At 39.1% G+C, this 274,484-nt stretch overlaps 8 protein-coding genes across 9 annotated transcripts; 3 read left to right on the top strand and 5 right to left on the bottom strand.

Moving 5' to 3' along the window:
- Positions 1 to 65,616: 65,616 nt before the first annotated feature.
- Positions 65,617 to 70,691, bottom strand: pus7l (pseudouridine synthase 7 like). Its single transcript, XM_042511456.1, has 10 exons — positions 70,621 to 70,691; positions 69,325 to 70,154; positions 69,046 to 69,205; positions 68,605 to 68,824; positions 67,826 to 67,924; positions 67,552 to 67,633; positions 67,066 to 67,231; positions 66,456 to 66,564; positions 66,288 to 66,341; positions 65,617 to 66,205 (listed from the first exon to the last, which is right to left on the bottom strand). The coding sequence occupies exons 2-10, from the start codon at positions 70,109 to 70,111 to the stop codon at positions 65,828 to 65,830; spliced, it is 2,055 nt and encodes a 684-aa protein (XP_042367390.1). The 5' UTR covers positions 70,112 to 70,154; positions 70,621 to 70,691; the 3' UTR covers positions 65,617 to 65,827.
- Positions 70,692 to 74,539: 3,848 nt separating this feature from the next.
- On the top strand, positions 74,540 to 82,655 carry LOC121961724 (tetraspanin-8-like). The gene is made up of 9 exons (XM_042511783.1): positions 74,540 to 74,750; positions 75,881 to 75,946; positions 76,254 to 76,370; positions 76,489 to 76,563; positions 77,135 to 77,230; positions 77,613 to 77,705; positions 77,952 to 78,023; positions 79,209 to 79,292; positions 80,490 to 82,655. The coding sequence occupies exons 1-9, from the start codon at positions 74,691 to 74,693 to the stop codon at positions 80,622 to 80,624; spliced, it is 798 nt and encodes a 265-aa protein (XP_042367717.1). The 5' UTR covers positions 74,540 to 74,690; the 3' UTR covers positions 80,625 to 82,655.
- A 1,015-nt stretch (positions 82,656 to 83,670) lies between these two features.
- Positions 83,671 to 90,193, bottom strand: LOC121961653 (tetraspanin-8-like). The gene is made up of 9 exons (XM_042511717.1): positions 90,035 to 90,193; positions 88,834 to 88,899; positions 88,182 to 88,295; positions 87,571 to 87,645; positions 87,337 to 87,435; positions 85,519 to 85,605; positions 85,141 to 85,200; positions 84,910 to 84,993; positions 83,671 to 84,402 (listed from the first exon to the last, which is right to left on the bottom strand). Exons 1-9 carry the CDS (start codon positions 90,113 to 90,115, stop codon positions 84,298 to 84,300), a joined length of 771 nt encoding a protein of 256 aa, XP_042367651.1. The 5' UTR covers positions 90,116 to 90,193; the 3' UTR covers positions 83,671 to 84,297.
- A 1,335-nt stretch (positions 90,194 to 91,528) lies between these two features.
- On the top strand, positions 91,529 to 97,852 carry LOC121961660 (ras-related protein Rab-19-like). The gene is made up of 4 exons (XM_042511725.1): positions 91,529 to 92,445; positions 95,630 to 95,813; positions 97,250 to 97,353; positions 97,441 to 97,852. The coding sequence occupies exons 1-4, from the start codon at positions 92,251 to 92,253 to the stop codon at positions 97,627 to 97,629; spliced, it is 672 nt and encodes a 223-aa protein (XP_042367659.1). The 5' UTR covers positions 91,529 to 92,250; the 3' UTR covers positions 97,630 to 97,852.
- A 3,264-nt stretch (positions 97,853 to 101,116) lies between these two features.
- Positions 101,117 to 129,953, bottom strand: lrrc17 (leucine rich repeat containing 17). The gene is made up of 5 exons (XM_042511476.1): positions 129,664 to 129,953; positions 117,256 to 117,634; positions 115,485 to 115,974; positions 105,999 to 106,154; positions 101,117 to 102,139 (listed from the first exon to the last, which is right to left on the bottom strand). Exons 2-5 carry the CDS (start codon positions 117,526 to 117,528, stop codon positions 101,694 to 101,696), a joined length of 1,365 nt encoding a protein of 454 aa, XP_042367410.1. The 5' UTR covers positions 117,529 to 117,634; positions 129,664 to 129,953; the 3' UTR covers positions 101,117 to 101,693.
- Positions 129,954 to 157,951: 27,998 nt separating this feature from the next.
- On the top strand, positions 157,952 to 220,150 carry ccdc146 (coiled-coil domain containing 146). The gene is made up of 23 exons (XM_042511143.1): positions 157,952 to 158,065; positions 159,338 to 159,531; positions 179,611 to 179,693; positions 180,322 to 180,537; positions 185,005 to 185,062; positions 187,839 to 187,921; positions 188,183 to 188,276; positions 188,380 to 188,453; positions 189,666 to 189,893; positions 190,004 to 190,093; positions 192,140 to 192,236; positions 193,833 to 193,925; positions 195,377 to 195,544; positions 197,019 to 197,107; positions 199,114 to 199,278; positions 199,499 to 199,574; positions 200,985 to 201,133; positions 201,239 to 201,467; positions 214,212 to 214,322; positions 214,500 to 214,637; positions 215,523 to 215,648; positions 217,228 to 217,350; positions 219,899 to 220,150. Coding segments are annotated over exons 1-23 (2,886 nt in total). The 5' UTR covers positions 157,952 to 158,064; the 3' UTR covers positions 220,100 to 220,150.
- fgl2a (fibrinogen-like 2a) lies at positions 160,120 to 172,157 on the bottom strand. Its single transcript, XM_042511144.1, has 5 exons — positions 171,301 to 172,157; positions 170,319 to 170,523; positions 164,172 to 164,391; positions 161,896 to 162,066; positions 160,120 to 161,808 (listed from the first exon to the last, which is right to left on the bottom strand). The coding sequence occupies exons 1-5, from the start codon at positions 171,889 to 171,891 to the stop codon at positions 161,493 to 161,495; spliced, it is 1,503 nt and encodes a 500-aa protein (XP_042367078.1). The 5' UTR covers positions 171,892 to 172,157; the 3' UTR covers positions 160,120 to 161,492.
- A 7,527-nt stretch (positions 220,151 to 227,677) lies between the features above and the next one.
- Positions 227,678 to 271,501, bottom strand: LOC121961397 (gamma-secretase activating protein). 2 transcript variants are annotated; one of them, XM_042511376.1, is made up of 33 exons: positions 271,209 to 271,501; positions 269,834 to 269,904; positions 268,941 to 268,997; positions 268,760 to 268,829; positions 267,915 to 267,962; positions 267,713 to 267,801; positions 267,192 to 267,261; positions 266,980 to 267,029; positions 266,528 to 266,653; positions 265,937 to 265,993; positions 265,767 to 265,813; positions 265,464 to 265,549; positions 265,332 to 265,334; positions 264,380 to 264,457; positions 264,192 to 264,278; positions 263,870 to 263,962; positions 263,513 to 263,681; positions 262,975 to 263,065; positions 259,824 to 259,893; positions 256,497 to 256,576; positions 256,208 to 256,288; positions 255,671 to 255,793; positions 255,382 to 255,437; positions 251,109 to 251,140; positions 248,084 to 248,145; positions 246,305 to 246,400; positions 239,706 to 239,776; positions 239,366 to 239,460; positions 237,602 to 237,721; positions 232,683 to 232,744; positions 230,577 to 230,681; positions 228,876 to 228,972; positions 227,678 to 228,670 (listed from the first exon to the last, which is right to left on the bottom strand). In XM_042511376.1, exons 1-33 carry the CDS (start codon positions 271,294 to 271,296, stop codon positions 228,570 to 228,572), a joined length of 2,631 nt encoding a protein of 876 aa, XP_042367310.1. In that variant the 5' UTR covers positions 271,297 to 271,501; the 3' UTR covers positions 227,678 to 228,569. The 2 variants fall into 2 exon arrangements, with proteins under 2 accessions (XP_042367310.1, XP_042367311.1); XM_042511377.1 differs by lacking the exon at positions 265,332 to 265,334.
- Positions 271,502 to 274,484: the final 2,983 nt, after the last annotated feature.

Here is a 274,484-nt window from a genome sequence, read left to right on the forward strand (position 1 = left end):
CTGGGTGTAATCAACGATACAGCCCTCAAAACATATAGGTTATGATATATACAGTGATGATGCAATGCTGTGTTTTAGGCCTTCCTATCAAAGTCCACCCTGTGAAATGTCTGCTGTATAGCCTTAACTAATGCTCCCAGCCTTGTCCAGCAGAAAACCAGGCTCCCACAGGCTTCAAGAGAGAAAACAAGTGCAGATTTTGGCCAGATAATGCAGTCATTCATTTCTTTGAGAAGAAACAAAACACTTCTGGCAACAAAAATTGTGTCTGGAGCCCTGCACCGAATCATATTGATTTAATATGTATAGTTTGGAGTTCAGTGAGTTAGTCTGATACATCTTTTTCTGTAGTATATCTGTTAATCACTGGTTTAAATTACTCCAGAATTGTCATCTGTTACAAATCTTTTCAAGAAATATTTGCATATTTGGTAACAGTTACTTGATGACAGCAGACCTTTTAAAAGAGTTGGTCTCTTTGAGTTGGTCTTTGTCCACGGCCAGCAAAGGCACTGTTATGAGACATAATCCAGAGAAAGCATAAAAAAATGCTCACGGTACTATTTCTCTCATCTGCTCAATGACACTAACACGAGAGGACATCCACTCTCCAAGTTCCATTAATCATAAAAAAAAAATCAAAGAAGGTAGACAAGAGCTTAAAAACAGATGTAGAAGCATTAGCTTGCTTCATTAGGGCTCCTTCAAACTTGGACAGGTTTAACGCTACTTTGAATCTGTCTACACTTGGCAGACAAATCAATCTTGGATGAAGCTTTGAATCCTAGGATGCAGTAACACATTGTGCATGCCTCATTTCCACCGCGCGGCTCGGCTCAACTCAACTCTGTTCAACTCACTTTTAGTCCCAGGTGCTTTTCTTAATCGTTTTTCACCTCAGGGCACCCTGTCAATGCAGGCAGCATTCTTAGCCTACTGTCATAGAGAGTTCATGTGACACTACTGTGACATTATCTTCAGTGTCTCAATATTTGGATCCTCTCATCTGCAACCAAACAGAGACACGTGCACTTCAGCAATCACAGACAGCCTGTAACTCAAAACTACCTTGCCCTTAATTATGCCTAACTTTAGGGCTTAATAAAACGCAAACTGGCAAGTTGTGTAAAAATCCAGTCTCTGCACAGTTGTCATGCATGTTGAAATTAGCTTCAGAGAGTTTATTTCTGCAGTAAAGTTGGGAATTTTAACATAAGTGTCTATAGGGTGACTCATTTTTGGAGCCAGCTTCAAGTGGCCATTAGAGGAAGTTCAGGCATTTACGTGTTACCTTCATCTTTTAGTCCTGGATGTTGCTGCCAGCTTGAGACACAATTTCTTGTCAGATTTGAACTAAAGCCTGTCTTGGCTGAATCTAAAGACATTGACCCGTCACTCTGCGATTAGAGAACTAGAGTTATGTCAAATAGCCAATGATATACCATATTTGGAAATATTATACAAGTGCCAAACCTTTGCAGAAACTGACCCAAACTTCATTAAGGTCCATATATTCAAAGAAAGGGTTTAATATTTTGGGGGTATACTCTTATGTTCATTCTTGGTGAGAGTTAGATGAGAGGATTAGTAACACTCACACGGCTGTCTGCTAAATAAACAGCGACCAGTTAACATAGCTTTGCTAGCCTGGTTATGACCAAAAGTAGCCTAATAAAATCCTCCTTCAACACCTCTAGAGCTCACTATTTAACATGTTATTTCCTTTCTAAAAATGAAGTTGTGGTTTTAGTGTGCTCCCCTGCTTCCAGGTTTTATGCTGAGCTGAACGAAGTTAATCGCCTGCTGGCTGGAGCTTCATATTTCCTGTACAAACCATCCTTAAAAATGAATTAGTCTCAATGGCACGGATACACGTTTAGTTACAGAGCTGCATCTAAAGCATTAGCATGGTACTGTGAAAATGGGACATCATATCAGGGCAGTAAAGAATCTAACACTGTCTGCAGACTGTATGTTCCATCACCATCGCCTCAGCCCAGGTGGGCATGGTACAGTCGAATTAATCCATTCAACATGTGCTCTGTGCATGGGTGTGCATGTGTGTTAGTGTGTGTCTTTAGCCTCTGGAGGTTCATCTGTGCAACACGTGCCAAGGAAGTTCTGTCATCACCTCTGCAAAGAGTGGAGGAGAGAGAGACAAGAGCGGGGAGAAGGAAGGGAAGAGCGGAGACAGATGGAGGAACATCAGGGGAGGGGGGAGCTATAAAAAGAGAAGGGAAGAAGGGGAATATGAGGGATAGGAGGAATACGGGTGGGACGTACATGGTGGAGGGGAAGGGCTGAAACTCTCCAGGGGAGGATGTCAGAAAGCTCTCCCTGTTGGGTTTAGCCCCTCCGACAAAATTGTTGGCTTGTATCCACTGAACATGCCTCCTCTGTGCCTGGTCCATCTATCATTCTGTCTCTCACACTTTCTGCCCCCCTCTGTTGCTCTGTCTCTCATCCATCTCTCAGAAGTATTGAAAGCAGCGCTTAGCCAAGCCCTGACACTCTCATAATCAGACTCTGAATCACATTATTTGCCAAGGGCAATAAATGGACAAGGATTTGTTTTGGTTTGGAGACTGCTGGAGAGACACATCAACAAATAGTGAATTAAAACAAGTAAACACTGGAACACTTGGCAGAGTGGCATAAGGATGGTGAAAAATGTACAGACAGTGTGCTATAAATATATCACGATAAATAAACATTCAAAACTCAAACACAGTTTTCATTTAGTGAGTAGGTCTGCAACTGCAGAGAGGAAAGTGTCCACAACTGATTTGCAAGAAGGCAAACTGTACCCAGAGGAAAGGAAAATTCAAAATAAGATCTCTGTATTTGACCTGGGAATGAGAACAGGGTTGGTAGCGGTATACAAGCATGAAGTAGTATAAAAATAAAATACTCAAGAAAAAGTGCCTTACTTAGCTGCATTCCAGCATATTTATTGGATAGTATTGTTTCTGACACATTTTTCTGCAATATGTTCCTTTTTATTATTCATCTCCTGACATACTACAAGTTCAGCTAAAAATTAGATGGTTTAATCAGATATATAAGTTTAATGCCTCTATTCTTAAGCTGCCTGCCCACAAAACATTATATATCATGACTGCACCACAGTTTCACAAGTTAAAAACAATCATAGCTTGTCTTTCAGTGATGTTAGAGCAACTCAGCAAAGTAGAACTTCCCAAACAGTGATTAGCAAGCAGAGAGGCACCAGTTTACTCTAATGAGCTGTAGCTAATTGTTAAGTGTGTCAGTGATGTAATGCTGCACCTGCCTGAGCTCTCCTGGGGATGCTGCTGGGTGTAGAATAACACCCACAGGTGGGCTCAGGTGTGTGTGTGGAGGAGAAAAAGAGTGAGAGAGTCAGAGAGAGAGAGACAGAACTGTTACGAATGCTTTTTTTCATCCACTAGTGCATTTTGTGATTAACTATCTGTAAGTAAAGACACCACCCTTGGGAACCCATATGTTGTTTACGACCTTGCTGTCGCAGCACGAAGAACACAAAATACTTGACTCCACATCTTGTCAGATCATTTCATCTAGCTCTATTTGCATTTGTGCTGTGAACGCTCTGCAAACACCCTCATTACAGTGATTTACAGTCGACTGTCAGAACAGCTCAAACTGAGAGTGAATATTTGGCACGTAATGGCAACAAATGGGAAGCTAAATGGAGTAAACTCGTGACCTGTGTGTTACAGGAAAGTCTGTGTGACCATTTGTCCACCCTGTCTGCATGTTAATGTACACAAGTTATGATTTGTCACTTGTTATTTGAGGTCAGTCCAGTTGAAAATGTTCATTCATTGTTTGATTTATTCATGATTGCAGCATCTGAAGAGGTATTAATTAAGGGTTATTGGGGCTATTTTTTTTTAACTTCCACCCAATAATTATACCAGGCCTTGTAATTTTCAAATGATGACTATCTGATTAATTTCTGAAGTCCTTCATTTGCAATAAGTCAGCCCCCCACACCTGAACTTTGTTTCTGCTCACCACGCCACATTAGAGTCCAATGAGGCATAAAGCCACCGGAGCGGTGCCATGCAGTGCTGCGCTAACCAGCTCTGCTCACCACAGCTGATATTTACAGGCAAAGCTATATTTATAATATATGGGGGTGGGTGGGTTGGTGAGGGGCACATAAGATCTTTAAAATCAGCACAGTTTAAATGTTGGCACCTGGGATCAGTGTCACCAATTCAGTACCAAACCAAATGTTTTCCCTTGGTTTCCTGAGATATAACATTGAGTAATGGCCAGAAAAGTGTTTTTGCAGAAAATTATGATTTCACAAAAAAGTTAACCGTTGAGATTTCGTATATAAAATGCCATCACCTAATCCTTTTATCTTATTTGTCATTTGTGTGAAATCTCATAATAAAGTATGAATTTTTGAGTTATGGCCAAAAAACACTTTTCGTGAGGTCATAGTAACCTTTGAGGAAATTCCCTTAAGGCCTTCTTGAAATGACATGTTCAAGAGGATGAGATAGATGGAAGGTCAGAGTGACCTTGACCTTCGACCACCGAAATTATATCAGTTTATAGTTGAGTCCAAGTGGACGTTTGTGCCAAAGTTAAAGAAATACCTTCACAGTGTTCATGAGACATCGCCCTCACAAGAGTGAGACAGTGACCTTACCTTTTGACCTATAACCACCAAAATCTTATCACTTCACCTTTGAGTCTAAGAGGAAGTTTGTGCCAAATTTGAAGAAATTCCCTCAAGGTGTTCCTGAGAAATTGCATTCATGAGATTGGGATGGACAACCTGAAAATATAATGCCTCCCGGTGTAATTTTTGCTGGCCTGAAGGCATAATAATCTGAGAGTGTAAGTGTCAGTAATTGCAAGGAGCGCTAACAAAAGTTTTGGGTGAAAACGAGGCGATTTGTGATAGCGGAGTCACCTATAGTTATTAGCCATACATTGAACCAATGACCAACAATGGTGCTCATATTTGTTAGATATCACACGTGAAGTCTGAGTAAACTGTCAATTGTCAGTGTGGTGCTGCATGTATAATTTATAGTAACCTGGAACCCTAAGCATATTTGTGTGATATACTGAATAGCTGGACTGGCCTATAATAAATATTATAATGTAAAAGGAAAATTTCAATTTTATGTAATTTTTTTCTGGGCAGATTGGGTGGTGATGGTGCTGAATGTTGATCCCATGGCTAGTTTTCCCAAGGCCTTGTTTACAGGTTAGCAAATGGAGAGGAGGGGAAACTCATCGATTCCTGCATCTAATCATGACTCTAGATCATCAATAGGGGCTTTTAATGCTAAAGCAGACCATGAATTCTGACATGTGCGTGCAGGCGCACAGACGTAAACACACACATTCATGCATGTGGCGCACCACCATGGATTTCTGCAGCCAAGCACGACATGACTGTCTCCTCAAATATGTAAACAAAGTGATCACCAGCAGGATTAATGCTGACTTTTTCGGAGAATATTTGTTTAGTTGGTTTTACTCCAAACTGCACGATTCTGTTGTCGGAAGGTGTTAAGGCCCAGTGTTTGAGTGGGTTGGAAATGGTTTAACTTTGAAGTGAGCACAAATGAAGAACAAATAAATACACACAAGAAAGAGAGAAATATACAAACGCATGGAGACAGAGCGATAAAATGGGAGAACTCATCAGTTCAACACACTGATTATAAAATGAATCAAAGAAATGGCTGCATCTGCACTGCAGCTGGTTTCTACCTTGTCCGGACTCCTGCAGTGTGTGTGTGTGTGTGTTGTAATGACTGGGTGCCATGGCTCCTCGCTGTGTTCTTGCTAACTATGACTCACCGTCACTGTCGCACCAGGCTGCTGCCTTGGCATCACACACACTCAGCCACCATGGCAGCCAACTCCCACAGAGTACGTGTGTGTTTATGGGAGTGTGTGTGCTGAGAGAAAGAGAAAATTTGAGAATTTACACAGAGAGAAAGTACAAGAATTGACAAAAATATACATTTTGCCAATGCACAAATCACCAACTTTCCTAAAGGTGCTTTATGAAGAAGCTTTTAAGCTGTTTGAAGGAACATAACCATCTGCGTGCAGCAGCAGGGAGGACAGGAATTGAGATAAAACCTGCTGCTGAGATCAATGAGTCTCCGAGGACCAAAGCCATCAGAAGATGCCCCTGTGGATAAGCTCTTAATTTCATCCCAAATGCAACTCTATCTCCCAGAGCCTTTGGTTTCTATCTAATTTTGGTTCATTTCCTTCAGAGGTGTTTTGTTTGACTCACAGTGAGTGCAGAGATGCTAAAATCAGCTTGTAGGAGAAAGTGTCAGAGTGAGTGTCAGAGAAAAATGATATATTTTATTTTAACACTGGATCTAGTATTATATAAAAGACCAGCTTGATGCACAGCTTGAAAAAAAGCATGGAGGCCAGAGATGGTTCAGTGCAGCAGCAGGACTTAATGATTAATTTACCAACAGATGACAAGCCTACATGATATACACAGATTACATAAGGTTAGAGATCCCTCTGTCTACACACAAACACACACATTGAGAGACTCAGAGTGTTAATGATGAACTGGTGTGGTCTGCGGGTAATTGGCTGCTTTGTACTCGCTGTGTGTGTGTGTGTGTGTGTGTGCGTGTGTGTGCGTGTGTGAGTGTGAGTGTTTGCTGAGTTTTGTCATGCAAACTGCAGACTCAGTAGAGTTTCATTCACTGGCAGTAACACGTTGGTAGAAAATTATTGCTCATATTGTGACTTCCGTGTGATTTGTGCTGCATAAATTCACATTTAACAGGGGAGGTTCGGTAAAGAGGTCATTAGGCTTTCATTCATAAAGCAGGTGGCCCAAAAAAGGAAAAAATAAAAGTATTAGCTAGTATATAAGTAAACAAGAGGTGCTTTTTGAAGGAAGTAACACCTAACATTGTTACAAAAGTAAATATTACTAATATAATGAGTTTCTTGCCTGTGAAACTCTCAAAAGTCCCCATTAAGAGGTCAAATGATCACACCTGAGGCAGGGAGGACAGCACACAGGACAGGTGCAATCACTTCACCCAAACGAGAGGTTAGCCTGCATATACTGCCCTGCTCTCTTTGTCTGTTTCTGTTCTCAGCCATGTTGTGTTCATCCAAGCTTTAACCACATACAGAAAGATTTATCAAGGAATCCTCAAAAACAACAAAACTGCTCTGCATTTTCAGCCTTAGACTTCATCAGATCCTGATAATCTTTGCTATTACTAGGACTACATATCACAAATGTTACTTGCAGGTATCCCATGCATTTTTACCAATGAATTTTCAAAACCTTTCCATAATATTTTACCCAATTTTCACTACTTCATCAAAGTAATTTGAAATAGCCTGCTCAGACACTTTTCTGCAGCACATCTGAAGTGGGCTGCAATTCCAAATGTGGAGAGGTACGGACACTTCATTTCCCCACAGCTAAATTTGGCCACTTGGCACCAAAACTTTAAAGTTTTCTGCATCTCTCCTGAGCTATGTAGGTTATTTTATTTGTTTTTGAAAGTTGTGCATTATTAAACTCTTACTTCCTTGGCATGCGCAGATAAGCAAACTGCTGGCGCTTGCTATCTTTACTCACACATTAGACATTCCTGCCCTGGACTAGCTGCAAACACCAATGCGAATCATGTGATACTATGTGATTTTAACAGTCACGCAGCTCTGCTCTAGATTTTGAATTAGTAATACAAAGAAGCTTTTTTGTGTAACATCAGACATGTTTTGGGATTTTTATAAACATATTTTAAACAAGGGATAAAACAATGTAGACCTTTTGCATTATTCCAAAACATTTAGTTAATTCCAAAGTATTTTCACACCTGGAAAAAGCTTTTCCAAATTCATCCTTTTCCAGGATTTTATATCCATGGATAACCCTATATTACCTATGTAAAGAATAGCAGGTAGAACAGCCAGCATGGGGTCGCTCTAAGCATTTTAATTTGCTTGAAATATGCTGAAGCTGAAGTTTCTTTGAAAAAAAGTACATTTCTTTGGATTTCTTTGGATTCCTGGGATATTGTGCATCCCCTCCCAAGACAGAAAATTATTTGATTTCAGTAAAATATTAACTTATCATATTAATCAGATCTACCATGGAACATGCTATTGCTTCACATCAGTGCACAAAGTAGCACATTGAACTTTCCAGAGCAACTTGTAAAATCTGGTAAAATAATCAACTTGCTGTGGATATAAAGTACATTATTTATGGTATACGTATTCAGCAACCTGTAACCATGAATCAGTGTGGTGCACAAGCTAAATGAATAGTAATTTAAATGGAAAAATACAGCGGAGGGGAAGGCATATACTGGTAGGAGGGAGACAGCTGTGTGTTGAGGAAGAGATGCCAAAAAGGACAATGAGGTCAGCACTAATTTGGAGAGGTGAAGGTGGAAAAGTGACGAATGAACGAGAGGTTAAGACGAGAAGAAGACAAAGGGGGAGGGGAATGAGAAAATTCTGTGTGCGTGCTACACGTGTTGCTTGTTGCAAAATACAGTAACCCTGATGAGAAAGGGAGGCAGACAAAGCCAAATAAAAAGGTGCAGCACTACACAAGCATGCGTGCATATCATGCTGCCACAACACACATACACACACACACACGCTTACCCACCTTGAACAACCAATCCTCCCAGATTGCTAATGAAAGCTTTCATTATGCGTATACGGCCACTACTTAGAGCGTCTCGCAGACTAATGATACCTATTTCCACCGCTCTAAACTCTGACACCAAAGACTCCCTCCGTAAATCACTCGGTACTCATTGCACTAATTAATAAAGCCGTGCCAGACTTAGTGACTCTGGGGGGAAATTTAATAATGTTCACAGAAAAACCTTCAAAGTCAAACTCGATTATCAAAACCGAACAGCCTGGGAGTTTGTTTTTGCTGATTCCGCAGGAGCTCAGTTGGTATTTTGAAAGTCTTCATGCTTACGAGTGCATATGTTTATCTGAATGTGTGCATTGGTGGCCTTGGGGTTCCAGGCCTCTCAGTGGGAATGCACCCTTGTAACTGCTGAGGTTAAACCTTGGTGACCCCTTTGCTACCAGTGAGGTTAAAGGCCATCTGTCCTCGGGGAAAGCAGTGGCGACACCCAGGACCTACAGGCTTGACTGGACAGTCTGAACACTACATCGAACTTGACAGCCCAAACTTTACTCGGGTAACATCCAAGAATGAAAAAAAAAAAAAGAATCTCATCTCATTTCATCCCAACAGATTAATTAATTGCATAAATTGCAACGTGTTGGCCCATGTCTCCTGAATAATCAGCTCTGAGACCCTTCAGACGCACTCTTGCCCTCTTTGCAACTTGCCAGGCTCATTTAACCCACTATTAGCCTGGGGACAAAACACAGAGTGACCTCAGTTCACCAAAAGCAAAACAAAGACATTCACAAGGTCGCGTGTGTTACATTAAATGGTTCTGAAATGTTTTGGAGCTGAAAGAAATTTGCAGAAAATACTGAGGTAGCAGTTTCCTGTTCTCTTGCCAAAAGTCCAAAGAAAAAGAAAAGATTTAGAGGTTTCTTTCCACAACTTTTATACCCACCCTGGAAAAAATTGGCAGACTTACTACCCTATATCTTAAAAGTACAGAAAGTGTTATGAGATATTGTAGCTAATAACACTTTCTGTTGGATGGTCTACCACTTTGGCCCAGGCTGAAATGGCTCATCAACCACTGGAAGGATTGGCATGAAATTCTGCACATTTATTCATGGTCACCAGATGATGAATCACACTCACTTTGGTGATCTCTTTCTCTTGTGGACATATTATTGTTTTCTTAAATATCCCAGCAACTATCTGCTGGCTTTCCGTTTAATTTGACATTCATAGTCCCCAGTGGATAAATTGTTATCACTTTGGGTATCCCAGAATTTGTAATTTAGTACTACAATACTTTGGATCTACACTACTCAGTATACAATAACCCCTGAAAAAGAGATTTTTGAGAAAAGAAGTTACTGACCCTATTTTAGTTTGAAAACTGTGGGGTAGCATTTTAATCTGGATGGGAAGAAACAAAGCCCTGGAAAATCATGGCTCAAACACCCAATTTTGCTTACCAAAGGGGGCTTAGATTGCGATCCTACACTCTGAGACGACGTTCATCAAGGCCTCATTACATTGCATTAATGGTTCAACCCATTCTCATTCTGAACTCATAAGTAGCGTCACTTTGTCACTGCTTCAGGTGTAAGAGCATGACATAAAAAAGCACCTTTTGCATGTGCATGAAAGTGCTGGGTGGCGTCACGTGAAAACGACTGACAGAGCTGAATGTGGTGTTATTATATATGCTGGAGGACAGCCTGACGACACCTGCCATGTCCGCTCGATATGCACACAGGGAGCATCACTTGAGAACGCAGCTGGACAGAACCTGATTTTGCCATCCTCCTGGTACCTCTCTAATATTTTCCTTTATTTGATTTGTAACAACATCCCATCTCTTAAAATGGACATTTTATAATGAAAACATATTAGTGTGGACTTAGCCTCAAGGCTTTACATTCATACCACTATTCTTCACTTTAGCAAACAGTGAGTTCATGTTGGAAAAAAACAACCTCCCTACTGACTTTTATTTTTGAATGACCTTCAACTGCTGAAAAACACAAAACACGGCTACTTAATAGAATTCACGAGCAAATTTGGTTTGGGAACACTCTTTTGCAAAACTCAATCCAATTAAGCACACTTTAAAGTGTTCAGTCAAAGACTAAATAGGTTGGCTGTTGGTTTGATGGATGTGCATTTCCTGCCAACCAGCTCCCAGTCTAACACGAGACCATACATCATGTTAGATTATGTCCCTCTTTGTGCGCCTTACAACTCTGACACCTCCACTAGTTAAACTGATCGCTACCAAGAAGCGTCACAATCACAAGTATGCAGCTTTTAAAGTCACATTCATGGGCCGACCAACAGTCCGGTAATCACATCACAGCTTTCTAATGTTGTTACTGGGCTCCCTCCAAATACAGTTTTCAAGGCAACCTGTTTTATGCATAGTTAATCTTGTCATTTTGAATAAAAAGACAAGGTTTCAGTCAGTAATTCACTCCTGCTCCGGTCTGCGCTTGAACCAAGACCACCTAGGTGATATTTTAGAGGAGATCCTTGCTGCAGCCATCTATGTGGAATAAAGACACTATTCATTGACTTTCTGGCCCGATTACTGTTGACTTAGGCAGAGGGGGGAAGAAAACACGAAAACATGTGCTGATTGAGACTGCTTCAGAACCTACGGCCCTGCCTGAATAGATTTAAATGTGAGCTTTCTAGCTCTAAACAACGCAATTTGTGAGCACTATCAATTACAAATGAAAAACATAAAGCGATGATGCATAAAACAGCTTTTCTGTAAACTGAAAACACATTCAAAGGAACTAGCTAAATCAAGATAATCGGGTCTTTGACCCCTCTACTGTATTGTGTGATCTTTAAGTGTGTGTAAATCTCTCCTCTTTTGCACAGTTTGTCCCTGACACCCTCTGATCCTTTGTTTACTGCAGATCATCTCTTCATGCCCAACTGTGTCCTGCAGAAAGCCCATGCTTGTTAATCACACCCCACTGACGCTGAATGAAACCAACGTTAAGCCAAGCTCTCTGTCCATAAAGCAGAACAGCCACCCTCTCCAAGCCCAGAGGGGGGGGTAGTTATGGAAAGAGGGGAGGAAAATGGCCATTGTGTATAACATAAGATATGGCTTGTACCATTTTGCCCCCTCTAGCTCCACACATGCCCAGATCTGTCTGCTGGTTTTGCTTGAAAGCAGGAGGGAATCTTAGATAAGTGCCAGAGTGCTCAAAATCACAAAAAAATGGCCAATGATCTAAATTTGAAAGCAGTGTAATGCTCCAATTTTATTATGGGCCAACACTAACTGACATAATCGAATATTTTGATTATTTTTCTTTCTTTTATTTTTATGATCACATGAACATCCCATTGTAAGATATCCATTAAAAGCTTCTGGAACATTTATAAAAGGCCTCTACAAACTACTACAAGTCAGATTTCCACATTGATTAGTTAAAAACTTGAATGTGGAGGCTCATGCACACCCACCATAACTTGTAGACAAGTGCATAGCTGAAGATATTCCATGGTCTCTGGCTTCACCTGAAGAGATGTGATCTATACATATCCTGCAATGTTTGTCAGTTCCTCTTCATGGATAAAATTAATTAAAAAAAAATAGCAGCTAAATGTGTAAACAAAGTGGTAGATATAGAATCAAGCACCACAGACTGTGAAGGAAGCACTCGCAATGATTACAGCAGCTGAAGGGGGCTGAATCATCTGAGCTTGATTAACCTCGTTTGCTTGAGTGACCACAAGCGTGTGCACGCACATACATACATGCATGCGTTTTCTCGTTGTGCATAGTCTGTGTGTGCTGTCTTTTGTGCGCATACGTGTATGTTTATTTGAATGTGGGTATACCCGCCTGCTGTTGCAGTAGCGTTCATTAAAGCCGTACCAGTGGCGTGGCCCCCCGGAGCTAAAAGCTTAATGTAAATAGAAGTGCCAGGCACTAACAGGGCCGTTTTACACTCAGAGCCTCAGCTGCAATGCAAGTTCACCGCACATCCATCACATCAAGCATACAAATTATATTTATAAAGCATTTTTAAAATAAACAGGTTAATTAAAAGGTGGTTTACAGAAAAACAGAGACATCACGCTGCAGCCTGAGGGTCGCTGTGGGCCGACATTAACCACATTAAGAGAGGCATTGTAAGTGATGTGGCTAAAGTTTGGCACAGTTGTGAGAAAGTGAGTTTTGTACGGTACATTCATTAATACAAAGGGCTGCATATTAACAAGAGATGCTCCAAATTCTGCACACAGGATAAGCAAGCCCTTTGTTTTGTAATCTGTGCATTCAGGATTAAGTGTAGCACATGTTCATTATGTGGGTTTACTGTACATGTAATTATTTGAAGGTCAAGAGGAGGTCAAGACTTTTACTGTCATCACATTATTATTCCAATGACAAGCAGGCGTGTTTACATTTTCCCACTGTTTGTCACCACCATGCACATTTCTTAATTTTATTTTATTTGACAACCATAGAAAATATATGACCAGTTTCCTTAAAAAATAAGACCCCGATTTTTTCCTACCACATTTACAAGGTCATAAATAACTGGGTTATTATTGTAATCCTGCAATGACCGGGTTTCTAAAGTGAGGAACCTGGTAAATCGGGGTAAGGGATTAAGAGAAAGTTAACACTCCCAGTCAGGGTTTTTTTTTTCCTTTTTACATAAGCATAATACAATCAAATTATACTTATAACACTAACTGAAATTGCAAGTATGTGTATGACCTCTGAATCAGCAGAATCAGAAAAGACACTGTCAATCATTCCCGACACTTAAATGTGAAAAATGCAACTTTTCTGCATTAAAATGTCTAAAAACAACCAGACCGATGTTATATATTTTGTTAAGCTGGGTACTGACATCCCAAATGTTAACAAGAATGTTCAAACCCAGAGAAATCTGTTATTTTAATCAAGGATTAAAAGTTTGCGTAACTTGGTTGCTGTTGTCTTGTGGACTTGAAAAAGCTTTTGTATTAACTCTCTTCCAACAAGGTTTGCCTTGCATGCAAAGTCTTTCCATGTTAGATTAAAGTATCTACCATGCAGAATATGCCGTAGAGGACTTTGACATGGGCAGCAGTGTGTGTCAGCGTCAGATGAATCCATCCAGTCACGTGTTTGTCAAGATCAGATAAGTCCATAGGACCATGAGAGCTATAGGGCAAATCAATCAGCAACACTGTGAGAGAGAGACAACATGTTGTCTCTCTCTCACAGTGTCCAAACTCAGAGCTGTATGTTTGTACTTGATACCCTCGCATCACTTGTATAATTTCCTCCCCGCCGCTCAGTTATTATAGTCTTGCTGTGCGCTATTGTTGCTGTTCTAATAGCCAGATAATCACATTTTGATTGGGAAAATGTCAAAAATGCAACCCAAAATGCAATAACAAAGGGAGAAGAAAAATTAACAAGAAATTAGTAAAGAAAAGTTACAAGAAAATTACCTAAAAATAAGCAAAAGAGACAGAGAGAGAGTAAAAACAACAACATGAAAATGCCAAAACTGAAAAAGTATACATTTTTTCTGTAACATTTATAATTATAATGATTATGAATATAGATTTCTGTGCATTTTCCCCTTTTTGCATGTTCTACTTTTTAAAAAATCTGGTCTTTTTTTGTCACTTCACACTAATGTCTTGCAATGTGAGTGACATTCCTTGCCATGTTGCTCACTGCTATTTTTCCCATGTATTCGAAAGAAATCAACCAATTTACTTTTTAAAGGGTTAAACAGCTTGTAAAAAGCATCTGAATGCAGCACAAGAAAACTGATGCTGATCCAGGTTTCAACTGGTTTTCTTTTATTTCTGAAGTCACATTGGGTGTGTTCACATTTGCTTCCTGTATTGATGGTTTGCTTTGACAAGGAGGGGGACCAATCAAGAGAGAGAGAGAGAGAGAGGGAGAGAGAGAGAGTATTAAATATCTGCATTTCAAAATAACATATAACTATTATGGTTTCATAATTCCTTAAACCTCAATAGATAGACACATCTTACAAATGGCTGCATCCTTTTTGCATTCCACAATTTTCCTCTGACCTTTTCAAATTTGATGACCTTAATGGCAGCTAAATGCCATACCCCCCCACCCAATTCAGTGCCACATGCTCGACTCAGCGGGTTGTTCACTTTCAGCTGTGCCCTTTCTGACTGACTCTGTTGGGATTTTCACATTATGCAGAAAGACACTTTACATCGATCATCTGCCAGATGGACAGACAGACAGACAGACAGACAGGCAGCTGCGTCTGAACTCTGAGTGACTTTTCATCCGTCCTCGAGCGAAAGCCCATCACTCTCAGCTTGTGACTGTCAAACGACAGCTTTCCTCAACCTATCAGACCTTGAAACACATGTGCACCTGTGGCAATGAGAGTTTATTTTAACATACTTCAACCTGTGGCACAGGTTTACCCCGCTAACTTCAGGCCACTTTATAGCTTACAGCAGAACTATGCATTACAGATACAGTGTGATTTATGTTCAGAAACATACCTGCTGATTAATTCACGCACAGGAAAGAGTTTTTCAACACAGAGAATGTTTCCGCTCTCACCCCTAATGGTTTAAATAAACCCATTGTTACTGCAAGGGCATAAATAGATGGGCCCCAGGGCCAGCAACATTTTAATTAAATGAAAAATTCAGAAACATTTTCTTTCATAGAGCATGACCTCATTTCTTCGAATAGACATCCTGCATTAGGATAATGCAATGACTCGTCTGACCACAGTGGCCTTTATGCAAATCATTTGTGACGGGTTCACCAGTCTCCAGTGATTACTCATCTCATTACCATTTCCTGTTTGGTAACTCTCCAAATATGCAGAATTTAGACAAAAATAGTTGAATCTCACTCATTGGAAATGACAAACTGCCTGAAACATGTCAGATTCAAACTAAATCACATGTCAAAAGAGTTTTAATTACACAGGAAAGTAATAATAACACATTTATGACCTAATTAGATAAGAAACTTTTAAATCTGATCAAGATCACCAAGGCGATGACTCCCCAGGTTCCTCTTCACAGTGGGGACCAGACCATTACGTCTGTAACAGTGCGGGTTGGCATGCTACAGGCTGTGCGGCAGCATGACAAGGGAGGAAACAGGCCTGCGGCAAGGATCAGGGATGTGAAAGCAATTATAGGGTTATGTAAAACCACATTTACACAAGCCCAGCCCACACTCGAGCCTAATGTTCACACAACTCAGAATTAACACACACAGATACAGACACATGAGAAGAGAGCAAAGAACCTGCGCACCATAAAGTAAAATGAGAACTTTGTCTTTGAGATGATTCAGAAAATGATGCTACTTAGGCTCATGCAAAGCAGAAAATTCAGTCAGAATCATTAATTATTTTATTCATTCATATTTTTCTTATAATATTACAACTTTCCTGTTTGTCCATTCTATATTTATGTTCATGTCAGTTTGCAAAAAGCAGCATTTTTAGACCATTACTTATCATTTAAAAAAGACTAAAGGTCCAGGGGGATATATTGGCAGAATGAAGTGTTTTTTTTTAGTGTAGGTTATAATCACCTGAAAATAAAAATCTTTGTGTTTTCATTACCTTCAAGTGTTACCATTTATATCTACAAATGAAGCAGGTTCTAGACTGCGCCATTTGCTTTTTCTCATTGGCCACTCTCTCATTGGTTAGCGCCCTTTCCGTGACATGCCAAACAGCATTGGGAAAACACCAAATTTTAATGTGAAACTGCATTATTCAGTGTTTTTACTGGTTTAAGATACCTTGTCTGTTTGTTCAAAGGAGGAAGAGACCTCTGTGTATAATTCAGCTCATGGTAAAAAAACCCTCCCGAACATCTGGATCTTAAGTTAACAGAGAAAAGAGGTGAGCCAGATTAACAGGTGCTGAGCTAGCAGCCTGTCTGCAATGAGCCAAACAGAGAAACCCTGATTTTAAACATGAATGGCTTTATTCAGTATTTTTTTACCCGTTTAAATCATCAGGTCTATTTGTTTTAGAGAGGAAGCGACTTCTGCAGAAAATTCGGCTCCCGGTTAAAACCTCCTGAATGATGAGCACTGAATAAATCCTAACTGGAAGTTCACGCTTGGCACATAGGGGAAGTTTTGGCTGGTTTCAATCTGCAGTCCTCACTGCTAGATGCCACTTAATCCTACACACTGCTACTTTAAAAGAAAAAAAGGGTGTAAAAAGACAATTAAATGTAATTACAGGGTTCGGAGACTTTCTGATGTGGCTGTGGTTAAAGAGAAGAAAAAAAAAACTCAATACTGTCCAACTGTTTAACTAGTTTCATCTTTGTGAGAACTTTAAATGTCTAAAAGGATAAACACTGACAATAAAGGACACAGTTGATATAATTTACAAGAGGGAGGGAAGTTTCCTGAACTTAATACCCATTTCCTTTTTAGATGCTAAGAGAAGATTTCCCCACGAGTCCCTGGAGGTTTGCCGTCAGACACGGCTGAAGCACGGTGGGTCAAAAGCCACTCCACAGCCAGGTCTGCTGGGACCCACAAAAGAGTTTTTTCTCATAATGAGATATCCTCCATGGTCAAAGATGCAAAACCTACCTTACCAAAATGACACACTGTCACTTGGATTTTTTAAAAATTGCCGTAATGTGTCTAGAACGGGAACACCCAGAAAGGCTCTTATTCATGAAATGTTGGTAAATCTGAGTAGATGAGCACATAAAACATCTTGGTACTCAAAACCTACACCAGATTCATGAACACCACTGGAACCTATGATTTGATCATAGGCACCTGTGTATGTTTGTAAATGCCAAACAATCGCAAATTGACAGCGCGCTCCAGCTAGTCAGCAATTAGCATACATCCCCGCCCATACATAGCCAGTGACCACCTTATAGGGGGGTGATGATTACTATGAGTAGTTGCATCCTGTCAACCTGCAAACATGTTGCAAACAAGGAAAAAGAGACAGAAGGGAAAACTTTTCCAACACTAAAATTTAAGTGATTTTGGGTGGAATGGAGTTGAGAATAATTTTGGTTGGATCTTGAGCTGGCTCAGGCTCAATATTTAAGGCTATGTGATGATTGCTATACATTCTTACAGCCATCAATTATCTTTTTTTTTTCCACTGAATCTACTAACTGCCAACTAATTTAGTTAAATGTGTTATATTCTAATCTTTTGTCATGTTTAACTGACATGTTTAAACATGTGTATTGTGAACATAATAGACCACAATACAATTTAAAATTGTAATTTCTAATGACAAGGAATATTTCTGTGCATTCTTTATTTACACAAGCACTATGAGTGGTCAAAGGAAGGTGTAGGTTTTGTTAGTACCTACGAACTGATCAGAGCTGCAGACATATTGATGCACGCCTGAATACACATCAATTTTCTTCCGCGAACATTTTACACACAAATTCATTCTGCTCACTTTTCATGAATGAGATCCTGTATGTTTATATGTCACAAACAAGTGACTCATTTCATTTAGTTCCATCGATGGAGATGAATGAACATAATGCTCTGTGGCCCATATACTGCAGCCTGGTCGACTACATCCACCTCATTATTGCAGATTACACAAAGACAATACACAGACAGCGAACAAATAAGCGTTCCAGCCCCTCCCTCTACTGACATACATTATAGTGTACAATTACGCATAACCCCCCAGTACTGTGCAACCCCCCCCCCCCCCCCCCCCCCCCCCCCCCTCCCACCCCCACCCCCCCACCCCCCCCCCCCCCCCCCCCCCCCCCCCCCCCCCCCCCCCCTCAATTTTTTATTTGTAGACATTTATCTAAAATGATGTGCAAAGAGTACATGCCCAAATTTTGCTTGAGGAACCTTCTACTGGATATACATTAAGACAGTCTGTCTAATCTCTAGGCACCTCCTCCCCATCCCTCCATTATCCTAATAATATACAGACTGGGCTATAGCCTTAATTTGACCCCAGCCGCTTCCCAACCCCTACATCTGTCTGTATGTCCAGATGATGTGGGACAGCTTGAGAAACAATGGGGAAGTTTTCAAAGCCATCTCTTTGTTTACATCTTCTACCCATGAAACATGTGATAGATCGTATCTTGTGTCAGGGCCGCTGTCTGAGATTTGATAAGTCTCAGATGCCATGACTGAAATTGATCATGTGGTCGTGTGAACTTTCACTTTAAACAAATAAAGAAAGTCCACAGAAGGGAAGCATATTTAAGTCATTGTAGTCGAGACCATTATTGCACATGGAGTGTATGTAGAAGTTCATACTGAAAGTCTAGTATTGGGCAAACTGTTAGACATTAACTTCACAAAAATGTAATAAGTTAAGTATTCTGTAATTGAGGTGTTTTCGAGAATGAAAGACTTTAAGTGATATTTTGCTTTTCCCACAACTCCAGGCTAAGTCGCTAATGTTGAGCTTATGTTGAGCATCACATTACCTTAAAGTGGAAACAGACAACTTTTCAAGTAGTTAAGTTGCATTTATAGTTTTGGATATAAAATGTCATCACTTCATTATCTTATCCTATCAGACATTTGTGTGAAATTTTGTCATAATTAGTGCATGAATTCTTGAGTAATGGCCAAAAACACATTTTCTCAGGTCACAGTGACCTGTCCTTGGGCCACCAAATTCTAATCAGTTCATTGTTCAATTCAAGTGGACATTGGTGCCAAATTGGAGGAAATCCCCTTAAGGCCTTCTTGAGATTTGGGTTCGCAAGAATGCAAGAAACACAAGGTCACAGTGGCCTTGACTTTAAACCATCAAAATGTACTCCGTTTATCGTTGAGTAGACGTTTGTGCTGAATTTGAGGAAATTTACAGAGGCCCTGCTTGAGATATCTCAATCACAAGAGGTAGATAAATGCAAGGTGACCTTGACTTTGACGTGTGACCACTAAAATCTAATCAGTTTATCTTTGAGTCCAACTGGATGTTTGTGCCAAATTTGAAGAAATTCCCTTAAGGCGTTCTTGAAACACTGTATTCGGGACAGAAGGATGTGAAGACACCTGAAAACACAATGCCTGCTTCAATGACTGTTGCTGATGTGGAGGCATAAAAAAGTCTCCAAATAAATGATAATGTCTCTTCATGACTGCTGAATGTGCAACCAAGCATCATTCATTGATCAACATTATAAGCTGTTATGTGAATGTTTACCGCTTGTTGCACTGCCTTTACTCAGCTAAGGCAGGTTTAGTTATAAGACTGACATTTTAGTAAATTCTCTTTACTGAAAATAACCCTGTACAATGTAACACAGTTATTTATGCTATATTTTAAAATGCCAAAATTAGACTCATCATTATAAGGTACCATTAAGTTTTCATATCGCTACAAGTTCACTTCTCAGGTATTATCCTTATCCAGTCTGAGTGAATGCTCTACATTAGACACGCAGTACAGATTTGGTGCCTGTGCTCTCATCACCTAACAGGTATGCTGACCAAAGGGCCAACCTGAACATATTTCTTTAACACAGACATGCATCTCTACAGACTCTCCGAGGACTGGAGATTAACGAGGAGAGAGGCTGAGTTTGAGAGCTTTTGGTGACAGGGCTCTCTATCTGTCTCTCTGCTTGACCCCCTGGAGTCTCACAAAACTCAGATGGGCCCCAGTTGGAAGCAGGATCTCTGCTTGAAGCCGCATCGCACACATAACACAGGCGTGCACGCACTCTCTGTTCCTCTGTCAGATACACACTCCTCTTGAGGCAAGTATATAAGACATTTAATTGCAACCTTTTCTACGTGGGGGATAATCCTTGAGCGTATCTGCCCAGCAAGGACATATTTTGTGGACAGCTGGAGGATGAATCACAGAGAGAGAAATAATAGGACAAGACAAAGAGAGGGAAAAAAAGAGAACAAGCAAGCCAGAGATGCTTTCCGTTATGATCAGCAGAGGGTTAACACCAGCGAGACAGTTTGTGAATGGATAAAGAAGAGCTTCATGTGTTCTTCATGTCAGTTGTTGTTTGGAGCAGAGCATAGGAAAGACATACAGGACTGATTTCAGTTGGACTTGAGGCTACTTCGCTCGGGCCAGTGTTCATGCTTTGCCGAGTAGAAATCAATGACATGTGTGGAACATTTGTAGTCTAATCCCCCAATGATCCGCTTTACAAATTTGGAATACATGGTTTCAACTGATCCCAGGACAGCTTTTGTGTGTTTAGAAATGGTTATCAGTGGCGGCAGCAGAGAATTATGATTGGGAGGAGGACTAAAAAATGTTGACACTACTCAGAAAAACAAGATTCAATGATCCGGGCTTATAGGCTAAATAACTGACATGTATTTTACTTTATGTTTAATGTTATGCAACACAAGTAGACTACAATAAACACTGTGAATTTATAATGAACAAAAAAAGGGATAACTGCCATAGAAAATATCTGTAGATTTACAAAATAATGAAGCTGTGAGCCAAAACGGCTGTAACAGTGGCTACGCTGATTGAATATGGTAACACTGTAAACCAATCTCAAGTTATTGTAAAAAACAGGAATACAAAACTCCTGCTCCGTGGCAGCTGTATGCTAACTTCAGCTAGTCCAAGGAGGTAGCATACTTTCAGTTTGCGATGCTATCTTAGAGTATTAATGCAGCTGTTTCAGACAGTGAATGTTTTTGCTGTTTCAGAATCATAGACGGTGCTTTGTTTGTTGTATTTAGGAGGTTCATGGGCTGTACACACATGCCGCTACTATTTCAAAGCGCCTCCCTCTGCTGATTTTGCCTGAATACTTCATAAATTCAAAGAATATTCAGAACTGTCATAGTGCTACGTTCTTGTGTTAGCGCTCTGATTCATACATGTATTCTTTGCTTTTGACACGGTAGCATATGTAGTTGCGACAGGCTGCATTGTGGAATCACTGGACATAACAACTACCTATCGCTACTAGAAAAGGTAACCTATAAGACTTTTTAGAAAACATTTGCACAATACACCATCTTCATAGTTTAGTTTTGTTACATAATATGTCAGTCTGACATCCTCCTATATATTTATTTGTATTTTTTTTAATTCTATAACTATTTTTTATCGTAAAATTACTCAGAAGATTAGGGGGAGCGTGAATCGTCTTACTCTGCCTTACTCGGTGTATGACTGGCTTACCAAACATTTATATAAAAACTTCCCTGAGCCTTACGAACTCAACCAGTAAAGGCAACAAAGGTAACAAGAAGTAGACAAAAAGAGGGAGAGTAGGGTTGGTTATTCCTACACTATCCTAGGAAATGCTACTGGGTATAAATATGGCAAAATCATTTTCATATTCTTCTGCTTTTGACTGAAATATCTCAACAATTACTATATGGATTACCATGGAATTTTGTACAGACATTCATAATCCCCAGATGATAAATCTTAATGACTTTGGTGATCGCTTTACCTTTCATTTAGTGCCAGCAGCCTCAGCCTTACCTTGTATTTAGTGCTCATTGGCAAATGCTACTATGAATATGGTACAACAACAGCATGTTTGCATTGCTGCTGTGAACATGCTCAAAGCATCGCTGTAGCATGTATTGTTATTTCTGATTTATTAAATACAGTGCTATGCATTGACATATAGGACATGGACTTAAGCTGATTCGTAAGACAAACAATAGCTAACAGTAATATTTGAAGAAGTGGTGTAAAAGTAAAGACGATGGCGATGAAATTAACTTGCAAGTAATAGTGTTTTTGTGTAATGGTGGAAGAATATTAAGTGTTTGCATATGCATATCCACATATATGCTTCTTCTGTCCTAATTAGCATCAGGAAATGTATTGTAGAAGCAGGATCTCTAACAGTACTGACTGTGTAGTGAATATATTTACAAGCATGTGAATGTATTTGCATTTGCATTAGCAGGAATATTCAGTATGGACATATGAATGAGTTTGTTCCTGTGCATGTGTGTGTGCTTTAAGTAACTGGGATACAGAGAGAGGTTGTTCTCAGGACCCGTCCCTCCCCAATTCCTCTACAAGTCCACATGTGTTTTATTAGCAGGCAGGCCGACCGGACTGTAAATTCCAACGGCGGGCTGGCCTGGGGATATGCACAGCCCGAGGTTGAGAAAGAAAGATCACAGAAAAAAAATGACAGGCACGGGAGGAATCACCTCTCTCTTTTCCTCTCTCCATTTTTCTTTTTTTTTTCATGTCTCCGGACATCACTGCATTCAGTCTTTCGTCTTTATTTCTCTCACATGTAGTTTATTTCCGACTCTGGTTTGCATACAAATTCTTTCTGGCTCTTTGTCTTTCTGTGTCTCATTTTTCTCATGTTGTCTCTGCAGCTCTGCTGCTCCCTCTCATCCTCCCTCCATCTGCTCCCCCTCTCCTCCTCACTTTGTTTCTGTTTCTGTTAGTGTAACACTACGTTCTTGTTCTGTGACTCCAAAACCACAGCATTCCCACAACAGCGAACACTTATGAGACAAGAGTTGTGGCTTAAACAATGGTTTCCGTTTGCCCCGGGACAAAATAACTCACTCTCCTCGGCTACACACACACAAACTCTCTCCCTCTCTGTCTCCCTCTGTCACTCACACGCGTGCACGCACACACACACACACACACACACACACACACACAAACACATACTCCCACACAAACTCTCAGACACACATTTCCACAGCACCACTACCTATCATTTAAATTTATGTTAGCTTGCTAATTTTCCAGTCTCTTTCCTCCCCATCAACATGACAATCACAATTAGAGCGTGACATGGCAGGTCGTGACCCACACCCCTCTGATGCCCCCCTGAACCCTGACACCCTCCTCAGGGTGGTTGGCTTATATTCACACACACACACACACACACACACACACACACACACACACACACAGAGCCTCAAGGTGTGAAGGCGTCCTCACTCCGAATGTACCAGTGGAGTGAGTGGGAGAAAAGTGCAAGTAATTAACCAAGGATTTAACCCAAAATATCATGTTTCTCATTTTTAAAAAAGTTAAGGGGAAAGTTTGGTTTAGTTGGAAATAAAGCAAACTGTAAATCAAACCTCTCCCAATATGACGTCTCTACTCATTACTAAAATTAATAATTTTTATGTTAACAAAGAAATTACACATCAGATTGATCTGATCCACTCCCTGTGTACACACATTAACCAGCACTGCAGATGGGTGTATTAACAATAGCTTTACTGTCAAATTTTGAAATTTGACTTTTTTCCATGCTTTAACAATACTGCATTAAAAAAAAAAACAACTTTATCCTTAACAAAAATATTAAGCCTGCAATTATTATTTTTTTCTGGCTTATTGGGTTAGCTGAGTTATAAGTACTTATATCCTCACCCAGTAAAAGTTGCTATATTTCCCAAACAGTTGTCCATTAACACATCCAGGGGACACAGACAACATTAGCGTTCATTGGGAGACATGTTTCTGAACAGCTTAGGAAATCCTTCCAGTTTTGTTTTGGTAGTCAATAACTCCAAACGGAAATATATGGTCTGCTAGCGGCTACAGGCTCCACAATGAGCCTGTTTTAACCTGGTGTTATCATGTGTATTGGGTTGTATGAGTCGACAGCGCTGTCTATACCTGGCGTTAGAATAGGCTACACCTCCACATGTATCTCCATTGACCACTTGTGGTCATATCTGTCATCACTTACCTGCTCTATATGCAAATTAACACATCATTCCCGTCTACAAAGAACAGATGCAATGTTGTTGTTTTTAACCAAAGAGAGGTTTGTTGTTCTACATGCAAACTTACATAATTCATTGTTTAAAATTAGAAAAATCATATTTAATTGTAGGTCTGCACACAGCGTATTGATTCGCATCCCCTCCTTGCTATCTTTAAGTGTCCATCTCTGTTTGTTATCAGACATTAGTTTTGATACTTTTTAAAACTTTATAGCCATGTACTTCTATCTGAAAAGTAATTTTGGCCATGCTTGAATTGTTTACTTGCATTTTATTTGGCAGGGAACCCATTAACAGAAGCCATGACACCTGTACAAATACAATATCAGTAAAAATGTTTTTCTTTTCTCAAATTGTATAAAATTATATTTTTATAACATGTAACAGCTTCAAACCAACCTTTTTATGTTTTTGTTGTAATACATTTTAGCATTTGCTTGCCATTAGGAGTCTCCTGCTACAGGAGTGTGAGCTCGGTGTTGGGGACAGTTAGTAAGAGTCTCTCCAGCTGCACTCACACAGTGACAGGGTGAGCCGGTTCACTGTTGGTGTGAGTTTGTGGGAAAAGTTTAACAGCTGTTAGCTCATGCTAACTGGGCACACAGTGAATTGACTGCTTGATGGGAGGAGAGTGGGTCCATAGACAATCCTTCAGCTTTGTGCAACTGCTCCAACAAAAGTTGTCTTATCCCCTGGGGTGTCAGATAAGCAAGGACGTCAGCTGAGATGGCAGTCCATCATTGCAGCCCAAGACACATTAGCGTACTCACTGCTGAAAGAATGTGGCCCAGACCAGCTCAAAATGTGGTCTGAGCAATGGGCTCTTGTGGACACATTTGGTGCATTCACATCTGTACTTAGAGCTGTCTACTCATGATCAGGTCACCCAGGAAGCATGTTAGTACCAGGTGTAACAGGGCCTGTGTTTACCGCCTAGTAGCCAACTGTGTCTGTCTGCTGTATGGTGCTGAGCAGGTAGTCTTCAGTAGGCTTTTCAAACTTAACACCTGCCTGCAATGGCATTGGGCCATGAAACCAAAACAATGAGCTGAAAGACCCTAAATTATGCCATAGAGCTAAACAGAGCTGCCGAGTTGGGTGACAATTCTGTGTGGGTTTGGAATTAAGGGGTGACCCTTTTCATAATACATAAAGGCATGTAGTCTTTAGTTAAAGTTTAGTTGAGTACAGCAACATTACGTGTCATCATGTACAATAATGTCTAAGACACCAGGAATCTTTACGTACTCGTGAATATGTTGGAAAAAAAACTAAAATCATTGGGCCTGTAGAAGCTGTAGTATTTCTGCTGCCACTTGGACTGCTACATAACTTTACTAGACATCTAATAATTGGGCTCCAGTTGGCCAATCTTAACCTTGAACAGTCTGCTTCCACAAGCAAATTGCAAGCAGAGACATAAAAAATAGCATCCTTGAGTTTGTCTGGTGAATGTTACTGATTTTCCAATTTACCCGAAGCCAAAGACCAAAGTATGTTTAAAGTCCTTTGTTGGCAGAAAGTTTGTTTGCAGAACAATTCTGATTTTTCTTGGGCAAAACAGTGATTGTTTATTGTGAAATATGAAATTTTTTGGTGGGTTTCGTTGTGTTTATAGGGCTTAGTGTAAAGGTTTCAGTTATTTCTGGCATAATTTGCATATTGATTTAGACATGCATACATGATGTAAATAAAGTAACTGAAAATGAAAAACAACAGCAAAAGTGGAGTAGCCATCACTGTGTCAGTCTATCTCCAAAAATTAATCTTTATGCTGGGACTTACTGGGCATTGAGTTTACATCTCTAAACTACAGTTAATGATATTGAGCTGAATGCTGTCACAACGCAGTCACTTTTTGCAGATCTTGAATAGAAAAAGAAGGAAGAGCCAGGAGGTAAAAACTTCTCTTGAAGAGTTTACGAGTGGTGACGCCATTGTGCTGTGCAGTTTAATTACCTCTCTACCACCAGGCCTGGTTCCCATTATGTCTACTAACAGCCAGCTCTCCTCTGCGCTGCTCTCCTCCCCGCTGCCTTGTCCTCAGTTGGCATTTCTTTCACCACAAAAAAATACTCATCCCTACAAGTTTTTTACTCCAGCATTCAGACTTGCAGTGATGTTTTCACTGAAATAAGTGAGAATGTTTGCCAGCAGAACTATAAGGTTACACTTCTTTAAATTGAGTACAGTTGGGTTGAGTCATTTTTTGATGCTACATGTGGTATACTTATGTAGAATGTCAGTCACGATGGGATACCTGCATCGTGCTGTGCTAAAAACAGCAATAATCAGTGTGTTTTTCCATATGTAAAACTTGGCACTGGAGCAGGTGTCCCATATTGTTGATGTATTTGAAGCTTAAAGTTTGGCAGCTTTCTGGCACTCACCCAAAACTAAGTTAAGATGGACAGTGTGTGACTCCAATGTACATGTATGTGAGATGAACAGCATATTCATGCCATATTCTCCTCTTTTTCCTTTTCCTCTCCTCTCACATCCTCTAAGACAGGATGTGGACACAGTGTTATACCACTAAGTTAAGACAAACAGCAATGAGGAGTGAAATCAAACCGAGGGGATTAAACACAAGCCATTACAGAGGAGAGGATGTGGTCACAACTTCCCTCTTGCTGAAACAAAATAGCCTTATAGCATACAATATCTGAATGACGTATGCACCAATGTTTGCAGCACACTCTGGAAAAGGATGTTTTTGTATTAGGACAATGAACATATGGGCTTACTCTTCAATATATAGACCAATGTTGCCTTAGTATGAGTTGGTATGATGTGTTGAGAATGTGCACAACATTTTCACTTATTCACCCAATTTGGTCCAGACTGAAATTCTCAACAATTAAAAGATGTGTTGCCATTAAACTTGTAAAGACAGTCATGGCCCCAACGTGATGAACCATATCGACTTTGGCAATGCCCAATTCTTTCAAAATTTTTCCCTTATCCAGTGAAATATCTCAAGATCTACTTGATGAATTGCCATTAAATTTGGTACAGCCATTCTTGTCGAAGTCAGGATGAACTATAACAACTTTGCTTAATATCTCCCTCAACTTTGCATGTAAAGGCATCATAACATTTTTAATTTGTCCATTTCAACAATTTATGACCAAATAACTACACACTAATAACATTCCTAGAACAACTGAAATTATACACACTGCCAAAGTAAACCTCCTACTCATCAGCATGTTATTGTCATTATGAGCATGTTATTGTCATTATGAGCATGTTAGCACACTGGCGATCTGCTAGCATGGTTTTAGACTTAGACTAGACAAACAAAACCAACACCAAAGAACTAGTAGTAACAAAGTCTGCATTTTGTGTTGCCTCACGTTGCCTGTGTCTCAGCCAAAAAGTTGAATTTTGACACACCGCAAAGAATACAGCCAACAGCCAACAAGCATGTATGTTCTGCGCCTGCTCACAGACCACCTGACATTGACCACTGGCCAGCTAACTGCTTGGTGTGTTGGGGTCCTTAGCCTTGTTTTTCTTTACCTTGCTACAGCTTCTGATCATTGTTTTCACCCATTTCAGAAATAGAGGTTACTAAAACTAACTGCTGCAATGTGTGCTTGATATATGGGATACTGAGAGATGAAATTTATATTGATCTTATCTAAGTGTCATCGCAAATTAAGCTTACAAACCCTGTTTTTCCAAAGGTCCATTTTCCCATGGTATTGAAGACTGCCACTTAAAACCAATAGGTTCTAAACTGTGAAAGTTGTTTACCATCACTCCCTTTCACACAACACTAACCGGATGCTCAGTGCCTTTCTAATCATGTGCTTGCAGGCACATTACAGTTGGTAGCTGCCCAGTCGTGTACTCAAATTCAAATTAGTGTTGTCGTTTGTGGCAACGCCTTGTTTGTCTGTTTGCTTGTATGCAAATCTGATTTAAATGACGTCCATTTAGCGTCATGTTTTTTATAGCTGAACACACATGTGAGTACAGAGATGGGGATGTGCAGCTGAAGCTAATTTGATGACACAGGTCATGATGCTCCATTTAAAATAATTCATATTACTCTGTTTCCCATTACAAACTCTTGGCTGGGGGTATTCTCATGAACAAACTTAAGTAATTGCCAAACTTCTCTGCAGGTTAATACACAGGTTAATGAACTGGAGGAGAGCCACAAGTTAATGCACTGCAATAAATTGGAAAGTAATTCCTCCTGTATGGCCAGAAAACATCGTTACATGGCAGGAAGCGATGTTTGGCAATGAATCTTACTCGCCCATGTTGTCCCCCGCTGCCCCTTTAAGAGGTAACACCCCCACTGTCTCATTACCTGCAGGGCTTTAGGGTGAAGAGGATGTGGTCTGCTTAGCCAGGATTTACTAATGTTTTCCCCCAACACAATGTGCAGACTCCAGCTGTGGGCACAGACACGCAAGTTCATGTACTTCTATGTACACACACACACGATTAGCCCAAGACAACCGATCAGGCACTGCATGCCAAACGCTGACCTCAGAGGTACATGTGAAGGGTGAAACAGACAGGTAATTAAAAAAAGATAAGAACCAAAGACAGAACGGGAGAAGAGGGAAGTAGACATGCCACCATATAAAGTCTTATCACAAGTAATCTCAACAGATCAGTTATTATTCAACTGTGAATGTGTTATCAGTGTGAGTGGGTGTGCATGTTCAGGCAGCCATTAGTTGCAGTACCTTTTGCATATGGTCATGGTGGGGTCAGCCAGCAGTGTGTGGGCGTACACAGAGACATAACTCATATACTCGCATGTAGGGCAGTAACACTGTGAACAATTAGATTTACACTGCGAGTCAGGGTGTCACAGGGCATTTCCTGGCTCTTTTTATGCTGGACTGAGAGTGGGAGAAAGAAACATGAAAGGGGTTAAAAAGGGGGTAAAGGTGGAGGGAGAAACCAAGAGAAAGGAGCAGAGGTGTGGGCTTGAGTCACATGAGTTGCATTTGAGTTACTTTGGGCTGGATTTGACAAAATTCAAGTCGAGTTGCAACTCGACTTGACTTGAACAGTTGTGGTTTGCAGCTTAACTTGGTCTTGAGCCTTTTAACTGGAATATACTTTATATTTTACCCCAAGCCTAAAGATTAAAAAGTATTTTATTTAAATAGTGTGCCCCAAATCAAATATATTCCCTTTATGTCTTGAATCAACTCACGCAACTATTAACTAACATGTCTTAACCAATCTGACAGCATCTAATCAGGCTGCAGGAGAAAACCATGAAGAACTAATGTTACGTTATTAAACAGCAGTTGGAAAACATACCAAAGATGATTTCAGCTGTGTACAAAAACAACAAAAACAAATTATGGTATGCAAAAGTGGCGGTTGATAAGACTTTGACATTTAAAGAATAGTATTTCAAGGGTCATTAATATAGCAACTGAATGTTAAATGTTACACTATTAATCTATTGTAAGGTTGTAATACTATGACATGTTCACACTATGATATCTGTCTTGAAAAAATATTGTGGTTTCACAATATCATGGTATTACAGAGTCATCATTAATATCAGCTACAATGACCCTATGAATGCAAACAGAAGGTGTTTTTTGGTTGAACAAACATTTTATTCCGATAATTAAAACAAAACCAATTTAAAAAATGAAATTTTGTGTAACTAGTCTCCCTTTTGAAAATAGCTAAAATAAAGGTGAGATTTGCCCTCTAGCTGTGTTTTTTTATTACCATAGACAATTAATTGTACATGGTATGTGTTAATCATCAATTTTCATACAATGTTATACCTAGAAACTGGTATACTGCTGCAAGCCTGATTTGTTCTTTAAGTGGCAAAATGTTTGGTAAAGTGCACGCTGTTTCTTTGTTAATTGAGATTCAAAGTTTAGAACTTGGGACTTGCCTGGGCTGACTTGGGACTTGAGCACAAAGACTTACTTGTGATGTGGAAAATAATGACTCAGTCCCATCGCTAAGAGTGAGGGGTGTGTAAAAATGGAGAGAAATGAGAAATGAGAAGTGCAGTGTTGGAAAGAAAGGGGAGGGGAGATATGATTCGTGCTTAGCCTTAGCTCTCTTTGTAGCTTGTCCAGGCCATCTCCTTATCTGGGCCGGAGCCACATTCCAAATGCAGCATTATATCTCCTCACTCTGTCTCTGAGATGCTGCTAATGTAGCCATTATCTCTGTGATTTGGTGATAGGGGATGTCCAGCAAGACTCTTTCCAGTTAATTACAGTCCAGCTGGCCTCACCCAGGTCGATGCAGCTATACTATCTTGTCAGAACTGCATCTGAAGAAAGTAATTTTGCCACAAATGTACAAATTAATGTTAGTTAAAGTATGAAAAAGCAAGTTGCAGACATTGCAGTATTCACATGACAGCAACTAATTGCTCCCTTAACTCCCTTAATGTGAATTATTACCAGCAATTTGTATGAGTCACTGGAGATAATTTGGAAAAAGGTCAAACATGCCTAATGCAAAATTTTGAGACAACCGAAAAGTGGAAAGCTAAGTGGGAAATATGGCCTCCATACAGGATTGTGATTACATTCGAGAGCTCATCAGTCATTCCCAGGAGGTGAAATGTAGCCGTGGGCAGAAGGACCAGCTTGACCCTGCAGTCGTCTGAATAATTCCTCAAGTGAGAAATGTCTGCTTTGATTCTTTGGATGAAGGAGGGAGGAAACAAAGAGAAAGAGAGTCAAACAAATGATCTATTGTAGGTAAAAATGTTGATTAATGTCAAGAGAAGCTGTGAGAAAGAAAGAATGAGAGATGGAGAGATAGTGGACTAATGGACTGGGATGGGCCCTAATAAGTCAGCAGGTAGGGCTGATACTATCTCTCTGGAAGGCATTTTCCTCACCACATAGACAGTAAATCAGTCACACTGACTCAGAAATGCCTGAGGGGGTTGGCTTTGCACAAATGCTAAACCTTTACACTGTGTATACAGTACAGAACATGTACAGTTTAAGACCTTTGCAACCTCATTTAAGCTAACAATGACTAACTATGACACTCAGCAGCTGTTTTGAAATAAATATAGTAAAGTAAAAAGAAATAATTTGGCCTTTTGGGAATGTGTTTATCTGCTTTCTTGCTGAGTGTCGATTAGATTGATACCACTCATGCCTGTGTTCCAAGGATAGGGTTGGAGCTAAGGCGCCAGGCTTTAAAGCCAATTAGACATAATGGCCAAATCGTGGAATAACAACTTCCGTGACATGATGCAATTGGGCCCAAAAATACTTTTTCCCACAGACTTACATGCAGAAATCTGTAAATCAGTGGATATATTTTTAAAAATGGGTCACAACCCTTACAAAATGACTAGCTTCACTAGTAGAATTTGAGCCACTCTAATAACATTTTGAAAACATTATCCCATTCAACTTAGCAAAAGGTTAAACCAGAAGTTTGCATTATGGCCATCAAAAGTCCCTAGTGCATTTTTTCTATAGACAGGGCATCTAATGCCAATGTTAATTTAAAGTAAGTCATTTGTGTTAAATAACCAAAATCCAATGCCTTCCAAACTAAACCCAATGGTAAAACATCATAATGTTAACCGCAATACAGTGTGAAATTCTAATATTGTTAGATATTTAAAATATTGTCAATCAAATTTCCATTCAAACCAAAGTTAATGTCTGTCCAACATAATCGTGTTTCTGATTCTCCAGCTGAATAGCAGCAGTTAACCCAGCTCGCTGCAAGCTCTAGCTTAATAACATACAAGAGTGGTATTGATTTCCTCATTAAACTCTTGAAAAGAACATAAATAAGTATATTCCCCAAACACCTTCCTTAAACTATTAAGCTGCCATGTGCAGCAAAGAAATCAAACTGTTGTTCAATTTAATATTGCATATACACATTGAAAAAGTCACTTAACACGCTAACTGAGGCAGGACATTGATCTAAATTGTATTTAGAGCACACAATAAAGTTAAAAGAGAACTAAATACTCAAATGGACAAAATTCATTTATAATCTGTTTTTCACTCGGAAACCTAATGTACCGGAAACAATATCCCACAAAAAATGCAAACCAAGGAATTTTAAAATAAGTGTGGTCGTTGCTGTGTGTTCATCACAAGAAGTTCAGTTTGTTCATCTTTTTTCTGTTAACAAATGTGTTAATCATCCACACGTTGGCTGAGTTTCTCCGGTCACTTATCAGAAGGAAGTGATTGGGCTTCCGCTGACTTGCTGATGTGTTGTTTGCAGTGTGAACATGGTGCTCAGCATTTTATCCACCAGTGCGTCTTTGAGCTCGCAGTGTTAAAAAGATGCTTGTGGGACGTGTAAGTCATTATATCATACATGAACAACATAGAGTGCTGACTTTTCTTTGAGAAAGGTGGAAAATTTTATAGAGATTCTCAAAGTAGTCTCACAGGAGTTCATCCCACCACAGGATTCTGGCTCCAAACCACTTCTCAGTGTTACACTTAAGATAGTAAGGACACAGTTGGGTAACCAACATGTATGTGTTTTTTTTTTTTTTTTTCAAGAGTCAAGGCTTGCAGGAAATAGTTGTGAAAATGCTTTTCACATTGGCCCAGACCTCCTGCTGGCATTCTGAGTAAGTGTGGAAAGGCTCATTGCAGAACACTTAGGAGGGTAGTATTTTTTCCTTTCAGTCAGTTGTGAACGCTATACTCCTGCCCAGAAACTTTCAGCTGGTGTGCAAAATTAATTTTAAAAAAGGAGGGAGAGGGTAAAAAGGAGTGAAGTGGATAAAGATGAGATAATTTAGAGAAAGAGAGGAGGGAAAAACTGGTGTGTGAGAGAAAGAAAAGTGGAAAATGTAAGAAACAAGACAGTGAACTTTTTATTGCTTTGATTTAAGAGGCGGTTATCCATCCAATGGGAGGAGGATGTGGTTTTTATAAGACAGAGCTGTAAAAGTGAGCTGGATACCTGAGAGCACTTTAAATCAATAAAGAGATGTTTACTCAGAGGAATGAAGATGAGACTGCTGAGAACACTAAAGGCAGAATGATATGTAGTTAGTATTACATTCACCAAACTAAGGTTTTAATTTGCACTCGAATCATTTGATTTGGTTCTACTTTGTAACTCATAGAATTTATCAACCAAGATCACTCATCTAGTGGAAGTTAGCTGTTTGGTCACAGGAAAAAAAATTCTTGCATGCTCGCTCTGTTGGCCCCATGATGCGGATGATTCCAATATTTTCATACTTGTGTGGTATGAAAAAAATAGGATCATCTGCATAGAGCTTTTTTTGGCTTTGTGCGTCTCTAAGCAACAGGAATGAACAATGTCCTGTCTTCAACACTGTATCATGTTCTCTTTTTACATCCATGAGTCCACCCCTCGCTCCTCTGCAGCTCCATCCTCTCATCCAAATATGGTCACTTCTGGCTCCAAAAGGCAATGGCCAAAATGTCAAACTCGAGGCTTGAAAATGGCAGTCCATAAACCAATGGGTGGTGTGAGGAGCTATGTCCATTATTGTATAGTCCATGGCAGTAACTAATTAGCTGGTTACCTCTAAGTTATCATGGAGTTAGCTTCATGGTATTTTGTCTCTCCTTGTTATTTGTAGTCATTGTCAGAGAAGCGAAACAGAGTCAGACATTAACATCCACTAACATTGTTTGATATGATGAAGAAGAAAAGAAAAGCCGACATGGCCAGTCTGCGCCCCTTGTTGTATGCTTTTGTACAGTCACAGACTGAGGCTCCACCTTACTGCACACAAGTTTAGAGTGTAATTTATTTGCCCAAAAATGAGACAAAATGCAGAATAAACAAAATTAAAGATATTTGGTTGATATGTGATGTTTGTTATTGTGATAATATCATTGTGTGGAATACTTTTGGGCACCATAAATGTGAAGTGGAAATCTGAAATCGTACCAGCCCTGGCCAAGACGCACAGGAAATGTTTCGTATAGGAATAAATGAGCTGTAAAAGTAAACAATGAACCATAAACATTGTAGGCTCATACAGAATGATAATGGTACAACAGAAGAACAACATCTGACTCATGCACATGGCAATTGGCATGTAGCAGGGTGTAAGACATGCAATGTCAGCTGCGCCTGCGTGTTGTTTTATAGCTTTAACATTCATCTTCCCATTCACACAACTATGCATGACCATTTGTCTCTGTTAAGTTGGAGGATGTCATAAATCTGACCACTGAGTGAATGTGTGTACTTATGTGTGTGTTTGCATTTCTAGTTAAAGTTACAAAACAGGAATTACATGATTAAATGTGGTTTCTTAGATCATCCAGTCACATTACCCCCATTAATTAGTTACCGGGCAACATCTTTGCTAATAAACAATATTATGCTCATTTGTTCATTTTGACCACAGTTTTGTCTTAATGATACCAAGGCCCATAATTGTTTTAAGATGCGCTTCTGCTTACTGGCCATCTTGAGAGGCTTAACAGCAAATATTCTGCAAACATTAAGGAGCTCAGAGGGATTCAGGAAATGGGGATGGAGGAACTGTTAAGAGAGCAACTAATGAAGTGCTACAGAAGAGATTTTTAGTGGAATCAAATAGAGGGATATATGGCGCTTTATTAGGAAAATCTTATAAAATGCTATCATCTTAAACAGCTACCTTAAATCCTCAGTTTGCAAAAATGTTTACAGAGCAAATAATGTAAAACAGCTTTAATCATCAGTTTTATACAATAATTCTAATGACAACTTATATGTTAAAAGGCTCATGATGATGTACCCATAAAGAATTCTTGAGAACCACACACACACACACACACACACACACACACACACACTTATCCTATGAAAACAGACATTTATTTTGAAAAGACACAATGTAAGTAATGAGAGTAAATTGATATGCTGTCCCTAAACATCTGAAAACCGACACTGGAGGGGTACCTAGAGCATCATAGTTTGATGTGTTGGGCCACTGACCAAGTATCTGATGAGTTGGGAGTGACAATGTGTCGGTGTTTCCAAATGAACCCAGCTTAGTGTGGGCATATGAAACTTATTCATTTCCTCTCTACACTTTGACTCTCTCTTTGGAATTTGATGTCAACACCTATATACCACGTGTTTCCTTTTCACATTTGCATAATTTAACACTCATGATGCAAGCATCACTGGCATTAGCAGAGATCACACTGGTGACTTTCAAGTTAGGTAATGGGAGAGAAAAGGAGTGAGAGAGATCAGCCTGTTCTCTCTCTCTCTATCTCTCTCTCTCGGTCTGCGTGATCGTCTGGTATGGCAGGAATGTCACACATCACAGACGCAGCAGCCGTCACGCCGACCACACACTCTCGAGTTTACGGTCAGTTGACAAGTGGATTATCAGACCTTGAGGTACAGGGACACAAGGCACGTACACCCACACTCAACTCTATCTTTTTGGAATACAATCCAGAAAATAGGCAACCACAGTGGAAATAATTGTAATTTGGTAGTTTTTTTGTGACATGCAGTATTTCCAGGAGCGCTTGCCACCCATCATCTACAAGCAAAACTGCAGACCAGCTAGTCCCCCTCTGGACACTTCAGATGATAAGTATCTCACTCTCAGTGTGCTTGTTGGCTCACTGTTACACCCCAGACACACAACCCCTGGAGAAGGTCAGCAGACAGGGGTCAAAGATCATTCTGTGTACCTAATGACCTAATTCCCAGAATAAATATTGGCATGTATGGTTCTGCAAACCAAGTGTATGTAACGTTTGTTCGTTATTGTGCAGTGAATTTATTGAAATTTTACATTTCTTTACATTTCAACAATGCTGTTGTTAACGTATTATGGTTAGGAAAAGATCATGTTTTGCATCAAAATACCCAGTTTTGGTGCCACAATCACGCTGGAAATTCTGCTGATGTCTCACTAAAAAAAAAAAACTGTTTTGCTGGCACAATACATATATATATATGTATATATATAAGTCAATATGATGGACATATGATCGATTTGCAGAGACATACAATGCCAAACTTTTCCTCTAGCAACTGGGCTATGATGGGAGACACAGACTGATGGACTTAAAACAGCAGACTGAGATGATCTGCACCAGTGTGACATAGCAGAAAAATGTCTGAAACAGGGACATGAAAGGTGTTTCAGATGTTTTTTTCACATGTTGAAAAAGACCACCCAATGGGAAGACTTATACCCAGAACTAACATCATGGACAACCATTCATGTACTTATGTTGATCTTGGATCATCCAGAGGAAATGTCATAATGATTACTTAAGAGTTCAGCTCCCATCTGATGAGGTGCATATAGCCCTCATGCATTAAGTTAATGTGATTTCAAGAACCACTTTAATAATATGGGAGCAGACAGAAGGGTCACGTCTGCTTCTCAGAACAGAGAGGGAGGAAAGCAAAAGATACAAAAAGATTGTAAGAAAGATGTTTGTGTTGAGAGCGAAATTAAAAGGGTAAGGCATAGATCATAAGGGAAGGAGAGAAGAGGACAAAAGAAGTGGAAAATGAATTCAGAGGGACACTCTCAAAGTACAGAAGAATGACAAACTGTGGCTGAAGCCACAATGACATTTAGATGAGACCATTGAAGAACGGTTTACTCATTCAATACTGTCTTTATGGCTTTGTCTGATATTGCATATTTCCTAATTGCCAGTCTCTTTTCCACAGCAGACAAATGACTTAATGCTTTTCACATCAGATGCATTCTTTGAAGCCGTGGGAGCATCGACCGTGATGCCTTGTTTCCATTGTTGCTGTATTGATTCAAAGAAAAGGGACTGCAGTTGGACAAAGACAACACACAGTTGCATCATTCTCTCCTTAGCGAAGTACTCCACGGATGAAAATACTTATTATAGCTAGACAAGATGAAGCTGAAATGTGTGTTTTTCATCAAGTGTGGTCACCTTAGTTTCAGTTGTTTTTTGTTACTGTTTTTGCTAGCAACGTGGCTGCAGGAATGGTAATGTTGGTCAATTGGCCCACCACTTTGGTCCAGAGTGAAATATCTCGGCAACTTTTGAATGGACTGCAATGGAATTTTGTACAGACATGGCTTTTCATCTCGTGCCACTATGAGGTTCATACGTGTTGTTTTTAGAAAAATGGCTCAACAACTATTAGATGAATAACCATGAAATTTGGTACAAGCATTCATCAGGATGAATTGCAATAAATGTAGTGACCCCTTAACATTTCTGATCTAGCACCTCTATCTGGTCAAATTTGCATCTTGTCCAATACTTTGGTTTATGACCAGATACCTGCAAAACATATGACATTCCCGTCAGCCTAAGTTGTGCTTTTACCCCTGTTTAGTGCTAATTAGCAAATGTGAACATACTAAACTAAAGACGATGTGCCTGCTACATAATATTAGCATGCTGGCACTGTCACTGTGTAGCACATCCTCAGACAATGGTTCCTATTGCATCCTACAAAGAAGTACCATTATATCTTAAAATTAGTGCCCCTACCTGTTAGGTTAAGTTAAGGAAAAGAATCATGGCTTCTTGACGTGGTGTTGTATTTTGTTTTCACATAGGACACAAACCCTAGTCTCCTGGGTGAAAATCCTGTGTTTTTTGACCCATTCACAACCCTGACACCTGTCTGACAAGGCTGTTTTTACTACTTGATCTGACTTGAGTGTATTAGAATGTACTATGATTGAGAATGGCCTGCACTGACTGCATGTTAACCTTAGCTAGTAGAGCCTAGCAGAGATGCTAGTATGGCTTTGGACCAGTAATCTTTTTGTTCCATCGTAAATGAAAGCATGTTTCAAATGTTGCTTGTATTTATCATCTGTCTGGAAAAAATGTCTCTATAATACCAAATTAGAGACATCTAAAAGATTCTTTTTCCTTTCACCAAATGCCATTGAAAATGTTTGACAGATGCCTAGTCTGTCTAAACACATGTGCAACATGTGTGTATGTGTTTATTTGTAATTCATGTACCAACTGAGAGATAAAAAAGTGCATTAATAGGAATACTTGTAAGCCTTTGTGCTTTTAATGGCATAAATGTGAAAATGTGTTTGTGTTTTTGCTTCCTTCAAAGTAGTGAAATACAATGACAAACTCCACATACACACCAAGTAAAAGAAGCACACTTTTTTCTGATTTATTGCTGAGAACGTTTCTATGTTGCTGAGAAAGTAAAATATTTTAATTTACCATAACCATTAATAAGAATCATCATCTATCAAATGCTATTAAAACAGTCATGCTGCTGCAAAGTTATTGTGTCTGCTGCTAAAATAATATTCAGTGTCTCACCTCATGGCGGATTTATGACAGAGGAGAGAAATAGTTTTCTGGTTCACCCGGATACAAGATCATATACACTCACACAAATATATACACACTTGGGCCTCTTTTAGGGGGATCCCTCCTGCCTGTCTGTCACAGTGGAATGAGTTTAGATTGATGAAAGAGGAAGAGAAAGTCACGTTGGAGGGCTTGTCATTATATCACTACGGGAGTCGCAGAAGAAGAGAAGAGAAAAGACAAGGAGTGGGGGAGATGGTGAAAGGCCTGGAGAGTGGGAGACTGAAATAGCCCCGGGGCATTCCTCAAACATCTATCAAGGCAGCAACATATGATTCACAGCTTCGCCAAGAGTCTCTCCAACTTTAAACAACACCCCCAGCAGCTGCCCAGGAAAGACTCTGACAGGCAGACGAGCCAAAACCAGTCTCTGGAAGATTTCTGCAGGCAGGCTCACAGACAGAAATGGGTTAAAGAAAAAGTAATGAGTGGCAGTGGTTAACAACTGGACTGACAGGCTGACTGACAGGGAGAGAGGTCAGACAAATAGGGAGCGTCATGCAGAGGTTTACTGTTAAAATGATGGCTGATGAGGTGACGGGAAGACGTGGGAGGGTGCATAAGGTGACAGACTTTGTACTTCTCATAATGTCAAGCATGCAATGCGACTATTTGTTAGTCTTTCTTATGGTCACTATGTTTAGAATTTTGTCTAATTATAGCATTTTTTAATCATTCTGATAACAAAAGCTTTTGAGGGATAGAAATATAGGCCCATGAGTTTTTTGGATACTACCACAAGGGGCACCAAAGAGATAACCTGACCTGCCAGATGGTTTGTGATACAGAGCTATCTCAGAAACTGTTACTGGAAACTGTTTGGAAAAAGGGTGGGCACTTTAAAAAAGTGCCTCGCAGATGATAGGATGAGCCACTGGCCTATCAGCGTCTATCACAGGCCAGTTGGGAGAAGAGAGAAAAAAAATGCATTTTGTGCATTTTGTGCATTTTGTGCCATTCTTTGCTCTTTTTTTCAGTGAAGGATTATTCTGCAGTTCTGATATAGTTGATGCTATTGCAGCATGTGAACGTGAACCTCTTTAGAAGCCGCCATTGCTGTTTTGAACAAAAAGTTGCCTCTGTGTGTCGTCACACACCTCAACATTGCCTGTAGCTGCCAGTAGCTGCACAGGCACGGGATGATGTTCTGAACTGCCAGTGGTGTTCAGATGCATATCTTCAAGCTCAAAAGGATGGATTTTTGTGTGAGAATCCAGCTGCTGTGCAAGGTAACCAAAGAATAAGCCTGTCAAATTTTTAATTCTCAGTGTCTAACAGATGTCTGAAAGGCATTTTTTTTTTTTTTTGCACAAAACATTTGCCTGTCACTCAAAGCAGCCCTTATAAAATGTAAACAGGTGAGTTTTCAAAAAATTCACAATCGCACAATTGTCATAAGGGGGAAATAAGTGATAGAGACTTAAACTGTTTTTCTGTACCAGGCTGTAAAGATGTTTATTTCTGCTGCAGAGTTTTGAATTTTAATGTAGGAGACCATGGGGATTGACTCGCTTCTGGAGTCAGCCTCAAGTGGCTATTCAGTGAACTGCAATTCTCGCACTTTGGCGAGGTTGCTGCTGGAGTTATAGTCCCCTTCTTCCCTTCTTTGTGCAGTATTGTCACAAACTGTTTGGTGATATAGTCCACAACCTGCAGCAGAATAAAAATAATAATATTTAAAGGATTATATATATATATATTTGCACTTTATTTGCATGAATTTGATTATTGGGGTGTTTTTGCTGCCCATGTTTAGCCCATGCATCTAGCAGACCTGTACATGTACACAGCTAACGACTGTACAAACTTAAGGCGTAGATCGCTGGCAACACGCATTAACTGTCGTATGGATTTTGTATATGTATTCCTGTGACAGCTTGGTTTCTGCACTTTCTGTTATTTTCCTTAAGCTTCACCTTTTTCCTCTCGTTTCTGAATGTTTCTAAATATGTGTCATAATGTCATAAATTTGAATTTATTCTTGCATCCACTTGTATCTTCGCGTCAACTTTGTGTGCATCGTGTCACTGCAAAATTGTCTTCACATTCTGTCCGAACAAACTTAAGGAAAAAAAAATTGTGTGAACTCCTGCCAGTTTTTTCATTAGGCCCTGCATCTCATGCAGTCCATTGCAACTTTGTATTCTCTGTATAAACATTTACATCTTAGGCGTATCCCTGATGCTCTTATCCAAAGTGACTTACAGTGAGAGCAACAACTGAGGAAGCTTCATTTCTTAGATGATCGACTTTGCAGCCAGCCAGAGAGCTGAAGGAACGTTGAATAAATATTCCTGTGTCGAGGGAACAACCTGAATTTAACTCCCCTAACCCCAAACCCTCGAAGTTATGGAGTACATGACAGCAGAGTAGAAACAATCCACAGTACATCTTCAAAAATGGGAGAAAAGTAAAACTAAGAGAGTGAAAGTGTTGCAGAACAAATGAAAAAGGAACAGAAGAAGAAAAGAACAGAGTTAAGCCGGGCAAAGCCACAGTCAACACAAGCATGTTGAAATGATCAGATAGACCTCTCAGCAGACATCTTATCAATCAGGGACAGCAGACCGCAGCATGTGTGTGTGCGTGTGTGCCTGTGCGTGTGTGTGTTAAATACAGAGGGAGAGCATGTGATGCGATCTGCCAAAAGATGTTTGTCTTAAGGCTGAGTACAAAGAAATGCTAACAAATGCTGTGGCAGAGGTCCGAGATGAGTGTACACAGACTGACGCTCAGCACAAACACACACACACACACACACACGCACACACAGAAAAAACCATACCCACACACATGCACATGCATGTGCAATCACACTGAGAAATTGCTCTCTGTAGGTCTGCAAATTTGATAGAGATCTTGCAGATTCAGGGCACTTAGCCTTGGCAGCTGAACAGACAGAGTGATTGCATCTCTGTGTGTCCACATGTGTGTGTGAGTCTTCTTGCTGAAGAGAACAGGAAGACACGACGAAAGAAAAAAACAAAAAAAAAAGATGGATGCTTACAATGATCTCACAGCTGGAAACATGCACAAAGCCAAGGACAGGCCGAAAAACAACTCTGCTTTGTTTTTCACGGCCTCCTTTTACGCCTCATGAATGTTTCTTTAACGTCTTCCACTAAATGTGTCATCTGCCCTGCCGTCACTACAAAAACCAAACATAACTTGGAGGTGAGCACACAGAAAGAGTTTGTCATCCTCCACATTCTGCCAAATGCTCTTTACCACTTTGGGAATCAATCACTCTGACACAGCAAAAAGAGAGATATTTAATCCTCGGATTTGGGTTTTAACTCAAAATCCATGGCTTCAATTTATCGCAGTGTGGAGCCACACTTGGCCGGCCTTTCAACAACGAGTCCATTCTTCACTGAGGGGGATATTTAAGAGTGAATATCTGAATGTAATGCATGAAACTATTCCACCTGAGTATCATCATTCAAGATCTAAACATTAAAGAGTTATTGTTCAGTCAGAAATGAAAATAAAACCCTCTGGAAAAAGTGTTTAATTTTGTGTTGTCAGACTTTTGATCCGGTTTGATCCATTAATAATGACAATAATAATGTCTTGCAAGACAACCTTTAGCACACAGACTTTACACTTAAGATGTGGATTAGAGGATGAAGGATTATACCTGTGTGTACTGTGAGAAAATGGCTAAACAGTGTATTGCATGTTCTATTAACTATCAGAAAATGGTAATAAATAAATAAATAAGTAAATTTTTACAAAGGCACAGTATCCCGCAGGCAAAAAGCACATGTTCTACAGCAAAAGTGAAAGCTAACCTAATATTTGTGCCCCCCCTCACTTTATTTGCCTTGTTTTTTCTTTTGTCTGTGACTTTCTTCTCTAGATCTTGAATACCTGCTGCTTACAGCCTGACACTTGATCACTGGCTTTTTATTAAGTCCCGGCTTCACATGAGCATTTTGGAAGTACATGCCCATAAATGTTCCAAACACAGGGAGAAAGGAATTCAGAAAATACAGGCAGAGTTCAGAGTTTCTGCAGAATATTACAACGTCACACACTTCAAATACTGATCAGTCTTCCTTCAGAGACACAGTACTGACACAGCTCACAAATGGTGTTCTCATGCAGCTAGACCAAGGTGACATTTCCATTTTAGTTCTCTTAGATTTGTACGTGGCTTATTTGACACAATTGATTACACATTTCTAATTGATCGATTTGAAAAATGTGCTTGGATATCTGAAGTGGCACTTAACTGGTATTCTTCTCATTTATCCAACTGGAAGTTCCTGCTGTCTGCCAATGATAAGGCACCACCTGTGCGCCCTTAACTTGTGGTGTGCCACAGGAGTCAGTCCTTGAACCCATTTTACTTTCATTATATATGCTCCCCTTAGGGCATTTAATCTGTCGGTTTGGTTGTGTGTGTTACCATTGCCACGCTGATGATACACAACTTTACCTTTCTGTTAAGCCTGGTGACCTCTCACATTCATCTGTTTTGCACAAGTGTCTGGCTGAGATCAGTAATTTAATGTCTCAAAATTTTCACAGTAAATTACTGTAAAAAACTGACATTGTGGTTTTTGCCCCAGATCAGGTCTCTCACAATATTGTCCAACACCTTGGTTCGTTGGCCACAAATAGAAAAGCTTTTGCAAAAAACCCTCACTTTTTATTATCAACTGAAATTTCATAAATACATCAAGACAGTTATTCAGTATTGCTATTTTCACCTCAGAACTATTGCAAAAATACACCCATTGTTATTCTTCCAGCAGTTAGAAACTGTATACCATGCTTTTGTGTCTTCCCACTTTGACAACTGTAATTCTCTTTATTCCTGCTTCAGCCAAGACGCTGTTACACGGTTACAGTTAGTCCAAAACTGTGCAGCAAAAGCACTCATTATGACCTCTTATCGCTCTCACATCACCCCGGGTCTGATTCACTTGATTGGCCACTCATCAAATTTAAAACTCGATTCGAGATCCTCCTCCTCATGTATAAGGCTTTGAATAATCTTGCCCCAGAGTATAGTAGTAAAATAATAACGCCGTTTACCCCTGTTAGGCCCCTCAAGCCCTCTGAACAGGGACTGCTAGTTGAGCGACCTCTATTGAGTGTTTTAAGTCACAGCTGAAGGCCTATCTTCTTTCTAAATGTTTTATATATGAATCATGTACTCTATTTTGAGCTGTGATGTTTCTTATTGCTTTCTTTGTGTGATTTTGAATCACTTGACTTGAGACTTGTGACTTGAATACCAATGTGAACAGGCAGGCATTTATATACATAGTGTATAAAGTACTTTTTCGCAGCAAACATTTTGGGTTGTCAAAGCACAGGTGATACTAATGACATAAACAATGGTGCTCTCCCAGCATGCAGTCACAGGAGCCTGAAAAATTAAGCAGATAAATGGCATTAAAACATAAAGTATCAAACATATTCTAATATTTACACCTTTTTTTCCACTGTGACATGCCAACATGTTTTATGTGAAAGGGAACACTGACTATATTTTTTTTAGATTTTCTTGTAGGCTTTGTTTTAACCTCATCCAGCCACCTAACCAGCTGATTGAAAACACCTTCCGCCTCTCACCACCTTCCTCCTGATTGGCTGCGGTTGGCTGTGTCACAGCCTATTTAAGTCTGCAAAGCCCCATGGGCTGTAAGTTGTGCTGAAGCGCAGCTTGTGACTGAACTTCTCCTCTGCTTCCCCTGCTTTTACAAACTTTGTTGTGCTTGGTATACGAGTCTCTTCCGAAAATCCTCCCCCAGTCTGTTTTTCCAAAGGAAGAAACTGCTCACCTAAACCACACACACCTGATTCCACTCCCTGATAATTCTGCAGTCAAGAGCACAAACTCTTCACACTGAAAATGAACTCAAACAGACAAGATGACAAACTTAAACTTAATGCCTACAATACAGCGCAATACTTTAAAAAGACTTCTAAAATATGAAAGTCTGACACCCTCTCACATCTGAAGACAGTGAGTTTTTAGTCACAGACTATAAGATATTGCAAGGACTGGGGATCTTCCAGGGGTTGCTATTTACAAGAAAGCTATATTCATTTTGAGTTAACCTGCTCATGGTGATAATACACCAATGTCCCTTTAAGAAATATGAGATGTAAACAATTACGTACTGGTGTGCAAAAATACAGAATTCCAGAAACACAAGATAAAAGATGTTATTTGTTGACAGTATTGTCATCAATTCAGTATCAATATAATTTAGAAATAAACTACATTTGGATTTTCTGGCCTCAACTTGCTACCAGCCTCTGTTGGTTAGCTGCACTATAGTGGGAGAAGACCATGGGAGTGAGAGGTTATCTGCTTAAAACAAATAAGATTTGTCATTAAAATAAGTGCTGGGTGGATCAGATATATGCCAAAATAACCCTTTGAACCCTGCACTGAGAATGGTCCACCATTAGTATTTTCTTTTCTTTTTGTGATCTGTACAACCTAAGCTGAGAGGTTATTTAACTAAATAAACCATGTTACTTTATAAAAGTATTGAAATTGTGTCATAAATAATAAAAAAAATCACAAATTAGCCATGTTGTCTCATCAAATTCTACAAAATAAACACACAAAATGAACCCAAAACATTCCTAAATGTACAAAAATAAATAAAAAAAATCTCAACACTCCATATGTAATTTGAACTCTGTACATTATTTAGTTTTGAGATATGCTCATTTTTATAAGCAGACTGATGCAGACATGGAAAATTGGTCTGCATCAGTGAAATTGCTTAAAAATTTGGTGTAAGGCCGGTGTAACCTGCATTTAAGATTAGGGGGAAGTTTTAACATTTTCCTCACGTCTCTACAAGTTAATGGGTGTTTTTAATTTGCATAATCTCAAGATAGTGTAGCAGTATATTGCCATGTCATCAAAAACAAATCAAATTTTCTATTAACTTCAATCACCTCAAGATGATTTGTTAGGGCGTTTGACATGTCAAGCTAATTAAATCCCTTTTTTTCCTATCCCTCAGCAGATTTTGTCTGCGTGTCTGACCATGTCTTACCTGCTGCCACTGTGCAGATTGATTCTCGCAACATAGCCTGTCATCATGGCATCCATACTAAGTAGACAGACTTAATGGATTCACAGATGGCCTCTGATATGCGGCTTATAGTGGAGACGAGAAGCTGTCAAGGAGGGATGGAAGAATACTGTGGGAGGGAGGCTGAGATTTTAAACTGGGCGGCGAGGCAGACATATGCAGAGTAATTACGCTGAGAAGGAAAACAGTGCTCTGTTTGTGCCGAGTTACAAATGTGTGGAGAATTCTGGACTTCTCCAGCCAGGATGCCACAGTTTATTGAGGCCCGAGCTGTTGACACAATACAGGACTGTGATTCGACCATCTGCAGATCAGACTGTCTTTAGTTTCCAGCACTCACGTGGATCCCACGATTCTCCACACAGCTAAATGCACCCTCATGTTCCCCAGAAACCCACCACCACATTGTCTCTCCCTCTCCGTGTCCCCTGTATTTCAGAAATTGCAGCCATATGTCTGAGGGGACCCCTGGTTCAAACACACCTTGAGAAACAACACTATTATCCACAATTGACTTTCAAGTGCACAAAGAGAGGGAGCAATCGTTCAGGGAGAGGAGAGGTGGATGGAGAGATTAAAAAGAGAGACAGACGAGGTTAAGAGGGGTACGCTCTCAATGTGTGTGTGTGTGCGCATTTGCCCCCCTGCAGTCGTCCAAATCCCAGGGAAGATTGATTGCCTTCCAAGGATAATCTGTCCCAGACACTTTAAAGCATTCCCCCCTCCTCCGTCTCCTCTCCACCTCCCATCCACTTCATATTCTCCTCTCTGTCTCCCCTTTCTCACCCTTGTCTCCCTTCCCTGCCCTTTGCACTCCCAGTTGCCGTAACCCTCCCCATCCTGTCTGAGCACCCTGAAACCTCCTGCCCTCCCTTTAGCGACCTCCCTCATGATTTGTTTTCTTCCTTTTGGATGCACACCTTTTACGGAAGAAGCGGAGGAAGTGTGAAAAGCATTGTCCAGATCCAAAACATTTACCGCTAAATCTTTAGGTGAAGCAATGATTTATGTGACAGTTGACACGTCCAAAAGGAAACTTCTCGTCTTTTTAAAAACTTTTTCTCAGTCTCCTCTGCTGTCTGTGTCTTTAATAACCCTTGATTTCCTTCTCTCCATGCTTAACCTGGACCCATGTCTCAAGAATTTATATGACAGGCTGCGTAACAAACCTCTTCCATCTGGCTTTAAGATACAAAATGAATAAAACATCTGACAGACGGAGAGGCACCTTGACTCCTCCTTTTCTTGTCCTTTTCACCCTGCCACCAATAAAGAAATAAAGACAAAAAGAGGGCACCTTTGGGTGATAATTAAAGTCAAAGTAGCAACTGAAACATTTGGACAAACAAAACGAGGGCACGGTCACACGTGAGCATATGCAGGGAAGTGACAAATGCCTGCTGAGGTATTACTTGTGCTGAATGTGGGCAGTGCCAGGTATGACACACAGAAAGCTAGCTTGCTAATAAATACAGTGAAATATGATATATATATATATACACATATATTTGAACATTTGCCAGTTTCTTACATTACATGCCTCATGCTGCCACATGAAAAGTCTGAGGATCATTAAAGTTGTTGCAATTCATTCTGAGGGGGACATGAATATCTGTGCCAATCTTCATGGCAATACATAAGGCACTTTTCAAGTTTTACTCAAAAACACAAATGGCAACCTCATGAAAGTGCTGAAGGAAAAGTAAGGGAAGCATCACTGTTAGTAGGTTTTATCCTCTGGGAACCATGAATATCTGAAGTAAATTCAAGGCTTAATCAACCTGTAGATGTTGACATATTTCACTGGGTAAATGAAAGCCATTTACCCAGCTGGTGATAATAGAGGAACTGTCAATGGGATTACCAAACTCACTGGGATTTATCCTCTGAGGACCACAATTGATTTGAAATTCATGTTAAGATAATTTTCATGTTGGACCAAAGCAGTAAATTTATAGACTGATAATGCCATCCGTTAACTGCGCAAGCAGCTTGTCTAAACAACATATCCTCATATAACGCTTTGTATGATATCAAATGAATTAGCGCCCAATGGGTGACATTACGGATATAACGTAAAGTGACATGCTTAACTTGAAGTTACATTGGTTAGATTTAGGAAAAGAAACATGGTGATAACATACCTTTAAAAAACCAAGATGATAAAAGCAGAATTTCTGCTTTATATAATTAAATATGGCATCCTGTCTGTCCCCTAATACCCAAATCTACTGTAAACACATACAGACATGCAAGCACGCCTACCACCTGAAGCAAAGTTTGGTCCGTCACAAAGAAACCTGGAACTGGTCAAACCAGCTCTGATTCAAACATTATAGTGCTAATAAACACTGAACCCAAAACCAAAAGCCTCAATCATGGCAAAGGGCCTCCCTACTTACAGCAAGGCTAATTGTGAAAATGGTGCCCTGCTTCCCTTGAACTCCTCCTGAACCTGCTCACAGCATTCAAATGATGCCCCTGCGTTTGTGTTTGACCCCTGCGTGGAAACAACCTCTCCAGTATCCTTGGAAAATTGCAGGGTACGAGCGGAGCTAGCCGGGAGCGCACATGGCTATCGGCTGCTGAGGCGTCTGCAGGGAGAGAAAACACATTGTTGCCATTAGCGTGCGACTCTGCCTTTAACAAATGGCTGATCTGTTGTGACATGCTTTCTTTCCCTGGTGGATCTGTGATAGGGTTGTTGCAGAGATAGGCTGCTGTCTGCTCTGTTCAGCAAGCCACAAACTGTTGTCAATGAGATTTGTTAAAGGGGAATTTAAGCTGGGTTGATTATATGAAAGCTTTAGGTTTTGTTTGACAAAATTACAGCCACAAACTCTCTAATAACCACTTTTTTTTAAGTGGAGGACCTATTTTTTATCTCTCGTTTGAGAGTTTTTATAGCCAAACAGCTGCACTTTTTTATCCAAAACTGTTTTATACAACATTATCACAACTTTGATGACTTTTTATTTGCAGTTGACTGCAAATGTTGACTTTTGGACAACATACATAATCCTTCAATTTCTTTGATGTCAGTGTGTGTTGCCATTAAAAATGTTGCATGCATACATTTGGGTTACAAATTGTGTTTATCAGAGAGAGAAGACATATACAAACTTTCACTTTGCTCTAGTCACACTGAATTCCACCTACAGATGTGCAGGATGAACCACATGGAATGCGTTTGTTGATTATTGCACCAAAATGGAAGAAAAAACATTTTGAAAAACAGAAGTGACAGGTGCTGTCACATAATGATTCACATTGAAGCACATAATGAAAGCACACTGAGGTTATTTAAGTTGACAAGCCAGCTGGAGATTTTATAGGCTGCTGATAAACCACTTGACAAAGATTGCCTTAACGGGAATGTTAATGTACACATATGTTTTCTATCATGGAGGACATTAACTTGAAATGTGAAAAATGCTGACCGATGTTTTCATCCTTATCTCATGTGTCAAGTGTTTCAAACTACATCGTTAACTAATTCCATGACAGCAAGTACTTAAATGCCACAAAGTACTTCCAAGTGTAGGTGTCAGTCTTGTCAGATGGAGGATATCTCGTGTTGGCAGGGACTTGAGTTTTGTCTAAATCAGACAGGCTGAGAAGCTCTGAGGAGTCAGATCGCAAGATAAAGTTTTGTTTTGGCCTCAGTTTGGAAAGCCTGCAGTCAGGATACATGGCAAAAAATGTGTCTGTTCTTATACTTTTTCCAATGGATGTCTTTCAAGTCTTTTTGTCCTCTTTATTTAATTGTGAAAAAAAAATCTTGTTACGTAACAGTTTAAGTGGTCGTAAATTAAAAAGACGTACCATTTTGACACACTTTCATTTTTTTTAAAGTCCCTGAAACCTAAAGCCGTTTTTTTTTTTTTGCAATGTAAGACATATATACAACTTTTGCTTATCTTAATCATAAACTGTATCATTATCTGTAATTAACATAACTGTACTATTGTTAGTTAACATTTTAAAGCCTTGAGTCATTTTGCCAGAGGCTTTGTGTTTTCAGGTTGTCCATTTTCCATGCAATGAATGCAATATCTCAAGAATGGCTTAAGGGAATTTCTTTAAATTTGCCACAAATGTCCACATGGAACTCATTGTTAATTTATCCTGCTTTGGTGGTAAAAGGTCAAGGTCACTGTGACATGATCCGTCTCATTTATGTCAATGTGAGATCATCAAAAACACTTTGAGCAAATTTCTTTATATTTAGCACAAACTTCCACTTGGACTCAGCAACAAACTTATTTGACTTTCTTTGTAAATATAAACATGTTTTAGGCCATAATTCAAGAATTCATATGGTATCACATCATTTCCATGATGAAAAACACACACACAGTGTCAAGGAAACTCACTGATATGCCTCTGTCCTGATTGACAGGTTACTGCGGTAGCAACTTTTCAATTAAAAAGTCGCCACACCCTCAAGCATAGTCTATTATACTTTAAATGGGACCACAATTTACTAAATGAACATCATGCTGTATAGAAGAATACTTGAAACTAGTGATTAAGACCATAAACTCATTAGAAAAATGTTTACTGAGGTAATAAATTAAGTGAGAAGTAGGGTAATTTTCTCACTTCTTACAATCAGACTTCTTTTTGCAACCAATAAAGTCGCCCACTGCTGACCTTTAGAGAAATGCTTAAATCACTGCTGCATTTGCGTCGCTTTTCAGACACAGAGGCTACATCCACTTATTTTATACAGTGTCAAATCCCAATTCTCTAACATGACAGAGCTTGGCAGTGAATTCTCCTATTACTCAACAATAACATCCATTAGTGACGGAACTATTAACCTGATCCAGTTTGTATTGGCTGGCTGCAGCTTTCACATGGCCAAGCAGGGGGAAGAAATGGCAGAAAGAAAAAAAAAAACAAGTCAGAGGCATTAAGGCACTATCACACGCTAATTTAGACGCATTTCACTAAATCCTGTCGTATAGAGTTTAGTCTGGGACATTGCTCAGGCTCTTTATGGAGATTTAATCCAGGCTGAAGGTGATGGCCTGTGACACTAATAACCAGCCACACAGTGACACGGACCACCTCTTTGACAAAATGTCTTCAACCTTTTTTTTTTTTTTTTTTTTTAAATTGACATTTGCGCCAGTGTATGAGATCATTTCATTTGTTTTCCAATGAAACTTGATTTTCAAAAAGCGGCTCTCCTCAGTGGACAAGAGACTGAGAAGACCACCATCTAACTGCTCTGAGTCGGAGCCATGGGTGGAGGCGTGTAATCAGGATAGAGGTCCCTTTGGGGTTAAAAAAGGTCGGATGGCCAACATTATGGAAATTATTGTTTTCCATCATATATAGCCCTTAAGACCTATTTAATATGGAGAATGTTTTCCTATAAGTTGGTGTAGCAGGACAGATTCCACGCCTCAGGACTGTACAATACAATCAGTGACATATCAGTAACATACAGCCCAACCAGCCCCTTATATATTCAAAAACCTTTTTTTTTCTTGCATTTTTTCTATTGTTACAAGCAGATCTGTCCTTAATCAGCACTGTGCTCTGAGGGGTGGTTCCACAGTACTTTTCATGATGAAACTGTATGCTCGATGGTAAAACCTCAAGCCAGAGACAATAAACATCACAAACACATGTTTGTTTACCCGCCAGCCGGCGCTGAACATGTGGATGTGGTGTCGTAAACCGGTGATGCTGAGATGTAGAGAGCCTGATGCTTGTGGGAAATGGATTAGTTACAGATTTAGTGTAAGTCCCTCTTTTTTTTCTCTCACACACAGATACACACACACACACACACACACACACATCCCTGTACTTCTGACTATGTGAGGACCCTCATTGAAATAATGCATTTCCTAGCCTTGTACCCTAACCTTAACCATCACAACTAACATTTATCCTGTGGTCACTTGTGGTATTGCAGAAAAAAAAAATCCTCTGCAGCCCAGAGAGCACTTTCCCCATAGACCACCATTTTAAAAGACACATCCGTAAAATGGTTGAGAGGACACCTCGAACTGCAAACAAGGTCAATAATGAATCTTTCTATTCTGAAGTTTTGAGCCAAGGGTGGGGGGGTTGTTTTTGTAAAACTCTGTAAAACTTTGTAAAACTGGATCCAAGAAAAGCAATTCAAAGATCTGTGATGTCATCTCAATGTAAAGTCTATGAGCTGAGGTGAACGTGCAGGTGGGGCAGTGGGAGAAACACTATTCAGCAGGCCACATACTGTGGAAGTACACTCAAAGACTAGACAAACTTTTTTACTTTGTACGTCAGGGGGGCAACTCCATTGGAATTAATAGGTGCCATCTTTGTTCCTCTGTCTAGGTATTATTAAAGTCTATGCTTCAAAATAGCAGTCCACCACAGTCCACAAACCATAGCTGACATTACGTTACCTATGTCCATTATTCGTTCAGTTGATGGTCTTAACCCACAAACCCTTTTAAGAAGTAAAGACCAGACAAAATACACTCACTTTTCCAAACTCTGTCTCTCACTACATGTGAAAAAAACATGTTTTGGTCCAAACTATGTAGCAAGTACAATATACACACACACTGACTAAATAACAGTAAAATCTTCCCGTAAAGGCATGTGTTTTTTCCAACTGTAAAATGGTTGTTGTCAGTCTATTCACGTGAGTTTGCTGAACTTTGACGCGCATTTCTCACCCTTTACTGGGTCGACCTGTGGAATACGAGTCCTATGGGGGTTGTTGTAAAAGCACTGGGAGGGTCACAATGGGAACATGAACATCACAGATACTTCACAAAACTCAGGGACCTCACAGGAGTGTAACCAGTGTGTCTAAATGTCTCACAGTTATTTCCCTTTTGAAAGAATGTGCTTATTGACTTTCTTGCCAAGAGTTAGACAAGTTCTGTTTCCTGTCCTTATGCTCACCTAAGCCAAACTAACCGGCCACTGGCAATAGTTTGTATATACTGTGAGAATGGTATTGATCTTCTCATTTAACTCTCGGCAAAAAAGGCAATAAGGGTGTTTATCAAAATTGTCACATTATTCCTTTGTGCCACTTTGTTTTCTCTATTCTCATATCTTTAACTTTCTCTTGCTAGAAACCTTGTGGCCTTTTTCTCACACGGCTCTGATAATCATCTTAATCTGGTCGACAGCCTGAGCTTTTCCCCTCTCTTATCTCAGTGCACGTGCACATGCTTTTTCATTTCTTGCACATTTTCCATGCTGTGCACTCTTTCAGTTTATACGTACACAAGGACATCTCTATGTTGATCATCTGCGTAGGTGTCTGCATCCATATCTACATGGACCAGTTCTGACAGAGGCAGTGAGGCACGTGTGGAGCCAGGTTCTGCTGTCTTGCCCACCCACCCCACTCTCCCATGTCTGACTGTGTGTGTGGGAATGTGTCAGCCGATATCATACCTCCAGCAGGACCTGTGAGGACAGGGAAGGCGATCCAGCAAGAGCAGGAGCGGGGCACGTCCTGATCTGATCAACAGAGTAATATTTTACAGTGCACTTCTGTACTGTGTTGCGATGCAGATGGTAGAAACTTTGACTATGTGTCAATTTAAATTCTTTACAAAGGAGTAACAGCTGCTCAGGTGCTGCAACCTGCCTATTCAGCTGCAGTGGAAACACCCTCTTGGCTGTCCCAGACCTCACCCTAAATGAACACCAGCGGGATTATTTAAATCAGTGTCAAACACTTTCAATGCCAAAGTATACTGAAGCTGTTTTGGCAGTTTTTAATGGCCTAGCACTCCATTAAGACTCTCATGTAGGTGTTTTCTTTAATTTAGGAATTTCTTATCGTCCAAATCAGCATGTCACACCATTATAATTTTTTTTCCAAAATGTAAGTGTTGTATGCTTTATGCATGGCTTAAAATATAGTGTGTTTATTTATTAGAGAACGTCATCCATCCATGTCAAGGTGTACATGACAAACAAAACTTTTCCACTGTCACCTTGAAGGAGCTATGTATGTATAACATTCAGAGCATATCTACGATTCAAATTTTTAGTCAGGATTGCCTGCCCATGGCTCTCACCATGGAGGTGGCTGAGCTGGCAGTTTAAATTAGGAACGGTGCTGCCAGAGCTAACATTGTTAACATTGGGGTAAACTGGTGGGTCAGCACTATGCTTTCCTGCAACTTTGCTACTGTGAGGTGGGACGTCATTGTGAGCGGAGTGCAGAGGGGAAGCAGTTATCTAGTCAGTGGGATAGTTTACACACACACACACACACACACACACACACCTGGATTCACAGTAATATGTGCACATTGCCGTCCTTTCTATCACAACAAAAAACAGAGAAGCTCAGATTAAAACATACACACACAGAGGAAGCGTAATAACAGTTGTTTGCTGTGATATTAATACTTTGAATATTGCATACAACTCCTTTAAGAAATGCTCTTACAGAAACACTAAGTGTTTTCCTGGGAAAATACTCTCAGTATACAAAGTATTATAAAAATCTTTCTTTTTTTAATATAATATTTTATATACACAAGAACAACTAGACTGAGTGATAATTTCATGTGTTCCACAAAGACATTACCATTATTATCAGTGGTACTCTGAATATATATTAAAATTACAGAAAGCATTGGAGAATATCTTTTTAAAAGGAACACACTATTTAACAGAAATTAACTGATTTGTTGACATCTTGGGAGCAGTGTAAGAATTTAAAGTTGATATGGCAACCTTATTATAAAACATCACTCAAATCATGAAGTTGTGAGTCTGTCCACCATGTAAGTTCAATATTTATTGCCGCTAAATGTATCACTATGTTCACTGGGAAGTTGCTAACTTTTTCAATCTGTTGTCAAATGCTAGTGAGTAGTATTCATAAGGTTTTTAAAACTTTTTCACTGAGAGGATGAGAACGTAGAGTCAGTCAAAACAGTAAAGTGGTGGGCCATAAAATTAAAACAATGAACTGAAAGATGTTAAAAACAACACGAGCCAATTATTTTCCAGTTGCTAAGCTCTGTATCTACACAAAAGAAATCCATCTGTTAAAGTTTGGTCATCACAGCTAAGCCCCTTTATAGTCTCATAATGAGGTTACAATTTTTGTCTTGGATGTCTTAAAGGAGTAATACTATCCACTTTGTAGTTGAATAATTCAGATGTATGACAGCACCTAAAACCCAGCCTGCCTGACCATCACATGCTTTCCAAACCACAGAGGTCTGGCTTTCTTAAAAACCCATTCAAAGTCCATTAAGTCATTCACTTAGCAGAAGGGAGAACACAAAGGGGGAGAGTTTTAGAAAAGACATGGAAAGACAAAGAACAGACACATATACTGAGACAAAGAAAATCTGTTGTGAGTCAAATTGTATGATATAGAAACTGTATGCGTTACGGTGTAAAATAAGGGAAAGTCCAAAGGAGTTTGGTGGGAACGATCTGTATCCACCTATTCTTGATCCTTTGGTCCCTATTAGGCCGTCAGCACTGCTAATCCCAATTGAGCTGTTCACAGGAGAGCACAAGAATTAAACAGAATTAAAGAGACGAGTTACGTAATTGCTCATAAGCACACTGTTTTCTTTTTCTATCTCTTATCAGCCATAACGTTTAGATAATGTTTCTTTAACCATCAAGTCTAAATATACCCAAGTAGAGTAATTTCCCTTTCTCTCCTCCTCTGTCTTCGCTCCCAGTGGAGCAACAAGAAAACACGTGAAAAAGGTTGAGTCAACAACCCAGATATGACAGAAGAGAGGAAACCTTGTATCGCACAGTTTATACCGCAGCAGATGTTCAGATGTTTTCATGTCAGAATTTGTTCCACGAATGCTGGATATTCAACACAAGTGCATCTCCTTGATCTGCTCTGACAGATTCTGATGAAATTCCTTCGATGTATGAGATGACTCCTGTAGGAAATCAACTATAGGTCCACAGCTTCTCAGCCCTTATCTCAATAAATCACACAGACTTCACAACAAAACTGAACGTCAGAGTCAAGAGCTGCAGCCCTGAGTCATTCCTGAATTCCTGGCCATGGTTGACACTATGAGCAGCCTTTTCCACATGACTGTACAAAGCAAGGAGAATTGAAAAGTGCTTTTGAAACAGGCTGATGAATTTCACACCCTGGTCTGTTGCCAGTGTCAAATATTGGACGCATGGTTGGAGTTAAGGTTAGCACAGCCAATTTTTCACAATAGTGGTACAGTGATTTATAATGGAAGCCTTTATTTTGGGGCTTTTAGTGACTCAACAATGTCAGCATGTTCCTCACAACATGCCACTCAAGTCTAGAGTCTCCACTTCGAACTGGTACAGTCAAGCTCTTGGTAGGAAATTCCAGTGCTAATAATTCCACTTCATATTACACAGGAAGAGTTCATATTCTAAAAAAGTACCTAACCATTTCTGTAATAATCTCTAATCATAACTTAAGATCATTTTACAGCAGTGTATCAGGATTGTTTTTGTGAACAGACGTCCTTTGAGCCTCCTTTTTCTCAGGCTTGAAATGAAAGTTAACCTCCTTTAAAGCATTTCTGTGTGACAACTCTAATTCAAACAAAGAGAACCCAGCGCCCTGTACTCGCCCTCCAATGACACTTCTTTTGACAAGTCGATTGTGTTGATGTTGGAGATGAATCCATTTGGGATTAATAGGCTGAGACAGATGTTCTCATGTCTCTATCTGAATGTGTTGAACTTCCATAGGAGATCAGTGAAACATGCAGATGTTGTTCTCCTCCAAAGAACCATGTCAGTAAATGAAAGAAGAGGGCATGGCGGTCCATTGAGGCTGTGTATTTACACAAATCATAACAAGAAGCTGATAAGAGGGAAAAATGGCTGAAGTGTCTTGGATCAGACATGGCATGATTGCATATTATGTAGTTCCAAAGTAGTTATCCTTTATCACTGAGAACATCTACAAAATGCAATATCTGTTTCTCTGTGTGTGGCCTGAACCGTTTCATTCCCAAACCGACCGTGTATCATACCATCTGTTGTGCGCTGTTGATTCTACTCAACAAAACTCAGTGTTTTCATGTCCATTTATGATGAATGATTTTTCTCTGTCTTTTTTTCTCCTCCGAACTGCGCCGAATCCATTTCCTCTGCAGAACAACGGTTTTAAAAAGAACCACACGCACAGATGCATGTCAGGTTTTTCCAGTTGCCCCGAAACAATGGCTCCATTCTTGGCAAATTTCCCCTCATAGTAAATTTAATTAGACATTGAACTGTTGCATACTTGGTACTTTCTGTTCCTTGCTTCACAACCCCTTTGTTTTTTGTCTTCTGTCTCTGCCCTATTCACCAGCAGTTAGTGTCAATTGGGTTTAAAGACCGGCCGAGTGATGTTCAGTTTCTCTGGAGTGAGTGCACGTTTAGCTACAGGACAGAGGCTATTTGTGAATTTCAAAAACATGTGGGGGCTCCTAAAATAGAAAAGTATGGAGGTTTGAATAGGGTTTTATTCGTTGTGGTTTTAGTTTGGTGGAGCATCTCTGTACTGTGTTACTTTATGTGTCACATCATATTTGCAAGCCTGGACAGAAGTGCAGGGTCCATGTTACTAACTCTTATAGACTGCTGAACTTGCATGTTTGGCCAAATTCTTTCATATCTTACTGTTCTAACAGTCACAGTTTTAATCATGTCTTTAAAACGACTGCAGTTCTGCTCCAAACCTACCTGGCTAGGTTTAGAAAAATCATCATGGTGGTATTAAATGAGTACTTTATCAATACTGTAATGTGATATATGTCACTTATATCACTAGTATAGCATGCTACATACATACTACATAGGGCCTACTGTTATAGGCTATGCTGTAATAAGAAGTCAACAGTGACTTTGAGACGCAAACACAGGTCTTCTGAGTGAATGTCATGACTTTTTTTGACAATTGAGGGCGACTTGATTTCCTGAATCATGTATTAATGGGTATCGACTGCAGGGGTGTGGCTATTTTTAGCATCCATACCACTAATTCATCACAAGTTTATCATGACTGCTGTCAATGAAAGCAACCTTAGCTGTCCAACAGCAAGTTAAAGCCTTAATATTATGGCTTTTTCCATTCTGAGTAGCGCACTGGTTCACTCTAATTAAAGATACAGGCATGACAGGATGAGTGCTGATTGAAAATGGAATTTTCAGTCATACGTCCGATTTCTTAAGATAAGACAAGAGGTCTAAGATACACAGGACATAGTCGTGAGTTTAGAAATTACCTCTGTTATAGGAGGATAGTATTTTTCCTATCTGTGAAACTTAAGAAAGGAGAAGCAGTTTGGAAATGTATCCTTAATGAGGCCCCAGATGTGCAAAAAGCACTACTCTTGTAAACAGACTTTGATGTGTAAAATCGGGGGAGTTCCCCTTTATGGTTAGCATTATGTTTCATTATTCATTAACATAGCAAATGAATCCAATTATTTCTGGCACCCAAACCTTTCATGTCAAAGCTCACTTGAATCCATTAACGTTGAAGAGCTGCCAATGGCCTCTGCTTGCATCTGGATTACTTATGATGGATTTCTCATCTGAAGTTAGTGTCGAATTTCTGCATTTTGTGAAATTAATTTAAAACAATGGTTGCCCGGAAGGTAGGAAATCAATCTAAAAGCTATATTATGCTTTAGCAGTCATGCATTGTGGTTTATTGGGTTAAAGGAACTCATGGTACTTATTGTAAGGTACATTAAAGTGCTGATTTTCCTAAAAACAATGGAAAAATGAGACAATAGAGTTCTGATGTAATTTTGGGAAAACAAATATGTATAGACAACGGCAACTCACTATACTCTTGCAAATGATTGCATAATTTTCGGTGAAGTAAAAGAGACAGGCTCCCACTACAAACTTTTACTTATTCAGAGACATTGGTGTTTTGTTTGTTTTGGGAATAATTAAGCTCAGTTGCTTTAGTTTATTAGGCTTAAGGTTTTGTTACAGTTTAGATATGAGGCAGACAAAAAATTAAGAAGTGGGATAAGAAACAAAACAAGAGAATAGACATCAAAACTGGGGTAAACAGAAAGGGAGTGGACAATCACAGGAGAGAGATATGCACCACTGGCCTGATGCCTGACTATTTGTATAGACACAGAGCGAGAATAACAGCATCAAGTATGTGCTGTGTCCAGTTTTAGTACGCTATAATGTGTCTGTTAGCTTACATCTCTGATAAATAGTGCTTTTACTTTCCCCAACATATTATCTAATGGTCTAAGCATGGCTCAATGTGAGATACTGTGTAGATAACTTAGTGTATGGAGATATCAGCCCAGCCATGTGTAAACAATATCTGTCATTCCTTTGTAAAACAAGAGGGAGAGTAAGGGGAGCTGGGGCAGGGGGCTTCGTAGAGAGGAGGGTGAACGACTGAGAAAGGGAAAAAAATGAAGGGGGGGGGTAGAGCGGGATATTTAAGAGCATCAGGAAATAACGATGGTCCCTCAGAGCTCCTAAATAACCTCTACCAGGACAGGAAGCGGCTCCATCAATCACTCTCTCCTCCTCGGGCACTGAACCCAACAGACGCACCGGTGCAGCTGCTCCGAAGTGGCCTGCCTCCCATTTTCATTCCTATCTGTCTATGAACACACGCACACACAGATGGACATATTTTGCAAATACACACACACACACACACACACACACAGCTGGCATTTAGTCAACAAGGTAATTACAGGACTACAGTCGGCTACACCGCTGAGAAACTGATAGATGTAAAAGAGAAAAGTTGATGGCAATGAGAGGATACAGGACGGCAAATTTTTGTGATGTGCCTCTTGAGGCCTGTGTGTGTGTGTGAGAGAGTTTGTCTGTTCGTGTGTGTGTAAGAGAGAAAGAGAGTGAGAGAAAGTTTGAGATTTCTTTCATCATGACAGTATTTTAAACACTGTTTGAAGCTGGAAGTAGGAGATGGTTTGCTTAGCATAAAGACCAGGAAGGAGATAGCCCGGCTCTGTTTAAAGTTGTGTATTAGAAAGTAAAGGTGTGTTCAGAGAGATTTTGGAGGTGGTGCATTTGTGTACAAAGCCAGTGGAGAGACGAGTGTATTTATCTTCCACACATACTCACACAAGGAAGTACTAAGGGGCTTAAAGAGACAGATGCTAAAATAGGATGTTTAAAACAGAGGGTGAATACAGTTATATTCAGACTGACAGTATAGGAAATGGCAGAAAATCCGAAATACAAGTACGAACCCAAAATTGAGCATAATATAGGACCTTTAATCTTTAACTAAACAAAATAGTTTTGGTGTATATAACTAAACTATTTTGTTTAATGTGTTGATTCATTAAAAAAAAAGAAAAAAGAAATGAATAGAACATTATTTTAAGACAAAATGTATTTTGTCAGTTCATGTTCTTTGGTTTTTATGTGACAGCATGGGTGTGCATGTTTGCCTACGTTTCCACAAGGTCTCAGTGTTGTCTGGAGCGCGCTAAGATAGTATTATGGTTCATCTCTCTCTCCCTCTCTCACCCAGTGGAGAGATGCCATTAAAAATAATGAGCTTTCCTTCACCTCCCTGTGCTTTGCAGCCAGTCAACAGATTCCTCCACTCTGGCACAGAGTGCTCTCTGTACCCAGGCAGAGGTTTAACAGTTTTTTTTTCTTAACTTTTACAGTGTGAGAAAAATTCCCACTTATAGCAAGTAACCCATTAATGGCTCATGTGCAAGCAGTTTACCATGATTGGTGTTGTGCCTGAGTGTGTTAAAAGTTGGGTTGTTTGTTGGGTCACAAACAGGGCAGGAAATTAAGTTTTTCCACCGGCCAGGCGCAGTGAGTGGTCGGATCCAAAAATCGACAGACACTTTTTATATTTTAGCAGCCAGATGTTTAATGGCTTTTTTATATTTTATTATAGAAAAAAGCTGTGCTGGATCTGTGCTTCATTTGCTGCCAGAGATTAAAATTCACCAACATTTGGCTTCCATTACTTTTCCACGATGGTTGCAACACCATTGTGCTGCAGTTGCTGTTGGTAATAAACCTGTAAATCCATAATTAAGGACACAAAAATTGGAGTATCTTTTAAATTAGGCTCAACCACATGACATGAATTTGTTATGTTATGGTGTAAAATCCTTGATCATGACCTTTTCAGGGAATGCTGACTGAGCATGCATGCCGTTTTTCACCAGCGTCTGATTCACACTCATGCAGTTAGACACACACCTGGGGGGTTTTAAGTGCAACTGTGGTTTTTTAACAATGGCATCTGCAGCCTTTTTTTTAATTAATACTACGGGGTTTTGTTTCTGAATGGGTTGAATTAAATGAATTCATATCACAGTAGATACACATCATGAGAAAGTCCCATCTAACTTTCACACACTGTCTTTTTGTGCTATGGATCTGATTGCTCTACATGTGCAGGATCCAGTGATACTCCCAAAGCACTGCAGCATTACTTTTCCCACAAATCAATCTCATTTGACACAGTCATGTTTTTTTCTTTACTTTCCGCTTGTCAATAGCTCAGCTGCAGTTATCAGGTCAGTGTATTTTCCACATGCAGGCCTCTCACATGTGGGACACTGACTAGGGTACACCAAATGGGTGACAGAGCAGCCTCTGGGCAGCACAGGGGTCTAGTGGTTGTACTTTTAAAGAGCGCTGCTTCATAATGAAGATGGCAATCTCTGTGGACGAGCAGTTTATATTCCTATATCCCTGCTCATTTTAAGATCACCAAAACACAACAATTCTAATTTTCAGGTGATTATTTACTAAAGAAAATATACTCATATTATATTCCATTTTTGACAATCTATCCCCCTAAATCCTACACACTGGAGCTTTAAATGTAATTTCCATGTGTTAAATATGAATTTCATGTGTTAAAACCATTTCCAGATTATTTCAATGGCCAGTTTTGACTTCTGCTTTCCAACAATTGGAGCCTTGTTAGCTTCAATCCCTCCAATTAAAACGCCAGAATCCAATCCAAGAGCCCACTCCAAGAATGTCACTTAAGTGCATCAGTTAAATATATTACTCCAAATAAGTCCTGCAATGGTAAGTGTAGGAGCTCTAAAGAAAACACTGGAAATCCTAAAGACTAAACAGAGGATATTCGCATCATTGTAGCCGCTTAGAAGTAAAAAGGCACATACTGTAAAAATAAGTTCACAGCGGTGGGAGAATTTGTTTTCTTTTGCTGAGATTAGTCGAAATGCATTTTGACATCGCAGCAACAGCGTTTCTTATGGTTCCATCCGACCTCTCTTGACTGTGCTCAGCCACCTTGTGTACACAGACTGTCACGTCTGGACAATACTCCTGCAGCAGCATGGTTGTCAGGGGCCTAGAAAAAACATAAGCTCGCTCTTTTGCTTTCTCTTTCGCAGGCACAGACAAGCTTGCAAACACACATTTTCAAAATTCCCACATGCACAGTCAGTCCCATATCAGTGTTTGCTCTAGTAAAAACATGGGTGTACTTGCCAATCAACTGACTGGAGGACAGACAGCTACGGCATGTCAAAGGTCACTGGAATGTTTATATGTCTAATCATGAATGAAGATCTTCGTCTATGTAACTATTACATTTCTATAAACTCCGAACAGGCTTATCAGAGCAGAACATACAGCAGACATGACTGTCATTCCTTAATCTCTCTCAGACTGAAAACTGACATTCTTCTCTCTTCACTGATACACTTGTCATGCATCGCCTTCTTAGCTGCACCAGAGGAGAGGTTGCTCTTGTAGCCCACTTCTTCTTGGACCTTATCCACACTACTGGGACTCATCCAGCAGGCTGGGATGTCAGTGGCTGTTATGGTCCTGTGCTGTGCTAATTCAATTTTAAACAAGAAAGCCCCAACCAGTGTGCAACACTCTGCTATACCAGCCATGCATGTGCAGCATGCTGTTCCACTGACCACTGGAGCCAGCCATGGCTCATTCTTTGAGGCGTTGAGAATGCAAAACCTAAGACATAAATAACATTGAAATAACCAAAAAAATAAAAAAATTGCATGCATCCATTTGTGAAATGAAGATAGCACTTTTTATTAGTGCACAAAAATATGTGATATCAGCTTTTTCAAGTAAGCCGCACCTACTTCAAACTAGTGAAAAGAGCAAAGAGAAAACAAAAACTTTCAACTGCAATGACCAATATGATTGTAACTTTGGCAGAAAAGTTTGTATTCATGCAGCCCCCGTTGCTCTTAGTAAGAGGCTGATTGAGAAAATATGTTAAAGGGCCACAAAAAAAATCTTGGCCAGAGAACGCTATACTGCTCTCTGTCTTTCACAATCCTCAGCTTTCTCCTCCTCCTCGGTTTCTCTTGGCGAAGAGAAATGTATCACTGTACGTCCATGGTAAATGTCTTTCGTAACCTTTCACTTCGTTCTTCGTCTCAAGCCTTTGCTCTGCTTTTCAGCTAAGCCAGACGTGGAGTAAAGTTGTCATCTTTGCCCCTGAAGTGGGTCAACATTTATCTACAGCCGGCTGGAACGGGACTCAGCCCAAGGATGCAGAAAAGTCATTCACCCATGTATGTCTGTGCAGAAGAAATAATAGCTCAGCGAGATATGGTCCTATCTGGAGTGTAGAATCAGACCAGTGATATTTTTTCAACTGCAACTGCATTGGAATAACCCACACACACTCAGCACAATGTGTTTTGTATTTGTGCAGAGTCAAAGTGTGCCAGTACAGTATGTATCTGGTGATTGATTATGCTCATATTTGAAGGGAGCAATATCTTAAATTGAACTGCTAAAAAGAGGGAAGAGAGAGGGAAACCTTATCAAGTCATTTTCTGGCTTAGGTTTTTTTTCTCCAGTTGGCCATTTTTGTTTTATGATATTCAAGTTTGGGTTTTCTTTACTTCCTTTTTTTAGTATTTCTTGAGGAGTCACTTTAAAGAAAGTGTTGTCTGAACACATTTCTCAACATGGAGGTTGCTGTGCCAGTGGCTAGCAGCTAACAGTTGTATCCTGATATTGTCTGTAACCGCCATATGAGTGCCATGCCAAGGCGGCGATGATGAGCTAGCCAGTGGGATACACACATGCAATAATATGCAAGCACAGCCAAAAGAGTTTACCATTAAAAAATGGTTTGCTGCTATATTAAAGCTCTGAATGTCACATACAGAACTTTTAGGTTTGAGTTGTTAATTACTGAAATTATTCCAATGTGTTACACTCAATAACTTGAATGCATCTTGGGATTTGCAGTCTTCAGAAACTTTTAATTATTTGATCACCACCGCACTTTAAAGTAACCCCAGCTCTGCCATTGGAATTGAAGTAGATATGAAATCTATTGATAAAAATCTATGCAAATTTGACAGGAAAGGAAGTCAATGAAAGACAGACATTTAAAACTCCCACACCAGAATAGCTCCTTCATCAAACAAACACACTAGGATCTCATCTTTACCTCTTAGTTTTCTCTGTGGTAAAAGTTACTGGTTCTTACATTATAAATACTGAGTCACATTCAGTCATCTGCAGGCAAGCTTACATTAAAGAATTTAATAAGACTTTTGAGCGGTCAAGGTGTTTCACACTTAAATATGCAGCTTTTATGCCACCTGCAGGGACATGAGGATCACACCACTCCTATTAAATCTCATTTAATGTCAATATGTAACTATGTGAAACCAAAAAAAAAGACTATATTTTTATGAGAGAAAGAAACATGAAGAATTTGCAAGATATCTGTCGAGATTAAATTTTCCCATGGTAAGAAATTCTTTACACCCAGAGTAGGATTTCGTCTGTAAGTGTTACTGCAAAGATTTCAGTCATCTCCTCTCTGTTGGATAGTGTGTCATCTTGTAACAAAAGTCTTCAAACAGTGAAGAAACTCATTACTGCTAATGCGTCTCCTTGGCAGACAGTTTAGCTCACAGGCAGGCACTTTATCAAACTGTGCAATGGGTTGATGACAGGCTGCATGTCAGAACCCACCTCCAACTAAAACATCCATATAGTCAATTGCTTACAGTAATGAGAATTAAAAAAAAATAGCCTGGAGGTATATCCAATGTGAGCTGCTTATGAGGGAGGTTTTCTATGCTGTCTTTAAATGTTCTCATCAAAATTGCATCAGATTAGTCACAGGAGGCGAAGCTTGTTCAATTTTAACACAGATTGAATGCTGCCCCTCAGCACCGTAATTACACCAGGGTTTTATGCTTCATTATTTTTCATATTAGTTCTCAAATGGCTCTCCTGCTGCTTTTTTAAATGTGAGAGAGGATCATATGAACAGACACCATGGATTTAGTACCAGATTGGGAGTGTGATATACTCATTAACATCATTAGCCTTTCAGTTATATAGTGCAGGTGCTGTTTTCTCTCAGGTAAGGAAATCACTATCACGCTAACATGGCTGAGGGTCATTTGATGGACACTTAGGAAATAAAATACATTCGCACTTTAATGAAGAAGTTTAAATGATCTTTTTACATTAGTCCACCTGAGAGGAGTCGGAGCGCCAAATTATGTGACTAACTATTATTGTATGTTGTTTCCATCTAGTGGTGATTAGTGGATGGTGCAATTACCAAAAAATGAGTGATAATAAAATGTGTCCCAATTCCATTAGTAACATTAATTCTAAGTTGTTAGTATGCAGTGTGTTCACAATGTAAAGTGACCAAAAAATGTATACTGAATTCTAAAAATCCAATTCTACTTCAATTCTAAAAGTAAATTTAATGCATAATAACAATATTAATAGTATTAATAAATTTAAACTAAAAGAAAAAACGTTTATGTCTAAAAGTTTTATTCATGGCACAAAACACAAATACTGTTTACACGGTTTTACATTTAAATTTGTTTATCAATTGCATGTTATGCATTTTTTTTTGTATTTATAAACACAATTTTATGCTCTTACTTCAACAACAAACCAAAGGCTATTAATAAGGTATCACAATAATGAGTTACAAAAACTAAAAACAAGAAAACTCTTTTCCGCAAAGTATGTAGAAATAATATGTAGTATGTAGAAATGTAACTGGAGCAATGTCCCCTGACCTCTAGGGGTCACACTTCATGATCTCTCTGAGGCAGATTGTAGCATAGCAGGAGGAGTCCAGGTCAAAGTTTAATGTGAGAGTGAGAGAGTCCTGCTTCCCTTCCACTGTTGTGCCGTTCAGTTGAAGGTCACTGTTTCTGCTGCTGTTTCCCATCCCCTCTTCTCCTCCTCTGCCTTCACAGGTTGCTTTCTGCAGCTGGTAGCTGAGGTTGCGTGGTGTGGCCAGCAGGGGGCGGTAGCACCCAGGCAGATTTAGTTTGAGGCTGCTGACTCTGAAGCGACAGTCAACCAGTCCGTCTCTGGCCAGTCTCTCCTGGAACCAAGTCCCCATGGCATTTTCTGGGTACTTCACTGTATTTCCTGGCATTGGTAGTAACACCTGAAAAAAATACAAAAGCAACAGTGGTGAGATAGATGAAATAGCAGCATTTGAAGTCAAAGTATTTCACTGAACTACTTACATGCTCCAATGTGTACACTCCATCTTGCTCCTCTTGGTCTGTCACCACATGGATCTGGAAAGTCAAAGAAGAAACGTTTAGTAGTGCTGGTATGGTGTCTGCAAAATATGGAAAGACCCACCAAGGCTGAAAATGTTCTATACCTAAAAACAGATCATCCTCTCTTACCTGAGCAGAGCTGCTTTCTCCAGCGTCCTCCTGCTTCCACACCAAATCTCCTCCCCTGACACTGTGACCCAGAGTGGTCAGCCTGTGTGCCACCGCCTCGTTCCACACTCTGACGACCACAGACAGATCACAATTACTATTCATAAAAATAAAGGCAGTGAGAGCTGGCTTTACTGACCATCTGGATGAAAATGATCCACTCTGCTACACAACAACATTTTTTTCTAAACCAAACTTAATCTGTGATCAGAAAAAAAAACCAATTTGTTATCAATTACATTTATCTTTTTTAATGTTACTTCCAATATATTATGTTTTCATATATATAAAACAGTGCACTAATATTTAATTTAATAACCTTAATTTTATTTAATAACCGTAATGACAATAGTACATGCAAATGCAAAAATTTAGGCTAAGTTAAACCCTAAAACTGAATAAGACAATCTAGCTGAGGAATGTATAATGTTGTCTCCCTCATTCACAATCTCTGTCAAAGTACAAATGAGTGACATCCTTATCAGTTGCTACCATGGAGCTCAAGTTGTAAATATTCTTGTGTTTGAACTGGGCAGGAATACTATAAAAATGCATTTTCCTTGGAGCTGACCTGCTACAGTAAGCGTGCGGGTAGAAGACCCTCATGCTGTGGGGCAGGCTGAGCCAGGCTTGGGCACAACCATCTGGACCTGTACCATAGCGGTTCAGGGCCCGAAGCATCAGTCGCTCCCTGGCCTTTGACAACGGCATCAGTGCCAAAGACTCCTTAGCGTTATCTGAATATGGGAGAAGCAGAAAAGACAAGAAAGTGATGGAGTAAAATGCTTACAGCATGCTAAAAAAGGATTCACATAAAGGAAATTTACAAATTTACAACATCTTTTTCTACAAAATATGACCCATTTCTGCAGAATCTTTAAGTGAGGAAGTGAGTAGTTACTGAAATATTAAAGGGATAATGCAGCAAAAGCAAAAAGACACCCAAAGAAAGTCATAGTTCCTGAAAATGCTGTATCTAAAAGCTCTTGGGAAGCAACTTTCACATCATCTTTAGTCAAAATGAAACTGAAGTCGTCAGTGTTGTCCCGGCTCTCACCTGTTTGGAGGAAGTGCCTCTTAGCGTGGTTCTGAGGATCATTGCCGTCCTCGGGAGTGAAGAAGAGATGCACAGCGTTCACCTGACACAAACGCAATGACGTCAGAACACACACAGGACTGTGTAGTCTGATCGGGCATACATGTGAATGATTTTACTGAGATGGCACTTTTCTTCCCTCTGGAAGTGTTTCAGGCTTAATGCCATCAGTGATGCCTCTTATCTCACAGCATGAGGGGCAATAACAGCTGCTCATGTACATGACAACACTAACCATGTCTTCTTTGAGTAAAGCCAGCCCCACACGGTCAGACTGGACGCTCTGCATGCTCCCAAACCTCTGTGGTCCATAGTAGTTGACAAAACCTCTGGCCTGCAGAGAACAAAAAACAGATGAACATCCACAGACTTTTGATGTAAATCTTCAAAAGTAAAAAAAATAATACTTGTGTATGGAAGCCAATTTCTGCCAGTGTGAAAAAGGATCCCATTATCATGAGAAACTTTCTCAAAATAATGACTTGGCATCTTTGAATGGGAAACTTTCTTAAAATAATGATTTTGTATTTTAAAATAATTACTTAGTATGTCATGAAAGTGAGAAAAGTATTTAAAATAATGAGAAACTATCAATATAAGAACTCAGTATCTCAAAATTAGAAAAAAAAATGTTAATAAAATAAAAGCAGACTTTCTCAAAATATTGAGTTGGTATCTTGAAATGACATTGCATCTGAAAAAATAATGACAAACATTATTAAAATAATGACAAATGTTATCAAAACAACTACTTAGTATCTTAAAATAACAGGGAACTTTCTCAAAATAATGCATTAGTGTCACAAAAACATGGAAAAGAACAGTAATGGGCTTCTCTACTTTTTTATATACATACTAGAAGATTTATTTCATTTTTCAGTACAAGAGCAACAACAAGCATGTGACAATATGCACCGTTGACAGCATACACTGTGCTGAAAAGTACACAAGTTGACAGTGTTTGATGCGATAAACTAAAAGAAAAATAAAAAAAAAAAAAAAATTGAATAATACCTTGACATTCTCCACTGCTTCCTTTACAAGAGCTGCCAGACGAGTGTGCGCGTCTGCGTCAGAGGAGTGTGCGTCACTGGCCCCGTGTGGTCTCAGCTCACGAACCACCAGGTCAAAGTGATTCCCCTGCAGACGTCCAAGCCTGAGAGGCTCGCTGACGGAGCGGATCTGAGACAGACGCATCCCTCTCCTCTCAAACTCAGCTGTCTTCTCTTTCAGCCTAATGATAAACAACATGAAATACAAAAAGGGGGTGGGAACAGAAAAAAAGCATAAGTTTCACACTGATTTCTGGCATTAATTTTGAGGCTTTAAAGGGAACCCAAACAATAGCAAAGAACCATAACATATTAGGATTGTTGCAGTTTTTCATCTTGCAAATATGTAAATAGGGAAAAAAGATTCCCCAAACCACAAGCCATGAAGGAAATGCAAAACTACCGTTGAGTTGAGACCTTCTTTACCACCATGGACTGGAAGGTGATTGCTCTTTTATCTTTGATCCCTGCGTAGGTGAAATCTGACGGTAGGACCCCGAGAGCTGCTGCCATGTAGCTGATGGCCTCCAGAGTCTCCAGGTTCTCCTTACGCAGAGTAAAAGCTGAAGAAGAAGACACACAACACAGCTGTGTTTAGAAATGCTCATTATTTGGACTATAATTCATTCAATCCATTCAAAAAGTAATGAATAATTTCAAACTTGCAAGTCTATTTTCATACCAGTGTAAATGTCTTCTTCTTTACGTTCCTCTGCGGTTCTTTTCTTTGGCCTCCCCTGCTCTCTCAGTCTAACCGAGATCGCAGTCGTCCCCTGGTCAGTGAAGCTTTTAGTTTCGACCAGTTTGCCAAACCTTCTGCTCAGGAAGTGGTGGACCGCGGTCCTGTGGTCCTTATTGTCATCAGGTCCAAATGTATAGGACGAGCCTCGCACTTTGGCATCTATGAACCTGAAGAAGTCCTCTGCTTCGTCCTCTGTAACCAGCTTGGAGAGCTCTCTGTAGTCCGGGTCTTCCCTCACCCTGATCTCAGGCTGGATCGTGACCGTCATGAGGAAGGGGAAGCGGTGTCTGACGGCCCGGTGGACGTTGGCTCTGTGGTGTTTGTCAGCGAAGGATCCCAGAGAGAGCTCCTGCTTGATGGGCTCTTCTTTGAGCGTCAACACAAACTGCTCGAGCTCATCGCTGACTGACTGACCTAGAATCACACTTAAATCAAAACTGCCTGGACTAGGTATGGTGACATCGAGCCCACAATCAGCTGAAACATCAGAGTCCTGTGAGACTGACGAGTAATTGTTCCTCTTACAGTCTGCACTGGTTTCATTGTTTTTATCAGAGGCCCTGCAATATGGTGTCTGTGTGGCTGCTGCTGTGTTAACACGCTGTCCATTGATGTCGATTTCAGTCACCACAAAGTCTCTGATTAAGTTTTTGATGCTTCCAAGAAAACCTTCATGGTTGGATATGAAGCACGCGGGGACGTCCACAGCATCACTGTCCTGCTTCATGGTCACTTCATCCAAAAGCTAAAGGTTTCACTTAGTCCTGTTCCTGAAAAGGACAGAAATAAAATGTTTAAAAACGTGTGATACTAAAGACAAAAAAGGTATATATATTTCCTTGGCATAATTCATACACTTGAGGTAAGTTCTTTATGTGTACATAAAAGTATATACTTCAGAATCTAAAAAATTGTACACTATAAACGTACATTAAACGGCAGCATTGAATAACACGGCTTTAATACTATTTTAGAGGCAATTAGAGATATGGTGCACCTTAGAATATATTATAAGGAGGCTCTGCAAGATAATAGTAGCTTTGTGTCTGCTTAATCAAAGGTGATACATGCGTAATAGCCCGTCTGTTTACGGTAACAGCCGTATTGTACACATAAATCCTGTGCTGACACAGAGCTGTACGTGCCATATCAACCACAGCTAAGCACATACATGTCTTTCATATAGGAGCGTACACTTTTGATGCAGAAATTATAATAACTGAACGGTTTACTTACTCAACGAACCTGCACGCGGTATGTAAACGAGGAGCTGTTGATGTAAACACAACAACGCTGAAACAATTCGGTTTACTTCCGCGTCATGTGACCGCCATGTGACTTTTCTTAAAGGGGCCGACAACAATTTGTGTAGCGCTCATGTTACAAACGATTTGTTACATTATATCTGACAAAACAGGTAGGAACTATAATTCTACACTTAAATGAGACATAATGAAGATAATCACTTTATGTTTAACAATATATGATTTTGATAGTGCTGCAAGTGAAAATGGTATTATACTATTGGAGTAGCCTACTAAAATAAATAAAAGCATTTATCATAATAATATGTCACCTTGTTACACAACATAAAAACATAAATGAGTGAGATACATATAAAGTAAAGGAACAACAACAACAACAACAATAAACAAACAAATAAATACAAATATAAAAACTGAATAAAACAATACAACCAAGTGATTCAAGAATTTAAAATTAGGATTCTTCCTGTCAAAGTAAAAGGTTTATGGTGACGTTCACAGTTAATTGTTGACCTTGGAAAAATGATGAAATCGTGACGTTGGAGTGCTCAGGAACAATAATAATAATAACAATGATAATTTTACACATTATAATTCTGTGACAACTGAAACTGAAATTACTGATGAACTGAATGAAAACTACTTGTAGTGGTGAGGCTGTTATGTCAGCAGAGTTATTCTATGTCAACACTTTTATTCATATACTGTCATCTTTCAACAATATGTTGTTTAATTATCTTTTTATGCACAGAATTGGGCATTGTGTTATCATGACGAAGTGGGTGTGTGGTTTCCCTTTCTCCAACCACCAAAAACCTTAACAATTCCTGGAAATGATTAAAGTTTTACTTTTGAAATCAGATAAAATATTTATATATATCTTGGCTGCAAGTTAGAACACTTAAAGTACAGAGCTTTAAGCCCGGATATGATACACACACACTCCCTACACTCCTGAATCAATAATATTGTTCCTATAAATTGTGCACAGGAAAAGAAAAACAAAACAATAAAAAAAAAAAAAAAACTCATCCACATTGGCTGGCATTTTGTTTGACCAGCTTTTCTTACCAGGTAGTTCATCCAGAAGAAAAAAAACTCCTCATCTTTAGTCTTATGATACTGACATATATTATGCATTTGAAGTGTATCTCTTTAATGAATATTTGATTTTGTAACACTTCCTTGCTGTAAGTGAGACTTTGGGGATTTCTTGGGAGTTTTGAGCGATGTATGAGGAATGTACTACAACTTTCTCCAGGAAAAACAACACACTAATGATCAGTGGATTAGACTACGCCATTGCTCAGCTCTCGGGGACTGCCTGAGAATGCAATAGGTCATCTGCAACAAGTCCAAAGAAACTACAGCCGGAGTCATGACAGAAACAAAGGAGCTAGGGTCCCTTTCTTCACTGTTGTTGGAAACAAGGCTTCATTTAAAGGTTCAAGATCCAGATTAGTTACATAACTTCCTGAAAATTTTGGACCTATTGACTCCAAACTGCACGATGATCATATTGGTAGTGATGTGTTACTAATACTAGTGCTGCTTTGGACCACGGTCCTGAAAAAGTTTCCCCAGGAGTGTGGGAGGAATTACATCTGCAGAGGATTTTGGGGAAGGGTTTAAAGCAGATGAAACCTGCTTCACAAACTTGTGTGGCTGGTGATGTCTGTGTACTGCTATTTAAGGATTCACTGTGTATCCACTGATTTATGGGAAAAAGTCCTTTTTGGCCACATGGCATGGTGTGATGCATATTACGCTACTGTTTGGCAAGTACAAAAATTGGCTTCAAACCCCTGGTGCACTTCTTGGGGGCCTGGGAGTATCTGTTGTATTATTTAAGGAGGATGGCCTTTGACCACGCTTAGTGAGAACATGATGAATGATGACTGTGATAAGTTTGCTGGAATAATGCAACATTTGTCCTCGCCTGTCTGGAGGTGTTGTTCTTGATGCTCATATGACTTCCAGTATCTCAGTCAGCTTTGTAACCAAAAAAAAAAACATCTTAAAACTGTCATCATTTGGCAGTGAAGCAACAAGGAAAGAAGTCATAATTCTTTTTTGGAACTTGGGGTATACAGAAGTGAAAAAGCAGTATTGTATGGAATATCAGTTTATCAGTTTAATGTGAGATGGGGTTCATTTTCAATGATAAATATATATGGAATGATGCATGTTACAGTTTTAACTTAGTCAAACACACTGTAATGCTTTTTCTGTACACCATGTTACACATTGAACATTACAAAATCGCAGTTTGTTGTCACATTAAACGTGTGCGAATAAATTCAAACACAAGAAATCCTGTAGAAGACTGAAAAAAAATGTATTGAGGATCATCCACAATGTAGTTTCCTTCTCATACTGCACATTCCTCTGTCTCATCCTTCACTCTAGTATTTCTTCAAGTATTCCCACATATTCTCAAAATGTTGCTCCACGAGAATCCAACTGTGCAACATCTATCTCCAGAGAACAAAACTGGTCCAAGCATCTCAAGTAAAATAAAACCTTTCTGGCCCTTTGACTTCATCTATCCGCCCACCATCAACATCCTCTGCGCCACAGAATGTCTCTGTGCATTCATGTCCTACAGATGTGTGACTGCTTGCCAACGTATACACACGATTCTGTGGATGTGTGCTGGTGAAGTTTATCGAAACAGGGACACTAAAAAAGCTTTACTTTTGTCAGCATAAGTATGTATGTGTGTGTGTTCATCAGGCTCTCCAGATGTTTCCGTGCTCCAACAGGAAATGCTCAACTCTGGATCTGCTTTTACAATTGACATTTTTCTGGAGGAACTCCAGAGACCAAAAATGTAACAGCAATCTGAGTCTGTGTGCATCTGACTCAGTGTGTGGGTACGCAAATTGCAGACAGATAGATGGATAGATAGATGGTGCAAGTTTGTATTCGTCTGTGTGTATGGGTCTCTGATGGGAGGTCATGTGATACAGCCTCTGTACTTCCTTTGTTCGTCCAAGGCAACAACAGACAAAAACTGCTTTATTGGTTACTGAGCTGAAGGCAAGTTCACTCAGAAACACACACACACACACACACACACACACACCAAGCAAGGGCATAGGTTTATTTTCAAGTTTTCGGGGGACACACATGTACCAGGAAATATTGAGCACCAAACATTTAATTTCCATTCTTGGGAATTGTAAATGTCCTTGTGTTAACATAAAAGTTTTCTGCTACTTTCATGTTTGTTTTTTGGAGGGGCGGGGGGGGTTCATTAGTATATGTTCCCATAGACTCAGAGCATTCCTGGATGCTTTAAGTGTCATCTTGAACAACTTTTACTATTAATTGTCACTGAAGCAGCTCCTGACTTTATGCTTGGTGACATCCTGATTTTAAAATTTAGCCCTATTATTTTTGGATATGGGAGAGAGTTGTTCATGTTTATTAATATTTCTGGACAATCTTATAACACCACATAACACTGACTGAATTTTGAAACTCGGCGTAGTTCCCCTTTAATCTGACTTGAGTAATGGCTTTTCTGCTAAATTTACCCCTCTATTTAAAGCTTTCCACTTTAGTTTAAATCATCAACACACATTTAAGCACCAGTTTGCATGGCTATATAATTTAAATTTCAGCTATGAATTCTTCACAACAATGTGTTGTGAAAACAAAAGCAAACTTTACATTTGGCAACAGACTGGAGCCACCAAATTACCTCAAAACAAACAGTGGGAAAAAAAAATCAGAATGTCAGAATCAGAATGTGTGAACAATTTGTGCAAATGTTTCCCTAAATCATATTAACTACCCCTCACCTCCCCAACTCCACCCACACACATACCCAGCTCCAGATGGGGAGGGTCTTTTCAACAGAACATAAGGAGGGCTTCCTCCCCCTCTCTGCCCGGACACAAACACCACTGCGCGTAATAGACGACTTTTCCCGTTATTAGAATCACGAAAAAACTCTCTTTATGGCATGTGAAATGCCATTATAGGAAAACTTTTAACTGTTCACATATTAACCTCGAGTTCAAGCGCGACAACATGGGAAAAGTGAACGTCTGCTTGAAACGGAGTTACATTATCGTGATAAGTTTGATCGCGGTAAGTGAAGTGTTTTTCCTCAGAACAAAATGAGTGTGTAAGTGTCTAATTAGTCCTCTTATTATACATAAACTAGCGGTTCTATCCAATGCTTAAATCTGAAAGTTGATTATTTTGATGAAAATGTTTTCAGCAACTTAGTGTTTGTTTGCATTAGAGATGCAGCTCAGCGGAAACATGTTTGAGGAAACATTTTTGGGAGAAAGTAAAACCCCAGTGGACGAAGGGAACACAAACATGATGGTTTTGTAAATAACAGCAACAACAACAACTTTTCAGGACATAATGAGCAAAGTTGCTATTATATATTTGCAGTTATGTAATAGCTTGTAATCATATACATGAATTCGAAAGCAAAAGCCTAAAGTTTTTGATCTTCTTCTTCCTCATCATCATTTTTATAAACAACAGATGGTAACTGGATATACCTAGTATGGACATGAAAACAAGAGACAAACTTGTACAAGTTGTACAAATTTGTCTCTTGTGTCTGCACTAGGTATATTAACCCTTGACAACTTGGGCTTTGATTTCTCTCAAAAACATGTAGAGAAGCAACTTAAGCAACAAGGAAAATAAGCAATATATATATATGTGTGTGTGTGTGTGTGTGTCTGTGTGTGTGTATACATATTTGCTCATTTTTAAAAGAGTCAAACAGCTTGTGAAAGGTGTCTCAATACAGCAAAAAGAAAGAAAGAAAGAAAAAGATGTTGAGCCAGTTTAAAAGGGTTAATTTTGTCACTGTTCTGCCAGACTGGCCACTACCTCGCTGTTGTTCAGTAGGCTATTTATGGATCCATAGCACAATCTGACTCAAGCCTCCAGCAACATGCTCTTCTTTATCAGTGACTACTGGTTGTTTGAAGACCTCATTTTGGGCTGAGGAGACCATTTTCTGACATTGTTTGGACTTCATGCTGAATTGATGTTGCAGTGCATTTACACATATCCACTCCTTTAAATTCATTTAAAATCTGAGTGCAATATCACTTTTTTTTGCAATGTGTTTATCACACAAATAGACATTGAGATGATGATAACAAACATGTTATGTTGTGCAGGCCCTCTTTACACCTCTAATTATAGTGCTGAATGTAATTATAATGAAGTATGTGCTGCTGTTGCAGATTGTCAGTGCCCTGCTGTTGGCTGCCACTCTCTTTAGCCATGGATACTTCCACGAAGATGAAGAGGTACACATGTATTTATTGTAACCATTTGTATTTTAGAAACAGACACAGGACTTTCACCCTGGAGACTTTTGTTTATGCCTTGAAGGTCAACAGTGGCATTTTTAACAACAAAGTAGCATAGTATGCCTGTATGTGTAGCATTCTGTGCTAGTGACGTGTGATGTCTGTCTGTCAGGTAACATATATGATGTTATTTTGTAAAGCCAAATCATGATGTTTTTTCTAAACCTAACCACCTACATCTACCTTACATGTTTCCTGATTTACTGATACTGCTGACCTGGACCTCTGTTTGTTTTCTCCACAGATAGAAAAGATGCTTGCAGGTCTTCATGCCATGTATATTATTTCCATCATAACTCTGGTTTTGACTATCATTGGTGTGTATGGGGCTTGCAAAGAGAAGCAGTGGGCACTTATAGTGGTGCGTAAAGAGAAAACAGAGTTTCATTGTTTTTATGAGTAGTGCATACATCACCATAATCTTTTCCTAAAATCTAATTGCTCATGTCTGTATGTGTGTGTGTGTGTGTGTGTCTCAGTTTGTAGTTGGAATGATCCTGGCCAGTCTCTTCATGATTGCAATTGAAGTTCAAGGACTGGCTTTGCGACCACAGGTATTACAAAGTTGTCCTTTTATGACAATGCTTTAGAACTAGTACACATTTTTACACATAAGGATCATATAAGATAGCAGGCTGCATCAGAACTGTTCACGACCATTTACATTTCAATCCCTGTTTGTGGTTACCAAACCAGGTATTTTTTAACAATATGTTTGGGCATTTCGAGATATGTTTGTAGCGACCAAACCAGGTATTTTTTAATGAGATGCAGGGACATTTCCAGCCTTTTTGTTGCAACCAAACTGGGTATTCTTTAACACGCTGTTGGGACATTTGTAGTTGCAGGTATTTTAATTCAAGTTATGCACATATCAGAGCTGATAAATCCAGACTTTACTTTTTGAAGTTGTGTTTTTGGTTTAATAAAGAAATAAAAAAGACAGCACAGTATAAGATACCTCATCTTTTATAATATATATTTAAAGTACTATAAAACTACCTAAAGACTTTACTTATAAAACATTTAAATGCTTTTGTGAATCACAAATGTGCCTCCAAAAAAACTACATTAACATTTTCAAATTGCTAGTCTAATTTTATATTGATTCGTTTTGCTCTGCAGGAGGCCGAAGAAATGAAGAACTTTTACCTAAATATGCTGCCGCTGAATAATGCCAGTGAGCCTATCATAGACAGCCTCAAGGAAGTACAGACAGAGGTAGGTAACTCTGTGTGTGTGTGTGTGTGTTCAAGTTCAAGCATATATATGTCTTACCTTTCATTTCAATCACATATAAAAGCAATTCCAAATGCTTAAGAAAATCATTAACCAACAAAAAATCCAGACACACACCATCAACAACACATACAAAAACAAATAAGTGAATTAGGTTTTTGTGATACAGAGAGCATGAACTGTCCACCGATGTTAAAGATGTAGAGGATCAAATAAGCTATAGAAGCACATGACGCCCTGATAACTTTAACTCTGTTAAAGACATGACTGGATATCATAAAATGTCTTGCAGTTAAATAGAGAAAAGACTATAAAGTTAGCAGTGCATTACGGTAATCTGCTTTCCTTCCATCTTCCCTTTCAGTTGCAATGTTGTGGACTGGATCAGGGCTACCTAGATTGGGGCAATTACATCCCAGAGTCCTGCCTGTGCGTTGAGGGGTCCATTAATCCATGTGTGAGTGTGAAAGCTACACAATCCCTACATCATTGATGTGTATTATCCAATGATACATCTTCAAGAATACTGAATATAATTGTGGATCAATTTAAGTTTAACATAACGAGAAAGTCAAAAAAGGATTTTCATCTGTGTCAACATGTTGGTTAGAAAAAGGCTTATATGAGGTTCACATTTGTGGATACAAGTAAAGTGTTTTAAAAACAGTTGTAGAAATCTAGGATTCATGTGTGTGTATTCCAGGTGGCAGCTCCCAGAGACAGCAGTGTGTTTGAGCACACGGCCGATGATCAGCCCATCATGATTTATAAAGAGGTAATAAAAGCATTCTTAAATGTTCATTTTTACTGTCACAGTCTGTTTTGTGTCTTTATGCCTTCAGACTGTTTGGGAAAACCGGACTGAGTTGTATCTGTATTATCATTTATGTTGCCTATATTAGTGAGTCCTTCTTTGTTTTTACTTTATTAATGAGAGGATTGTGTTTATTGGGTTTGATGGTTTCTGCTTTTTATGTTTTTTCCCCCTCCTGTGTTCCCTCATTTGCTGATCTTCACATTTGCTCTGCATCAGCCTTGTTAGTCCTCTCTGCTCCACATTTTCTCTCAGCCAATCAGCTCTCTGCCTGTTTCTCTGCCTAATCACCTTATTCCCCTCACCTGAGCTTCTCCACCTGCACTTCATCCCCTTGTCAAACTAGTTTGTATGTAAGTCCTGGCTTTCTGTTCAGTCCTGTTTGAGCTTCTGTTATGTGATCTTTTACTTTCTTTTCCTACTCTCAGACCTTGAACAAAAAGAGATTTACTCAAGTTCCTGTAGCAAACTGCTACAATACTAAATGATGTTACAGTGAAATCTGCATTACAACTACAATGCAAAGAAAAAGCTCCATTTACATTTACTGAATATACTATACAGTATGTGTACATGAAACAATAGCACAAATGTAGACTCATGTAAGACAGCTGTTAAAAAACAAAACAACAAACTGATTTCTCATAAAGATTTAGATAAAAGCTTCAGAATGCAGCCCCTGAAATGAAGTGAAAGCAGCAAGTCCTCACACTGAAACAATGGGCCTTGCATTCCTCTTGAGCACAGAACTAGAAAAACTTAAGTGAACAAAATAACTCTTAATAGTGTAGCATTTCTCTGTTTTCCTCCTGCAGCTTTTCCTTGGACATAAAACAGAAAACCAACCAGGAACTGAACAGATAACCTCATGAATTACAATGCTGCTTTTTCTGTCTGAGTCACATTACAAAGCATGCTCTCACGTCTAGTGAGAACCTGTAGTGTAGTACTGCTTTATTTACAAAGCCTCCTTATATAAAGGAAGGATACTTCTAATGAAATCTTAAGAAACTCCATGAATTAAAAAATGTAGAAAATGTTCTTTTTGTTGTCTGAAACTGCTGGGTTTTTTGAGCTTCTGACCCCTTAAAATAGGGGAACGTACACTTGAAATGTTACATTGATGTATCCGCTCTTCTGTTTTAGTCATGCCTTCCATACTTGATTGAGCATGAGATGATGGACATAAATATTGCATTGGGCGTAATGCTGGGAATCACATTATTCTGGGTATGTATGGTGTCTAAATGTGTCCATCATGACTCCAACCTACCTACCTCTATATTTATTTACTTCGTCTTCACTATTACTTGCTCCTTGCTTTTTGACCAGTACTTTTTCAGCTCTCACACCACACAGAGGAATTTCACAATATTGGTCAAAAAGAAACACAAATTTCAGAAGAAATGTTGGCATTGTAGCGTTCATATGTAGCGGATATGTTAACACAAACTATATTTCTTTATGTTTCGATTTTATGTTGTGCAAAGTGGTGGTTTATGTTAGGATAGGTTTAATAATAATGATAATAATAATACATTTGATTTAAAAAGCGCTTTTAAAAGAACTTAAAGACACTGTACAAGAGTACAAAAGCAACATAAACATGGGCCCAAAATCTGTTTAGGCCCAAAATCCACTTGGGTTAGGATAATATAATATTTTGGCTTTTAATACTTCACTACAAACATGGTTGGACATTTACCAAACTGTCATTAAAAAGACCCACTTTTTTTGCTACAAACACAGCTGGACAAGTTCCAAACTGTTGTTAAGGTGTTAAGGACATTAAGGTGCAGTTTGATTACTACAGACACAGCAAGAATTATCCTGAAGTTTGTTTAAAAAAATCAGTTTGGTCACTAGAAAAATAGCTGGACATTTCCTGAACTGTCATTAAAAAATACTCACTTTTGTTGCTACAAAAACAGCAGTACATGTCACTGACTGTTCTTAAGGCGCAGTTTGATTGTTACAAACATGACTGGACATTGTGCATTTCACCTGTAGTCTTACACTATCCAACATCCCTGACTCCAGAGTAATGACAGACTTATATCATATACATGTAATCTGAACTACATCATATATTGATATGCAATGTACAAATGTAACATATCCTTGGCTTGCAGAAACATACTGCCAACATTTCATTCTGGTGTCATTCTTAATACAAAGCCTCCAGTTTGTCCTTTTGGTTGAGCCCCTTGACTTAAAAACTCCTATATGTTCGAGCTGTTGACAGAACCTTACTGGAGTGGCTCTTCCTACTGTTACCAGTCAACATCCTCAGAGAAAATCTGTCTCTGCATTTGCTTTGCCCTTTGTGCCCCCCTCCGTCTCTTTCTAAAATTGCAGCTCACTTAGGATGAAAGAGCAAAGCATGAATGGGAATTAAAGACCTGTCTCTGTTTTTCTGTTCCTCAGATATTGTCAGTGGTGTTGTGTATTCTCATTTTATGTCGGCTGAATCAGAAGGAAGACACCCCTGTGGTGGTCTACAGTGCAGAGGCAAAAGCAGGCAACTACACTGTTCTTGGAGACGCAGCAGAGTACACCTGAGAGGGATTGGGTCGAGGATACAGACTGTTTTTATGATGTGTAAATATATCAGAAGTGGCCTCCAAAAAGTAAAGTTGCACGAAAAGCCATATTCTTTTTATTTCTTTCTTGAATGTATTGGTTTTGGTAGTTTCAATTTGTTTTATCCCTTTTATTCATGTATGTCCTCCAGAAGATGCATGTTTTTACAATGGAAAATTGTGGGATGTGAAAATGGCCAGAAACAGGGCAAACTGTGAAGAGTTTTTCTTTGTTACAATCAAAGAAAATCAAGATACATAAGCTGTATATTATGTTGAAGACCTACATGAGAGAGGTGGGACAAACTAACACTTGTAGCGCTGTATGTCCAGCGCTTTGCCTTCCAATGTCCTCAGTGGGCATCAAATATTTCAAATGAGTGTCTTAAGTAAAAAAATACATTTAGACTTCCAGAGGTATTTTAATCCCAGATTGGAATTTAGTACATGAACCATGTAAGAATTTACAAGCAGAAAAATGAGGCATATTATATGAAAACAGTTAATTCAAATCAGATGGTTAAAGGAAATGTGGTTTTACACAAAAAAGCACTGATGAAGTTGTGTACAAAAATGTTTACCTTACAGATGTATTAGCTTAATAAGAATGTATGTACTTTGTGGTTTTGTAGCTTTCTGTAATCTTTATATAATTTTCTGCCAAACTTTGCGTACACTTTTATTATTTGATTTTATCATTATTTCAACTTGTTTTAATTACAATTTGATTAGAGAAGCTACTGGACCTTTTGCAACATTTTATAGCACAGTTATATATAATAGGATGTCATTGGTACATATTGGTATTACATGACAGTATTACCAGGATCCGATGCTTTGGTTCATGGCAGGAAGAAATATGAATACAGATAACAGGGGAGGTGCAACTGATAAATTATTTTACATGTTTTGGGTGCCAAAGAAGCAAATCCAAAGTCATACAACAACCCTGCCTCTTATTCTTTAGCAGAACTGAATCACAGCCTCCTATCACTCCCTGAGGCCCTGCATAAAAAAGGAGAATGTGGAAAGTCAACCCAGCCAGAATAAATGTTGGCATTGCACTTTTCAACAAACCAGGGATATGTTACATTTACACATTTCATATGTACCAGATGTGTTGAAATTTTACATTTCTTTAAATTTCAGTTTTCAATTTTATGTTTGTTGTGACGAGACTGTCATGAATTTGTTGTTAAGTTTAGCTACAAAAAAATATGTTTTTACAGTTGGGAAGATGTCATATTTTAAATTACGTTACCGGATTTGGTTGCTCTAAACAAAGCTGAACATGTCCCAAACTCTTGCTAAAAAATACAGTGTTTTGTCACAACAAGCACAAATGGAAATGACCTGACATGTCATGACAAAATATCTGGTTTTGTTGCAACAAACATGGCTTGAAATGTCCCTACGTGTCATTAAAAAATACCCAGTTTTGTTGCAACAAACACAGTTTTCTAGCTACACACCCGTCTTATGCAGACGTGTAGTTAAAAATACCTGCTTTTGATGTATGTTTGTCTCTGAACAATTGTCTCCTGCTCGGCAGCCGTTTTATGGCGGTATTATGGATGGTGGATGGCATCCACTATCCCCTTTTCCCCTGATGAGAAACTTATATACATTTAATGTGAAGTACGTCAGTTTGGAAGTGTTGATTCAATATGAATTGTATAACATGACTGTGGTTTGCAGAAATGCACACTTCCATCATTTTATTCTGACTGGGCTGAGGAAAGTTCAGGTGTTTATCCTCGCCCCGTCTCCTAATCAGGTGTCATACAGTATGTGTGACTTTACTTGCATCATGCTTAAACATGTAACAGCTGCAATGTTTTCATGGACTTGTGTTTCCTGGTTTTCCACAAAAATAAACATCAGGACTTTTTTTTTCCATGATTGTAGCCAAATATGTTGTCATGAAAAAGATATGCTCAGTGATACAATATCTATTGTCTGAAGACAAAAGGATGTGTAACTTCAAATTAAAACAAGTAATGCTAAATTATCATGTTGATAGTTTCTAGTTTTGTACTGTAATGAGCTTCTTTTATGATGTATTGTACTCATGAGACTAACCTGTGACCTTTAGGTGACTTACTTGCCTAAAGTGAAGTTATTTTCTTTCATAGAAACTGAACTGTGGTGGAAGAAGCAGCAATAATTTAATGCCAAATAACTCCATGCTTCATTCCCAAAAAGGGAGTAAAAAGCACAGTAGTGAACGTCTAACGTAGTATAAAATGGACAAATACAAGAACCAGATAATTGAATGTAAATTTTTCAGCTCTAAGAATCAAACAAAGGAACAAGAATCACATATTTTATTACTGCTATTTACAAAATATTACAGTCCATTCCATAAATAAATAAAAAAACAGTGTATGACAGAAATAAGAATACTATCCTTTGCACGAACATATTGTATATTAGGCATTTATGGTTAAAGTGCACAGGTAGACATTGGATCTGTTGTTTCAGATGAAACTCATTCGACATTTTGTTCATCAAGGATGACATTTCAACCGCAGGCAGCTCATGCAGCAAGTCATATTAGAAGTTATGTGGCGTAAAAGGCTTCTTTGGTGAGAGCGGCATCGGTCGGGATATTACAGTCTCTGCAAGAATACTGGTGACGTGTTTCCCTACAGGAGCCTCTCTCAACCTGTCTGCAGTGGCCACAATTACTCCAAACCTTTAAATCAAAATCGGCTGCAAAATAACTGAAGATTTACCGCGTGTCTACTGAATGTGCAACCAAACAGAATCCGCTCTCCTCCCGGTGGGTACAACTCACCCACTTAATGTGCTTTAAGAACCGGATGTAGTGATGAAGTGTCAAATATACATTGTGCATAACAAGGCGTCAAGACATTCTACTGTCCCGTTGAGAGCTGTGGCTCCTTCCATTGTCCAACCTGATTATTTACCCAAGAAAATACATTGCTCAATCATAAATAAATGATTACATTTCAGTCAAAGCACTTTGTAAACACTGTTTAAGAAAGGTGCTACATAACGGTTATTAATATTATTATTTGCTCAAAGATTATTGGTTGCTCTAATGCTGAAAATTCAATAAGTGAGCTTACGACAAGTACGAATGTTTAAATATGTGTGTTGAAAAGAAGTTGGTCCAGTTGATAAATTGAAGTTTTTGCTACAGTAGATGGAGTTCCATTAATATCTGTCATCCCAAAGACTTAGTGATGTATTCAGGTATGACAAAATGGAGATAAATAATATTGAATAATATTCAGACACTTGCTGTAAATAAGAAAATGCCTGGATTAACTCCAGCTACTCAAATAAAACAGATGGTTGGTTAATGCTTGGTGCCATATCCATTTGGAACATAATTTCAGAGATATGACAAAGAAAATGTGCTGATTATTAAAGACAGTTAATGTCATTAAATTGCAATGTTTTTTTACAGCAGTAAGGCAAAAAAATAAATTGATCTATGCATGTGCATTTCTTTTAAATATCAGTCACATGCATCAACAGAAAATTATAATGTCAACATATGTTGCTATAGCACAAATAGCTGGGTTATGGTATACCGCTTAATGTGTTTACATGTGCAAATACAAATAAGTTATGCTTGATAATACAGTAATTTGAAGTGTGTATCAAAACATACTAGGTGACTAGAAGGCACCAGGAACGTATCTGTTTGATTGGAGAAGAGCCATGAACTCCTGTTTCCTTTTGATCTGGCCCATCAGCTTGATGCTCATCACCAGCAGAACCCCCTGGGAGCAGAAGCACAAGAGTTAAAAGCATGATGGGGTGTTGATAAGATAAGATAAGATAAGACTTTATTGTCCATTTGCACGGAAATTTGTCTTGCATTACAAGCTCATCAATCCTTCCAAACATCACACATAAGACATCATAAAAACGACATGAGTTAAATTAAAAACAATACTGAGTTTAAATAACGGCTGCAACATGATTTTCTGCTGACCTGGGATCAAATCTGACCACCAGGAGTCATGACAGGATGCAACACTTGCATGTATTTGTATAATTAAAATTATCTTGATTAAATTAGTTCACTAGAAGCACTAGGAGGAATCTTTATTTATTTATTTTTTTTACAGATTATCTGTCTTGTGTAATTTGACAAAAATATATTTTTATTAAATTTACCAGCTGTAGCTTTATGTTTATTATATACATGGTAGGTAATGAAGAATTATTAGCTGTGTAAAGTCAGACCAAACATATAAATGTGGGGGTAAAAAACACAGACGTACCCAAAACACTCCACTTCCAAACTGTACAGCCATCGCCAAAGAGAATGCAAGCTTCAGTTCAGAAACATAAATTGGCAGGCAAGGCTGTGGAACAAAGTGTGGGTTAATTGTAAAGGTGGTAACAAAAATAGTAGTAAATATAGAAATGACATTGGGAACTACTGCTGTAATTCTTAACAATTTAGAGAGAAAACTGAACAAATTATCAAAAACAATCCTAAGATCTTTTACCTCTTGATAAACATACTGGTTCTTTGGAGCTCCGAGTGTGGCACTGCCCCGTAGTCGAATCTGGTGAGGAGGACAAAATCCTGTCACATGTTAGGACAAAAATGAGCAATAATATGTAGACAAATCAAAATCAAAAAAGAGGAATGTTGTTCATTTTTACAGCCTGGGTAAGCCAGATTACACTTCAGACTGTTTTCATGCGGAGAGCTATATTTCTTGGGTATACTGGATCAAAGACATACACAAGATCAAGGTCACTTAAAAAAAACCCAACAAAAAAGCATCCCCCTCCCCCCATGTGTCTTACTTGACTAAAAATGTGAGGCCACAGGGCCAGAATGAGTCATCTTCACTGCTTATATAAAGTGAGATACTCACGCATTTTCCCGGATAGTGACAGTTACAAGAGGGAGGAATGGAAGCGCCCCAATCTTTATAGCCTTCGATAAGACCACAGCACTCAAACTGGAGATACACACACACACACACACACACACACACACACACACACACACACACACACACACACACACACACACACACACACACACACAGGCCAAGTAAGAAGTAAAACCAAAACACTGACATAGATAAACCTGAACAAAATGCATAATCAATGTAACACACAGAAAGACAAAAACATATCTGCAGTTGCTGGCATTCCCATCATCCCTCATATCTGAGGAATAAATCACGACATTTCAATAATTTGACTGGATTTGTACTGGGAATAATTTAAGGCAGGTTGGTACCTCTTTAAGATAAGACACACCTACTTGCCTGGCCCCGCCCCAAACACTACATATACTGCTGGTGAGGCTTCATTCATGCTTGATTGCCACTGGAGTGATGTTTGTGTCTGTGTGTCTGTGTGTGGGGCATTACTGGTAAAATCCAGTGTGAGAGAGTGTGGTAGCTGGTGTCTTTCCACCTTAGATGGCCAAGAAAATGCCCCAAAAGCATCCCTGAACTAGTCAGTGATGAACACAGAACAGGTTGGCTAAGAGAAAATTTTGGTGGCCCACCTGATAAACCACACAGTTTTCAGCTGTTTGCATTAACAAACCAGTAAACTGCAATGCTAGATATAAGAATTTAAGTGGAAGCTGTCAAGGATGACAAACCAGAGGTTTTCAAGCTTTGAGGCACACCACCAGTCAAATCTTCAGTCAAATCCTGACACACAGACAAAATACACAGATTTTTACCTTTAGTGTGACTTATACTTTCTGAGAATCTCAAAATCTCCCATGTACATTAAGAATATATTCCCACAAATCCACTTAGAAATCGTGAAACAAAGACACTGCAGATCTTGCCTTAGAATGATGACGATTTTAAGTTTTCTTCAGTTTAAAAGAAATTCAGTGATAGTTTTCTGAAAACCCACATGCTCACTGCAAATAGGGACTGCTGATGGCTCATTCGGCATACTTTTAATGGAGCCAATTTCACAAGATGTGAACAAACTGGCTGAAAAAACACTGTAGGCCACAGCTTAGCTACTTGGCAATATTATACTGCTCCAATGCAATATGGGAACTCTAATTCCAAAACTTGGGGAACATTAGTCCACCAAGTCGTATAAAGATGAAGAATAATGTTAGCAGAAGTGATAAAAAGACTAATTCCAGTGCCCGTGTTGATATCTTTGAGATATACTGTATAAGCTTTTACTGTATATATGGATAAGTGGGACCCATCATTTATTGTATGGATTTTAAAATTCATTGAAATTAGCTTTATTGATATATTTTGCATCTCCACTGCACTTTGTAGTGGGAGGAATGTATTATCTGGATCATATATTATAAAACGTGGCCCAATTTGGATGACCCCTGGGGTGCCAACTCCCATGCTGTGATCTACCTGCTCTTTGTGCAGGCAGGTTATCGTTAGGACAACTGAGAACACCTGATGGTGCTCCAGCTTAATTAAATCTAAGTGCAGCTTTTGCAGAGTTTGCTTTAATGCTCCTTTACAACACCTGCACAGTTTCCACTCAAGTACCACACACACCACTGACTTCCACATTGTGAATGTTATGTTAATCAGTGTAAATGCAGGGCAAATTTGGTTCAATTTGATCAAATTATTAGTATTTTTTTTCAAATTTGCAAAGGTGGTTTGACATTTTATTGTGCCCATTTGAGCTGGATCATAAACTATATCACTAAAGAAAAAAAAGCTGCTTACTTCTTGTTGAATGCTATACAGCAGGGTTCTGTTGGCTTTGCTGGTTCCACTGAGCGGCATCATGGAGAGCAGCTTGGACTCCTCACGGAGCACACGTTTCTGAGGAGGCAGAAATCACACTGAACACAGTTCTTTGCATATCAACACAAACTGCAGATGCTCTTTAATGCTATAGGATAACATTAAATGTTGTAAAAATCATAATTGTAAAAGCAAGGCATTCAAGTATCATACCTCATATACATCTTGGTAACTTAGTGCCGTTCGAATAATTATTGTTTGACTGGCTGCAGCCATCCCAGTTGCATACTGCACACACACATAAAGCAACAACAGTGAGTGAAAGAGAACATAGTTTGCAGAAAACAAACAATTTGAAATCATACAACACATTGTTTTAAACAAAGATAAAAAAAAAAAAACGTCTCCAGAGGAATTAAGACTTTCTAAGCCTTTTTTTCCCTGCCACTTGCAATGAAACTTTATAAAACTAAAAGAAAAACAAAAAATATGAACTGACATGTATTACTTAGGAATGGGGAGAATTTTGCCCAAATATTTATTGCAATATAAAACATACTTTTATGGTGATAATGTCAGTGAAGAACAGTTTGTAAATTATTATTAATATCTTTTATTTACCAATTATTTTAAGATTTTGCATTATCTTAATATCCCACATCCTATTTCTTTGCATTTTTAAGACTTTCAAAACACTGATTTAAGGCATGTTAATACCAATTCAGGCCTAATTTTTAGATTAAAGAATTCAATGCCTTTTAAAGAGTTTTTGAGGATCTGCAGGAATCCTGACAGTACGAGAACATGAAGCAGTTTTTCTTTACCAGAATCAAACACCATCTCTTTCCTTTACAGGCCCCGACCACACCGAGCACTGAGAGCAGCAGGCAGCTGATCTCTACAACGTACATTATCACCACAGAAACACTGGACACCAGCTGAGGAGAAAAATAACACTGGTGTTAAAAGGGTACAACGATTGGCAAATGCCCTAATTTATGTAAAAAAAAAACTGAGATAAAAGAAGGTGTATGATTCATCTGAGATATTCACATAAACTTAATACAACAATTCAGTTTTTTTCACATGTATTTCCAACATAGCATGTCTACAGAGGAGGTCAAAGGTCAGGGTTAGAGCGAAAGGTCTGAGCTACGGAACGGAACATTTAGGCCCTGAAGATAATTCACTGTCGTACTGAAGGACACTGTAAGTGGCAGATGCTTGCCAACATGAGGCTTGAACTCCGTCTTTCAGAACAAAGACCAAATAAAAAAAAGTGCTGCTGTGGATTTTTCAGGCAATATTGATGGAAGACCAAGTAAACTCATGCATTAATAATCCCCCAATCGTCCTTGGATGTCCCAGCAACTCTTTTGTTCCTTTTAAAGCCCAACAAGATAAGAGTTATTTCTGCCTCCACATTGCTTATAGGGTATTATTTTCATCTGGTCAGAAAATAATCAGAAGTCTTACTTTGCCGGTTTGTATGAGGTCTCTGTGCCAAGCTACTGTCATTGTCAACATGAAGAAGCACAGCGCCTTTGGAGAAAGGAACACAACAAATTAAAGTCTGCCAGTGAAGACAAGAACTGTAGAAGGCTATGCAGAAAATGCAGGGAAAGGAAGCATTTTAGTTTAAAAATGTCTTAAATTTTGTATTTGATTTTAATGTTGTTTGTCAGTCACTGGAAAAGTGTCACAGGATTAGCCTACAACTATGGTAATTCCCTGAGTTGGACCCATTCAGTACGCAATTCAAGCAGTTGCTTTGGGGCTTTTTTTAACGAACAAGAGATGATGAGAAAATAAAAACTGAACTTACAAAACAATAACTGACATTTTGTGCCGTGTTTTGCAAACAACTAGAGACAAAACGTAAAAGCTTAGGGATGGGTAAAATTGGACAATATAGGTAGGCTAAGTAAATAATTTACTGCCCCCTGTAAAACAAGAAATCCAAGGATTGAATGGTTAAAAAACAATAAACTAAGGGTATAAGAAAAATTACTGCATTTACTGCAGTGTTTTAAAATCATGTTGCTGCTAATAGTCCTCAATTTAGTCTTTAAGCACAAATAATGTACATATAAGCATGTAGACTAAAAATTAAAATGTACAAGTTGGTTCAGTGTCATGTGGTACAATAAGGGGGGTCACCAAACAAAATCCTGCTCTGGGCCCCCAAAAGTCTCGGGCCGGCCCTGTTAATACCATTAAAGGATGATAATATCACAGCCAAATGGACACCTATAATGCACATGACTCTAAAATCGAGGCTGACATCCACAAACACATAGTAAACAGTAGCTTATAGAGATATTACAGATATTCCAGAGGCCCGTGGGAGGAGGGATAGAAGATGCTATTTTGTAAATGCAAATTATTTTCTCATCACATTCATTGTGTAACCTACAACATTATAGTGCATAAAATCCAATGCATGTATTACCACATAGTAACCTGCATTCATTTCGATGGAGAATTGCTGCAGCATGTTATTGAGAGACAGACATAGAGCACTAGCATGGTGTTATCTGGGTCAATAATAATCTGATGATTTAGGTCAAAATAGCAGCATGCAAATCCTAACTTTAATCAGAGAAATAGCCTATACAAGACAATCAAATAGGCCTCTTGTCTTAAATTGCATTCAAAAGCGGTGAAATGTACCTACCATATGCACAGCGTTTGCAAAAATAAACGGCCTTTTCAGGCTCGTTTTATCCGCCACCACGACCACTGCGCTCCGCTGCATGCTGCTGCTTCTCTCCCAGCCTTTAAAACGCTTTTTACATACAGAAAATATTGAGGCTACAGGGCTGTGATTCTGACTGTAAGGGCATTTATCTCTGCGCACAGGACGTCACTGTGATGCACTGGGTGAGGGGTCTGTGCTGCTTTCAATTGCAGTCGGAAAATTTTGGCATCAAGGTGGGTTAGCGCAGGAATGATGTGTTAGCCATGATGCATTCAGGGCAGATCGGTGCAATGTGCATTATGAGCAGGGACGTAGAAATACTGACCAGCTGAAATACACCCTTAGCTCCCAGATTTCTCAGATTTTATTTATTTAGTTTACTAATGGATTATTTATTTTGAACTGAAGCACGTGTTAGTTATAAAACTAGTAAAATTTAAACACGCCCTTCTATACACCACTGTTTGTATGTATGTTTTGTAGATATAAAGCCACTTTCACTGTTGCACCAATTAAAAAAGAGCACTCACAAATTTTGTTCCAACATTTAATTAAAAAAAAAAGATTTGCTATAGTCCATTACGCACATGGACAAAAAAGACCTGACGTAAAATGAAAAAATAAACATAACAAGTAGGGCTGGGTATTGTTTTGAAAAAAAAATCATGATACCAGTACTCTTAAAGTGATGATGACACTGATAGAGTACTTGATTTGATACCCTTTTTTTCCTACTGCATTCCCATTAGATGAATGGAACCGTTCACTTGTGCAAAATGCCACCAAACGCCACAGGTGATAAGTAGAGCCATACTTCCTATTGTTTTAGTGGCCTCTCAGGGATGCTTAACTGCCAACTCCATCATACACTGCCCCTTATTTTATTACAACATAGGCCAGTTATGATAAAATATGCCTGACCATGTAAAGGCCCCCCACTTTGGCAGGTTAGGATTAGGGGTAAACTAATAAAAAAGCCCTCTAACAAGAAATGCAAAGTTAATAACAGCAATTTAGTGCTCTGAAGACCTGTTCATCTAATTCTGCCTCCACCCAGAAAAAAAATTAAAAAATGTTGAAACTAATTCCCGGTTATGTTCTTTATCTTAAGAAAGTTCAATTATACACTATACTATATAAATATTAGATCAATAAAAACTATTATTACATACAGAAATATATAAATTACACATGCAGTAACATAGATGATAAACACTTGAACACTCAAAACATCCCAAAGTGTGTTGTGCACTCTTTTACATGACTGATACCTTTCTACTGGTAAAATGACTGCATTACCCAGGATCCCACAGCCACAGTGGGGCTGGGCTACTTTTCTAGAACAGGTAGGGCGGGTTTCTATTGTTTCCACAGGTGCTATCAACAGAGAGAGAGAGAGAGAGAGAGAGAGAGGCAGGAGGCTATAAGTCAGTGAGAACAGGAAAAACTGATGACAGAAGGACGCAGAGATAAAGCGAAGCAGAGAGGAAAAAGAGGCTGACACGTGTGTGAAAGAACAGCAGGTGGATTGGACAGGAACCTAGGTTACAGACAAGAATCTTTTTTATGTTTATATTAAGGAAGTTTCCTTTTTCCTTTGGTGAACAGCTAACCTGTGCAGGAGGACAAAAAGGATGGGATGTGTAGACATGCTTTTTTGCGCTGTGGGACACAAACTGGGTCAACACCTGAGAAGGAGCTGAAAGGAGCAGCAGTTACTGAGGCGGTTTTGTCCAACTGGAAGAGTACAAGAAAAGAGAGGGAGATACTGAAGAAAGAGAAAACATTTTAGTGTTCACCACTGCAAACAGGCAGTTGAATCTTCCAGATTGCTGCTTGTTTTCTAACCTTTGCACGACACCTTTTTGCATCTTGACAAACAAACTTTTTGAACCCTAAACTGGTTTTACAGGCTACATGTGGACTAATGTAACCAAAGTCACCCTGCTGCAGGAAATCTGACCAACTGTAGCTCTCACTGGAGGGAGAAACTGTTTCTTTTTGGATAACAGTTCTCAGCATAACTGCATTTTGTGATCAGTTTGCTCTCTTATGACAGATCTGTTATTCAAGCATAAAGATAACAGCATCTCTAGGCCTCAAACATTCCTAGTGATCTACGGTACATAAGAGAGGGAGTGTTTCCTCCATTCTCACACACTCACATCCACAGACTCTACTGTACCTCCACCATGCAGGCCCTCGGACCTGAGCATGACGACTCTTTTGATTTCCTCTTCAAGATTATTCTGATCGGAGACTCAAATGTAGGGAAGACCTGCGTGGTGCAGAATTTTAAGTCAGGGATTTTCTCAGAGAGACAGCAGAACACTATAGGAGTGGATTTTACTGTGAGGACGGTGGACATCGAGGGGAAGAAAGTTAAGGTTGGCACTGGCGTGACTGAGTGTGTGCAGGGACATTAATGCATGTGGAGTCTTTTGGGGTGTGTGTGTTGAAGTGGTAATAACAATATATGCAGAACTTATACATTTATATCCCATATGCGGAACTTTTTCTGCAACTAGCCATCAGTGATGAAAGGGGTATACAGTTCAGTAGATACAAGAAATGTACCTGAAGAATTAAAAGTAAAAATATACAGTGAAAACCCCAAACCCCAAAATTAGAAAAAGAGAAAAAAGAAAAATGGCAATACATTTTCTGTTAAATAGCTAACTGATACGTCAACTAATCACTTAAGCTGTAGGCTAAACTGATCATTTAATTCATGACTAAACATCATATTTTATAAACTCTTATTGTCTTTTTTTAAATGAAAATCTTAACATGTAAAGTACACAAAGCTGTCAAATAAATATTGTGAAGTTAAAAGCACAATGTTTCCCTCTAAAATGTAGTGCAGTTAAAGTATAAACTGGCATAAAGAGAGTACTTGTGTGAATGTATTTAGTTACATTCCACCACTGTTAACCATATATTCAGAGTTAAATTTTCAAAATACAAATGACTGTTGTAGTCACTGAAGACATTAAGTAGCACGTGACTGTAGATCAAAGTCAAGGATTTGGCATTAGAAAGGGGTAAAGAAGGACTTTAAGGTGTTAGAGACTATCCTGGGGTCTTGGAGAGTCCTAAAAAGTATTAAATTCAATTTTATAAAAGGCCTTATAAGGTATTAAAAAGTCTTAAATGATAAATGTCAGCTATAAAAACACTTAAATGAAATTTAATTGGTTAATCCATACATTCGTTTTATGTGTCTTATCTTGATCCAGGTCCCAATTAATTTTTTAATGAGGAATTATTGCTGTATACTTCTGGGAAATAGGGAAAATAATGTGATATAATAATGAATAATTACAGAACATATCATCCCTACTGTTTACCATCATATATTAAAAAGTTGGCCCTGTGTGACTCTGAAACAAGTGTTAAAATGCATTTTATATGCTATTAAAAAGCCTTTGATTTAACAAACAACTTAACAAACAACCCTAATTATGCTGCAGCGAAATGCCTAGATCCTTATCATGGGTGTTGTAGAGCCAGCTGGCTCTGACAATGAAAGGCACAACAGCAAACTGCAGCATGTTTACTGTATGTCCCTTTTCTTGAAAAATATTTTATGAATACTATGGCATAAATCAGGAAAACTCCTGTCAGATGTGATGGCCTTTTAAGGTTTAGGGCCAAATGACACCACAGTGAGAGGTGTCCTTTGGTTATAGTGTCAGTTAGACTCAGTCCAGAACCAGTCAGACCAGCTGCTCACATGAAGGACCCGTACTTCAGGTTTTGCTTGAGGCTTTTGTGCAGACAAAAACAAACCTGGGATGACTTCTCTGTTCCGTCATTGAGATGGAAAAGGAAGTAAACCGTTTAGGTGCACAGTGATTGCTTCTGCATGCATCAGAAATTACTCTGTTACCTGAGTAGTTCTGGAAACCCTTCAGATCATCATTCATGTGCAAATTAATTATCTGTAGTGGTCAATGGGTAGTCACATCCACTGTGGCACTACTGTGAATAAGGGTGCCCAAACTGAACAAATTAAGTCATGAAAATATCAGAATTTACTATTATTTCTTATGTTTCTGTTTGTATGAATGCCATGAAGCTTTATCTGTAGATTTGTCATGGCCAGGGGGGAAGAAACAGTCACACACACACTCAAATAAACACACCTACACCAATTGTATTGTCTTGTTGACAAGCCAGTTAGATGACTGTAAGATAAACAGTCATGACATGCTGTCTCAACTTAAGTCGTCTATTCAAGTTTAATTCAGAAGGCATAATTTCATATATCTTTGTCATAAAACCTCAAAGGTATAATTTGCAGAATTGTTAGTTACTGTAAACATGCTCGCCAGTGAACGTGAAAGTAAAAGCCAACCCTCAGAAAAATTGCTGCACGTGTTACATTTGCACGTTATTATTTGGCAGATTCATTAAAACTTAAGATTTCAACAGTGTTGAGGCAAATGTGCAGTTGGTTTAGGCACAAAAAAAAACACATGGGGGAGTGCACAATTTCTGTTGTAAACAAAGAAATGTCATGGTAAGTCACAGTAAGTAACAGTCATTTCTCTGTGAAAAAATACACTTTTTGTGGCACTATCCCCGCCGGTAGCTACAAAACATGTCTGGAGCCTTAAAAGTGTCAAAAAAAGCACAGACGGGCCACTACAAAATGCCCAGTTGGAGACACAGCAATGGTTCACTAAAACACAACCAGTTTAGTTGTTTGTTGGTCTTGAACAGTGGTTTGCTGCCTGATTTGTCTCATGTAAACACTATGTCTCAAATATGATCATAACCTACATAAGCCTAAAAAACAGGTTATTCATGTCCATGTAACCACTCTTACTGACTCCACAAACAAACAAACAGCGCTCAGCCCCTGTTTGGGTGTTAACCTCAACCCCCAACTTACAATTCAAGCCTGAGGCTGCATGTCATTGAGCTACTCAATACTTTGTGCATTTGCCCTTTCTATTTTTCTTCTCCAGTCTTTGATGATAAGTGGTCATAGCTGCTGTTTTATTGTCACAGTCTGTAGGCTATCCTGCACAAGGAGGAGGATTTTCTTGAATTTTCTTCCCTTGAGAGATCTTTTGTCTGCAGTGAGTCAGTGCACTCACTTCTTTCTTTATTTTTGCAACTTCAACATACAGAGTGAGTAATAAAAAAATAAAAGCTGTCTTTTTAAGAGTATGTAAAATACACAAGTGTTATATATGTTTACAGGCTATATTTAGATATCCAAGAATGAATGCCTTTATTTCATTCACTTGTAATCTAGTTTCAAAGCTTATCCAGATAGGAATAGTTCAAACCACAAACACTGGTGCTGAAAACAAATGGGTTGAGCTGGTGAGTTTATATTGGTTGCTATGACAGCTGTTACCAAGTTAACATGGTCTGTCAGATGCTCAGGGAATAATCTGCAGAGGGATACAAGGAATCTGACACACTGTTCCTCACGTGTGTGTGTGTGTGTGTGTGTGTGTGTTATATTCTATCGCCGTTGTCAGCCAATTCAGTCTATATAGCTGTTACAGCTGATTCCTTGTTCCCGTCTATGTCTGTGTGTGTGTGTAACAGATGCAGGTGTGGGACACGGCAGGTCAGGAGAGGTTTCGTACGATCACCCAGAGCTACTACCGCAGCGCTCACGGTGCTATCATCGCCTATGACATCACACGGCGCTCGACCTTTGACTCGGTAACTCACTGGATCAAAGAGGTGGAGCTCTATGGAGCGACCAATGTAGTGCTGGTTCTTATAGGTGAGTGTGGACATGAAAAGTTAACGTGAGGCGCAGTTATACAGGATGTCTGTGTATCAGAAGCAATTTGTAAGAAGAGGGTGGACAAAAAAACAGACAGTAATGTCAAGTGATTGAAGTGAATAGCTGGGTGGTAAAAGTTTTGGACTCAGAATCAACTAAAATTTTCTTGTAGAGGTTAATAAGTGTGGAAAAACGAAGCTTTCAATTCACTGGATCTCTTCTATTACACATACACTTAAAAACATATGTTGCAGCATACAGCACTGCATGTTCACATAAATGTGATGAAATTTTGCCCTTGGCATGTAAGTTAGGCAATTTTATAATAGAATTAACAGGGCTTTGGCAATACAGACTACTGTTAGGTGTTTAAAGTGACAGTTCACCCCAAAAATCAGAAATACATATTTTCCCTCTTACCCGTAGTGCTATTTATCGTTTTAGATTTTTTTTGGTGTGGGTTGCAGAGTGTTGGAGGTATCGGCCATAGAAATGTTTACACTCGCTCCAATTTAATAGATGGCAGTCCTCTTGTGGGGCTTAAAGTGCAAAAAAAATAAAAAATACATTTGAAAAACTTAACAGCAGATTATCTTTCCCATGTATAAATTACTGAATGGGCCAACCAGGCACAGACACAGGGGCTCAAAGTGTCAGGGCCCCCTGGTATTCACTAGCAAAATGTCACTCAAAGAGACACTAACCAGTAAAAGACTTAAAATGACCACATGAAGCACAAAATGACAATAAATAAATGCAAAAAGGCCACAAAGAGGCAGAATTGCTAAGAGATGCAAAACATCTGCTAAGAGACACATGACAACTATGAAAAGGGACAAGAAAGAAAAACAAATTACAAGAAGACACAAAATGGCTACAAAGAGACACAGAGGAATGCATAATGAGGACAAAGACATTCAAAACGTTGAAAGGGGTTAAACAACGATAAAGCCTGTTTCTCCTGCTCCAGAGAGGTGGTGGGACGTTTTCCATATCTGTGCCCAGGGGCCCATTGTCTCATAATCTGCCTATGCTCTTTCTCGAAATGAACTGGTTGCTCAAGATCATCCACAGACCTTGTTGTGAGCAGTTTCATACAGGAACTACTTTCTTTTTACTGAACTAAACCTGCAAACCATATCATGCGCAAGAGGAAAAGTACATCTAATGTTTGCTCACCTAGCACCACTGAGCTAGACGATGTTACATAGAGGATGCCATACAGTTTACATCTTGCACTGTCAAGAGTACGGGCCTCTTACATGCTTGCTTTCTGTGCGCTGATACACCAACATTTGGCAACTCACAAAACAATCAAGAATGATATTAGCACTACAAGTAAGAGGAAAAACGTGCATTTCTTTATTTTAGGGTTCAACTGTGCCTTTTAAAGTATATCTGTATTTCTCAGCTTCCTGACTCTCTCCATGTAGGTAACAAATGTGACCTGGAGCAGGAACGTCAAGTTCTGTTTGAGGAAGCCTGCAATCTGGCAAAGGAGAAAGACATACTTGCTGCTCTAGAAACATCTGCAAAGGTAACAAGTGCACTCGGGCATTTACAACACAGAGGAGCTGGTAAAAAAATGTTTTCTAAAGTTTCCTATCTCCTTCTCTGTGTGTAGGAGAGTCAAAATGTGGAAGAGGCTTTTCTCATGATGGCCAAGGAGCTGCTGTCTCGTAATGGCCTCAATGTCCAGCAGGGGGACTCAGAGAGCGGTAACACACCTCGAGTGCTCCTCCGGTCCAACTCTCGGCCAGTTAACGGCATGGCAGCTGCTTACACGCCACCAGAGAAGAAGACATGTTGCTGATTCGAATGTGGATAGGATGGACAATCATTGTGGATGTTTGAGAAAGGGAATGATAAGGGTATAAGATGCACAAATGTGGAATATGGCTATAAGAGGCCTCAAGAACTCAGAATCTTTGTATTGAGGAAGGTAAACTTTAGTATTGAAATATCAGTTCAGTTTACTTTTCAGTGACTTACCTGACCCAAGATATAAATAAATATATAAATATTTATATATAATATAAATAATTGTTGTGGCAGATTTTACAAAATGAATGCCCCTTTCCTTTAAAACTTTGCATAGGAAATGGAAATTCGTCTTACCAGGACATCTGAAATTTCCCTGTTTTTCTTTTTGTGCTCTACCTTTTTCTCCATTTCTCATTCACTGAGAAAGACGAGGCACAAGCAACTCTCATGTGCATGCCACGTAATAAGAGTAGACTTTAAAGGCCCAGACACCACAAACCGACTTCACAGAACCATTGGCAACAAAGGATTGTTGCTTCGCCTCGCATTGCCTCTGTCAGGGCCAAAAAGTTGCACCCAAAAACATCACAAAGACAACAGTCAATGGCCAACTAGCACGTACATTCTGCACCTGCATGAGGGGAAATAACTCTCCATTTCAGTAGGTGGTAGCAGACAGAATACATCATTCAAAAAGGGAAATTGGAAGACCAACAGCATGCTTTCAAGTTCCTCATTGGCCAGTTAGCACACTAACAACACAACGTGATGTTAGAGGAACAAATTACATTAACCGTACATAACAATTACGAACTAGTTCTGCTAAAGAGCTCAGTGACTAGAAAATTATCTTACCTTATATAAAACACTTGTTACAATGAAACATCCTCTTGACTTTAGTCGTTTGTTCACTTTTACCACTTTTGTTTCTCTTCTCGTTCACTAAGTTGAACTGCCAATCAGAGTGATTTCTCTCACTGACAGGCTCCACCGTCAATTAAACAAGCTGAATCAGCTGCAAAAAAGGCAACAAGGGCAGACTAGTAACAAAACCGCGGGACACATTGAAAAAACTAGGGCAATGGACACTCACTGATGGGCCAACATTAACCAATGGCTGACTGTTGGCTTGGTGTGTCAGGGCCTTTTGAGTCGTAGAGCTTGCACACGCTGTACAGTGCCAGAAACATGATAACAAAGAGTCTCACAGAAAAATAAGGAAGTTTGGCAAATTAGTAAGTTTATGTTGTAATTGAACAAAATGCTGTCTCCACACTTCACTCTGCTGGAAAAGATGTTAAAATATGGTAAAGATGTTAGATGTTATTGTAGCACATCAGACTCTGAGTATTTCACCCATGTGACCTCCATATTGTGGTGCCGCAATGACGAGCTGTGATCCTCTGCTGCTGCACTCTGGATGAAAACATCCTGGAGAACCTGCTGCAAGCCAAAATACTGTGAAATAGAAATATTTGTTTGACTAATAATATCTTTCATTGCTGTATGTGAAACATTTCTTATATGAGCCTGTGGACATTCATTGTGAACACTGGAGGGCACTGTGCTGTCACACATTACCAAAACCTGCAGGTTGGTTGTTCATTGCCTCAGACAGTAAATAGGAAGGTGATTTAAAACATCTGTGAAGCCACTAAGACACAATTAACTACGTTTACATGCAACCCAGTAAACAGGAAAAATCACCTTTAAGGCTGGTGTTTGCCAAAATCACTTCCTGCCAACACAATAGTCAAAGTAACTGAGCTAACAAGGCTTACATCCAGGATATAATCTGTCTTTGCGTCTAATGCCAAGTTGGCAGGCCTTATTCAAACACCAATCTGGAAGTCATGTAGCAGGACTCGCACTGATTGTTACTCTCTTACACTAATTCATTTAATCTGCCTTAATGCTCATTGATTTAGTTACAAGCGGAACAATCTTGGGAACAATTCAGCTGTAGGCTTGCCCTGTTATCCAAAATGAGAATCTTGCTCCATCAGACCACCAATAAATTACAAATCTATGACAATGAAATAATGTCATTCCTCAGCGGGGACTTACTTAAAGGTGTGGGCATCTATTGGCAGAGATGTAATATAATACTCATAAATACGTATGTTTAATTACTGTATAATCACCTGAAAATAAGAATTGTGTTATTGTTACCTTAGAATAAGCAATTTATATCTACATACAGAGTGAGTCCTCTTCCACTGAATTCACCGTGTTGCTTCTACAGTAGCCCAGTGCAGACAAATCAAGCACTGGCTCTAGATATGGCAATTTGTGTTTTTGCATTGCCCACCAAAGTTCTCCTAAACAATTGGCACAAAGCGGAAGTTTCAGTTCTGCAACCTCACCTCCAGATACTACCAAATCCTACACACTAGGCTTTTAATTTGAGCAAGTTCTACTAAATTGAAATCTGATCTGCTCTATCCTGTTTTTAACTGGTCTAAAGGCCCAAAATGTGACCATACCTGAGAATAATAATCTCAATGATAAGACTTCAAGTTAAAAAAAAAAGTGTTTATGTTATGTGTTATGTGTTATGTGTCTTCAGTACACTGGATGGCACTAGCTAACAACAAGGGAAGACTGGATTTCCCGCCTAAACCTTATTGATAGATGATAGTTTTGTGGGTGCATGTTATACCTTTACTTGGTTGAAATGTAGCCTGTGGGCAGTTTCAGGAGTAACTTACCTGATTTGATTTAAAAAAAGTCAGAAAATTTCCATCATTGACAGCGATAAAGGTTCAAGCAACAAACTACTATGCAATGTAAAGATATAGTGGAGGAATGGTGCTGTGGGCAGACAACGAATTTATGCTGCTTCCATATGTGTTGTAATCCAAGCTTTTCTGTGGTTTGTTGTGGCAAACCTATCTGGCTGTGCATGCATGTAAGTACATAAATGTGCCAGCATCGCCACTGCTTTGCATTGCACCGATAATGCAGTTACAACCACCTTCTGGTTCACCCCCGGTTAACACCGATAGCTCTGCAGCACTGTTGCCATTGGTTAGTGTTGTTTATGGAGTTAGCACCATTAGCTTCTGTCTCAACCATCTCCATATTGAGAATCATGTGTAGACCTCTCATACACTAAGTTTTACAAAGAACCCCTTTAAGGTCTAATATCAGGCCATTTATATAATTTAGCATGTTAAGCAATAATTATCAGTCATGATACATTTGGGAGATTCCAAGTTAAGTGTATCTGGAAACTTACATGACCTCATCAAAACAGTGAGTCACTGTATGACCCAGTACATCTGCTTCCAATCATATTGGGTTGCTAACCACTGGCACTGTAGGTTCAACAAGTTTTGTATGTTGACTTACATTTTTTGTTGTCAGTCATGTCTGTCCAGACATAAGGAGAAGTTTGCCCTCAGGGTTTTCTGGCACAAAAACATTCTTGTTCAGGTTTAGGTAAAAGACCATGGTTTGGGTTTAAATGAAAAGATTTCTGTCAGAAACAAAAAAAATGCCATATGTGTCTATCCATCACTTAGTAAAACAAATTTTCAGAAAAAATAAACCCAATTTTATTTCCAGAAAACAGGTAGACAATGTCATACATTAATTAATACAAAAAAAGAATAAAAACTACTTCCTTGAAAGGAAAATAAAGTACATCCCGAACTCATTATCAAAATGACTGTAACAGAAGAAAAAAGAGCACCTGCAGTTCATTGTGTGATATTCAGAGAAACGTTTTTTGTCATTGGGGTTATTAGATCTGATACAGACTGAATCGGGAATGTTCTGCAAAAAAGATAAAACAAAAGCTCAAATGCAAGCTCCTAAACCTTTAAATGCAAACTTAGCAATATAACATTGCAACTAATAATCTTTTAAGAAAATGTTAACATTCTAAAATCTGATTTTCTTTTATCCACACAAGATGGAAAATGTTGATTACTCAAAGGATTTTTCCCCACAAATTGTACTTTTAAGCATCATGTTTTATTTAAACAACAAATCACTAAGTCTACCTTTATGAATCCATTCTTCAGCCTGTCTACAGACCTCCATTTTATTTCAACACTCCTTTGACCTCCACACTAAACCACACCTGTCTGCTGATCCACCATCTTTCTAACTCAGCCTGATGATCTCAAACCTATTGGGCTTCTTCTTTTCTTTCAGGTGTTGTGGCAAACGATCACCATGCGCAGCAACCGTTTCCCCGACCACCTCCTGTGCCTCATTGTCCGTCCCCCCTTGTCCTCCCTGTCCTGTATCCATTCCTCCAGTTTGTTTATCCTTGGGACATTCCCCATTGTAGGTCTTGACATAATCCTCGACACGCCAGCCCTTGAACTCCTCTGGCTCGGAGCAGATGAGGCCGGTGTAGAAGATGCCAGGATGGTGCTTGAGCCAATAGATCAGGTAGTGGATGTTGTAGTCGCAGATCCAGGGGTTGTTCTCCAGCGAGAGCTTCCGTAGGAAGTAGAGGTCCTCCAGTACACCATACTGAAAGTAATGGAGGCTGTTGTTGGACAGGTCAAGCTCACGGAGGTACAGCAGTCCTGCGAATGCAGCTGGGAGGGGAAAAAAAGTAGAACAAAATAAGATGCTTTCTTATACTGATGTCTGAATGTTAAAATATTCATCTTGTCACCTTTTCTTAGCAAACATTTATTTATTCACACATTTTGCAGAAATGGAGTAACATAACTATTTACTTGAAATAGTGTTCCTAGCCACGTGTTATATCTAACCCCTACAGGTAGTGTACAGTTGGTTTACTGGAGCCCTTTTGCAGAAATTGCTGCTTACTGCCTCAGAAAACTGCACAGATGAGAGTTGTGAGAGTAAAGCAGTGTGCTGTAAAATCAAAACAATGAACTTCAAGACACCAGACAGAGCTGAAGGGAACTGCAGAGTTCAGGCTGTTCTCATGTACTGTTTGTATGTATACCTATGGAAAGTACTGCAGCTGAATTTGCATATAGGGCTGCACGTGATGAATGGACTGACGGGAGTGAAGAAGGAAGTAGTACAAAGGGCGAAAGTTTGCCTGAGCAGGCAGATTGGGGTGTTGGATGGGTCTAACAAACACAAGACTTTCCCTCAGGAGAAGGTGTTTGTGTCCCCTGTGAAACCAAGTTAACCTTGAGTTATTTTAAGGTAATATCTCTCCATGTTTCTTTTGCTCAGCCTTACGTATATAACTTTAGGTTAAGTAGGTAACTTCACATTAAGTGCATAACATGAAAATGCCATTCTTGGAGTGCTAATTCATTAGTATGATAATACCTTGCAGAGTTGGAAGATTTTCTTCTGATTTGGTCATGACGTGTGTTTCTACTAAAAATTAACCAAAACTTTTGTCTTCTGAAATGACACAGTGCTTTAGAATGGGTGAAGTCAAGACCACCTGACCTTCTGATAACAGGACATTATAATAATTTCTAGATGTCTCTTATAGATCACCACTTGTGAATCAACCCAGTAAAAATGGTGAGTGTCATCCTTAAAAGGTTCCAGACATTGTTATCAGTCTGTGTAATGGGACAGTGAAGACTGTTTCACACTGTCCACTAGCCTTGGGCCCAGCTTTGATCTCGACAGAGCGGAAGAGAGGAGGGGAGGAAAATTGGAGGAGGAAGAAGAAGAAAAAGAAAAAGAGGAGAGTGTGTGGAACATATAAAAGGTAGAAAAATACAGCAAGGATAAAGACATCACTGAGAGAGAGGCATGAAAGAAAAAGGACCTTAGGGACTACAATCCTTCTGAAATCCATTTTCAATCATTGCAACAAATAATTTACTGAAATCTCATCATTCAACTGTAAAGATGACAGCGATAGAGGGAACTTTAGGAGAGGAAGTAGGATAACGGAGGGTTGAGGGAGGCCCCTGTTATCTCTAGACTCATGAGACTCATGACTCTCCCAAATGGGCTACTGATCATTTGATCATCTGTTTTTGAGCCACTATGGCCACAGGAATCTCTCTTTGGTCTACTTTTATATTTCCCATGCAGGCACTGAAATGAATGAATATTTTCTCAGTGTGCAAGTTACCTTTGAATATGCAAAGGAAGCGTATTACTCTACTTTGGACTGTGTGTCCTGAAATCAGCAGGAGATAATGCCTGTTCATATTCCTGCCAATTTTAGGTATTTTTCTATTGGTTGAAATCCATTGGCCATGAGAAAAAGTATTCTAATGACCACACTTCCTTTAGCTTGTTCTTCCATAATTGGTTTTCCCATCTGTTCTGTTTCAAAGCATCCTCATCTCACCATCTTTTGAGATGACTGTCAACTTTTTGTCATGTACAAAAATGTCACCAAAGAGCTCTACATACCACTTTAATCTCCATGAATTTTAAGAGGCTAATGCTTTAAACCCTATCATCATTTTTTTCCAGCTTTCATGCACATGCATTTTTTTCAGCAAACAAAGCAAAAAAACACAACCCCCATCCAACTTCAACAGAGGTGATGAATTAGGGATTTACACCCCAGGCTTGCCCCGCTCTGAGCTGATGTTGGCAACGAGTCTCCATAACAAATAAACACAATTTCAAAGTCTCTGGTCACCATAACTACAGATATCACTGTTGCACAAGTCCTATTATTATATATTTGTCTGCTGCCCCATTGTTTCTTTCAATTACAACGACAAAAGGGAGGTGCAAGCAAGAAAGATCTTCTGGAACTTGGGGAGTAAGATTTCTTTTTCTTGTTTTGGAATTCCAGGTGGGTGGAATTTCATTGTGACAATTTCTAAAATGTCAAGTTAGTCGTAGAAAAGGGCACTAAATTGCCCTTCAAATATACCTTACTCTCCTGTGAATCTAAATGATTCTTTTTCTCTATTTTGAGGCTTGTCTTGCAAGGAAAAACCACTGCATTCTGGCACAAACATCAGCCAAACCCAACAATGAATGAGAAATAATTGTGCATTTATTAGTAATATTACCAGTGTGCCAGAGCCTTTTGTTTATGCTTTTTTAAGAGCAGCAAGTATGACCAGAACGAGAATGAAACATGAATGAAAAGGAAAGACAAACAACCGCTTGCAAATGCTTTTTTTTTCTCTCAATGTGAATGTGATTAGGGAGGGAGAGCATGATTGAGACCATATGTCACTCACTGGCTATCACAAGCTCTCAGACTTACGCAGAATTTCTTTTTCACTTTCCAAATAGTCTTGGACACACTGGTGCAAGTTGCAGTAGATTGTTTACATATGTTGCAGTGTAATGAAGAAATCTACAAGGTTTTGTAAAGGATTTCCCTCCTGGGCAGGAAGACACGAGCCCAGACATCATTAACATGGAGTAGGTAATGAGTCTGCACTTTTTTAATGGGGCTAGTGCTAAGGCAGAATTACTATTCTAAGCAGATATTCTGCTTCAGTAAGATCGATCTTTTGAACAATGAATAATCTTGTTTCCCTGATGAATTCTGCTGAACTTCTCCAGGATCTCTGTTTAGAATTAAGAGTTGTATATTTGGTTATTTGTGTTGTTAAAAGGGCAGCTCACTACAACAGCAAAAATATATATGTTTCCTCCTTTCTTTTGTGCTGTTTATCAGTGTAGATTGTTGTGGTGTGAGTTGCTAAGTGTTGGAGATGTCGGCCGCAGAGATGTCTGCCTTCTGTCCAGCCTAATGGAAGTAGATGGCACTCAGCTTGTGGTGCTCAGAGCGCCAAAAAATACATTTGAAATGCTCAACAGAAAATTCTTCTTCCAATCATGACCCAATTATTTACGATAATCCACAGACATTCGTGTGTTTTTGTGCAGGCAATGTTTTCTTTCTACCAAAAAACACCCGCCAACCATATCCCCACGCAGCAGGAAGCGTGCACCTATCATTAGCCCACTTATCAGAATCAGAATCACATTTATTGGCCAAGTTCAACAAATAAGGAACAAGGAATTTTTTCCGGGTTGGCAATGCTCACAGTACATCGGAGGGAAATAAGTTAGGGATAAGAAAAATAGAAAAAAAGACAGACATAGACATGTAATTGTATTTACAAAAGGAAGAGATAGAGAATATATACAAAATGTACAGTATGTAATTCAAAGTCACCCTGAGCTAGCTTAAGTTGCAGCTCAAACATCGAAGATGTGTCTAATGTTTACTACTTGCATTGTCAGAAGCACATGCCTCCATGAGTAGATGGACTCTTCCATCTGCACAGTGGTACAGATGTTTCCAAGCAGAAATTGTGTTTGTAAAATTTAGTTCACCATAGTGTTCATCAATCTACATATCATGTGGCTGTGTGCATATATGATGATAGTCTCTTCACCCTGTTATATAATTTTAATAAACACTTGACAGCCAATCAGAGACAAGTGTCTCTGCGCCCTTGGTATTATGAATTCAAGTGCTCTGATGTGTGTGTGAGCTTTTGGAGGCTACTGTGTTACCTGTGTCTATATGTTGCAGGCTGTTGCCACTAAGGTTGAGCAGCTTGAGGTCTTTGGACAGCAGGAACTGTTTGGGCCTGAGATGTTTAATGGTGTTACTGGACAGATCCATCTTCACGATGTCAGATGGCAGGTCAGACGGGATGTTATTCAATCCTGCATAGGAGGAAAAAGAAAGAAACATGAGTTCTTTAACTGTGAAAGAAGCTGGAATGTGTTTTGCAAAGATTTTAAGTAGTGAGAATGATACTTGAAAATGATTCACATAAACTTTGACCCCTAAAATAAAGATTAATTTCTGTGTTCCATGCTGATGGTTTACAGGTTTGAGGCAGATGTGCACAACAAATGAAATCAAAACACAAAGTGAAAACCTCCAGAATCTGCAGGAGAGCTGGAAATCCAATCTGTCTGCATCCTTATACATTTTCAAGATGCTGTGTGGGTTGGTGCAGCATTTAACCTTTTCAAGATGGAGTCGAATGAGACAGCATGTATAACAATATTTCACTTCTGTGCCAGCGGGGGGAAATGTTTCCACTCTCTTGCAGTGTTTCCAGCCACACACACACATACATACACACACACACACACACACACACACACACACACACACACACACAGTAAAAGTGTCTTTGAAGGCTCTAATGTATGAAACAGGGATTCCCAACTATTCCCATTCGATAACAGATCCTCTCTGGAGTTTTAAATCAAAATCCCACGCTGGAATACGTTTCATAAATGCTATGTCATCCCTGCAATGTTGGGATGGTTAGATTGAAGGTTTGTCACTGTCGACATTTTGTCCCAAAGCTAGAAACAACAGAGATGATCCTTGAAACTAGATTCTTTGGAGCAAGTCTGTACCATCTGGAGAGGGAAACCAGTAAGATGTTAATTTAACAAAACGTCCTTATAAGGTGTTCTTGAGAAACAGACAACCCAAAAACATAAGGCCTCTAGCTATGGCTATCACCTGTGCGGAGGAACGAACAAGAACAAGGAACAAGAAGAGGAGGACACGAGGGGGTTTCGGGGGGCTTCCACAGGCTTCTTTGCCCAGGGCCACCACAGAGTCTAGGATCACCACTGGTTTGGAGCTTCTCCTCAGACAATAAATAGATCCAGATTCATGTTCCCGAATTGCACAAGTTCTGCTTTTGGCAGTTTGGAATATCCCTTTGAAGTGAATAAGAGGCATTTTAATGGATTTTGAATTGCTTTTGTGTTTCCCACAATCATTAGATTTGTTTCACCTATCAAAATATGAAGGGGTCACATCTGCTGTGCCGATCATGGCGCAGCTCTGTTTTTGGCTGAGTAGGTGGCCCCTGCAATCTGTATCATCAAAATGAACATGGGTGATTGTTTTGAAACAGTTTGCAAAGAGGTTGCAGAAAAGAGGAGACATAAGCATGTTTGGCCAGCAAATGCTGAGATATAATCAGACTGTGTTTATGTTGATATAAAATCATTGCTTTATTTTGAGGATTGCGAAAAAAAAAGATTGTGTGCAGTATGTGTGTGGCTGAGCATTCATGCGTATATGCATTTGGATGAGTTTCCTGCATGTATTTATTTACACAGATTGTATAATTTGCTCAGAAGAATGCTTATAGACACTTTTATAGAGCAGATGTCGCAGTCTTTATGCGTACACTTTACTGCCGCAGATGTTGTTGTTATGGAGGCATTGTGCCATCAATCATCACTGACTGAAAGAAAATATAATGGCACACACACACAGGACACACGTACACAGCATGCACACAGATGTGGTCGATGCACTAAGGAAGTGTAATTATTATTGTTCAGTGATGTGATGCAGTTATGGCGGATGTGTTCAGCAGGCAGAGACATTTTACAAAGGCAGTAAAAGAGTTTGGAGAAGTTATCAGTCCTCCGCAGTGAGTCTAAAGGGAATCCCACCCTGCCGAAGGTGTACATGTGTCTGCAACTTTGTCCAAGATGAGAAAAAGTCGGAAAAACGCTGGCACTCTACATTAGACTCAAATTCCCAGGCTCCCTGGTGAGAAATCAAAATTTTCAGCCAAAAAACAGATCACTTCTGTCCAAAAGAGATACATCTGTGGTCGTCTGTGTTTTACAGTCAATGAGGTTAATCTCCTACACTGTCTGTTCAGTGTTGACAACAGGCTATGACCAGTAGGGCCTACTTTCTTGAGCCAAAGATTGAAAGATTATCTTGATTTGCTGTGCTGCGTATCGCCCGCTTTTTTGCTTCCATTAACTAAATGTGTTTTCAGGAAGTGGAACATTTTATCAGGAGTCTTCAGGGTATCTTTTGATTTTTAATTGAGCAAATATTTTAGATAAAGTGTTAGGCTCTTTCCTACTTTAACATCTGTGCCTCCTCAGAGCGCTGCTGAATGAATAAACACACAGAGTGAAGGACTAAGAGAGAGAACATGTCAGGAAAAGTGAAAGTCATTCATTCATAACTACAACTGGACCGGGTTTTTTTTACAGAATCTGCTGAAGTCATTATTTCACATTTTCACATGTGAACATCTGTCCCTATTGGACATTTATGCCCAAAAAAAGTTCTTTGTGCTTTGCTACTACCTAAGAAACTCTCTGTGTTTCTTCTGACAGCACCTCTACTATAAATGGAGTGTGGACCATTTTATATTTCTATTCTATGAAATGTCAGCTGTAGCACTTGCTTTATGTCAGAGTCCCAGGTTTGAATTACTTTCTGCAGCGATTCAGTCAGTCATTTGCCAAAACATCCTATGGAGGTTATTTGTTATGCAGGTTGTGTATAAGTAAAACACTGGGATTAAGTATTGCAGTAAATGTACAGCAGTATTTATATAGTTTAAACAGATGGAGCTAAACTATTTCCACAGTTTAGCAAAAGTGCAGAACATGAACATGGACATATCCTCCTCCAGAGGGTATAGGGTAGCACTACTGATGAATTATATGTACACATACTTTAAAAAACATCTCTTTTCTTCTCTATGTGTTCTGTAAAATGTCTTCCATTTTTTTGCAAAATGTGAAATATACAGCTATGTTTGCAGGATATATTTCCTTTTTGCTTTTATACTGATTCTGTTTGGGCAGGTGGTGCAATATGTTTTATACTGTTTAGACAGTAGAAAGGGAAGCAGTTAATTTTTTACAGTGTTGACATGATTACTCTGGGGTCAGCTGTGCGTAATGCAGTGAACTTTTGTGGTTTGGATGCTCACTCTGAGCTTGACTGGGGAATGATTTCTTGACATGTTTTCTTAACTATTTTAGGCACTAGATGTGCTACATAGTAGCAGTGAATACGTCTGATGTTACCCTCAAAACTTGAAAAAAAAAATCTGTGAGGTCACTTTCACTTCAGTTGCTTAAGTGCACACATTATACGAAGCATAGCGAGGTAAAATGGTAGGAGATGAAATATACATTACAGTCATTTGTCCAGGGTAAGTAGGGTAAATGCAGTATATGCCTTTGGAAAAGAGGAAAGAATATGATTTTTAGCTACACCACTAATCCAGGCTGAAGTAAATATCTGAACTGAGTTGGGATCTTTTCCAACATTAACATATAACATATAAGGTGCAAGAATCTGCGAATATATATAGAGGCATTGTTGAAGCATTTTCTAACCATGACAACTCAACTAAATTATCCCATTTTAACAACAGCCAGATTAGTGCTAGTAGTAATAGTCCTAATGCTAGTTGCCCATATTGCCATGACAACAGTATCTTTGGAACACCAAAATAAAGAAAATAATCAAAATATAATCAACTGATTGTCATCCAGGGTATAGTCATTAAAAGTTTAATCATTAAAACAGCGGAGGTAACTGCCAAATTCCCTACAATAATAATTATTTTTAGTGGCTTTTTTATCCCAGGATCTGTTCTCACAGCGTTTCAGTGACCTTTTCACCTCTGTGTGAAAAACTTCTTTGGGAAACTCTGAACCCCAGAAGTCGAACATCAGGTCAGTTTTTTAACAGCTGTGTGGTTCCCAGTGTGGACAGGACCTTCAGACTACAGCAGGAAAGCTCTGTGACGCCTGGCAGAGTCTGCAGTTAAATCCTGCTGTTAGAAGAGAATGACGGTTGATACTGTCCTCTTTCACATTCATGCTCTCTACCTCTGCCTCTCACTCAAATGGATTATTTTCTGCTGACTAACCAACAAGTCCAGAGAGAGAGTGACATAATATCATACGCGTGGGCGTTCATGCGACTGGGAAGCAGCCAACTCCCCATATACATGAGTCACTTTACTGCCGTCTACTTAAATGGCCTGAAGTTTATATGGAGGATTTATGTTACTTCTGAAACCAATGATTTCTTGACCTCATGAGCACAGTCTTACAAGCAGAGTCTCGAACTATCAGCCAAAACCATCAATACCACCCTGTAGATGGGTTTCTGAGAAAAATCATAACAGGTCAGTAAAAAAAGCAAACTGAACTACAATTACAGCTTTGTAGTTGTATGCCTCCACCTACCCACCAAGTTGCACTTACAGTTTACATCCATGTCTGTGAAAACATGGATGCTTCACACACATCTGTGCAAACAGACAATCTAAACAATCAGCACAGTTTCAAGGTGGACACCAAATATAATGTCAATATTTTAGTATTTGACCAAATGTCTCCCCTTCTGTTCCTGAGACATGATGTTGAGTAATGATTAGAAAAGTGTTTTTGCAGAATATTATGATGTCACAGTGAAACTGGTCTTTGATTTTTTGGATATAAAATGTCATCACTTAGTCATAGTGACCTTGACCTTTTAACACCGAATTCTAACCAATTCATTCTTGAGTCCATGTGTACATTTGTGTCAAATTTTAGGAAATTCCCTCAAGGCGTTCTTGAGATATTGCATTCAAAGGAATGAGACAGACAAGGTCAAAATGACCTTTATTTTTTTCCTTTGACCACCAAATTCTAATCAGTTCATCCTTGAGTCCAAGTAGACACTTGGGTAGGGTTAGGAAAAGATTGTGGTTGACGTTAGTTCTGTCGCGGGACTCACATAAGTTGACTCGTAACGAAGAAAGAAGTAATATGAAGGCACATTTTGATTTTACCACAAAGTAACTCTCAAGTCCACGTCCCATCTTTGAGAAACAAATCCAAGAACTCCCTTATTAACTCTAACCGCTCTGTGTGGCATTCATCGCCAGTGAGCACGATGTGGAGCCTAAAATCTGCTGTGGTTCACCTCAGAGAAGCAATCCTCAAACCAGAGTAAGGGAAACAAGAAGACGGGGAAGAAAAACAGGGAGAAAAGATAGACGAGGGGAAAATATAGGATAGGAGATCAGAGTATGTTTCCATTCAGCTCTGTGATTTGGTACTCTTGCTCCCTGCTTTCTTTCTGGTCCCATATTCAAGAAAACCATGTTTGTTTCACCTCCACACACACTCACATTCACCCTCTTCAAAGTGTTACTTCTTTGCATTTTTATGTTATTTGATGAGCATTTTATATATTACTGCAACTTTATTGTTCTGTAAATATGACATCTATTGTATGTCTGTCCGACTTGGAAGAGGGATCCCTTCTCAGTTGCTTTTTCTGAGGTTTCTACTGTTGTTTTCCCCACGTAAAGGTTTTTTGGGGGGAGTTTTTCTTTCTTTGCAGTAACGGTCCAAAAACAGAGGGACGTCTTATGCTGTATAGCCCTTTGAGGCAAAAAGTGACTTGTGATAATGGGCTTTATAAATAAAATTGAATTGAACATGTGGGCTATAGTCTAATTGCAGTCATTTAACTATTAAAGCTGCCAATCCTGCAATTGGATTAAAAGCTAAAAATGTTCCCATGTGAGGCTGGAGAACACAGGGCAACAATAAACGCTAAATTTGTGTAAAAGCAAGTTTTTGCACCCAGCACAATGAACTGTTAAATTTCACTTTCACTCTGCCTGTGACAGTGTGGTGAAAATCAATTTTAAAAAATAAACCATTACCTAGCAGGCTGTCACAAAAAATGTAGGGAATCTTTTATGTTGTCATGTTTTTAAACTAGTTTGTTCATTCATTGACTTGGTTTGTTTCTACACAGAAACAGCTCAATTAAAAAACTAACTCTGACCCTGCCACTCCTACTGCCTGCCCTAATCAGTGAATTCACTCAACCTGCTAATCATCACTCACCTGTTCCTCATTCGCCATCAGCTCCCCAGTATATATCAGTCCACTTTCACAAGGTCTCTGCCAGATTGTCTTTGTGCCCCATGCCTCAGCTCTGCAGTATTTGATATCTTCCTTGTGATTTTGTTTTTCTGATATGGATGTTGACCCTGCTACAGTCTGACCCCCTTGTTCATGAATATTTTGTTGAACTTTTTATTTGCTTACATAAACAATGTCATCTATGACCATCAACTCAACTGACTCAAACAAACAAAAACGCAATTCAAAGAAAATCCATATTCCTACATGGATACCCACAACAGTCTACTCTGATCTACAAGCAGTTAATTAGCTCTTCAAGATCTGTAGCCTGGCCCCACAAGACACTTTCCTTTGTTCACCTGCCTCTTGAATTGCTGTTTTTTTTGTCTGTGAACAGATGTACCTCAAGAATACACATAATTAATTTCGATAAAATGCACTGATTTTAAGATAAATTTTGTTTCTTTACAAGAAAAAAAGCACTGGTTGCAATTGATTAAATAGGAACTTTGAAGTTTGCCAAAAAAAATGCATAGTGGAGTTGGTGGAGTGTCACTAGTGGCCCAGCAGCACTTTTTTTTGCCCTGTGGCCCCAAACTAAACATATGGAACATGGGAAGAACTATGGTTTTACTGAGTTACTGGAAAATATTTAATAATGAAAGTTAACTGAAAGAATTCAATTTAATGTGCTTTTGGATCTAACTTATATACCACAGCATACCAAAGTCTGAGCACTTACAGATGCTGGCAGGTTGTTGATAAAAGGGGAGGAAGAAAACAAAATTTGTTATGATATAGTTTACCTGTGATTAGATATCACACTGCTAATGTAACCAATGCAACTAATAGAAACATTGGCACTGGAATAAAGTGCAAGTAAAATGAAAAAACTCCTAACTGCAATTGGCATCAGTTTACAACTATATGTGCTCTTTACAAATCAAAAGCACAGAAACCGCGTATTGAATGTCATGCACAACAGCTGTAGTATATTAAGCAACATTCACGCATCACATATCGCTTTCATGGTGGGGGCATGGTTAGGAGGCAGGATGTCGAGTTATTACCAAGTGCAAAACACAAGAAGATGTGAAGGAGATGGATGAGAGAATTGGCCTGTGAGAAAAACAGAAACCTTATAGTGGTTCAGATAAAGAATCAATTCAAAAAGTTTTGCTGTAGAGAAAAAAAAAGAATTGGAAAAATATGCAAAAAGCTTCCTCGAGCATTTACACAACACAGACACTGCATTATGCGGTTTTGGCTTGTCTGTGAAAGATTTCTTTCTGTGAGAGGCATAAGCTCTCCATTTATAGATGCATTCAATTGCTCATTTAAAGCTGGAGCTCACTTGGTCTGAGACATGGACACAGACAATCTTTCAGTTGAGTGTGCTGACAGTGGATGCTATAGTGCTGTAGGGCATCAGAGGAAGAAGACAGAGAGAAAGCAGACAACAGGGACAAGATGAGAGAGCAACCAAGAAGAACTAGCCCACATAAAAGTAACAAAAAGTGATCTGTCTGCACATATTCAAAAATTGACATCCCTTCCTCTAGCAACAGTGACACAAAAGTTTTTTATGGAGCACTGTAGAAGTTACAACCTCTGTGATGGCAGCCTTATAGTGCCATTTTTACACATGGAGAAAACCAGATGTGAAAACTGGAAGAGCTGAAAAAAACCCTCCCGTTCCTTTTCCTCCCTTTTTGACTGATGCCTGCCTGTTAACATCTTTTCTGCAGCTTTCCAGCCATGCTGAGTCAGCATTAAAACTGAAAACACAAACAGGCTGCGACTCTGGTGTTGATTATGGCCTTCTAAAATATATTTCATAATACAAATCTGCAGAAAATTAATGAACATATGATTCAAATTAGAATACAATACAAAAGAGATGGTGCCGTATTTGCAAAATTCTATGAGGTGCTGAAAAACACAACAATCCGACCACACAGGAGCATAAACGCACCACAATGCTGCTCATGAAAAGGTCAAAGAATACAACACAATCACATCAGGCTGCCTGATGTCAAACAAGTAGACAAAAGTGCAAAATTATGCTTCATGCATGAAAATATGCTAGAGTTTTAGCTTGAAGAAACAGACCACGACCAGCCCAGAGTCGGCTCCTTCCATCTCCATGAAGTTCAGACACTCCACATGGCTTCCACTTAATAAAACAAACAAGCCTGCTCTTTCGGCCTGGTTGTAACCAAACCATAAACAGCAAACTCATTCTCCTGCCCAATTTCACCGGATAAGCAAGCGCAACTCTAAGCAAAAACCCAACAAATGTACCTTTTGTACAAAGGTCTCCTTTGCCAGGGCAGTCTATTTGTTATTGATACATTTGCCAGGAAAATTACTTTCCGTCACACATGATAACCATCGAATGGGCAGAGAAGCTTCAGCTAACCCCAGAGTGACGCTGGTTGATTTCACTTGAGTTTGGCTGCAATGACAAGTTTCTAATGTTGAAAAATAGTGATCCTTTGTGTGAGTCTACCACCTCTGAAATTCAGTTTGGCTCTTTTCTGCGGACAGAGTTCATGTGTTTTCTCTTTAATGTTCAACAAACATAATGACTACTTAAGTTGAATTCAGTTTCTGACTATTCTCCAAGTAAACTACCATCTATGGCATGAAGGAAAAGGTCACTTCAAGTGCATTTTGAAGCAGTGCAGACAACTGCTTGAAAATGCTGCAAATTAAGAATGCTGAAAATCACACTTATGTCTCCTCTACCTATTTCATAACAGGTGAGAATAATAAAGAAATCTCAAATTAATATGTCATATTGTAATGTATAATAGTAATACTCTAAAAACCTACACTGGAAGTTCATTTTGAAAAAAAGCTATGTAACATGTAGATACTGCACATTTTCAGTGATAACATGAGTTTATTTTGAAAAGACTTCATGCATGTAATGAGTGTAAATAGACAAGCCATCCCTTGGCATCCAAAACTCATGCTGGAGGAGTGCCTGGAGTGACATTTACCACTGACCAAGCGTCGGTATTTGACAATTTGGGAGTGAATGCATTGGTACGTAATATGTCATTCAGCAAATTTTCTGTCATATCTCTTCTTAGAATCACCTGAAAGCACTTAAGAAGAGTTTAACATCATGCTGACCTAAATATTCTCCAATCTAAATGTAACTTGTGAAACTAACCAGAAAGCATAAAAACTCGAAGCTCACTCAAGATTTTGCAGTGTACAAACCAAAGAATACACACAAAGATGAGAGCACTCTCGTGACGTCACATTGAATTCGATAAGAGATGTTGACAGTCTCACCTTTGTTGCTGCAGTCCAGCAGAGGTTTTGGGAACATGTAAGTGTGGCACATGGACGTGGCCTCTGGCTTCTTGATTGGCCTCTGCCCGCCCCCGCCTCCGCCTCCCGGCCTCCTGTCCACCTGGTTGTCGTCCGCACACAAAGAGTCCACATTCAGCTTCCTTAGCTTCTGACCCCTCAGCGACTGGGGCTCCGCACACTTGGCGTAGTTGCCCAGGTTGCGGTTGCTAGGCACCTGCAGGGTCCTGACCAGGCTGTCCAGTGAGCAGTGGCAGCTCCAGGGGTTGTCATAGAGACGGAGGTAGGTGAGGCGGGGCAGAGGGAGCAGGACCTCCTCGGTGGCTGTATTCAGACTGTTGTGCTGCAGGAGCAGGGTGGTGAGCTTAGAGAGGCCGCTGAACGCTCCGTCCTCCACCTTGGAAATATCGTTCTGCTGAAGGTCCAGGCTCTTTAGCTGGGTGAACTGGGAGAACATGTTGTCCCTCAAAACCTAAGGGGGACATGTGACCTGTGGGTTAATGTGTCTATGCACTTAACATGATGTCCAACATGATATCTGTCTCAAGCAAATGCCTCCTGACTTTGTCAGATTCATAAATGGTCATTTTCTGGTGATACATGCCAGCTGCTTCTTAATATCAAGTCGTAAAATACCAACTCTTTCTCATGCCCCTTAGCATGAGACATCAACACTGAAAGCACCCTTTTGTGTCTGTATTGCCCCCTAATAGCCAAAAATTGCCAGAAACAGGATGTCTGATCTAGACTTAATTGCGACAGTTTCACAACAATAACCATGTGTTACGTGTTTGTGTAACACATGGTTATTGTTATTAGGTTATTGTAGCTAAAAGTTCACCTGCTAGTCGTTAACTTTGTAAGGGCTGAGCAGGTGCACCTCAGATTTTTTTAGCTGAAAAGAGCCTCTATTCATCGGAAAACATGGCCTATGAGCTATGAGAGCAAAATCAAAAAAGTATATATGTAATATGTAATATATATATAATATATACATATAATATATATATATATATATATATATATATGTGTGTGTGTGTGTGTGTGTGTGTATATATATATGTAAAAATAAACATTGAGCTGAAGTAAATAAAAAAGTAGAAAATATAGGCTATTGCAGTTTTAAGCACAGTGTGCAGGACACAGCTTCAACAGTGACAATGCAGTTTTAAAGAATGTAATAAATGTTGCAGAATTGTACACAAAATCCAACAGGGTCAATGGTCCCCCTAAACATAAATGCACTTTGTTCATTCCTTCCCTTACTACTCATTTAACTATCCAAGTCTTTGAACTTCAAAATAAAGCCTAGTTAGACTCATTTTTCACTGATTCAATTGGTGATTTTGCAAGCCATTCGTCCTTATTTATTACCCTCGCTGGCAACACGTTTTGTTTTGTTCCTCTTAACACCTGTGACACACACATCCTGTGTGCTCAGTCATGCATAAACCTACATACACACACATACGCACACACACACACACACACACACATACAAAGCAGGAAAATCAGTCTTTGATCTCGGCTCCAAATAAATGGTACACAGATGCTCATGGTATCAACAAGCCAGCTGGGTTTAGGGTCAGAGTGAGAGGCTTGAGAGACACTAACACACAGGATATTGATGCATTTAATGCACTAGACATTCTCCAGATTGTTTAATTATTGTTAGTTGTGTTTAATGATTGGACTGTAGCAGGTGGTCTATGTCTTGCCTCTTTATATTTGCACTGTGGAAGTCTGTGCATACCTGAATCTTATTTCTTGCCAGCAGAAGGTGATGAATATCTTTGGGCCAGTCCTGCATCACGGTGGTCAACTGTCTGTCCTGGCAGTCCAGGTACTTCTCTCCCGCCTCCATGTATTCCTTACACTCCTGAGTTTGACGTCTTGTCACTGCGGCCCTGCCTCTGCCCCGTACCCGGCCCCCAGCGCCCCTCTCCAAAGCCCCCGGTCGGGGGCCTCTGCGGGGCTCAGCTGACCGGAGGAGCAGCAACAGGAGGAGGGTGGTGAGAAGACGCATGATGGGAGAGGACAGGAGAGGAAGGGAGGCCTCTCGCTAATCAGGTCAACCTTGGAAGACTGTTGTTGGAAGATTGGTGTGACGGGACACGGGAGGCCAGTCACAGCTGTGTGTATAAAGAGGAAAACAGAGGGAGAGAGAGGTGAATTTTTAGAGGTCTTAAAGCGATTTAGCTGACACCGGAATTGCTGCTGGCGATTTGTGTTATGTTTTGTGGGACATTTTGCAGGCTCCAGCTATCAATGGATTAAATACTGTTTCAGTGAGGCCACCCCAATCACAGATGTCACACAAATCATGTTTTTCGAAGTTTGTTACAGTGATATAAAGATACTTAAAAGTGCCAGAAAACATGTCAACAAAGTCCATCAACAATAGAGTCAAACTGTTGCTATCGGCCAGTAAAATTTGTCCTGATGTCCAAACAAAAGCCGAGAGAGGTGTCAAAACTTGGATGAAAGACGGGTAGAATTTGTCTGGAGGCTCTGTGATGATTTGAATGGCAAATGGACTTGCACTTGTGTAGCCCCTTTCATGTTTTTTGATCACTCAAAGCTCTTTAACATTTACCCCTTCTATAAACCTCCGAGGAAATCTAGAAGTGTCTTTGCCAGGGTCCCGCCAGAGTCTAGGATCACCACTGGTTTAAGCAAGAGTGGACAGGTTACAAAAATTAATTTTGAATCCACAAAGTATTCATGTGATTCATGTCAATTTGTGGAAAGCAAGAAGCTGAATAGAAAAGAGAAGTGTTATATATTTTGAAGGATTTTGATTTTTTTTATGTCCATAGGTAAATCAAAGCAAAGTAATTCTATTCACACATACAATAAATTGTACAGGGATTTGTCTCAGTGGCATGTCGAGACATGCTGACAACTAAAATCATAGCACATGTTGAAACTATCAGTGGAGAGGTGGTGTGAGAGGAAACAGGAAAAGGCGTTTGAAGGGAAAGAAAGAGACATTTGTTGCGTGTTAACATGTTATGGGTTAAAAAGTGGTCATAGTAAAGCATTGTTTTCTTATAGGGATATCCCATGAATGTTTTCTACCGTCGGCTTCATGAACCGGATGTTTCTCTTCCTGCCATTTTTTTAAACATGCATTTTCTTCTTCTTTTGGGCCTCATCTCCCACTTCTGATTCCAGCTATACATGCTCCCATTTTCTTTTTGATTATTCAAGCCACGTGCAGGATGTTTATCCCTTGCAAAAAAGTACATATGTTGTATATAACAACATATGTCAGATCCATATGTGATTTACCTGAACTGAAACAGTTCCTGCCTGTAGAGTATACTCTAAAACATGCAACTAAAAAAATGTTGCAACAAAAAAATAGTGCAGTTAAAGGAATGTTTGACATCATGCTAGTATATTGTCACCATGAGGATGCCAGGAAACGAACGGAAGTTACTGCATCCAGCCAAGAAATAGTCCTGCATGTAACCCCCTTTAAATCACATCTTTGTCATCTTATACCTCAATTTTTGTAAACATTAAACAAAGGAGGATACATTGTAACAATTAGGGGAATTTACAGGCACTGATAGGTGGATTTTGTTACCTCTGGACAACGCTGGGACAGCTGTTTTAGCCTGACATCTCCAGACCAAGTTGGAAAATGCCAGTTAATCTGGAACCTCGTTGTTCAATTTCAGTTTCTATGGGGCATCATGAGCGGCTATAGTGCCTCAATTCAAAATATCCCTGGATGCAATAGGATAGATCTATAATCAGAGGTCTGGTGGTAGTTGATAAGGTGGGTGTACTCTGGTAGATGGGTTACGGAGGAGGAAATGGGTGAAATCTCTCATTTATTCCAGTGGCTTTTTGGCTGATAGGAGGGTATACTGTAAACGGACAGATAAAGAGGTTTGTATACCCAATAAACCTGCGTGTACCCTTTAGTACACCAGTAGTAATGAAACATGACATTGTGCTGAGCGACGCAAAAATGTAGACAGACTGCAGTGTGCAGGGATGAACCGTGATGGTGTAGCATCAATATGTGAAAAAGTGTTGCCTCTTTAGCCATTAGAATTTGAAAGAAATATTTTAACAGAAAGTTTCACATACACTGCAGCGGTCTTGGTTGTTTTTCATCTTAGTCATCGTCTCAAACATGTCCCATTAACAAGATAAATGGTTGTGACTGGCTCAGTGAGGGTCGGGTTGTTGGGAAATCGGTCTGGAGGTGGATCAGATGGACCTGCCAGAGCAAATAAAACACGAGCTTGCAGGTTCATCTGCTTCCCACGTTAAGCTGTGTCCCCTGTTTCAATAAATGTATTGTTTAATGTAATAGTTTAAAATCTTGGGAAATAACCTTATTTTCTTTCTGATTTAGAGTTAAATTGAATGATCCATACCACTTTTATGTCCAAGGGTTTAGGTATCATCTCAACTCTGGGGGATGGGGGGCACATATGAAAAAGAGAGTTTGGGGGTTCTTCGTGAAAAAAAAATGCAACACTTAAGTCTTGCTTTCTGTGAAATGCTTATGAACCAAAATGTGCCTTTTCCCCTCGAATTTATTAACTAACTTTTTTTTTTTTTTCGAATTAAAAGTCCAGCTCTATTTTCATGTTTTTATTGGGGAGGCAAGTATTTTTGTGCCCCCCCTCCCATCTACACTTGGAATTAAATTTCTCTATGCTAAATATAAAGCTACAGTCAACAGGTGGTTAGTTTAGCACACAGTAAACAGCTAGCCTGGCAAAAGTAACTTCCTGGAGCCTACGTTTGTCACCCAGCAAATATAGTCCCAGCCAAAAAGTAGTCTGACACATACCCTGGGATTAAAGTAAGTAGATATAATGTGTTAATTAGTGGTGCTGGTAGGCAGATTTTGTTACAGTTCAACAGAGACAGCACAGCTGGTTCACAGTTTCCAGTCTTTACACAAAGCTAAGTTCGCTAAGCTTCAATTTAACAGACATTTACCAAAATGTCAAACTATTCCTTCAAACCACTTTCTGGCTACTTTTTGACTTACTGCCTGTGTGTCTTTTTCTCTCCTTTTCTTGCAGCCCTGCTGTCTTACCAAATGTGCTGCCAAACTGTGAAACTATCATCAGCCACAAATATGAAAACTCCAAGACAAGAGACAATAACATTTATAGTTTTTATAGTTTGATAATGTTGCCGATTGTCTTATTTGCCTCTTGTTTTGGACTTCCTGCCTGCTGGCTGTGTGTGTGTGTGCACGCGTGTGTTTTATGAGAAAAAAAAAGTGAGTCATGAATCCCTTGTGTGATCAGAGGCAAAAAGGCAAGACCCACAGATCTGCCAAGACACGGTGTGCACGCACACACACACACACACACACACACACACACACTCGAGTGCACACTGACTCAGTCCAACTGTACCAAACCGCAGCCCCCTCACAGTCTTCCAGTCTCTCACACAGTGGAACAAGCCCGTCAATGCAGATGGTGCCGTTCCATTGTGCATAACAGACTGGGCATGTTAGCTTGCTACAGACAGAAACAGCTGAGAATGTACCCGGGAAGGCAGTTTCCAGTCCATTGAGCACTCGTCAACTGTCCAACTATCAATCGGCTCAAATGAAGCAAACATGAAAGTTTGATCTCCATCAGTGCAGCAGTCGCATGCAATAAAACACTTTTAGAAAGTTGTTACTCCAAACCCTACAAGAGCCGGATGAATCTCTCTTTCTTTCTTGCATCTTTCTTTCTTCTTTCTCTATATTTATTTACAAGCATGCCTTTATAGAGCTGCATGAGTACCATACGTCAACTATAAGCACATGTTCTTGCGTCTGTGTTACATGATTGTGCAGCTGATGAGAGACATGTGTCAACACACGGTGAGACTTGTGCCAGTCCAAACACCAGACTAAACTAGACTGAGTTGGAGAGCTTGGAGAGGGGTCTTGAGTGGACCCAGACACATCCTCTCTCTCTCACTGTATACAGGTGCATTCAGGTTAAGTCATTTGGTCATGTACATGTGGTTTGTGTAAAGTAATGTGATGCAACTGGTCCTGTGCAGCTCAATGGGTAAAGCATGGTGCTAATAGAGTGTTGCAAGGATGACGTTGTTTTGTAGGCCAACCTGGACGCTAACGTCGCCCTGGTTCCCTCGTCAAAAAGCCTATGGTACTTTTTCATTTTTGATTATGGCAGAAAATAAGTTCTGTGGTAAACAAACATTTATGATCTAGTTTGGTATGATGATGCTCCAAAGTCTTATTTTGCCAATTGTTAGCAACCGTCTTCTCAAGACACTTAAAAGCTTCAAAGATTGCAAGTTGAGTATTTATTTTTTTACATTATTGAACTAAATGTGAAAGTCTCTTCAGTGTGTGTGGACTTTATTTAAGGCTTAAAACCAAAATCCCATTCAAAAAGCCCAGTGACTTTTAGACAAGAGAACCAGAGATGCTGAAATGCTAACTCATTTCTAGGTTTTAGGGCTCATTCCTAGGGTTCTCTATACTGCAAAAATTACAGGTTCCACTCAGAAACATGCATTCCAGTAAAGAGTTATGAAAAGGGTGAATTTCTTGTTAAAACAAGTTGATGGAACTGTTCATTTTTATTGCAAAGAAAAAAAACATTCTACTTCCCTTTATAGTTACTGAGCCATCTCCAAACCATTTGGACTAGTGCGGGCACTGCTTAGATCTTTTCCACATCACAGCTGTTCAGCAGGAAAAGTCCAGCCCTTCTTAGAAACTATAGCTACGGTGAGCCTGTAATATCCAAGACACACATTCCAGCTGGCACCGCAACAAGCCCACTCAAGCCAGACCCATCCCTGTGGTTCACCTCATGCCCATACCAGCTCGAATTAGCCCTTCCAGTCTAGCATTACTGCCCACTTGAGCTCCTTTTGGTCAGTCTATGGCAACCCGAAGAAAAACTGTCTCCCAGTGTCTGTAAACACCTAGCAGGAAGTCCTCAGGGTTTCAGTTTTGTCCTTGGGGATTTAATGCTCTATGCAGGCTGTTGTTTTGCCGCCATCCATCTGTAGTGAACCTGAATAAAGTTTGGTCTGGACATGAAATGTGGTAGCAATGTGTCTGTTATTTTTGACCGTGGAAAATATGCCCATGGGAAGAATGTGGGGCCTTTCTGAAGAAAAGATGGAAGGTGAATTGTTTTCCCTCTATGTACATGTGTGGACATTGGCATAAAAGTACTACTGTAAGCACAACCTCACAGAGCGGCTTGCATGGCTACTTTTGTTCTTTTCAGCCATTAAAGGTGCGAAATGGTTTCATTTAACTCTGCAGTACAATTTGTCTCTAAATATAGCTATAGATTAACGAGTGACTGCCTATGCTGCTGGAGCACCAAAGTACACTGTCAAGATATAAAGCAAGAGAGAGAGAAGGAATATGAAAAGGAAAGAGGGAAAGAAAGGAAAGCAAATGACTAATAAAAATAAAATGTTAAATGTCCATGATGGAGACATGGATAAAGTGAGGGAGGACAGGGGCCCACAGATACTGCTTAAGCAGAGGGACCAGAATTTGGTGCTACACCAAAGTACAGGGTGCAAGTACAGGGATGAACCTGAAAATGAGCATAATAATGGATTTTAAAAAGTCCAAATGAAACAGACCCCCTCACTAAAAAGTGAGTTACTTCTATATGTCAAATAGATTATCTCATCAATCATGTTCTAGCCTTCAGCACTTTGTGTGGTGCCATGTTTGACTGACAGTTTTATCAGTCTGTTCACAGTTTAGTGAAGATCCTGCATGCTAACAGGAAAGTTATTTGAAGGCCTCAGAGTCACTCTTTTAACAGTTTGTTTTTTGGTTTTTATATTGGGTGATAATTATTGAACATTTTCCGTTTTGTTAACATTCTTGGCTCAATTTTCAATATTTAGACATTCCAATCACATTAGATGGATTTCACAAGAAGACTGCAATAGTGCTGCCAAAAAAACCCTCAGATACTTGAGAGAGTAAGTAGGCTACAATTATGTCATAAGTTGTAATCGAGATTCAGTTACCAGTATGCACACATATTGTATTATTGTGTCTGAAACTGCTGAGCAAATTAAATGATGACTATTTGTGAGTTTAAATCTTTCTAATGACTTTTTAAACCAAAACAATTTACGCGTCAGTCTTTCACAAAAATAAGGGACAGCAAGTGTGTTCTCAATCAAAATGAACCACTGGATAAATGCTTAAGTCTGCGGTGCTTCTCTATGTGGAATTTGTTTTGGGGAACAGTGTGCAGGGAGTTTAGACTTACAACTCATCTCCAGATGAACATCATCTGTCTCCCTGCTGTACCAGCTTTAGTGCGCCTTTATCCAGAACTTAAAGGGAAAGTTTATCCAAAAATAATAAGAGTAAATAGTTTTCCTCTTACCTTCAGTGCTATTCCACAGTCCAGGTAGTTTTGGTGTGAGCTGCAGATTGTTGGAGATATTGGCTGTAGAGATGTCTGCCTTCTCTCTAATGTAATTTAACAAGATGGCATTCAGCTTCTGGCGCTCAAAGCGCCAAAAAGTCCATTTCAAAAACTCAACAGCAATGTCTCTTCCTAGAAATCATGACCTGGTCAAGACAACCCACAGACCTTATTATGAGCATTTTTATTTAGGAACTATTTTCTTTTTACTGAACTACACCCGCCAACTGTATCACTGCACAGAAGGAAGCCTGCGTCTACTCATTGACAAGAAACTGTTACCATCTGTCCTCCAGTATGGAGCTCACACTCCAGCAGCAGTAGTCCAATGATAAATCAAGCAAGCAACAGTTTGGCAAGGAGGAGCTGAGTGCAACAGTAGCCGACACTGCACCTAGCAATAAAATAAGATTTTACCCATTTTAAAAAGTGAAAATAAATATAAAAGTCATGGTATGTTGGGCAGTGATAACTCTATACGCTGACCAAATTCTGACAAGTACTTGGTTCATGCCCATCCCTAATAGACAGCACTACAGCCAGGAGCAAAAAAATTATGTTTTTGATTTTGTGGTGAACTGTCCCTTTAATACTACAATTTCATTCTTTTAAATCTTGGTTTTCTTAGTGAACTAAATGCTTAAAGTTAAGGCTATAAATCTCAGTGATTCATTTACTACTTGTGAAATAGTGCACCGCATACATTGCATACACATAATGAAGGGTACTGTTGCATAATAAAAAGCAAAGTGTAACTTAACCAGGTGGTTTGGCAGAACTACAGTGGCAACATTAGCCATGGTGAGAGGAAGTCATCCTCATCTGCTGGAGAACCAAAGGTCAAAGTACAAATGTGAATGAAGCAGAGGAAATCTCCACATGGCACACACACATATGAACACATAAAAAAATGTATATAATAACAGTATATTTATACAGATGTACACAAAGAAAGACATTAACACAGACAAGAGACAAATGTTGACACTTGCAGTGTCTGTGTATGTTTTCTAAACTGTCTGTGGGCTCAAATGTGTCGTTTGGCTTCAGCAGACCAGAGGAAACACAGACAGGTTGAACACCATCACAACCCACCTACATCAGGAAGAGGTGAGAGAAGTGACACCAACGGACATTAAGAGAAATACAGATGGAGGAAGCACACATATTTGAAAACCACAATGTTTTAGACTGAAAATAAACCCAAGGGAGAAAGTGAGAGACAGAAGGAAAGTCCTGAAGATGAGATTAATGTCAGAAACTCTGTGGGAAATAAAAATCATGATGTCAGCTGGAGGGAAATTCCCCCTGGCAGAGAGAGAGGGATTTGTTTGGTTTCAGGTGACACTGCTGTGCTTCTGGTAAGGCGAGAACACACAAGAAGCGTTTTTAAGATCCTAACCAACTACAATATACAATATACAATGCAGTTGACCTTTTGAGATTATATTAACAGGTCAAAATACAGCATCCTTTTGAGATTTGTTCAAATTCCAGTCATAAAATAAATATGTTTCATATAAATGTTTTGATTCTGAATGGTCCGGTGGTAAAACATGAATCCTACACTGCTAGTAACCTCCCCCTTTTTTTCCTCCAACACTATAGGGACATTACATAATCAAAATCCCATGTGCCCCTGACTAAAAGCTGTTCAAATCAAAATTCACTTGATCAAAAACAGATCAAATGATTGTGTGAAAGGGGTCACTCACATGGAATGAATAGGCAGAGAATCGTCATACTGTGCAGTTCCCCCCAGCTTCACTGTGCATTTTGGCATCTTTCAATATGTTGTTTTGGTTTTACGGCCCACAACTTTAATATTGTGGTTTACTCTCACTGGTCTCAGCAACCTTGTTTTCTAGGACAGCTGTTTTGAGTAAAAAAGCTCAGAAGAACTGACTGTAAGCTACCAGCACAAAACAGCACATAGACGAGCATTTAGCAGCTAAAGAGCAAGATATTTTTCTCAAGTTGGTGGAGACCAAAAACAGATCTAAAAGAAGTGTGAATGTTGAAGATAGATTCACTAAGGTCTCAGAAACTCAACTCTAAATGAATGCTTATGTTTCACTGGATGTGCTGAATGTAAATAAGAAATTGTTTGCTCACAGACACACGAAACCAAAATCAAAAACTAGTGGCGGCAAAGGTTGCGTCATTTCACGTAGCCTGACTTTTGGGCAAAAGAAATGCACTTGAACACACCGCAAGACTTTAGCTAATGGGCAAGTTGCACGTACCTTCTGCACCTCTATGAGAGGAAATAATTCTCCATACCAGCAGGTGGTGGTAGTCTGTACTCTTCATTAAAAAAGCGAAACTAGAAGACTGACAGGATCGATTCAAGATGCCATTTAGTCAGTTAGCACATTAACAACACAACCTAATGTTGAAAGAAAAAAGTATATACTGTGCATTAGTGGCAATAACACAAAAAATAGAAACCTGCAAAAGAGCTCAATTAACTCATGTAACAACTTTCGTTCAATCCCTCTTTAGTCACTTTGCTCTCCTTACTTCTGTGTCTCTTTTCTTGCACTGAGCTAAACTACCTATCAAAGTGATTTCATTCACCGACAGGCTCCACCAGCTCCGATACCGATTGCTGAAATCACCCAAAAACCACAAAATCACACCACAAAAACGAGTGCAACAAACGCATCAAAAGCCGACTGCTGGCTTGTCAGTGCCCTTAGATATTAACTTTAAATTGTGAAAAGTTGTATTCACAGCTTGTTACATTGCCCAGAAATAGCCAAAAATGTTGCTCCATATTGATACATTTGTAAATAAGTGTTTGGAGACTCAGCCAGGCTATGGAATAAGTAACTAATAGAAAAAACACTACAAAACTTTTGTTATACCTTTGAAAATACAATGTCACAGCCTCTGACCTGCAAAGCCTTGAGGCTGCACAGTCTCTACCTGCACTGTCTGCCAGTAGAGGCTCTGCATGCTCCAATAACACTGGACTGCCCACGGGGGATGGAAAGAGTTCAGACCTCCAGAGGAAACAGTCCAGAAACACAAGGGGCCACTGTGTTACAGAGAGAAAGCGAGAACAAGCAGGGGAGGCTACAAAAACAAGAACAGGCCTTTTCTCCTCTGCTACTTATAGAAAAATGTCAAAAATTCAGCTGAAAACGCAGACACAGGTAGAAAGTCAGTCAGTCAGTCAGGCAGTTAATCAAAGAAAGACACACTGACAGAGAGCTCGAGGGCCACAAGCTTAAAGGTGAGCCAACCTCCCACCCAGCTGACCTTTCTTTGTTTCCTTTGGGTTGAACTCACTTTATGTGCAGAGGAGTGCATGTGTGCCCAAAGGTCTACGGCTTGCTACCATGTAACAGACCCGACATGCAGCTATAACAAAGAGACAGAGAGGAGCACAAGGAAAGAATGACAGTCCAGACCATGAGAATGTAAAGAGAAGAGGAGCAAAAAACCACAAGCCCTGAATCAGACAGACATATACTGTATAAGTAGAGAAAGCGAGCGAAAAAGAGAACCCTCACACATCCCTGAGAGCCTAATTGGAACCAGACATGTTCATTTCTACAGAAAAAAAAGGAGGCGAGACGAGAGGAGGGAAAGTTAAAAAGAAAATGACACTGGTTTTTCAGAGAGGGTCAAAGAGTGGGAACTCACAAAAACAAACTTGAGCCAAATTTGTGTGTTTTGTGAGTGTGTCTCTTTACCCAAGGGGAATCAGTTTTTTCTTATTCTCTGGAGTCTAAACCACAAAAATAGCAACTACAATTCTTCAAAAAAGGTTGGTCTCATGCACATGCGTATCTGAGTCGATGCAACTCCTTTATGTGTGTGTGTGTGTGTGTGTGTGTGTGCGTGTGTGTGTGTGTGTGTGTGTGCGTGCTTGTGCAAACGTGCCGAGTTTCAGCTGACGTTATGCAGGTATCAGTGTGGTCCCCCCTTGTTTCTTGACTGCTTCTAATCATGTTCCTAAACTGCTAACAGTGAAATACTCAGCTCCATCGTAAAAATGGGATTACCGTAGAGCAAGAATTTGTCAGGTAATAAATTCTGCTTCAGATTTATCACATTTATTTTTATGTTATGTAATATTTCACTGTTTTCAGATTTCTAATATTTTCAAATAGAAATCTTGAGTGCCTTGAAAACTTCTTCATCAGAATGAGGGAGTTAAAAATTCACACACACACACAAGCACATCTCAGCTCACTAACTAGCTCATTGCTTTGTATCGGTGCCAGACACATCTGCACCTAAAAACACAACACACTCACACTTCAAGCCCAGCTCTCCCACTCACTCACACTCTCGCTCTCCTCTTACTACAAAGTGTTGCCCTTAACTTAACTGTGGCAAGCTGAAACAGCAGAAATTCAACTAAAGGGGAGACTCTCGTACTTTGTAATCAGTGTAAACTTGCAAGTCAAGCTTTTTCTCCCCCCAACCCACTTTTGTGGTGCAGGATTCCAGAGGGAAACCACACGCTGCTCTGGTCTGTGCTGCATGAGCCTGGAATTTTACTGAAACTTAGACAGTGGCATGTAACTCAATGCACAGATGTACATATAGCTGCGCTCACACGCATATTGATGCTGAAGAAAACCTGGAGCTATATATGCAAACAATGCAGGATGGTTTCCTCTTTTGTAATCTTGCACTCAAATTGTGGAAATCTTTCCAAAAGGAGTACCGACACTGAAGTCTCCAAATCCTGTTTCATTTTAACAGGATAAAAACTTGGCTGTGTTTTCAATGAACATTAGTCATTAGGTGGCATGATTATTCAGAGCTCCTTACAGTAAAAAGAGGCTCCAAGAGGTGCTGGCAGAAGCGGTGCTTAGCTCTGTATGATAAGTTACTCAGGGAGCTGAATTCCTCATTATAACACTGTGAGTGCTTTTAAGTTATGGTGCATGGGACCACTGGTCAGTTACATAACAAAAGCGGCGAGGGAGCATCTAAAATTAGCAAGTGAATATTTTCTTTGCTGCAAAATTTATCTGCAATTTATAAATGTCAGGGTGCAGTGACCTTTCGTAAACTTGGCATAACTTCGAAAACTCTAAATTTGAGTTTTGTAGTAGAAAAAGAGAGCTTACTTCAGCAAATACTGGGCTGGAACAAGATACATCCAATGAGTACAATAATTCATTGCTTTTGTGGAGTTTTTTTGGACTTCCATTCATATCTTTACATGTTTGTAAGTTCATCCTTTGTGCAAGAGACATCTAAACTGTAGATAATTTTACGTTTTAATGTTGTGTTCATGGATTTACTTCAACCTATCTTTAAATTGCTCATAATGCAGCACTTTAAAAGCTGAAAGCTCTCATTATGACCAAGTTGCATCAGTTCTTTGTCACTGCATGACTGTGATGTCTGTGGAACAAAGGAATATAAAGGAAGGGGGATGTCACACTTCTTGTAAAGCCTTCAAAAACTATTTAAAAAGAGCTCAAAATAATCCTTTACTAGGTTCCATTATATACTCTGCAATCTAATAACCATTTCACACTGAGATAAAAATAACATGCTGTGCTTTTCCAAACCTTCAGGGTATCAGATTTGTCACCAAGAACCAAACTGTGGTGCCAAACTATACTTGCCAATAAAAAAAATCCTCTTGAATATTGTATCAGGAAGAACTGGGGATTTGCTGCTTCTTTAAGATGAAAAATCTTTTGTAGATAGGCAGATCTGATGCATTTTGGTACAATATGAAGTCCTACCTGTGCAGGGAGAGAATCTGGCCCAGGCTTGTCCACTAGGACCTGCAGATCTCCGGTTGGTCCCGCGTCCCCGGCTCTTAATCCTGTCATGAGCGCTGCCTCGAAGCCAAGAAAATCTGCCTGGCTGCCTATAAACTTAGAGCCTGGAGTGAGGGACGAGCGACTGGCTGCTTCTCCAATCTCTTGCTCTCTCTCTCTCTCTCTCTCTCTCTCTCTCTCTCTCTCTCTCTCTCTCTCTGGCTGTGCTGAGTGATTGACTACTGCCTTATACAAGCTGCCTCTCTCTCTCTCTCTCTGTCTCTATCTGACTCCCTTGCTTTTCACCCACTCAGCTGGATCACACTGAGAATGTGAGGAGTTAGCTTTACTTGACTCACGGTCTCACTCTCTCTCTCTCTGACTCTCAAAGGAGCCACAAGTCTGTGTCTGGTTTAGCGTTACACACACAAAAACACACGTGTAGGACGGCTGCAACCCTGAACTGGTCCCCTTCTGTTATTCTGTTAGACCCATGGACTTCATCCAGGATATGCTAAGAGTGAGAGAGAGAGAGAGAGAGAGAGATTGGGCATCTGGGTGGCAAAACACTCACCCACCTGGTTGTGTGTGTTGTCATGCTCTGAGCCTCGGAGACGTAAATCTTAGCAGGTTTGTTCCAAACTAGCCTCAGTCCACATCCAACATCTGCCTTTGATCGCTGCCTCAGAGGAGGATCTCTTCTTTGTTATTAAGCCTTGAATGATGTTACCATGCATGTTGCAGGCAACACTTGTGATTTCACAAGGTTCTCTAAACAGAATGCAACCCATCATCTGGACTGCAGCACTTTACAGTAGTGCAAGAGGTGGAACCAACCACGTATACACTGTTGTGATACGTCCTGCTAAGTTTTAGTTATGCTATCAGCGAGGTCCACCACTGGTCTCCACTGAAATACCTTAGTAACTGTCTAAGTATCTAAAAACTAATCTTTGTGACTTTGGTGACCCTCTTACTTCTCCTCTGGCACCACTATGAAAATGCCAGTTTTGTTTTTTAGTTTCTAAGTTTCTCAGACGCAAAACCCCCACCCATCCAACACCACCTTCAGCTAGTTCCAGTAGATGATGTATGACCCCACATGACTCAGGCCCCCTGGAAGTGCACTTGGCTTTTAAGGCAATTTTTAAAGCAGCCAGACAGTGGAATTTTAACTTTTTTGCCCAACCTTGGCCCAAAAATACTTTTTCTTATAAAGTTCTCTTGTGAAACAGCTGTCTGTAAATCAGCAGATCCTTCTTTTGGAGTGTTACAACCCCCACCAAATGATTCATTTTACTATCAGGATTTGATCCATTTGGTCAAATGACAATTCCAAAGTCAAAAAGAGAAGTCTGCACAAATAGATTGTTTTACCCCCCATTTAAATTACCAGATTCCTGCCTCAAAAACTAAATCCAGTTTTCTTTATGCATCCAAGTTGTGACTGGTGGTGTCTGCACAGCCATTGGTCACTATCTGAGCCAAGATCTGCTGATAAACATCCTATTAGCGGCAATTTCCAACAGAAGCATTTTGTCATTTTGCTTCATCTCCAACATTGTAGCATGTAATTTTTATCAGATTCTAATTTACACTTTCTCCTCATAACAGTGGAGGCACCCTCTCAAATACTGTAACACGTAACAGTAAATAGACTAATTCTTCAATAAATTTAAGGCTTGTGTCATACAGACAGGGCTGCTCCTCAAACAAATTGATGGGGTGATTATCTCTTTCCTCTATTAAAAACTGACATTTTGACTGCAGGTGGCTAGTTAACAAGCCTGCTTGCCAATTCCACCACGCTGTTATTCTAACATTACAATGGTTAAAGAAAATGAGCCAGACAAAGTCTTCTGATGATGGCAATGTGCTTTCCTACACTGTGACAAAAGCTGTGAATGAGGCATGTTTAATTTTGCTCATGTAACAGACTGGCTAGTAACTATCATGCGACAATGGTGACAGAAATGAGGAATACAGGAGTGTTAGCGTCCATGGCTCTGTCTGTGCCACTCAATCTGACCAATGGTTCATCCCTCATTTATCCCAGAAAGGCTTTGGCATTATTAGGGCTGGCCTTGCATGCTGCGGTCCAACCAAAACAGGTCTTTGCATTTTTGATGGGAACATAACACAGGATTCCAGACACATATTTCTGTTAATCGGTTTTATGCTGTTTGATCTCTTCAGCATCGCTGTGATGAATCATGTTTGAGGTCCTGAGGAAAATTCTGTGTAATTGTTTTGCACTGCAGTGTGTCTGTATATTTACTTCTGTAGCAGTGAAGATTCCCACAGTGGCTGAACACTCTCTACCACTTGTCACTGACATGAACCAGTTGGCCTCTCTGACACAAAACAGCATCAACACGAATACTTTCATCTACTTGTACGGGGAATTCAGTGTAATTTGAAGGAGCCAGAGAACAGAAATCCCAGCTAATCAACATAGTGCTGCTCACTCTGTCCCTCTCCTCTCTTCTCTGGATCAACACTGAGTCAAACAGCTCCATATTAGGACCACCATTCTGCTCTGGCTTAAATGGATTGTTTACTGCCAAACACTTTAAACAGCTTGAGGGCACTTACAGCAGAACAACTGTTTTAAGTACGTAGGGAGGAGCTGGGATGGAGACCTGGGGGGAAGTTTCTGCAAAGACTATAAAACAGTCAACCTGTCCATTTAGCAGCAGACAGTGGACATGCAGTAAACCCCCTCCAAATACACAAGCTCTAACTGTACACACATATCTGCAAAAGCATGCATGCATATCAGGACACTCTCAACAAGACACTAATCGAATAAGATCTAAGGAAGCTGCAAAATTTATCTTCTCTATCAAACCTAACATAATGCATGAGCCTTGTTAAAATGCTTCAGACACATTCTTCAAAGAGCCAGATCGACTTTTGAACCCAAAGCATCCCTTCATGACATTTTTATACCCTCTGTGTACTATATATAGTATGTCTAAATAAATCTTTGATGAAAGCCCAATTCTTGGACATGCCTAATTTTGACAGTTAAGTCTATTTTTAGGCACATTTATCCTTTGTTATATCTTTAAATACCCACTATCTAGCTAGATAACATATAAAAACAAAGAAAAAGTTTACAGGCCTTAAGTTTTATGTCTCTACAAGCTGCTAATGAAGTTTAAATGAATGGCCACCAATGGCGTCCTGGGAGGTAGAAATCTATCTAAATGCCATTATAATTTATTCTAATTGTATACTTTGGAGAGTGGTTGACAGTTATGTTATGTAAACATGAAAAACTGCCCTCTAATTAGGCCAAAGCTGCATTTCCTCCATTTTTAGCCGTCGCCACAGGGAAAACATGTTGTGAATGGTGGCTGCAGTGCTTTCCTGTCCCAAGAGTAAAAGAAGACATCCTTCTGGAAAAACTGCACTCCTCTTCATTGCTTTAGTCTGTAGTGCATAGATCTAGTATGTAATTGTTTAAATTTGATATCAGAAATGACATTGTTTCCAGTTGGAGCAGTTGAAAAGGGGTAAAATAACCACGTATGGACACTAAATGAATACAAACACAATGCAAAGTGACCACAAAGAGACACAAACAACTACAAACAGACTCAAAATTACCATTATGAGACACAAAACAGCTGCAAACAGCTGGTAGGAGCTACAAAAGATGTAAAACACCAATAAAAATAGGCTTGACAACTATAAAGTCTGTGTGTCCTCCTCCAATGAAGGAGGGCTTCAACTAATATCAATGTCAACTCCACAGCGGCAATACTTGATGCTCAGAGCAACTGACAAAGCATAAAGAGCAAGAAATCTCAAATAGGTCAGGAGGGGATAAGATGTCATACAAAACAAGACTTTCAGCCATGAGACTACAGTTTGTGTCCCATATAAAACCAAAAGTCAACTTTGTTTGAATACAGTATAATTTAAATGTGGTTGTCGTGTACTGACATCAATCACATGATATATTTTCATCACATGATGTATTTGAGTCACAATACGTATTTGCGTAACATTATGTCATTGTTACATAACAAAAAAATGTCCTTTAACCTAAAACATGAGCATGGAATATGCATATCTCTGGTTCTGCAGCATTGATATAGTGCAGTATTAAATCGATGGAGAACTATTTTCTTTTCTGGGTGGAGATGAGAGATTTTCATTTATTGTATCAGCCATGTGACACTATTTAATCCGGGACAAACATGTTTTGTCAATTAACTTCTCTCTATCTCCTTTATCCCTTTTTTTCTTGCCTTCTTTGTTAGAGACAGAGAGAAAGACATGCAGACAGTCAAGAAAAACAGTTCCCAGTCTGTGTCCCATGCTTCTCTACCTGGCGACACTCCACGACAGACTGGAAACGCATTGGAACAACACATGTACACACAAACCCAGCCGCACGGATGCGACTATTTAGACAAACCAGATGACCCCATATCTCCATCTGCTGTGGCTATAAACTTTAATTCTGTTTAATCAAAGCGCCATACACTGAATCCTTCCCATTAAAGTCTGCAGTGCTGATTGAGTCCACGCTCTGCAGGTAATCGCTCACTTCAAAGCCAACAAGCATTAATCTCTCTTTGTATGAGGTAGTCCTGTTGTGTTCCTTTCCTGTTCTTCATTTTCTCAGTTCTGTTCTTGTCACTATCATTTTCCAGCTGTTTCGTACTGCTTTTGCTCTTGGTGATTTATTTGTTTTGCATAATTTCTTTCTCTAACACCCTTCTCTTCCATGCTTTCTTATTTTCTTTTCTGTGCCAAAAGAAAAGCAAGACATTCTGAGAGATACTGGAAGACTTTAGTTTATGTTGAGTGTCATCATCACTGTGTAAACCAATAATTTTGCAATTATGCATTTCCCTGTTGAATATACATCTGGAATGTGGTCTGTGGATGGACACATAAATTATGCAAAAAATGATAGGGGAAAAAGAAAAAAAGCATACAAATAAAGAAATTAACAAAAACACAATCAATGCAATGTCTTTGTATATGCAGGATCAATTACATATCACATAATAAACTTTGTGCCTGCTCCAGTTTGACTCTTTGGGTGTCATGTAGGATTAAAGGATGATAACTACAGTAAACTGTAGAGATAAATGAAGGCTGGACATAGAAAGAATAAATAGGAGATATTAAATACATCTAAATAGGTGTCAAAGAACAGAATAACATGTCCGCCTGCAGTTCATTGTGCTGTAATGACTAAAAAATGACTTAACTGTAACTGTGTGTTTAGAATAATGACTGCCATTAATCCAAGCTAACAGGAGTGGTGGAAAGGAGACTGTCTGGACATTTTTTTATCATCTGCTGCTGTCATAATGTGTGAGCCTGCACACCATAACTGATAAATGAATTCTGTCATACTGTAATGTAAGTCATCTTTCTGTTGTGCAACAAGCTGGATTTTTGGGGGGTTTTTTTGCCAGAAATTGAAAGGGGACCATAAAGAGCATGTAGAACTTAGAATTTGTATCTTAGAGGGTTAAGAAATACCCCAAGAATTGTAGTCAATGTAAATTACATTAATTCGGAGAAATATGAGCAATGGCATCAGCTTTCATATAGCCAACTGTGTGCCACCCGCCCAGCACCTAATGGCAGAAGGCCATAACTAGCGGTAAGTTGGATAATATATACATGGCCTCCTCTGTTTTCCAGTGGCCAAAAATTGAATTAAAGTCAGTAAAAGCTTGAAGCATCTCAAATGCAAAGGGTTTTCAACCCTTTATTGTGTCAGGGACCTCTAAATTGATAACACTGTGCTTCAGGGACCTGAATTTTAAAAGATTTTTGTTGTCAGATACCATAATATATCAACTACAGCTAAAGAGATATCCATGAAGGAAGTGAAACTTATGATCAGAGCAGTCTACTCGCCAAATTTCGGAATGTGTTAATGGCTTATAACTGTCAAGTCAATCGTTTTATCATCATGTTCTCCCTTACCCCTAATGGCTGTATCCCATTTCAGAGTTATCACTGTTATTGCACAGCTCTTCTCCCTAATGTGATAAGAAAACAAGGGAGAATACGTTTCTCTGTCTCCTGGTGCAGACAGATTCTTCTTTCTGAGGATCCAAAGGGAAAATTATACAGAACAAGAACAAGCTCATATTAACTGCAGCAACTTTGGGGAGGATTTGGAGAGGATTATAAGCTTACAAATTCTTCCTGAGGATGTTCTTTACTGTTACTGAACATTACCTACGATCTCACTGAAGATTCACTCATCCTCCTTTTCTAATGTGACTTCCAGACTTGTGCCAACAACCTACCAGTCTGCTTGTGCAGATGAGACAAAAGCTTAAATTAATCTCACATTAGCCCTGAGGATACAAAGCTGTTCTCCCCAAGTGGAGTGCAAAATGAGGTCACCAAGACAAGTCATCCAGCACCGGAAATTTCCCCTGCCAAGCAAACATTATTCCGAGGAAGCACCATGTTTTCAGTGGCTGGAAGAAAATAGAGATGAATTCATGTTAAACTCATTTGCATAGAAAGTCTGGATGCCTCTGGGATTTTGTTTTGAGCTGCCAGTCAGAGGGAGCTTTAACTTTAAGAAGAGCCTCAAGGAGTTTGCAACATGACAGGAGTCAATTCAAGAATTTGGTGATCAGTTTGCACTTTACAACTGTCAGAAAAACAGATTTTTATAATTCCTTTTGCAGAAGTGTCATTGGAAAGTTAATTACTGTGGTTTTTAACTGTGGTTTTTAAAAAAAGCTTAACTTGGCTGTGTCTTGTCATGTAATATTCCACATGGATTTTTTAATGAATCAAATTTTCTGAAAATAAATGGCTTTGTCTTTAAATCATTAAGTCCTGTTCTTTAACTGCTTAAAGATGCTGAAAGAATGTCAGTGTTTTTGTTTAATGTGACTATAGCACTAGACAGTTTTATTTAGTAGTACTGTGGTTAAGTGTTGAATTCAAATACTCTTTACACTGTGTGATAAATATGGAAATATAACTTACATGTGCATGGAATACTTTGGGGATCTTTCTTTGTGTGATTTGCCCGAAAGAACAGAAAATATATTGTGTGAGTAAGACATCTAGAAGATGGAACATTTCTAAGTGAACATAAAAGATGAAGGGCTGTGAGACCAAAAAAGAAAAATACATTTTCCATAAAGATGTTTTTGAGAGCAGAGAAAGTCTCCAAGTTAAATCCAACAAAAACACATTTGTACATCCTGTTCTGTGTTGCTATGTTTATCCTTTTGTCCCTTCTCTCTCTCAAATCTATCTTGTCAAAATTAAAGAATGCTTCAGAATCTATTTTCTTAAACAAAACAGGGTAATTCATCCAGATTCGTTGCCACTTTTGGTGGTACTATACTGTCAGGAAATGCAGCAATGCCTTGGTAAAAAAAAACTGCTTTTTGTGGTATTATCCCATTATAAAATCCAAATGTTTTTGTGAAAAAAACAACAACAGCTTTCTCAGTTAAAAAACAACTGCTCTTCATGGCACCATCCCAGCAGAAAATGTAGCGATGTCTGTGAAAAAAAACAAACAACTTTTTCAAGGCACTATTCTCAAGTGGAAAACAGTAGTGGTACCACAAGTAGTGGTAGCTAAAAAGTTGGTGGAAACACAGCTGTGTCTCATTTATTGGTCTTAAACAGTGGTCTACAGCTTGGAAGGCATCTTACCAAGGTGTCACACCATCCACCATCCCATAAACCCATATATGTTACTTTAAAAACACTGATACAATATGTAGGGAACATTCAAATGTTACATTTGCAGAAATGCACAATGCCAGCATTTTCTCCTGCCAACTTTGCTGTCCACCTTTTTAATGTGCAGTGTCAGCCATGTATGAAATGACAGGAAACTGAAGTTAACAGGTGGTGAAGAAAGTGGAACAGACCAAGGCTTCAACAAGTAAACAGTATCGAAAACCTTCCTTCCTACACCTTTTCAATGCCAGAATCTGGGGGACTACATCCGCCAATTTCTGTAATTTCCTGATACTGAAATTCTGACAATAACACCTACTTCACTCAGCAACTGGCCAGGTATGCCTAAATGAGAAAGTATGCCAGATTTGAACTACTCTTCTCTGAACTCCTTAATTTTGAGCATACCCCTGTGGTATGTTTGCCAGTTTCGTGATTTGCACAGCTGTCAAACGTTTACGTGCTGGCTCCATCCATTAACTCAAACATTCTGGTTATTTCTGCAACTGTCCTATCACTCCATATTACTTTATAACACTGCTGCATAAAAAGCAAACCCACATGGCAGCATGCTGGAAAGAGTGAAAGTAACACTTTGGCAGGTTCTTCTTCGCATAATTGCTTTGACTGAGAAATCTTTACCCTCTGCTCCTCTGCAAAGGATGATGTGTTCTTTAGGCATTGGAGTCTGCATGGAGAATATCGGGGGTGGATTGGTTTAAATTAGATCTGAAAAAAATCTTTCCAATACCTCAAGTTTTTTTTAACCCAAAAGCCCATACTGAGTCAATTTGGTGTTCTCCTAAATGCATCCAATGTCTTTGTTCATGTAGGCATTCGTCACCTACAGGTTAGATTTATGTGTTTCTAAGGTATTCAATGTCCAAGGAATTAAGCAAAATTTGGCTAACTGTAGTCATGAGCTTCAGGCTACAGAGTATCCATACAGATGTGTTCTCTGGCTTCGAATTGTCTTACGTTTAAGTTGAAATAGTTTCAATCACCTGAAGGATCCTAAACTTGCTTCATCTCATGACCTAATAAATACTCCAGTGTGCTTAATATCTAGTTCCAGTGTTTCCACCCTTATTATGATGTAATGGCCCTGTCCATAACAGAAATCAGCCACGAAATGGAAATCCTCAACTTGGCCCCTCCAAAGACTTAACTTAATTTAGTTAATGACAAAATATCAGTTGTGTCACAGTGAAGATCCATTAAAAGAAACATTGTGACCGATTAGAGGAGACACAAACTTAAACCAGTTGCCTGAGCCGGTGTGGTGCAACAGATGTACAGTGATGTCACTTTTCTCTGTCAAGTGGAAAGCAATCGATACACAAATATAAAATATTAAATTCAACGTAAATGTTACAGGCCAGAAAGAATAAACAAAACAAACTGGGGTCTTGGAAACCCACAAAAATGAGCTGAATTGTTTAATAACATCAAATGTTGTAGATTATGAGATTGGGATGTGTTTGGATGAGAAAAACTACCTTGCCAAACAGAGATCCAAATTCCTAAGCTTCTTTATAAACCTTCCAATCCCAAACACAATCAGATAATACTTGCAATATTCATTGGTGGGAAGTCAGTTAGGGATAGTGTTTTTCCTACTGCAAAAGTGACCCCTATTAATTGGTTTAGGCAACTGGAGAATGGTAGCAGGACATAAAGGATACAATATAAACCTAAGTATTTTCTGACTTTTTAAAGCCTTCACTCCTTTGGCCACTCTCCAGCACACAGTTCAGCTGCTTGCTTAATCTGCTCATAACACAACCCAGACAAATAGAAAAAATCAATGAAAAGACTGCTAAATGAAATGGAACAATTAAAATAGACTATAGGATCCAACAGAAGTGCCTGGTGGAGAAGTGAAATATTTAAACAGCCAGAAAGTCAGAAAACTTATCGCACTCCCACAGATACAGAACATTATTGTCACTTTCTTCTTTGTAGAAAAAAAAATCTTGAATTTACCACTGATATAGTTACCAGCTGCTAAGGTTTCTCACGCTGCCCTTTTTTAACCATGACTTAATAATCACTCCAGTGTAATGGTATAATTCATCCTGTCATTGATAGGACTAAGACCATTTGCACTTCCTCTTGTAACCAAGGAGACCGTAACGTGAAGACCAACACTGTCCATAATTGCTTGTCTAACAGTGCATACCACAGCTGTGAAGCTGTCTTCCCACATCACAAGATTTCTCAGAACCCACAGTCACTGATTGACAAATGGGGGAGGATGAGAAAAAAACCAAACTCCAGTGATGTTGGACTCTGAGCGCTGCCAAAACACGGGAGACTTACATTCATTATTGTGCCTGGATGCATCCTGTGTAAAGTACAGATTGCAGATTGGAGCTACTTTTGTTTCTCTGCTATGCTTCCTGTGAAACAGTATAAGATTTTTAAAGAAAACTGTCAGCAACACAAAGGATACACACCAGCTCTGTGTGATAGAGCTGTTTTACTTGACAATAGTTCTATGGGGTTCCTCAGGGTTCAATGCTGGGCCCATTATCATTTTGTTGTTGCTGCTGTTTTTGATGTTTTATCTCTTTGCTTTCTTTGGGTAGCTGAAAGCTGGGGAGGAAAACAATTTGTCCTGAATTTATTTTTATGTTTTACCAGCTAGAAACGAGTCGGTTCAAAACTTGTGGATGTGATTCATTTACACTCTGTTTTTATTTTTCTGTCTCGAAAGAAAACAGTTGTCCAGGCTTGTTTTCATCCAGCCAAGATACATTATATTTGAGGTACACTGAAATCAAACATTATTCGTTTTTATCATTTAGAGTCTTTCAAAGGGTCAATCATGCTTCAGCGGTTGCAAGATCGCTTAATTCTCCCAGTTTTTTTTTTTATTTTTGATTCTCTTGTATTTACTTCAGGCTCGGTGTGAAGTCATGCTGCCCTTTTCTGACTGTCTTTGAGCTTTCAAATTGGATTTAATTTTAGATTACATGCATTTAGAGCTTAAACATATGCTCCTAGTTACAGTATATTCAAATTTGCTATATGTTGTCTGGCCATATCCAAATATTGTCTCCCAAGCAAAGGCAGTTATTGTCTTTGCATTTAACCTGTGAAAAGGATTTTTACTTGAGGGGTACTCCATGATGGAATATAGAAAATGTTTTTTTTGTTTGTTTGTTTTTTGTTTTGTTGAAAATAATGCAATAGGAGCCTTAACGCCTGACACTTACCAGTACTTTTCCATTATACTTTCTCTCCATACAAACCAGTATTTGCTTTTGTTTTGCCCCATTTTCCAGCCCCAGTGTCGTCTCAGAGCCACACTGCTTGCTGAAGCTTTGATACATCTCTGTTGCCTCAACAAGTTGGTTATGATTCATATGTGCTGACTTCTGCTGGTCTGAAATTAGAGGCCACATAAAATCAGAACAACCAGGTGTCACCATAATCACAAATCACGTAAAAGCACAACGCAAGCACTGGCCTGCTAATAACAGACCAAAGTCAGATCTCCCACTCTTTATCTGGCTAATATTTTTGGTATGTCACTGCCCTGGGGAACAAACATGACTTGTTGTTTGTTTGCATGGCATGCTATTTTCCAGAGATCAGTAACCTGTATTGTGCTTTTAGCACACATACACGTCACATAGACAAACTAAGTTTCTGGAAATAAGTGGTTATAATCATTTGCAAATGTAACAAGCTGCTGTGTGATATCACAAACATAACAATAGTTTTTGGAGTAAAAACTACATTTGATATTTTGCAAAAATTGGTAATGCCTGTTTATGGAAATGAAGCATGACTAGTCCTGGAAAATATTTATTAAGAATCCTTTGCTGCACACAGAAAGGGTAATAAGAGTGGGCAAACAGCAATTTCTGTGATTTTGATTTACTTGATAGCTTTATTACAATAACCATATGTTATCTTAAGATTTAAGTCTTGTCTCTATCTGACATGTAGGCTATAGAACAATATTTAGGTTTTGAAATGCTAAACTGAGCTCCACTTTCTCAGAGCATAGTCTGTTTACACAGCTGTGTCAGATGTGAAAAGTATTGGATGAGTAGATGTGGCGATAAAATGTAAGCAGCTGCAAATCTTATTAAAAAGTACAAACTTAATTAAGTGTAGTTTGGGGTTGCAGATGGGGAGGTTGTATGAGGATCCACATAGTTTCATTTTTGTTCATACACTTTGGGGAAAAAGAAGATGTTTTGTGCTGTGACGACCCGAGGGTGTCATCTCTGTGCTGCTGATTCACCTGTGTGTGCAGGTGCTCATTAAGACAACTGGGAACACCTGAGAGTGCAGAGGTTATTTAAGCCTATGTGCAGCTGGTAGGTCACTGTGACTGAACCTCCACCTTGCTGCTGCATCTCTCTGCCTTAGTTATTTGCTTTGTTTTTATACACATTTACAATAGCCACACACATTTTCCATTCATAAATCACACACCACTGACACAATCAGATGTCCAGATGGTGGCCGCTTATATCGGTGTTCAGTGGTTACATTGAGCATGGTAATAAATGACAGTATATTTCCTCCTTGTTCCCTGATGATCTAAATAATATCATACTAAGTTTTTCTCCTGTTGCGTTTTTTTTTTTTTTTTAGAAACAACGCCGCTGAGAGGAAATGCCACTAAGCAGCAATAAAGTTAGTAATCCATCACCCTGGGACCTTAGATCGTCTTGTTTGTTTGTTTTTGGACTTGGAAATATTGTTTTATTGCACAACATCTGTAACAGTGTCCCCTACACTACAGTGAAAACACCAATTGACGGAAAATGTCATCAATGGGAGGGGGGAAGTAAAAAAAAAAAAAAAAGGAAAAGAAACAATGGGGAAACCCTGCTGCTGACTGTGATGACATATATTGGACTGATCTGGCAGGCGCAGCAGTTTGATGTCACACAGGGCATAATGCAGGGTGTTTAGAACTGGCGGAGCAAAACCGTGGGCAAAACGGGCAAAATCAATGCAATTTATGGCTATTATTATTGGTTCTATTTATCGGCCAAAATTTGCATTACCAGAATTATGGGTATGACATCATAAGTCGCATTATCCCTACAAAAATGTCCTTTGTGTTGTGTTGCAGTTCCCTGACACAAAGTCTTGGCTGTCTGAATTTTTCCAGGCATGTTAAGTCAACAGGTAAGGGGACTAGAAATCCTGAACTGAAGGTGGAGAAAAGGTAAATTATCAAGCCATTTTCATTATGATACTACAACTTGTTTTAATCAATTAATGCATAAACTTGCGTTTAAATCAGACATAATAGTAATTTGCTGTTATCTGCTATTATCCACATAATTATGGCAACACAAAATGATAATAATAATAATGATTGCAACTTAAAGGCTTATCTAAATCAATAAATCAGAATTTTTATCCTGCAACCACACATTTAATGGTTGTAACAGGTCCCCTGAATTACTTATTAAAGTTCAGGATGCGTTCAGGCACAGTGTTGAGCGCAGGTCACCCATGTTTCAGATGACTGAAAACCACGTCTGAAACACTTTCTGTGTAGACAGACAAAACAGTTTAACAGATGTTAAATTTAAAAAAAACCCAAAACATCTGTTTAACTGCATGTTTCTTAAATTGGAGCTTTTATAGAAAGTCTAACTTTCTCTCCAAAGCTGCAATCCATGATTTAAAAGGGCGACAGCACAATAAACCTCAGCTGCTAATAGGAGCTGTGGTGTGTCACAGTGCTCTGATGCTGTGCCACTCTGCGGTTTATTAATGTCACCAGCTGTTTATAGCAGCTGTCCCATAGTAGTGCATAAACACACACACTTACAAACTCATGCTTATGTCTTTTGATAGAAACCTTAACCATGACGACAAATTTCAGCTTACTGTACATAGTCTTAGCTGCCCAACCAGACCTCACAAAACTTAGGCTGACATACTGTTTGACACATTAGTTAAAAAATCATCGACGTTGATCATTGAAAATATTTTCCATTGAATGTTATTGTTCAGTTTAGCAAGTGGGTGTTGCACATCTCTGCATACAAGAGTGCAACAACTTCATTTTTAACACTCAACATTTTTGCAACAGCTAAATAATGACTGTGTTGTCAAACTGTGACAGAGTGAGTAAGTAGATTGATCACATATCTGAAGCCAGACTGGATGCTTCAGCTCATTCCATTCAAGACATAAAATATTACTGTTCAAGATCCTCCTCTACTCTGCAGACCTCTTTTGCTTCTCTACCAAAACTCTTCATTTAACCCAAATCCCTTCTCTTCATCTCTGCCAACTCTTCCCCTTACTCCTTTCCCCAATCCAATTTTCCATTTGCACAACCCATAATACATAGATTCTACTCAAATCCCATTTCGTTATATTTTTTGTCAGCCTCATCATTTTTGTGAGCCTCTGTCCTGTCTTCTGTCCTGTCCTCTTTTTCCTCCGCTGCACTTTGCCTCCCACCTTCCTTCAAACCCTCCAGAACCTCTTTCACATTTCATCCTCCATACTTTTTATTATTTCTCTTTAAGCGATGAGTTACTTGGAGGATAACGAATCTCAGACACCCAATCTACTTTTAAACGTCTGTCACACTGATGTCCAGGCCTGTTGTTAAGTTAACCCACTGCTCAAACAACACTACACACCATAAGAAAAGTTTTGTAACGTTAACCATGTGGTTATTATTATAATTATGACGACAAAGCCCCCTGAACCTTTACTGAGTACTTAAGTTTAGCCAACAATGATCTCTCATTAAAACCTTTAACCTCCACCTCCTCCCTGCTGCAGATGACTTCAGTCTGCTGCTGCGTTTACTCCTTAGCCTCACCCAGATCTATATTGCTGGCCTCTGTCTCCTCCCTAGGGAGCTTTTCTTTCATGCTCTGCTCCTCCTGCCATTTTATCTCAACATGCTGGACCAGACAGACAGATAGACAGTCATGTGTGCAGATGTTTGTGTCTGGATTTTGTGGCATGCAGCTTCAACCCGCTGCAGCATGGAGCACAAACATCTGTCCTGACAGCTGCAGGCAAATGCAGTAGCTATAGGCTAATGCTGGGGGTCAGGGGAAATAACTGATTAAATAACGCAGTTAAACATGCAAAAGTCCTTTTCACTGCTGTTACGTTTTATGCTACAAATGCATGGATTAAATGTAAGAAATAACACATAACACTTCATCTTCTTGCTTTTTAGCACCCCAAAGAAGCTCTTAGCTGCCTCCTTATCCTCCTCATCCTCCCTTTTGTCTCTCTTTTTCTCCTTTTCCCCTTCTTCCTCTCCACAATCTCTTACCTTTAATTCCCTTCTTTCCCTCATATACCTTAGACACTACACCCCTCCATCTTCTGCTAATCTTTTTGTTTTTCTTATCCTCCCTGTGTCACTTTTTTCCACACAACTAAGTGTTTTTCAGAAATGTGTCAATATATATCATTGGGTATGAGCCTGGATCCAGCAAACCTGCTGTTCTTACACAAAAAATCAATGGAGAGCGTAACTAATCTTTGTCACAGGATTAACAGAATATACCAGCATCTCATAGGATTAAAAAAGCCAACAGAGATAAAATAAAATAAAGGTTATAATCACAAAACATAAACTGGATAAAATCTAATTAAACATCTAGCTCTTAAAAAAATGAAGCCAATGTTTGATACTAAAACTGTATTTATCTTTTTTGTTTTTTGTAAAAACCCCTTCAGCCTGTCACAAATTCCCTAAAATCTTTTTCTTTTGTTTGCAAGAGATCAAATTAAAAAAACACACACACATTACTCTGCTTTTCCAATTTACTCTCTTTCTCTAAATTTTCTTCCAGATATACTGTATAGAGTTTAGTAAGTGTTGACAGGTCTGGACACATGCCCACTCAAAAAATAAATGCACACAGTCTTTTACAGACAGTCCCTCGCCAGTTGTTTATCTTTAAATAATTCCATATCCCCCTGTTTCATGTTGACTAAAAGGCATCCTCTTTGTGCTGTTTTCAAATCTTGGTCCAAGCCTTTGTGATTTACGGTGAACTGTACAGTGCAAGCGTTGTGTGTGAGTGTGTGTTTGTGTGCGTCAGAATGACATACGTTGATAATGTGAGTCTGAAGATGATTTAGCATGAAGGGTAAGCTCTCATTGGAACATCTGCTTTCCAGCACGGACAAGCTACAGTGCGATAATGATATGTATGACTCTGTGTGTGTGTGTGTGTGTGCACGTGCACGCTTGCATGCTTGCGTGCGTGCGTGCGTGCGTGCGTGCGTGCGTGTCTACAGTATTTGTGTGTGTTGTCGACCCTGAAAAGGCGCCAGCTCCGTAGCTTTCCTGCCTTTTTTTGTCTTTAAAGGTACTTTCCAGATTATGTTTACAGTCCTTTTTGATCCTGGGACCACTCATTTTTCACTCAAGAACGCCTTGAGAGAATTTCTTCAAATTAACATTCACTTGGATTCAAGGGTGAATTGATTAGATTTTGGTGGTCAAAGGTCAAAGGTGAAGGTCACTGTAACCTCATCTGTTTCATTCTTGTGAACACCATATCTCATGAAGACCTTGAAAGAATTGCTTCAAAGTTGGCACAAACACAGTGTACTCAAGGACGATTTTAGCAAGGTCATGGTGACCTTGCATTTGTCTCATTCTTGTGAAAGCATTATCTCAAGAACACCTTGAGAGAATTTCTTGAAATTTGATTAAAAAAAAAACATCCACTTGGACTCAAAATTGAACTGATTAGATTCTGGTGAAATCAAGAATTCACATGCTCAAATTTCACACAAATGAAGTGCTGACATTTTATCCAAGAGGTCAAAGATCAACTGTGACATAATAATTTACAGAAAAAACACTTTTCTGGCCCCAAGTCAGGAACAGTAGGGGAGACATTTGGTCAGATACTGAATTGGTGCCAATAATCATGGGCATACAACCATGTGGTGGTATTTTACGCATAGCCACCCAAATGGTATTTCTTTATTGCATGTTTAATATAAAAATGTTAACTAATATTTTAGCATTTTGTACTCAGTCCCTCCTGTTTTCTCAAGTTGACCAAAGTCCCACTACATCTAATTCACTGGAACTCCTTCTCTTTCTTCAGCTGATGGTGGAAATCCAACACAGCAGGAAAATAAGAAAGAGCTCCTTGGGTCAAAGAAAATTCACAATAATTTTTTTGCAATATCACACATGCCTCCAATAAACGAATTTCCTTGGAAAGTGGTACAAGGAGAACCAGAGAGAGAGAGAGAGAGAGAGAGAGAGACTGACCTAGAGGACTGAAAAAAAAACTACAGTTAGTCTTGTTTTTCAAGCTTCTTTGATTTAAAAGGCTCAGTTCAAATGTGCAGTAGTTGAACAAACTTCACAACATAAAAACAAGTCTCATGCCTCCAGCTCTAGATGCATTACAGACACTGTCACTGTATTAAGTTTTACAAGGCTGCCATTTAAAAATCTGTGAGCTAACTCAATTCTATAAAGCCTGTTATTGAAGATTACAGGCCTGAAAATAAAAAGAAAAGTCAATAAATGTTCCTGTGAATGAAAAGTTGGCCTTTGCACTATAAAGAAAAATATTTTTACACAGATCATAGAAGTGTGTACCACATACAATCTCAAGACTTACCGGTAGAGGCTTGATTGTCATTGAAAGTCTCATTATGTTTAACTGAAGTTTTGAACACACAGAAACACACACACATGTGCACACAAAAATTTTATCACCTCTGGAAGTCTGGTCAACGAGAACAATAATTAGCAGTATATGCTATTACATCTGCTACAACAAAGCAGTGAAACAAGGATGTAATTCATGGAGGTGTACTGCAATTTTAAGGCTGTTAAGGCTCAAATAACACTCACAATAAGATTGACATTTTTGAGTTTAGTTTCATAATTCCCCAAGAGTTGGGGTAACAGCATTTTAAAGTTACAACAAAAGACTTGGCTGTAAAAGAGTGAGTAAATGGCCTTAAATTTGGGGTCAGTAGAACTGTGGAAAAGGCAAAAACCTATATATATATATATGTGAAAACATTTTATAACATAACACTTTATAGCATAAGTCCACAAAGCCAGACATGCTTGCATTCTGTGTGTGCATGCTTGCAAAGTGAATTGCATCGCCAAAACACATGCACTTCAACACTGGCTAAGAAGCTAATTGAGGTTCAAAGGTCACCGACAGAGCCTGTGGCCAACCCTGAAGCTGCATATCTTCATCATAATCTCAACATCTGCTCATCCTCACTCACCTCCACCCACCAACTGAGCACATGTGTTAACTTGTTGACTTTGCTCACAAAATAAATGTGTCATTAGCAGCTTTTAAAGAACTTTTTTTTCCCCATCTGTCATTCTTTTTTGCTGTTTTAACTGGTTTAAGTCATCTGGTTTAGTTGTGAGCCTGTGCCCCTGCTTTGTTTTTCATCACTTCATTTCACTATGGAGAAGTTTTAAGACCTCACTAAACTGACCACCAAATACTGAAGCCTGGAGGATTTTAGAATGCATTTAACTGTGTGTGGACTGGGCCACTGTGGGGGGTCAGTCTTGAGGACTAAAGTGTAATGGTTTTAGTGAGACCCTGCAGACAGATATGCAGGGTGAGTCATGCCCCCTTTCAGCAAATCCAGTTGATGTGTTCTGGCTAAGTTGTCTCTGAACAGACATATTTTGGCATGCACAAATCTCCCATGTTTGTTGTTCTCCCACTTATGTTAATGGGGACTATTTTCGAAAGATTCAGTTATTATGTATTTGAAGTTTAAAGGAGTTTAATTGTCCTTTGAAGGTCAGTTATTTGCATCATTGTAGTCGCATATACCCTCCCTCTCCCTCAGTCTGAGCTCTTTACTCTGTAATTTTGGTTTTGGGGTGTAGGCTTCTTCCTGAGGACTAAACAGAAAACCCTCCGTAGTACATAGAAACAGTTTTAGCCTGTGTCTGACCACAGAGAGGGAAAAAACACACAAAATCAGGTTTGGATATAGCATATAATGTAATAAAAACGAACAGTGCATTCTTCAAGATGGCACCAGCATCCATGGAAAATTATAGTCTGTCTCTGTGGTTTGCACATTTAGTAAAAGAGAAAATGAAACAAAGGAAAGAAGTAGTTTGGGAATTTGGATGTAAAATAACTGGAGCCTAAATGCTAAAGTTAATGGTTGATATTTAATACGGAAAGTGAAAAGGCTGGTGCAAAAAAGTTTATTGCACACAGTTCAACTGGTCACCTGAAATATGTGTTTATTAAAAAGGGCTCTTTTTATGTTTGTTTTGGTTTTCTGACCAAAAAATGTACCCTTTTGTTTCAGTATCATGTCTCTCATCAGCCTAATTTTCAGCCTATAGCTTGCACCTGCCTGGAAACTGCTCGAACGTGTAAGCTTATCTTTGTTGTTTTGTTTGGAGTTGGTGGGTACCAAAACAGAGTTGAAACAAACACTGAATATTGAAACTGATTTTTCTGGGGGCCAAAAACACAACTCTAACTGAATGCCAATGTTGCTGCTTGTATAGGCAAGTTATTGCAACATTTGCAAACAAATTCACTATACCAACCCAAAAGATGATAATATGTAAATGTAGTGTTGGCAGGTTGTTTCTGCTGCCACCAAGTGGACGGAAATCACTTATTGCAGTCTGTGAATTTCTGTGGTGGACAATGTACACAACTCTACTACTTGAGTCAAAGTATAGATATTCTTGGTCAAATATTACTCCAATACAAGTGAAAGTTCCAGACTCAAGTAATTACTTGATTTTAAGTATTGGAGTACCTGCTTTTAAATATACTTAAGTAATTTATATTTCGTTTTTCTAACTCAACACATTGTTGTATATTGTCACAATGCATTAACAGAAGCGAATGACTCTTAAAACAACCCAGTGAATGCACTCAGTTGTTTGTAGAACCTGTGAATACAGATACTCAAAAACTGTACTTAAGTGCAGCACTTAAGTGAATGTACTTTGTTACTGTTGATGTTCTTGGACCAGTAAAAATCTGAGATCTATTTCATGTCGCTCAACTGAAAAACCTCATAACATACCATATGATTTCATTTAATAAGAGGTATAACTGTATCACTGTGTGACCACTGGGTGGACTACACATTGAAACATAATACTGAACACAAGTTTTCCAGGAGGAAACATCAGGCGACATGGGTTTTTAATGAACTGAATATAGCCGCTCCAGAATATGAAATGTCTGTTTTTTTCCTTCACACATGTTGCCTTTATCATTTATTAGTGGTGACAAATTACCAGATTTGTGATGTGAGTGTGTGATATAAAAAGAAACAAAATGATTCACAGTGAAAGAAAAGAGAGAAATGGATTATAAAATGTCAGAAAAAGAATATATGGTAAACAGACCAAATTAGAAGAAAGGACAGAAACAGAGAAAGTGGAGGATTTGATTCGTAGATGTTCCATAGACTTCACCGTCTTAACCAGCGAGGCGGCGTATCCAAGGATGTGGCCGTCTGTGGACTGCGGTCGGGATGAAAGGGAAGGAAGCCAGGAGGCCCTGGAGGATTCCTCCCTGGATCTGTGGGGAACACACACACATTAACACACACACACACACAAGTGAGACATGTATGTAAATGAGAGGCTTTCCTCTAGATCTGGCGAGCAGATGAAGTTAATTGCTTCCATCCTTCTCAGCAGGCAACTCTCAGAGAAATCAACTTACACTACACAGATATCACAGAGCCTTTCTTTCTTTCTTTCAGACATTCCAGTGTTACCCGTAAAAGAGGTTAACACCCTCAAGGATAGGTCAGCTACAGATGTTTGAGCGTGATTAAATCTCCTCTGATGTGATGTAACGTGCACTCGTCTCTGTTTTCCAAAAACTTTTTTTCTTCATTGTGCTTTCTTTTGTTTAGTTCATACAGTTAAGAGACATGAAAAGAATGATGCAAGTGTTTCTTTTTACTGAAACATATATTATAAACAGTGATGGAATCTAATTATGACCATTTACTTAACTACTATACTTAAGTACAGTTTTAAAGAGCTGTTTTATATCTTTGATTGGAATATTCAATTTAATTTTTATTTGCACAAAGATGATTATTTATCTTGGTATCGTTAAGGGCCGACCTGGCCCTGACACTAGGGCTGACTTGGCCCTAACTTGCAAGATGTCACTCAAATTAACATGTACTGACCTCGACAGACTCAAAATTACCACACAGTAACACAAAATAACCACAAAGACATGGAAAGGAACTGCAAAAAGACACAAAATAACAACAAAAACAGACAAAACAAACAAAAAGAGACACAAAACAACTGTGGTGAGTGGTGAGTGAAACTTGGTTAGATTTCTTTAAAAAAACAAAACAAAACAAACAAACAAAAAAAAAGAAGGCTAAAATGGCAATGACCCAGAAATATATATATGTATAAAAAAATTCTTTTTTTTTTTTTTCAGGCAATTTGCTTGTAACTTTTTTAACAATGTCTGTCTATTTTGGACCATGTCTTGTTGCTCATTGCCTTCTCCCTACGTTTTTGATAGAAATCAAATCAGTTTGCTTAGGTTTCAAAGGGTTAAAGTATGGTTGGGGGAAGAGGACAAAGGCTGACATGCAATGAAAGTCTGTCATCTTCAGCATCTTTATTGTGTAAGTTAGAGGTTAATGAACCAACCAGCAGTAGTCTGGTGGGATGCCATGTTTAAAGAAATGGAGAAGTTGCACCCCGGAGTGAATCCTTACTGTATGGCTAAAGATGGAAAAGAAAAAACAGTCTCGGTGCCACCTGGATTAACTTTGAGCCGAAATTAAACAAACGGATGTTTATGTAACTTGAGTGCATCTTCGTGAGAATCAAGTCAAACTGACTCATCACTTGTGACAGATTGATTTGCAGTAGTAAGACAACCTGACCGGGTCTGTTTATTTCAATTCATTTAAACATTTTTTTACTTTGACCTTTGTGACCCTTCTGAGGCACTCCAATTTACCCCCAAAATCCTTGACCATGAAACCCATACAGGTTTGTGGAGCCAGTAGAACATACACAGGACTGTCCATCCTTTCCTCAGTGAAACAGGAAGGTGGTAGTTATTTTTCTCTAATCCCTCTGGACATTTGTTGGGTGTCCTTGGATAAATTCCATCTCAGGGGTCCTGGAGGGTCACATACCTGGAATCAATTAACTTTCTGCAGTCCAAGCTTTACCCACAAGTTTTCAGAGTTTTCAGAGTTTGAAGACAAAAGCCAGGATTTATCTGACTATATTTCAATCTGTAAAAAGTTTTTTTTCTCTCCTTTATTGTTAACAGTGTTTGCAGTCCACTTTTTACCATGCATGGCTCTACTTTGTTTCACTGGTTACAATCCAAAATCATCCATGTGAACAAAACCAGTGATTCAGTGAGTTCCAGTAAACTGTAATTAGACTGGGCATTTAAGGTGAAAAGCATTACCTAAAGTTGACTTAGACTTTCATTTAGCATGGGGCTAGACTTCCAAAACGATTTGTAATTATCTTTTAAAGAATGTTTTTTCCACAGCTTGTCTCCAGGAATCAGGATTTATATATGCTGACAATAAATACTGTCATTGTTTTAAGGGTCAAAAGTCAGGATCAGCTTAATTATGAAAAATTTGTTTGGCAGCAGAGGGATCTATTTTAGAGACACAGTGGAAAAACAAAAATACTGATGTGAAAAAAACACACGGTCAAGATAATAAGAACAATCTGATACTGTAAAGTGTATCAGTAAAGTTGCCCTTAAGCTAAAAATGCATCATAAAAACTAATTGTAGCTGAAAAAGCTGAAGTATAAGCCTCCACTTCCTTTCAAGTTAAACCTATGCAAGTGTATATGCAGCAGTTGGTCATTTTTGTTTTATTGGACATCAGCAGGTTAGCCACAGTTGCTTGTTATATGAGCGGCACCACATGTACCTCTCTTAGAAGTATATAAGTCCTGTGAGGAACATGGTCCTCCGCTGTAAAAAAAAAAACAAGAGAGACCACATCAAAGGTAGAAGGAAGAGAAGAGGCCTTTTTAAATGGTTTGGTTCCCATGTTAGGGCAAATGTGCTGAAACATGGACAAAATCAGCCTGTGACCACTTATTGCAAGAATGATGTGTTTCTATACAACTTTATTGGTATTTAAAAGTTCTGTGACATTCAGATGTCAGATAGTACTTATATTAATGTACATTTCTAGGGAAAAGAAAAAAGAATTCTTGAAACAAATAAATAGTTCAGATCAATCAGACAAACAAAAAAAATGAGTGAGTGAAATGAGAGTATGTGTCTCTAAATTGTCGATTATCAGGTTGAAAAGTTAAATTAAATAAAAATAAATTAAATCATCAGGGCTGCAAAGCAATTTTTCAATACTTATGATATATTACAATATAAAGATCTGACATATTGTGGCGAAATGAGGCATTGTGTTATGCCATTATACCAACATGCTGATATTTTTAGGATACTTGCTACTTTTATCTGATGCCAAACAAAAGAATATAATTAAATACAGTCAAATATGATACATCACAGTACAATACAGTATATGTCATTGGGTTCACATCATTCATTGGGGTCAAGCTTCAAGTTATTGATGATCTGAACACTCTTCAAAGATCAGGATTAATTCCAAATGAGTCAAGATATTTTTTTTTCAAATGTGCACAGCTGTTGGCGGCTCACATACGGCTTTAGTTATTAGACACAAGGATACTGAAAACACAGACTGTTTAGTACTGTATATCAGATTTTTTTAGTGGCTTGGAATAATCATGGATAGTGTTGAGTCAGAGGAGTCCAAGCTGTAGGGGGTCTTACAGTTTCGGGCCTCTGCTCTGCCCATTGACACACTGTGGAACAATGATTCTCCACAGAGATCTGCAGAATTACATCACACCCACAATATGCCAAAAGCAGTTCTCAATTTCTCAGTGATTTATGTTTTAGGTAGTCCACTAAACTCTGATTTGATGGTGCAAAATATTTATACAAATGTCAACTCAACGCTATGGAGCCTGATCCAACAATGAGGAGTTAGATTGAATTTCTTGTTTCCATCCCTCTGGTGGAATGACTTAATGGTAATCATAACACGCCGTTTCATCTCTTCTTTCTTTGAATAATATATGGTAAAGATTTCTCAAGGAAGGGCACATATACTATTTTGAAAGTGCACAAGATTCAGATTCAGTCTGAGCTTCAGTAAAATGCTGGTTTCAAGGTTTTAAGAGATTTTAAAACATCTGTTTATAAACTGTCTCCAGACGGCTTGTCTGAAGGACAAAGTCTCTGACAAGAGAAATTGTAACAGCAGATTTTGTGCTTGGAAAAAGAACACTGCCTATTGTGTGTTTTTGTTTGTGTTTGTGCATGTGTTTTTATAAGGACATTTAATAAGGTAAAATCACCCAACCACACACAAAAGAGAGTAGCGTGGAGGGGGAGCAGGCCGTAAAATTACCCCCCAATCCCCAAGCTGCGTTTGTTGTGACTACAATCCAGCAGTAAAACGCTGCTCTGGACACTTCACAGTGGGAGTACAGTAACTTTTTCCAAATTGCCTGGTTTGTGCCACAGACTAGTGAGCAAACAAACACATCTAGGACATGCACCCACACAAAAATGTGACACCTGTGGTTGCTGTGGTTCTTGACCTGCTCTTACACAGAGTCATTGAGAGTAGCCGTGGAGGCTTTGCTCTTAAAACTACATCCTGTGTTTAAGGACATGATTACACCAATGCCAGGCTCTGTGGTGCTGTACTTAGGAAAGGGCATATTTTGACCTACATGCAGTGTTTGGAGGGTTACTTTTAAATGTAGGCCTACTCCACTGCAGATTATTTACAATATGTCCTAAGTAATTTGTAATTCGTTGTATTCAAGTAGATTATTTATGTATTTCAATTTCTTTTGGAATACTTCAAAATCTACTTGCTGAGCCCATTTTTGGGGGTCACTCTCAATTTAGAGACCATTTGCTTTTGGGAAATACCTTATTACTGTCTTCAGAAGAAGTTATGCAAGAGTACACAAGACAAGGATGTGGTATATTTTGTACTGCAGCTGAAACATTTAAATAGAGATGGCATCCCCCAAAGAGCAAAGTCTTCAGTTTTACTTTATTTGTTTATTTGTATGGATCCTCATTAGCTGTGTCCTAGAGCACAACTAATATTCCTGGGGTCCACATTTAAAAACATACATTAAAGTTTTCAGCCCAGAAAAATGTTGGCATTGACATTACACAATATTATGTGAAAGACACAATAAAACTTTACATTGAAACTTTACCTTAAACAAAGCTGTGGTTAACATGCAGTTTAGTTTAGGCACAAAAACCACTGTCAGTAAAATCTGCGATGTCATTGGAAAAAAACAACTTCTCGTGCCTGAAGTGTCACTTGAAGAGACAAGTAACGACGAAGGACACACTCAAAATGACAACAAAGAGATGCAAAGGAAATACAAAGCAACACAAAATAAGTACAGAAACAGGCAAAACAACTAAAGACACAAAACAACGGAATAAGATGCAAAATGACCTCAAAAAGACACAAAATGTCCATAAAAATAGACAAAATGAGATGCAAAGATAAAAAAGAGGCAAAACCACCACAAAGTCTGTGTGTCTTGCCCCCACATAGGGGAGGAAGTGAGGCCTTTTGTGTATCTGTGCCCGGGGTCCCATTGTCTCCTACTCTGCCCATGTCTAACATGCTGATGCTTTGCAGTATAAAGTAAACAGCATTCAGCATTTTAGTTAGCGTGTAGCCTGCCAAGATTTAAATCTAAACTCAAAGGGGTTGTTTGGAAGGTATTCAATCACCAAGATATAAGACAAGTTGAAATTTTGATCCAATGGTGGAGCTCGATGAAAATTAAAAGTACCAACATGAATTTCATCATAATTCATCCTGAAGGGGTATGAATGTCTGTATGAAAGAAACTGACATTTGTCTTCAGCCCTGCTAACTGTCCCTGGTGTCTGATTCAACATGCATCATCAGCATCTGCTGTAGATCATTAAACTTCACAGCAGTTACTGTGAACTCATGAATCTCAAGTCAGCAATTTTGTCTGGGTTACCGGAAAGACACGGTAGATTTGTGTTGACATGGTTTGACTGAGATGAAGGAGAAAAGCTGCATCTGCAAAATATGTATAAGGACTATAGAATGGTACCGTTTATCAATGATTGACTGAAAAACTCTCAAACTTTCAGGGTCCCTCTGTTATTCCCAATTCCGACATACTTTTGCAATTCTAAGTTGCTCTTCCCCAAAAATAGCTATAAAACTGTGGCTAATGTTTTATTTAGCCAAAAATGGTAATACTAGGGGCACATGGAAGGGCATATTTTCATCACAAAATAAACTGGAGTCTGCCAGGATTGAGAAGTTAGCATATCCAGACTGTTGGAAAGGATTCAAGGTTAATTTGGAAACCTGGCTTCCTCGCAAAACATTCATCCCAAAGCGTGGGTGATTTGTTTGGATTTAACAAGGGGTGGTAAAATTAGGTCTACATAATTAACAGGTTTAATTAGAGAGTGAAAAGTCTAATTTGTTCTAACATATACGCGGAGAAAGGCTCTCACTGCTTATTTCCTCCCTTCATTCAGACTGGCTCACAAAACAGTGGATGAGTCCTGCATGAAAATTGGTCCTCAAAAATGTTATCATTATAACAGAAGCCAAACCATGGATAATGTCTAAAACTAAACTGCAATCCCTGGAAAAATCGGTCAGTTCAGTTGTTGACTTTGTGCACAAAAATAGCATATTTTTGCAATAGAAGAGATATTATGTCTTCTGCCAAAACAACCAAATTGCAGGGGATTTAACAGTCACTTAGTCAGATGTGGTTATCCCTTTGAAACCTAGATGGACATCGGTTTTCTTGTGTTGCTTTCCGATGTCTTTCACAAGCTGGTAAACCCTTAAAAGTTGAGCAAATTTGATTTCTTTTGAAAACATGAGAAAAAAATGGCAGCTAGTGATTTGGTAAGAAATGTCCTGAAAATTGCAAATAATTAGGACAAAAAATGACCCTAAAATTAATTATTTTCAAGAAATCCAGGGAAAATATTGTCCAGAAAACTATGTTTATAATTGGTTATAGTTTATAGTTGGTACTGAAAGGGGGGGGGGGGGGGGCTACTATTATTTAATTGCTTATTTTCTAAATTTTCTTTTTACTTGTTTTTTTTTACTTATTTTCTGCTAAATTTGGCTCATATCTTGTTAAGTTGCTCATTGTTTTCTACCCAAGTATTTGAAAGAAATCACATCAATTCATTCAGGTTTTAAAGAGTTAATGTGAATTGTAGTTGCATAAAATAGAAAGCCATTAAAGCCATTACTATAATAAGCCCAGTTAAACTCAGAAGGGCCAACTGTATATGTGCATGCAAGCATAAATACACAATATTAAAGGTTTCTGCACGACTGCTGTTAGAGCTTTTGCATGTGAATTTGCATGCCTCTCTTTCCTGGTGCACACAATTATACACTTACACATAGTAAATGCACATACCTGTACCATATGTTAAGCCATATGGTTTGTGAATTTTTGTAGACAAGAAATAGGAATGACTGAAAACAGTCTTTGAAGAGGAGTGGTATTTGAGTGAACAGCCAGTAAACCAAAGTAAATCAGGAACATAAATACTAACTGTGAAAAACAGTCTTAAACTTTATCCCACACTTCATCACTTGCTAAGTATACTTTAAACCATCACCAAAACATTTCTGAAACTCACAGAACTCTGTTTTAATTTTGATTTCTATCAGACATCCCAAGGTTTTCAAAGACCAATGTGTTGGGTTGAATTTAGGTATACATAAAAAAATGTATACAGTTCTATAATTTTTTTTGGTGAATGTATATAAAAATTATGCACAAAGCATATATGGTATTTCATAGTGGTACAGACTACCTTTACTAATCAATGCTGACTGAAACAAATTGAAAGCGATCTCTGTCCTTGTCGTACATACTGTAGCCCATGCACAAACCACAGACTGTATACGGCACACACAGACATTGCTGAGATAATGCATCCCTGCAGCTGTTACAGGGAGTGAGCGATGGGCCATGCCAGCTCCCAGAGTGCACTGTGGGAAAAAAACTGACAGGAGAACAGAGGTATTGCATCATCACCATCATTTTTGCCTTGAATTCAGGTCAGCTGAATCCAGTTTCATTTTAGTGCTTTCACTTAGCTGGCCTTTGATGCTGGTGTCTGTGTGCAATGCATGACACATGGTGATTATGTGCTCTACTGTAAATTACTTTTTAACGCCATCTGCTGGACGGCCACTGAAAGTGTGAAATAAGATTTTGGATTGATTGACTGCACCTGTTTAAAAAACTTCCACATCTCTGTATGTTTTCAAGTGGTCACATTAAAAGGCAAAAAATGAGTAAAAGTCACAACCTAATAAGGACTGTAAAAATATGGGGGGGCGTTATAAAGGAGAGACGTACGACGTCGTTTCTATGGTAACCACAACACTCCATTCTGCCAGAGAGAAATCTGGGTTTTGCTAACATTAACTATTAGCTAACTGAAAGGTTACTTAAACGGTTAAAGGCGAATAGTTTTGGGGTGTTAAAGGACAAAGAGACGGAGTCTTGAAGAGGAGTCGAGATTCTCAAAAGTAAGGCTTGTGCACAAATGTTTGTTTCTTTGTTTAGGAGACAAACAACGACACAAACAATTAACTGTTTGTAGCTAACTCGTTAGCTTCTGTGAAACGGCTTTATGTCATGGATGTATTATATGTGGGTAGCGCTTATGAGTTCTCGTTTCAATCGTAACGTTACACATCCACTTGGAGAATTTTGCAAAGTAACTCAGGTGTTTATTGACTTCAAAAATTAACCATGAGTGTTTTTAGTTGTGTAAAAGTGCGTGTCAGTGCCTGTAAGTGTTTAAAAGACTACTCAAACATGGAGAAGTTAAGCTACTGTTACTTTGAAAGAAGGCCATTGTTAATGGTGAAAACATTAGGCTTTTTAGCTGCCAAACACTACAGTATACACAGCCATGTAGTTAGAAGTGTCACAATAGTGACAACAGAAACATTTGTCCCCTTTTTTTGTTAAAATGCCCCCAAAATGGGAGTGATCATTGTGCCAGCCAGCAACAGATTTCCAATTCAAGTCATACAGAGTAACAGTGCAGTTCTCACATATTTGTTTATTTAAGTCATTCAAACCCTTTGTACTCTTATCTGTGCTTACTTGTAATGTTAGTATTGTTTGCTCTGTGGTGGTTATGAAAAGATTTCTCATTGTCAACTAGAAATGTACCTATACTCTATCGTAGGCTATCAGTGTGGCCTTGCTTGTATTTTACTTGTATTTACAGGCACCAAATGACCTGTGACCCTTGATTCGCAACTTTTTTTTATTTTCATTTTATAATATTTTTTCTATTATTTATTTTATTTATTTATTTATTGGAGTAACTTACCTATAAGGAAATTATAGAGAAAGTATATCTTTATTTCCGTTTTATTTCTGTTTCCCTCAATATTTATAACGCGCACATTAAAACATGTGAACAGTCGCAGAGGATGTCAATTTTCACAAAATGTTTGACATTTACACCATAAATTGGTGAAAGGCACAAATTGGTGCACAAACATTCAGTTAAATGCAGGAAATTAAGTGTTTGGTGCTAAAAAAGTTTCTGGTGGAGGACCCCCTAATTTCCCATTACATGTATGCCCCCCTCCAATGTTGAAATAAAGCCTACACTCTTTTCCTTTTGCTATGTCTGATGTTTGTCTAGTATCTGTTCCCCATACACACAATATTATAATCACATTACTCCTTCTCCTCCTGCAGTTTCCCTTCTTCTCATCAGCTACCTGTCTATGTTTACCTATCAATGGACTGTATCCATCTGTTATGTTTTGCATTAGTGAGCCTATCTGAGGAGCAGCAGGATAGCAGGAATCCCAGCAGAGAGGAAGAAGAGAGGGCAGAACAAGAGGAAGAGAAGAGAATGGAGAATACCCCCCTAATGGCCCTTGCACCTGATGCTTCACTCCCAGAGGAGCAGCCCTCTGCTAGTACTGATGTTACTGCTAGTCCTGCCTTCCAGTTCCTAGATGAGGTAAGACTCATCTTTTTTTTTTCGTGGATGGCGTTTTGGAAGTTCCACAAGAAAGACAAACATCACATTTGACAGTTGCAGTGACAGTATTTCTCAAATTACCCGAAAAGAAAGAGTAAATCCCTCAGCATTTTATTTTGTAGCTAAATTGATGTTTTTAATATAACTTGGCACTGTGAATTGATTTGTGTACCTTACAATGTTTACCTTAAAGCTTAACATTTAAACAAAAGGGAATACTTGGAACTTGAAGTCATCATGTGAATGAGCAAAATGCTTTTTTATTAGCTTGATTGTCACGTACAGTAAACAGACATTAAAGTCACAGGCCCAATGCTCTATTGTTTATCATCTGTGAAGCTAATATGAACTCTTTTATTGAGTCGCTTTATTGAGTAAACACCTCATTAACCCATTTATTATGGGCAAGCAGCACCTCATCCCTCCATTTTTACAGGCATCACTAACCCACACTTTAGAGTTTGGAATTTATACTCATGTTAAACTTAAATACATGTTTGTAGACATTCATTAAGATGAGCAGGTGTCAATATGATTTCAAACCAAACACTACAATGTACACAGCCATGTAGTTAGAACTTTATTCATTTTTTTGATATAAAAAGTGCATATCTTTTTGGCATGACAGTTGAATATGAATGATAGAAAAGATCAATATAGTACACACACAAAGCTCCAAATACACACATAATTACTATGAATGGTCACAAGAATGCACAGTCTTTATCACTGCTCAAATATCAACAATCATTAGACCTAATACTGGATGACCTAGGTATTATATAAAAGCTATCAGACCTCACAAAATAAAATAAATACTGTACACATCCTTAAAAGTGAAACATTTCTTTCCCCATCCTTCCCATTCACAGTGTGCATAGAATGGATTAAATGATGCTATACAGTTTTCTAACATTAGGCGGCAGTATTGTACAAGTGGTAAGTCATGGAGGAATTTATTTTTACAAGTGAAAACTGGTTTTCGTCATCAAGAGATGTGCAGTAGTTCAGTGCACCCAGAGATAATGGTGGAAATAGAATTAGAACAGTTTCTCTTGCAGCAGTGTCCTGCTATGTGGCTGCTGTCAAGACAAATTTACTCGAGCATCAATAATGCAGAATGTACTCTAGAATGACCCAATAGGAATTCATCTCGGGCTGCATATTAATACTGGGATGTTTTATATTGTATAGGATGATGATACATAAGTGAAGTGTCCCAGTGTAATTAAATAAACGACACTGAAGCTATTACTTGGGCACTGCTGCCCAAAGCATGTAGTATATCACTTCCTGTAGTTATTTTTTAAACAGTTTGATTCTGACCCCAGCATGAAGTCTTTCACAATGAATTTTCAGAGCCACTCAAAACTGTATCATCAGCTCTCATATACCTCACTTGAGTGGCTGCTGTTAATTATGAAACCATTTAGAGCGGAGAAAATGACAGCTCATTAGTTTTTACTACTGCTGTGTGCTGTGCTGTGTCTCAGCTGGGTTTATAGCGTGGAGGCAGCAGGACAGAAAGTGGAGAAATGTCAGAGAAACAGTGAAAAATCTCTTATGGTAACCCTCCGTATAACATTATGGCCCCTGTAGGAGGCTGGCCTTTACACTGCATGTGTGTTTTTTTTATTAGTCCATCATATCATCGTTCATAGTCCATTGTCCTTTAGTATCATCATTTTAATCCAACATTTTGAAGGCCACATTCACTGCAGTGGGGGGAAAGTAATAGCACAGTTAATTTTTTTTCAAAATTAGTTTTGTAATTACTGCATTCAAACTGTCTATAGGGCTAATAGTCTTTTTCGGTGTACACGTATGCATGTGTGAATGTGTGCAAATGCAAAACTATGTGCATGTCTATGAGTTTCTGACTGTCTCTGTTTATGGTTGCCCGTCTGTCTGTCCATTAATACTAATATCTGCCCGTCCTCTTAAGGAGCGTAGTTCTTGGGCCGAATCATCATCTTGACAGTTTTGAAGGCCTGCCTGTAGTTAGTGGGGTAGTACTCTGTCGTCATGTTGTGCCATGTTCCCCAGAAGATGCCGTTCCTGACTCCCTTGTACCTCTTGTGATAGTACTTCCCATTGAGGTTAGCGGACATGCAAGCATCAAACCACCAGCCAGAGCTGTAGTAGGCGCCGCAGTTTCCAGAGGGGTACATGTCATTGTCGCGGTCAGGCGTGGAGAAAAACTTCTGGTCGTGATTGAAGTGCTTGTTAAAGCTTATGGCGTTTCCAGCAGTCCCACTACAACAACACATCAATATATATAAGATGTAGTCTCATCTTTATGAATATTTGATGGTACATGCATACACTTGCAGAATATTGTACCTGTATCCGCTGACAGACAGCCGGTAGCGAAGGTATTCATTGGCCACGTAGAACTGGTCGTACTTTGCATACTCCCGAACGCCCTCAAAGTCCTCCAGCTCGATGCGCAGGATCATGTCTTTGGCTTTTGTCATCAAGTGGATGTGGTCATTACCCAGCCAGAACTCACCTCTGTAGCAGAGGAAAAGGTAGAGGAGGGAGAGGATTGGATAAAAGCAAAAGAGAGATTATTAAACTCATATGCTTGTACATTTGATTAAAATGTGGATACAGTTACTCAAACTGAATTAACATCGCCAGAGGGGAGGAGAGGAAAGGAGGAGATACAAGGGGAGAGTAGTGTGACAGTAAAAAAAAGCATGAGAGCAGACTTTATTCTGTCAGTGGCAGGCTGTACTAGATCTGTAGACATGGTTATGTGGATATCAAGAGGGAACAATGGTTATTTCCAATATAAAACTCCTTCCTGCAGGAGCAGACCGGGGAGAAGAGAAAATGAGCTGGAATTTGAATTCAGTGATTGTAAAGGTACTTGTTAACACAAGATATAGTTATGCCTACAATACATTAGAGTATGTTGAAAAGGCATTTTAAAAAACTAAATTTAGAGATTTAAAGATAATGTGAGTGTTCAAACACACACTATACGATTTTGAAAGACTAAAGATCTTGCAGGGTCACTATTTGCAGGACTACAGCTGGATTCTTTGTGAGATTATTTTCCATCCTGCTCCTGGTGAAAAATATTACACCAAACTCTTGTTAAGAAATATGACATATCAGGAACTCCTTTATGTATCCACAGAAACACAATTCTAGAAACACAAGAAAAATGTGTAAAATGTGTCACATGTAAACAATGTTTTTTTCAATGTGGCCTCAGTATCATCTAAAAGGATTAATTCTGTGTTTGTGTATAAACTTTACATTTTGGATTTTGTTGCCTCAACTGGCTACTGGCCTCCGTTGGTTAGCTGTGCTTTCAGTGGGAGAAGACTGTGGAAATGAGAGGCTAACTGTTTCAAAAATGAAGATTTCTCACTAAAATAAGTGCCATGGTGGCTCAGAGGCATGCTGAATTAAACTCAGGCTCTTGTTTGCGGTACAACTCCAACAGTTTCCCCCTTTTTTCTCCAGTACAAGAGAACCTATTGGTTCTTTACATTGTTCACATCACTAAAAGTCAGTATTTGCAGGAGCCACAGTTAAAGACTTATGAAAACAATAAACATGTTTGATGAGAAAGATGAGAAAAATACTCACTTAAGACAGCTGAGTTTTATGTCTACTTTATACCAAACAGTTGATATCAAAAAAGCACGCACCAACTGAAATAGAACTGTTGTGATTTGAAACTGACATTTGAAATTTGTCTTGGACAGAGAAATTGCTTAAAATGCTTGGTGTAAGGCTGGCATTATTGTTAAAAACCTGCTTCCCTCCCTTTTCACTGAGACTCATTTCCAAACTTTAACCGTTTTTGTTGTCATTTTTTGTCTTAATGACACATGAGCCTTTACTAGAATGTATTATCTGTTAAAATAAGGTTTTGAAAGGATTTGCATTAGTCAAGCTCACCCCTGTGGTTACCTGAGCAGATGGTAGGTTCCAGTCAGGTGAGGCTAAGAGGTGATAAAAGGTCAGTGTCTGGGCCACACTTGTGGGGGAGAAGGTGGCAGCCAGTTTATGAGGTTATGGGTCTTAGTTGTTGATTTTCTTTTCTTCAATTTAAAGTTGCTCTTGCTGAACTTTTGGAGCCTTTTGTTTTGCCTGAATTTATTTTTTAACGGGGAGCTCTGGTGATTTAGTATTTCACTCCCATACTGTTTGGGGAGTGAAAAGAGAGAGATTTAGAAAAAAGGACATGGTCAAGGTTATTTTCCCCGAGTTAAAGTTCACCAGTGTCAGACATCAACTGCCCTCCATGTGGGGTGGCAGCACCACAGTCAGCATGCAAAAAGTGTGCAAAATAACCTCTTTGTGGTCATATTTAAAGGGCTTTTGATGGGAAAATATGAACTCATTTTTGACCCCTCTTATGTGGTATTTGGGCAACCTATACTGCATAAATTTAGCTCTAACTTTTCCAACTAAAGCTTGTAAACGACTTTAATACACAAACCCCTCAACAACCTCCACTATTTTTCTTAAAGACCTAAAAGTACCAGCTGGATATAACTGGCTGTCTGTTCAAACCTCTAAACTCTATCTGAGAGTGTGCAGACTTTTGTTTCAAGCACCCTCCCTCCCCATCCTAAGACACTCAAGCCCATTACCTTAGGTTTCCAAAGCCTTTCTTATACTCGGCCCAGGTGCGGTTGAAGCTGACAGACCCATCCAGCCGTTGCTGTATCACGGTCCATCCACCTCCAAAGGACTCCATGTCACAGAAAACCTCAAATGTCCCGTTGCGGGGATCAGGGGTCACACGGTACACACCGTTCTTCCTCGCTGCCAGCACATTGTAGTCTGAGCAGTCCCGAGGGGCTAAGATGACTGTTGGGAGATGGAGAGAAAGAAGGGGTGGGATGTTACTGGATGATATTAAATAATCTTTTCACTTTGCTCTGGCATTTTTCTCAGCCAAGAGACAGTAATAGAAACAGCCCCTGGGGCTGACGGAGACTGAAGGAAGAAAAAGAGAATGAGATAAGTTAGCAGGAAATCCGGATGTAACCATTGTGGAAGTTCTCATTCCTGCATTAATAACCAATGTGGTGTGACAAAACAGTTGAGCATGTCTTTCAGGCAAACAGTTACCAGACTTCTCCCCAGTTTCTTAAGTGAATCAAACTAAAGTTCAGGAAGACATTAAGCATAAAACAGGGCACCATCTTTCAGTAAGCACTTGAGAGCACTCAAGTCAGTCCTGTGCTACTCAACACGATATCCACTTTCTGGAAATCACATTCAGCATCAGGACTCAAACATGAAAGAAAGCAAGAGAAAGGACAAGGGCCACTGTTGAGTCACAAAAGTCAGTGACCTTCCCCCTGTCCTGCACCACAGGCCCATTTCATACAGCTACACTACTTTCGAAAATCTCTCTCCTCGTTTCACTTTATACCTGCTCACTTATTTCTTTAACTCTTGATTCTGTCCCCCGTGTCGCTCTGCAGGCTGCTGACCTCATCTGAAAGCGAGGTCCAAAGGCCCCTGTCAGTTAGCATTTGGGAATTGAAAGGAACAGACTTGTCAAAACGTGGGAAAGTGTAAAAGTGGATTAGAGAGGGGTACCCTCTCCCCTCATGTTCGGCACCTGGGGCCTAAATTATCCTGACACTGGACAGGCAGCATGTGGACCCCTATTGAGTTTGTTTGGCACAGTCCATTGCTGATACAGTTTTGTCATACTGTTAAATCTGTTTTAGTGGCTTGAAAGGTTATAATGGAGTAAAAGAGGGAGCCATACTGATTACAGACAGCTGGATGTGAGGTTTTCTTTTAAGTATGAGGGGGTCTAGACTGAATAGTGATTTGTGGAATGGAGAAATGTGCAGTCCTACTTTTTTATACAGTTAATGAAACTTGGATATTTTTGTGAAGGTGTGTATATATATATATATATATATATATATATTTGCAAAATGGCTGCAGAATACCATTTTTTGGGCTTTGGAGCTTCGGATATTTGCTGTCTATCACTGCTGAAGCTCCAAAGCCCAAAAAATGGTATTCTGGACAGCCCTAGTATTTGTGACTAGTGCACAAAATAAAAGCACTGTTGATGTTTTTTTGGTTGCTTTGACTCCATCCACCTGTATTTTCATGTCAAAATACACACAGCGCTTTGTTTGCAAAATGGCTGCAGATGGCAGATCACTCCATATGGAAAGCAGAGTGGGAGTCAAGGGCGAGGTTAAAAGATGTATCCTTGGCACGTTAACAGCTCTAACTGCACTTGGCATTCAAAATATTGTCCTGTAAATTCTTTCAGTGTCCCCTTTGCTTTAAGGGACTGTAGTTTCTCCACTTCACATCTCCCCTCTCCTTATTTGTCCTCACTGACTCTGGGCGGCCAGTGTCTTTCGACAGACAAGAGCCATCTCATTTGACTGCCTTTGGCACTGTGCCTGACCTAAATAACTCTAATATCAGCAACTTACTGATGTCAAAAGGACTGTTGGCTGATTGGCTGTCAGACTGTTGAGGTGGCTGCTGAGTGAAATGAATGGTTAGTTGGGTGGCTGGGTATTCTTCCCACTTTCTCGCTCACTTATTTCCATAAAAAGTTTTAGTCTGTTATTTTAAATCCTGATATCTGACATCTTCTCAAAGAACTTTTTTGACCAACCATAACACGTTGCCTGTTTGGCTGACTGCACAGATGATTGGCATGAAAGGAAGACAACTTTGTTATCAAAGAAACATGCTCTGACAACCAGCAGACAGCCAAGATTGTAATGGAAGGAAATGTCTATCCAAAGTGATAGTATAATCTCTCCCCACAATAACAGCTTTAATAGAATACCACATTCTGTTTTGACAGAAAGAAACTTTCATCATATAGCAACACCCCTCCTTCAGGAAGTTGTGTGTCATCACATTGCAGACAAGTCGTTTCTGACAGCATAGCGGACTGGGTATCTATTATTTTGTTTATAATTGAGTTAATGTAGCTGAACAGAAGCATGAATTTCTAACCACTCACCTTAAGGCCCTAATACGTCTTACAGGAGTGAAAGGGAAGATTAGTGCTTGCAGCAGGGATGGGAATGGGAAAAGAGGGTGAAATAAATGCTTACCACACTGAGCTGTGAGTGATAAAAGCATCTTGACAAATGTACCATTAGTCTTGCTTGATGGTGAAATTGCAATTCTACGCTGGCCTAAAATGTCTTTTCCAAGCTCAAAATGCAGCAGCTGATGAGAGACATGCAGCTCATAAAACACTGGCATGCATTACCCGAAAGTAGCTTGGATAAAAGATGGAAAAAGTTATGAAAATGTATTCTTCTGAGCTTCCTTTTTTCAGAGCCATTGAGTATAAATGTTTGAACTGTGCATAAAGCTTTATGAGCTGTACTGGGTTTCTAAATCCCTGCACATGTGTGAGCAGTTGTTAACATTTGCTTGCCAATGATCCATCACTGCAGCTCCTATCTAAATAAAAATTCACATCTGTCTCCTGTGACATTTTCCTTGATATAATCTTCAGACGATGTTGTCTCAGGTCTGCTTGCTTGTCTCACTTTGGATGAAAACTGAATTTAAATTTGTGCAAATGTCTAACAATAATTTGATGATTTAGCTACAGGGGAAGCATTTAGCCATGAATTGCCTCACTAAGCACTTTTGACATTGTGATAAACACCTGAAAAACACTTTCCACTGCAAGTCCTTTTTCACTATGTCATGTTCATAGCAAGTAGAGGGCCATATTAATCCAGCATCTAGTGTTAATATTTTTAAGATTAAGAGCCTTCATACTGGGAATGAAATGGGAATGGTGTGATATAAGTCTGTCATGAGTAGCATGAGGGAAACCTCTCTAATGCCCTGATTGGACAGAGTTCATTTTAACACCCTGAGACAGCTGTTGTAATGATTTTCAATGAGAGTGAAGCATTTTGCTCACTGTGTTATTGAGCGCCTCTTGTTTTTCCACTTCATGCATTTGTGTTTTTGCGGGATCGCTCTGAATGCCTTGGGTTGAAAAAACTTGTGTGGTGGTAGCTGGTGGGGGGTCTTATTGTGCTCCTTTTTTATGATTCTTTGTCCCTTCTCTACATTTCGGACATTTCTTGCGGGTCTGTAAATGCAGAACAGGCAGGACAGCAGTTTGAGGAGTCGTAAGATCAATAATTGATCTGTCGATCCAGTAAGAGAAGATCAGATTGATGGATAAGGGCAGCAGTAGCAGAGGCAGTGAAAGCAAAATAATTTTAGACCCAGCAGAATGAACAGTTAAGTTTGACTTGCACCTGGCATTCTTCTGCTTCGTCTGTGCCCAGAGTATGCTCTGGGCTTGGAGAGTGTGGTGAAATGAATAACCGAATAATGTATGTATTCCAATAACTGAAAAATGTATATATTCCAAAAGCAATCTTTATATACGTCTGTTCCAGCTCTGAAAATATAGAGTGCTGGCAGATGTTTAAATCAGGGCAGGCCGCCACAAATAAGTGTTTAGGAAACCCAGAAGTAGCAATGTACATGGTTTGTGTGAAGCTAAAGTTGGCTCATTTTCAACATCGCCTTTGCTGCAAGACAAATCTGAACAAATTGGCTGCTCAACTACTATCTAATGTTTTACCAACCGTAATTAGGCCTGATGATTGACAGGGGATTGTCAAACTGTCCCTGACTCAACCTAAAATTAGCCCCGAAGCTCCCGGACCAGCTGATGGTACTCTCTTTCTGAGGGTGTCATGTACCCACACAAATTTCCATTTTTCTGTGACCAGTGTACTATATTTTTAAGGTACAGATATATGAGTTTACTTCACAGAGAAATAGCAGTTAAGCTAAGGACAGGTGATTCAGTGGTTGCCTAGTAATACAATTAAAAAGATGCAGTAAGCTGCAAAACTGTCTAATCAGGGCACAAGAGATCTTAAATGTTCAGCTCACACCAGTTTTAATCCTGTGTAAATCACGTCTTTTTGAATAATGTGTATCACTTGAGTAAAACGTCAATTTTATACTGATGTTGTGAAACTGCTCGCAAGTCCTAGCAGTACATTTTGTCTATTTCCATGGTAACAACAGCTGTTTCTTGTCTGCTCCTTTTTGGATTCACTTCAGGCACGATTTCCTAACTTGTGGCGGGATAATTTGCTGCTTCTTGAGTTTAACATGACAGATTGATGTACAAAGACAAGTGTTACTGACCCTGTGTGCCATCCGTGACTAATGTTGGGGAAAGCCGCCCACATTACTTCTTGTGTTGTTGTCAGGAGATAATGAGAGCTTTTATGCAGGAATGAGCACTCAAGAGCATGACCTCCAGAGGAAGAGGGAGGCAGACGGGAGAGGCACAGGGAAGGCACCGGGGAAGGGGATTAAAGAGAGAGGGAGACATGGAAAGTAATGGCAAGAGTAGTGAAAAAAGGTTGATATGGAGGGAATCAGAGATATAAGGAGCAGATAGACTCAGGATAAATGTGTAAGGGAAGGAAGGTTGAAGGAGGATTGAAGGAGAAAGAGGCAGAGGAGTTTTGGGGAGGAGAAAACAGAGGAAGAGAGAAAGCTGGGATTCCCTTCACACCACTGTCCCAGCTAATCTACTTAGAAATAAGCTCACATCTGTTTTCCACATAAAAGACCCAATATAGTGTCACATTCACTCATGCAATATCCGGATATTATTCCGTTTGAGTCTGAAAGGAGGCCTGCATTTCAACTGTGCCCTCATTCAAATAAGCTTTTGCATCAATGTAAAGTGGAATGCTTGGTATGCTTTGGTAGTTTTTGATAAGTTTTTACATTGTCTCTATCATGAGGTTCTAATCCCATTCATCTGTGGACTTCCTCATTATGGAATTTAATCTAGAAACGGTTGCCTTTTAAGATTATTTTTTTTACACTATGTAGTAGTGTGGGTGCCAAGTATGTCTCTCCCTCTCCCGTTTTTTGAGCTCCTGCATACTGAGAGTAGTGGAGTGTCAAGGCACTTGAATTAGTTATATAAGAGGCTATTTGAATTCTTACTTTGACCCTAGTTGTAATATTTCTCCTCTTATGTACAGGATGACCTCAACTTAAAGCTATTTTGCTTTGATAATTTCTGTTATAAATGCACTTGAGGCTCTGCTAGTAGTAATTTAGCAAATGTGTGAAGCTTTTGTGGGCCCCCTCTATAGCATAGTATAAGTGGAAAATTCCTCTTCTTTTGATTTTACGTAATGTTGTTCATATCAGTAATGGAGAAGGCATGTCGCAACTGTGTTCAGTTGTCAATGACATCGTCAGCCAGGGAGATTTCATTTCCTATTTCCCAGAAAGAAAGGCCTCGTGAGGTGAAGGTGACCACCCAGAGTTGGGATGTTTGTAGTGAATACAAGTCGCCATGTCCACTTAGGCGAGATTGGATATATCCTATGCCAGAAAATTCAACTCGCAACAGCCTCAAACTGCTAGATGTGAGGTGTTTATGTGTGTGTGTGTGCCAGAGTTTCATTACCAAAACAACATCTGTGGTGAATTTAAGGGAACAGAAAAGAAGGGAAGAGAAATTGAAAGGGCTTCTTGATCGTGCTCCAAAAGATTGAAAAAAAAAATGAGAAGAGGCATCTTTGAAATTGCAAAGATTGAATAAAATATAACACAACAGAAAGCACACAAAGTTTTCGCTCAAAAGAGAATACATGTATAGTAAATAGCTGAGAAGATGGAGCAGGCTTTCAACGGATAAACCAAAATAAAGGGAGTAAAAGATTGCAGCAATCAAAATAGCAACAAAAAAGTGAGAGCAGGCTTACACTGAGGGGTGTTCTGCACTGCACACTGGGTAGTACAGGCAGAGCTGAGTTTGTCGACCACTCCGGTGATGTTCTCCACCCGCCTGTCCACCATAGCCTGCACGTTGTCCATGTTTAGCAGGTTTAGCCCCTCCAGGCGACCCTGCATGGCAGAGATCTGGTTCCTAGCGTTGCGCAGGCTGGCTGACATCCTATTCAGCTTCACCTGGGAAGGGCCAGAGTGAGGTGGGGGGAAGGAAATTATTTCTGTGCGCAGCATACAAAGCAGGTGGATTACTGAAGTCACCAGCCTCCTTCATTGTTTCACCAATTTGAATTTCAGAAGCCGTCTGCGTGATGTTTGGCCGTCTGCCAAAATGGCTGTGAGAGTCAACAAAGTTACCAAACAGAACAAAAATTTACCGCCGTTTTGGCTGCTGTCTAACGCTGGTCCCCTATCCTGTTTACAGTACCAGGAATTTTCCCGGGGGGATTGGTGCCAGGTAGGACTTTACAGGTCTTTTAACATCTGGCCAGTTTACATTCCAGCTGGGTACATTTGACTGGGCAAATTTTAGGTGACTTTGCTCCTGTGGTGTTTATAAAGCACATTGTGGTTCAGTTTGTTCAGGTCAGACTTTCACAAGGCTGATAATGAATGGCTTACTGGGAATTTACGTGGCTTAGATGAAAATACAGAAAATGGTGCAGTGTCACTCTCAATTGTGATTATATGCTACAGAAAGTGTACTGATACTACACAGTTTAAACAATGCCAAAATTATTGATTCCACTAATTTAAATCTGGCTGACAAAACATACACTAAACTTTCAGTGAAATTAAGAAATCCTAAGAAGAATATATATACACAAATCCATAATTTTTCCATTGAACTAAGTGTATGTATAAAAAATAGCTTTAATTTCTCTGTAAAATCCTGAATTTTCTAATTAAAAGTGTTAAAAAATGTCTCTTTTTGTGAGACTAAACTGCTTCTCTTACCTGCATTTCCTGCATTGTGCCCGGGCTCGGTGTAATTTTTCCAAAAATAGAACCATGCCCCAGTCCAGCAGTACCCATAGTAGCTCCAGGGACCATCCCATCTCCCCTCTCCTCTTGGCTGGACCCACCTTGCACATCAAGCCCGGCCGTGTCCAGTTTTCCTTCTTCCACAGCATCCTTCAGTCCCTGGTCAGCTTGCTGATGCCCAAAAGCTGCGTTGCCCCGTGCCCCGCGGCACTCCTGGCATCCACTCTTCAGCTTGTTCACCACCTCCTTCAGGCTCTGCAGCTCCTTCATCGTCTTCTCCAGTAGTCTGAACTGCTTGGGCAGCTGGATGGTGAGGGGAGGCAGGGTGAGCTGGTAGGGACAGTCCTCCCCTTCCTCTGCCCCAGAGCTTCCACACTGGCCCGATGGTCTCAGTTTAATGGGGCAAGACGTGGGAGTCCCAGAGTCAGAACCAAAAGAATAGGATCCTCTAGCATCACCTCTCTGGTGCGAGTTGACGGGGAAGTCCGCTGCCCTGCTGATGCGCGGCACCAAGGTGGCTGTGAGCAGGAGGCTGGCATAAACGCAGAGCATAATTGTCCTCATTTTCCTGTGTGAGATTTGTAAAGGAGAAATAAGTGCATGTAAAGTGTCTGCAACTGCCTCTGATGTGAACTCAAAGTGTCTGACTGCGTATAGTAGTGTGTGTGTCTGTGTGTGTGTGTGTATGTGTGTGTGTCAGTGCCTGCAGCTTCAAATTGTAAGTATAGGAGTATGTGAATGTATGTCCAGTATCCTATTGGTTTAGGAGTGTATGTGTGTATGAGTGCAGCCTGCAGGAGGGAGAGCGCAGGGGAACTGCCGCTGCCTCAGATAGCTGTGTCATTAATATCAGGACGAGTGAGGGGAGGGAGAGAGAGAGAGAGGGAGGGTGCTGAGTTAGAGAGGATGGGAGGGGCAGTGCTATTGCGTAATGCAAAGCACCATATCAGCAGCATTTTGAAAAACCACAGAGATGCAGACAGATTATGGAAGTTGGGGGGGGTAAGAAAGATGGGAAAGAAAGAGAGGCAGAGAGGGCCGTAGAGAGAGAAGGTAGGTCCTTTTGCCTGCAGTCAGGGCATGGTGCCGCTTGCCTCACTTTGCTCATTTCCCTGAAGAGCGCAATGACTCAGTGCACTGGAACTATCCACTGAACTGATGCAAGGGTGATGTCTTTTCACGATGAGTTGTCTCGTGATTTCGAATGTCTGCTGCGCAAAATTTAAAGTCCTTGTCCCCTGACCCAGATCAGATTCCAAAGCCTTAATAAAAACTGTCAACTCCACCAGTCACTCTCCATTTCCAAACGTGGCTCAGGTGGACACAATTAATGTAAAATCTATGGTTAGCCAGCAGCAACAATAAAGAGGGCTTGTTTCAATTAGAACAAACAACTTTTTTTCTTTATTTACAAGGCTTACTCAGGATGTTGCAAATTAAGCAGAAGAATCATCAGAGACTTTAGTCAACATTATTGAGCACCTGCCAGTGCTCTGTCTTGATTCGATTTTCCTTTTTTTTTTTTTTAACATAATACAGCTGCAGATGACACTATTAACTCAGAATAGATCTACTTTAAATGAGAAAAGCCAAATTAGTTTAGATAAGATATGTTCTGATGGATAAATGAAGGAAAATATAGCCTACATGACATTGTATCTTTAAAGGGATACTTTTCAACCAACTTTGTATCATAACAATCTCTGTAGTTCACTGTCAATGAATGGTGGTAAATTTTCCTCCATCTAACCAGTGCCCAGATCTTCCTACTTCAGCTGACTGTTGTTGGCTCTAGGGATATTGCTCGAACCACAGATTGTAATTTTAGTTTTCATATGCCCACTGCCACCAACGCAAGAGTATAGAAGAGGATAAGAGATAGAGCGGCCTCGCTCTTACACGCTTTCAATCAAGCATGTTCACATATGAACCAAGATACTATGACTGTACTTCCTATGTGGCACATAAAATCTCTTCAGAAACATATTTTAGTGCACTGTTTAGCTGTAATATGAGAATTTATGAACAGGAAGGGGGCGCCAGACCATGTCCTGTATTTTAAGGACTGAGGCTAAAAAAACTGAGACCAAACAGGCAATGCTGATGAAATATAAACTAAGAATCTGTTACTGAGTTGCGTAATTCTCGCCAAAAATGTCTTCAGAATTGTATTTTAGAGAGCTGTTTAGCTGTAATACAAGAATTTGTTACCAGGAAGTGGGCACCATACTGTTTCCTGTATTGTAAGAACAGGGCTGTAAAAGTTGAGATTAAACAGTAAAACTAAGCACTATTGATCAAATATGAACCAAGATTCACTCCATCGCCTACTTCTCACCTCAAATATTTTCCGAAACATATCTTAATTCAAACTTAAGACTGTTTAACTGTAATACAAGATCATTTCTTACCAGCCAGCCACTGCATTGCCAACGCTATGCAAAAACACCAAAACTCATATTACACAACCCACCAATGGGCCCATTTATTGGTGTGGGTGGCACAGTGCATTCTGATAGTTGTAGTTTTTCTGCCTCTTGAGCCTCCTCAGCCCTTTTTTCTGTTGCCTGTGGTCACCAATTTCAAAAGCATTTCCATCTTTCTAATGAAAAGGCAGTCTAGTTTTATTAAAAGACAATCTTTCCAGCGGTGAAATACTTTTTAAAAAATGTTTTTTTTATACTTTTTTTTTAGATACCCGACACAATACTTTACTGTGTTTTGTCAGGAAAGTTTGGACTGAATTTAGACAGCCTCTCTTCATCTCCAGCATGAACAAAATATGTAAATTCAAACATGATTTCAAAGCAACAGCAGCCACCTGCAACATGTCACTGAAATAAATGCAAAACAGCCCTTTTTTTTTTAAACCCCCAACGGCTCTGCTCGCTTTGCTCGCCTCATGAGCTGTCAGTGTGGATATCATTAATTGAAACCGCTGGCTGCTCTTTATTTATTTTGTGCTGCTTAATGATTCTCTTGCATTTAGGGCTGTGTGTGAGGAATAAGCTCTAATTTTTTAATGAAGAGAAATGGGACATTTTGGTAGCTCAGATTGTTTGAATAAACAAAATCAGAAATTGCTTGTTTTGAGACCTCTTTAAAATCTCAAGGTGTTTATACTGATAAAGACATTTACAGAAAATTTGCTTGGGTCATTCCTTAGAATTTTATTCCCACACAGTGCCCCTCATAGCAGGATGAAAAGTCAGAAAACTGGAATATTGAATTGTTATATTACAGAAACTGCCTGGCTCAAAGATATTTCAGTATGGCAGATGTAGCCTGACCGGCAAGTTTGGATGCAGTCTTCTCATCCTCACTGCTCCAGTTTTTGGCCCCAGCTGTTGGTGAAGTTACACAATGGCTAACTTAATGAAAAATGTATTAAAATGCTGTGATGTCAGTATTGATGGAGAAGATAATAAAGTCTTTTATGAATAAACAATAAGCTTGTTTTGCCTGTTATCGTGATGTGGTTATGTGGTTGTTTTTGGTGGCTTTTAGATTGTCGTAATCGAAATTGCGTTCATACTCTCCCACAAACATTATGTATATGTCAAGCAATTTCACTGAGAATCTCATCGATATTATTAAGCAATACAAGCAACCAAAATTAATTGTTTATCCTGCAGAGTAGACAATTCTTAGTTTTGGATCCTTGTAGTGGCATTATGCCCTACTTGGAATCTTGTTATAAACTCGTGAGTTCATTAACTTGGCACTTATTATTTGTTTTTGGGACATGGCTATAGTTCCAGTATATGATGTGATTCATAAACACGGGTCATGTAATTGGATTTTGTTGTTTTTTTTCTGGGGCATTGGGTGTCTCATACACTTGTCATATTTCGAGAGAAGTGACACAGTTTCAAATAATTGATTTCATCTACCGAAGTGGCTCTCAGCCCTTATGGAGGAATACGCCAGAAAGGAAAATATTACAGCACAAAACTTCTCCTAACAAAGTGATTCAATCTAGCTGTAGGCTCGACTCCAGTTCAAACAGTCAGTATAAGGACATGAAGGCAGAGACACACACACGAGAGAGGGATGGTGTTTCTCTCCATCACAGAGTGGAATCCAGCGCTGTGCCTCGTGGTCATTATTTCTCTCCCTGAGGGCGCAGAGTATTAAAGCCCACAGCTTCTTTTTGTTATATACTTCACATACCTCCTGCACCACACACTCATATTACTGGAAGGTTTATTACTCTCTGCAGCACAGATCACATGCTTGGTTGGGGGAGTACATGAACAGGTATGTGGTTCCATGTGCCGGCATAAATATCTTCCAGTGATTGTCTCTATCGCACTTCAAAGATGTTCTGCCACATGTGAGCCTTATGCAGCCACCCCATAAAAGCCTCCAATACTCTATACTGCTGAAGATAAGTCTTGGCAATGGAATTAGAGAGGCTGCCTGAAACCGCTTCAGGCTGCTTCTCTCAGATAAATGCCCAGCGTATGGCAAGGGTGTCTGTCTCATCACTACGTTACTGAAAACAAAACACTGACAACATTTGATGTGTTATTCAGCCTCAAATTCTGTTTTGAATTTTGTTTTAGTATGATGACATCATTTCTAATGTTCCCATAATGTGCTTTAATTTGCATATTCTAAAAGAATTTTAGATTAAGGACTGCTTATTTTTTATTTATTAATCTGAGTTATTAATCTGAGGAAGGGGTTGGCTGGGATGTGACTTAATATTTTTTTTTTTGTTTTAAATTTCATCCTTTTTTTCCTTTTTTAATATTCACACTAAATGTACAGCACAGAGGCAGTGAGAATTATCACAAAATTAAACAGTTTATTTCAATTATTAAATCCTCCTCACAGCTTTCGTCACATATGATGTTTCATGACTATCAGGAGATTTTTTTTTTAAATTGATCATTTATGTTGTCACGATTTCTGGCTTTGAGAAACAGTGTAACCATGGCAATTGTAAAAAATAAATAAATAAACAAAATAACTATCATGCCTTTCAAACCTGTCGGTGGATTTTGGCCTTCAGAGGGTATTGAAAATTAATACAAAATACAACCATTAACCTTAAGCCAAATTTAAAAAATCATTTAAATTTGTATAGCTCTACCCTAAGCCAAACTAACAAAAAATAAGTCCCTACCCAGTGCATACAAAATTATCTGACATGCCTCCACCATATTACACCACCCCCTCCCCTCTTCTAAACAACAAACAGTCCCTTACATGACTAAAGTTAAAGAGATCAGTCCAAACCAGATGGTCCACTCACCATTCCAAGATGTAATGTTTTAAACACAGCTCATGTAAAATTTGTCAGGTGTTTTGCTTGAAGTGACCTTGGGTGATTGCTAATGCAAACTGACAAAAAAACATCTGAATAAATCATATTAACGACGAGAGCCCTAATCTCTATCATTCACAACGTTCATATCTCTGTCCTTTCAGCCCTTGGAACGTGCTTGTGCACTCATGAGCACATTTGACAACAGCCAGATAAACAATATAATGGAATGAATCTCAAAACATAATCGGCTATCCCTAATGTTTGAAGTCCGGGTGAGTTATCAGCCCGCGTGTGTGTGTGTATATAATCGGAGCGCTCGTGTGTTTTCATTGCCGTTAGATTACCGGCTACACAGTCCGACCTGAGATATCCTCAGTTCTGCAGCTCTTTGATACAGACAAGGCTATCCCTCATTACTCCCCTCTCTACCAACCTGGCTCTGAAGATAAGAGGCAACAACAGCGGTCTTCTGTTTATATCACTGTTTACACACACGGAACTACGTTGCCACAGAGAGAAATTTAACAACAACTCTTGGTGATAATTTTCCCTTTTTGCAACGCTGTTGACCTGATGTCTTTCTCTTTGCTGTGTTTTGTTTTGTTTTTACCAGGTTTCACAGCTGTGTATCCTTTTTTGGCAAATGGTACCTGTAATCTAAAGAACTGTACTGATTTAGGGGCCATTCTCAATTATTTTTCTTCTGCTTTTGAGATTGCAGATAGCTTGGGGGTTTGTTTTTTTATGCTGATTGTAATAAGGTGTTCTGATACTGTGATATCTGCTCTGATGATTAAGGTTTATTCAGCCCAACTTGGGTTAAATCCTCTTTACAGACATCAGGGAATGAGGCTTTGTTGTAGTCGATCAAACTTTGTGTTGGCGGGCTCAGACTGCTATAAAGGAGCTTTTCTTACAACAGTAACTGAAGTTTGAGCATATTACAGCAAAAATAAAGCAATTCTTGTCAAAAAAGTTCTCACTACTATGAAATTTTAAACTCTTTTGGAGTCCCTAGTGGTTTAGTTTCAACTTCTGGAACCTAATTTGTCACTAAACAATATTACAAAAGCGCTTACCGGTCAGAATTGTATTTGATTCAAAGCAATATCATCCTATTGAATATTCTGTCTGGAAAAAATGGCCAACAAGAGATTTCCACATAATGTAATATTCTATTAATATCTTTGCTTTTATACATGCAGCTCCGGGTCAGATCAAAGACTTTGAAATGGTGCAACCTGAGCTGGCACACCCATGCAGACCGATTTGCTGCCAACTTTGCTGAATAAAGCCAAACTGTTTAGGACTGCTGTAATGTCTGGCTGTAGTGCTCAGCTGTGGATGATTGACACTGAGGGAAATCTTTATAAATCCAGCCACCAATCATTTGGTGATAGGAGTTTGGAAAGTCACTCTTAGAGTTACTATCAACCATAATTAATCAATTTTATACAACAGTTAGTTCCAACCAAGTAATTGGACTGGACAAGATGCATTCAATAAGTGCTGATAGAGTACAATATTACTGAGACTTTAATGCATGTATCACTCATTACAGGTGCTCTTAACCTTTAATTACATTATACATTGATTAGCCTACAATAATGGTCGTTGTAAAAAACTTTGCAGCTCAAGGATGAACAATTTTCCACAAATAAGATTTGAGTCAAATTATGAATGGTCGTCAAAAGAGGACGAGGGAAGGAAAGACACTTGGATGCTTTATTGCAAACCTCCAGGTTTGCTCATATGACACCAAAAGATGTTGCATTTTACGGTCAGACAGTTCACTCACTGGAATGACACAAGCCACCAAAGCGACTGTCAAGAAACTTATTTTACAGATTGCACAATAAATGCAGGGTTCCCATGGTCATGGAAAACCTAGAAAAGTTATGCAATTTCAGAGTCTTAATTTTCAGGCCTGGAAATGAGTAAAAATCATTAAAGATTTGGAAAAGTCATGGAAATTTGTTTTGATTTGGAAAAGTCATGGAAATTTGTTTTGATTGTTACAGTAATCTTCTGTAGATAACCTTCCATGTCCACTTCCAAGGCTTAAAAAGCATATGCCTGCATTATGTTGCAGCATTGCTCTTCAAACTTTTATCTGGAAATGAGTGTTTTATCAAATGCATTAAGAATGCACTGATAGTGTAGTTATTTCCGTTTTCCCTCGTGCTTGAACACCAGTGCCAGACTGATATACTGTAAGTGCTTTTATGATTGTGCCTATAATATTAAATATTTGAAGTGAATATGAACATTACCAGCTTTTAGAGATTGGAAAAAGATGCTGTTGAATATCACACAATAATTACTTTTTGGACTAACATATGATGTACAGTTCTGTTTATGTTATACATTGTGAATGGTCTTGGAAATTTTATTATGGGTCTTGAAAAGTTATAGAAAAGTTTTGAAATTTTGTTTATGAATATGTGTGGGAAGCCAGCAAATGTAAACATACAGATAAATCTACATGATACAAAGTTGCTGGCTTGCAATAACATGTACACCTACATAATGTACCGAGCTAGTGTGAAGAAATGTTGGCAACAGTCCAGTCTGAGTCCAGCTGCAGAACTAGCTGGCAGAGTCAAATAAATGTTTTGATAAACAAACAAATCATAATCTGTTGTCGCTTATTATTGTACACTAATAAATGATGCTTGTAGAATTGTTGTTTAAAAGCAATATCACACTTAAGGCTGTGCTATTGTACTCATTGGTGTCATGGAGGGTATACACAGATAAACGGGGTACCCACATCTTTACAGCCATAAAGAAATTGGAATAGGAGAGTATACCATCTTCCTCCTTGGTAACCTACCCATCTACCTATAGTACACACAGCTTATCAACTACACCACTGCTTGCACTGAATATCAGCTCTCTTGTGTGAGATTGCTTAAATATTTTATGCTACCTCCAAATTCTTCTTAACAGATGTTTGTTTATGTCCATATGATTTGTAATTTTTCTGTTTTCGTGCTCCTCAGTTGTTGTCGTTGGGCAAAATCAGCCAAACCAAAGTCGCAAAACTGAAATCCAGCTACAGGCTACTCCATGACACTCTTAAGAGGTATGGCTTTTTGTTGTTGAAACACAAGTTCATTTGTCGCCCTCATATTTTTGTTTATGTTTTATTTTGTAGATGCATTAATACTGCAAAAATACTGAGACTACAGCCAAGTAGAAAAGTTCAATTCTTGTGACAGCCAGAATCCATCCAACTGAAGTGTCCTTGAAGAAGTCTTCTAACTCCTTATCAGATCTAGTTGTGCGTCTCTTATATACTGCTGAAAAAGGTGTGGAAGTAGCATCTGTGACAAGCTACTGGCTTCTGAAGAGACATTTGGACTGAGGGCACTTCTCACTCAGTTAGTGGAGCCAGCAGTCCTAATTTGAGCAAAGAGGTGAAAGCAAGGATGTAACTGAAGCAGTTTTAACCATCACAGCTGTCAATCAAAAGCATACTTCTTCTTCCTTAAGAATCACAAGGTCATGTCAATAATAATTTATTATAGCATGAAAACTTGCAATAATAATTAGCTCCTAAACAACACTGTCATTTTGAAAAAAATCATATAAAATTGAGATTAGACTATTGTTTTCCTTGAGTTTTTGGCTGTTGTAAATGTCACCACCAGCTAGGAAATAATATTTGTATACTGCATACCATATACTTAAATCATTGTTTCATCCAATAGTACCCAGGACTCTGAGATCCACCTTTTGGGAGAGGCAAAGAGGTGTCGTGCTGAGCTGGAGAGGCTGCAGGCTGAGGTGGAGAGAACAGAGGAGCAGAGCACCTCTGAGGAGCCTGAAAGTGAGGTCAATGAACTGAGGCAACAGCTCCTCCAGGCATACAATGAACTGAGAGCTGCCGAGGACAGAGAGTACAAGACACAGCACCAACTGAGATGGTGAGCTGTATATGCAGTCTATATACATACACACGTTACTGCAGCCGCTCATGCTGCAAGTTTCATTTTCAGTTAGATATTGAATCAAATGACACTGACAGTTGATTTAAAAGAATGCATCTATTATGAATTCCCCAAATTTGGCTGCAGCTTCGTCTCACAAACAGTTGATTCACACCACTGACAGGAACCCAAGAGACAGAGGAGAATAAGGGCAAAACACAGAAGTGAAACTGGTGTGGGGAAAAGAGAAATTGTGTACAGTAGGAGAGCATATGCATGCATGGATGCATGTACACACACACCCACACACTCACACACACTGGGGGGCAAGGGCAGCATCCTCACAAGTTTTCATTGACTTCAGAAGGAGGTGAAGGTGAAAGAGTAAAAGACACATGCATAATATTGTTTGTGTGTGTATATTGCTTGGCCTTCAGAAGTTTTATGTACCACTGAAACTGCTTATAGTTATAGAATGAATCAATGTGAAGACACACTAACAACAAAAATCACTCACAAGGAGACAGCCAGCAATTGATTTGAATTGGGGAGATATATGAAATTGGCACACTTGTTTATTTCTGTTGTCCTTTAATGTTTAAAGATATAGAGTTTAACATTGTGGTCCAACTTATTTGAGGTTTCTACTGTATTTATTTTATGTATTGTGTTGCTTTGCTAGCATCTCTGATAAACCAAATCTACTGGCACACAAGGTAAGCAATGCATCGCTTAGCGCAAAACATATTTTAGCCACTTAAAAAAATTAATCAGTATAAGTGTATGCTATATTTGGAATATTATTTCCACTTTAGCTGACAATCTAACCAATTGCAGCAGTGATAGACCAGCAACTCCTGTGATCTGCAAAATAAAATACTGTTTCTGTCAGTGGCTTTGAGATAAATTTTTCATTTCCCTTTCAGCAAGGGCTGTCTGACAGCAGAATAAAGCAGAGAAGAAATTCTAAATATAGAGTACACCTACACTTAGTTTAGCTTAGTTTACTACCATTTAATTATGTATTTGACACCTGGGTTCTGTACCCAGAAGTTTTGTCTGAAGCATTGTGTTTCAGTGTACATTCAGTTATTCTTTATTTTTATGTCATGGCAACCATTTGGCCCATCCCACATGGGATTACAAGACACGAATAAGCTTTCATACATATTCCAGTCTTGCATATACAAAACAAGTTAAAAAGGTAAAGAAACAAATGAAACAATCTAAAAAAAATCCCAAATGAGCTGTTAACACAAGGAACTGCCAAATAGATTATCACAAACCCTTTTTTTTTCTTCTCTTCCAGGCATTTTCCAGGTGACTGGATAATTTATATGTTAATAGCCAAGTCAGGGTTTGTGCATTCTAAGTATTTGCAAAATGTATATCTATTCTTATCTTACCAAACAAACCATCATGCAGTTCACACCAGAGAGGACAGCAGAAATCAAAATGAAACTCTGTTCTGCTTAGACACAGTGGACATATTGGACAGATTGACTGTTGGACCTGTACAGTATGTAATCTAGAAGAAGAGCCAAAGGTGAAATACCAGACCTCCGCCTAGCACATAGAGATCTCTGCTTTTTATAGAGAAGTTACAACGTGATTCTCCCCACAGTAGTCAGTTTTTACCATTGTAAGAGTTTGGTTTGTTATGAAAAGAAAAGGCCCTGTTACTTAAGGAGGTGGTTTTTATTGCCATTGCATTAAATGTTGTTTCTGTTTCAGCAGCCAAATTTTTCAAAGACTTATGTCATTGAAAACTTGATGTACACAATTCATAAAAAACAATGCCAGATTTTAAAGGATTTTTATGTTTGCTCTGGATATAACTTGTTTACTTGTCTGAGCTCTCCGCACTGGTTAGTTTTTTGACTTCAGCTCTGCAATCTGTTTCTGTTCCTCTCCTCTAATCCTTTCCTATCGCTCCCACGAGTCTCCTTTCTCATCACAACCAATTTTCCTCTTTTCTGCTGCAGGTTTCTCTTTTCCTTCCCCCCAACTCACTCAACACCACCACCAGTGTGTCCAAAGGGTCAAACACACCCACAGACATGGAAAATAAGACAAGTATCTCCCTCTTTTCTGTATACAAACTCCGCTTTTCAAGGGCCAAACTGAGGTTATTGGAACATTGCTAAGCAACATGATAACATGCAGTAATGGTTCCCAAATATTTTGGCTTCTGACCCTTGAAAACAAAGCAACAATCACTTTTGACCTCCTGTAACAGGTTGCATATGTCAGAGCATTTTTTTTCCTTCTTGCATTGAATCATTTTTTAGAGACCCCAGAAAATGAAATTTATAAGAAAAAAGCAGAAATTACGAAATGCATCAATATCTGAATCTGAGAGTGCTTAAAATTACAGGTACAAAAACTAAGAGCATGTAAAAGTCTCTTCAATATTTCTGAGTGTTAGATGTTATATGGGAATTGCAAATTGAGGCACTTAAAGCAATCAGTTGAGTTGTCATTTAAAGAGATGAAAGCTGAATTTCAAATGTTAATGATGAAAGCAACTGAAATTTCAGGTGAAGCACCAATAGGCAAGTCTTACAGTAGATCCTGTAGGCAGTTTTATGCATTTCCACTGCAGACAGTAACTTCTTCAACATAGGCGAAGTTCTTACCCGATGGTAATAACCGCGTCACTTTTCTCTCCAGCTCTCACAGTATTTCCTCTTCATGGGCGTCCGCACCTTGTTGATTGTCCACAAAGCAGGTTTTTGTGTCGACATTTTCAGAACAGAAAAAAAAACAGAGTCAAGATTGAACAACCAGTGAACTTAAGTGTTTCTAGCTCCACCTTTTAGTATTGTATCTGTGTGCTGGGTACTTCAACAAAAGGGTTATGAAAAGATAGGATGGAATAAAACAATTCGATTTGTACCATCTACAGCTTTGACTGTAAATGCAAAAAGTACACGAAACAAAATGAATCAAACTGAAAACAAGGCTAATTTTCTATGTTAAGATATAGAAGGAATGGCATCCTTGGCACACGACCTATCCCACTAGCAGGCTCATCACGCCCACTCTGCACCGTGCTCATACGTGCTCATTGATTTCCCCTTGGTTAACACCATTCGCCCTATCAGCGCTGCTGCTGTTGTTTGACACTGTTGAGAGCCGTCCAAGCAACTCATGCCCTCTCAATATCACATAGAACCTTTTTAAGCACCACAGATACTGTTATTGAAGTGTGAGCACTAAAATCATCTCACAAATGTATCCTAGCAAGACAAAGGAAGAAAGAAAAATAAGTAAATTTAACTCTAATATTCCTAATGCTCCTTATTTAATCAACAGCATTATTCTTATAAGTAGGTCTATTTCTTATCTTCCCTGCATTGCGTTTGACCCTGGATTGCTTCAGCAATATTAAACCACTCACAGCACATAAACTCAGCACTGTATTTCAAAGATATGATCTGTAGGATACAGTGATTTTTAGTGCAGAGCACACACACTAAGGCAGGGAGTTGAGGGCCTGGCGGTAATTGAAATATTAAATGAAAACCTCTTACAGAGCATTCTCAGAGGATGCGGTAACAGACAGGATTAGACACTGAGTGTGCATATTATTTGTGACAGTGTTTGGTTGTGAGCTCTGTTGTCCGCTCATCATCTCTTTCTCCTTCGTCTCTTTCAGCCCCTCGGGCCTAATCTTCCTCCCTCTTCCTGACTTTTCTTCAGTTCTTTCTCCATCCTCTTCTCCTGTCCAAATGGCCGGCGGTCTGCATATGACAAGCAGATGCTCACCATGCAAATATGCCTTTTAAAATCTTTGCGTCCTTTATCTTTAGCCAAACATACACAGGAATTCAGCACTTTTTCCAGTCACATATTTTAGCATTCATGCAGCTTTCTCTGTGTATCAGTTAATATCCAATATATCAACTTGTCAGGAAGATTAATATCATTTACTTTGTGAAACGTGTAGATGTACACTATGTGCTATTGTAAGGTTTTTCAAAATGACAGAGCTGACTCCAAATTGTTTCATACAAACTTTAATCAATTGCTCAAAAAGCATCTGCCGTAGGGGAGTAAAAAATTCATAGAAATTCTGTTTTTATATGCACATTTATTCTGTTTTCAGTACTTCATTTATATTTCTTTGTAGTTATGTATGAGACAGCTTGTGTACACTGGTTCTTTTTTATACATTATGTGTGTATAGCAAATGGTTTATAGCAAATTATCTGAAACTTTTGACACTCTATCCTTTTGTATTTGGTGCTTTTTCTTTCAAGTAAGAAGTGAGCATTCGTTTTGGTTAACAGGAAACTGCACACCAGTGAATTTCTAAAAATGTTAATACCCGTTCACTTCATGGCACTCCTCTTTCTGTTTAACTGGGAACTGAAACTTGTTATTTGTTTCTCCTAATAACACATTTTGTTTTCTTTTTCCAATGTTCTCTTCCTCTTCCCTCACCTCACCCCTTTGCAGTCTCTGGGAAGAGAAGCAGTATCTGGAGAGAGAGAATGAGATTCAGTCGAAACCTGCTGTAAGTTCATCATTGCACCATCCAGGTGTAGTTTCAGACATGTGGATTACATCTGTAACAAGGAGGATAAATATGAGTTTTACTTTAAGCCTCCATTCAGGCTTAATCCTTCAATATGAAGACTTCCTATTGCCTCATTTTGGAGCCATTTAAAACTGAAAAAAAAAAAAAAACATATTACAATCTGCTCTTTAGTTGAAAAAGTTTTAATCCTTGCTACGAATGTAAAGAGATTTTTAACCTTTGTTCAAGCAGGCAATTTAAGTAATAAATGGCTGCAAATCATCCACAAAGGCAAATGAGAGAGCAAAAATCATGCGTAAAAGCTTCAAAATTAATGAGTGCAGTATTATTGATGTTTCTTATGTTTTAGAAGAAAAACATGGAAATCTCTTTAGCTTGTGTTAACCACAGACTCTATTTCAGGCACTGACTTTGAGACGAGGTTACTGTAGGAGCAAATATGCAAACTCATTTATGGCTTTTAGGATTCATTCCTTCAGCACTCTATGATACTCACACGATATTAAAATATACATGAATCACTTCATGTTGCATGACAGACAAGAAATGTACAATTAATAATAAGAATAATCTTTAGTTCGCATATCACACTATAATCTCTGTATTTTCTCAATGCTGTGTGATTTCTACACTACAATAATATGCTGTAGGGCAAATTGTATTATGTTCATTATTTAGTCTGTCGGAAGTCTAACGCAATGTAGTGCAGTTTGAGTTCTCGGACATGAAAATCTACAGTAGCTGCTGAATCACGAGCACCAAAATTCAGTAGTTGTTGAAGAAAACCAAGAATATTATCATAAAGCCCTCCGGGAAGTCTCGAGGAGTATCATATTCACAATTCTCCAATCATCAGACTTCATCAAAAAACAGTTGGCTGTGCCGCTAATGGCAAAAGAAGGTTAGATTCAGAGCTTTGTGGAGCTTGTTGAATAAATTCAGCAGCTTTAATTAACTTTTGGAGTTCCTTTATGCAACTGCTGTTTAATTACTGATCCCAATAAAGAAACAACCCAAATGTTATACAGTTCTGCTCGCATGCCTCTGGATGGTATCATTTCCATAGCGTCTAAAAGTGTCTCATGGGTGACCTTCAACAAAACAAACAGACGAGAGAAATTAAAAATGAAGCTGAATGACAACTGAGGCCACAACATAACCAATTTATCCTGGAGGTACTGGTCATTAGTCCTTGTGTTGAGTTGCATTAAAATTGAACATTAAAAAGTAAATTTACATTAACAAAATACTTCTAATACCAGTGACACATGCCAATTTGATGCTCCATAGGTAGCCAGTATTGCAGTGAAGCAGTTGCAGCATTTTGACTGCCCATCATGAATTATTGAGCGGCAGCATTGAGTGGACAAAAGCATTGCACCAGGACTCAGGAACAATTCTTAAAATGTGCAACATCAGAAGTGTGTGATCAAATAATACTCATACAAGCAATATGGGTTATTATCATTTTGAAATTTTAAGTTTAAGTATAGTTTTATTTTTAATATTTTGAGTAACTGACTAGTTTAATTTAGTTGCCATACAGTTTTATGGTTAGTTTTAGTTTATATTATGAGGAGAGCCTTGATTTATAGTAGCATTCTATCTGCAACTTAATCCATTTTCAGAAAATGTTTGCATATCAAGCATCTTTTTCTTTTTTTTTTTCTCCGGGGTTTTACAGCAGCCGGCATCTGCTATGTTGCATTTCTGCCACCCTCTATAACTACAAAAAGACGTTAAACACAACAAGAAAAGTGGTATAACAACCACAGTGTATATAGAGCGAGAAATTTAAACTAAATTTACCCACAGTTATAATAGGCTGTAGTTCCGTGTTGTCTTTGTTGTAATTCTATTTAGTTTTCATGCTTTTGAATTTTTTATTTTTAATTGTAGTTAACAAGAGCATTTTTCACCTCTGGGTTTAGTTTCTTAGTTTTCATAACTGTAATAACCCTGCAAGTAATGCCTTCTTCTGTCTGTGTGAATAGCAGAAGCTGCTGCCCTTACTAGAACAGTTCAGGCAATATATTCTGTTAATGAAACGGCATTTATGTGTAAAGGCCGGGGCCTTTTTTATGAGTCCTTTTCCCATTGTTACTGAAACAATATGCCATATCAACCCATAACATTAGTGTGATATTAACGCTAATGAAGCAATTTGCCTGCTTCTCTCTCAGTCACACGCAAACACACACTTGTCAAACATGATTAATAAGCTGTGTGTTTCATTACAGAGCCCTCACATACATGTCTAGTTATTATGCTGTATGCACCATAGATGTATGCTTGAGGAAAACCACAAACTAGCTTTAAAGTGCTGTACATTTATCAAGCTGAATTGATAACAGCTGGTTTAGTTGCAGTTGTTTATGTTCATAGTCAGGCTTGCAAAATTGGCTTAATGTAATCCAACATTTTGAGCATTGTTAAGTGTCAAACCTATCTTTGCTGTGCAGAAAAAGGATGATAATTAAATTTTACACCTCAAACTGGAACTAATCACGGCATTGAAAAACAGCACTAAAACAAGTGAAACTGGTCGCAAATATATAAAAAGACAGTGAAAAACAAAAATTCCTGTACAAGCAAAGGGTGCTAGAGCTGACTTGAGAGTTGAGATCAGACACTAAGAAATGAGAAGAACGCTGGTATTTTTGCCTGTAGCCTGAGCTCAATTAAATTGTCATCATAACGCTGATACTCTTGATATGTGATCCCATCCTCATACTGCTGGTGGGTCCTCCAGGATCTGGAGAGCAGAACAAAGTCCCTGCAGGACAAATATGAGGATCTGAGGAAAGAGGTTTCCCAGAGACAACTGGAAGTCAGGTATTTTATCTCGCTGCTCTTCAGTGAGCACACATGCAGTTTGCTCACATTGCCCTGCAGATTGAAACAGCTGTACATACTCTGTGAAGCTCCTCATGACATTGTCTACTGAATTGTCTTTTCTTTCAGTTTTACTCAGTGTGATATTATTGTCAATTTAACTCAGAAGCAGTGCAGGTGAATCTTAAGTGCTGTTAATCAAAATTTCTTCAGATAATAGGCTTTTTCTCTGTGTGCATCTTGCCCTCACTCCCTGCACAGGAGTCTGACGGAAGATGTGGAAATGCATGAAGCGCAGATATTGAAAGAACGAAAAGAGCTAGAAGACAAGACAGAGATCATAGAGCTCAAAGAGGTCTGTGTGTGAAAGCATGTGTGTCTGTGTATACATTGCTTAAAGCACACCATCAATAAAATAACAAATCTGCTTTCTTGCATTTGTGTGTGTCTCTAACAAGGCTGAGAAAGCCCAACTCATCAGCATCCCTGACCAGATTTTCAAGGAGAGTGAAAGAAAACGCTCCAAGAGGGAGTAAGTACACCTAAATATTCTTTAGTGAAGGAAAGTTAATGTTTCAAACATCGGGACTGAAAATGAGCCCGTCAGGGTGTTTCAGTGAGACAACTCTAAGAAGAAAAGACAGCAGAAACATCTTTTGAAAATTAAGTCACTCCCTGTCAGTTGGCTCAAATCCTTCTGTAATCTGTCTCCTTCCCTTCATCTTTATCTCCTATACACGTAAGAGCTCGATTTAAGTGGATGAACTCAGAGTTATCTAATGGAAAGCGTGTGTGCTACTCATTGTTTTTGCTCAGCACATAATCTGTGAAAAACTTGAGCAAAGTGTAATGTGTATGTTTCTTCATTTTCATTCAAGAAGCTTCGGTTTCCAGGTACACACTTGTTGTTCAGTTTCTACTCTGTAACATTTGTTTCCAGCCATACCTCAGTCAAAATGAGGAACTGAAAAATGCAGGTCTATTTGTAGCAACCCTAAAAATAATGGACATAGCCACCATGACATCAACCATTGTTCTCTGGACTTTGTTTTGAGACCGTAAGATTGGCATTTTATTTTGACAAAATTCTAGACATTTCCACTGCAAAGAAATATAGAAAAGGCAAAAATCTTGCCTTTGATTTGAAAATTGATGTTCAAAACTTCCTGGGAAAAGACCCCAAACCCCAGTTTCATATGCTTCACCTCCAATCTTGGCAGTAAACATGTTTATTTCGGCCATTCAAGGAACTGCAGTTTTTTCACTTTGCATTGGCTTTATTTTTCAGCCCTGGGGGTTGCTGTTTGGTAGCAATAGTCAAATTATTCTGAAGAATTTAAAGGTTTTAATCCCTCTAACTTAATTAAGAAAAAACATGACAACATATGCATGAGACATCATTAAGTTTCGTATTCAACTGCAGCTGCAGTCAAGCCCCTTTATCACCAGAGAATGGTTCCACTGGTACTGCAGTCTCTTTTATGTTTATTTCAAATTCATATTTGGCTTGAAAGTGAAGCAGTGGAGCTGTCTGCATGAGCCATGTGAGCTGTGACTTGTAATTTGAAATTCACAAAGCTGAGGGGTACTGGGGGGTGTATGTAAAAGATGGATACATGCGCTGTTATTTTATAAGATATGCACTCTTACAGTGCAATTGAAGAGTAATAAACAGGCGCTCTTCTCTTGCTCTGATTACTTAACACTTGTTATTTGTCTGTTTTTAAATTTTCTGTCACATTAGAACCGCAATGAAGAAGACAGAAGCACTAAATACAGAGATTTCTGAAATGGCGCAGCAAGTAAAGGAGGTGGACAAACAAAACCACTCCCTGAGGTTAAAGAAGAAGGAGTTGAATAAAGAACTGGAGGGAGTCAGGGCCCATGTAAAGGCCAGGCAGAGGGAGTCCACACAGCTGATAAAAGAGCAGGAGGTGAACAGGGACGAGGAGGCTGAAATCATGGGGAACAGGTACAAACTTCTTATACTCACAGTCAAAAACTGACACTTCACTGAGAGTTTTAGAGTTGGATGAAGAGAGGCTTTTGTTTGTTTTCACATGTCATGTTTTTCGTCATCAGAGGTATCCTGGAAATCAAGTTGCAGAACATCATGGGTGACAGGAAGCACCTGTATGAGAGCCATTCTGTGCAGCTCAGGGAGAATAATAGGTACAGAGCGACTGTTGTCAAACTGAGCTTCATCACACATAGAAATGAGTCCCCACACATCAATATACCACAATTTCACACAATATGTAAGGGCTTTAGAAGCCTTTAACAGCCATAATTCAAACAATCCATTTCCTCCATTTTCTTGTGATAAACCGTTTTCTCAAGACAAGTTGTTTTTTACTTTTAACTTTGTTTTCTCGATAATGATATAACTAACTCAAGATCACAAAAAATTATTATTGATTAAAAATATTAGGCCTTTGCCCTTGTGTTTCACAATAGCCACCACAGTTGACATGCCATTCTGACCACTGATGGATGGCTTGAATACTCATCTAGAAAGCAAATGTCTGTTTCCTATAAGAGCAAGGTGTAAAGCAAGTTCAGCTTGTATCAGGCCTTGATTGAAGAGAAATGTGAAGCAACTATTAATATGCTGTAGTTTATCTGACATCTCTACATAGATGGTTCCTGCAATAATAACAAACAATGCAATGATAACTATAAATCCTTGGCTTTTGCCCTTTTCACACTGCATTCAGCTGCTAGCCCGGGGCTAGGAAAGCTTTCACACTAAGACACTCCTGGCACATTTCATAGTGTGGGCTAACCATGATTTAGCCAAGGGCTTACTGCAGTAGCAGTACTAGCAAATCATATTCATGTACGATAATCAACCACCCAACCCATATAAAGTAGGACTTAGACCTACTGTGTGTGTTTGTGTGACAGATAGTGAGACAGAGAGGGGTGAAAGAAGGTGGTAGGTGGACAATTGCATGCAATGCTTCTGTTAGTTACTAAGAATTTAAATGCTGTAGGTTGGGTAGCAAAGCAGTTGATGCAAAGCAGGCGCTTTACCACAGGATAATTATCCACTTGCAGTTTGTATTACCTGTTTCTCTTCCCCCGTCAGACAGCTAATTTGATAGCAGGGGTCAGTGACTGCAATGAGGACACTGGCCTAATGCAAGGCTGACCCTTGCCACCTTCTTTCAGTTCCCTCAATCAGTTTATTGGTGAAAAAAAACTAAGCATTTTAATACTGATTTGAATGTTGATTACAGTGGCAACGATGGAGGCTTCAGAGCTTTCAGGTCAGCCCTAGGAATTTTCTTGTGTTAATTTGTGTTTTTGTTGTCCAATTATACAACTACATGTTTATCATCACTTCATATTTATGTTGCAACAATGGCAACTGCTACTAACCAAAACCAGAGGTACTTAGCAAGGAATCTAACATAAAATTCTAATATGTCTGAAAACTACTTACGTGAAGGTAAAACAGATGACTTTTCTTTTAATAGATGACTTTTTTTCTTTTTCTTTTCTTTCTGTTCTCTCTCTTTTTGATGTTTTAACACCCGTCTAACATTAAGCCCTGCTAATGGCAACATTTTTATGTTGCTGCTAGCTATCAAAGAATCACTTGTCAATCTATAATATTAACATCGGTTACATATCCAACAGACATTTAGCCCAGGGCTAGTAGAAGTGCAGTGTGAATCATATAGCCCTAGGCTTAAGTTAACCATCGGTTCGCAATGTGTGTGTGAAAAGGAGCTAGGAATGTACAGTGTGAAAAGCCTTTTTACCTCATTATCTCTGAAAAACATTTGCTTTTTGGGGGGGTTCAGAAAACGATATAAACAACTTGTGATCTTGAAAAAAATTCCATAGTTATCACTAGAAAATGGAAAAGATTTGTCGGAATCTATGGCCATTGAGTGCTACGGGTCTCTCATATATAATCCATAGTCAGTCAAGGAGCTTGTGGTTTTTAATTCTATCAGCTTATTGCTGTACCTTTGAGCATGAACATCACATTTTTTTTCTGTGAATAATCAGTGTATAATTTTCAAACAGTTTGAGACATTTTACATAAATTTGGATAGTTCAGAGCATTTCTTCAATGGCTCAACACCTGCATATTTCACAGGAATCCACATATAATGAACCTGATTTTGAGTTTTGTCATTCTGTGTGGAGTCACAGCATTATAAAAAAGATAAATATTTAAAAGGTTCCTGTGTTTCTCCTCAGGCAGATGCAAGCCCTCAAGAGGATGGAGCATGCGTTGACCCTGGCCACTGAGCAGCTAGAGCACATGCTATCTATCTGCAACGAGTTGCAGGCACAGGTGACCTCCAGCATTATTGCTTTCATTGAGTATTTTAACAAAATTTGAAGCGTGTAGTGTATTCATAAGTGGTCTGGCATTTTTTAGCACCTGAAAGCTCCAGTTATTTTTCTTTGAAATGACTAAGACTTTTTGAACATGAACCCTAATTGCAGCTTGTAAATATTTATATTATACCAGGAAACCTCACAGTGTTACACAAGCACTCCTCATCTTCTGTAATATTATGCTTTTTTCTGGGTTTGGAGGAAAATTGGCTTAAAACGAGGCTGCAACACAGGTGTGGGAAAATTCTGTGTGTAAATGTCACAGTGCCAGAAATCACCACAAAAAATAGTCAATCTGTATCAAAACAGAAGCATTTTTTCATTCTCAAGCTTCCTGTAATTTTACTGATGTTCATAGTTTTTTAAAGAGAAAGACAAGAGAAGAAGAACAGAGGGAGTGTCATGGGAAATGCATCAGCACATCTCACAAGCACATTACAGTATGAAAGGAAATCACAATGACACATCAACTGACGCATTTAGGAAATATTGAAGATAGTTGTACAATATGATTCATGCTTCTCCACTAATCTGCCAATCAATAACGACTCTCACATGAACAATAAGTCATAATTAATTTGAATGTGAAGGCTGTTTAGACGAGGATTGTGGGTTTACCACAGAAATGCATCCCGTTCAACTCAAATAGGATGTGATTTATGGCTTTGATATTTACTGAAAGAATTGTTCTCAACTTTAAGCAGCCTGAGGACTAACATGGATGTAAAATAGTGATAGTATTTATAATAATAATAACTTTAATTATATTGCACCTTTTTAAAGCAGAGTTTCCAAAGTACTTGGATAAACAAAGCAAAGGCAGAAACAGGATATTCAGAAGGCCAAACACTCCTACCAAACATAAAATATGCAAAACTAAGGTAACATTAGGATAAAGTGAAAACGGAAGTAAAAAAAAAAAATAAATAAATAATGCAAGTTGTAAAATGTCCATAACACAAATAAAAAGATGAAATATGAAGAAACAAAAAGATAACTTCACATTAAGTAATGCTGTAAAGATGGGTTTTGTGCTTCATGTATGTAGAAGTAATGCAACTGTGACATTATTCCTTTAAACCTCTTAAAACTACTGAATTAGGGATTATGAATTTTTAAATATGGAGCAGTGTAGTTCACACTCAACATGAGGCCTGGTAACCCTGCAGAGAAGGGCGATCCTGGTGCCTTAAGGCATTCATTTTTCATTAGTTTCAGGGAAACAGTTTCAGTGTCACTAAATCCAGCGGCGATCACAGAGGCCTTGGGGGAAACTCTGATATATAGTATTAATTATTTTACAATTAATGTTTAATGTGGGAATGAATATGCACTGACTGAATTTGATTTGAAGTTTGTTCATTTTTTCGCTGGATCCTTATGTTCTTTCCATCCACAGTATGTGAAGCCTAATGGACAACAACCAGGGGGGCAAATTATAATACATTTTTAGAGCTTTTTACTAATATTCAGGGCTGACGTACAGCAGATGTACGATGTGCACACTGAAAATCATATTTTAACTTTACATTCTGACTTGAATTTTCAGTTAGATGCTGTTCCTAATCGAGAGGCCAGTATTCAGCAGAGGATGGAGCTTCAGAAAGAGGTGGATGCTCTCAAAGTCAGCTTTGAAATGCAGGTGGGAACACTGTGCGTGGGTGGACACAATGTCACAAGTAGCTGGAAAATGTAATGCAATTTATTGCAGTAGCCCTCTAACAAATCTGTCTTTGTGGAGCCTATATTTCATTTATTTATTTTTGGATAGCAAAATGTTGATTCAACTTCATCTTTGTTTTAATATATGTCTGTAAACTCTTATGACGTATTTGTCACTACCTTTTCTAAGTAAATGCCATTTTTATGTTAAAAGTGGAAACAGACAACCCCTCTCAGTGTTTCCAAAAGGTTTTTTGTTGATGTCACTGTCACTAAGTCAACCGGATCGCTTTCTGCATCCCAAAAACCAAGCATCTACCAACAAAACACAATATTCTAGACACTAGAAACTGAGTTTTCCTCAGTTAGTACGGTTGTTCCACCATTCCTCATTTCTGCAACTAAAAATAGTAACTGCAAAAAACTTAAAGCAATACTCTTTGGTAACTGGATAAGCAACTGATAGCTAGTAGAAACGCAGCTCAGCCTTGCTTCCATTTTTTCCTAGCGGCCTCTTGCAGTATTGCAGCAAAAAGGTCCTGTGCAGCCCAAAAAGCATTGTCTCCATTGGCCACTTTTATAGAAGAGATGTCGGTAAAGCTGTTGGCAGGACACCTCGAACTGCAAATAAGGTCAATTTTGACTCTTTCCATCATGAATTCTTGATCCATGGAGGTTTTGTATTTGTACTACTTTGCTTGAGCTCCACCCCCATGCCTGTGGGTGGAGCCAGCAGGACAAACACTACTGTTTATATTCAGTGGTCTACATACCACAGAAGTAAACAGAAGAAACTAGAAAATGTTTTGGTGTAGGCGCCAGATGAGCAATTCCACAGAACTGAATAAGCGCCACCTTGGCATCCAGCATCCAGGTATTATAGTACATCTATGACCAGGAAAAGCAAAAGTGCTACTCTCTTTCTGTTTAGGTTGCGCAATTGTTGACCCACTTCCTTTGCCCCACAAATCAGGCCTCCATTTTCCCAGGAGATCGTACCTGTCGGAAGGCAGAATTGCACAGTGAACGTGAGGTTTATAGGGAACCAGTCTAAATGCTGATGGTGTCATTATTACATTGTGTAATCCACATTTACTTAAGAATGATAAGTTAAAGCAAAAACTTGGCTATTTCCACTTTATGTTCTTTTGATATATTTCATTTTTCAGCCTCTTTATCTTAAGAATTAGGCAAAATGAGATTTCCATTGCATTTTTATCTCATCCAATGTCATGTAGTTAGACAAAACTTAAATAATCCCTTTGGGGAAAAGTCTGAAGTTCACACTGAAAAGTTTCAATATCCATCTTTCTTGTACTGAGGGAGTTTGAGTCTACTTTCCTGTCCCATTCTGCTGTCAGTAACCATTCAATTGCAGTCAGATTGTGAGATTTTCCAACTGAAAACGACACTAAATGTGTTCCCAACCAGCTATCAGTAGCTGAGGAGGAGAGCCAGAAGATGCAGCAGTATGGGATGATTCAAGAGCTGCTGGGGGAGTCTAACAGCCTCCGGGAAGAACTCCATAACCTCAGGTGTCTGACACAGATCAAAGTGGAGGAGAGAGGCCAAAAGCACCGTGAACTGCTTCGGGCTGAGGTGCAACACAAACACACAAATGCATGCAAACACATATAAAGATGCATTAAAAAATAGGTTTTGATTACATTATTAGTGCGTTTAATAATGTTTATGGACATAGACATGAATATTTCACTCACAAACATGCTAAAAACATCAGAAAGGAATCTTAGAGAATGTTTATATTTTAGGCACTTTTGTGTTTGACAGAAGAGCAACCAAAAATGACAAAAACACAATCTCAAAGAGTGCAGGGCTTTACTGCCCTAACAATATTACTGTCACCACAATGTGATAGTTTCAGAATCATTTGAAAATATATAGAGAGCGGAGACAATTTTAGTCCGGGTAAATTGAAGATGGAGTATACGAGGGACATTTTTTGGCAGAAATTACTTTTATAAATGGTTTTGGGTTCGCTTTTCATGTTGGCGCCATGCAATTCTTCCTGTCTACTGAAATCAAAAGAAGCTGCCTCTCTAATACAGCATCACTTGTGAATACAGACTCAAGGAGTCTACTTCCTTATTACTAAGTAATGACAGTGACTGCATTTACAAAATATTCCAGTTTTTTGCCTGTATTTTCAAAAAGAAAATATTCCTTCTAGACTGTTAATATGGCGAATACAAATTCCACTAATTACCATTTATATGTAGCTATGTATATTCTGATTAACATGCCCTAACATGTTGTTTATCAGGTTTAATTGTAAAAAAAAAAAAAAATGAAACCGCTGCATTAGAATTTAATTTAAACCAGCGGCAGGGTTGTGTGAGTCTTCCTCTTTCGTTCCTTCAACCATCCTATTGAAAAAAATGGCACTGCAATTTGCACATTCAAAAACCTGTTTCTCAAAGTTTTTCATAATATTTAACAAGAGGTGTGTTTCTCCCTCCAATATCAGAAATATGGGCTTTGGGTCTCTGCCCCACATCCACAGCTAACTGTTGGTGACTAGTATTTTTGTAAACCCACAAAGCTGTCTGAAAAAGGCAAGAGGTGGGATGTCACAAAGTGCAGTACACCCCAATTTAGCTAAATATTCCAAATATGCTACATAGTGTATATGTTCAATGAATCCTCTTAAAACCCTAATAATACCAGCTAATTTGGAATATTGGATTGGTGTTTGCTGTTTACATGTCATGTGTAAAATTTAAAATATTTCCATATTTGGAATAATAGTGGGATATATGTGTGCACATAAACGTAGTCCAAAATGAATCAACAAATTCAAAAATCTGTATGCTAAACCAGAACTGCTAGATCAGCTTGTTCATTTATTGTGTCTTTCTTTATGTACTCAAAGTGTCAGAACAAAATATGCTACAACACTGAAAAATGTTCACCCACAAATCTGATTTGAAGGTTGATGTTTGTGAGCGCGTGTGCGCACACACACACACACACACACACACTCACACACACACACACACACACACACAGAAGTGATGATACTGTAGTTTTACCTGTGTAACTCCATCCACAGCAGCTGAACCAGCACATCCAGCGTGAGCTGCGAGAAAAAGACCTGATCATCACAGACCACAACAAGCTGAACACTACGCTGCAGCGCAGGTGTCACTCCTGTTTTCTCTTCTTTCTTTCTTGTCAGTCACCTTTCAATAAGCATGAAGGTGTGTGTGTGGTGATAAAGAGGATTTTGGTTATGAAGACACTACTAAGCTGTTAACAGTGTGTATTAGGGGAAGCATAATTACCTCTGTCACTGTCTTCATGTTTTCAGTCTGTCTCTCAGTGTTAGTCCCTCTCTTTTACTTTCTGTTTGCATTATGTGGGGATTAAGATTTCATTGCACAATTTAGCATCTTTTAGTAAATACAGATTGCTTTTTGCATTCTATGCTGCAGCAGGAGTGGTGTTCCAGCATCCAGGGTCAAGTAGTACCTGAACAGTATATCCATGGCCTTAGCTTAAGATTAGTGCAGACTGCAAATTTAAATTCCTGTACACACAGTCTATTGATGTGACTGATAATTGAATCCCTGGTTGTTTGTTTGGCTCCTCTGATCTGTGTAACAGCTGGGATCACAATTAATTCAGACATCTGCACATGTTGTCGGGGTAGAGAACCCTAACTTACTAATTGGTCATACTTGAGTGTTCAGACACGGACTAATGCATCTGGCACCACCCAGTAAAACAGCAGATCGTCTCTACATTCAATTAGTTCACAACCACAGACTGAAAACTGATGCAAATCCGCCCCGAAAACTGCATCTAGTTGAGCGAAAACGGGGCAGGATGATGATTACATGTTGTGTATCCTCTCTGTAATTGTAATATGAAAACAGTTCCCACATTTAGCAGTCACGGTTCACAGCTCACATGTCTTACATGAATGGTAAATTGAAATTTAATGAAATGTCACACTGCATCAGACTTTAGTTCTGTCAAAACAATTACTTGATTCACTGATCATTCATGATTAATATGAATCTTTCCTGTGTTTAGCATACTTTAGTTCACATTTTAACATGTTGATATTAAGTGATATTAAGATGATGCCATGATGATTCTGGCAAAAACAGTTTTGTCAATATTGCCACACTTTATTTCAAGCATACCTAGACCTAAAGCCAATAAAGGCAGGCACAGATGCATAAATCTCTATAGATTCACATCAAAAACTGTGTGTACATCCAAAGTCAGAAATGTGCACACACATTCAATTTATCAGATTTATAAAGCCAAGCGTGTGCCTGATTCTGTCTTATGAATTTCAATCACATTGAATGGGGGGCACGAGCATGAGCATTTTCACACCCACAGTTTGCCATAAATGGATGTTCTGAACATCCGTAAACATCCATTTGCATATCAATACTTGTGCCCCTCCACCACCCATTGGTGGTGTCAATGAAAAATACAGAAAAAAAGGTACTGTTTCACTGACTGGGTTGCATCGGTGAGGTTTTTAGTGTTCCAGAACAGCCTTCATTACGCACAAATGTGGCTATTTGCAGCGTGCCACTAATTCATCACATTTCTGCAAACCGTCATCATGGCAAAATCTCAGTCATTGTTATTAGACATCAAAAGGATGATCGGTTCATTCATAGCACTCATGTTAAAACAGACTTTGTAAAATGCTTTGTAATTCAGGATAAAATTAAACAGTCATTAATATGAGGATGATGGCTCAAATGCAATTAAAATTGATTAAGTTTGTCTCTCAAATAATTTAAAATAAAATTTGTTAATGTGGCTTTGATTGACAAGCTGTGTGACCTGAAATAATAACGCTATCAGTGAAACTGGCGAACATCCTAAAAATGATTATCCATCTCTCAGCTTATATTCAGTCTCCTACATATCATATCACCCACAGCTGTCTCAGCTAGTGTGTACGCCTCCTCTAAAGTAAGCTTGATGACGATGCAAAAGCTGTTAAACAAAGAGGATTAAGTCATTATGTTGTTCAGTTACCACCGTAAATGCAAATTATCAAAAGAACAGATAACTTTAAATTATATAATGCCAAAAACCTGCTCTGGTAGTAGCCCAGTATTGTAATGCAGATCAAGAATAGGCTCATTGCTAATCAGTGTTTTCCTCTTTAGAGTTTCACAGTACTGTAAGCTGTGCAACATGATTACGGAAGAGAAAAACAAGTACATCAAACTGAAGCAGATTGCCTCACAGACAATCACGGAGCTGACGGAGCAGCTTAAGGTGCTGGAAAATGAGACAGAGATCCAAAGAACCATCGTCATCAATAAAGACCGGTGTGTACATGTGTTTTTAGAGAGAGGCTAGAGGTCTGTCTGTATGTATGACATGTTGGAACAGAAAATTATACATACCAGTGCAGTAAAGAAGGCACAGACATCCTGTTTGGTTTGTCAGTGACGCTAAATCTGCATTGTGTATAATATTTCTTTTATTTTTCTTTGTGTGTGTGTGCGTCTGTGTGTGTGTGTGTGTGTGTGTGTGTGTCCCTTCCAGATCAGTCACAAAGGCTCGTATATCGATCTCCAATAGCATGAAAATGAGGGACAAACTGCGAAATGACATCTCTAAGGTCTAGACTCAGACACACGCACACACTAACACAGAGATGAGGCCAGTCAAAACACTGTGGGAAACTTACAGTGGGTCTTCCTTGCCTAAAGCTAGTATCACAGATTTAGCAGTTTAAATAAACAGATTAAATATGTTAATAAGAATAACATGGTTCAGTGGACCCAGGGTTAAACAGAGATAGAGAGTTAGAGCTGTTGTTTTAAATGAGCTCAACTCTGTGGCTGTCCAAAACAAGGTTTAAGGGCCCCTCTAGAAATCTTTAGGAGGCAATCCCGTGTCCAGTTTCCCTGGTGTTTATCTTTGTGTTTCATAAGACTCTTAAACAGCTCGCCACACACAGTTTACTGTTTATAACAGTTTGTGTTGTCCATTGTAGAAGTTTCCTCTTAGTTGTTTAAAGTCATTGTCTAGCACTATCAAGTGGAGGCATAAACCCAGCAAACATTGAGACCTTGAATGACCATTATTTGAACCTTCAATCAGTTATACTTCGAGGAGACTACTGTGTTATATCCATTCATCTAACAAAACTGTCTATCCTTGAGGGTTTTTTGGTCTTTTTACATCAACCTTACTTTCTTTCAAAAAAGCCCTAAAGGTTACTTCTCCCATTTGTGATTAAAGACAGCTTAGATAAAGACGTTTGGCTCTTACAAACAGCACAGGCTTAAAATGGTTAGACAAGAATATACTTTACAAGGAGATATATATAAATTGCTCAAATGGCTTTTTTATATTTAAAAAATGTGTGTTGAGTATCATTAGTCTTGGATCTAATCAAAGGGTGGCCGTCTGATCACAACCAAAATAATACATTGTTCATAAAATGTCACTGGAATTAAAAAAAAACACAAAGATAATGTATATTTGTGGGTTTTTTGGGGTTTTTTTTTAGAATAATTTGATCAGTATTTCCTGGTTTGGAAGACAGGGTCTGATTGGGCCACCACCAAAGCTAAACAAATGTATGAGTGGTGGTATTTGGTTTGTGCATCTGCATTCATATGAACTGGTTTTCTGTCAAATATGCGCAGTGAAAGTTTGGCCAATCAGAATTGAAAGTATCCCTACATCAATACAAAGTGCTATGACGGTGTATTAGAGTTATTAAATGTCTGTTTTGGGTTAGATATGTGACTTCATTACTGTTTCCCCAAGTTTTTCTCTTGTTTTTCTCATAATTTTACCATTTTAATCTAAGAGAATATCAGAGTTTTTATCTCAAAGATTTACAATTTAAATCTTGGAAATTCTGAGGGTTTTTTTTCTCAAAATATTATCCCAGAGGTACAGTTTTTTCATTTATTTGGGTTTTTTTTTTTTACTTACAATGCCCTTATACGCCATCATAAAGAGACCTCTTTGGGGTCTGAAAAATTCATCACATTCTTCTTATAATATCTTCCAGGTTGCCTGGAAGCACCGTCAGATCACTCAGGAGTATGAGGACAACAAACTAGAGTTGATGAAACTCTCAAAAATGATGAACCTCCAGGAGCAGGCCCTCCTTGAAATAAACAAGAATCATGAAACCACCATCCAGCGCCGCAATTCTCTGTAGGCTCATAATTTTAAAAAAGTGAATTAAAGTAGAGGATCTAAACTACATATGTCAAATAATGTTTTGTTTTGTTAATGTTTTGGTCCGTGTGTCACCTACAGTGGCATTCAGCTCCTGGAGCACGAGGAGGTGTTATTCAACTACTATGACAAGGTGAACATCCAGGAGGCAGCCATTTCTAAGGGCAACATGACACTGGAGACCCTGGAGAAGGAGATCAGAGATTTACAATTAGATATTAATGAGGAGAAGAGACAAATAGACCTTAAGAAGAAGGAGGTTCCCCTTAAGAAGAAGTTGGAGGAAGAGATCACCATGCTGCAGATAGAGGTAGGAACACCTACACACTCATACAGACATTAGCACTTACAGAGCCCAAAACTACACAAAATCGTTTCCTAATAATAATAATAACACACCAGTTCTCAGTCTGCAGTTCCAAGCTGATAGAACATAACAAAAAAGTAATTCCACTAAACTTTTGGAACTGCAAACTAATTACCCGAAAAAGTTGTGTAGGTGGAGAGATGTGTGTATAAGATGGTTGAGAATAGATGTTCATAGAAATCATTCATTAAAATCTCCTCTGTTTTGTGAACAGTGATGACAGTGTCCCACTGACAGTCTCCTAACACCCACATCTCCTTTGTCTGAGTCTTCTCTTATTCTTTGCCAACAGTAACGAAAACACTTTTGTTTTTTTTTAAATGTCTTTGATACACCAGTGTCTGCTGTGAATAGAGCCTGCTGTATAGTTACTTTTGTTATGGCAAAGGTGCACTGTGGCACGGAACAGACGATAACATCGCCTCACGTCACCTGTGTTTCACCTGAACACACTGCAAAGACAGACAGGATGGATTCTAGATGTTAGTTGGGCAGTTAGCACATTAATAACACAACCCAATGTGAAAGAACAAATTATATTTACCATGCACAAGCAAATAATAGCGCAAACCATTTCAAACTGTTTCTGCTAAAAAGCTCAATGGTTAAAAAAAACCTTTCCTCATATCACAAGTTTGTTTGAATTTCATGTTTTTTGACTTTGTTTGCTTTTCTTACTTCTGTTTCTATTCTCATGCACTGAGTTGAACTGCCAGTGACATTGATTTTACAAGGACTCGCCGAGTCCAACGGCGATTCAACATGCTGAGTCTGCTTAAAGGCAACTAGTGGCAACTGTGTGGGACACACTGCCAAAACCAGGGTGACAGATGTACCCCGACAGCCCAACACTGACCAGTGCTCACATTTGGCTTGGTGTGTCAGGGCCCTTAGCCTCCCCAAGATAATTGTTTTGAATTAGCATTTCACATAGTAACGTGTGTTGTTGATTTCTACAGAGACAGTTTACAACGCATTATACTTTAAAAACCACGCCCACCAGCAGAGGAAACATTTGTTATCTCAGTATACAACTAAGGGCTGAAACACCAGCAAAGCCCCTGCAACCACAACCACATAGCAGCACACATAGCAGCTTTAAGGCATTTTTCTGTTGTTGGCTAGCAGACTGAGAGACAAGGAGGCACCTTTATGCAATACAAAATAAATGGAGAGATGAATTGTTTTACCCAACCGATGTGGGCAGACGGACCCCTACATTTTGTCCAAAGTACATTTGCTCATTTATTCACTAATTTGTGCAGATTTTGCCTTCAGTATTCTCATGTCCATATTTCCCAAGTCTCTAATCAAAATTCCACTACCTCATGATGTGGCCCGGCATTGGATTCAAAATCTGGAAGCAGTTAAGGCTTGTCAATTAGTTCCACCGAACTAGTGTGATCAGATGATAATTCTACTGGAAAGACAGTTTTTTTGTGTTTCTTGGAATCTTCTGGTAAATTGGTGAGTGTGTTTATATGCAAGAGACTTGATCCAACAGTGCTGCAGGCCATTGTCCAGCTACATGTGGGTGTGTCTGTTCCACCTTGTAGAAAGCAATTTTAACATTTATGTGATTTATGTGATGTCAACAGAGAGTCCTCATAGGATCTCAGGAAGTAGATGATTGAGTGTGTAAAATAAGTTGTATGTGTCTCGGGTATTGTGGACTATTGTTTAAACTGTGCGTGTACCTTTGTAAAGTTTTAGGGGAACTCCAAAAAGAAAAGCAAACAGGAGACAATACTTGCAAACATGCAGATATGTGAATGTTCACCACTAATGAGCAGATCTGTTTTGAAATACTTTCAAAGATTCCCCTTATAATGAGACTTGTGAACTGCTGTATTAAAGTTACTGTGTTGGATGGCTTTATTTTAATATAATGAACGGACTCAGTGTTCACATTCTACTCTGCTGACAGTGAATATCAGCAAAAGTATTTTATTTTCGACTGTTTTCCGGATTAATGTTATTCATCTGTCTCTGCAGAGTCTCTCAACTTTCCAAAGAAACTGTTGTGAGCATGCACAGATAGCCCATCTCTCTTAGACAAAGACTTTTTTAAAAACAACACTGTAAGAATAGTTTTTCCTCAGTTCATACAACATTACTGTCTGTGTCAGAGCTGTTTTTGATCACTCATTGAAAGAGGTCATATCACGGCCTTGTTTTCAGAGCTGATCCTCTCACTTCATTTTGTTGAGGTGAACTGACTGCGTTCGAACGCTCTCAGAAGTTTGAACAGAGACAGTAACAGTACTTTTGCTCAATAAACTCCACAGACAGGCTTGCAGAAAGCAGATCAAGATCCAAACCAAGAGGGACAAACCCAAACAACCAAACGCTGCACAAGTTTCACTGAGACCCACATGAATAAATAACATAAAAACACAAACATATTCAAACAACTTTGCAATACATCGAGACTGACAGTCGCATAGAAGGAGAGAGATTTTAGAGAGACGCACACACACGCGCTGGGTTTCGCTGCCAGTGGCTGCGTCGTGGGATTGGGTGTGTTGTTGCTCTGGATCAGAGTGACTGGTTTTAACTTGCTGCTGGACCAGACTTCTCTCATCTGAGTCTTGTGCTCTTTTGGATGAACGCAGCGTTGGAACAGACTTCACCATGTGCTGCTTTTTTGAAAAAATCCCCTTTCCCTTTTCTCCATCTGTTTACTCCTTCTGCTGTTTATCGTTTGCAACAACAGGCCTTGTCGGTGCCATCCTTTTTCTTTCACTCTTATATTCTATTGTTGCTTTCATCGGAAGTTTCTTCACTCTTGTGCTACAATCCTTACTTTCATTGTTCCCTTGAGGCGGTCTCGGGCTTTTTGTTTCCTTGGAAGTAACTGCGTATTCTACTAGAAAGTCCCATCCAATCTCACCTCCCTTTTCACATATGTTTTCCTCTCCCTTTTTTGTGACTGACCTTGCATTTGGCTGTAGAGGCAGTACATTCCTACTGTCTGTCCTATTTAGCCTGTTTTGTCTGCCCTTTTAGCCAGTCATTGTCATCCATAGAGCCATGTCGCTCGCGTGGCTCTATAGATGACAATGACTGGCTGTCACTTGGTCACTCCATCACTTTGCTCTGACTTAAATATCTCAACAGCTATTGGATGGATTGCCATTAAACTTTGTGCAGACATTCATGATCCCTAGAGGATTAATCCTATTGACTTTGGCAAACCCCTGATTTCTCCTCTAGTACCACCGTGAGGTTGACATTCGTGGTTTTTAGGAAAATATCCATAGAAATAGAATGAGCAGATAGGACATTGAACTGCTTGCCATGATGATTTGACTAGTTCAAAAGGAAACAGTGATTGTTATTTGTTGTTATGGTGGGGCTGTAAAGTTTTTCATAATTACTATTTTCAGCACTCAGTTTTGAAGCACCCTACACACTAAAAGCTCATTTATGCAGAAGGTTAGATACGGAGGAGACAGATGGAGCCTTCTGTCTGTAAGCAAGATACAACTGTAGGAGATGATAAAGATAATATAACTAATGTCAGAATGGAAGAAATCTGCAATATAAAATGATATTTAGTGAATGTAGTGAAAAGAATTATCTGTCCTCATGTTGGGATGTGTATGACTGCACAGACCACCATCTTCTACAAAACTGCCTTCGTTAGAAGGTTCAATATCATGACCTCCTCCACCATCACTTCAGTTGTAGTATGAGGGCAATGATGTTTACTGCATTTGAAACAGACATTTATTTTTGTACGTGAAGGAAGTATAAATGAGCCTAGAGCTACAGTTTTCCCTTTGCCTGTCTCATGTCAATGCTCATAAAGTAATCTGGGCCTATAATCACATTAATAATTATCAAGATCTGTTTAGGGCTGCCCATTCTGTTGCTGTAATTCTGAGTGGGATACAGCCCTACATCTGTGTGTCCTGGTGTGTTACCCAGCCAAATTAACACTCAACTGAGTTCTCACTGACATCTTACAGTAAAGAAATGGATAACTTAGCCAAACACCACAAAGATTTTGGGTTTCTTACTTGCCAAGAGAAATATGAAGCAATTAAATCCAGCAGTCTGCAATTCCCTCCTAGCAGCCAGGCGACTGAGATAGGGCACAAAAGATGCCTCCTCATGCTTTGACTCCAGTTTGCGCATTTAGTTGTCAATGCAAAAGTATTTCTCAGTAAATTTGCGACTTGCCGCAACTCGCTTTGTTTATACAGAAGTTACCTTGCTACAACAATTGCAATGGCACAGGTACAGATAAACATGACCGCCTGCTATGTCGATTGGAATTGGAATGTCAGTTCTACTCTCATTCTATTTCAATGGGAATATCTTAACAAATATTGGGTGGATTTCCATGAAATTTGGTGGCGACATTCCGATCAGGATACACAATCGTAATGTTAGTGATCCCTTAACCTTTCATTTAGTGCCACCTTCAAGTCAAAATTTGTTTTTATCTAATACTTTGTTTCATGACTACATACCTGGAAAATAACAACATTCCCATCAGCTCAGATGTGCTGCAATGAGTTACGTGCAAATTAGCAAATGTTAGCATGCTAACACACTCAACTAAGATGATGAACAAGGTAAACACACCTGCTGAAACAACATGTCAACATTCTCTGCAGCTGCTAGCATGGCTGCACAGACTATTTGTGTCTTTTGGATATGCAACTCCTGGAAGTTTCTAACACAAACAGTTGCATCCCTGATTAGTGAATCTGTTCATCTGCCTGTTCATTCATCCGTCCACTCATTCCATATTTCTCCCTCTCATCTTTGTGTAAATAGCAAATCATTTTCTAAATCACTGTTTTCCCTCAGACAGCCGTCTGTCTCCCCTGGGTACAAAAAGTGAATCACTGCGGTCTCTCCTATTGCAGGAGGCTTGCCGGCTCAATTCATTCTCCCTGCGAATTCATTCTCTATGCGAATTCAATTTCCACGCAACTGCCTTGCTGTCGATTTATTATATACATTGTGTATTTGTATTCATCTGCGACCAGTTTATCTGCTCATTGCAGACGGACCCCCCCTTCCTTTGATGGGAAATTTTGACAAAGATAGATCGGGCCATCTGTGCGACTATTGAAGTTCAATATACTCTGAGGCTTTCGATTGCTCTGAGGAATTTTAATTGCTGCAAAGCAAACAGAGGTTGGTTTTGGATTCTGAATTTACTACTTGTTTATGAGATGCTGGCACATCTCAAACACACATACAGGTGCGCACGCATGGGCACACACGCTGAGATCAGCGCTGTGTTTGTGAAGTTGGGATATTACCCTTGCAGCAGCATCAGAATGTTCTTCAACAGTCCTCTAATGACTAGCTATACATCTGTTATACACAGTCACATGCGCACATAATATCAGCAATATTCAGACAAAGATATATTTATAGAATACAGACGCACACAGTCAGTAATGGAGGAGGATTTACAAAAGGGTGGGGCTGATGACATATCGCACTGTCCCTGTGGTGGTGAGTCATATTGTTTGTCTGTCCCTGTCTTAAATCTTTGTCCAACCTGTCTGGAACTTATTACCAGGGGGAAACCCAACTTGAAGTCTTGATAGATGTGTGCAAGTGAATGTTGTTCATGAGAGACTTAAGTAAGACAGGTAGAGAGAAAGCAGGAAAAGCAAGCACACAGGAAAAAAAAAACATTACAATACTGTGACCTGACTCTTACTTTTTGAGGTTTTGTGTATTAAACTCTGCTTTGCAACCACTGAAAGCCCTTTGGTAACTCACTTCTTAAATCTGACTTCTCTTTGGACTGCAACCTAAATATATGAGCTTATGACCCATAGCCGCAAAATTCAGCTGTTGTGCCAATTTAAGGGGACCATATCACATATTTCACACAGCTGTGAGGCTTTTTTTTTTTTTTTTTTGGTATCAGTGTATATGTACGTTACATTCTTGTTAAAGCGATATCTCAACAAGGCTTTGAGGGAATTTCTTCAAATTTGTCACAAACACCCATTTGGACTAAACAATAACCTGATTGGATTTGGTGGTCAAAGTTCAATGTACAGTAATCAAAATATCTCAAGAAGGACTTAAAGGATTTTTTTTCAAAACGTCCACTTAGACTCAACAATGAATTGAATTACGTGGTCAAAGGTCACTGTGATCTTACAAAACACATCCTAATGATTTTTTTGAATGAATTTTAATTTTTTGCTTTGGCTTTTCATACACAAAGAAAATGCTTTATTTTTCACCTTGGCTGCTAATATTCACTGTTGTGATAACTCACACCAATCATAGGCAACTACTTATTATTTTTAAGGTCATTCATGGCCTAGTTATCTTTCTTTTCATGTCCTATGAGCCTTGGTGTAGCCTGAGGTCCTCTGTAGACAGGAACCTTACCGTACCTTATAAATATTCCTGTTTCCCAGTTAAAGAGGGAAAGTGAGGGCTTTTGTTGTCAGGGGCGTCAAGGTTGTGCAGTAATTTGCCAGTGAAATTCGGGCCAGGCAGAGTCAGTATCATCCTTCAAATCTCACCATACCATAATGTATTTTATATCCCCAAACTTTTAATATATTTGACATTGTGTTTGCATCTACTGCCATTATTGATTTTATGTTTTTATTAATCGTGAAACTTGTTTGTATGATTGAATGAGTTTTCTTTTATCAGAGAGCTCAGAATCCACCCCGTTGCAAGTTGCACTCTCACTCAAAGAGAAAAACATCGGCTGACTCATTTTTTTTCCAGAGCATTACTTCAGTTTGACATTACCAGTGTAAATCAGTATCGTATTATGTTTGTTTCTGATATTATGTGACCTGTTGTCAAATATTTATGTAGAAGCCAAGTTAAAATGCACATTTTCATATCTAATTTTAATTTATTCCTCATTTTGGAGCTTATGAGAGCTTCAGTCCAGCACACATGTTCTGCTAATTAACCTTATGTAACCTTATTATGTTTCTGATTTTACTCCTGTTTCACTTTACCGACCTTTCTGCTTTACTGATCTGTCCCTTTGTCTATCCCTTTTAATTGTGAGGAACTTTATAACCTAATTTTAAGAAGCAGTATATAAATAAGGTCATTATTTATCTTTATTATTACACTGCTAAGCATGCAGTGTGCCATCTATTGTGGCTTCATGCTAACTACTAACTGAGTGGAAATTATGTAAATGACATGCAAATGGTATTCTGTGTGGATGCTGTCACACGTACAATGCTTTACAGCATTCATGAGCCAAGAAAAGAGCAATTCTTTGTGACAGTCAGATGAAGAAAACACAGAAGCAGGCAGGCAGAACAGAGACGCTGACACAGAGACAGATGAATACAAAGAGAAAGACAAACATCAGCGAATACGAACAGAGGGAGGAGGACGGGTATAAAAATGTTAAGAGCTAGGGCACCACATTGAAAAAAAGAGGAGATTGATTGAAGTGCGGAGAGAGGAGAGGGAGAGTGACAGAGACACGCTGTATCCCATCCATCATGTAGTGTTTAAATGGCTTAGGGTGGTTACGTATGAGGGTGGAACACAGATCAATCAGACTCAAAATCGGGGACAGGGCACACACTTGTCTCAGTTGGGTATTGGCAGATAACATTGTCTGAAAAGTTCATCTTTGTTTAAAGGTTCTCTGTGTAACTTTTTACATGAATTAGACCTCTCCCGATCACAACCTGTGGTCTAACTTCTGTGTAAAGGATTCGAGATGACTTCATCGTGAAATTCATGTGACTTCATGCGTGCTCCTGAGTGCCTTGTCTCCTCCTTTAGCTTCAACACAGCACCAACAGTGTACAACAGTAGCTTAGAAATGGAGTCTGCTAACATCAGCAAATGATTGGTATATTCTGTTTCTGATATGTATTTTCTAGCACCAAGAGTGGAGGTTTGCGCTTGCTGAATTTGAGCTGCTATAGCCATTGACTGAGGTCGTTTTCCAGAGCGGTCATTCACTCTTTCCCTGGCAAAGTAATGTCTGAGCAGTAGGGAGTGAGGTGGAAGGACAGCAGAGGGCTTTGGCTAATTCATCAAAGTCACTGCCCCCCTTACTTAAAAAAATGCCACAGGAAACACTGGCGTGAAAGAAATTGTGATATTGTTGTTTTAGCTGGATAATGTTAGCTTACTAACACCTATGAATTGAAAGCTGGCTAAAGAATCAAATTACTGTATTAAGTGGATAACATTAGTATTTATTGTGCTGATGTGAAAGTGGAACAGTATTGATCTTTTCACCCAACTCTCAGCAAGAGAGAGAATAACACCAATGTGCACACACAGCTGTCAATCCTTTTGTTAAACCCCTATTTTATAGCATCAAATAACTAATCAAAACCTAACTTAGAAAAACCAACACATGAACATCCATCAACATAATGAGAACTGCCTAAAGTGACAGAAACCATCTTTTGGAAAGATTTATTTGAACTTGATTGTTTAGTTTGGCCTATGTCCAGTCTGCTAACATAGAGGGACAGAGGTTTATGACCTATACTGCAGCCAGCCATCAGGGGGCAATCAAGATGTTTTTGACTTCACTTTTAGGGAGCTGCCATGTTATCCATTTTTATTGAACATTGTATGTTTTTGATAGCCTTGTATTGGTCACCATCAAAACAAATGAACCCAATTTTATCCACTTTTTAATGAATGGAAAAATATACAAGATACTATAGCTGCAGTATTATACATTTCAGAAAGTGTGAGGAATTCAAGCTTCAGTCCAAATTTAATTTGTAGCATCACTGTTATCATTTACAGTTTACTGCCCGTCATTTGCATATCCAGCAGAAAATGGGATCATTTTGCAGACTTTGTCGATTCATTTTGGTTTTTAAACGTACTTATTATGCATTCAACTCCTCGCGGCTCGAACAGGGTTTAGTTGTCGAAGTCATATCTGCAGTAAAAACTGCAGATAACCCCAGTCCCCGTTGGTCAGCCCCAATTCCTGTTTCTCTGCATCTTCTGTCTCCCTCTGATTCTGTCTTTCTTGTCTGCTTTCACATCCTATCTCTGCCTCCTTTCCTCTATCTGGACTTCATGCTGTCTTTCGTTTACTCCTCTTCACTTTATCTTCCTCTAAGTCTCTCCATGTACATCAGCTCCACTCTCATCTCCATCTCTGCTTTACAGATGCTTACTGTCAGTGTTGTGTGCCTCTAAAATTTTCTTTTCCATCGGAGCATCGGTAACTTTAGCCTTACAAACACTTCAGTTAATCACATGACAGTCATACTAATAAATTAAAACTTGAGTCATATGACGTTGAGGGAGCAGTCGGTTTTAATCAGACTCACTGTCTGTTTGCAGAGGCTTCATTAATCTCTTCCGTGAAGGGAGGGAAAATGGGAATCATCACTTTGTTCCACGCTGTCTTTTAAGTCTGACAGATAATTTCTCACATTAGATTCAGGCACGTAAACATGTGCAGGTGTGCGTACGTATACACACACTGTATGGTTGAGTGGAGAGGAGCTGCTGTTTCATAAGTCAGGTCATGGCAGGTCAGACCGCCTGTGTACAACATTTTTCCTCACCCTGCTTTTCCTCTTTCAACTCCTCTTTTTACTTTCTGCTGCCGATCCAATCACTTCCTCTTCACTTATATTTGTCTCTTTCTCCCCATGTATCTATTCATATTTGCTCATCTGATCTGTGTTTTTTTCCTTCTTTCTATTTTCTACTTATGTCCCATCTACAGTATGGTCCCTGTCGTGGTTCCTTGATCATCTCGGCTTCGTATTTTTATATATAGACTCACTTTATTTTGCTCTGATGGGGCCATTGGGCATTTCTTTTAATGTCCCCACTGAGATACTGTAGCTACTCTAATTGCTCATTCCCATCTTCAGCCCCTGCACAGGTTAAGAGGCCACTTCTTATTTGTCGTCTCGATAATGTGCGTTTAATAGTGGATATTTGAGCAAACTTCTCAGCATTAAACAGACTGATCAGGTGAATTTAGATCCAGCTATTAGCCCAAATGCTTTTCATGGAAATTTACCAATTCTTTTTGGAGTTATTTGAAGAATCCCAGTCTTTAAAGGAGCACTGTGTTTGGATTTTGTTGGTATCTAGAGGTGAAGATTGCAGATTGCAACCAGCTGAAACACGAGTATGAACTCCTGGTTAGGACTACGTGGTGTTCATTGTTCAGGAGGTTTTTGGTTGAATTATCCGCAAGGTCTCTTTCTCTCCAAAACAAAAAGACCTGTTGATTAAAGATGGTAATAAAGTTGAATAAAGCAGCGTCATGTTACAAAATCAGTTTTTCTTTGTCACTGTTCGGCTGGTTGCAGACGAGCTGCTAGCCTACCACCTGCTAATGTGTGCTCACCTTTTTTTTCTCACATAACTTAAGATCCAGATGTTCCAGAGGTTTCTACTGGAATTATCTGCTGTGGTCTCTTTCTCTCCAAAAAACCATGCCCGCTGATTTAAACAGGGGAAAACATTTTCACATTGAAAATCTATCTTTTTCAAACACAGTTGGGCTCATCGCAGGCGGGCTGCTACCTACAGTGACCAATAAAAAAATGCAAATCTCTAGAGCCAATGGTCCATTCTGGGCTACTGTAGAAACATGGCAGACTCTGTGAACAAGCACCTATACACTCCCTATGTTTATATAAATGGCTCATTCTTAGGTAACAAAAGTACAATTCTTATTTTCAGGTACACACTAAAGAAACACTCACTATTATGTCCCATTTCTGCTAATATATCCAACCTAAATTCAACACACTGGACACAGAGTTTCCCGTTTTTTGTGTTGTTGTTTTTTTGGCTTCACCTTGACATCTGGAGTTAATTTTTATGCACATTTTCCTGAAATTTAGTCTGATGTATTTTACATCTTAACAAACCTTTCAATCTCCACTAGAATTTTAACTACTTTGTGTTTGAACAAAGCCTGGACAAACAACATAAATACTGTACTCTTCTAGGTTTACAGTTGTTAAAAGGCTGGTCCATAGCACGACTAGAGATCAAAAACTCCACAGGGTACCTTTGAATCATGTACAATATGGTAATTTTCTGTCATTCATCTAAATAATTAGACAGTAAATCATGTCAGCATTACATTTTTTCCCTATCATTTAACTCTTGTCTTCCTACCTTTTGTCTCTCTCCTACTCATCGTTATGCTTTCTTGTGTATCCTTTCCTTCCCTTCTATTTCTGCTGTCTTAAGGGATGTCTGAGTACTTTTTTAAAAAAGAAAAAAAAAATCCCTCAGAGGGATCCGGTGACGTTTGCGATTTTGGTTTCTTTTATCACACTTTGCCAGTGACTTGTCACCAAGTGTGAAGTAGCTCCCATATAGGCACTACATTTAGCTGACAAATGTCGCAAGCTTTTTTTTTAAATCCCCAGTGCAATAGGATCTTAAATGCCTGGAGGACAAGGCACTCGAAGCACAGACAGTCGCTGTCTAATTCTAGGTTTCTTGCTTTTCATGTTGTTTACTTATTCATTTGTGTGAAGTGAGCTCTGCTGGGAAATAACTGTTATTTCATTACTACAGTAGACCTCAGTGACAGAGACTTGATGACTACAGTTTGGCCTATATGTGCAGTATATAGGCCTAAAAATGGCAAGGCAAGTTTATTTATACAGCACATTTCAGCAACAAGGCAATTCAAAGTGCTCTTCATTAAACATTAAAAACACGGAGACAAAGTGCATAAGAAATACACAATAAAAGAACATTTAAATACAGTTAAAAACAGTCATTGAAGAGCAAGATATTTGGAAATAAAAACAAGTTAAAGTACAATAAGACAGACAGACATAAGTATTGGAAATGAATAAATATTTGATTGAATAAAAGGCAGCAACAAAAATGAAAAGTCTTCATCTTTGATTTAAAAACTTGTTGCAGTTTTCTGGGAGTTTGTTCTAGATATGTGGTGCATAAAAACTAAACGCTACTTCTCCATCTTAGCAGACCAGTACCAGAAGACCTGAAAGGTCTGCATGGTTCATAATGTCACAGAAGATCAGAGATGTATTTTAGTGAGGACTCAAGCAGCGGTACTTTATTTGATACCTCTCTTTCTACTTTATTTGATACAAGTCATGTGAATGGAAGCATTCAGTTATGTAAAATGCTACCAGATGCCACAGATGTGAAGTATAGCCACACTTTAAAGGTTTTTGGTGACATGTCAGCACGCTGAACTACCTGCTCCATCAAATTCCCTGCACTCATAGCTGCTGTGGTAGTGGGCCAAATTCATGTTACATTAAATTGAAGAATGCTTGCGGTTATCACATGAATAGTCACTTTTGTTCTCGATCAAGGCACTGAAAGGATCAAACATATCATTCAGTTGGGGAAGTTTTCGATAAAACTTGGTCCTGTGTGATTTTGATAGATGCCATAAAGGTATTGAGTACTGATACCCAGACCTCTGTTGATATTGTCATGTAAGTTTGTGTGTTGTCCGCTTTATTATGGTGATGTATTATGTTGATTTCAGAACAAAACAAGAGTTGTTTTATGAAATCTGAGCCAGTGGAAGCATGTATATATTAAACAGAAGAGGCCTCAGAATGGAGACCAGGGGAACTTCAAATGTCATTTTTCAGACTGAGATCCAGTAAAACTAAGACTTAAATTCTGCCACTGTCTTCCACTTGTATGTAGTCTTGTTTTTGTCTATAATTCTCTGTCTTTCAGTTGTCAGAAGCCAGGGACAAGACAATTCAAGGTCTGAATCGAACAGTGGATTACAGAGAGCTAAAAGGCAAAGACTCCACAACTGCAGAACTGGTCAAGAAGATTGAGCAGGTACACAACAACATTACAAAATGTTTGTGTGTACTTGTGTGAAAACATTGCATATTAGCTTTTATTTGCAATCCAGCCCCAGGTTATGTTTTCCTTTGATGAAACAACTATAGAAAATGGTTGCAGTGAAAATTCATGAAATAAAAGACCATAATGATTTTGTCTCTCTGCCTGTAGCTCGAGGTAAATCTCGCAGAGAGTGAGAGGCGGTCGCTGGAAAAAGAGCTCCTCGTGGACCAGGTGACCCGGCTCTCGAAGCCACTCAGCGCACAGGCTGAGATCTGCCAACAGGACAGACTTTCACTGGCTAAGAAGGTAGACAGCAAGATCCACTTGCATACAGACAGAGAAGAGGCTTATCCCATATACACACCAATTAAACACAACACACACAGAAGCTCACACAAAAGAATATAACACACACATGCAAAAAGCACTTCACTATCATTCACCTGTTACGCAGTGAGTCCAGTCTTTTAGCTCCCTCTCACAAACACACTCACTCATTGTTTGAGGAGCGTGTGCAGTCCATGTGAGTGGACACTAAGGAGTTCACCGAGCATTATAATCTCCCTGTGCTGGCACTGCTCAGTCTCTCCCTTTGTTTCTCTTTCACTCTCTGTATTTCTGTCGCCCATACCAACTATAAATAGCTTTAAGAACAAGGTTCATTACATGTCATAACAAGTAGAAGAATGTATATTGATGACATAAATGAAGATAAATTTGGCATTGTCATGTACTGCATCATTATTTTGCATCAGGACAGCTTTAAATCAACTCATATTTTTATCTTTTCGGTATTCCCCAATTTCTCAGTTTTCATCACTATCATGATCAGGGTAATGGGTCTGCAGGAACCCTGTAGACAAACATGAACTTGAATCTTTCTGAACTGACCTATGATTGTCCAAAATCTCCTGTGACAGGCTGGATTTTCTAAATAAAAAACAGAGCTAAGAGGAGGTGCAGGGACCACATGAATTAGAATATGCTAAAAAGTTACTTTGAAAACTTATGTCACTAATGGCCCCCAAAACTGCCAATGCCAACTTCTTTATTTAAATTCATTTTTAATCAATGGAAGATCTAATCTAATCTGTGTGTGTTTGTGTGTGTGTTTGTGTGTGTGTTTGTGTGTGTGTGTGTTTGTGTGTGTGTGTGTGTGTGTGTGTGTGTGTGTGTGTTGTCTGCCTCCAGTTAAACCGGCTCCGAACTCACATAATCGACACCAACCACCGCACGATGGCCGTATCAGCAGAACTTTCCATGAAGCAAGCTGCTTCTTTGTCTCTCCAACAAGAGATCAAAGAGAAAGAGCTCCAGGTCAGAGGCGTTCTCAGTCACTCTCAGCCCAAACCACGACAGTGTGATTCTGGAGGCCAAACTGTGATCTTGGATCATCCCTTCAGCCTCCCACTGGCTTTCCTATTATTCCTGTCACTGTCCACTGGCCACGATCGAAGACAGCAAAAAGTGACAACAATAAATTCTCACTGTTCCCCACCTTTCACCTCAAACCCATTTGTTTTGCTTATTTGCGCAGTAAAAAAATCAAGAGTCACATACAGAGACAAAATGATAGTCAGTAATAATTTTCATAAGAAAAAGGGGGAGGTCATAAAAAAATGCCAATAAAAGATAAAGATTAATAAGTGCTGAGACAGTTAACAAAAGCATCAGGGTATTGAGATTAAAGTTTAGCAATCGTGCTGAGCATTTACAGTCAGTTTAAATAAACAATTTATTTCTTTAGAATCTATGTTGTTGTCAAAAATAATCTCCTTTAATTTTTCCGGAGCTTTTGATTGTATCTTCTCAATCTTGTTGGCTCAAGAATATAAGATCTAAAGCTCCAGAAGAGCCAATGATTGGTTGGATCTTGTAGAGGAGGAAGAATGAACTTTTTAGTTTAGTGGAACTGAAAGTAGCACCAGCAGCCCATTAACAAAGTCTGTATCCATAGCAATCAGGACAAGTTCCATTGTTTTTACCATAAGCAACAAGTTAAATAAAAATATGATACCATTTAACCCCTGTACCGACTTAGCTGTCTGCTTTTACCGTGTTTAAGAGACTTCAGGTTGAATTAACAGTGAGTTAACCTTTGAAAAATCTTAAATTGCTTATCAAACGATAATATTACATGTAAGTGTGTAACAATCTTGTATTGCCATTTGAAGCTGACTGCTGTATTTGTGTTTTCTATGACTGCCTGTCCACAGGCTAAATACACATCTGCATAGCCATGCTATTTTGATTTATATTTTGTTGCTATTAATATTCTTTTTAATTTGTCTTTCTTCTATATTTCTATTTAGTAATGAACAGGCAATGCTTAACCAATCATTTTGCTTGATTTTGATTGGTATCAGCCATTAGCAACTCATTCTATCAACCACCCACATCATCATCACTACTTTTATTGTACTGGCATTATTTTTACAATATTTTCCTGTTGAGTTGGAGAATGTAAATAATCAACAGCCATGGGCAAGGTCTTCTCAATTTGTAAGTATTAAGAGAAGGCAAAAAGCCATTAGCCAAATTATTTTGAAGCAAGAAATTTTGATATTCTGACAACGGTTTGGACAAAAAAAATCTCACAGTTCTCTGTCTCAATAAAAGACTAAACTGCTAAAATGAGAGGATTTCCCACAAGCCCTCTAAATGTTTCAAGAGACACCCGTTAATAACCTGAAGAACCCCTGCAGCTGATGTATGCCTGCAGCGCGCCACAGACACAAGTAGAAGTAGAAAATGCAGAGACATAACTTTGCCCAAATTCTGACAGTAATACGACCATCTGTTTTCAGGCGCAGTTAGAATTGAATTGAGCCAGGAGAGTGGACCCAGTGATAAGAATACAAAGTGAATGGTTCTCACTCTGCCTCTGTGTCTCCAGATGGACAGGTGCCAGCGGCAGCTGGAGCAGGGCCTGCCACCGTACCCCGAGATAGAGGAGGAGTGGAGGAGGATGCTCCGAGACAAGAGGAGGAGACAGAGGGACAAAGAGGAGAGAGAGAGGGTAAAGAAGCACACAGACGTACACAAAGATCACTGGTCGAGAATTGATTAAAGCACTGAGGGGCAAGAAGAGAAGATTGAGCGACAAAGAAAGGAGAAGTGCAGCGGGGACACGACACAAGGCAGGAATCGATTAAGATTCTGAGGGACAAAAGGGCCGCCGTACACCTGCACACACGAAGACAGAGGAGCGAGGAGAAACTCTTCACAGACACACACAGAGATTAGACAGGATATAGGGTAGTTTCCACCACATGCACAAACAGGGCAAGAAGGGCAGACTGGCAGACAAACAGAAGTAGAGGCTGTCTACACAACAACGGCACACAAACACATCAGTTGTGTCTGAATCCAGTCCAGCTGTCTGTTGTTATACCGATCTGTATTTTCTCACCCAGTTTATTCCCGCTTTCAGCCGCTAGCCCAAAAAGACACCACAATACTCTGCATGCATGGTGCCAAACCAAAATGCAACATAAAAACCTGCACAAACTAAAGTATCTGATTCAGAATTCATTATTAATCATGCATTTCAGGCTTCTTCTTGAAATGTAAATGCGTTTTGTGAAGCTGATAAGGGGAATGGGTTTTTTCTGTTTATTTATTGGCACTTTCTGCTGTTTTGTCCCATCCAAAGCCATTATTCCTTGTTTTGTGTGCACTCCTTAGATCACATGCCAGCGGATAAACTGTTCATATGCATGAGAAAATCGCCATCTCTTTGAAGTCTCCGTGAGATTTAGGCACAGTTCATTTGCATGCTGTTGTGGGGTGAAAGTCAAAGGGAGGACTGCTCTGTCGTTAGGACGTGTGCATACTGGAAGAGTTTTTTTTTTCAGCTCAGCAGGGGTTCACCATGGTTGCAAATTGGTCCATCATCCATACTGGGTCCAAATCAATTTAGCCAGCCACTGTCAGTTTTCTGAGAGCCATATTTTAGTTAAAATAGAGGAGCAAGGAAGTTCTGGCATATGAGTGAATTCTGTTTGTTTTTTTTCTTTGTTGTTAGATAATTAGAGTAAACAAACAAATGTTCACAACGCAAGAAATGTTCATTGTCAGCGCTGTAGTTGTAGGTTTGGTCCTTTGAATAAGGATCACATCAATCATTGAATGATATATAAACTGCATGTTTGTTTCAAGCTGTTTACTCAGCATGTTCACCGAAAGAAAATCCTTTTGAGAAAAACAGCTTTCATTCAATGTTGTTTTTCTGCACTTCACATCCTGTTGGTGTGTCACCTGTGCATCCAAACCTGTCAGTCAGATACATGAACAAGTGCAACTTACTGTGTTTAGGTGTCGTTTTATTCTGAAAAGACAAAATCCTGTTGGCTAAAAACTCAAAACATCTCTAGTGAAGCTTATATTTTGAAAGCTGTAAAAAGACTTTACAGTTTGAGCCTCTTTTCAAAATGTTGTTTTTACTTTCAACTCCCACCGTACAAGTAAATCGTCTGTGATAAAAGCCAAGACTTGTGATGTATGTGCTCACACTGTGCTGTCCAGCCGTCAGCTTATCGAGCAGCTTATCAGGCTATGATCGCTTCTTGCTCCCCTCTGTCCGCTGCACGACAAGCAATGCCCGACGAAGGTGAAATTCAATCCAACTCAAAAAGGAGTTGTGCAGCTCAAAAAATCATGTCAGAAATGTCATACAGCGCAAACCCAGTCTAGTCTGTATGTTCAATTACAAAATATGAAAAAGAACAAAAACATAAATCCCAACTTTAAAGGTATATTTTGCATTATTTGTCACTTACTCCTCTTTGTTTTAGGAGAGCAGTGGTGGTCGGGCGGGCCAGAGAGTAAATGAAGAGAGGAAGCGGGTGTTTAAGAGAATAAAGCAGTGAATCAGGGAAATAAACTTTATTCTGTGCTTGTTTCGTAACAGTGAAAGGATAAGGAAACACACCCACGCCTCTACACACCCTTGCAAGGGGGTGCTGCAAAGTTGTGTGAATTTAACCGAAGCACATGTTTCATCCTGTCCCCTCGGCTTCTCTGCTCTGTGTAGCTCAACCTCACCCTCGACTGAACAGAATTAAAAAACTGCAGCTCACATCCACAGAGAGGAGAGAGACAGAGACAGCGATGTACCGCTGTGCTGTGTTTTTATTGAGTTAAACCTCTGGTTGCTTTTGGCTGGGGGCCACACACCCTTACGCGAAGGTTGACACCTAGAAACATCCCTAACAAACCAAATAGGAAGAAAGTCCAAGCAGAGGACAGAGTCTCTGCAGATACAGCAGTGGGTCATAAGTGATGATTGAGAGGGACTACTTTTCTGTAAGTCAGTACATTTTTTTAGAAAAAATCCTGCAGAGTGTACCTTTAATCAGCCTTTGGATTCTTGGCTCATGCACTCAGTGTTCATTGATGCCCTTGTATTTGTCTTGAGATGCTAAAAAATAAATAAATTGCAAAATAAGTAATTCCATTTTCATGATTAAAATGAAGGCAAATTATATTCCAACTGTTTAGTCCAAGGTCATGCAGCCTTACAAATATTAAAGCTGCCTCTTGTGTGTGTCTTTGTGTGTGTGCAGCTGGCTGAAGAAGACGAGAGGAAGCAGTTGCCTAACGGAGAGTACACCACAGCTGAAACCCGTCCCAACGCGTACATCCCCCAGAGCGACCTGCTCCCTCTACCCAAACCCTACGGAGCCCTGGCCCCCTTCAAACCCTCCCAACCGGGAGCGAACATGAGACACATACGCAAACCAATGCTCAAACCCTTAGAGATATAGAAAACAATACATGTTTTCATCAGCGTGAGTTTCAGTTTGGTCTTATTTCTAATCCCTACAGAAATTTTCATTTTAAAGGTCCCATATAATGTTAATTTTCAGGTTTATGCTTTTATTTTGAGTTTCTACCAGAGTATGTTTACATGCTTTAATATTCAAAAATAAATTGTTTTTCTCACACAGAATATACCTGTATTCACTCTTTGTCCTAAACACTCTGTTGGTGGGACTTTGGCGCCTGTCTCATTAAGTCCCTCCCTGAACAAGCCCAATCTGCTTTGATTGGTCAGTGTTTCCAGGTCTTCCACATCTGCGCTGACTGTGTCTCTACCCTGTCACTGCAGCTTGTGAATAACTGTAACGGCACTTTCTATCTTTATATAGTACAGTTGTGACATCACAGTTTTACAAAAAAACAGGTGGCCCGTTTAAATGCACAGTTTCTGAATACAGAGCGTGTGTATTTCCCTGTGGATTGAGCGCTTTGTTGCCTTTACAGTGTCTAAGGAGCATCTATGCTTGCTTTAAATTTAAAAACGAAGATACACTCAAATTTGACTTGATACAGTATGGGACATTTAAAAAGTATTTTCACTGATTTATCTCATGTCTGTCGCACATTTATTGATCTATCTGCTCTGCACACACCTCTCAGCTCTGCTCCTTCCTCCTCCTTCCTGATTCTCGTGAATGTTTATGTCCTCAGTGTCCAGCATGCCACTGCTGTGTTGTCATGTGAGAGAGCACTTCTGGACTCCATCTGGTTGTAATTTTGTTCCTGTTTTTTAAAATTTACTGGCAGGAGCTTGTTTACACTCTTGCTTGCAGTAACACCAAATACTGTAAGAGAGTGGAGGGGAATACAGAGGACATGGGGGAGATGAAATATGTGTGTGCTGTTACATTCACCAGCAGAAACATTAGTATTTACTTCTGTTATTGGCAGCATGTCATTTTCCTTTCTCTTAAACACATTTCTCAGGGATGCTGGGATATTTCTAAATATTCTCCAGCCTTGTTGCTGTTTCATCCCTCGCACTTGTAATCTTGCAGCTGATGAATAAATTGCAATGGGTTTAAGCTCTAAGCCAGGCTAAGAGTGCCTGCTTAATGCCTGAAATGATAAATGTAAATATAGAGAGGAAGATCGGGCAATGAAAGAGCATAGAGAATGACAAAGAGAGAGGAGAATTTAAATGAAGAGGAATAAGAGATGGCAGTTGCAGAAGAGTCAAAGGGAGAAATGGATAAAAGTGGAGCTCTAAATGGGGTGGAGAGTTCACAGTTGGTTACTGGTGACCGAAAACAAAGTCATTTGTCTTTGAAGCCTCTGTAATTTTACTGGAAGTCGTTCTATCTGCTGATCTTGGCTTGTTGAAGTAGTTGTGGTGTCAGTGAGCGTGTTATACAGCTTTTAAGCACGTGTGTGTTTGTGAAGCAGGTTCATGTGAGGCCAATACTGCGTGTGCGCTAATGATTCACAACCTCTAATGGTTTTCTGCGGTCGCTCAGACTCTGAGAGAAGCTCAATTAATGTGAAAAATATATTAATGGTACCCATATTTGTGTTGGAGGAAAATAAATATAACTACAAATTGGTATGACTGATTTTTAGTAGATTTATTGTCAGAATTAACAGAAAGCTACCGGCTACAAAAGGCTGAGTGCACAGAGGACACCTCCCACCACATGAGTCAATTTTAGTACATGTTGCAGAGTGCATGAAAAATAGCAAGTAAGCGGTGTTGTAATCAAGAACACCTAAACCAAGACCAGTGGTGAAGAAAGTATTCAGATGCTTTTTTAAGTTAAAATATTAATACCAAACTGTGAAAATATTAAAATCCTGCACTGAAAAAGTATTAAACGTACCCAATACAAAAAAATTTACCAAAAAACAAACAAACTCAAAATTATTCAAAATTAATTAGAGAAGGACTCATGCATATTTAAAATAATTGGCAATTAATTCTTAGTCAATCTGTGAATTGATTAATCAACTTGTCATTTCAACTGTACTGAAACAAAAAATGTATTTTGTAAAGTACCTTAAGCATGAGATAAATATAGTTCAGTAAAAAGTACAATATTTCCCTCTGAAAGAAGTAGAAGTGGCATAAAAAATAAGCTCAAATAAAGCAACAGAAATTCATATCTATGAGCAGTACTTGAGTAAATGTACTTAGTTACATTCCACCACTGACCGAGACCAAGTCATGACCGAAACCAGACCAGTGTGGCTCCCACACTGCATAACACAAGCAAGATAAAATGTGGAACATGCAAACCACAGACACTCCTCAAGTTGATCTAGAAGGACCACACTTGCATAAAAACACAGACAGAAAACAAATAAGGATTCCTCTTCATTCACCTCTTTTATTCTCACTGCGTGTATGGAAGTGCACCATGAGAAATGTCTTTTTAAAAAATATTCAGAGGGTATTGCAGAGGTATTTTTTCTGTTGGATTTTTCCTTTGTTTTCTATGAGTAAACAAAAAACATTAAAGAGTAGAAAGCAAGAAAACCATCAGTATTCAACATTTTTTAATTGCACAGGCAGTTTAGTGATATCCCCACTATGGTGGTCTTTAGCAGTTTTGGAATGAAATCCCAAGTCCTCTTTATCTGAGACCGAGACAAGCCAGAGTAAACATGTTTTAGACAAGACCTAGACCTTCCAAGAGTGTTCTTGAGACCAAAATAAGACAAGAAAAACAGTATTCTTGAGACCAGCTTCAATGTACAGTTCTTTAACATTTTTTTCATAACAAGTTAAAAAATGGGCATCATTACTTTCTGTCCCAGACTTTTTTTATGCTTTTTTATAGACTCATTATAGCTGCCTGTGTTAGTTAGACTGATTTTGTATTTTTGGGGTTGTTTTTTTATGTAAAGGGTTGGTTTTCTTGGTTTTTGTGGGGTTTTTTTGTTGTTTTTTTTGTTTTTCCCTCCCGTGCTCCCTCATTTGCACACACCTGTCACCTGCATCAGCCTTGTTAGTCCTTCCCTGCCTGCTCTGCTGCCTAATCACCTCATTGCTCTCACCTGAGCTTGTCCGCAACTTTTATCCACCTGCATTTCATTTCCTCATCAGTCGAAAATGTATTTAAGTCCTGGCTTTCGATTCAGTCTTGTTTGAGCTTTGCTGCTGTCAGTTGTCTCTTTCCCTGCTCCTACTTTGACTAAAAACTAGCCTGACAGAGTTCATGTTGCCTGCGGTCTCCTGCGTTAGGGTCCACCTCCTCCAAAACACAAAACAGATATTCCCACAGTTGGGTTTTGGACTGTTCCTGAAATAAATTTCAGTCCTCTTTATCAGAGACAAGAGCAAGTAAAAATGTAGTTTAAGAAAAGACCAAGACCTTAAAAACTGGTCCTGAGACTAAAACTTCACTTCAAAGCCAGCAGCAAAGTCAAAATAGTTGGCCAAAAAGTTGAACTAAATATCTAAAATACTGACATGGGTCATTGTGGGAAACTTGAGACAACTTGAGAAACTTGAGAAAACTCAAAAGTTTGGAGTCTCAAGGCAAAACTGGCCTGGCTGACACGTTCATGCCAATGTTCAAAAATCATAACAATTAGATCAACCCAATCAGGTTGTAATGGAGATTTTCTTTCTTCCTGAGTGGAAAATAGCCTCAAATGTGCGTTAAAATGGGAATCCACAGCAAGTGGAACCAAGTTATGCACACACATAATTACAAATCTGAACTTATAGCTGAGATTCAGAGTGGGTGTTTGTGTGGGCAAGTTCAGGGAACACAGCAGATGAACATGCAGCTTCAGGAACGCTGAGTCCCTGACAACATTAACCTCTCGAACCAGCACCAAAACATTTCTGAAACTGACTGAACTTTGTTTTAAATTCTATCGGAGATCCCAAAGTTTCCATGATATCCTGCATGTTGGGTTGAATTTAGGTATACATAAAATGTAATCTATTTACATTTTATGGTGAATGTATATAAAAAATATGCACAAAGCACATAAAGTATTTTTTATTTAAGGGAGCGGTGCAGACAAAAAGAGTCTTGGGTTTTAATATTTGACTCATGTAAACAAACTAATACAGATTATGGTATGAGATCTTTTGATGAAACCTTTTGAAAAGTTATAGCATGCTCCTTGGATTAAATTTGAGGGTTTTTTTTGTCACCACAAATTAAAAAATGACTCTTTTTTTTTACCTTTACCTTTTACCTTGCTGTTGACAATCTCATTAAACCAAATCATAAAATAAATAAAAGATTTGACCCACAGAGACCACTGGCTTTTAACAGTGTGGCATGCAGGTGGATCAAACCCAACCAAAACAAAAGTTTGAATCAAATTTGAGTAAAGTTTTAATATTCTCTGCCAGGTTGGATTTGACTCGAATTTATTATTATATTGAGACACTGAAAATAACATAAAAAATCTATTGTTTTTGTTATATTTATATATCTGTTAATAAGTGCTCCACTTTTTTAAGAAAAAAAAATGCCGAAACATGTAACTACTTTCTGGCACAAACCTCGATAGGAGGTTTAGTCACAAGTTTTTTTTAAATACATTTTGCTGTTTGAGAAATGGTCAAACCCACTGATAGACATTGAGGGGAACCGATAGAATTAAATTTATGAAAAATAAACGAAAACAGGGAAATGTGGAGATACGAGATTTGCGCCCAGCAATAACGATATATAACGCCCATCCTCCGCTTCCCTCATGGTTCACACAGTTAGCTTTTATCTGCACTGTCGCTGTTTGGCTCTATTTAAGGAGTTAGCGCTGTTTGCTGCCAGTGGCCAGCTCAGCCTCCTCCACGCTGAGAACTGTGTGCAGACAATTCAAACACTCAAACCCTCAAACTGAAACCCCTCAGGAGGATTAATGAGTTAACAGAATATTGAACAGGGGGGAAAACAGGATCCTGGTGACATAAATAATAAATAAACAGTTGAAACAGTAAGATAAAAGCCATGAATAATCTGACAGGAATATGGGGCTGCGTCAGACAAAAAAAAAAAACCATGGCAACCACTTGTGTAAGCTGGGATACACACTGTGTTTGGTAACCTCTAAAGAGGTTCAAGGAGGCAGCAGGTTGAGTTTATCTGAATTTGAGGCAGTCCTGTCCACCCAGTGATGTGATGTGTGTGTGATCATCCACTGCAGGCTGATGGTGAGAGCTGTCAGATTCTCTTAGCCCCCAACTGTTTGTGCTTATTAGCCGGCTACATAACACTGACTGCATAACAGGGTGTGGAGGAGGCAAACGGGCGGGAAATTAGCGATGTTTTCACATTTAAAAGAGGAATTCCCCCGAAGAGAAATGATTTGAGTTGACTGTACTGAAATGGTAAAGTTCAAATAAAAAAAAAGTGTAATTTGGAGCAAATGCAGGCTCTGCAAAACACACATGCATGAAAGCGCGATGAGTGTACTCCGCATCGAATGTGAGTCAGCGTGTATGATGACTGACGCTGAGGTTATTTCCTGACTTCAGCTGAAGTCTGCTGAATCTGTCCAAAACACTCAGGTATTATTGAGAATTTGAGAGCTCATTCGCCCCAAAGAACAGATTTCCGAGCTATTTTACTGTAAGTTGAAATCACTTCCTAATTTATCTCGAGGCTCTACAATGCAACCGGCTCTCAGTCTTCGAGGCTTGAAAAGGAAATTCGCTGGAAACAAAGCGAGCCAAGGTCTAGCTGTTGCCATGTTCTTCAAAAACATGCCACTAAAAGGGAGGAAAAATACAGTGAAACTTGAAAAAAAACTTTTTTATTTATATTCCGTCTTACAAAACTTTTCTGTGTAAACATAACAACAAACACGAGTGATTATGAAATCCCTTTTTTTTTCCAGGCGAATGTTTTGTTATTTCTCGTATCACAGCACGACATGAAAAGTAAATAGTCTCTGGTATTTAGTCTCAGATGGTGCCAACATTCAGATGCTACAAAAAGGATTACGAACACATGCCACACACATTTAAAAACACACACACGCGCCACTGCTAAAGAATTTCTCAACTTACAGTAAGAGCTCAGTCATGATGGACTGCACGCGGGCACGTTATTCATACCAGATGTTAAAGTGTGTGTGTGTGTGTGTGTGTGTGTGTGGACAGACTGAGTAATGTCTTTTCTCTTTTTTTGTCACTTCAATTCTTAATGCCTTTTCTTAACCTTGTACTGTCCTCTTTGATTTGATGGCCTGTAAAGCCTTTTGTAGACTCATTTTGCAATGTGCTGTATAAATTACGTCGCCATAAAGTTATTGTAGTTTGCTGTATTCCCCTTGGGACGGGTATCAAGACCATATCAGAGCTGAGTTAGGGGTTAGGGAGTACCAAAAACAAAGATGCAAACAGTATGTTTTGTTCGAATTCATCTCTTCATTTATTTTCCAAAGTTTAATAGTCTCACAAAATTTTGCCAGTCTTAGACTGTTTTTCTTTTGTGGTTGCTTGTATTTAGGCAGTGTTTAACAAGATTTTAGCTATTTAAAAAAAATATATATATATTTCCCAAAATAAAGAAATCAGGATCATAGGTATCCTACCAGCACTAATAGCTTATCAAAACATTAGAAATGATACCAAGTGGGAGCAAGCGCAAAATCCATTGTATTTGTATTACGTATTTTGTGCTTTTTGGCTGCAAATTGCTCATCGAGATAGGGAAATCAACTCTCCAGTCGGTAAATTTTCCTTCTGCTGACTTCTAGCTAGCTGCTATCTAGCTAGAGGTCAAGGTTTTCTGATGGCGCCAGCTGAAAGAGCATCCTGCTAACCGTTGTACAGGTGTTGGAAAATTATTAGATGAAGTCTGTACCGCATCAGGAACTGTAGTATCCTCTGATTCAACTAAACTTGGCTAAATCTTGGACAGCACCATTCAACCAGGAGGCTTTTTTTCTCTATGCTGACCTGACAGAGCAGAGGACTCTGGTGAGAGAAGGAGAGGACTGTGCTTCCTGGTGAATAAGGACGGCTGTGACGCTGGAAATGTGCGGTGTTGTCCTTGTCCTGCTGTGGATCACTGCTGCTGCAGTACGGTGCTGCCCGTGTTTTGGAAGAGCGACCATGCGGCCGTCTTGTTGAGGTCTGGACATTTAGATTGTTATATAATTTTGCAACCAGAAACCATGAATAACCAGAACCATCCGGAAACATGGACAATTATAAAGCAGCAGCCAACAATGTCAAAAGATACAAAAAGGACGAAATGATAGAGCTCAAGTTAAAGGATCACATTTTACTGGAGTTTTATCTTGTATAATTCCATATATGATGAATAAATGATTTATTTTGAGAAAGCTTCTCATTATCTTGAGATAATATTTTTTTATTTTGATGGTTTTTCATTGTTTTTACGTTAACTCACTTTTTGAAATACTAACTCTTTGTTTTCATATATTTACTCATCGATAAATTACTCATATTTTAAGATACTAACTCATTATTTTGAGAAAGCTTACTATGAGACTGTATTTTGAGATAACTCATATTTTAAGATACAATAATTTTTATTTTACACTTATTTTGAAGAAAGATTCTAATTTTGAGATACATGCTTACTTTATTGATTATGTTTCGAATTACTTTGTCATTCTGAGAAAGTTTCTCATTTTGAAATACTAACTTATTATTTTGAGAAAGTTTCTCAAAGAATTATAAAGACTAAACAGAATCCTTTTTCATCATACAGACAGAAATGGGATTCTACACACCTGTGCCCCTTTCAGCTGCAAACACTGTGTATAACTCAGAGTTAATACCAGATTAAATGCATAGCAGGAACTGATTGACTACTTTGTCCACAAAGCCTTTTTTCAGCATGTAATCAAGTTGATGGGGTGCAGCGGCATTACAGGAGGCACAGAGGGATAAAACAAGATTTTGATTTATACTGTTTGCAGTATTTGACATCAATGTTCATAAATTGTATGAGAGAAAATGGAAAAGTTGTGGAGAGAATCGTTGCTGCTACAGAGATTGGGTTCAGATAAATAGCTGCCTGCAGTTATTGATTTTCAATAAAAATTTGAAAAGCACGTTTCCTGAAATTGAATTAAACCACTAACTGAAGATCTAACTGTGCTCCCCGTTGTGTTATCATTTTTTGCAGAGTCCCTCGCACGTGTCAGTACATGTCAGAAAAACAGGGTGACTTTTTTTCATCCATTCTGCCACATATTCTCCCTTTCATGTTTTTCTTTTTTGGGCGTCTCCATCCATCTATCCTCCGGCCCCACCCTTATCTGTCATCACGGAGAGAGAGCTTGTTTATGAGCACCCTGCCTTTCAATCTCTCCATTCATCTTTCACTTCTCGCCCTCCGTCCCTCCATCATCTACCCATCCGTTACTTATCCTCAAGGCCCAGTCAATGATGACTCTTCTCTCAAACGCATTTTCCTCCTCATCTGTTTCTCCCCCCATCCCTCTCCGCCCTCCCGCTCCCCTCCACATCCTTCATTTTTCCTCAAAGCCCAGCAGTATTTGTGTCTGTTTCAGAGCCGTCTCCTCCACAAACCTGGCGTCCACGTTCTCCTGCTCCTCGAAAGGGTTCAGAGCTGCAACAAAGGAAGAGGAGTTAGAAAGATACAGCTTCTTGTCGAGGATATAACAACAGACACAGCCGAATGCTTCCTTCCTGGTGCCTTCATGATGGAGCTGCATTTGGACCACATAAACGCACACATTGTGCCTTATAATCCTCTAAGGGCCTCTGTTCCTAAAACCAGGCAGGCGTACACACACACACACACACACACAAACCTTGTTCCTCGATATCAGAGAGCATTTTTGCCAGGTAGGTAAGAGGCAGAAACTCAGGTCTGAAGCCGGGCTTGTCTCTGCCAGTGAATGCAAATCCCTGAGGAGGAAGAAAAAACAGAAACACAGCTGTAGATTCTGCAGCTTTTCCAGGATGCACACAGTTAAGACAAATCTGCAGCAAAACCCCAAAAATAAAAAAATAAAACCAGTCACCTTAACTCACTTGTTTCCCCTTCTGGATAAAGTTGGCTGCAGTTTAACTTTTTAAGCAGCCATACATCCTTATCTGTCAATGCTCAAAATGCCACTGGCTCAGCTGGCCAATTAGCTGACTAAAGCTGGCCAATAGCATCGTGAAGTGGATAGATGAAGTGTGAGCCGTATGGCTGGGGTCACTGTTTAAACACGTTTGATAAAGAAGGCTAAGGAGGATTTTTTCCTGTATGTGTAACACTGCAGAAATAGACTCTTTATTCTGGAGTTAACAGTTTTAGGGCTGCAGGATTTTAGACCAAATTTCTGTACATTTCTTCTCATTTGCTTCTGACTTAACACAATATTTTTTTGAACATGGGTGATTTAGACCGATATCTGGGGTGATTTTTCACTGCATTCTTTTTCTGTTTACTTCAATTAATTGTTTCTTGACGTTTGAATGGTTAAAGTGATACTTTGGCAATTTTGAACCAACTTTGCATTATAACAATGTGGGTAGCATATGGAGATGTAGTGTCATAAACTTCCCTCCATTTAACCAGCGCCCAGATCTCCCTGATCATCTCTCAGCTCAAATTAAAAGTTTTTGCTGGCTCTAGGGCTGTTGCTCGAACTACCACAGACACGGACACAAAGAGTATAGAAGTGGATCAAGAGAGAAACCCATCCCTCTCTCTGACACTCTGAATAAATAGTAAAACTAGGCATTGCTGATCGCATATAAACAAAGATTTTATTTTTTACCTAAAATATCTTCAGAAACATATATATGCACATATATTTTAGTGCACCATTTGGCTGTAATATGAGTATTTTGAATAGGAAGTGGTTGCCATACTGTTTCCTTTCTTGTAAAAATGGAGGCTAATCACGCAGTTAAACTAGACAACGCTGATCAAATAATATCAAGATACTGTTACTGTCTTGCCTTTTTCTTGCCTAAAATGTTTCATAAACATATGATAGTGCACTGTTTGGTTGTAATTTGAGATTTTTTGTTGCCAGTCAACTGCCATTTTGTTTCCTCTTTCAAAATAACAGACTTTACATCCTCCACCAACAAGAGTGTTTTATTGGTCCGCTGCAGTGCTTCCATCCCTTTTTTCTGTGTTTTCGCTGGTCAAGTAGCACCAATTTTAAAAGTATTGCATCTTCGTACTGCATCGACAGCCCATTTTTTTACACTGCAAGAACTACCTGTCATAAAATAACAGCCCACCACAAGTTTTGAAAAGCTTGTCTTGTCCCACAAAAACTTAAACCAGCAAATGTTGGGCATTTTTAGCTAAACTGTCCAACACTTTACTTTATGACCAAATACCTGCAAAACTAGCAATATTCTCATCAGCCTCAGCTGTACTTTGAAGTTACTGCTTATTAGCAAATTCACACTCTGCCAAGGAGATATTAACTGTTGCTTGTGAAAGTCTGCAGTGCTTTTTGTGTCAGAGAGAGAAACACGTGTGACGCACTGTGCTGTGTTACCATGTTTTTGCTGTGTTTCTCCAGCAGCGTCCTGACGTAATCTCTGGAGATTGATGCCGAACTGACAGGATGGTCCCACATATGGTAGATCCTCTGCTCCATAGGCTACACACACACACACACACACACACATACACACAAAGAGTTTATATTTTAGGCATGTATCTCATATTATGAAAAAATTAATCCCTGAAGCCAGTGAACATCTGTCCCTTTCTATTTTGCCAACTGGAACTGGAAACCATTGCTGAGGAGTTGACTGCTAATGAGAGATTCCAGAAAAATGGTATTTATCAGTGTTGTGAAATCGACACACGGTGATAAATAACACTTAAGCAAGCAGAAATTACAGGTGTGACTGACAATAAGAAAGAATGCAGCTTTTTCTCGCTTTCTATCCAGCTTCAAATATGTTATACAGAGCAGCTGGATCACCTCAAGGATTATGTTATTATTAGAGGTGAGAAGAAACAACACTGCAAGCTAATCACAAAACTCTGTTTCAGAACTGATTAATGCATCTAGACTTTATGTGGCAATATGGATCAAATCTTCTATGATGGTATAAATAGTTTTTATTCTTTATTTTCCAGAAGTTCAATTGAATTGCATTGTTAGACGTGTAATTTGACAGATACATCATGTCAGTAATGTGATGGCAAAAATCACCATTTTTAATCCAAAATAGGCCATTTGTCTAATGCATGTAAATCCTTGTCACCTTTTTCACCACTGATAAGTCACATAACCTTAAATGCCTTCACCATAGGCATTGCACTCTGATAAAGCGTTGGTATTTGACGCCCTGGGAATGAGAAAAGGCTTGGTCTTTCAGCTCGCTGAGTAAGAGTCCCAGACCTATATCCACACTTTATTTTAGCTCTGAAGACCTGCCCACTGAGCAGCAGGCTGACCAGTAAATTGGATCAAAGGTTACTTGACCCGTCTTCACATGTATTATATGTCAACAGGTTATGGATTCAACTAAAATGTGATTATTCCCTCTAAGATTGGGATAATTATAATTATTTTCAGGTGCTGCATGAAGTTGTGTGGTAATTTCAGGTAATAAAGTGCATTTTAAGAAAGGTTTAAAAAATAAACTTTTTTGTTGCAAAAATATGTTTTTCTGCTATTTTTCTGTCAAGTTAAACATCTCGAAGCCCCTCAGATTCATCTCACAGCCTGTAGGGAATCCTGACCCCAAGGTTGAGCCCTGATATCATATTGTTATATATTGATACAATCTCAACAACCAAGTGAACATTTACATAAAAAACTGGGCTTAGTTTGCACTTGCAAAGAGCTGGTGTATCTCTTATTTGTTGCTGCAAAAATGTGATTTTTAATATGAAGGTCTACTGGAAATCCACTGGGGTTAAAGATGTATATATTGAGAATTATGATGGCGCCGCTGGGTTCAGGCAAGAAATAAATTTCCTGCAGTTTGCCAACACCTCCTGTTTTCTAGCTCTGTCGGAGTTTGTGTGTGTGCTGTACCTGCGAAATCTCTCCCGCCTGCCAAACTCACCCAACAAACTCCTGATGGGCAGGAAACAGAACAGTAACACCAAACAATCGACATTCCTCTGACCACAATGCGGACGGAAAACACACACACACACACACACACACACAGACACACACAAAAGAAATATACTGTACCCACACAAGAACACGTGGAAGTTACACAACAGTTAGGGACACACATAAGCACGGGCTCAACCGACAACTACCTACACTACCCCCTCCCCAACACACACTCTCACACACACCAGCCAGTTATACAAGTGCTTTGTGTTTGGCTCGAGGGGGGCTTGAGGGAGATGAGACCTAAAATAACTTCAAACTCTTAATTGGACCAGAATGGGAAGTTTGGGGAGAGAATCATTAGAGAAAAGATCAAAATGTCCCCCCTCACTAATAGATTATAATAGCCTCATGCATTGTTTTTACCGGCTGGGAAATTCAATCCGACCATGAACCGCTACATTTCAGCTCCAAGTTTGCGCAATCAACATGTCATCATTTGGGTGGCAAACTCATCTGAACGACTGCTGGCCCTGAATAAAAAATGTTTGGCCGCACACTCAGACACAGAAGTACCTCGGGGAGTCTCTTCAGTATGCTGAACTTCAGTCTCTCGTTGGCATCACTGTTGTCCAAATCTAAACACAAAGAGAAAAGAGATGAGATGTGCTGCTAATTACTCATCTGAAGGACAAATAATGCATTGTCACGCCCTCTATCTATACTCGCATGTCTAAATGAAATGCTCAAAATCCTTTGCAAGGAAACACGGGATTAAAGAGTTCTTATTTTCTTTTCACTTCATGTAAAATAAATGCAAATAAAATCAACAAAATCCCACGTCGCTTTAACTGTTCTTCCCGTATGCTGATTTCCATAGCTAAAAAAGCATTAGAGGGATATTTCACTGTTATAGAAAACAGACAATGTTTTGGCAAACAAGGCTTCACAAATGATCCCCCGAGCAAAGAGGATTCTGAGTCAGCACCACTTTCTTATTTTGGCTTTGAGAAATTTCCCGGGTGTATTTTTTTGTGTGTTGCAGGGAGATCCATGATCCGTTCAGAAAGGAAGCAGAGGAGCAAAAAGCCTCTGACATCCTTTGATCCGGCAACTTGCCTCAGCAGCTCCCGGGCGACTCCCCGGTGTGAAGGAGCATTCTGGGAGATGAAGTTCACGTTGGATGTTATGAAGAAAAAAAAAACTGCCTAAACTGACCTCTCAAAAGGCAACGACATAAATGCCGGCATTGTACGTTTCTGCAAACCACAGATATGTAACATTTTTACCTGGGTCGTGAAGATACACCGTTGGTCCAAACTGAAATTTCTCAACGACTATTGAGCGGATTTACATGAATTTTTGTGCAGACATTCATATTCCCCAGAAGAGAAATTACCTTCTTTGGTGATCCTTTGATTTTACTCTTTGGCACCACAATCAGGTTGACATTTGAGGGTTTTTTTTCAGCTCATGATTTATCTAAATTGCTGAAAAAAAATCAGAATTATTGGCAGCATTTCAGATGCTTGGAACCCAAAAAAATATGTCTGTGTGTGTTTGTAATGAGGCAAAAAGTGCACACCTGCCAAGCCAATTGCCCAGGATAAATTGGTACAAACTGAAGTAGATATATACTTATTAGATTAATCCCTGGGGAGAAGTGACGCATGGACCTTCTCACTTCAAAGTCCTAAAACATCCTTTTCTCTCACTTTGAAGTTTGAAACCATTTGGACTCGGGCCTTTAAATAATCTTTTCATCTTTGCGGATCTTTGTTTGTTCTCTTCATGAGAAAGAACCATGTAAACTATATCAAGATCAAGAGTGACAAGGATATTTTAGTTCAGTTGATCTCAGTGCCAAGTCATGATGTTTGGCCTTTGAGAAACGTACTTTCCATGGTATGAAATCCACACCAAGACAAACAAAATAAACAATATCAGCATTTTTGAATGAAGCACTGAATCCCTGCTGTAGCTTATCTTAACCTTTGACCTTTCTGTACAATACAAAAGTATCCAAAGAAAAAGAGACGTGTTTTGCCTGTTTCACATGTCAAACTGGTTAATGTTCACACGCAATAACAGCTGCCAACACGCTCTACCCGTGGTCACAGCTCTGTGGTGTGACCTGTTTTCACAGATGCAGAGGTCATGAATTAATCACTCTTCAGCGGCAACCATTAATGCTGTTTCACCAAATTGTATCTCTGTATGTGCAGGTGTCAAATCAGGTCAGTTTTTTTATATAGCACATTTAAAAAACAACACGTGTTGCTTTCCAGTGGAGGCAGATCAGTTAGGATTTGCCTCAATACAGACTGAAAGAAATAAAGGTGCACAAAAGACATAATGTAATAAAATAAAACAATAATAGAGAAAAAGCAACAACAGAAACAGAAACCAAAACTAAATTGAGGTCCAAGAGTACTAAAATGAGAACTTGGGAGAAATTGGAAAAAACCCACAACAGATTAAAAAGCAGTTAAGAGGATGCTGGAAATAAATTACACATTCATTAAATGAATAAGTAAGACATATGAACTCATTATTGTGAAAATTAAACCAATTAGTTTTGTTTTGGATTTTACAGAGTCAGTTTTGTTGCCAAACCAACCCCCTCTCACCTTTTCAGCTAATGACAATAAACAATCAACAACACAATAAAATCACAATAAGACAGGCTATAGTAAAATCATAGGTATGTATGCCTGATCAAAGTGAATAGTCAACTTGTTGATTTATAAGTCTGGACCTGGGTTAAAAAACATTATAGTAATAAACAGTAATTATAAATCAACTGAGTGGTTGCTGTTCACAGCTACAATACAATAATCTCCTTTAACAAGGCTACGTCCAACTTGTTAGCTAGAAGCTTTTAAAACAAATATTTAAAACCTTACAAATAAATAGTAATAGACATAAAAATAAGGATTATAGATCACTTTGCAATGAAAGGGGGAGAGAGAGAGAGAAGGGAAGACATGCAGAAAGGGGCCGCGAGTTGTAATCGAACCCGCAGTCGCTGCAGCAATGACAATGCCTTCATATATGGGGCGCCTGGTTTATCCACTGAACCACCTGACGCCCCGAAACTGATATCTTCTTAACAGTAAACCTTCACTTCACAGACCAAGACCACGAGTGTGGGCACGTGTAACTATATTGAGGTTTTCACAGAAACAGCATCCAGGACAGTCAGCCTGAGCTTGACGCACAATAAAGCATTTCTAACTCTCAGGTTTGCTCACTTCAGCCTCATCACTTCTTCCTCCTTCATTCCCCATCCACAATGACTGTTGACTGCAACTTCAACACATGTTGCTCCCTCAACTCTTCCATCAACAACCGCTCCGACTCAGAAACATCTGCGACTTCCAGACTCAATCAGTGGCACATCACCGCGGGTGTGATAGTCGCAGTGTGTTGCCTGTTTGGTATTCCTGCTAACATCACGGTAATAGTGAAACTCGGTCAGCATCTGCGCGGCTCCTCCATGTCGAATCGCCTCTTTTTCAACCTGGCAGTGTCGGACCTCCTGTGCCTGCTTTGCCTTCCTGTCGGTGTGATCGTTTTCTTCATTGGTCCACAATTGACACAAGGAGTCTGCCAACTTCTCTTTTACTTCTTTTTTTTCTGCATCACCTCTGACTTGAATATTCTGATGCTGATAAGTATTCAGAGGTACTGCCAGGTATGTAACTAACATCCCCATATTTTATGTAAATTATAGGAAAAATAACATACAGGTAGCACTGTGCATTTAGTTTGAAGAAGTGGACAGTACTCATTGTGTTCTCAGGACCTCTTTATGCTCTCAGCTCCAAACGCTCAGACAGATATTGGGAAAAGGGCTTTTGGGAATTCCACACCCTCAGCCTGGAATTTGTTGCAGAATGACTTAAAACTCAAGGAGCCATTGTTGTTCAATGTTTTTAAATCTAAAATGAAAGACATAGAAGCAGATTTTATAGGATGCTGATGTTTTCAGCCTGTCTGGTTGTACAAGTGACTCCCAGAAAGTTCTCCTTGGACTCATTGAAGGTTCTCTCTTAATGCTTAATAAATAAATACAAAATGCAGTCTCTGAACATACCTGATATTAGTTTTCATTTACAAATCAACACTGCTGCAGACCTGAATTTACAGCTCAAAACTTGAATTTTTAATTTGCAGATGATGCACAACTATTTCTTCCAGTTCCACTTCTGCATACAAATGCAAAATCACAATCAAAATGTTCATTTCATTTGCCAGGTTCTTCACTCCAACAAGTGGGCCAGGCTGGGTCGGATATGGCAGCGTCTTCTATTGTTCAGTGTGTGGACACTCGGAGCCCTGTTGGCTCTTCCAGTTGTTTTTTTAACAAGAGAGGTGGAAATTAAGGACACGTGGACTGACAGTCCTTCCTGCAGGAATCAGCGGATCACACCGGTCCTCGAAGCATTCTACATCTCATTTATAGTTTTCAGCCATCTAGTTGTGTTGTCCTTCTACCTGTTACTTGTTAGAGGGGTCAAGCAAACTCAAATGCCTGACAAGAAGCAACCCAGAGTTCTAAGACTTTTCATTCGAATAATTGCTGCCTTTTTGGTTGCAGGCTTTTTCCCCCTCATTCTTCGTGTGCTGTACATAGCTGCGCTTTTCACGGAGTCAGACAAATTGCTTCGGATTAGTCGGATGCTGACCTTTTTGGAGTGTTTTTATATCACTGTCTGAATCCGTTCCTGTATTTCTTTGCATCTCTGCGTTACAGACGAGAAAGCGACACAAAGAGAAGGAGTCTCCTCATGCCCCTTAATGACAGCATCTAATATGTGCTACATCCTGGTCTAGTTGTTTAAGTTAAGTGATCTTGTTTTCAGTTTTGTCATTTGTCATTTTTACTTGTCTTACCATTTTGTCTTCGCTGTAATAGTATGTGTTTCAACATTTATTGCTTGAGTGTTTCTTGTGTTTTTCAATCTATTTCACCTTTTTTGCCTTTTTTGAAACATCTCTGCCCTGATATATTAACCTCTGAAATTACCAAGTAAAGACCTGGATTTTTCATTGTGTCTGTGAGATGTGCTTTTGAATCCTGACATTTTTTTTGTTTATATATGCTCTTTTGTAAACTTTTTTTTTATTTAAAAAAAATGAGTTTTAAACTAATTTTATTTGTCATTTTATCATCGATTTATCCTGACAGGAACATGAATGTCAGTAGCAAATTTTATCACAATTGCTAATAATTGTCACACAAATGTCACAAATATCAGGGGATCACTGTAGTCAGAAGGGCTCATCCTCTGGGGAACATGAACATGTACAAAAGTCCATGGAAATCCATCTAATTGTTGTTGAGATATTTCAGTCTGGTGGATGTGAAATGCTGGATGATGAAAATGTTGTATTTTCTTATAAAACCTCTCACATATTCAAAGAAAGACTTAGCAGTGTGTGTGTGTGTGTGTGTGTGTGTGTGTGTGTGTGTGTGTGTGTGTGTGTACCTGTCATGAGCCGCGACACAAAGGTTTCAGTGAGCTGCAGGAAGCCGTGGTCAATGTACTGTAGAAAGGTGTGATGAGGGAGGCAGCGCACAGCAAACACTGCTAACAGGGTGTGATAGCCTGGAGAGAAAAACAGAGAACACTGAGGAAAAAGAAGAGGAAAAGGAGAATTTTGCTTTTGATTTTCCTGAAAACAACAAATAAAAGAAAAGGTAAAGTAAGAGTATGCAGTCATGCTGGCAGCTGTATTAGACACAGCGGCGCTTTGAGCTGACAAAGGACCTATTCTGCTTGTTTTCAGGTTCATGCTTGTTCGAGCAGAAAACCAAAATATGTTTACATGCTTTAATGTTCAAAAACACTTCATCTTCCTTTTAAACTATCTGTGCTAGAACAGCTGTATTCGCTTTCTTTTTTAGAGATCAGTTTTAAGCCGGGCTCAGACTACAAGAGTTTTGGGGCCGATTTATCCCGGATTTACCTCTCCTGACAACCTGAGGAGAAATCTGATCTGGGACCTTGGTCTGTACCAACGTAGATTATCAGATTACCTGTTCATCTAAGGAGTGTAGAGATCTAGTCTTAAACCTCCCAGACTAATCAGGGCCGCCCCAGTTATGTCAAACATGTTTAATGTGCTGGATTTAAAATCTGAATGATTACAGTTATGATTATGTCAGTGCAGAGCAGCTGATGGTGTCGCCAACATCAGTAAACATATCAAAACTGTTAAAATCTCACCTCCCCCTGTATTGAATGCTACCCCTGTTGACCGTGTCGCCTTCTCACCCAGACTCTTTTAGCCTCCTGTTTTTGTTTCAAGTCTTTTGTCTTGTTTACATCTGCTTCTCAATGACATACTGGGAGGTTAGGCATGCTGCCTAGACCACAATAATCTTTGTAATATCCTGTAGTGTGTGATGCCCAATTTTTTTCAAATCTTGCAGTGTGTTTAAGTTTTACCTTACACGCGTGACATAGCAAGACTCCAAACCACCACTGTACAAACAACGTCTGTAAAACTGTTGACAGTACACTTTGAACTGCAAACGGGGTCAATTAATACTCTTTTCATTCTGAATTTTTGAGCCATGGCAGTTTTTTTTATATGAACAACTTTCCCAGAGCAGAGAGAAGCGAAAATCTGTGACGTCATCACAATGTAAAGTCTATAAGCCAAGCGGGAAGTGGAGGGTGGGGCCAGTGGGGGAAACACTACCGCACATATTCAGGGGTCCATATACCACAGAAGTAAACCTGTAAGCTAGAAAACGTTTTCAATGTATGCACCAGGGGAGTAAGTCCACTGAATAGGTGCCAACTTTGGTCTGCGTGCCTGTTGTTTTACAGCTTCACACCCAATTTACACAACTTCACACCTGCGGCCTCTGTGTTCAGAGTGTGCTGCCTTGCTTCAGGGCATTTCTCATTTCCCCTCTCATTCCTGGACAGTTTGGGATTTTAACTCCTGAGCGACTAAAATCATGGAATTGTGTAACAAGGGAGGGGGGTTTATATTGCAAACACTGGAAAATGAATTCAAATGATTGAAAATGTATTCAGACTCTGCTTTACCCATGTCTGCGCTATGCTAATGTTTAACATATTTTTGGTTACATTAGTGCTGGAGAGAGCGGGTCTGTTGTCCCTCAGTGCAAACACACATTGTTATTCTGGGTGAGACAGAGACAGACTGGATTATGACAACTAAAAGTCTAAGTGTGTGTATGTGTGTGTGTGTGTGTGCGCTTGTGTGTGTGTTACCAGGTGGAAGGGGCAGGCAGAGACCCCTCGTGGCTTCCAGGATGCGAAACATGAAGTGAAACACCGACCACTCTGCTGGACTGCCCTGCTGCATCCTGAACACACACACACACACACACAAAGATAAAAATTCATGGGAATGTTACATAACGTGAGTGCACACGTGAAGAGGGGTCACCGACAGTTTGCACATGTGGACACACACACAGCGGGGAGTGATGGAGGGTCTGGAGCACACATGCGTGAAGATGAACACACACACTCACTCAGCACTTTCTACTTTACATTTGTTAGAAACTTTTCAAGGAGACACACACACTGACAAGGGAGGGCTACTCACAAGCACAAAACACGAGGGCCGAGTTTGTATTTCAGCCAGACTGACTCCAGCATGTGTCTGATCAGCTCCAGCTAAACACACACAAGGAGACACACACATGTTAGTACTCATGGGAAGGAGATGCTCAATTAGATTCAAACCATTTGTTTCTAAAACACCTAAAAACACACAATACACATTTTTCATTTTTTCCACCATGATGATTCTCTGTGGAAATATACACTATGATCTTGCTTCCCTCTTTTTTTTCCCACTTCCCTTTTTCATTTCCATCGAACAAGAGCAACAAGTTTCAGCTCGTGCACACTCACTCGCCCGCATCATTTCACCACACATCTGTCAGCATATATGGAATCACTTGAACGCACTTGACTCATCTGAAACGTGTCTGCCGGTGCTAGAACACACACGTTTCACGCCCCCCTCTTTCCACGAATGACCACTCAATCATCTCCAGTAGAAAAACAGGAAGATGATCTGCCTCGTTCATTTCCTGCACACCAGTAGGAAACCCTCCACCCGAACACTGCTGGCAGTGTCCTCCAGTGACCCCAGGGTGGGAATTTCAATTAGCTTCACTTATGTAACAGACTTGCCCAAAAATAAGAGGTGCTGGAGGAAATGCATTAATAAGCTCCTCTTGATTTTCTTAACTTCTACTGCACTTTTTTTTTTTCTTTTCACACATCCTTCATTAAGTTTAGCAGAGTGGGGGAATCTAATAGCATTTTTTTCTATGCTAAATTTGCCATGATGTCCACAGGAGAGGGAAGAGAGTCACCCCAGATTTTAAGGAATACTGGTGGAATTTAGGTATTTTTTAAAAATTTATTTTCAAAAAAGTTGAGCTGAGCATTAGCAAGAATTGATACATATCACCATACAGGGGTTGTAATTCAATATACTGCAATACTGTAAGCAAGGTGACATCTTAGCATTTTTTTTAACCTAAATTTAGGAAAACTATCAAAATAGATAAAGAAAACACTCCCAAGTTGTAATGTTTGCTGCTTGGGTGACGATATAGTGAGGTCACATTCATGCCAGCTATGGTCAAAAGTTGTGTTTTAAACCTCTTTTTAGTGTTGAAACTATAACCACACACATTACAACAACCTGAGTTATGAAGATTTATATTTGGTTTCTACATTTGTATTTCTACAATATGCATAGAAAAAAGTTTAAAAAAATAATGCAAGCAGAACAGTAGTCTCTGCCTTTGTGTAACATCAAACATCATAGTGCATCAAAATGTGAAGAATTAAAAATAGTGTTTTTGAGAGTCAAAACATAATGTGATACTCAAGTCTATTTATATTTTCTTACACACTCCAAAACAATGATGAAAGTAATACTCTAAGGACACTATTTTAATGATCTGAAGTGCATGGCAGAGGTGCTTTTAGGGTGTGTCCAACTCCACTTTTGCTAGTTGAACGGCACATAATCTGGGGGCAAAGTTGTTGTTGTTGTAGGTGTGTTTTGATTGTTGAATATTTTAGACTTTTTTTCTGCAATTTTCCTGTTAGAATCAGGTTTTAGTGCTATTTCCCTCTCTAGTTTACCTCACCTCCATGCAATGGTTTCACCCAATCACCCCCATATAGTAGGTTGGTCCAATTAGGGCGGGGCCAAGGAAGGTTATATGAAGTGACTTAAGCATTCTCAGTGAGGCAGTTGTAGTCAGTGTCAGCTTGCATGCCCGCAAGTCACACTAAAATCCCTCATTTCTGTAGAATTGCTACCAGCTATGCTTCACCGGCTGTGATTAGTTTCACCCGTCCCTCATTAGTGCTGCAGTCAGCTCACCTCATGCTCACCTGCTTTCACTCCCCCAATTAGTGTTTCCCTACTTATACTGCCCAGTGTCTTTGTTTTTTGACAATTTGTCCTCACTTTTTGTTTGGAGTTCTGTTGTTGTTTTCTTGCTTTTGGGAATTCAGTCTAAATCTGCTGCCTACTCATCTGTTGTCTGCATTTGGTTCCAATTGTGCTCTAAAAACATGACAGATGTAACATGAATTCAACCCGTCAGACTAACACTTCTCATTCCCTTTAAAAGCTAGGTGTGACTGCACCAAGCGTTTTTTTACATGGCAGATTTAGCACATCATGAGTTTGAGTCAAGTTTTCAAGCTGCATATACTTAAAAAGGAAAAGTTGTTTCTGGCTGGTAATGTTACATCTGACCCCTCTCACACGCTACTTAAAAAATATCAGCTTTTGCCATCCCACAGAGGATTTAGAGTCCAGCAGGCTCAATTGAACAGGTTGAGAAACTCATTTGTTCCTCAGTTTGTCAACATATTAAATCAAAGTTTGGCTTCCAAGTAGCCTAAGTGTGCTTCGCTTAAACACTGAATGTAACACAGAACAAGCAATATGTCCCACTGCATCCACTTTTTGTGATGTCTAATGTGATGATTTGTAGCATTTTCAGTATGTTTTTTTTTTTGGTTGGTTAGATGTTGTATTTATGTGAAACAGTTGGGACGCAAGGCAAATTTCAGACTTTTTTCTGAGAAGACAAAATCAAATCAACTCAAATTGTAAAAGTGAGCTGTTTTCTACTGAGAATAAAGCAGTAAGAGCCATCATGTCACTGCAGCAAATACTGTGGGAGATATAAGCAGCAAAAATTCTAGTTTATAAACCTGACAGAGGAAACTGAAATTTTAGCTTCAGAGAAGATCAATGAAGTTACATAGCACCTTGAGCCTAAATGTGCATTTTTTTAATCAATTTATGAGTTATTATATTAAGCACCTGCAACCCATCTGCGTGTCCCTGTGTGTGTAGGCAGAGTGTACCCACACTGTGAACCCGCCTATTTAGGTGCATCTTTTTTTTTGCAGGGTTCCTGCAGATCCTTAAAGTCTTAAAAGGCATTGAATTCATTTATCTAAAAATAAGGCCTTTATTGGTATTAAAATGACATAAATCAGTCCTCCAAATATCTTAAAACTGCTAACACATGGGGAAAAAAAATCCTTAAATCTAACTTGCCTTATGATATAGGAACCTTGTTGTGAACAATGCGCCCTTTAAACAGCAGGAAAATACTGCACTATTCGGACTTTAGATCAGGTTTTTGTTTGTCAGTGACACAATCTCTTTCTGCTGCCTGAAACAGCAATACGCAAACAAGAAGCCTAACCATGGTCCTTATTTTTAGACCTATACACCCATGGGTGCACAGATGGGCATAAACAATCTGGGCACTGGCCATGAAAATAACAACTGCACCATTATGAAACTAGTTGCAATGAGAGTTATGTTGCCTGTCGGTATAAAATAGGGCCCTAAAAGTTAAAAACTGCTGTTATTTAACAAAAGATTTCATCACTGGTCTGTTAACAGTATCACCTAAATGTTTGATTCATTTCAACAGTTTTTCTCTGTCATCAGAAATTCATTGTTTGACAAAAAGGTGGCAACTCGTCAAGCAAAATAAATTATTAAACTTTCTTTTCCAACGAGCATCGCTTGTGCTGGCTGCTGATGTAATCCAGGCCCCTGAAGATCAGTTAAAAGAATAAAAAATATGTAGCAGAGATGTTTTTGTGCTGAAAAGAAAAAATAGTCAAACAAAGGCAAACAAGTGATTTAAAGCCACCGACTCGTACACGGTATCCCCTGTGTGACTTTCTATGAGAATAAAATCTGGAATCAGCGATTTGTCTTAATGAGCCTCGGCCCGACAAAGAGACTGGATTTACTCAGTGTGGCTCCCCTGCTGAGAAAAAAAGTTTAATAACCTTGGGTTTAGAATAACTTTTCTGAATAATTAAAAATCCTGCAGCCTATTTCAATTTCATTACTTTAAATATGAATTTGGTAATTCATATACAGCTATTAGCGAGTTGTTCTTTGCTCTGACATTGGTTACGTTATAAATTGAATGTATCTCAGTTGTCTGTAGCAACGGGGAACAGGAAATAAATAACTATGACAATAATGTGCTGTGGAGTTGTAATCTATCATAACAGAAGTTCCCTGGCTCTTAAAAGCTGTAATCTATTTCACCCCCAACTTCTCCCTTGTGTCAATGCAGCCATTAGTCTCAATAAGCACCGACAAGAGGGGGAGATGTTCTTTATTTGTGGAGAGAAGTCAGCCCTCTTTGAAACACTACCTCCCTGAGTTTTCAAAGCATGAGTCAGCCTGATGGGTAAGCACAACCTGGCTGTTGAGCTGCTCGACTGTTCTTTAAGTAAAACGTCCCTGAAGGATGTTTCTTACGGGTCCTTTCGTGAGTGTGTTTTAATAAGCCCCGGCTGCCGGGATGAGAAACTTTTCCACTTTCATTCCACTGAATAAATTCAATAACAACCGAGTTTGTCCATCGCAGAGAAGACGCCAAGACGATTACAGACACGCCCATTTCCATTACTTCAATTCAGAGTCGGAAGGCGCAGGTTAAAACTCATGAGCCCGTTGTGCCGAGCTGAGCCGAACGACCGATGCGGCTGAGAGCGGGGAGGATTTTGTTTGGTCTGTCATTTGCAATTCCATAAAGTCCCAAAACGTGGTGCTTCCTGCTTTCTATTCAATTCCAGCCTTACCCTTGGCCTGATTTAATACTGTTGTGTTGATATATGCTGCATGTCTGCTTTCAGCAGCTCCTAGCTGTGAAGGCATTTACCTCCCAGGAATACTAAAGACTGACTTTATACAACCAAGTGCCTCTATAGCAGAGATACTCAACTTGCTTTGCTTGGGGGCCACTTTTGCAAAATGACAGGAGGCCAGGGGCCAGTCATAGCAGCCCCATACATGTTTCTAGGACTTCGGGATGTTTCTTGGGATTTAGGACATTTCTCAGATTTTAGGACGTTTCAACCCTTTTAGGACATGTCTAGAATTTCAGGACATTCCTCACATTTTAGGACATTTAAGAATTTCAGGATATATCTGGGATATTAGTACATTTGGGGCTTAGCTAGGACCTCTGACGGGGGTGCGGTGGATTCTCTCAGATTTTTAGAAAACGTTTGATTCCATTTTTACCGCTTTGGTTTTACTTGTATGTGTAGCTGCAACAGAGAGAGTATTTTCTTATTTTAGCAGTGACATCATTGTGTTTAAAGGCCAATCACAATGCGCGACTTAATTGATTTTATCTTTTTTTTTTAAGAAAAGATGAAAAAAAAATTTTTTTAAAAGGAGTTATTTTATACACTCTGGCACCTTCTGTATACTACAATTACAAACACAATTCCCAGTGTGAAACACTTTATTTTTATTGTGAATTTGAAACCGAACGGCACTCTATCAGGGGGCAGATTTGGCCCATGGTACGCAAGTTGAGTATCACTGCTCTACAGGGTACTGAGACAGAGTGGTTACATTTCTCAACTTGGTTGTTCAGATACCATCTTCTACTCTTTGAATGGATATAAAGGGCGTAGCTTTGGTTTCAGAAGTGATATTTATATTTATTCATATCTATTTAAATGCCTCGGCACAGTAAAACACTTCATGTCTCTCCGCATCATCACAGCAAAAAGTCACAGGATGGTTGAGGATTCATGTCTTAACCTGCGCACTGATGTTTGTTTTAGAGGCCTGAAACGGCGGCCTGATGGCTCCTGGCAACCTCTCTAATCTGAAGAGCACACATCCATCTGTGAGCTCTGTCAGACCATTTAACTAAAGTGGAAAACTCACTGGCTCTTCCGCCGAGCGAGCCTCGCCGTGAGTGTCACTTAACCTTCCCGAAAAAGAGTAAGGGCAGACATTAAATAAACATGACTTGAAGAACGATGTACCTTTAAATAAATGTATAAAAGAGAGGGTTCACATGAGTACACGCAACTCCTGGACTTCTCTTTATCTCCGACCAACACACATACACAAGAGCAAAGGTTTTTCTCAACTTTTGGGAGGACACAAATATGAAAGAGGGATGTGGGGGTTCTCCACCAAAAAAAAAATTGAGAATCAAACATTTACATGGGAGTCCAAGTGGACATTTGTGCCAAATTTGAGGAAATGCTCTAAAGGTGTTATTATGATATCCTGTTCACAAGAATGAGATGGATGCAAAGTCATGGTGAACTTCACCTTTGACCACCAAAATCTAATCAGAGATCTAATCACTGAGCCAAACTTGAAGAAATTCCCTCGAGTCCTTCTCAAGCTTGTATCATGACGAGGCTGACGGCATGACAGACTGACTGACAGATGGACAGACAACCCAGAGGCATGGTCATGGTGACACTGACCTTTGTTCACGAGAATAAGACAAATGCAAGTTCATAGTAACTTTGACCTTTGACCTATGACCACCAATACTGATTCAGTTCATTGTTGAGTCCAGGTGAATGTTTGTGCCAAATTTGAAGAAATTCCCTCAAGGCATTTTTGGAGGATCACATTCATAAAAATGAGACAAACAACTCGAAACCATATTGCCTTACAGCTCCAGCTATTACCTGCATGGAGGCATAATAAAAGTCGTCCTCCACTTCCATGTTTTTATTAGGGGACGGACAAATTCACATGTTCTAAATATTGAGGGGAATGTGTCCCCACTCCCCCCCGCAAAATCTATATCTTTGTGCACACACACACACACACAAACATGATGTACCAACCAGTTTGGCTACGTAGTTGACAACCAGCGAGTCAATCTTCTTCTTCCCCAGTCGAGGCAGGTGTCTGTTGAGATGCTCTCGAAGCTTGTCAACCGTCTGCGATGCAAAAAACACAGTGATTATTTCCTGAGCATGCATGTGTATGTGTGTGTACGTGTGTGTGCATGTGGCTTGGAGTTAAACTTTGTGTTTGTGTGTTTTAAGAATACTTTGCTGTGCACTCAGCAGGGTCAAACTGAGTTCAGCCTTAACTTTTCCCTTGACTACAGTGTCCCAAAATTGATTTAACCATGGAGAGGAAGAGAAGAGGAGAGACCTGTGGATGTGAGAGGTGGAGAAGTACAGAAGATGAGTGAAGGTCTAAAAACAGTTGACAGAATGACCTGATATCCTTCAGGGAGGAGAAGAGGATAAGGAGTAGAAAGAATGAGAGAGGGAAGGAAGTGAGTCAGTAGAAGGGGAAAAAAAGGAGAGAAAGGAAAGGAAGGGGTAAAAGAATGATGGAGGGAATAAAAAGAGAGACAGGAGGACTGGGTCATTCTAAGAATAGCTGAGAGACTGCTAGCATCAAGCCTGAACTCCATTAAATTGAAGCTATCTGCTCTTTAAAAACTATGCTGAGCACAGTGAAAACTGGAGGATATGAAATTGTCCATCAAACAGCGTACAGTTCAAAAAAAAAAAAAAAAAAAACGCAGGACAGGGACCTTAAGATGCCCTTTTTTTAAAGTGTCGACTCATCTGAAGCGTAACAGGAGTTTCACCTTAAAAGATGACTACGGAGGGAAACGACCGGCTGTCAGCATTTCACTATGGATCTTTAGTGGTCTATATATCAACCCACGAGGAAGAATCCACCTCCAGGAGCTGTTAAACTGTTGTATGTCAACAATCTGGGATGCTCAATGCATCTAAAGAGAGATTTTGCAATGAAATGCTTTACTATGCACACACTTGTTCCACTTTGCTTCGTCTACTACAGTAAGAGAATACACACACGGTGCATTGTGCCCAATTATTCAAACTAAAACAAAAAGGACGTCAAAGTGGGTGCTGTATCTCAAAAGCAACAAACCAGACTGAATGTTTCATTTTCCTCTAGTCTGCTGCGGCTCTTTGATTTTGAGTGGCAGGGTAGTTATTAAAGTCTTTTGGGAAAGTAACAGGACTTTCTGCTTTTGAAATATCTGCATGTTTTGTCATGACTGACTGAATGACTGGTCCTTTTACTGAATGATTCATTTGGCTGACTTCATTTCACAAGTGAGACTTTTCAAAAACATGCAAGTTAGAACAAAAAGTTTCGAGGGGCTTTTTGCTTCAAACTTAAAGATCCCTATTCTAAATTATGGACTTTAAGAAGGGTGACAACAATGCCTTACAGGCAGATACCAGACAGCCCTGATTCCTGCTGACTCAGCAAACATTCTGTTGCTGCCATTACACAGATTAAACCTGACCGAATGTTCGTCACCAGAGCTGCTGTCTGTATTCCTTATGCATGTATGGGAAACAATGGGTTGCTGTATGAAGCATGTGCATGTGCCCATGGTGATTTTATGAGAGTGGCTCAGGACGGAGAAGGTAGAGCTGCAGGTGGAGGGTGTAATTTCACATTCTACCCCAGTGTTAAGGTCACTTTTATGTTAGAAAAGGAAAAAAGCATACTTTTTCCATGCATTATGATTTTCCCTTTCAGTGTCTAGCCAAAGCCATGGAAAAGCTACTTTTAGCTGTGTATGTGTCTGTGCGTGTGACTGGACTGAGCCTCGCTCTCACCAGGCCTATGAGCGCCCTCTGTTGATGGTCCTCCTCCTGGAAAAGTGGCACCAGCTTCTTATCTAGAAGAGACCAGGCAATAGTTGGAACTTGCACATAAAAGAGATGTTTGAAGAACCCTTTGATGCTGCACCTCCGCCACGCTGAACACTACAGGTGGCCTCAGGTGTGTCCACGCTGTAACATCATTAAAAAGGCCAACAGAAGGAATGGTAGAAACCCAAACTCTGACTTGTTTATGGCTTCAATAACTAAAGAGGACTGAAACTAACACATTAATGGATTCTTTTGGGGTTTTTGCTTTAAAAATACATCCCAAAGCTTGGGGGCTATGGCTGCAATCCTGCTGTGTCCTGCTGTGTGTGTGTGTGCGTGTGTGTGTGTGTGTGTGTGTGTGTGTGTGTGTGTGTGTGTGCGTGCGTGTGTGTGTGTGTGTGTGTGTGTGTGCCACAGTTGTTTTTTTTATGTAAGCCACACAAAAGTGGACCACGCTCCAGCTTGGTCACTTTAGATGAATTATTGGACACTTGCATACGCAAACACACACACACACACACACACACACACACACACACACACACACAATCTTTTGATGACTTTAACACACATGCTAGACGCTGGCTTTTTGATGCTACAGTGTAATATGTTAGAGATATTAATAGCACTTGCAGGGTCGAGCTAGCTGACAGGCTGCACTGCCAGATTCGCTGTATGCCTGCACGCTGCATAAGTTCAAAGTTATCAACAGTTTTAAATTAACATATTTTAGACAATTGACTGATGTTCTTGTTCTGAGCGAGCAGGTACAAGTTAAGAGCTTTTTGCATCTCTGTGTTCAGTAAAAACACTGACTCATCGCATTAACCATGTGACCTCTCAGTACAAAGTTGGTCTTATTAATCAAACTTGAAAGGTTGATGAATAATGAATTACTAGACAAAACACCATCAAAAGTATTGTTGATTAATTTTCTAAGTCCTTTATTAAGGAAAAGGCTGACTATTTGCTGTTTTCAGCTCCTCAAATATGAGGATTTGCTGTGTTTTCTCAATTTAAGATTCTTGTCAATGAAATCTTTTTGGCTTTGCACCCTTGGTCGATCAAAACAAGCCATTTGAAGATTTCACTTTGGGTTTTTGGACATTGTGATGGGCAGTTCTAGCCCTGCTCGCGGCATGGCTCTAGGGATGGCTGTCAGTCAGTCAGTCCATCACTTTGGTCCTGAAATATCTCAACAACCATGAGATGGATTGCTATGAAGTTTGCTGCAGATATCCATGGTGCACAGAGGAAGAATCCTAATGACTTTGGTGATCCTCTGACTTTTCATCCTGAGCCACCAGCAGCTAAAGGTTTTCACTGATTACAGAGATTCATGGTTCCCAGAGGATAAATCCCACTGACTTTAAACTGTGAAATTTGGTACAGACATTCATGTTCTTCTTAGGATGACTTGCAGGTGATCCCACTTATACACACTTTATTTACAAAATTTAAGTATTCAGGCTTTCACTGACTTTGACCTACTTTGTTCCTGCTTCATTTGTAATATAAATAGAATAAACAAATACTTGTATCTCATGAAAATCATAGGACTAAAAATGCTGCTCAAACACCAGTCATTGATCTGGCGTGCCTGTCTATTGGACTTTCTGCCATTTCACCGCTGGAAAAATGATCTTTTTGCAGAACTAGGCTGTCTATGCTGTAGAAAGACATAAATACTTTTGAAATTGGTGCTACATGACCAGAGAAAACTGAGAAAAAGAGCATTTGCATTCGCTTTAGAGGCAGAAAACCTAAAACTGACGGAATCCTCACACAGAAACAAAAAAAGGCTCCAACTGGAGGATGACTTCATGCAAGTTTGGCCGTTTTGACACAAGTCGGCTGATCACAAACAATCTTGAATTACAGTTATATTTTTTTGGCAAACATGTTCACAACAATAGGCAACACATCAACAGAATCTTTGTTCATATTCTATCAGTACTGTTTAGTTATACCATTTCTTTAGCCTCCATGTCTACAATACAGGAAATAGTATGGCACCCACTTCCTGTTCACTGATTCTTGTATTACAGCTAAACAGTGCACTACAATATGTTTCTGAAGACATTTTGGGCAAGAAAAAAGCAAAACAGTAACAAAATTTTGGTTTGTATTTGATCTGGACCACCTAGTTTTACAGTTTGATTGGAGTTTGGTTGAAATTTCTAACAGATCTACTTTTATTCTCTTTGTGGTGGCTGGTTTACCTGGTAAACAGTTGGATAAAGAGGTTTACCACAGATTATCTACACATACTACCCACATTGTTATGATACAGAGCTGGTTGAAAATATGCAAAGTCTTCCTTTTAACAGCAAATGAGAAAACCCAAATGATTAAAAAATTGAACTGAAAACAGTGAAGTCAGATTGATATAGTGTTGGAAATTAGTGACGCAGGTTCTTACGGGAGTGCTATCATCTGTGTATGCAGGGAAAATGATAAAAATACAGAGGGTGTGTGTGTGAATCTGGGGGAGGCTAGGGGTGTATGAGATCATCCATGTGAATTAACTGAGGTTGGGAGGGACCTGTGTTTAGGTTGACACAAAACATCTGCACTTGAGTCATGAGAGAGACTGACAGAGAAAAAGGGAGAGAGGTGAAGCAAGTAACAAAATCCCCACTGTTATATAATTGTAGCATTCTTCAACTCTGCCCTTTTTAGATTTCCTTTCACTCGATTTTTCTCCCACTTCTCCCTTTCTTCCTCCCTACCCCCTTTTTCCCCTCAACCTCCCTCCAAGATAAATTAATGTGGTGGTTGTGTTTAGCTGAATTCTCCAGTGGGCATGAAGAATGCGACCTCAGAAGAACACACAAACCCAAACACACTCACACACAGTTTGGAGCTCCAATATAAGCCAAGGTTTTGTTATTTATGACACTCACACTCCCTGTTTTTTGTTGTTTGTTTACCTGTGTGTGTTGCATCTATGGATTTATGTTTGTGTGTGTTGAGTTTGCCATCTTACCAAGACACCAGGTGTCCACCATTGATAGAACTCTACAAAATAAGAAGAAAAGCTTTGTGTGAGAACAATCCCTCAAGCTAGCATTATAATAAGAGTCTTACTTTTTGCGCTGTAAGCCAAGGCAGTATAATGCTTCAACTGCTGCAGTCCGCAGCAAAAATATATCTAAACTATAAAAGCACAAAGTTTGTAAGCAGGTGCTGGAGTTTGGCCTGAAGGAAGAGAGGCTAATTATGAACCAAAAGACTTTCGGTTTGATCCCTCGCACAAACAGGAGAGGGTCATATTCAATTCAAGGCAGGTATCACATCAGTGGTGCATACAGGTGCATGACCATCATCAAGGCGCTTGGTCTTATGGGGAGACACTTCAGTTGAAAACAGTTTTATCATGCTGGTCAAATTTGAGATGTTGGGCTCCATTTGCCTCTATAACATGTCTTCTTACAGACTAGTGGACTGAAAACATCCAAAATAAACATGTTTATTTATAGTTCAGATTTAAATGCATTCTCATTTCTAACCTGTCAAATACTGGCGCTTGGTCAGTGGCCCTACATGTCAAAATATTATGCGCAAGTATGTCTCAAACCACTAAAGAGTGCATCTGTGACTGATGCCAAAGGTGACAGAGCAAGCATTGGTATTTGTGTTGAGGTTGAGACTGGTATGCTGATTTCTGTTTTGGAAATGTATGCAGAAAGCACATATTTATTAGACAATGCCTAATTTACATTTGTAAACAACATTTTCAGAAAACTTGTTCAAATCATCATCTTAAATCAGCTTGGGGGTTTAATGATAATATCTACTTGTCAAAATTGTAATCCTATTCAACTGTAGTGTCTCTAAAAATGTGTCGTATTTTACTATACATATGTTTAAGGTGTTTTCTCATACTAAAAGTCTAAAATCTCCACTTCAGTAACACATGCAAGCACCAAACTCTCCAGTTTTATTCCCGTCTATCTTCTGAAGGCTTTTGCTGAGGGGGTTGTTCATATATCATTCATAGGCTGATTTATATTAAGTGTTATTTCAAAAACACATCTGAAATCAAATTTAGATGTTGAAAGAGTTTTCTGGTTCATGAAATGATAAAAAGAGAAAATTCCCTCTGTAAAAACATTTGACTCTTAGCAACATGAAAAAAGAATTTTTAATCTGGCTTAATCTAATGTTCAGATTTTTGCTCTGCATAAATACCAAAATTTGTACATATCTAACATTTTATTCCTAAAAACAATGTCATTGTAATGACTGTTGGCAGTATCTTATTGTTGGTAAAGTTATGAAAAGAGATATCAAAACTCCACTGTGTAAAAGTCTTTGATTCTAATATGTCAACAAAATGAAACAAGAATTTGGAATCTGGCTTTATCCAATGTTCAGATTTATGCTCTGCAAATATATGCAAATTAGCACATATTTGATTTGGCAAAAACTCATTTGCACATTCAAACATACAATTTCAGAAAACTTATAACACAAGAAATAACTGTCTTCATGTAAGTAATCAACTTGGGAAGTCTATTATTTCAAAGTTTTAACCTATTCTCTTATTGTCTCCTTATAAACTGTTAGGTAATAACCTCATTTCTATATCTGGATGTTTCATATTCAAAGACTAACAGGCTGAAAAAACAAGGTTCATGCAGGTCAATTGTGCAAATAATAAGAGCAAGCACTGGGTACCGTGTAAGTCTAAAGTTCTGTTTAAACCAAAAGTGAAAGTGGTTTCAAAGAGAGCAAAGCATCTGCAGCAGAAGTGAGAGCTCAAGTTACCAAGCTGTGACATTTACACAGTGAGCAGATGGAGAACAGACATTTTTCTTCTCTGCAGTCATTGCTTTTTTTATAGTGGTTTACACTGACTTTGGTTATGGAAACTGAACTTCTGTCATCCTCAGTCCTGTTGTGCATTTATATTCATACCGCCCTGTGAAGAGTGTGTAAAAGCAAATCTATCAAGACTCCCAACAGGGCATGGAAATTAAGGAATTAATTTTATTTGCGTTCCAGACAGGGTGCATCAAATAATCTGATAAGTCTTTTTGGGGAAATAAGGAAGTTTTGCAAATGTGTCTAGAGTATAGACCAAAAAGTACTTTCTAAACTTTCTTCACATCTTTATTGTATTAAATTATGTTTTATTCCTCAACTGATGTATTACACTAAAATATCTTATCTGAGCTAAGAAACAGCTTAATCATTTCAACACATTTTTGGGTGTGAATGCACTCCAGCACAGTTAAAGGGTGGGCTGCTATTTTTCTGTGTTTTTGTCATTTTAAAAAAATCCCATAAAAAGCCCCAAACCAGTAATGACTTGATTCTAACACATATCGTTGTCAAGAAAACTATTAAAAACACATGAATGAGCCACACGGCTGCACTGGGGGATATGTTTCTTCATTACAATGTGGGACTGACATAGTAGTTTATTCTAAGTCAATCCAATATACACAGTCCTGCTATAAATATACACAGTTCTGCTCTCTAGAGCACCAAATGTGTATACATCCACTGCTAAAGATAGTTCCCAACAAATCTTGTATGAGTAAGATTTGCTAAGAACTACAGCTGTTTCGGGAATGAATTTAGGCTTTTAAACATTGAAATCCGTTGTTATGGATGTAAATCTTCAGTAGGAACAAGCGGACGGGATGTCTGAATGTATTGAGAGGCTGAGTTAAGTGTTGGGCGACAATGAACAAAAAAATATTTTTGAACGAGTCCTTTCAGTGTCCAGTATGTAATGGATCAGTCTGTCAAATTTCCAACCACACTGAATGAATAAGTGAAGACCAATTAGATTGGACTTTGTCAATAACTCTGCCAGCCAAGGCCAATAATGCATCCATGTGCTCTTCGAGTGGTCGTTCCTCTGACCACATTGTGTCCTTTAATTTATAATGTCAAAACAACATGGACACAGATGTATTGTATTATTGTTCAGAGAGTTTAAACAACATAACAAAGAACAAAGTAAACAGATTTGGTGAGCTATGAAATGTGATCAGAAACTAATTTTTTTTAGATTGTTACGCCACCATGTGAATGCAGCACAAGGCTGTGGAGGTAAATTTGCTGCTTGCCCTTCAAAGAACAACAGATCGTTGGTCAGAGACATTTCTGTAACATTGTATTGAGCTTACATTGCCTACCCACATACAAGTGGGATCCTGAATCAAATCATCAAAATGAATATTTTATCTTTATTTATATAAACTTACACTTGATAACTGTAAATGCTTTTAAGGAAAGTTTTTTGGGGTGAGCAGCACCAGCTGTCGAATGTGCATGTACTGCAACCAAGCTGCAACCTCCAGGGCTAAAAAATGAAGCCAACACAGAAGTGTTTAAAACTGCAGCTCGATAAATGGCCGCTTGAGGCTGGCTCCAGGACTGAGCCAATCCCAATAAACTCCAATGTTAAAATGCCCAATTTAAGAGCAGAAATAAACATGTTTGCAGCCTGGTACAAAAACAGTTTTACTCTCTATGTCTAATTCTAACATTCATGACAACTGTGCGGGTGGTGATTTATATATAATTTACCTGTTTAAATTCTATTAAAGCTTAAAGTTACGTATATATAAAGGCGGGGCTGCTTGAGTGGCAGGCTGTCTATGGTCAGGTCTGGCTCCAAAAAAACAAAACGGCAACAGCAAAGGTGCCAAATTCACAGCTTCAAAACGGCAGTCACAAACCAGTGGACGATGTCACCATAACTGCGTCCATTACTTGTACAGTCTATGACAATAACATCATAGTGAAAGTGACATCATATTTTGCAAAATATCAAACAAGGTTTGATACATTCATGTATCAACAGAAGGGAACAGATACTGTGAAAATAATCAATTCACCCAACACTAGTGGAGCAAAACTTTGTTGGTTTCAGTCTTTTTAGGGAGTTAACTGACAATAAGGAACATAGAATAACACTAAGTATATCCTCAGGATGGATACAGCTCAATGTATTTTTCACACTCAGCTTTTGTAAGACTCCCACTGTTTTGGGAAAATCAATGTTTCTTGCAAGGATAGGTGAACTTGAGTAGCAGTTTTGTAGCTACTGCTGGTTTTTAAGTGCACAAATTAAGTACTTTTCCCAACCCAATTTTGAGAAAACAGTGGAGCAAACAGCGGAACAGTTAAACACAGTGCAGAGGTGCATTCATGCGTTGCCTCTCTCCAGTTTTAGAAGTGTGTGTTTGTCTGTGGTGATGCACTTTTATTAACAAAGCTCCAGTGGGAGGCAGACCTACTTCTTTGTGTTCTCCTCGATGTGAGTCATGTTGCTGGATGGTCTCCTCTCAGACCTCTGAAACAAGCAAAGGCATCATGGGAGAGCTGAAAATATGCTCTCATTGTTTACCAGAGACCCACAGGTATGCTGACATACAAAGACACACACAGGCTCTCTGATCACAACAACCAGCTTGTTCAAACAATTACCATCAATCAACTTAACTTGCAGTATGCAAATTTGACTTTTGTTAATTAAAATGCATGAGAAGTCTTTGTTACAGCACACACACACAAACACACACTCACCAGCTTCTCCCAGTCGGCTTGTATGTGTGAGGTTCTGTATCTGGGGTTAGGACCAGCGTCCAAACATTTTGTCCTCTCTGTGTTGTACTGCAGCTCTGTCCAAAAACCCTGGAGAGTTCTACCCTGCACACACACACACACACACACACACACACACACACACACACAAACAAACAACACCACAGTGACACAACAAGGACACTGCTGCAAACCAATTGAGGATAATCGCGTCTGAATTGCACACAAGAGTATCTATAAAATCACACTATTTTACATATAAATGTTTCCTGAATGAAGCCGTCTACAGTAATGTCCCAACATTGCATCACACATAAACATGTTATGAAACAAACACACATTGTTTCCACTTATTCAGCAAGCTAAGAGTCAGAACAGGTTTTATTACCTGGTTTTTTAACTAGAGCAGGAACAGAGTGGTAACTATTATGATGATAAATAATCATACACATTGTTAAATAATACTTAAAAGCAGTTTTAATGTAATAAATGTGTTGAACAAATTGAAGTTTATGTTACCTTGCCTTTGAACACAGATTCAATCTGCAACTCGGTGGTACACAACACACCAGGGACCTCCAAGAGACGCGCAGAAATCTCCTAGAGCACACAAAGATAGAGTAGTGTGTGTGTGTTTGTGTGTGTGTGTGTGTGTGTGTGCTACTTAAGGCACAAAGTAAGAAACAGAGCTGCAAGTGTGTCCTCATTCCGCATTCATATCCACATATATGGTTGCCAGTTTATTTTCTATGCCTTTATGCATGCTGAATTGTATGTAAAAGTGTGTGTGTGTGTGTGTGTGTGGTACCTTCTTATCAAGTACAGAGGAGTAAGGCAGGACTTTATCCAGGCTGAGAGACTTCTCATAGCTTATTCTGTATAAAGAGGCTGTTTGTGTGTGTGACAGAGAGGGAGAGATAGAGTATAGTCAGACTTTTATTTTATATATCACAGTGATGCAGAGCTCATCTTAAAATAACAACCAGACAAAATAGGAACTGGAACCAAAGTATGCGGGCGGCAGACCCAGTAGCTGGTTTTATGGGGGAAACCCACTGCATGATATCAGATTTAAAGACGGCCTAAAATGCTCATATTCAAGATGGGTCTCCATCAGAACATGTTTACATACTTAAATGTTCAAAAAATTCTTTCTTTTCCTTGTACTATCTGCAGTCTGCCCTCACTGGTCATTGTTTCTAGGTCTTTTGCATCTCTGCACTGTCATTGCAGAAAGGGAATGTAATGGAGAATAGCAGCACTTTCTACCATAAAAAATCACTACTAACACCTTCTAAACACAACTGGACATGTTCCAGCAGGATTATGATCATGAGGAAATCAGGAAGAAATTGACAACAGTGGTGTGATGCCCCTTGGACACTTGTCAGTTCCTGTTTGGCCTGCCTGTGCGCTCCCTGCTCGGCTCCTCCCACCTCGTTGTTGGGATTCACCTCACCTGCCACAAGTCTATTAAAGCTTGACCATTTCCAAGATGGCCCTCTTTCTCCTTTCTAGAATGCTGGTGCCTCTCAGGCCTCTTTTGTTTGGTTTATTTGGTTAGCCTTTTGTTCCTTATGCTTTGAGTTAGCACCCACACCTCACCACTGACTACAGACCTACATCTTAGTTTGCCTTTTTGGTTATGTTACCTTTAATAAATATATTGTTAATTTAAATGGTTATTGTGTGTTCCTCCCTTCTTTTGTAACACACTTGAACAAGCTGGGCATCACAATTGGCAACCAGGATTATGTGTTTTGCAGATGTTAGCATGCAGCTATATATAGCAGTACTCTTGCAGCCTGGATATGAGTGTGTGTAGCACTTCACCTCATTAAAATTGACCAATAAAAGTTTCTAAACACAACCGGACATGTTAAGCAGCTATATGGCTCATAATGTAAATTGTAGCTATATGTGGCAGTGTCGGCTATATAATGTTAACACCTGAGGTTGCGTGCCTGGAGCAGATGACCATGTGGAAAAAAATAATCAGAAACAGGGTATTCAGCACGTTCTGCAGCCTGAGGGTCCAGCTGACGAGGATGATTTTTACATATGTTTACCTCATTATGTAAAACGTAAGCCGTGTTTAATGTGAACATCCATCGTTCTAATATTATATATATTTGACTTAAAATAAGTAAAAGCATATTAAGTCCCTTTTAAGATTATGAGGGCTATGTACTTGCTGTTTCCCTGTACCTCTCTTCTAGTGGTACTGTGGTGTTCTTGCAGTTTGTCTCTCTTACCTTTGTTTTCAAAATGCTTAATTTTGACTTGAGTCTGTCATTAAAGTGTAGGTTATATAAGTTGCAGAACCCTGTATATCGCCACCAGCAGGATTTCTTTTTACTGTGCTACAGTTAAGAGAATGTGTGTGCATCTTTCTATTTTTCTATGTGTCATTATCTTGGAGTTGAACCAGGCATCTTTGAAAAATATACAGAGCTAGGAAGGAAAAAAAATATTTTTTGTGTGTGCGTTTCTCTGTTTTTGAGAACGACACTAACAAAGACACTATAGTTTAGTGTGGTGGATTTGTTGCAAAACCGCTCTCCTAATTTTAGCATAAAGGATAAGCCAACAATTCTGCTGATGTTATTCACGCTGCAATCAAATTGTTGACAGTGAGGATGGCATTTTTTTTTCGTTAGTGGCTTTAATCTTGTTTATTGATGCATTCAGATCTGTGGTGTATACTCTCCTTGGTACTGAAGTGATATTGATGTTGTTGTCCTTTAGAAGATTATCTGGGTGGATTACTGCCTTTCATGGCTTGTGTCTCTGTGCTAAACTAAAGGGCAGTAACACTCGCCTGGGTGTGGTGATCCTAATGTGGGAGCGTTATAAATACTCTGCTCAGCTCTGGTTGCTGCAGCAGCACCTGTGATTGGCACACATATCTCTCCCTTGTTTTTAGGAGAGACTCTGGACACTTCACACACAATTCTGGGTTCTTGCCCAGGGAAACTTGGACATGCGGATACTCCAACAGCTACCCATTTGGGCAACAATGCAATATTTGCTGATATCACAAAGTCTGCTGTGATACCATTTCGATTCAACTCAGGGGTGATCAATTTAAGACCATATTACAATATCATTATTGTATTTTTGTTTGACGGTTGTCATTGTCTGCAAGGGGTGGAAATCACTTAAAGATGATATTATTACGATACTGAATTCACAAAACAATATTGTTGCAATTTTAAACATTTTGCAATATATTGATTATTGCAATAGCATATTTTGTGATGTACTACAATAATTTGTGCCAGGGGAATATCCAATCCTCCAGATGACGATAAGTGTACGGATGCTTTCAGTTTGCATCGCTGATAGTGGATCGCTGACCAGACTGACCACTGTTGTGAAGCTACAAAAAAACATGTTATTTTATGATAAATGAATACTAAGACTATGTTGTGTATTCAAAGAGGTAAACAGACAAAAGAGCAAAATTAATAACTTAGTATATGATTAATTTAAAGTGATGTTAGAACCCCAGGCTCCTCCATCAGTTGACCTGTCCCACCCAGTTCCTCCACAATCACTATGATATATTAGTGATGCTCCTAATGTTTTATTTATTAGGTAAACATGTTTGTCTTCATGTACTGCGCAGTATTAATATGAACTCTGAATCTTAGAGCAAGTTAAAGTAGTTACAGCAGCGTCAATAATATGCAAATGTATGCGGCAAGGTGCTCCAACATCTAATGTGATCATCTATTCTCTGGGTGATGACTGTTTTCGTAAATATAAAATTAATATCATGTACTGTTCTATTTAGTTCAGAAGGACATCATGGGACATTCAAATGTGTTGCTGTGTGTCTACTAGGACTCAAACACATTTTTTAAAAGCTGCTCTGTGCAAGTCTCTAAGGTCTTTAATTCAGACTCTCCAGACCCGTGTTGAACGTCTGGCAAAAGTTTGCTGCGAGAGAAGAGATTAAAGAGCCAAACAGAGTTGATGAGTGTTGATGAAAGAATTCAGTTTTGTGTAGATAAGATGTACGCAGTCTAGTAACCGCAGGCAGAAGGAGACATAAAAGGCAAGTGAGCAGCATGACTCGAAAAGGAAGAAGAGGTACTCAGGTGACTTGTGTCCCGATGCTTCAACTGACCGAGAATGAACTCCTGGATCTGATCAAAGGATTCGAAGGCATTCACGTTGTCACACAGCCATTCAATGACCTACAGGCAGGATGGAAACACACAGGGGACAAATGTCAATGTGGTGGGAGCACAACAAGACAGCTTTACAACATGAGGCATTTTCTGACCGCTGGAACAGTCCAGCTCGATTTTGGCCACTCGTCAAAGTGAAAGTGGCGGTACTATATCAACTGCCAACCGCCTTGCGTCACTTCAGCATTTCCATTTGCAGTGTGAATGCAAACAAAAAATTAGATGTAACGCCAAGTGGTTGTATGCCTCTGGGCATCACTGAAGTTGCACTTACAGTTTACATCCATGTCTGTGAAAAAAACATGAATGCTTCCCACAAGGAGGATTTCTACAGTCAGCACATTTTTAAGATTAGTGTCACCAGTTCAGTGTCTGACCAAATGTCCCCCTCTGTTCCTGACTTATGACACTGACATTCTACCACCAGATTGTAATCAGTTCATTGCTGAGTTCAAGGACATTTGTGTCAAATTTTAAGAAATTCGCTCAAGATGTCCTTGAGATATCACTTTCACAAGAATGAGACAGATGCAATGTCATTGTGAGCATGACCTTCGAACACCAAAATCAAATCAGTTCATTCTTGAGTCCAAGTGGACATTTGTGCTAAATCTGAAGAAATTCACTCAAGGTGTTCTTGAGATATCGTGTCCACAAGAATGTACCAGATGCACATACCAACAGACAGATGGATCGACAACCCAAAAACATGATGCCTCTAGCCTTAGTAATTGCTGACATGGAGACATAAAAAGCCTTTGAGTGTAGTTCTCGTGCGAGCATCCTAATGGGAAGTTCCTCTCAGAGAGTCCCCAAAACTGTTTGGTCAAAAAACACCTATGTCCATCTAGTTAATGTTTGATTAAACAGTGACTCTCGGTCCTCTATCATTGGGTCTGTGAAAAGTTTTCAGATGTATTTAAGTATCATAATGTGAATTATTTACTTTTTAATTTTACAAAAAGCTTCATATCTTAACAAATATTACTGAATTTTAAATCTGAAATAGTTAATAAATTACATTGTAATCTAATGAACTGTTTATTACATAAAATAATCAAAAGTTGCGTTGAACTGCAAGCTTTACTTTTTAGTCAAGTTAGGGACTTGGCTCTGGGTGGCAAAATTGGCCGGTTTGTCCAATGTTTTGATGCAGAGACTAAAATATCTCAATAAAGATGAGATGGATCATTGCCATGACACATATGTCTTTGGAGATCCCTGACCTTTCGTTAACCCCACCAGCACGCCAATAATGACATGCTCACTAAGATGATCAATATGGTAAACATACTTGATAAACATTCCTATGTTAGTATTGCCATTGAGAGCAGTTAATCAGTTCTAATTACCAATAAGGATTTTTGGGCTGATGCGTATATTGGTGTTTACATTACAGAAACATGAAATATGAATGATGTCCTCAAAAATAGTCCCTGCAAATCTCACAGCTGCAGCACATCAGAGAAAAACTCATTTTCTGTTGCCCATCTCTCTGCTGTTTGAACAAATATCTCCTTTCCAAAGTCAGGACTGGTCCAGAAACAGAATTACTACGTAACAACTATGTGAAGAGGAAGCAAAGGTAGAAGAACTTAATTTGCACACCATTCCCTTAAAGTTAAAATGTCTACAAGCAAAAAAATGTCACCAAGCAATCGCCTTTATAAAGCCACTATGTTTGGTGCTGTTGGCCACATTAACTGAGTCCACCAAGAATTCTAAAGTTATGTGGGGTGTTCAATTTCCCAGTGCTAGCTGCACTAATGAAGCTGGTGACTCATTTAACCTCTAAAGAAAGAATTTATTACAGTCTATCAGAGTAGCTGGCACATCTTAATTTAGGTGTACTAACAGAGTCTGAGTCACAGTCAGCTCTGTGCCCAAACAAAATATCTGCCCCTTTCTTTCGCTCTTTGTTTGACTTTGTTTGATCTCTGCCCACTTGTCTCGTCTCCTCTCCTGGTTTATTACAGCTGCCTGTCTTCTTACCTCCGTCGGCTCACTTCCAACTCAAGGTTGACACCTACTGAATTCACACAGAAGTGCAGTAAAGCTGCCGTCTCCATCTTTATCTGTTCATTTTTACTTCTTCTCTTCGTTTTCCTTGAGGGACTGCGGCATACAGTGACATTAACATGCACGTTTGATTAAATTTGACTGCATTTTCTGTCACATAACCCTCTTTTCTGCTTCTTTATACTCCCCTCACATCTGCATTCAGTCTCTCCCCTCACCCAGGAGATATGTTTGAGCTTGTAACTAATTAGACACTGACAACAACTGACGTTTTCAATGATTTTGTGATTCTACAAATAAATAGTGACATTTTGTTGTATAAAAATACAATTTCTCGATGAAAGCTTACATTCTGTGGGGCCACATGATGTTTTACATCTTTATTTGGGAGCAGGGGCAGAGCCAGATGTTGTAACTTTTCAGTGCCCAAACCAAACCTTGGGGGGGCTGGGGTCAGGCTTATAATATGCATTATTACGACGATTGCACAATAGAAGTAAAATGGACTGGTACATGGGTGAAATCAGTGTCACTGCCGCATGCCACTGTCGGGGTCAAAAAATGTGGGAAATCAGCTCCAGCTGGAGTTCTGTGAGAAAAAGTCACAAAGGTACTCGCCAAAGATTTACTCATTGTAGATATTTATAATAATTCCCAAAAAGATCAAAGCAGACATGTCTTATTGCATGATCCAAATCTTAGTCTAAACTAAGTAAGTAAGTTGTTAGCTTAAAAATTGTTGTTTTGCAAATTGAATTTTGAAAGCAGTAACACACAGATAGCTGAAAGTTGGGGAGAATGCTGGTCTAAATAGTTGGCCGATGTAACGTTTATAACCACAGCTTACATGCAGTTAGTTAGACTGCTAATCTAACAACCTATGTTAAGGTTGTTCAGGTATGTATGAGTTTTTGAGAAAATATTCAGAGTTGAATCCCTAGAGGCCAGCCACCCCAATCCACCTCTGTTTTAGAGAAAAAAAGGTTACCTTAACACAAAAGGACATTGAATTTGCTTTAAATATCAACACTTTTGCCCTCCCAACTTCTTCCCTGCCTTCATTTGTACCTTCAGCTCCAGGTTTGGGTCATTTCCCATGTAAACCAGCAGGTAGTGGAGGGCAGCCAGGCGCTGAGGGTCAGTCTTACCGCTGGAACACCTTGGACGGAGGTGACACACAGCAAATTTACTTTTATACAACATAAGCATATGCAAACACAAGAGACCCAAAGGCAGCAGCACAGGCAGTCAGCAAACAGTCTGGTACCATACTGTGATGTATGTGCTGTTTAAAAAGCGGAATGAAAAAAAAATAAATGAGCAGAATAAAAAAATGGTGAGCAAGGGGCCACTGGTGCATCTTTATTGAGCAGGATGGTTGAATCCAATCTGCTGGCTACGATTCAAGTTAGTCTTATATTTATTGCAGAAACACTCTGCAGGTGTATGTGCACAAAAATAACTTTTCACAAAATAGCTTTCCCTTTCCACCTGTCTGCTTTCTGCCTTCCTATATATCCCCCTCTGCTCTCAAGTGCCTCCTCTACGTATATAAATAATAACCCCAATACCCATAAATCCTTCATTTCAACAAGTTATGAATCACCTCGAGGGAGTGTCTGATCTCAGTATCTGCAGCAGGAAGGCAGGGCTCAGCTCAGCAGTGTGGATCCTCCCACTGGCCAGGTTCAGCAGACTAGGACTGGACTCTTCTTCTGCATGCAACACTGTGATGTTAGCAGACTGACACTGCAGGCCCAAGTCTGCGTCAAGACCTTAAAGTTGTTGAGAAAGACAGACGGAGAATAAGACACTCTCTACATACAAATACCAATCTACGTTTGTCCGTGTTTAAGATTTAAGCAACATAGGAGCTTGTACTGTGGCGGAGAAATGAGGTAAACAAACTGCTCCACAGTCGTCACTCAGCTTCGACATGATTTGCAAAAAAACCTCGTCTTACCTGAGAGAAAGAGGGAGTGACAGAGCATCTCCTGCTGCCTGGTGTTGATACAATGGAGGAAATAGTCCTGCAGATACACCAGGATGTGATAACCTACATACAAAAATCACATATTAGCATCACTATAATGTTATGACGGTATGCTGGGTGCAAAACAGACATTTATTAAGCTGCATAATGACACATGCACTCATTTGTATTTCTGTGTCCATCTTGCTGTTTTAAATGCAAAAGTACTGAACACACATTTGGCAGTCAACCTTACAAACTCACACACTTGAGTTGAATTTAAAAGGATTCTGAGGTGTGTGTGTGCAATGACCTATAGGGATAAAGAGTGGATGGGGCTGTGCAGCTTTTTGTGGCGACTGGTCGCTGCCCAGAGATACTCTGTATGTCTTGCTGCAGTCTGCAGGAAGTAAGAAAAGCCACATTTATCACCATTTGCTCAAGATAACGTTTGACAAAAAAAATATTATTTGAATAGAGAGCAAGAAAAAGCATTTGCACCTTTGTGGACTAAAACCACAGTGTAGATCAGTTCCTTTTTGTCTTTTAGAGTCTGGCTGTAGCACACGCACATGCCTCCTAAAAACAAATGACAGAGACATATCAATCAATAAACAGACATCCACGGCAATATTCATGATAATCACTGTGAAATTAATCAGTTGTGATATGTTTTGATGGAGAATCAATTTACATATTAAAAGAGCTATATACAACATTGAGAGCATATTTATGATTCTGAGTTGATATTGTTTGCACACGGCTCATGGAGGTGACTAAGCTGGCAGCTAACAGTGCTAACAGATCTAACAGTGTTAACCTAGGTGGGAACTAGAGGGTGAGCAACTGCTGTATGAGCGCAGTGCTGGGCAGCAGCAATAAGCTAGCTGATGGGATACACAAATGGGAACTCACTCACTCATGCACTAACATGCATGTGAGGCCGAGTCGACTATCACAGCAAACCACAAAGAAGCTCAGATTACACACAGAGGTGACTTCATTCTCTACTCAGGATGCTATTATTCCACTATATCTTTACATACAAAAATAGTGGCTTGCTGCTAAATTAATACTCTGAATGTTGTACACAGAACCTTTAATACATAACATAAATTAACTTTTTAAAGGTGTATCTCAGTGAAAGGACAGGAATAGGGGTTAATGACTGATTAAAAAAATCAGAGTCAATCGATGATGTGAATGAATGAATCAAGTAGTCATTCCAAAAAATGACTACCTCCTTTTTTAAAGGTTTGACTGATGAACCAATTTTAATGTTGAAAACCTTTAATTCAAAAACACAATCCACTTTTTTTTGCGGAGAAAACTGAACCTGATCTTCATTGATGAAATGAAACTCTTCCAAAAATCTTTCATCACATCATCACTGAGACTGTGAATTATGCGTTGCAGATTATAACATGGCCTCTGACTTGTGACAGGGACTTACTTTCTTGTTTTCGCAAAGAGAAATGCAAAACACACACAAGAATGCAGAATTAGTCATGTAACTGGAACGTCAGTTTATTTACATCTGTTGAGAGCACATTATTCATCTCAGGGATTTGTGTGTGTGTGTTACCTATTCTGTTTGTGAACACTTCCATCCTAATGAGCTCCTGCTCTGGTCTCTCCGTGTGATAATGGTCAAAACCCAGATTTACAAACCTGTTAGCCACACACGCAAAGTAAACACAATCAGAATATTTGTGGACCTAAGAAATTATGAAGCTGCACAGCAAATTAATAACATGCAAAGCACAAGAGTGGTACAGGAATTATTTTTTGTGTCTCACACTGCAGATACATGTCAAAGTGATGCAGAATATAGAATTAAGTAGCTGCTAAGAAACGACACTTGTATATCTATTAGTCGTTTCCTTACTTGACTGTACGAGAAAGATTAGCAGGCAACTCTAATGGGAGCTCCAACTGTGGGAGAGATAGTGATAGAAAGCAAGATAGTTGTATGTTATCAGGTGAAAGCAGAAATAACAATATGTAATTAAAATAAGCACAAAAGATTGGTAACTATAAGACATGGAGACAACTCACCACAGTTTCGCAATTATGGTTGGAGTAAAACTGAATACATCGCATCAGGAACTTTTCCTGTGAAAAGACAGAATACAGATTTTGTGTTGATGTACTTTGTATAAAGAAAATTTGTTTTGTGCTGTTCATAGTAGAGGTGTAAGAAAGTATAAATATACTTGAGTATCGCAATATTGCGTTTTGTGATACACTGTATTATTTTTTTGATAAATAGTTTTATTAAACTGCCTTTATTTTCTTTTTGAGATGATAAATTTGACTTTGTTGCTGTCAGTAAGATGACCTATGTATTACCTTTACAGTAACATAACAACATAAAGCTAGCATAAAAACAGGAAAAACAGGCCTATGATGCAGACAGGATCATAAAATATGCATCAATAGCACTGATAGTTTTCCGAAAATTATATTTTAAAAAGCCACATATATTGCCTTGCTTACAATATTGCAATATGTTGAATCATCACACCTGTATCGTGATGCATATCGTATCGGAACATTTTTTGTCAATACACAGTCTTAGTCCACAGAAGTCTTTTTTCAGGTGAACTGAATTCAATGGAATGTCCTCACAAATACAGGAGTACATGCCTGTGTGTGTCTTCCATTATGAGTGAGATAGTAGACTCTTTGCGTGTGTCTGTCCCACTGGACCCAGCAGAAGTCCTCCACTATTCTCTCTGCAGTTTTGGACAAACGCTCTGGATTGGCCATCACCTGGTTCACACAAACACATTGATATTCAGTTTTGTAGACACTCTGAATTCTTAAGGCAAAGCTCCCCAGGAGGCCTCAAGACACGGGATAGTTTATGGCTTAAGAGGTTGAAACCATATATTCTCTGCACTGGGTTATGTAAATACACTCCAACGATTTGGCTTATCAATTACAAGATATGTGCAGAATTTATACCTTTAAAAACACAGCACAGAAACCACCAGCCAGAAAAATCCTCCATGCAATTATAGTTAAGCTTAAACCACTTCCTCACAAAAAAAGTGAGGCAGAAGTGAGCACTGTGGTGAATGCAAAGTACAACTTACCACCCTATAACCCTCTTGTTTTGTCAGCAGAACATGGTAAAGATCCACATCTGAAAAGCACAGAAGGATATGCATAACTATATCTTGCTGTTTTTTCCTCTCCGAATTTAAGAAGCCAGATTATGCGTCTCTAAATTTGATGATCTGTTTTGTCGCAGATTAAAGAAATACATCCCACACAGACAGATGAGCGTACGGGCACACAGACTCACATCCGTCCTCCGTCAGCAGCAGCAGGTGGCTCTCCAGCACTGATCTCCTGTCAGTTTCTGTATGGAGGAACTAAGGACAGCCGCGGGAAACATGAGTCAGCATCTGGTGGTTTACAACAGTTACCAGATGGGCAAATCTACTTGCTGATTTTCACATTTTAATGCAAGCCTTAAACATTCTTGTCATATAAGTTATAAGTTTGTGGTTTGAACATGTGACGATCACCAAGCAGTGCAGGGGTCACAGCCACAGTAACATAAATACTTTTCTTCTGTTAATAAAAGCACATAACTGAGAAAGAGAGATAAAAGATGAAGAAGTGAATAAGAGAGGGAATGGAAAGGCCAGAACACTTTCAGCAAGCTTGCAAAATAAAAAGTATATGGCAACATACACACACTGTTATTGCCGATGCAACATAACTGCAGCATCAGCTCATGGCTGCAGTAAAACCTGCACAAAAGTGGCCAAAACAACACATACACACACACACACACATACACACACACACATACTCTACCTGCACTTTGACCCTGCAGTCCACTGCCTTCAGGACTTTAGTGTTGTTGATGTGATTGGTCTCAATTAGAAGAGTTAGACACTTGGATACTAAAAAACAGAAAGAATGTGAGGAAAAAAAATGAATTGTTACCACAAAGATTAAGAATGCAGTATGAATTTATCTGTGGATGAAATAGAGAGAAAGAAGTCTTGGGTGTTACTTGGTTTGAGGCGCTCCTCTCCTCTGGTGTTTTGTGCCAAGCTGACAGCTGAGGGGAAAAAATCACAGGCAAGGTGTCAGTTGGCTTATCTTTTATCTCGTGACTTAATTTATGTCTATTTTGCACAGAGATTACACTAAATCAGTGCTTCTTCAACAATGATTTGGCACCACAAGAGTTGATAATGTCCAGTGGCTCAAGACAAAACTTCTCACTTAATTGCCTGCTTTGGAGTCAAGGACAAACACTCTATTGAAATAAGTTATATCAACATTTGAGATTTCCCTTCAACATAAGCAGAATTTAATGTTATTACAAAGAAAAGAAATGTAGCATGTCAACCAATTTCCCTTCAAATATGTCACGTTTTCTTAAAAAGAAATGTACCTATGTTTCCTTTAAATCTACCCAGAGTTTAGTTGCAACTATAATTGTTTCATAATGTTTACCTATGTGTTTAAATTTGTGACTGTAAATGGTCATGTTAGCTAATTGTGGGCCATATTCATAAGTACGAACACAGAATTTATGTGTTCATATAGGTTGGAGGACTTGTACATTCAATCCCGTACAGTTGAGTGGATGGGGAAATTAGCTATAGTGACCAAAAATGGCTGTAAACATGTTTATTTCTGCTTTAAAGGTGGGCATCTTGACATGGGGGGTCTATGAGGACTGACTTGCTTCCAGTGCCAGCCTCAATTGGCCATTCAAGGAACGGCAGCTTTTGGCACTTCTGAGTTGGCTTCATTTTTCAGCCCCAGAGGTTGCCACTTGGTCAAGAACAAAGTATTGTTAACAATGTCTGCTGCTGGTGAATCATTATCTCAACGTTACAGGCTCACCTAACAGCGTCTCCTCCTTGTTCAGGGAACAGCTGCTGACACACACCTGCTTGTCAAACGTGTACAGGGGCTGTTGGAGAGAATTTGCAACCGCATGGGTACAGGCGTGCATGAACACTCACACATAAAAGCAAAATCTGCAGCATTAAAGGGAAAAAGACATGGAACACACAAGCAGTACCTTGTTCTGTTTGTTGTTGGGGTCATATTTCCCGATCCTGGTAGTCCCTGTTGCTCCCTATAAGAATATTATAGAATAGAATAAAATATAACCTCTAGTGAGGTCATTAAATAAATCAAACCACAGAGTAAGATAATCCTAATCTCTCCCGACAGAGTAGACCTCCTTTCCCACTGGTGTCTCCCACTACATTGATATGTGTGGAACGTCATGCTTGACCTCTTCATTACTCTGGCTGACTATGCTTATTATCCTTACTAGACCTGCGTTACTTCAAACCAACGATTCACCACTTTTGGGGTTCATAAGATTTAAAATAAAAAGTCTCTGAAACCCAAAGCAGAGCCAGGCATGCATAAAGCTGTGAACCTTGCACAAAAAAAAGAGATTATTTCCTCTTTGCAGGCTGCACGCTGTCTTTAACCTACTAAACCCACAGAGTCTTTGGCGGGTCTATCATTAAAAATGTATGTTGTGCAGGGAAGCACGGTTCAGCACACAGAACTTTATTTGAAATTCAAGCAAAGATCCCAAGGTTTCCAAAAATATGTCAAGCGGAATTATAGAGAAGTCTGTAAAAAAAAAAAAAAGAGAGAAAAAAAAAGAATAGAATTAGCATTTGGTGGTGTCGATTTGATGATGAATGGTGGCGACATAAAAATAAAAATAAAAAACAGCATCTGGGATTTGCATATTTCACCCACTGTGACTTCAATGAAGGGCTGGGACAAGAAGATGCAGAATAGTTGGTAAACAGTCAAAAGAAGTAAGACCAATGCAGGTTGTAACACCACTAAACTGCAAAGAGCACTGGATTAATAAGGATTAGCTTACACTCACCCAATGAGTACATTCAGCATACTTAACATGCAGTGCTGCCAGTGTGGACTTACCTTCCAGGAGTAAAGGATGCCCCCGTCCCTCTCAATGTTCAGGATCCGAGTGTCCACTGCTCCAGAGTATTCTGCAGACAGAGCATCATTATTTTAAACAACAACGTGCCCTGACAAATAAGTTTTTAGTATCCCTGCCACTGCTCAAACTGAACAAACTGAGTGTAATGCTAAATGAGAATATAGTGTGTTTCCAAGGTACAATATGTTGTTATTCAAAGTTCCCAGATGTGCTGGTAAAGTAATCTGTAAATGTTATGAGACATAATGAGAGCTTGCAGCATTACCTGAACAACCACCACATATTTTTACCATATGTCCATGTACTCAGCATGATGATTGCAGTAAAATGTCATGCATACAGAGTTTTTATTTTATGTTTGATTTTTTGTTACGATGTTACAACGATGAGCAAACATGAGCAGGTTGATTTATTTAATGCAATCCTGCAACCTTTTGTTCAATATTTGGAAACGATCTTAGTGTAATGATATTTGCAGATGATAGTTAACAATTTAATGTATTATATTGTGATTTTGTTCGTAATTGCATCTTCATTCATCTGCATTTGCACATTTGCCAATTTATTCTACATTGTAAATATTTGCTAATGATTTTTTGCATATTTTACAATAATAATAATAAATAATAATAATAATAATAATAATAACTTTATAACTTTTGATTGCCTTGTAGAAGAAAAATATTTGAAAGTCTTGCTGTAAATAATCCAATTATTTCTTTTCAGTTGTATGTTAACCACTATCTGGCACACATGGAGTAAAATAATCTACTTTCAGTTTAGTTTGTATTAAATTTTCTCTTATGAAATAGTCTATAGCATGTAAGGTTCTATTTTAGGATATTCATTAAATAAATTTGATTATTTATAGCTTTTTTCTGCACTTTATCTTTTAATTTGAAATTCTGCTCCATAACTGATAGTTTTAAGGCATGCAAACTGCTTTGACATACATGTTTTCCTTACAATGTATTTATTGAAGACATGTGAACAGCAAATAGCACCATCTACTGTAATTTACGTATTAACCTTTAAGTACTTATGGATTCTGAATTTTGTTTTTAAAACTAAAGCTAATGTTATGGGACAGTCCTCGATACGTTTCCTCCATAAAAATGATTTTGTTTTAGAAGTTGTGCAATATCTTATGCCTATTTATTAGCCAAACGTGCAATAAAATTAAATTCACTGTTTATACTCTGTAATAACATAAGCAGGCTAAACTTAAACCTAACACTTTTAGCTAGCACTGTTAGCTACATGTTGATTACAGCTATTCAATCAGTAATGATAACAGTAGCAAATAGTTTGACAGTGAAAAAGCAGCTGACAGTTGACACCTGAACGCCTCACCTTGTACCCTGCAGACCGACGCCTCCTTCCTCAGGATGTCCGACACCACGTCTCTGTGCAGGTCAAATTTTGGCTTTAAATTCAGCATGTTTACACGTCTTAATGCTTCTCAGCTTAAAATCTCTGTCTTTATATTACTCCGGAGCGGTTTGTTTCCTGGCAGTTGGCGTCTCTTCAGGCTTGGCATCATGTGACCGAAACTACATGCTAACTTTGGGCATGTGCAAAACTGAAAGTAACAGAGCATCTAAGTATATAGTCACATAAACCACTTCTTCTTCTCCTTGTGTTCAGAAAACTATTTTATTGACATGCGGAAATGTCATGTTGTCCCGAAGTTAGCTCCTCCCTCCTCAGGGAGCCATAGGCCGAGGGAGGCGACGCTCCAGCGGGCTGGAATCTCTCACCGTCCCGCTGAATGAGTGCGCCATCCAGGGTCAGCCAGGCACTTCACACTGGTGTCATAATGTCACACTGGGTCCTGGAGTTTTCTGTCAGTTGGGCTGTATAATACAAGCACAGAATGTGAGTTCGAAGTTTAACAAGTGTTTTCATTGTATTTTTTTATACTGCAGGTATAACAAAAACATAAAACAAGTAAGGTATTCAGAAAAGTCATAGTGAGGTATTATCTTAATTTAAAATGCTAAGACAGGACATTACATTGAGTACTTTTAAGATCCAAGACAGATAATTGGAGAATGAAAATGCTACCTCTAACTACATTAACTATATATTATAACTATTCCACCAGTAGCAACCAAACTCTGGTGGCCCAGGCTGTGCATAACATCAGAATCAGAAATACTTTATTGATCCCAGAGGGGAAATTGCCTTTAGTTACAGACGCTCCCATTCAAAAGTCTTAAAAGAAGTAGTAAAGTGTAGAATATATCAATAAAATTTAAACATGAGTACTAATATAAAATAAATGTATCTAAACACTAAAGTATAAATACAAATGTACATTTTTGTTCTTGTTTCTACCATGTGATAAATAAAACAACAGATTACCAACATCTCACCTCAATAAAGCATCTCTGTATCAGTTTAATGGGAAAAGAAGCATCCAAATTTCTGACTGTGTTGAATATCATACCTTCAGGATTTAACAACTTGATACCACCCCAAAACCCAGTCTGTGTGGGAATATCACAGACATAAAAAAAACAGCTAGATAGTCTTATAGGCCTATATAGTGGAAATAAAATGACAAAAAAAATACCTCTTTGTCAAAGAAATTATTCTCTATCACTTTATTTGTGGATATCAGGTAGAGGTATTTTACAAAGGTAGAAATATGCTGATATCTGCAGATCATAATTGTTGTTAAAGATGCAGAAAACACAACCCTGGGACGATTCCAGATATCGGATTCAAGATGTAGCCAAAATGAACACTCCAAACATGCCAAAATATTAGAAAAAAGGAAATTGCGAAAGCTGAGGCAGCCATCACAGTTGGCACTAGTTTTGACTGTCCTCTTAGGCTTTTTTTTCATCAAGTGAAGAGCTAGTGATGAAATTCTTAGTAGTTTTGTTTAATTTGATGTGGGATTCCTTCATCTTTGTTTTCCCCTATGTATTAGCCTTTTTATTTGCTTTTAAACACACTCAGTACTTTACATATTTTTATTACATAATACAAAGTAGGCGAGGCCGTACTATTAAAAAAAAATAAATATGAACTATTTGGGGGAAAAAAAGGGTTGACTCTAAAAAAATACACATTTGCTTATCAAAATAACCAACTCAGAAGTACACTGAAACCACAAATGTTTTTGTGGTTGCTATGCTGTGCTTGTCATTATGCTTGTATTCCCTCCAAAAAAGCAAATAATCATATCTATTGCAGTAATACACACTTGTGCATCTTCTGAGTTATTGTTAAGCTCCAAAAAATAACATTTTGAAATAAAATAACACTCAAATTGTTCACACACTGATACAGCAAACTAATAACCTAAGTGGAAAACAAGTTATCAGTAAAGGTTTTGGTAACAGTTAGTACTGAAATATCCTTTTAAATTTTGCCTTGTGTGAGTTTCATGTGATTTGTCTGGGTAAAACTTTTAGATGCCGCAATGTGTTGTACATCTAGAGGACAGAACTCTGAAATGTTTAATTATTATTATAATTTTCTTTGATTGCTTGTGCCACAGGGTAGAGGGGGGTTGTGGAGGGTAGAGGGTATAATTGTATGATGAACTGTTGTCTGTCTAGTTCTGTTAAATCAAATAAAACACCAAAAAAAGAACTCTTATGAAATACTGTACTTTACTGTTTTTTTTCTAGTGCAAATATCTAAACTAAACTGAATCAAAGTTTTTACTTGATACATCAACACTGGTCTTTTCACCTCTTTCGTGTGATTATACCTCCTGCAGAATGAGGTTGATTGCCGTTTTACTCACATTACTGTTTTGTTACACCTGTTAAGGTGAGACAACTTTAACTGTTTCTAATCATAGCCTATTAGTTTGTGGTCTTTGGTGACCTCAGCAATTCCCAAATGGAAACACTGATGTTGCTGCACTTGACCTTTGTGAAGGTATTATTTGAATTTAGTAGAGATGCATAGGCTTCCTTTGACACTTGCAACTGCTTAACATTACCCTGTAAATATATGTATGGACATAAACACACCCGGTACTCCCATAGACTGTAAATAATATATTATACAGTCTATGAGTACACCCAAATGAGCCTTTAGGTGCCATTTATGTTGTTTTAACAGCATTTGATGACTAACACTGCCTCCCTCTGCTGAGTTTGAAAACTGCATATATTTTGGCTCATGTCTGTCTTTTCGCTTTTGAGAGCTCCCACTCTCACTCTGCTTTCTCAATGGACTAAAAACAGACTGAACATAGGTACATTATACATTAAGAAATATCATTATTAAGTGGTGACATAACAGACTTCCAGACTTCCAAAGTATGTTGTCCTTTTAAATAGCGTTTCTTTATTTTATTTTTTATGTTTAACTTTTTTTTCTTTATGATTCTGTTTGTTGCCTTTGTCACTATTATAATTTTTCATTCATAACTGTAAAGATTTCTTCCAACATACAAAATATGTCTGTCTTGATCGTGTTTTATTTTATTCTTCTAACTATTATTTGAATTGTATTTACTCTTATTGGTATAGTTTCTCATTGTTATTATTGTTTTGTAATTGTTTCTCTCTTGTTTAATTCTACTTTAAATTCAATTATCCCTTTTCTCGTAAAAATATAACTTTATTCCTATAAAATTCCAACTATTTTTCTCGTAAA

This window comes from Plectropomus leopardus, chromosome 22 (genome assembly GCF_008729295.1).
Source record: "Plectropomus leopardus isolate mb chromosome 22, YSFRI_Pleo_2.0, whole genome shotgun sequence".
Taxonomy (NCBI): domain Eukaryota; kingdom Metazoa; phylum Chordata; class Actinopteri; order Perciformes; family Serranidae; genus Plectropomus; species Plectropomus leopardus.

Bases quoted from the DNA above. Each gene is read 5' to 3' on its own strand.
- pus7l (XM_042511456.1), bottom strand. From the start codon at position 70,111: ATGAAGCAGGACAGTGATGCTGTGGACGTCCCCGCGTGCTTCATATCC. The intron at 68,825-69,045 runs GTAGTTTTGCAT...GTTTATCATTAG, and splicing joins AAGAAGGTCTCAACTCAACG to GCTGAAAGAGAAGACAGCTG. The intron at 66,206-66,287 runs GTAAGTAGTTCA...TATTTTTTTCAG, and splicing joins GAGTGTACACATTGGAGCAT to GTGTTACTACCAATGCCAGG.
- LOC121961724 (XM_042511783.1), top strand. From the start codon at position 74,691: ATGGGAAAAGTGAACGTCTGCTTGAAACGGAGTTACATTATCGTGATA. The intron at 77,231-77,612 runs GTAGGTAACTCT...CTTCCCTTTCAG, and splicing joins TCAAGGAAGTACAGACAGAG to TTGCAATGTTGTGGACTGGA. The intron at 77,706-77,951 runs GTGAGTGTGAAA...TGTGTATTCCAG, and splicing joins AGGGGTCCATTAATCCATGT to GTGGCAGCTCCCAGAGACAG.
- LOC121961653 (XM_042511717.1), bottom strand. From the start codon at position 90,115: ATGCAGCGGAGCGCAGTGGTCGTGGTGGCGGATAAAACGAGCCTGAAA. The intron at 88,296-88,833 runs GTAAGACTTCTG...TTTTCTCCTCAG, and splicing joins ACCTCATACAAACCGGCAAA to CTGGTGTCCAGTGTTTCTGT. The intron at 87,436-87,570 runs GTATGATACTTG...CTGCCTCCTCAG, and splicing joins GTTACCAAGATGTATATGAG to AAACGTGTGCTCCGTGAGGA.
- LOC121961660 (XM_042511725.1), top strand. From the start codon at position 92,251: ATGCAGGCCCTCGGACCTGAGCATGACGACTCTTTTGATTTCCTCTTC. The intron at 92,446-95,629 runs GTTGGCACTGGC...TGTGTGTAACAG, and splicing joins TCGAGGGGAAGAAAGTTAAG to ATGCAGGTGTGGGACACGGC. The intron at 97,354-97,440 runs GTAACAAGTGCA...CTCTGTGTGTAG, and splicing joins CTCTAGAAACATCTGCAAAG to GAGAGTCAAAATGTGGAAGA.
- lrrc17 (XM_042511476.1), bottom strand. From the start codon at position 117,528: ATGCGTCTTCTCACCACCCTCCTCCTGTTGCTGCTCCTCCGGTCAGCT. The intron at 115,975-117,255 runs GTATGCACAGAC...TGTCCCCCTTAG, and splicing joins TGGCAAGAAATAAGATTCAG to GTTTTGAGGGACAACATGTT. The intron at 102,140-105,998 runs GTAACACAGTAG...TTCCCCTCCCAG, and splicing joins CCTGCAACATATAGACACAG to CTGCATTCGCAGGACTGCTG.
- ccdc146 (XM_042511143.1), top strand. The intron at 159,532-179,610 runs GTAAGACTCATC...CGTGCTCCTCAG, and splicing joins CCTTCCAGTTCCTAGATGAG to TTGTTGTCGTTGGGCAAAAT. The intron at 180,538-185,004 runs GTGAGCTGTATA...ACCCCTTTGCAG, and splicing joins ACACAGCACCAACTGAGATG to TCTCTGGGAAGAGAAGCAGT.
- fgl2a (XM_042511144.1), bottom strand. From the start codon at position 171,891: ATGAGGACAATTATGCTCTGCGTTTATGCCAGCCTCCTGCTCACAGCC. The intron at 164,392-170,318 runs GTAAGCCTGCTC...ATCTCCCAACAG, and splicing joins AGTGCAGAACACCCCTCAGT to TCATCTTAGCCCCTCGGGAC. The intron at 161,809-161,895 runs GTACAATATTCT...GTGTTGTTGTAG, and splicing joins CTGTCTGTCAGCGGATACAG to TGGGACTGCTGGAAACGCCA.
- LOC121961397 (XM_042511376.1), bottom strand. From the start codon at position 271,296: ATGCTGAATTTAAAGCCAAAATTTGACCTGCACAGAGACGTGGTGTCG. The intron at 248,146-251,108 runs GTAAGATGGCAA...GGTCTCTTCTAG, and splicing joins GGTGGACACCTGGTGTCTTG to ATAAGAAGCTGGTGCCACTT. The intron at 228,671-228,875 runs GTTTGTGTGTGT...CCTTTGTTGCAG, and splicing joins CTCTGATATCGAGGAACAAG to CTCTGAACCCTTTCGAGGAG.